Source organism: Parasteatoda tepidariorum, chromosome 4 (assembly GCF_982258835.1).
Source record: "Parasteatoda tepidariorum strain Cologne lab strain chromosome 4, Ptep-v5.0, whole genome shotgun sequence".
NCBI lineage: Eukaryota > Metazoa > Arthropoda > Arachnida > Araneae > Theridiidae > Parasteatoda > Parasteatoda tepidariorum.
In genome coordinates, this window is record NC_141758.1 from 66,892,313 (window position 1) to 67,180,670 (window position 288,358).

The 288,358-nt window shown below is 28.3% G+C and overlaps 4 protein-coding genes, 1 long non-coding RNA gene and 2 pseudogenes across 8 annotated transcripts in view; 4 read left to right on the plus strand and 3 right to left on the minus strand.

Annotated features, from left to right (window-relative positions):
• The first annotated feature begins 24,859 nt into the window (after positions 1 to 24,859).
• LOC147811027 (uncharacterized) lies at positions 24,860 to 27,207 on the plus strand. 2 transcript variants are annotated; one of them, XM_087161267.1, is made up of 2 exons: positions 24,860 to 25,197; positions 26,438 to 27,207. In XM_087161267.1, exons 1-2 carry the CDS (start codon positions 25,056 to 25,058, stop codon positions 27,121 to 27,123), a joined length of 828 nt encoding a protein of 275 aa, XP_087017393.1. In that variant the 5' UTR covers positions 24,860 to 25,055; the 3' UTR covers positions 27,124 to 27,207. The 2 variants fall into 2 exon arrangements, with proteins under 2 accessions (XP_087017393.1, XP_087017394.1); XM_087161268.1 differs by having other exon boundaries at positions 24,860 to 25,167.
• Positions 27,208 to 42,946: 15,739 nt separating this feature from the next.
• On the minus strand, positions 42,947 to 55,645 carry LOC147811028 (uncharacterized). The gene is made up of 3 exons (XR_015433104.1): positions 55,585 to 55,645; positions 46,541 to 46,685; positions 42,947 to 43,731 (listed from the first exon to the last, which is right to left on the minus strand). It is a non-coding gene; the product is annotated as an uncharacterized LOC147811028 (long non-coding RNA).
• Positions 55,646 to 55,996: 351 nt separating this feature from the next.
• LOC107450346 (ATP-binding cassette sub-family D member 3-like) lies at positions 55,997 to 149,785 on the plus strand (annotated as a pseudogene). Its single transcript, XR_015433111.1, has 25 exons — positions 55,997 to 56,373; positions 65,607 to 65,643; positions 66,390 to 66,436; positions 66,812 to 66,863; positions 68,940 to 69,028; positions 74,309 to 74,378; positions 81,258 to 81,328; positions 82,606 to 82,729; positions 82,803 to 82,859; positions 83,375 to 83,427; positions 85,891 to 85,944; positions 88,092 to 88,197; positions 88,284 to 88,353; positions 89,794 to 89,882; positions 93,309 to 93,506; positions 94,040 to 94,098; positions 94,441 to 94,507; positions 95,096 to 95,173; positions 133,166 to 133,231; positions 135,301 to 135,411; positions 136,275 to 136,328; positions 136,412 to 136,456; positions 137,821 to 137,925; positions 138,084 to 138,140; positions 139,294 to 149,785. The product of XR_015433111.1 is annotated as an ATP-binding cassette sub-family D member 3-like (transcript).
• On the plus strand, positions 127,164 to 129,796 carry LOC147811029 (THAP domain-containing protein 2-like). The gene has a single exon (XM_087161270.1). It carries the CDS (start codon positions 127,164 to 127,166, stop codon positions 127,629 to 127,631), a length of 468 nt encoding a protein of 155 aa, XP_087017396.1. The 3' UTR covers positions 127,632 to 129,796.
• A 2,861-nt stretch (positions 149,786 to 152,646) lies between the features above and the next one.
• LOC107455512 (CD109 antigen-like) lies at positions 152,647 to 234,161 on the minus strand (annotated as a pseudogene). The gene is made up of 22 exons (XR_015433409.1): positions 233,637 to 234,161; positions 222,265 to 222,325; positions 221,112 to 221,176; positions 177,181 to 177,529; positions 176,367 to 176,561; positions 176,134 to 176,283; positions 175,624 to 175,742; positions 174,794 to 174,920; positions 173,969 to 174,086; positions 172,874 to 172,987; positions 171,507 to 171,522; positions 169,083 to 169,259; positions 168,918 to 168,999; positions 167,265 to 167,421; positions 165,354 to 165,375; positions 165,051 to 165,241; positions 163,761 to 163,910; positions 163,616 to 163,678; positions 161,182 to 161,294; positions 156,422 to 156,584; positions 155,699 to 155,798; positions 152,647 to 154,239 (listed from the first exon to the last, which is right to left on the minus strand). The product of XR_015433409.1 is annotated as a CD109 antigen-like (transcript).
• On the minus strand, positions 185,626 to 186,654 carry LOC147811030 (zinc finger MYM-type protein 1-like). Its single transcript, XM_087162200.1, has one exon. The coding sequence runs from the start codon at positions 186,652 to 186,654 to the stop codon at positions 185,626 to 185,628; it is 1,029 nt and encodes a 342-aa protein (XP_087018326.1).
• Positions 234,162 to 287,726: 53,565 nt separating the features above from the next.
• Positions 287,727 to 288,358, plus strand: part of LOC147811031 (uncharacterized) — a 3,198-nt gene continuing 2,566 nt past the window's right edge. The window contains exon 1 of the mRNA XM_087161269.1: positions 287,727 to 288,358. This exon is cut by the window's right edge and continues 279 nt beyond it. Within this exon, the coding sequence (XP_087017395.1) occupies positions 287,793 to 288,358 (566 nt within the window). The 5' untranslated portion in view covers positions 287,727 to 287,792.

The following is a 288,358-nucleotide window of genomic DNA, read 5'->3' on the forward strand; positions in this document are numbered from 1 at the left end:
ACTGATTGGTCGATAGCTGTCTGGTTTTGTTGGGTCTTTTCCTGGCTTTAGGGTAGGTTTAATGACTACTATCTTCCAATCAGTGGAGAAGTATGATAAGTGTAGAGCTGAGTCAATAATGCATGTTAAATAGTGAATGTAGTTAAGGGGGAGTGCTTTAATAAGTCTATTATTAATGTTATCTTTACCGGGTCCCTAATTATTCTTAAGTTTCTTAATAGAGTTAATTACATCACAGAGAGGGACCGGGGTGTGGGTGGCAGGGTCAGAGCTGCAAGAAAGAAAATTATTAATACCTCCTCTAACCTCTAGGTTAGTAGTATCATTTCCGGCAAGGTCGTTGGTAAACTGCAATTCAAGACTGTCAGCAATGATGTTGGCTTTCAAATTGTCATCGAAGATGACAGAATTATTATGTTTCAGGGGTGGGATGCTTGAAGATTTAGCCTTAAATTTGCTCTCCGAATTGAGTTATCTTGGACAGATAGGTCTTTGATATACTTGGTGTAGGATGATTGCTTGTGTGCTCGGAAATCTCTCCTAATCGGATCTGTGCACAGCGTATGTTTAAAGACAAGCGAACTGAATAAAATCGAAATTTTCTAAAATATGATCGAATCTACAAAGTGTAAGTCATTACAATTATGAAACTAAAACAATTTTAAAAGAATTCCAAGATCAGTGGAGGCTCAGGGGATAGAGCGTTAGCCTTCCAATGAGGTGAACCGTGTTCGAATCCCAGTGAAGCCTGATCGATACGAATTCCGCACCCGGCTCGCACTAACCACAGTGCTAACGTAAAATACCCTCACTGGTAGACGAATCATGGGTTAAAGTCTCCTTACCTTCAGGCTATTCTTGGAAGGGTTTCCTCTCCATTTAAAACCAAATTTCTCCCAATATTTGATTCAGGAGTTCCCTTGTCTTCTGAATTGGGTTCAAAGTTACGAGGCAAAAGAGTTGAACATTAGTAATCGTAAACCCCCCAAAAATTGGGGGGAAAGGATTTCATAGTCTGTTTAAGGAGAACTGATAGTGAAAGTAAACAAAGCGGCGTGCTATTTGCGCAATACCGCTGTCTGCTTGGCGCCGGAATAATGACAAATAGCGCCTATCAGTCAAGCAAAAAATCTTATTTCTAAGAGGGTTGTTTCTTTCGCGCCGTGGTGTCTTTTTGCAGGTGTTTCATGAGCAATATGGAAAATAAAGTGATGGTTTTAAGTCCTCCTAAAAACGGCAGAAGATATCTTACATAAGTAAAACTGAGAAGGAAATAATATTGAACATTTATAAAACAGAAGTGCATTCAAAACCAGTTGTTCCAATCATTGATGTGGCTGACCATGCGGCTTCTGCATTGAGAGTTGGTACAGCTTCTGATTTCAGAATTATTAAGGAATATAAAAGGGATGGTATATTACATTCATCGAAGAGGACTAAATCTTGTAAAACTTTTTTGGATGACATTGACGATTTCGACAAAAATGCTGTAAGAAGAAAAGTTCATGATATTTCCACCGTAACGAAATTCCGACAATAAACAAAGTTCTCAAAGCTGTGAACGATGATTCTGATTTACCAAACTTTAAAAGAACGACATTTTATTCCCTTTTAAAAAAAATCAGGCTTCAAACATCAAAAACGAGGGCGGACAAAACAGCTCACTCATTGGAAAAGATGAAATTCTTAAAATTTTGTTCTTTTTCTGCGCAGTTTAATATAATTATTTTTGCTTTCGGTACAGTTGTTAATTAATTACAGAAGTTCAAATGTTACGTAAAATTAAATAATTTTGATACTTCATTCCATTTTTAAAAACCTATTGAATTCGAGGCTTATAAACAGCTTTTTTTTATAGGTTAAGTGGGTATAGTTTTCTGAGACAAGATTTTGTGAGACATAAAAAAGTTCCAAGTTTCTTTTAGTGTAATTATTTTCGTAATACTTCCTTTAGAAAAATAAAGATAACAATTTAAAAATAAAATAAATGCAGTTCCCTCAAATGTATTTTTAAATCAATCAATAAAACATAAAACTATTTTAAATATTAATTAACTTTTAATAAACTAAAGAAAAATTTATTATGAAAATAAAGAGTATTTTTTTAGCATATTCTTTCAATTCTATACGACTTTTACGATGGAATTATAAAAGTTATGTTTTGCATAGATATTTATGTAAAATATATTAAAACTAATTTAATTTAAACTTAAAAAAAAGAAAGAAAAAAAACATTAAAACTATTCTCAAAATAAAATTATGTGCTTACTGAAACAATTAGAAACCCGTTTTCATGTAAATGTTTTAATTTTACACTTTCTTATCTAATTTTAAGGTATCGAAAACCGAATATCGTTTTCGTTTTTCTATAACAGCGACAGCTCTGTCGATTCTAACGAAATCGCCAATTCAGCGAAAAAGCCGTTGAAGTGTCAAACGTTGGCGATCAAACAGCAGCCCTGATGTTTACTTCCACTATCAGTTCTCATTGAACAGACTATAGATACTTTACTTTACTCTACTCGTCTATTCGATAAGAATAATACTAGGAAACGATTTAATTATGCGGTGCTTGTTTTAAGTAACGCCTACTTTCGATTCGCAAATAGTTTAAGCTTAAAAATAAAATTTCCCTTTTTTAAAATTTGATGAAACCGAAAAGATTTCAGCTTTTAAAATTAGGACTATTTGCGAAGGAAGAATTCCATATATTTAGTGACTTTGGACAAAATGATATTAGGAAATACCATGAAGAGATAGAAGGTAACGCCTACTTTCTGCTAAAAGTTTTGCAGTTGCTAACAGCATACGGTAGTATTAATACTGGGTTAACACTAGGTTTACGGGACGAGTCATTTTGACGCATTTCGAATTTTATAAGAAAAATAACAAAACCCGTTTACATTTTTATTTAATCTTTATCTTGTAATGACTTTTATCTGTTAACCGAGGTAAATATACATTAAAGTCTATTTTCTACAAAAGCATTGAAATATTGAAATTCTCTTTGGATATAAGTCAATTTGAGGCGTTTGTAATTCAATCAAAATTTTGAGTAAACATGCAAACATCACATCAATAATAAATGGGAATGTACCGACAGTACTTCGATCCGTTATCCAACATCGTTATCTCAAATGAAACAAGCGATAAACAACTGTTACCGATAAGCAATAATGGAAAGAACAATCGCAGAATGTCAATTGATGTCAGAATAATAACATTGCTTTCTAAGTGCAGATATGCCAACTGCTCCAGACCAGAAGAAGGAGGAGTCCTCCTTCTTTTGAGGCGAACCTGGTCTGCGGCAGTCTGGTTGAAACAGGAAGAGGGCATTTTAGGGAGGATAGCTTCGATGAAGAGGTCTCCTTTTCTCTTGCCGAAACCAGTCCTAAAGAGGAACCCCGCACCCCTACTTGAAATAATGATGCCTCGTTACCATAGTCACAGCTTCAGATGAATGTCTGGAAGAGTACCTATCTTAGCCAATCAATAGTCATATCTCGTTACCATAGTCACCACCACAGCTCCAGACGAATGTCTGGCAGCATACCTATCTTAGACAAACTAGAATGTTTTAAATGAAGATGTTTTAGGCAGAATATCACAACGTTAAGAAAATAAACAATATTCAGAAATATTTTCCTTTTTTTTTATTTTCAATATCCACTAGGCAAAAGTATTGCTAATAGATACCTGTTTTAATTTATTACCACTGTGTATTTACAATGAAAAATGAAACAAAATTAACATTTATATTAAACATATATTATTTTCTGAAACGGAAATTTCTAATATTTTTGAACTACCTCATTTCTATCTCAACATTTGCCACGTGAAAGAAAGTATTATTACTTTTTTTTTTAATTATTTAAGGCTACTTTTTACATAGAATAGTCTTTGGGGAAAAAAATTTTATAACTAGGTATAAAATATATTGATGAGCTTGAAAATTCATCGAGATATTGCGAAACACGCATAAAGTAAAAGAACTAAACTTTCGATCTCTCTCCTGACCATACTATGGGAATTAGACATAATTCGAATTTGACCAAAAAGAGACTTAATTTATTGTAAATTAATTTTTTGTAATTTTTTTAATAAATTAAACTTTTTTTTTTGCAATTTCGCATATGGAAAATATAAAATATCATAAAAAATGCAACATTAATACTGTTGTCTCGTGGCGACACTTTTAAAAAGCGGGCGTAACTTTCCTAATTCTAAAAGGTTTTCTCTTTAATTCACTAACAATTTATTAGAATTTTGCAGAATGCGGAGTAGTTTTTATTTCTAGTTTACTATCAAAAGGGGATTCCGAAAATGATTATCCTTGAATTTTCAACAAGAACAATTTGAAATGTTTCTCATAGTGATATTAAATAAATAACAAAAAATTAAATTTCTACCCCTTTTTACATTTTAGTTGCCTGTGACGTAAATGTATATCTTTTGTAAGGAACACGACTTCAGTGCAGTTAATAGTTAATAGTACCTGTGAATTAGAAATAATTGTTTGTTATAGAAAAAAATCATACTGATAATTTTGTGCAGTACAAACTAACATATTTTATGGTATCGTAAACGTATGATCTCCTTTCATCTTACCACTTTCTACTTAGCAGAGAAGTGGGAACTGTCAGTAGGCACACAAATTAAATTTTAAAAAAAATCTGGATAGAAATATATTATTAAATTGCGTAAAAACTATATCTTGTAGAGTGAAATTGATTGCGAATTTGAAATCAGAGACGAAAGAATATCCAAAATTCCGGTTAGTAACCTAATGCATCAGAAAATTAAAAATAAATAAATAAAAATTGTAATTCATCATAGCGTGAATAAATGCATCTTTTGTTTATCTGAAAACCATACGTGTTTTTTCGCGAGCAGAACTTTCAGACAGATCTAATTATCTATTTTGTGTTTATAATTGAACCACTTTTAAATTGTTGAGAAGCCTGTTCAAGAGCAATACGAGAACAGAGGAAATGATCTAAAAGAAGAATACTTATCAACCAATCTTCTGAACTCACAAAAAATCATTTTTATTTTCAATTACTATCACAACTTTAAACAAATAAACTTTTTCTATCCACTTCTATGAAACAGACGGTATTCAGAAATTTTTTCCTTTATTTATTTTTAGTATCTACCTGCAAAATTTATGGCTAACAGATATCTAGAGGAGATTTTTTAGAGTATTGTTTTTTTAAATTTTAAACCAAAATTAAGACTTATATTTAATATATTCTATTTTTTGAAACGGTAGTTTTTTAAAATTTGAAATACCTCATTTTAATCTCAACATTTGTCACGTGAAACGAAGAAGTATTTTTTTTCTTTCCTTAAAATTACTTTTCTAAAGTGATTTAATTATTCATATACCTTTAAATTCAAATTTTTTTTTTTAATGTTTTCACAAAAATAACAATAAATGATAAATAATTATTTATAGCTACTTTTTGCATAGAATAATCTTTAGGTAAAAGAATTTTATAACTATGTATAAAATATGGCGAAGTGCTTGAAAATTAATCTAGATATTGCTTAAAGAGCTAAAATTAATATTAAGAGAATTAACATTTCTACTGAATTCGAATAATTTAACATTTCTAAAGAATTCTAATATAGCATTTAACATTTCTACAGAATATGAATTTGACAGAAAAGAAGCATAATAAAAAGTGTGACGTTATGTTTCTTAAAATAATGTCTGCTGCTGCACTATTTAATGAGTGCAATAAATCAATGCTAATTGAAGTTTGAATCATTAAGATCGGCTCTGAAATTGCGAAAAAAAAAATTATAAATAAAAGATGAATTATAAATCAAAACGGTAAAAAATAAAATGCGGTACCGTGAACGGTAGAAACAAAATTTTCTGGTATTTACATCACCTATAAGAACTAATAATTTAAATAAAAAAAATATACTAAAAAAATTCAGCCTTCTCACAAACATCTTCCATTCTTGAGTAAAACATAAATTTACCCCACTCCTTCTCTAGGAGAGGGGAAAAAAATCAGATATTAAACTTTTTTCTAAGCCCAGCAAAGATGTTACATCTTCTGAAAACTGACGCCTCATTAGCCTTCTTCTAATGATTTAAATAATTGTCTAAAAAATAATCATTCAACACCGACCTGATGATTATCTACAAAACATTCCCAAACAACAATACGGCTTTTGTAAGAGCCTCTCTGCTATATAACAAGCTATCATTAAACATACTGGAATATGTCAGCAAGCCAAATACACAAACGAAACTGCCCTTATGCTCGACGACGCTAAGGCTTTGGATAGAGTGTGGTATAAGGGGACTTATAATCTGTATTATCTTATAGGCATTCCTAATAATGTCCTTCAAATTTTAAACTCATATCTCTCTAATCGATAATTTGGAACGAAAATCATTATAACTTTCTCCTCATACAGAATCAAAACAGATAATTAGAAAAAGGTAAATTAGTCAAGGTAATATTCTTGGACCACGAATTTGCTCTTTATTTACTATTGATTTCCCCATCAATGATGGAAACCTGCTCTGCATGTCAATAACATCGCAATTTTCACGGAATCAATTAAACGCATCCTTGCAGTTGATTTACTTCAGAAAAAAAGACATCACAGCTCTAAGTGGAAGACCAAACTATATCCTGATAAATATACCTACTCTTAGTCTTCAATAAAGAGAACAAAAGCCGTAAAATTGCAACGCCCACATCAACATTAATATTTAAAAAAAAAGCCAAATGTGCTGTCTAGGCCTCTATATTTAATGCCAAATTTCAACTTGATCTAAGATGCAAACGAATTATCTTAAAAAAGCTATTAACTTTATATAAGCTTTTTTTCACTTAACACCCTTCCTATCTAAAATACTAACTCTCTTCCACAGAGGGTAGAATTCTGGGACGCCTCGTCGATGCACCTTAATGTATTGGTTATAACAGCATCAGATCCTACTTGAAAATATATAAGACGCTTTTATGAACAAACTTAATGCTGTATAGAGCACAAAAATTTCTTAGCAGAAACTTCTAGGAAGCACAGCTATTTCCAGCACTCAATTTCAGCTGAAATAACAATGTTGTACCTAAAAACAATGACTTCACAATCTAGACGAATAAATTAATCAAGTCAGAATACTACTAGAGCCACAAGCACACTATTACTCAGACTATTACTCTATTCTACGAGGCTTATTCCTATTTATTTTGGCTTGCCAACGAAATCCCGGAACTTCCGACACGTTTCAGGACGATTCTTGCATTGCTGTGTAATTAGTCTTATCGCATAGAAACTCAAAATTTCCAGAACTATCATTTTGTCGCCCAAATTATCGCCAAGTTTCCAAAATTATCACCAAGTCGACAGACATGTCTCCATGTCGAGTCTTCAATTAGAAAAACATAAGGCATTATTTTCTCTCCGAATTACGTTGGAATTACACGATATTCTTGCAAATTTCCTAGCTTAACTGTTTATTTTGGGTCCGTTTGACTCATAAAAGAATATTTACAAAACTATACACTTATTGTATTGTAACGATTTATAATTTTGTAACAATACTAAGTTACTAGTAGAGAATGCTCAACCAGTGACTTCAATCAACCGCCTGATATGGAATTGATCGATGATAACACCAAATACAGTCGTATTACTGCTTTTCCTTGTGTGAATCTGGTTATACTTTTTTTCCTTTTACCTTTTACTTTGCTTTCCCTAATTTATTTCTGCTAATTACAATTTAGTTCTTTAATTTACATGCGTAGATTTACAACTCTGCAATTTATCACTGCTTCAGTAGGCGAATAACCTCCTCTATCGTAGCAGTGGAATCAGTTGATAACTTAAGAGTGATGATTAATCCAGAAACGAGTACGTAGCTGGTAACTTGTACTGCTGTTGAGCTAATTGAAACCGTTGAGACCAACGTTAGCGTTTTGACGTATTAAACCATGAATATTAAACCTGAAATATTTTTTTTAACCTATCATGAAAAATCAACAATTAAAAAATATGTAGACATGATCTATTCATTGGCTTATACTATAAGCTCTTAAATGTTTAGGTAGTATAATTTTTAGAAAATTCTTCCAAATTCAATAGTTGTTTTTCTCCAACTTTATACTACTTATAATAATTATTGATGACCGTACAATTTGGAAGATATGCCTCAAAATTCCCAACTATTGGTAATACAAATGAACAGAAAACTAATAAGACAGCGTAACGAATTAGTCCTATTCGATAAAGTGATACCAAGAGCAATAAAAGCCGCATACCTAGACCTAGTGATTAACAATTGACTGACATGCATGATCATATCATGTATATCTCAATGGTAAGTCCGATCATGACCTACGCCTCCCCGGCTTGAAGTAGCATATCAGAACGTGAGCTTGGGAAACTCACTGTAGTGCAGAACAAGTATTGAGAAGGATAACGGATAAGTATTGGATGTATTGATTGTTCGAGCAAGAGTATTGAGAAGGAAAAGAATTGGATGCGAGATAGTATCAAAGGAATAGCGATATTATAAACTAATAACTTTAAGCGAATGAATTTTTAGTAATAAATAAAAATAAATATTATTTCGTCATTTTGACAAGTTTTTTTTTTTATAATTAATCCCCTAATTAGTCAATTTGACATTTAAAAAATACTATTTATTAATATATACTCTAAAAAAACTATTTAGAAAACTGTTCAAAAAAATAAAAATCCATTTACATATATATTTCACCAATCTTCCTTTTTTCTTAGCTAAGAAAATTGTACTACTCATAAAGTGAAAGTATGAAAGTTGTACCTACTATTTTTATTAAGAAATTACGAATTTTATTAAGAATTTATTTACATATTACAACATATCTTGATTCTCACAATCAAAATATAAGTCAGTGAATAAGAAATAATATGAAATAATGCAGCATAAAGTAAAATTAATATTTGACCCATGCACATCATGCGCTTTTATCGTCCACTTTTAATTATACAGGTGTTTTGCTAAAATTTTGAAATCTTAAAAAACTCAAAAATTTCTTTTTGCTAAAAATTACAATATTAAAAAGATCTTGACAATTCAAAAAAAATTTCAATAACTATTTTAATTCCTTTAAATAGTTTAAATATTTGCTTAAATATTCAAAATAATTCCCATATCTCTGTAAAATATACCAGAAAAGCGAAGTAAATTATCTATTAAATAACTGATGTAAAAATAATTTTAATTGACTGAATGCTTCAAATGATTTCAATAAATGACAATTAAATAAAAAATAATTAAATACATTTCTTCAACTTTAAAATGAATATTAATCCAAAATTTCATTAAAAAAAATAGTTTTTATGCTATGTTTTAGTTACGGAAAATAACATTCTTTGGGAGAAACTGACCAAATTTTGATGTCTTAAAAAATTTTGTGCCATATTTTTTTTCGAAAATGAAGTTTTCTTATGATTTCTAGTAAAAACCCATTTCAAAATAAGATTCTTTAGTTTTAGAATTTTTTAAGTACGATGTTTCTCTTAAAAGCTATTAAAAGAGAATAAATTTTCCAAATTATTAATATCGAGTTGCTCAAACATATGCTAAATTTAATGCCATAAGTACTATGCCATTCATGAAAAAGTATGATATAACTTAATTTTAAGACTAAACCAATTCGGTGCTGCTATGTCGATTGAGAATATTTCTTTTTCTTCTCAATTTCTTAGAATTATTGCATTTAATAATGAACATGTAAAGCAGAAAAATAGATTTTGTATGAAACAAATTGCTTTACTTTTATAGATAACTAGAGTTCAAAAATTTCATATTAGTTTATGTGTTTATGAATAAAGATGATACTCACTTGTAAATTTTTGGGATAGGCGTTGTCCCTTCTGCCACAACTATCTTTTTTAAGTTTTCATCAAATGCCCTCTTTTGCCAATTTGAAGGCAATTTAAAGCCCCTCAGTGGACTCGTGATGGTGTTGCCCGACACGCGTTTTTAAAACATCATTTTCTAACGTTACACTCGCCGGGCAAGAGTGCTGAAATCTCCAATAGCTGAATTGGTCTCTTCCATTTTTTAGAGAATAGATTTCATAATCTAATATGAGGTTTTTACCCCCACTTGATGTTGGCAAGAAATAAAATGTCATAATATATTTAGCCAAGAAAAATAATCGGCTATAGAGAATAAGTATTACGATTATGTGAGAAAGAAAGGGATCTACATATTTTTTTTAGATGAATATTTTTGCAAAATAATCTGCTGAGAACTCGTACGTTTGTGGAATGACTATTTATAAACATTGATTTCTACTTATGATATCGATATTACTGCGATTTCCCATTATTTTGCAGTTTCGATTTCTCGAGCACGCGCAGTCAACTCTTTTAGGAGAAAAGGGATATATTTTTATGTTATGTGCTGCCAAGTTGCGATTACCCACATTGGCGAAATTTGTATCTAGTCCTTGGCATGACAATGACTACAAACATGCACTAACCCCTATGCCCTATTCAGCCACTCCTTTTCAGCGACTGGAAAGGGAGTTGTGTTGTTGTTGTTGTTAATTTACGTCGCACTAGAGCTGCACAATGGGCTATTGGCGACGGTCTGGGAAACATCCCGGAGGATGATCCGAAGACATGCCATCACAATTTTGATCCTCTGCGGAGGGGATGGCACCCCCGCTTCGGTAGCCAGACGACCTGCGCGCGAAGTCGAGCACTTTACGGTAACACAGTTTAATGAGGACCAATACCGCACACCCTCGGTCCCTACGCAGACTGATGACACGATGCGAGGATGAAAACTAAATGTGACCGGATCGTTAGGGGTGGTCGTTGGTATGGTTTCAGAGCAGATAGAAGTAGGCTCCTGCGTTCCACTGGCTTTATGGCCCTTCTTTTTCTTTCTCGGTCTTTTGGGAGAGAGAATATTGGAATCAGGCTCCTCTTCGGCGCAAGTTTCAGTGGTGGGCTCCACTGGTGGCTCGCAGGTGGGAACTGATACTGTGGGCTTCGTCTACAATTGCAGTTGTATAAGTATCCATGGGCATGGTCGCTTCGACAGGCTCCTCAGGATGCAGTTCTTCTCCGGTCTCTTTTTCTTTTCTGAGTAGAGCAGTAAGTCTACTATAACAGAGGAATGACCCGTTATACAGATTGGCGAAGTCTCTCATCTCATCTCTCATATGTGGTGGTCATCTTAGCATCAGCCCCGATTGGCGAAGTCGGAATTTGAGAGGGCCAAGTTGTTCCGGATAGAAATTATTTTAGGGTGGTAGTCTTTTAATATATAATTCTTGGTTTAATATTTTCTATAGGGTTTCTATTCACCACTTTTTCTCGTTGGTTCATTAGAAATATAAATATCCATCAAGACCTCAATATTCCTCTCCGAATACATCAGCAAATTAAATACAGATTTCTACAAAAAAGCCGAAAAATGCCAAACAGCCAACTTCAACCAGATCCTATCCTATGAAAACTATAAAAAAGAATGCCATCTCCGACCTATTGCAACCTTCTATACATCTGATGCCTCATTTCATCATCAGCAACAGAAATAGAAGTAAACAGTCATAGCCGAATGGATAAAGCACCCGCATACAACCACAAAGATCGCAGGTTCGACCCCAACTGATACAACGCCTCCTATAATTGAAAGCCTCCACACGGTTTTAAATAGGTAGTCCGATCAGACCACTGTGTAGAATATCCACTTTCCGAACGAGTCACTTAATACAAAATCTAGTTGAAATAAGAAAGTGGTAGCAAATATATGACTAAAAATTTGTTTTATTTATGTATATTATTGGTTTGCTTTATTCACTTGTCAACCACTACAGATTCAATTCTCAAATATATATGATAAATTTCTCTCAGTAACTTTTACAAAAGATTTTGGGTTCATGCGCACAACTGGTTCACTTTTTAAACAGTCTGCGCGGACTACTTACAAAAAACCGTGTGGAGGCTTTTTGATGTAGAAGGTGATGACTGATATCACTTTTTCTAAATATCATCAGAATCATCCATCCTTTCAGCATATCGTCAAATCATTAGAAACAGCATAGTGCACAGCATCATCGATCGAAGTAAAAATCATCAACTTTCCAATGCATCCGAAGCTACATCAATCTCATGTGTCATCTTGCAGTCTATTCTGAGCAGCTGAAAATCAAAAACACAAACTCTGAACATTTAACAGAACTTTGAAAAATCCATTATTATTAAAATCTAGAAACCTACTGTAAAAATTATTAAATAACATATTCCAATAGAACTGACAAATATGTAATCTACAAACAATGCGTGTAATTTCTGTTCTTTTTATATTTTCTTTTTACTTATTTCCTGTCTTTTTAATCTTGCCACCACAATGTTGCATAATATAAAATGTTTTCAAACAATGTAAATTATTTCATGATGAATGGGTTAGGGGCCACTGCGTGGCCCAGGCACCCAGCTTGATTTAAATAAAGAAAGACGGTTGAGCTCTCTGTTAAATATATAGTTTGTCAAATACACTGGTTATCATAAATTAAGGAAAAATCACAAAAATAGCGATAACTCTTTCAAAAGTAAGCCAAACCGTGCAAAATTTGCATATGTTGTCCACTAAGAGTAGCTGAGTAAAATTGCAATATGCAAATTAGTGGCGCTGCACTCGGCTTACGTCATCTGCCTGGAGCATAAAAGTCCAAGTTTGAGAGAAAGCACACAAATTTTACTGTGATTGCGACATTGAAAATCTGAGATAGCCAATTCGTAATAATGACCTCTAGGCATCATTTGCCTGAAGAACTACGATGGAGAGCCATCGGGAGACTAGAGGCAGGGCAGAGTCAATCAGAAGTGGCCAGATGGCTAAATGTGAGTCCATCTGTGGTTCATAGACTTTGGAGGCAATTTCAAACCACAGATTCGGCATCTAGGAGGTTCAGTCAAGGACGGCCAACTGTTACGACCAGTGCCGATGACCGATATTTGACATTAAGTGCACGCAGGAATAGAACCGCTACTCCGACACATCTTAGATCCTCTCTTGCTGCAGCCACCGGAAGGTTGGTGTCAACGTCAACTGTGCGCAGAAGGCTCCACGAAGGTGGTCTGTATGCGAGACGACCAGCCATTTGCGTGCCGCTCACATCACGCCATAGGAGAGACCGTTTGCAGTGGGCCCGACAACATGTCCACTGGACGTCAGATCAATGGAGGCCTGTTCTCTTTACGGATGAGTCCAGGTTTAGTCTAGAAAGTGACAGTAGACGTTATTTGATATGGAGAGAACCTGGGACCCGTTATCATCCATCAAACATCCGTGAAAGAGATGCATACGGAAGAGGCAGTGTCTGTGTTTGGGGAGGCATATCCTTAGGAGGGCGCACATACCTCCATGTCTTTCCAAGGGGAACCGTGAATGCTCAGGTTTATCGAGACAACATCCTTGATGCTTATGTGCGCCCATATGCCGGGGCAATTGGTGATTGCTTCCTGTTACAGGACGATAATGCAAGACCACACAGAGCTCGCATTGTTGATGATTATCTTCAACAGGAAACAATTACTCGCATGGAGTGGCCAGCTCGATCCCCGGACTTGAATCCTATCGAGCACGTTTGGGATGCTCTAGGGAGGCGTGTATCTGCCATCAATCCGCCCCCTCAGACCCTTGCCACGCTTGCAACTGCTTTACAAGAGCAATGGCTCTCACTTCCTATTGAACTGATAGACCGCATAATTGAAAGCATCACACATCGCTGTTTGTGCTGTATTGCTTCTAGAGGCAATCATATTCCATATTAAAGGTACTTTTTCTATTGCAAACCGATACTTCCAATTTGTTTATTTTATACATGTGCTAATTTCTATACTACTATTAATGTCTGATAATTTCTTTTTATGTTGTTTAATACCTTACTATGTGTTGTATATTGTGGGTAAGTTTCATAAAATTCCATGTGTAATTTCTTGAGTTATCGCGATTTTTGTGAATTTTCCTTAATTTATGATAACCAGTGTATATAGTTGTTGTCAAATATATAGTTTTCAATAGACTATAACGTTCAGTGTTTCCTTAAAAAACTTTATCTATAAAGTCGGGTGTTCCGCCAAAAGAAGGTGAATTATTTAGGGTTCCATAGCAGAAAAATATTGGGAGTCGCTGACTTAGATCAACTAATTCAAATACTAAAACAGTCTAAACTAATTTGTACGACCTCCACTTATAAAGACTCTTCCATTACAACAACCATTTAGAAAAAAAGAATCAATTCATTAAACCGTTTATTTTACTGAATTGATTCTAAAGAATCGAATCATTTAAATTAATCGATTGGCACATCACTAGAAATAGATTGCCTTCAGAAACATTTTGCTTTGATAATTTTCAGTATCTACCAGCAAAATATATTGCTATCAGATACGTTACGTATATTAGAGTTTAGAAAATGTAATCGTATATAATGAGAATGCCTATGCCTATGTGACTTATTTATCTAAGTTTCGGCCCCGTCAGGGGCCCCAACTCATTCATCTCAGTGGTAGATATGGTAACTTCGATTTGAGGAGAAGGGATTGTTGAAATTATTTGCTAGTTAAATCTTTTAGATAAAACTGCGTCTGATAGATAAGAAACAGTTGCCGCCGGGCTGTATAGGCTGTTTTCCCTAATGAGCTCGAAGTCAAAGATTAGGTTGTAGTTACACGTAGTGCATTTACGAGCATCATTGAAGAAAGAGATGCAGAGTTTAACCGTGAGAATGGTCTTCAAACTTAAAATTCATATTAAATATATTTTATTTTCTGAAACGGTAGTTTATAGAATTTGAACCCCCTCATTTATATCTCAACATTTGACGTGAAAGGAAGCAGTATTTTATTATATTTGTTTAAAATTACATTTCTTAGAATAATATAATAATTCATGTACCTTAAAATTCAAAAATTTTTGAAACGTCTTCAGGAAAATAATAATAAATAATTATTTAAAGCTAATTTTTGCTTATATATTAATCTTTGGGTAGACGAATTTTATATCTGTGCATAAAATGTTTCGATGAGCATCGAGATATTGTTTAACGCGTAAAAATTAAAATTAAGAGAACTAAACTTTTGATCGCTCTCCTGACCATACTATTGGAACCATTTCTGCGGAATTCGAATTTGATGGAAAAGAAACTTTAAAAGAAATATGACGTTATATAAATTATTGTGTTTCTTAAAATATTGTCTGCTGCACTATTTAGTGAGTGCAATTAATTAATGCAATTAAAGTTTTGGCCTTTGAATCATTAAAATGGGTTCTGAAGTTTAATTTTGATCATTAATTCATATATTATTCAGAGGTTTCTTTTTTGCAACAAAAACAAAATACAAACAAGATAAAATTAAGACTAAACACTTTTTACATTAAATGCTAATTATGAGCTTATTATAAATCATTATTTATTACAAAATATGTTCTTTTAAATAGGTCCAGGTTTGATACAAGTGACTAAAATAGAAAAAAGTCGTGACGATTAAAATTAAGAATTTTAATAAAAGAGATTAAAATTTGCAAATTTAATTCAACAAAAACAATTCATAGATATTAATATAATAACGATAATATTTCAACACGAACAATTTGAAGTGTAATTCATAGTGTCATTTAATAAAAATAGAAATAAAGGAAACGAAGGGAATAAAATAAAATAAAAATTGAAAATATGACCACTGAAGCCGACGTCATCAGGGGGTACCGGCCCCAGTGGCCATAAAACAAAACCTTTTCTATTGAGAGAGATGGCAAAAGCCTAAAAATCTCCCTCAGTACCCCGAAGGTTTTGTATAGAAGTCCAGGAGAAAGAAAAACATATAAGACATATAACAAATTCAAAAAAGACATAGAACAAATTCAAAAAAGAAACTCAAACAAAATCATCAGAAAATAAAATAAAAACTCACGTAAACTAGGTCAAACGGCGAACTCACAAGCTAACCAAATGAAAATGAAACACTTAAACCAAAGGAAATCAACGCCCTCTTTTAAGCTGCGCAGATTGATAAAATGAAAGAAAGAAGATGTCAAAAAGAAAGATTACGTCACATATTAATAGAATGCTTAACTGGGGCAGCTCAGTTAAGTCTTGAATTGCGCCCTGTTAAAAGAAATAAAAAACTAATATTCTTCAATCATTTTCTTAATTAAAAAATTAACATTACAAAAATTATAAAGATTTGGTTTTGAAGAAGACTAATGAGGATTGTTTTAATGTTAAGTATTTAGATTTTAAAATTGATATTGTTGACAAAATTATTAAAATTGGTATTTTTGATAAAAGAAAAGCTTTTAAATTTAAAGTTATATTTTCTGCAACTTTAATACTAATTTGTGCAATAGAATTTTTAAAAATTTAGTTTTTTCACAATTAGTTAGGATTAAAAATGTTTGCAATAATGTTGAAAGTTTTCGGGAAGCTGTGAATAATTTTTTGAGTAATAATGATTTTCCTTATAATTTTTGTAATGTTAATTTTAATAGTTGTTAATTTTAATGTTGTTAATTAATAATGTTAATTTTAATAGTTTTTGTAATGTTTCATTTAATGAATAATAAATAAATAAAATTTCTTTCACTTTTTACATTTTAGTTGCCTGTGACATCGCTGCGTATCTTTTGTAAGGAACACGACTTCAGCGTGATAAATGGTACCTATGAATTAAGAATATTTGTTTGTTATGGAAAAAGGTAATCTAGATTATTTTTTCTACTACAAACTAACTTAATTTATCGCATCGTAAACGTATATGTATTATATCCTTCTCCCTACTACTTTCTACATAGCAGAGAAGTGGAAGCTCTTAGTAGGCGCACAAATGAAATTTTAAAATATTCGGGATAGAAATATATAATTTAATTCCATAAAAACTGTATCTTGTAAAGTGAACTCGATAACGAATTCAAAATCAGCGACGAAAAAATATAAAAAATTCTGGTCGAAAATCTAGTGCATACGAAATGGAAAAAAAAATTGCAATTTATTACATTGAATTCACCTTTTCCATATCTGAAAATGATACGTGTTTTTTCGCGAACAGAATTCTCAGACAGACCAAAAATATCTATATTTGTGTTTATAATTGAAGCCTGTTCAAGAGCGATACGAGAACAGATGAAATGATCTAAAAGAAGAATACTTATCAACCAATCTTCTGAAATCATAAAATGTCCCTTTTATTGCAAATTACTACAACACCTCTAAAAATATTTAAAAAATAAACTCTTTCTATCAATTTCAAAGAAATAGACTGCATTCAAAAATATTTCCTTCATTTATTTTTAGTATCTAGTAGAGATGTCCAATACTTTCTGGAACAGGTATTTGGAACCTGTTATTTAATCATACCTGTTATAAAAATAACAGGTTACTTCCAAAGGCCTGTTCCAAAATACTAGGCAAAAATTTTAATTCAATTATCTTGGCAAAAATTTATTTTTCTACTTTTTTTTAGAAATGTTAAACTGTTTTTTGGCAATCTTTGCACAGTTTACAATAAGAAAAAAAAATCACGTTTTATTTATTATTACAGGGCCGTAGCCAGACATTGCGAGAGTCTATACAAGTTTTGTATTCCTAGTATTATAATTTTTTTAGAGCAGTTTTAAATCTAATAATTTAACGAGTATAGATCGCCATATCTCAAGAAATTTTAAAACTAGTTGGAAATATTGATCACACAATTATAAAATATATTTATCCAAAGAAAATTGAATGTAAAAATTAATTTTAAATAATTATCTATTATTGTTTGTTATTTATAATAAGAAGAAAACTAAAGTTTAAGCTATGTAATTTTACATCGTTTTAACTGGGCAATTTTAAAATGCAAAATTGGAACATTATTGATCAAGTCGTTTCTGAGTTAAAAAATTTCAAAAAGACATGACTTCATTCGAATTTTGCATTGTGTCATTTAAAATTACGTACCGTAAACCGGGGCGAGTCTACCCATTTTTATTAGTTTGTCAACTTTCAAGTGATCAAACTTTTGTAAATATTAAAGAAAAAAGGCTTAGGTAATAGGTGTTTCGGAATCGCTATTTATCCCTCTTTAAAGCTGTGAAATCGATTTTAGAAAATATTAACAGTTACGCTGTTACTGTATATTTTTATAGAACTGCTGACAAATCTCTCGTATGGGGCGAGTCTACCCATTCTACTAAAATGAATGTTAACATTGTAAATAATCAAATTTTACTATTAAATTGTTATTTTAGTTACTATATAGGATATTTATGAAGTAAAATTCATAACTTTATTATATATTCCATTTTTTTATTCATAAAATAACACAAATTGAGTATTTGATCGATTATCACATTTTGATCACAGTTTTGTTTTTATAATCATTAACATTATAAAATAACATTTTTTTCTGATTATTGTTGATAAAAATAAATTAAAATTAATATAAATTTACAATTAAATAATTAATAAATAATAATTATTAAAGATTATTAACAAAATCGAAATCAAACATTGGGAATCACGAAAAATCCTTTTCCCATTCTTTTGGGAGGTAATAATAATTTATAAATAATAATTTATTTAACTTGCATTAAATTAAAAAAGTTAATTTTGTAATATAAAAATTGAAAAAATAGGTAAAATAAACATATTTTATATTTACATTTATATTTAACCTATAAATTTTCTTATTAATGATAAATTTATCAATGCAGAATTAAAATAATATACTCAAATTCATTTAAAATGACTTAATTTTACTATAAACAAAGTTCTAAATTATATTATTATGCTTTATTAAAACTAAATACGAATGGGTAGACTCGCCCTGCGAATTCTGGCTTTTTGTTTACTACAGTAAAACTTACATTCGTTTTTTTTTCATATAAAATTAATGTAATCTTAGTCTTAGATAAGTTTATCACTTAACCAAAGTGAAAATAGTAATAATAATAATATACTTACGGAGCACCAAATAAAAGTTTGCTGATTTTCAATACAAATCTCTCAAAAGAGGTTTGAACAGGTCAGTTAAAAAGACACCAAATAAATAAAAACGAATCAAACTACTACAGCGCCATCTTCCTTAGAGTCTGAACTAAGTCCTCCGTCGGTAAAAAAAAAATTTATTTGCAATTTAAAATAGTGAAAATTAAATAAAATTAAAATGGGTAGACTCGCCCCTGGATGGGTAGACTCGCCCCGGTTTACGGTAGTTTAAAATGATACATGAGTTAATGTGCCTAGGTATTCAAAATTGTGCCAACCATTATAAAACAAATTAGTATAAATTAAGTAATAATTTTAAAAATACATTGTATTTCTCCTAGTTAAACAAATCTTATAACAATGAATAAAATTTTTTAATTCGTTTAAATTTTTAATTTTATTTATTTATTTATTATTATTATTATTATTATTTTTTTGTTGCATGGAATACGTAAAAAGTAAAATTAACAAGCCTAAATAGAATTAAAAGGAAAAACAAATAACCCAAATTCAACGAGCAAAAGATTGGTTTAGTCAAAGAATTTGACTTATTATAGATAGCTTTTAAAACGTGAAAATCCGATCAATAGAACAAAATGTTTTCAACAGTCTTTTTTTCCCCTCCCTCTAAGTGTAAACATGATATTTCTAAACTTAAAAGCAATTTATAGACTTTAAAAAACTGTTTACTTGTAGCAGCAAAAATTAAAAACTTCTCGCGTGAATAGCATACGTTGTAGTTCACTTACGTCGCACAAGAGCTGCACAATGGGCTATTGGCGACGGTTTGGGAAGCATCCCTGAGGATGATCCGAAGACATGCCATCACAATTTTGATCCTCAGCAGAGGGGATGGCATCCCCGCTTCGGTAGCCCGACGACCTGCACGCGAATTGGAGCACTTTACGGTAAAACAGTTTAACGAGGACCCGTACCGCACACCCTCGGTCCCTACGCAGACTGATCCAAGTGGTCAACCACTCACACACTGAGGGCAGCCAGTGATGCTTGACTTCGGTGATCAGATGGGAACCGTGTAGCAGAATTTAACGATCAGTCCACTGCGGGACGTGAGTAGCATACGATAAGTTTTGTAACGTATATGTGAAATCATGGTGAATCTCAATATCTGTGTTTTCATAGTCTAAAAAATAAAAGAGCTGTAATAGAAGTCATAAAATTTAGTTCCAGTAAAACTAGATGTCGTTCTATAAACTTAAATATTAATTCCAATCATAAATTAATAATAGTACTTGAATTTCGTTTCGTTAAAATTATTTTGCGTCCGAAGTAAATCACTAAATGCCTTTTTTTTTTTTTTAATTTAACTCCTAAGGAAATGATTATTCTGCAATTATATTGTTAAAATACGTTTAGGGTGTCTTAAATTTCTTAGCAAAAAAATAGAGTTTCTAGGGTTTAAATTAAAAAAACAAAAAATTAAAATTATTGCTAGTCCACTGCTAGCCCCCCCCCCCTTGTGGTTCTACTTCTGTGTCTTAACAACCTATTATTAATAAAACTATTACCTAATATTTTAAATAAGCTATATCGGAATAACCTGTTATTTTTATCACAGGCTAGTATTTTGGAACAGGGAATATTTTTTCACAGCTAGTATTTTGGAACAGGCAATATTTTGTCACAGGCTAGTATTGGAACAGGGAATATTTTGGAACAGCTAGTATCTGGAACAGGCGCAAATATTGGAACAGGCGCTAGTTTTGAAACTGGGAATATTTTGGAACAGGGAATATTTTTTCACAGCTAGTATTTGGAACAGGCAATATTTTGTCACAGGCAATATTTTGTCACAGGCTAGTATTTTGTCACAGCCTTTCCTAATATTTTGCAGTTTAAGCTAATTTGCAGCAATGCTGGGCACGGTGACCTGTCTTCCATGCTCTTTGGATTTTCGGGCATATGATAAGCAATAAATATTTTTTGTTTTTATTTCAATATAAAAAGGGGTTGTTAAAATTATTAAAACTATATTTAATGTGTTCTAGACATCTTAGTATGTTTTATTCAAGCTATATTTAAACACTATGTTTTCTTTATATGCAAGCTATATTATCAAACACTATATTTTTTCTCCCTATCTTTAATCCTTTTGCACTCCGTATACTTTAATATGCTGAACTTATGTATATATAAATACGAAATCATTTAAACTACTTAGTACAATATTTTCATATAATTTCTGAAATTCCTAAAAAATCTAGTTATTAATTATTAAGATATAAAAATTGTAAGTTTTAGAGTTGTGACTTTCGATGTTTATGCAGATGACGAAGCATAAAGGGTAGTACAATAGTACAGAGAGAGGATGAAGAGTAGTAGAATAATATGTAAATATTTTTTTTCCGTGTTAATATATCAAATGATATTTTGTGAATGATAAAATAACTATTATTTATTTTATGTACTGAAATAGAAACGTAAATGAAACTAATGAGAGGAAAAAAAGGAGAAATAATTCCTAACCTTTAGCCAAAGGAAGCCTACAGTTAGCGATTAAGGACTCAAAAACTAATTACATAGCTATTATTTTTATTAGGAACCTATTTAGGAAGTTAAGTAATGAAGTTTTAGGTAATTAAATTTATAAATTTTATACATTTAATAAAAAATTCAGAATATTTTGTTTGAAATAGTGAAATGTTTACAATAGAGTAACTGTGGCCTGCATTTACTTGAAAGTGCTCCACATTTTTTAATGACTATTTCTGCTGCCTACTGTGTTTACTGCATTAATTACAATCGTCTTTTGGGGGAAGGAGTTTTACTTGGAGAATCCAGACACCTCTTTACGCCGTTCCGTTGGCCCCCCACCTCCCTAGCTTTCGCTGCGGGTTTCTTTTTCGGCTTTCGTTTTGGGGGTCGAGATCATAGAGTTGAAATTATTTCAACTCTATGATCGAGATCGACCGTGACCTTCGAGGTTGCGAATTGACTCTCTCAATATCTTTAAATGACTTATCCGAGTTGGATCAACTGCTGTTCAACTCTTTCAGATCTCTTCGAAAGAGTTGATTCAACTTCACAATTCAACCAATCAGATGGCAGCAACCGCATGGGATTATGGGATAGCACAAGTCAAAACAATATGGCGGCAAAGTTTATGTGCAAAAGCAGCGAATCTAATTTGTTATATATTAATTCAGGTGAGTTTTTAATTGAGTATTGATTTTAAAGTTATTTTATAAGAAGTATAAATCTGTTTCTAACCATTAAAGAAGTTTATGTAATAAATGTGTTATGTTTTTAACCGTGAATTAAAAGTATGATTTTCTACGCCAAATTCGCCAATCTGAAGTAAATTTTGCAAGTACATAAAAGTAGTTTTGTTTAATATTTTGACATTACTTTAAATGATAAACAAATTTTATGAATTGCATTTAATCTCTTTCGTACGTAACTGTATATTTATTAGTATTCGCGGAATTCAAATATAGTTTTTTTTACAATTACTTTGCTCTTTCTATAGTTCCGATAAGATTATACCAGCAATTATTCTAGAGTTGGTACTGAATTCAGTGATTTTGAATATTTTTTTACAAAGGAAAAAATTGCGTTATAAAAAGTAAACTTACTCATACCTAAACAATATGCTGACAGAATTAATTTCTTTGTATTATTTTATTTTTAAACTGTATATTTGTCAGTATTCGCGGAATAAAAATTTGTTTTTTTCCAATTACTTTGCACTTTCTATTGACAAGTGGGCCCACCTTGAAAAAACCCACTTGGGACGCTAAGTGGGTTTTATTAAAAAAAATGTTTTTATTAAAACTTATTGATTCACATTTAATTTTATGTAATTTATTGTGTAGCATAAGTTTGTCAAATAGATCTGCATGCTTTATATGATTAAGTTTTTAATATTTATAAAGTTGAAGAAACTTGTATCTGTAATTTTGTATTACTATTAAAAACTTAAAGAGGATTTTTTCAAAAAGTAATATTTAATGAAATTAGATTAGATGGAAATTTAAATGACATAGACTGTAAGGATCAATTTTTCAAATGCAGTTGCATGCTTTATATTATTAATAAGCAGGTTTTGAATAAATTATGAAGGAAGTTGAAAATATTTTTTTACCCGTTAAAGCACTTAACAGGTTTTTTCAATGTAATTTTTTTTAATAAAAAAGTATTAACACACGTTTAACTTTAAATATACTAATATGTAGGTACTTTTTATATCTGCTTTTTTCATAATTTAATAGATTAATTTATTTTTTGAAATTAAAGATAAAGTTAAAATTATTTATCTAAAAAAGAAGTCTTCTTCTTAAGGTTAAATATTTGAAAAAATGGGACAAGTAACTGATACTCCTTGTAATTATACATAATTTTAATTTCACTTTCTATTAATCTTATTATAAAAACATGGAAAACCATTAAAAGTTTATTTCAGTTTTTACTGATAATAAAAAACTTACTCATACCATAACATAATTACCATAACAGTTGGTAACTTTTAATGACTGTTCCTTATTGTCTGTTGCCTTAAATACATTTCCTTCACCTTTCTTAATAAATTTTTTTACTTGTATTGCAGCAAAGATGAGTCAAAATTTTGAACAAGCTCCCGTTGGAGAAACTTTTAAATGGAGCATCGAAATGGAGAGCACATTTATTGAACTCTTGAAGAAAAAAGAGAACATTTGGAATGTAACATCCCGCCACCACAGAAAATATCATTTAAGAGCTCATAAAAAACTAATCGAAACTGCTTTTGGAATAAATTGTTCACTTTTATCAGTTCTTGTTTTTCCTAATTTTTAAATAGTTTGTGTTTATTCATGTTGAACCTTTAACAAAATAGTGCCGTTTAATAGCTTTCTTTTTTTTTAAAATTCAGTTTCACATAAACATTTAATTTTCTATAAATAGCACAATTTTTTTTCAAATTAGAGTATTTCACTAAACAAATATAATAATGCTTATCGAACTCTTAAAAAACTATTTTAATAATTTTTCAAGAAATTAAAGTCAACATTAAAAAAATTAATTGCATTAATTTGGTGCAAAAAATTATCAAACTCCTAAATTTTGTTCTTACTGTTTATTTTACTCTTATATTAGAATTTGTTTTCTCCGTTGTAAAATATACATAGTAAATGTAAGTTGCAAAAAGCTATATTATGTTATTAAATATATGAAAAACTTAAAGGTAATTTATTTGAATAATTTAAAATAAGTACTATATGACTAAAGGTAAAGAATAATCTAAAAATATATTTATTAACTAAAGATAAAAATCCATTGCTACTTATGTGTTTAATTTATGATAATAAGTGAAATTAATACAGCATGCAACGAATATATTTATAACAAAATGGTGATTTTTTTTTCCTAATTTACTTTTCCAATATTAAAACTAATTATATGTTTTTTAACTTTTATGTCAAAGATTGCACAAATGAAAACAAACAGTTCTCTCAATAAATTTTCCTATCAGCCAAATCTCTGTCTTCATAAGCGTCATGCTTTACTCCAAAGTGTCCTTCTCTTATCTTTTTTTTTTCTTTACCAAACTGTAAATGATCAAACTTGAAATTGCTGAGGAAGGATCCATTGATGTCGATTAAATTAAATTTAATTACCACACGCGCTGAGTCTTTCGATGAAAATTTTTATCCGTCTATGTATAAAGCGCTAAATCGCCTAAAAAGAAAGAAATCACTCGTTTATCAATGATGAACTCTTTTCAACCGCATGGCAACTGTTTATCAACTGTTTCAGGTAGTAGTTGAACAGAAAGTTGAAGTTGGGGTTGAGTTGATGGTTGAATTGAACGAATTTTCCCTATGTGTGATATGGCCTTTACTAAACATCCGCAAATGCATTTGATACAGCGGGCGCGTTCCTTTATTCGCACAGAGTGCACTGGTTCCACACCAGTCGTTCCAAAATTAAACGAGTTTTGAACCAGTGCGAAACTGATCGTTTTTTTATTCGAACTGAAATTGGTTAGTGTCGCACGAAGTGCACTAGTTTGAAAGTCGGTGTGCTTGTTGAGAATACAAATTAAAAATGGCCGGCAGTGGTATAGGTGAAATGCAGTATTATCATCAGTGTTCTAATTGCAAGCTTTTAGGCCGAGAAGACGAAATTACAGAACATGTGAAGAATTGCCCAAAACAAAGTGAATCTATTAATAATTCTCTTACTTTTGGTATGTTATATAATAAAAGAATTATGTTAATGATAAGGTAAATTACGTACTAAAAGTTAAGGATGATCATGGAATAGATAATAAATATTAACTTCCAATGTTTATTATTATGCATATATTTGTACCTATGATACTCTGTTGAAGAGTGATTATGTATTTTTTAATATATATTATTTGAAATTAGTAAGTTAATTTCTTTTCATTGTTATTAATAAGAATTTTTTAGGCACGTGTTATTCGCTCGTTTCCGTCTGTGAATTTTTTAAGTTAATGATAAATATACTTATAGGTATGATTTATAAAAATTTTGTAGGAAAATTAATTAGATGTTTATGATTTTATGTTAAATTTGTTTCAGACAATAATATGAAACTCTCTTAAAAAAAAGAGAGCACTATTATAAATTAAGCATGTTGATTTGATATTACCATCAAACCCTTTCGTATATTAATGTTTGAAAATGTTATTTTACATTATCGATTCTGTTGGCATTGTTTTTACCAGTTACATTAAATCTTAAAGGTTAAAAATCTGTAAGTACATTTTTTCAGCATTTTGTAATTATGAAAAATATTTTTTTGTACAAGCACATCAGTAATTGTAGTAAATAATTTTCTCGATTTATTTGATGTATCATCACAATCATAAGTTTTTCGAGTAAATTTTTAATTTATTTTGAAGAAAAGTCATTGAATTATGTATTATTAACAACACACTTGCCAATATTTACTTTTTTTCCAGGATAATTTTTCGGAGTGGTAATAAAAAGTTTGTTGATATGTAATTTGAGACGAAATTATAATTCATATTATACTGCTGGGGTCTATCCAGGCCGAATTTACTACCGTTTAGCGGTATGTTTCTCATTTAGCTAATGTTTTGATTTTTTCACCATGTACAATCTAAATAGCTAATATACTTTTTTAAAAGCCAATAAGAACATTGATAGAATTCTTCTACATCAGTACAATACTATGTCTTTGATGATAAAATACTATGTCTGCGAAATCAGATTAACCTTTTCGTGGCCAGTAGCCTTTATGTGCTCATTCAGGGCGTAGTGAGAAGAATTATACTACGGGATAGGGGTGTTACACCAAAAAGTTTTTTTTTTTTTTTTTTAAGAAAAAAAATTGCCAATGGTGAAGTTTTTGTCCTATATACATCAATTATTGTCTAGTCTTAAAATTTTTGAGACTTTTAAATAGTTTTGTTATTAATTTTAAATTTTTTTTTACAGACTCTTGGGCTGATCCTGACGAGCTATTGTCTGGTAGCGTTGAACAGTCTGGTAACATATCAGAAGGAGAAACAGGTGAACTGTTGCAAGGTAAAAATGTATTTGCATGGAGCAATTCGGCTACACTGCTTTTGCTCTCTATATATAAGGAGAAGCTGGAGCGCTTTAAGTATAATAAGAAGAAAACAGTATGGACTGAAATTGCTACAGCTATGGGGAAGCACGGATATCAATTGAGTCATATCCAGTGCGACAACAAGATCAAGGGACTGTTGTCCAGTTACCGGAAAGTGAAAGACAATAACCGGCTTTCCGGTAGCAAGCGCATAACTTGTAAATTTTACGAAGAATTAGATGCAATGTTTTGTAAAGCACCTACGATCAACCCTGTCTCTGCTTCATCTTCCCTGTCTGGATTTGTGCAATCTAATTCAGACAGAGGAGCTGAATCCTCTTCACGTTCCCCTTCTTCCCATCTCCCCCCTTCCTTCCTTCACCATCCTTCTACGGCTCAGGATGAGCCAACTAGAACGCCGAATCCTACACCGAAGCGAAAACGTGAAGAGGAAGAGCCTCACTATTTTGCTCTTTTTAGGGAAAGTTGTGAGAGACGGCACAGGGAAAGGATGGAACAAAACAAAGAATTCCTTTCCCTGTTAAAAGAGCTCATTTCCAAGTTGAATTAATTTATTATTGTTTAATTTCATTTATGTTTAATTTCTTTTCCACTTGTATGTGCAAAATAAATAATTTTGTTCTTAATAATTAAATAGTGAGTGCTTGATGTGGTTTTTTTTTTATCATATTGTCTGTATTTAGATTAGTTCATGAAAAGCCAGTAAAATTAGGTATGTATAAGTTCAGTTATTTATGGATGACAGTTTTCATTTTTATTGGGTCAGGCAATGAATATCCAGTGAGCTGAATACATTTATCTGCATATTAATCATATTTCATCTTTGTGAGAAAAAAAGAATGGAAAATTTTTAAATATTTTATGCAAGCCAAATTATATCAGAATAAAGTAGTTGGAGATTTATTGTAATTGGGTTCGTTAAAAATTATAATTCTTTGAACTTTGTTAACGCTTAATTTTTAATGTATTTTTTATATATTATAAATTTTGTATTTCTTACGGTGTTCCTCTAGGTCAGGGGTCGCCAAACTTTTTTGATTATCGACCCCTATATAATTTTTCAAAATCTCCATCGACCCCCGCAAAAGTAATTTTCTGTTAATTAAAATAAAACTCTATTAGATACTATGTTTGTACATTTATTTTATGATTTTAAACATTTATTAAAGTAATAGTACATTATGTAACAGTAGTTTTATGAAAATTATATTAATATTGAAATTTAAATACCTTATTATTAAATAATAAGTAATTATGCATAAGTAGATATAATAAGTAAAGCAACTAAAGATTTACTGCTTCTTGATCAATATGATAGGTGGGGCTGGTGTTGTTTTGCAAGGTTCGCTATAGTGGGTTCAAAATTGTTCAATTTTAATTTTCGTCAAAATTGGTCAATTTTGTAATTTTCGTAAAAAAAAAAAATACAAAGTGTGCTATAGTTCTGTCGCGGGCTGTACTAATCCATATCATTAATGCTTACCTTCTTTTTTGTGCATTGATAATTAAAATTGATATCTAAACTAAGCGAATGGTTTTATCGAAATAACTAATTATCCGAAACTATAAAAGTTTTAATAATGACACTGCAAATATTCAACACAGTTTGCAAAGATAGTTGAAACTGCGTATGATATTTGCATTTGTAACGTCAATGCTCGTCGCATGTGACATTTGGACAAGCGCATATATGACTTATGCGCTGAGTTCGTGCCACTGCGCGGTGGTACGTACATACTTGTTTCACCCCAATAAATATGTTTATTAATTTATGTTTTATAAAGAAACTGATATTGAGTCAATTATAAAAAAAATTCACAAATTTTACATACTTAATTAGGTATGTGTGATTTTCGCATTGAGAACTGTTTCTTTTTTCGACCCACAACTGACCCTTCCGATTCGGATCGACCCCTGCTTTTGTTAAATAGACCCTTGGGGGTCTATATAGACCACTTTGGCGACCTCTGCTCTAGGTTTACTAGGTGATAACTTGTAAGTAATTATTACTCTTAACACTAGTTTCCTCAACAAACATTAGTCAGAATACATATTGCCTAAGATTCCACTAACTAAAATAATGTAGCCAAATAAATTTTTTTAAACTAGGCAACTGTATCCCCAATTCAAAATATAAATTGCTCCCTCAGATGTCCCTTTGAAATGTACCATTATCAATTGATAGAATCAATATCTTATGAATCTTAGAAGTTTTTTTTTACATTTTCTTTTACTTGCATTAATAAACACAAATTGTGTTGGAATAAAAAAAGTTTCTTTTGCATTAATAAAGACATTGTGTTTGAAAATATCGCCTCTTCAGATGAGTAATAAAAATGAACATACTGCATACATACAATATAAATTTATTTTCAATTGTGACAGAAAATTTTAACTAAAAGAATAAAATACTGAATAAACACTGCATTCCTATTTAAACATTTGGCTGCAGCAAATGCATGTAACTAGTAGATGAAAATATATCCTGAGAAACCTGAAATCTTTCAAAAATTCCATTTCTTAACAAATTTCTAAAAACGGTTCTAAGAGACAATATGGCTAATTACATGAAACATTACTCAAATTATTTAACACCAGTGATGGCAAGTTCCTTCGAGTGTAAAAACCACCTTAGAAGAAATAGTTCATTCTAATCCAAGCAGAAGAAACTTTTTTTCTTTTTCAAAAAAAATATATATGCATCAAAATATTTAAACAGATAATAATTGAAATCTAGTTTAAATGATTGTATTCATTCTTTAGCTATTTATTTAAATAAGTAAAAACTGGAAAGCAAAAAAAATTCGAGAATTTTTCCTGAATTTTTTAAAATGCTTAATATGTTGAAGAGTATAGTAAAACATAACTTAATATTTGTGTAAAGAACTATTTAAAAATGCATAATCAAATTTCTTTTGATATCAGAATTCTCAAAAAGAAATATGTAGTTTAAAATTCTAAATAAAGCTAATAATTTTTTTTCTTAAAAAAATTTTAATGTTATAGATTTACTAAAACAGTCCTTGGCCAAATTATTAGACACACTAAAAGATTCTATGAAAAATCTCAATAATCAGGAGATACTATACAGTTTCATTGTTTTTTCAAGACAAACTGAAATGTATTCGTTTACCTTCGAGTACCAATTGGTTAATTGAGATGATATATAAATTCAACGATGTATTATATAAATATAGAATATTAATTATCAGGTATTATATTGTAATAATTAGATCAAATTATTAGATGCACAGTAGGCTTTTGGTAATTACATGTTTAGCACAAGTTTATATGCAAATCTTTTATATATAAACATACATGTAATGGGGTTTTGATTAAGGAGATTTTTAAAAAAATTCCTATTTGTATTTATTTTTAACGTATTGCATTACAATGTTAACCAATTGATACATGAATGGAAACAGGTGAAAACCGGTTTGAACCGTGTAAAAACAATTAAGCTAATATCACCTGATAATTAAGATTTTTCTTAAAATCTTTAAGTGCGTCCAATAATTTAACTAGGGATTGTATTTTAAATTTGAGCTAATCTTATAATATTTATTATTAAACAACTGTATCCGTGAATTAGTTTTAAAAGATGACAATAGAAAATATTTATTATTACTATTAATGAATAATAATTTGCTTATTATTAATTAATAATATTTTCTATTTGTTTCAAACAATATAGAAAATATTATTAATTAATAATATGCAAATTATTTAAAATTTAAGGCAGAGTGCCACAAATATAGTCCCTTTTGTTATTGGCTGTTATTGGTTCATCAGCTTCTTCATAATCCCTATTGTCTGGTTCATTAGGATCTTTCATATTATCAACAAAATCCTCTTGCTTTATGCAAATGTTGTGCAGCACACATGAACTTAAAACATATAGAGGGAGGTACTCTATTTTGTCGATGTTAAAATACATCAACCGTCGAAATCTGCCTTTTAATTGCCCAAAGGCACGTTCAATGCAAACCCGACTTGAAGACAATCTGTTGTTAAAGTTGATTTGTCTCCTTCCTAGATGACCATTGTTTTTGTAGGGTACCAAGAGGTTTAGTCCCAGCGGATATGCTGCGTCTCCAACGAGATGAGTATGATTGGGAAAATAACGAGGGTTTCCAATCATCTCGTTGTAAACTTCCGAATTTCTGAAAACTCTTGCGTCATGTACAGACCCGGGGAAAGAGCAAAATACATGGGTGAACACTAAGTCAACTGTGCATACAGCTTGAAGTATCAAACTATGCTTGTCCTTTCTGTTATAATACTTTTCGGGGTCTTTTCGCGGAGCTTTAATTGCTATATGGGAGCCATCAATAGCACCGATGATGCCAGGGAAGCCTTTTATTTCACGAAATTCACTTTCAGCAACAACAGGATCTGGCCAAGTAATAATATTTGGAGCCATCTTTTCCAAAATATAGGATACCTTTAAAAGGCATCTAAATAGGGAAGATTTAGTCAGATCAAATCTGTCAGCAATAGATCTGAAAGGAAAAAAAAAACTTTATTTTTTATAACATTTGAATTAAAATCTTATTGCTTTTAAAAAATTTGCTGAAGAAGGTGATATTTTATTTTAATAAATTATGCAAATATAAGAAACAAAGATTTATAACATAACAGTAAACTCTGGATGAAACCAGCTGCAATAGTTCATAAAATGACTTAATAAACACCATAATAAGAAAAGCAATTTAGTTGAATTAAAAAATATTAAACTTACCGAAAACTTTCTTGGTTAGCTAATAACCAAATAACACACAATAAGGCTTTTTCCATCGGAATGCATGGTCTTCCAGGTCCAGGAATTTCCTCCTTACTAATGAGGTTGAACAAAATTTCAAAAGTCGATCTATCCATTCGAAAATGAGATTTGAAATCTCGGTTATTATAATGACGAACAACATCCTCCACATAGTTTTTTATGCAAATACGCTTGTTTTCTCTTTTAGCATTTGATAGCCTTAGTAGAGCCAGTTCTTCGTCCTCGTCCTCCTCCTCAAACATCATGTCTGAGATTTGATTTACTGAGGACAGTAGAAAAGCTTTTATCAACTCTCGATTCATCATAAAATATAGTAAATAGGAAGAAAAACTGATAAAATTATTAAAAAATCAACTGTTAAAAAATAAAAGCGTGAGGTTCAACTATTTCATAAGATATAAAGTTTACAACTCCTTACAAAATGCGGTGTAGTCGGAACAGTCGGCAGAAAAGCGTCTTGGTTGCTATTGGCAACCACAGTTCCGCACTGATCGTTCCTAAAATATGGTTCGAAACGGAAAACAGTACGATCACGTGATCGTTTCAAACTAGTTTCCAGTTTGCAACCAGTGCGAATAAAGGAACGCGCCCAGCATTTCGTTTATACAATTGAAGCTTGATAAAATCCTAGGGTCTCTATCTTTTAAGGAATTGGTAACTAATTTTAAACCATAGTTTCTACTACAGAATGGCAACAAGGAAATGATAACGTCGGATCAATGGGCTTTTCGCAGTGTGATTGGCTGTTGACTATCACTCATGGTTGCAAGAATTTGGGAAGTTATCGCTTTTATTGTGAATTAAAATAAAAATTTCAATAATTTTGTGCACGCCTGTCTGTGTTCTCGCGTAATCTCGTATTTGGTGTGATAAAACAATTGATTCATTGATGGATTGTGTTTACATTTATTTCGTAAACAGACACTGGAAAAGAGGAGATTTATGTTTAAAAAAGAAATTAGGCGAAAATGTTTTCGAATTTTTAGATATTTATAAATGTAACAATAAAAATGAATGTTTTCTTTGCTATGTTTATTATTTGTTTTTAAATAAAAGTATGTCATTTTGATATTAAGAGTATGTTAACGGGTGCTCTTAAATACTTTTAAATTAAGTATTCTCTTATAAAAGCTTAGCTGCAATATTTATATAATTTTCTTACGTTCTGTTGTAAGGAAAAGAAAATTCGGATCTAAATTAAAAGAATAATTATGCCATGTAATGTCTAACCATCCTATGCATATTTCCTAACATTTGTACTTAATTATTAAGCATTATAATTGTAACACAAAAAATAATTCTGGAGTAAAGTTCAAATTGATGTTTAAGTGTTTATATATTATGTTTGTTCGACATTAAAAGTGTTTCTACTTCTAACATTTTATAAATGAATTTGTAACCCGCAGTTTTAATAAAATAAAATTATCGCTAGTTAATAAAACTATGGCAAGAGAAAAATTATCGGTAAAATTTTTATGTGGTTATCAATTATTATATATTTATTTGGAAGTAATGAAAAGTAATAATATATTTGTGAATCTAAGCACATCATGATAAGCAATAATATTGAAATGATAAAAATTCTGTGGAAATAACAATAATATTGGAAATGAAAAAAATTCATGTTACATGAAATTTATTTTCGAATAGTTGACTACTTACTTTTATGATGATATATTAGATTTTTGATTACATATTATTTACTGCTGTGTATTAAGAGTTAGGTCAAATGTGCATCAAGTGGCTAGTATAAAAATGTTGCTTTTTTTAAACTTACCACTGCTTTATTAGAAAAACAATTTTGTAACAATCAAATAATAAATATATAAAAATCTCTATTTGAAGCATATAAGAGTAAAATTTTTTATTTTTTGATTTAGAAACTATCAATCATAAAGATCCTTTAAAATTTGAATTATATTTATATAATAAGTAGAAAGAAATATTAGTAAAGGAAAAATTTCATAATGAGTCATTGAACAATATATCAATCACTTTTGAACTGACCCCCCTACTATTTTAATGAAATTTGGTGGAACATGCACACATGATAAAGTAAACAATTCGAACAGTTTTTAATTTGAAATTTGTCCAAGTTATAAACACTTGAAAAAATAAAATTTTCACTGAAAAAACCACTAACTTGCATACATATAAATAACTGTATTTTTTTTTTTACTTAAAAAAAGTTACTTTAAGAACTTTTATTTTATAAGTTACTTTTTTTTTACTTTAGAGGAAAGTAAATGGTGTTTAAAAAAAGATTTGAAACACCATTGCAATAAACCTTTCATTTGATACCTTATATGACTTTTTGAGGCTAGGTTAACTTTCAAAGCAACCTGATTTGACCTGTGATATGTGGTCTCAAAGAATTATGAAAGAAATATTTTTTTTTAACTACAACATTCTTCTACACCTTTCAAATTTGTAGCATAGAAATTGAAATTTAAAAAAAAAAAAAAAACATTACTTATTGCAAACCAAAATTTTTATTAATTGAAAGTGGTATGCTGTACAACTTTTTTCCCCTTTAAGACATTTTATACAATATGCATGGAAAACTGAGTAAAAAGCCTAAAGTGTATTATATTTTTCTTATTAAAAAATGGTTTACCTTTTAATATGCAAAAAATATGTGAAATAGTTACAAGATATGAATAACATTTATTTCATTGAAAATATATTTTAAAATTATGATTATTAACTCTGTTACAATATGTTATGAACAGAATTAGTAATTTTTTAAACATATAAGCATTATAAAATTTTATGAAATAGTTAGGAATGATGTAGTGCTATTTTTTTGTTAATTATTTTTATCTCATTAGACGGTATGAAAAAATCTTAACATGTTGTTGTTAGTACTTCAACCTTCTAAATGATCTGTGATTTATTTACTTTCAATATCAAAGGCTTCTGTGGGTACGAGTATGACAGTGAGGGTCCATGAGGCTGTAGAAAACGTATCTTAACTTCTTCGTAGTTTATATTTACATCTAAAATACATCGTATCCACCATTGGCTGTACTGCAAAATTACAACATACCCTCTAATATCTTCTAAGAGCAGTTCTAAAGGATGTAACACTACTGACTGGATCTTACTTTCAGATGAATTTTAATACATTTTCGTTTTAATTGATGTGTGGCTTTCGTGTCTGTTTTCATATATTTTTTTGTGTACCGGAGATTGTATGGCTTTTCAAAAAAGTGTCTCTATTTCTCACAATCATAATATGATTTTATAATACACAAAATTTGTTTATTGAACACAATATTAAAAAGTGTAAATAATTTACTCTAATTTTTATTTCATCAAAGTTTTTTTTAAAATTTTTTATAGGATTGTTTTGTGTTGAATGAATATCTAATTTAAATTGGTCTAAATGTTGCTAGCATATATATATATATATATAGATAGATTTTTTTTTCTGAAAAAGTTATGTATGAATGCTGAAACATGAAGGAAGAAATTTTTTTTACAGTACAACTATCGTTTTATGTTAAAAGGGCATTTATTTTTTATGCTTTGTTTAGAAACATAAAGAGACCAAAGAACATCTTAAGGGATTGTGGATCTCATTTCAAATCAGCTTAAGTAAATAGAATTAAATTGTTTTTTATTATTTGAATTAACAGTATTTGTTTATGCTTACATGGTTACTGCTACTTTATAGCCTAAAATAATAATTTCTTGTTTTGTAATCAAATGGAGAAGTGTATTATTTCTTCTTAGTCTAAATCAACTACAGTTTAAATGGTCATAAAAAGTATATTAAATTCTTAATTTATTTACCATTTGTATCAATGTTAATGTACTCAAAGTTTGGTATGAAATAAAACCTAATATAAAAAAGAAGCTGCTTTTGTACATAGTCTTAAAAAAAAGCTACAAGTAAAGTAAAGTTTCATTTTTTCATAGCATGTTACACATATATAATTTTTTTTTTCATTTTTTTATCATGGCTAAAATAAATTTTCATAAATTTAATACAGAAAATGAGATTTGTTAAATATTTAGTTAATTTTTTACTCATGAAAAAAAAAAATATATATATATAATTTTTATTTTATTTGCATGTATAGAATTGGCATTTTATGTATAATCTGCACTGAGGCTCTTTCTCATACTGTTTAGCAGTTTTGGAATTTTGACATTTTTTTTCAAAAAAATTATTGAATAATAGCTTTTTTTATTTTATTTATTTTTGTCATTTCTTAGATGACCCTTTGACTATCCTTGGGCTGCAACCCGCAAACTGTAAGCCTATACTTATCCCCATGATTCATGCATAGAATAAAAAGGCATACCCCATTAATTTAACAATACTTTTTATTATTTATTTTTAATTGTTTATTTGTAAAATCGCTGTTTGAACTCTAATGCACCATTGAAAAAGATTTTCCTTAGAGCATGAGTGGTGAGTTTTCATTGCTTATTGCTAAGGAAAATAGTGAGGTTAACTGGTAATCAATAAATAATGTTTCAATTTTGATTTGCTACGTTTTATATATGAATTAATTGTATTTGAAGAGAAGTGTGCTTAGGATAAAGCTCAAACTGGACTGACTCTTTCTAGATGAAATTTCAGTTATAGTTTAATGACAGCATTACCAGAATCGACTACACTGTTCCAAACATCAATGATATTAAAGAAAGCTCATCAATATTTGCAACATGCCTGATAAACCTAGTATGAAACACAAGGATAAAAGCAGCAGAATTTTATTTATTTACTTTTTTTTTTTCCAGAGTGCCTTCGACATTTTAATGCTCCTCAATATCGTTTGAACACTAAGTAGTTCTTTTTTTCGTAAAATCTATGCAACTTTTTACAATAGCTCATTCTAAAGAGCGGTCGAAAATATGAGCACAAATGCTATGACAATTCGCATTTCCGTCGTATCTATGAAGTTAAATTCAAGAATTTAAAAATATTTTCACATTACAGTAAAATTTATTTGTCCAAAACTAATGTTGAATGTTAACCTTTAAGAATTAAATATTATTTGTATTTTATTCATTAATGATTATAAAAATAAGTGTATTTTAAAAGGTATGAAACATTTTATATCATTCTTAACATCATAATTTTTCAACATAATTTTGAAGAGACGTAGTAATTACAAGAAGTTAAAAAATGATATTTTTAAATTTTAGGTATTAGAAAAGCTATTTATCTTATTAAAATTTAAATTTGATTGTGAAAATTACCTAATTAATAATCACGTAAAATACTGTATATCATACAGGGTGTTCTGTAATTACATCTAACACGTTGTTAAAGCTGCAAATTGATATTTCATAGAGGAGAAAAAAGGACAACTTCATCGTATCAGTTAAATTAATTGGTAAATAGGCGGTATGAAAAATAGAAAACCAGTTTGAATGGCCGATGACACACGAACGTGTTAAGTTTTAATCGCCTTCTAAGTTTTGTTTACTCAAGTAATCACAAGTTTTTAGTCAATCCCACCTTCATCAGTCGTGATTCATTAAATTTTGATTTTTTTTTTCCTTGCCTAAATATTAATTTATGACCCTTAATGTGTGTACTCGTTTTTTTACTTAAATTTCATCTAGGATTCTAAAAATATACATTAAGGTTGAACTTTATGAAATGCCCTGTTTAAGTTGAAACCTTTTATTGTTTTTAAATGAAATTATTACGACAACCAGTTTCGACAACAATGATTGTAATAGGATGATTTGAATGCAGTCATCCAACTCCATCCAAACTCAAATATGTTATGCAGTTTAAGTAATAATATTTAAGAGCTTTAAATCTGACTCTCAAAAAAAAAAAAATCGGGATATTACTGAAAAATATTGTGATTGGAGCGCGTGGTTTTTATTTTATTTCATAATCGTCGTTCAACAGCCGACCCAATTTTGGGTTTACTGTTACCAATGTTCAACAACGTCGCCTTGTAATTTTGTACCCAATCCAGAAGACAAGGGAACTCTTGGATCAAGTGTTGGGAAATTTTTTTTATTGAAACTAACCCGCGTTTGCGTTACACGAAGAAAAAAACCACGAAATCCTATAATCCGTCTACCGTGGAGGATATTTTGCGTCAGCACTGTAGTAGGTGCAAGCCGGGTGCGGAATTCGTATCGACCAGCCATTATTGGGATTCGAATCTGGTTCACCTCATTCGGAGGCGAATACTCTTTCCCTTGGTTCCATCTTCACTGAGTATTAATTCTACAGGATGTTCCAATTTTTTTGATTGGTACCAATTTTATTGTTTTGTCTAAATTTAGTCATCTTCAAAATGTAAATAGCAATTCGATCGTAATTTATGGAAATAAACGTTTTTTATCTCTTAATCCGCAATGATTAATGAGAAGCAACCATGAGGGTTGATCAGCAACGTAAACAAGGGGCGGAACTTTCCAGTTTTTAATTATAAAATTACAAAACTACGGAGTTGAACATTAGTGGTCGTAAACCCAAAAATTGGATCAGCTGTTCTACGACGGATATAAAATAAAATAAAATCTATCTATTATAGGCCTGGATAGTAGGGCACTGAACCCATGCCCAAGAGTTCGTGGGTTCATCCACAGCCGGCCGAAGACTGCCCGTGTAGTAAATGGTGACTGATGCAAGTTAAATCTATCGAGTTGCAAAGTCCTCCATGTTCCTATAACAAATCAATACCTCTGAGGGTACTGAAACAAAAATTTCCTTGTCTTCTGAATTTGTTCAAAATTACAAGGTTACAGAGTTGAACATTAGGAGTCGTAAACCTAAAATTGGGTTGGCTGTTCAACGACGGTTATAAAACAAAATCTATATTTTAAATAAGGCGAGTGAAAAAGTCTTTCTCTCAGTTCAAATAAGGGGAAAAATCAAAACTGTTACTCGAGTAACCAAAAGTAGATTACAAGACAGGATGTGAATATTAAAGTGCAAGAGCGTTTAGTTTAGAATAGTAAATTAAGAAAAAGACTTCGACAAAGGAATAACATAAAAAGATTAGTTGAAGCGCTTTATGTTACACACACACACACATATATATAGGGAGGGGGGAGAGATCCCCCCACTCTATAGGTACTGCCGCTGTCATAATTTTACTTCTTATAATCTTAGCTTAACTAAATTACGCCGAAGGAAAAAAATGTAGCTTTAACTTAAACTAAACTCAGTGGCGCGACAGCCCCTAGGGGGCCAAGGCCTACTGGGCCCATCTCAGTTTTCTTGACATTGGGCTCTGGGGTACAGGAGCAGATGTTCCAGTTAGGTGGTCAGCCGAACGCGGAACCCCAAGTGTTTAGTTCCCAAGCATGCTTGGTACTCATTTGTCTACCCACTTAAGGGATGAAAGGCTGAGTCAACCTTGCCCGGCCTGAGGATCGAACCCAGGACCGGTGGCACGGGAGCGCAAAGCACTACCACTCAGCCACCGGGCGTCTAGCTTTAACTTAAGATAATTTAAAATCTGTTCTCCTATTTATATCCAATTATGTTAGAGGCTATGTGTCCTTTTCACTCGCACTCACTTGTTTTTTCCTATATTTTAAAAACATGAATGTAATTATAAATGGATGCAGAATTTAACAGAGTATTTATAGTTTGTCTAAGCTAAGAACTCCCCCCGCCACATGGTCTGAGGCCGTCTGCTGCTATGGATACAAGAATAGCGTATTCCAGGGAAGGTAGCTAGCCGACCGGCCTGTGTAGGGGTTAGGGAACTGCCTTTGCACCAGAAAGGTTCTGGGAACCACACTTTGGGAATCACTGCTTTAGGGCAATATGAAGAAAAATGATTCCCTTTCTCTCCCCCACCAGAGACAAAATATATCCTAAATAGTGACCCACACCCCTATTTGAAATAGTTATACCTTGTTACCATAGTCACCCCCACAGGTCCAGACGAATAGGGGAGTTCTTACTTTAGACAAATTGTACTTACTTACACATCATTTAGAATTTTAAAAAGGTACAGAGTGATTTGTTTTGTAGTCAAGATTTGTGGTCCCCTCCTGGTGCGCTATTAGCTTTCATAAGAAAAAATTTCAAAAACGTAACAAATCAGTATACAGTGTGTCTTTCTCTTAAGTAAGAATAATTATTGCTTAATCTAGAATAACTCTGAGAATGATTGCAAGTTCAGCGAGAAAAGGATGGATTTGACTTAATCGAGGGGGGGGGGCAATGAATCTGGGAAACGATATATTAAAAAAAATTCCAAACTAAAATAGCTCATTAATTTGGAAATTCTCAAGACGAGGTTAGAAAAAAAAAATTTAAAATAAATAATCTGACTATGCGTTTGAGAGGAATACGCAATTATTCATGAAAGTCTTAATAGAAACTGAAAGGGAAAATTTAATTTTGATAAATTGACGAATTAAACGGGTATAAAAATAGTCTTCAATTATAGATTTTTTCGGAAGGGATCAAATAATATTTTAGTACTTATATATTATACTATTCACTAATATTGATTTATTTTTATATAACTTTAAATGACATTTATATTTTATGATACTAACACAGATACTATTAATCAAAATTGTTTATTGATCATAAAACTAAGTTTATTTAATCAAAACACTATAATTTGCATTAAATACCATTAAAAATAAAATTTCGCAGAAATTTAGGATAGAATATTGCACTATCCTTTTAATCGAATAACCCGCTCAATTGCATAGATTTGGCTGGAACTGATGATATTCCTTTAAGCGGGGTTGACTGGTTAAGCCTTAGCCGTTGTTTCCTCAAAAATCTTAAAGATAACATCATCGATACTTTATAGCTCTATTTAATAACAATAAAAAAGAGTTATTGCTTGTACTTTATTTAGTTTTTTTTTCTCGCTACGTCATAATTTCAATCAACAACAGTTCCGCAATTGACTGATTGTTGTCACGTTCTCAGCAGATCACCGAAGTCGAGCATATCTGGCCGCTGTCAGCGTGCGGGTGAAAAACTACTTGGATCAATCTGTGAAGTGACCGAGGGTATGAGGTATTGGTTCTCGTTAAAATGTTATACGTAAGTACTTGACTTCAGGCGCATGTCGTCGGTCTATCGAAGCGAAGGGAGCCTCACCTCGGCAGAGTTCAAAATTGTGATGGCATGTCTTCAGATGATTGTCAGGAATGTTTACCAGACCGTTACCAATAGCCCATTGAGCAGCTTTAATGCGACGTAAACAACAACAATGAAAAAAAAATTTACGTGGTAGCAATATGTCACCAAATTATCTCTAAAGTTATCTGAAATCACGTATTTAATTTGTCACGTCTGTCAAAATGTGTTTCGGTATAGTAAATAATTTAAAAACAGCGGTAATTAAAATTTAAAAAAAATTCTTTTGCAATGAAAGGCAAAATTAATGGGAAAGTGGTACTAATTTGCTTAGGAAAAACGTAGAAAATTACTTCAGTTTTATTAACCGCTGTCCCTCTTTTCTTTTTCTCTGGCCTTTTAATTCCTAGTAAGAATATATATATTTTTTTGGTATTCTCTCTTTAAAAATAAAAAGTCAAACAGCTGATAAAAAATATTTGTTAGATTACGGAATTATATATTTTACTGAAATATAAAATTCAAAATAATTAGTTTGGAAAAATCTTTTTTTGATTCATATTCGAAAATGTATTAATGATTTTGTAAATTAAAGAAGTTTCAATTATAAATAACTGTTTCGCTAAGATTTAAATAACTGCATATTAGTTAAATTGTTTGGAAGTGAACCGCGTTTGAAATATTTGACTTTTTATGCAGGAAAAGACATGGTGTTTCACGTTATATTTCATCTCACCAAATATTATTAAACTTCTAAATTTATTTCTCACCTATCCTGACATGAATAAATAAAAAGAAATAATGAAAAAAAAATATATTTAATGAAAATTCTGAGTCAAAGTGTTAATGCTGACGCTCAGTTCATTTAAGTAATGTAATAGATGCATATTGAAATACTAAAAAGTAAGCCATTATGTTACAAAAAGCAACATTTATGGAGTTCAGGTACTTATTCGTATAGATTAATCGTAAACAAGCGCCATACTATTATTGTCGCCAATGATGCTTAATTAATATGGGTAATTCCTATTATATAAATTAAAAAAATTACTTATTTACAAAAATTCCAAGTTAATGGTTAATTTCGATAGTATGCCTAATAATGTTGAATACAGTTAATCTCAATTTTAATGGGCTGAACAACAAAAAACAGGTTTTGTTATGTTTTTGCTTATTAATTTTGTCAGTATATACCGTTCAGTTTTGTCCACGATTTCATTGGGTTGTTCAGTACCGAGTTATTGTTTTTTTGATTTTATTAATCCTGTTCGAAGAGTGGATATTCAGCTAGTTGAAAATAAAAAAAAGTTGAATTACAGTTCGTTAAAAATAAGTTAACTAACGCTTTTCGTTTCCCGAAACTCTTGTTTTTTTCTCAGGTCAAGAGCTAGCCCTTGTACAATACTTATCAATATTTTAGTCAAATAACTTCTAAACGTACTATTGGACGTATTTTCAAAATTTTAATTAAATATAGTAGCATTAAATTCTAACTTGAGATTCATTTAAACTGAAATAGTTGCAGTGTTATAGTAGTAGCACCTTGGATACATATGTACTATAAAATAGTATCTTTCTCTTGATATACATCTTCAAGAAAGAATAAATAAATGAGATAAATTTTCTTTTGAATATATTTATTTTTAGTGGTAAGAGTACAGCATATGTAAAAAGTATAAAAAAGGAAGAAAAAAAAATTATTCAACTTGGATCTGAGAATTTGAAGCACGTATATTTGTTTTTTTTCTTACACAATAGACAGAGTATGGTAGCTAGCTTGACTCTATGAAGGTGCTTGCAGATGCAATCATATAAGGTCTATGACCACTATCAGTGGCATCATCCTGAGAAAAAGAGCAGCTAAGTCTTTCTTTATAACTATTGCACAGCTGCCAACCTTAGGAATCAAAAATGAGGAACACTATATGCGACAAAATTATACGCACTAATTACGAGAGTAAGATAAAAATCTAATTATTAAATCATAACATTAATAGACATATATTTAAATATGTAAATTAGTAAAACAAAACTATAAACACTATCTTTTGTGGGAAACTTATAATATTAATGTTTTATAATTAGGAATACCGGTATAATATATTAAAAACAAACATAACCTATTAATATATAATTATTTATCTCCAAATTATAAAACACTGGTAAATAATAATCTACATCATAAACAAATATTTCTGATGCAAGTGTTTAAATACTACAAAAAAAAAATTTCCAAAAATAATAATTTAGTGAAATAATCAGCAACAGACAGCTATTGGAATAATATTTTCCAATAAAAAGCTACTAAAAATTACTTTAGCACAATAATCACAGGATGCATGCTTGTGGCAATCAGAAAAAAGGATTGGTTTAAAATCAAAAATTTTATGAAAATTCAGAATTTTTATAAAAATATCAGATTGGATTTAAAAATTAGGAACAAATCCGAAAAATTCTGAACAGTTGGCAGCTATGCTATTGTCTGCTTAGCCAGCTGTAAAATAAAAGCATTTTTCTAGATAAAAAAAAATAGAAATCGTGTTACTTTAAAATTCTACAGTGGATCAGAATCCAATCAAAGACTTCAGTTATATTAATAACTGACAACCGTGCCGGAAAATAAAGAGCTTAATTATTTTTATGAATTTAAAAAATATACAATTATATTTAATACATATAGCAAAATCAATGACTGAAATGTTATCTTGTTACGGTACAGAGATATTCTTCAAACTAAATGAGACTCTGCATAAACCATTGTAGAAAATCAAGTCCTGGTAAATATATCTCACAGAAAAGCTTTAAGCAGACAATGCTGTGAGACCATTCCCCGGGACAAACATGAATCATCAGCAGAATCCAGGCAAAAGCTAGAAGAGAACAAGTTGCTTCAAATTAATATTGTAATCAAGATACCTTGTTAAGATTTCAACCAATGGTTAAGTATATAGATAAAAGCACAACTCTTCAAATTGTGAATCTAATAAAGGATTGCATACATTAGTTTGAATCAATTTGAATTACAGAGTGAAAGAACATTTAGCACAGAAGTATAAGTTTTAAGCACAGATTAACAGAAATTTTTTTATTATTATTAAATCTGGCATATCCATCTTTTTCCACGCATATGGCATACTTGCGACACTTTCAGAGTGGTTTCACAACTCTTTTGGGTGGAAGCATCACTCAAACTCATACTCGGGGATTTGACACATCTGTCACTTTAAAATCAAGACATAAAAAAGGAGTGTAAATTATTGCAACATTAGCTTTGTTGCTCGATTTTTTCTTTTTGCAGATCCCCAATTTAGTCAGGTTACTTACATCTGAAAGAGAGGGAAAGTGTCTGATTAATATTATTTAATATTTCTATTGCAGCATCAATCAGGGTTTACATATAAAGACTAATGGCTTTAAGAACAAGACAATCACAGGACATTACATCACAGCATTTAATAGTTAGTCACAGCACAGATTTTATTATATTTTCTTTACACAACATAAATGACCCCACAGCCAATTGTTCAGTTGGTGTGTGCACTGTTGAGTCACCGTTTACCCTAGAGACAGTCACGTAGGCTTCTTAAAGGCACGAGTCCATGATGGATCATGGAATGTGCATGTTGTGTTATCCCCACGCTGACTTTTAATGATGAGCCAGTACATGTTGATGTGTTTGTCCATTGTTCAGGTTTGATAGCACTGTTCCCAGTTTTTTAGTATCTAATCATCTAAATTCTGACGACATCACCAGTTCCTTAATGAATATTATTTTCTAAACCTTTTACAAGAATAAAAAAATAAAATCATAAATTAATTTTCTAAACTTATTACTATCTAGATCAAACATTAAATTAGTTTTTATTTAGAATGCAATAAATGCCACTGATAAAAACAAAAGTAATAAATATTTTTGAAATAATCAAAGTAAAAGAATATATATTATTAATAAAAGAGGAATATACTAACTGGTAGGGCACTGCCTCTTCCTTAACCACGGTGTGATTAAAGACAAATACTGATAAACATTAAAAGATCATTTAATTCATTCTGACTTTAATTATTTTATTAATACTGTAATAATTTATAAACAGTGCTGTACTAAAAGTAAACAATCCGTACTATAACAATACAGTTGGGGAAAAAAAACTCACAACGATTAAGGTATAATGCCACTGTTAAAAATATACAATTCTCCGAATAATCAAAACATTATAGTAATAAAAGAGAAAGATACTAACTGAGACACTCATATTAGCTTCTGTTGAGTCTAGATCTCATTTAAGCTAACAAAGAATAGAATTAGATCAATCTCCGTGCAATCTAAAATTTTTTTATAATCTCTTTTAGTGTTGAACATATACCCATTGCTATTTAGAAATAGCAATTGGCATTATTCATTAGCGTTATTAGCATTATTCATTTAGTATATTTTACCAAAGGCATTTAAAGTGGAAGAGTATTTATAATTCAGGTACAATGCTCTACACAATCTTCCCTCTGTCCTTTAAGGGTAGAACCAGAATCATTGAGAGAGAGAACTAGTCATAAAATATTCTATTGCAGCTAAAAAAATTTCTGCATTGTGTAAAGTAGCACAGATAAGAATATTAGAAAAAAACACTCTCTACTGAATATTTTTCTTTACAGCATCATAGTACTAAATCTGTTCAAGTACTGTCAGGGATCTGTCCAGACATTCTGTAAAAGGTCCGTATTTGTAAAATTGGGAAAAAATTACTTGTAATTTGTGAATATAAAAAAAACTTTAAGTCACATTCTTTCAACCAGGGTCCTGCTTTTGTGAATTTGTGCAAATAGGGTCTGTTATTGCCAAAAAAAAAAAAAAAAAAACTTTCTCAAGGAGTTTTTAAATTGTAAAGACTTACAAGATTATGCCCAACACTGTAAAATTATAATTAAAAAAATTAAAATTTAAAAAATAAACAGCAATTGCTGTTACTAAATTAGAGATGCAACATACAAATATTTGGTATTTTGCCTATACTGCTGAACGCAGAATAATCATTTCGGACGAATAAAGGAAGAAGTGTCTGCCGAAGACAGAATTTATTTAGATTACATCTGTCGTTCTGCCCCCCCCCCCCCGGGAAGGGTTTATTCGATTAACAAAACAATAATGAAGATAAACAAATTTGTGAAGGGTCTGAGTAAAGGATAAATTATTTTGTGAAATGTCCGTTTCTATGAAAAGATATTTTGTGAATAGTTCGTTAACGGACCCAAATCTCTTCGAAACAGATACCTGACTGTGACTACTCTTTCTTATTTGTATGGGATGAGTTCTGGTTATCTGGCTAAATGTCAAGACAAGATTACAATATTTTTATATTATTAGTATATAAAGTTGTGTATAAATACACTTCTTTTTTTAGCAACTTTGCTATGCATTCTTCAAAGATGTTTGCCAGTTGAATATGGCCCTGGCAGTTTAAATGTATGTGATCTTAACCAATACATTCATCCACAGATAAAGCAGATTCATAGAACATTAGCCCAAGTAAAATTCACAAAGTTTTAATTACTTCATTGAATCGCTTTATAGTGACGTTTTCAAGATTAACAAAATGTTGATGCATACACTGATCTTTCAGCAAGAGAAATTTCTAAACTCTTCGTTCGAGAAAAACTCAGAAATATTTCTGTATTGTGATCTGCCGTGCCAATTACAATCGCCAAGGTGCTAAACAGATTTTAAACTTGCAAATTTAATAACAAAAAAAAAAAAAAACACATGTAGATAGTTGTCCGGGGGTGGTTACGAGTTATACCTTCTGAGTTCCCTTCTCTTTTTATTAGTTCCTGGCGGCTGGCTACCCAGAATTATTCTTCCACAGATCACCAAACAAAATCTCACCAATAACCCCACAAATTTTATTAACCACAAAAGCCAGTTTTTTAAAGTTGGGCATTGTACCCAATTGCACATCATTAGTTCCTTTATTTTTAAGAAAAGCAAAATAAATTATTATTTTATAGCACAACCATAAGTACTATTAATAAAAAAATAAATAAGTATCTGAATTAGAATAGTTACACAAGATACTAACAATGCCAACAAATGGTTTAGATACATAATCATTGAATATGTAAATAAATTACATTTCAACTTACCAACATGAATTAAGACAAAAACACAATCGTCCCTTCACAACTGCACACTTAATTTGTCCACACCGATTCCAGGGTGTGCAAACATCGATATCCCATTTTCATTCAGCATTTAAGTTATTAGCCAAATACTTTGTCAGGGAATCACCTAGTAAAAAAGTATTTTATGAAGAGAAAGAAGAAATATGAAAAGTTTCCTTTACATTGTCCACATAAACTGTCAAAAATCTTAGGGCAATGAAAAAAATACAATTATAGATATAGTTTGAGAAGTTAAATAATTGAAAAAATTCAATTTCATATTAATATCCAATAAAGTAGGGGTGCACAACCTTTTTCAGTGAAGGGCCACATGCACAGCAGATTGACCAATGAAGGGCCGCATGCCAAAGTGTTTAGACCGACATATTGAAAGCAATTGTTGGTGGTGATTGTTATATAAACATCATTGTTCATATAACACTAAATTCTTTTTGCCGGTTAACCTTGTAATCTCTTTGCAGAAAATACAATACTTTAAAACGTTTAAAATTAGAAAATGCAAAACTGATTACTTAAGAAGGAAAATAGAATTCGAAAATCAGAATCAATTTATCAGAAAAAATTTAGATAAATTGAAATAATTAAAAAACTATGGAAAAATTGAAAAATTTTTTTATCACATTACAAAATACAAAAGTCCATTTAAACATAAATTTTAAGGTTACATTTTTTTTCTTCATAGAATTAAATTTCAAATAAATAAATATTCTAGTTATTAATATAAATTCAAGTTAAATACTTTGATTTAAAGAAAGTTTATTGGGTTAAAAATGATTAAAACTAAAACAAAACCCCTTAAGTGGAAAATAAGATTTAGCATTTATTAGGGAATGTACTTTAATTTTCAGACATTTTTATTTTAAATTAATAATTAGAGGCTGAGAGAGGGAAGAAAAAGAAAGAAAGAAAACACATTAAATTTTAAGGAACTATATTCTTTAATAATAAAAAACTATTAAGATACTTGTTTACAACTTTTTATGACGAATATATTTTTAACATGACACTTACTATTTACAATCAATAAAATTTACATTACTTTACGAAACTTATCTTGATTAAATTTTTTATACAGTTAAAATTTAATGATATACAAATCATTTCCCAGCATATAATCATAAATGATATAAAATACTCCAAGAAGGTAGAAAATGGTTTAAAAAATTTCTTAATGGTTATACTGTAATTTGCAAAATTTTTGAATATTGTGATAATTTTATCTACTTGATCATGTGACATTTTTTGAGCCATTAAATGAAAATGTAATGATTGTATTTAAATACTACTCTATAATTTTGAACAGGCCAAATTCATTCTGGAAAACAGTCTTTCGACAGAAACTGTTGTTGTGGGTAGTATTAAACTTAGAGCAAATAATATAATCAGTTTTGGAATTTGTCCTAGATGGGGTTCTTCCTTTCTGGGTTTTTAAATCGCGGAAATACAAATAGCGATGTGTTATATTTTAATTGCTTAAATACGAATTGCTATGTGTTATTTTTTAATTGCTTGAATACGAATTGCCATGTGTGATTTCTAAATTGCGTAAATAAAAAACTCGATGGTTGTTTTTCAAATCGCGTGAATACGAATCGTGTGGCTTTTAAATTGCGAAAGGACTACTCACTGTTGAAAAATAGGAGCCAGCTTACTAAGTATAATATATTGAAGACATCTATTACTACTCAAGAATTCACTTCATGGAAAAGATACAACTATATTTATTGAATATAAATCTTTAAATATAAAGTAAGAAACACTACATTCAAACAAACTAAACATAACTCTTTAACATCACATAGCTCTTTCTAAACATAGCATAAGAGAAGAAACATCCTCTAACCAAAGCAAAGATATAACTAACTAAAACAGAAACACCCACTTCCTTCTAGCTGAGATAACAGGAAGTGACACAGCCAAGAGGAAAATACTGTTTACATTTCTATTTGTTTACATTTTCCCCTACATTCGGCCCCCTTTTCCTTTTGCTGTGCTAAAAAGTTAAACAATTATTTGTAATCTTGAGTTAAGTCCTTAAGTATATTTTATTACAGAAGGATCGCATTCGTTCTTTAACCGTAGGCTTTGTTAACAAGTCTGCTGTATTGTTCAAAGTTCTAACATATCTTAATTCAAAGAATTTGTTATTCACATATTGTCTCACAAAATGGTAACGAACATCAATGTGTTTGCTGCGAGAGTTCTCAACCTCAGATTTAGAAAAATCAATAGCAGCCCTGTTATCACAAAACAATTCACAGCTTGGTACGTTCAATTTGAGTTTCTTATCAGTTAGCACATTTTTTAACCACACTAACTCCTTGGCTGACTCCGATAAAGAGATATACTCAGCCTCCATGGTAGAAATTGAAACACTTTTCTGTTTAAAGGTTTTCCACAAGATAGGGATATCACCTACATATACAATAGTTCCTCCTATTGACACTCTGTCATCTCTGTTTGATGCATGGTCTGCATCCGTGTAGCACTTTATTGACAAATCTAAGATTTTCGACAAATCAAGCATATTTTCTTTTGTATATTGCAGATACCCTAATAATTTCAGTAAAGCTTGCCAATGTTTGATACCAGGATTTTCTTGATACTGCGATAAAATATTAACAGCATAAGATATTTCAGGTCTTGTCCTACTTGCTATAAAGGACACACATCCAAGAACACTTCGGTATGGAATGTTTTCCATTTCTGCTTTCTCTATTTCTGTTTGTGGGCAATCCTGCATTGACAAATTTAATCCTTTAGCTATTGGCAATGAAACTATGGGTATGTTGTACCACTTACTAAAATGCTTCACTGTATTCTCTATATATTCTTTCTGGTGAATTACTAAATGACCATTAATTTTCTCAAATTCTATACCTAGAAGTTTCCTTGTTTCTCCCAAAACCTTTAATTCAAAATTTTGATTCAACTCTTTTAAAATTAGATCTACGTTCTTTTGACTTTTTCCCATTATCACAATATCATCTACATATAACAATAGCAACACATTATCTCCTGTGAATATTCCATTGCACCAATCTAATTTTTCAAGCTTTAATTCATATAACACACTAGTTACTTCAGTGTACCACTCACGTCCTGATTGATGTAATCCATATATTGCCTTTTTTAATCTACACACTTTTGATGGATCCACTACAAAACCTTCAGGTTGTGCCATATAAATTTCTTCTGTTAAGTCTGCATATAAATATGCACTTTTTACATCGACTTGACAGTGAACCCAGTTCATCAAACCTACAAAAATAGCAAAACATAGTCTTATGAGAGAAAAATTAACCACAGGACTATACACTTCGTAATAGTCAATACCCTGTTGTTGCTTAAATCCTTGTGCAACAAGTCTGGCTTTATGTCTCACAATTTTATTCGATTCATCGGTTTTTAGGTTGTACACCCATCTACTACCTATCACTTTAGTATCTTTCGGTTTCTCTACCAATGACCACACTTCTCTTTTCTTCATCGTTTCAATTTCCTCTTCCATTGCATTCTTCCATTTTTCACAATTTCTTGACTCAACTGCTTCTTTGTAGCTTTTTGGAATATTATACTCAATTAAATTTGCTTCATCTTCTTGTACTATGCTGACTTCATTTCTGGTTACTTTACCAGAATATTCATTCCTACCACTAAAATCAAATATATCTTTTTCAAATTTAATTCCATGACTATCACAATATTTCTCAATGTCATTTGATGACCTAAATCGGTTTTTAGACCCTTCTATGAAATAATAAATATCATTTCTAGATCCATCTGATCGTTTAGTTGCTTTTCTTAACCAGTTTAAATCTGATACCTTCTTGATGTTTTCATGACTACAACTTGAGTCAAATTCTGGCCTATGAATAATATCTTCATCACTTGATTCTTCTTCTTCATTCCATTTTGTTTTTCTTGGTGGTTTTCTACTTGGGTCCAGGATGACTTCCACTGAAAATTCATTTTCATTGAATTTAACATTTTTTGTTTCTATAACTTTACGATCTTCAGGTAAGTAGATACGGTAGCCCTTGGTTGAAAAAGCATAACCTAACATTATACCTTCTTTGGCACGCATTTGGAATTTCTTTCTCTTTTGTTTAGGTACACCAACATAAGCCTTACATCCAAACACTTTAAAATACATTACTGGTGGTTTCTTTCCATACAACATCTCATACGGTGTTTTCTTTCCTTTTCTTGAAATTCTGTTCCACGTATGAACAAAACAACATACTGCTTCATCCCACCATTCTTCATTCATGTTACTATCCTTCAACATAGATTTAATGGCATCCAGAGCAGTTCTATTAAATCTTTCACATACACCATTTTCTTCTGGCGTATAGTAATTAGTTCGCTCAGCACAAATTCCATGCTCTTCTAAGTATTGTTCAAATTGGTTATTGCAGAACTCACCGCCATTGTCACTCCTGATACACTTTAATTTTCTTTCAGTCAAGTGTTCCATCTTTGCATGATAATTCTTAAATTTCCTAAATGCTTCACTTTTATTCCTCATAAGGTATAAAACTACTGCACGACTGTAATCATCTATAATTGCCAAAAAATACCTATTTCCTTCTTTTGAAGTTTTCGGCATAGGACCACAGACATCCATATATACTACTTCAAGTGGTTGAGAAGTACGACTTGGAATTGATTTAAATGAGATTCTATTGGACTTGGCAAGGAGGCAAGTGTCACAATTTTCATCTGGTTTTTCTATATTAGGTAATCCCCTTACACTCTGGTTCTTGCTAGTTTCCTTAAGGTAGTCAAAATTAATATGACAATATCTCCTATGCCACAATGTAGCTATATCTGTTCCTGATTTACAAGTGCCAACATTAAAGCCACTATTTTCAGCTTTTGGAGTTCCAGTTTTATATCTATATGGCTTCAGGTAGTACAACCCGTCTCTTCTAGTGGCATAAAATAACTTCAACCAATCATTTGAATAAATCCATAATTTTCCCTTCGTTCCAACAAAATTAGCTCCTGCAGCTTCTAATCGTGAAATAGATATTAGGTTTCTTCGAATACTTGGGTTGTATAAAACATTTGTTAAAGTTATATTACTCATTTCTCCTCCTACTTTAACTGAAAATTCAACAGTTCCTTTTCCTAGTACCTTACTAGAAGTATCCCCAACAGCCAAAGCCATGCTTACATTATTTGTTTCTTCATAACTTGACATTAAAATTTTATTTTTACAGAAATGTGTAGTTGCAGCGGAATCCAAAACCCATATTTTATCATCATTTTCAATCATGGTTTCACCAACTTCCACAGAGTGTGTTGAATAAGTCTCAACTAAAGCAGCTGACTGATCATTGAAATTCCTTTTCTGTTTACCCCACTTTGACTTTACATTTCTGGCATATCTATCTCTACAATTTGCAACTAAATGTCCATACTTGTGGCAGTGATGACATGGACCAATGACTTTTCTATTAGTTTCTACAAATTTACTTTGAGATTTTTTTCTGTCTCCATATCTTTCTTCATCTTTACTTATAGAAGAAATGTTAAACGCACTAACCTCTGGACGAATATCAGCTTTCACTTGTGTAAGTCTGCTTTCTTCTCTTATCAGTTCTTCGGCAATTTTATCAATCGTAAAATCTTCATCCTTCCAACGATAAATTAACTGAACTATACCGGAGAACTCAGGTGGTAGATGCCTTATTGCTTGGAAGCCTTGAAACAACTGATTTAATTCATGACCTGCTTCACTAAGCTTCTTCACTGCTGTTTTAAGTCTAGCAATAAAAAGGCCTATACTTTCATTAGCTTGATACTTAATGCTAAAAAACTCATCAAGTAACTGAATGAGTCTGGCTCTTGTTTTTGGCTCAAAATGCTGAACCAATTTCTCCCAAGCCTTTTTACCATCTAAACAATCTTGAATAAGCGGTCTGAATTCTGGCTGAATTGCATAATACAATGTAGAAAATGATCTATCTCTTCTCAATTCAAATTCCTGTTTTTCTCTTCTTGTAGCTGAATCTTCCAACTCTTCTTCTTTTCCATCAATAAATTTCCAACAGCCTTTATCTAATAACAAAATTTTAATGTCTGTTTTCCACCTGTCCCAATTATCATAACTTAATAAGTTAAAGCCTTCTGGTAGCAAAGCCATTCTCTATAAAAGTTCTTCAAAATATATTTCTAAATATCAATACAAATTGTTCACGGCCCCCTTCTAAAATGTCCTGGCCCATAACCAATGTTGAAAAATAGGAGCCAGCTTACTAAGTATAATATATTGAAGACATCTATTACTACTCAAGAATTCACTTCATGGAAAAGATACAACTATATTTATTGAATATAAATCTTTAAATATAAAGTAAGAAACACTACATTCAAACAAACTAAACATAACTCTTTAACATCACATAGCTCTTTCTAAACATAGCATAAGAGAAGAAACATCCTCTAACCAAAGCAAAGATATAACTAACTAAAACAGAAACACCCACTTCCTTCTAGCTGAGATAACAGGAAGTGACACAGCCAAGAGGAAAATACTGTTTACATTTCTATTTGTTTACATTTTCCCCTACAGACTTTTACGTTTACTTTTGCTTAAATACGAATTGCTATGTGTTATTTTTTAATTGCTTGAATACGAATTGCCATGTGTGATTTCTAAATTGCGTAAATAAAAAACTCGATGGTTGTTTTTCAAATCGCGTGAATACGAATCGTGTGGCTTTTAAATTGCGAAAGGACTACTCACAACACTTGATTTTTAAAATGCATGAATATGAATCGCGATATATGGTTTTTAAGACGCGTGCATATGAATTGCGAGAAAAGTAGCAACGGATGATATTTTAAACGCCAGAACACGAATCGCGATATGTGATTTTAAATTCCGTAAATACGAAACGCGATGGATTATTTTTAAATCTCGTTAATGTTAATACGAAATGCGATGCGCAATTTTCAAATAGCGTAAATGCAAATTACGATGTATGACTTTTAAATTACCTGTGACAACAAAAAGAACAGGTTCGATGTGTGTTGTTAAACTTGCACGTGTTCATGGGACTAAAGAATTATGCCGTGTTTTGAATTATTTTTTTTGCAAAACGGACCGCGTTTAATATAAACACATCTCGTTTTTTTTTCCTGGGAAGGTGTTGATTTGCTAAGATACGTAATTACTTTTTAAGTTACGAAATAAAATTAAAACTGAATCGAATTTCACGAGTTGTAATATTATGTGAAAATATCAGATATATTCTAAATCACAAATAAAAATGCAGCAATAACAGGAAAGAAGAAAAAACACGTTCGAAAAACCTCTTAAAAAATGCGTGTTACAATCGGTACAACGCAGATGATAAAATCGGCACAAACAGAGCACGTAAAAAATAATTATTTTAATGCGCGATTCAAAACTCGCCTGCTGTCAAACCATAGTTTTAAAAATATCATAATCTTTTTAAATCACGGGGAAAACGTAATAACTACTAAAACAATAACCAAAATACTTTTATATTTCAGATGAAATTGGAGTAAATAAAGTCCATCAAAATTTTATGTAATTTAAATGCGGGATTTGAAATTAAAATGTCGCAATAGCGTATAAAAAATATCGGTACTTTCAAAACCTTGTATAAATGTGTAGCAATAATTTCTAAAATAACGATTGAAAAATAATTTGATTTGCGATAAAATCGTTACAAATAAGCCACGTCAAAAAATGGTTATCTAAGTGAGCGATTCTTTATTCGCGATTCGTAATAATATCGTGCTAAAATATCGAAGTTTTAAAAACCGGGCGGAAATGTGCAGCAATAACTATTGAAGAAAGGATTTAAAGTCATTTAGATTTTCCATGAAGTCTGCACAAATAAAGCGTTTTATAACTTTCAAAGATCGCTATTTCAGAAACTACTTGAAAATGGGTAGCAATAACTACCGAAAAGTCATTGGAATTGGCACATACGAAAAGCGTCAAAAGTGGTAATTAAAATTCGTAAATCGTAATAATGATGTATTAAAAATATTGGGATTTTTAAAACTATACTGAAATCCGTAGCGTAAACCATCGAAAAACTACATTGATTGAGATTGGGTGCGTCAAAAACTTAAAAGTGTAAATTTAAATTACAGAATTTTTATTATTATTTTTCAAAAACAAATATTTTTTTTTTTTTTTCATTTTGTTCAGATTGCGGATGCGGGCCGCACATCGAGGGTTGGCGGGCCGCAGGTTGAGCACCCCTACAATAAAGATAACTTAAATTTAAGATAACTTGCTAATCTGAATTATCTTCTAATTTATTATAGTATTTGTATTATGTATTTTAAATAAAACAAATTATTGAGTACAAATTGTTTTGCACATAAATGTGATACACCTATAGAATAAAATTTTTTTTTGAAAGTATGCATGCTCATAATTTATTCAATAGTTAAGACAACCTAAAAGAATAATAATGAATGCAGTAACTGTGAATGAAAATGATAAATATTATCTATATTTGTTCCATTTCTCTCAGAATTTTTTTTTTAGATTAGTTTACAATAAAATTGAAACAAATTATTTTAGACATGATCAAAACCCTCTTTACTATTTTTAAGAAAATTCAATATTAATCTTTCTATATAAAATAAATTTTAATTAGCAATATATTTCATAGAAAAAAAAGATACCTCTGTATTATGTCACTAAAATAAACATAAATCAAGTAATTTAACTAAATGAAATTTCATTACTAAACTGCTTCACACAATTTCGGCAGATCAAACAAAGGATTTCTAAGGAAGCAGAGAAAAACTTTGATAAATGAATTTTTATAACGATTTTCTTAAAATACATACATTTTACAAACTATTTACTTTAAAATCTAACGCGTGGTATTCACAGATATTTAATAAAATTCATTAATCTTTTTAAAAATTTCATGTAATTTTTTTACATTCTGCTATGAAACGTACACTAATATTATAAATCTTTAATTAATAAGAATTACCTGTAATTAAAACTTTCATGATGATAAAATATGAAATCCCGCGCAGCCAACTCACTCCGCCCAGTTACCAATTCCTAAATTGACCAAATATCAAAATCCTAACTCAGTCGAACAGGTCTATTCTCACTCGAGTATCATGCGAATGACAATCTGATTGGTTGAAAATATTTACATGCGAACAACTTGCCAATAAGGTACTCGTATATGTGAGAGTTTTCGCAAGCGGAGAAATCGCATCCAATGAGAATGACCCTGATGTCAACGTTAGCGCACAACCGGTTTCCCGAGGGGCTTCCGCCATTTTCACACGCTCAAAAATCGGGCATCCAAGCTCTTGGCGATAGAGTTCGTTTGGCAATCACCCATTTCATCTGATCGCCAAAGTTTAGGGTTATAAAACGGCTGGCATTCAAGACAGTGCGGACACAAATAACTAATTTCCGGAAAGTTTTTTTATAATATGTTGCATGAAATTTAATTTAACTGTAACTGTCTTGAACTTCTTTCTGCTTGTTTTGATGATCGGAAATAAAAAAGAAGCAAAACTAATATCGTCAAGGAACTATTTGTATTTAAAGCTGTAGTTATCCTTGTGTTATCGTGACTGGCTGATCAACTTGTGCAGGTCATGCAACAAGTGTATATTATTGGATAATTATCATTTTTACAATTTCAAAAAATGGCACCCGTGTTCAGTTAAGTAGCCGCTCGTAACTCCTCTGCTATTGCTGCATCAGTTGGGCTAGTTTATTGGGTCTCTTCAATTAGTTTAAAAAGAAGACAACAAAAGTTTGTTATTATTCAATAACATATAAATTATAATCTTTATATTTGATCATTGTCGTTAATAAGTATTTAATGAAATATAAATTTTTAATGCTATCAAATATTTGAATAATGATTAGTAATTATTATCAGTGAAATGCCTCTTATCCTAAACAGAGAAAAAGCATCTAAGAAAAATGAATTTTCATGGATGCCGTGTTTAATATAGTAACCACTTGTAACTCAGCTGCTATTGCTGCATCAGTCAACAATGATTCATTGAATCTGATGCTTCGATAGGTATTCATTGCAGAGTAAGCAGTAATTCAAGCTAACTGTAAATATACTTCAATGCCTAGGTATCAACTGGCTTGCTTAAATACTAATTTCCACAATTTTAAACATATAGCAGGTTCAAAGTAAGGTAAAACAACGTTAAGGAGCACAAAAAATATATATGTAATAACGGTGGATCCGCACCGATATTTTTTAGTAATTTACAGTCAAAGCAGCATGATTAACGAGTCCATGTTGTGCATAATCTTTTTTATTTAGTAGCGATGGTGAAAGCATACATCTCAGCCCCCTCCAAACTGGAGATGGGGAGAGACCCATTTCCCGTCTAAGCTGACGGATTTTACTTAAGCATGATAAAGAACAAAAAGCCACGCCAAAAACATTGCTCCTACATTATATAGGATGATTAAAAGTTGTGAAGAGGCCAGTCATTATTGCCTTTTTTTGTATTCTTATGCCTCATCAATTTATTTATTACTCATAGCAAATCGTTTAATCTTTCCTTATATGGAAGTGAAAGATCTTAAAATAACTTCTCTTTTGAAGTATAAATCTAATTATTATTCATTGGCATGTTTTTAGCCTTGAAGTCCCAAAATAGAATTTCTACCCTTATCCTTTACCAAAGATATTGTATGAAAACGAATGAAGTTTTAATGCTTTAACAAAAGTATTTAATTTTTGTATTACATATATATAACGTGCTCTTTAACGTTATTTTATCTTACTTCAGCACAAAGGTCGCCCTTATGTGTATTTATATAGCAGGTTGATTAATCTTTAGGAATATCTTAACAAGCAATACAAAGGCACGTCAAATATTATACATACTTCGATACTATTATGCGTAACTTTGATTCAATTTTTTCTTTATATCTAATTTATATCTATCAGTTTATTTTGCAATCCTATTAATATTTTTGAACTCGAATTTTTTTCAAAATCCTAAACTGTAAGAAAAAGATAATTTCATTGATACATAGAATCATCTAGTTTGAATATAATTAAGTTTTAAGGTAATAGGAATGATAGAAACAGAAAATTTAAACTATAAAAAAATTAAAACTATGAAATTTGTTTTCTTTTCTAATATATATATATATATATATTGAGATGTTCATAAAGAAGTTATCAAAGCATTATCCAGAGCCATAATAAGAGTGAGGCAAGGTTGATTTATTTATGTAGTTATTTAATTGTATAATGGGATATATTAAAACATTTTAAGATGATTGTTTCATTAGGTCACATTAACACAAAATTCCTTTCTTCTAAAGGCTCTGCATCCAATAAATCTGAAAATTTGTTTTTGTTACAAGCTTCATATCTTTGTTTGAATATGATTTCCTTGCCATTGTAAGTCTGCCTCTTTTATTTTAAAGAAGAAGAAAAATAGCAAGCCTTTAATTTTAAAAAAAGTAGTTTTAGACATTTTTGTAGTAATCATATCTCATATCAACCTTCTAAAAATAATATCAACTAAATAATTTTATTTCATAATGGTTGAAAATTAATTTTTAAATATTTGTTAATTAAAATCATATTTTTTAACAAAATTAAATAAAACCTTCCAAAGAATAGAAATTAAATTTTTTTATCTTTCATGAACCATTCAATTAATTTGATTATGATCAAATTGAGAAAGTTGCTTTTTAAAATTGCATAAGGGGACTTAATTTTGATATTCTTAAGTTGTTCTAACTTTATTGAACTGAAATTATAAAAAATATAATTATTAAATATTTTTTGTATATATGTTTTTACATTTATGATTCTTATAGTTAAATTAAAAAAAATCTTTTGAGTTGCAAAAATTAACTACATGAGTTTTTAAATTTGTGCAGACAAGGTTTTAAGTTATAGAAGCAGACACAAAAATGTACTTGTGATACCAGAATTTATCATTTTGACTATTATTTGTTTTAATTCAGAGATGGTGCTGCCATCACATTGCTTTTGGTAGTTATCTCCTTCTTAAAAGGAGTAATTAATATTCTAACCGGCAACGAGCAAGGTTGTTCAGCTTAAGCTCATTTGTTTATGTTTTGTTTTCCTAATTTTTAATAAATGTTATTAAGTTTAATCTTGGTATATATTCAATAAGTCCATTACTCACGAACCGCCGTGTCGCGCCCGCACAGGATTTTATGGATCGATTTGAATAATTATATTCTATCTCGAACTGCTTATATTGATAAATAAAAGATGACTTTCCTTGCGAGAGGCAAGAAAGAAGATTTGCTGAATATTGCCAACGAAATGGGCATTACGAATGCTGAAAATTTGAAATTATTGAAACTAAAGAAAACGAAAACTACGAGGAAGATTTTGTGAAATAATTGTTGAGTTCTCTTATAGAAGAAAGAAAATGTAAGGACGAATTAGAAGAAAATAGACGAAAAGAAGAAGCTGAAATGGAATCGGTAGAAAGAAAACGAACCCAAGAAATAAATTTTGAATTAGAGAAATTGCGTCTGCAAAATGAATCAAGAAGTAGTGAAAACGGAAGGAGCAAAAATGATCTGATAAAACCGAAACTGGAACTTCATAATATTCTTCAAAAGTTCGACCCGAAAATAAATGACATCAGCTTATACCTGGTATTGTTCGAGAGACAAGTGAAACGAGTAGGAATTAAGAAAGAACTGTGGGTATCGCATTTAATAGGATTACTGCCGTACGATGTCGTCCAAATTATCGCCAGAGAAGAAGAAGAAACAACAGATGAACTATTGTTAAACGATTCAAAATGACGCCCGAGAAATTCAGACAGTTTTTCACAAAACATCAGAAAAAGCCAGAGACGAGTTGGCTTGATTTCGCATACAAACTAAGTAATTATTTCAACGAATGGATAAGAGGATTAGAAATAACAGCATTCGAACAACTTTGTGATTTAATGATTACGGAACAAATTAAAAGAAAAGTCCCTTTGGAAATGAAAGAACATTTTATTGATGTCTGGAGTAATTTTAAAATTCCGAATGATTTATCCAGTAAATTAGATGATTACGAAAATGTTAGAATGAATATGTAAACAAAACCGAGAGATTTCCAAAAAAAAAAAAAATTTCAAACAACCAAGTTTCGAACGAGAACAGAGAATCCAAACAGAATCGAAATATATCCCCCCATATGCTAGACAGCAGAAATTTAGAAGTTTTAAAAAGGAAGAAAATACAACAAGAAGAATTACAAAAGATTGTTATATTTGTGGCGAATCCCATTTCTCAAGAGAATGCCCAAAACGATTTAGTACAGCGGTGGATAATTCGAAGAAAAACGAAGTTTTAACAGCCAAGATTCGTTCTGAATTATTAAACGGGAATTCCAACCTTGAAATTAATTTACATTTCATTGATGTTCTAATTGACAACAAATCATCGAAAGCTTTGATAGACAGCGGGTGTCAAATTCCAGTGATACATGAGAATTTAGTTTCAAAATCGAAAACAGAAAAGGGTAAAATTATGCTTAGTAGCGCATTCGGAGAAAGGATTGACGCCGATCTCATGAGCTTCCAAATAGTCTTGAAAAAAGAAAATACTATGTTTAGAGCCAGTCAAAATTCTCGCTGCTGTAACAGATAGAATTCAAGAAAATTGTATACACTCCTCCGAACATTTTGAATTTAATTGAAAATAATGAAGTCGTTACCATGACAACCAAGGCTGAACAAAAAGATGCGAACGAAAAAAAAGAAACACCTACATTTCGAAGAAGACATACTGTGTGGTCAAATTAGTGAAGACGTCATAATTAAAGACGGAGCTTGTGACTCAGAAGTGCAATTGAATAGCGAGAGTGAAGCAATACAATTTAAAAACAAACAACAAAATTGTACGTCCCTAGTAGATGCCTGGCGCTATGGGAAAATTAAGAAGAACGGTTATTTATTTATTGATAAAGGAATACTTCACCATAAAGAAAACATCTTAGGACAGCCTACTACTCAGCTGGTACTTCCAAAATGAAAACAGAAAAAAGTCCTTGAACTTGCTCTTGATTCAATTTTTGCTTTTCACCTAGGAATGAAAAAAACAAAAGAAGGAGTTCGGTATTCTTTTTATTGGCCCGGACTTGCTAAAGATGTTGAAGAATATTGTAGAACATGCAAGGCGTGTCAGTTAAGAAGCCCAGAAAGATGTACCGATAAAATTCCGCTAACTCCTGTCGTAAGACCCAACCTACCATTTGAAGTAGTGAATGTGGACATTATTGGACCTATTGATCCACCTTCTGCCAGAAAACATAAATACGTTTTATGTTTAGTTGATCAACATTCACAATGGTCAGAAGCGATCCCTTTACGATCTTTAAATGCTAAATGTACTTGCAACGCTCTTTTGGAAATTTTTAGGAGGACCGGAATACCCCGAATGATCGCAAGCGACCAGGACACCAATTTCGTATCAAAAATGACACAAGAATTCATAAACTGTCTCGGATCGTCACCCAGATTATCAGTTCCAGGATATGCTGCAAGCAATGGCCTAGTAGAACGATATAATAAAGTATTAAAGAATGCTCTACATCACGTAATTCGTACAAATCCACATGATTGGGACAAATGTTTACCTTTTATATTATTCGCTTACAGAGAAGTTCCCAACTGCACTACTGGTGTATCACCCTTCAAACTCATGTATGGAAGCAAGAGGACCACTCAGTGTATTGAAGTCTAGCTGGTGCGGAGACATTCCTATCCCTTTGAATATGAGTAAATCTATAACTGATTATCTGCAAGAATTAAAAATTAACCTTGAACAAGCAGCAGAACAAGCAAAGTTGGTAGCAGAAGGAAAACAACAAGCCTATTCAGATTACTTTAACCGGAGAACAGCCTGCAAAAGTTTCAAGCCTGGAGATCTAGTATACTTGCTTATTCCAGATAGCAGCAATAAATTATATGCTTGATGGACTGGACCTGGAGAAGTCATCAGACACTGTCCGCCACATTCTTATATGGTTAAACTACCAGACGGTCGGGTTAAACATGTTCATGTAAACAAGGTGAGACGATATCAAGCTCAGACTAATGCCATTGGTGTAATTTTTGAAAATGAAGATGAATTTGGAGAAATCTTAACGATTCCGGAAAAGGACTATTCCGTGCTAACAAAAAAGACAAAAATCAACGAAGAAATAGAACTTAATCATCTAAACGCCGATGAAAGAAGAAAAATCGTGTCTCTTATGTGCCAACATCAAGCACTTTTCACAGGTAAAATAAGGAAAGCTAATGTGGAAGACCACAAAATTCGACTGATTCCTAATAAAGAATGAAAGAAGCCTTACAGTGGCGTACGCAGAATTTTTTCAAGGGGGTGTTCATAATTTTCTGAAACTACTAAGAGAAATTCGAGTCTGTAATAAAGCACTATTATTTCCCTAATTTAGACAGCTAGATAATTTTGACTTTTTATTTAAACAACATTGTTTAGTTAAATTTTGATTTGATTTTTTAAGTTTAAGAACATAATGTAATATTTTCTGAAAAAAGTCCAATGTAGTAACACTTTGAGGGCCACTTTCACATTCATCAGATTTTGTTATGCTAGAAACGTTTTCTTCAACGGAAGTATCACATTTCTGTACAACAGAAAAACTTACATTGGTATTAGATGCTGTCACCTCACTAAGTTCAGGTCGTGATTTTCTCTCAAAGTAATTAAAAATTGTTAAATTCTTGCTTTTGACATCCTAAAGAACAGCAAATATATATATATCACGTGATTTTGGTTTCAAAAGTACAACCCTATTATAGTAAATGTTTTTTCTGTATTCTGAGAAATACCATGTGAAAAAAAAGTAGGCATGAGGCACATAAAAATATATAGTCTTAAAAAATAATAGCTCGCATAATTTTTATTTTTGCCATTTTGTCTGAGCTCAAGGGGGGTGTTTAAACCCCTCCCTTGCGTACGCCACTGAAGCCTTATATTTACAGAATTCCTGAAGCGTTGAAACCAAGAGTGGATGCTCGAACTAATGCCATTGGTGTAATTTTTGAAAATGAAGATGAATTTGGAGAAATCTTAATGATTCCGGAAAAGGACTATTCCGTGCCAACAAAAAAGACAAAAATCAACGAAGAAATAGAACTTAATCATCTAAACGCCGGTGAAAGAAGAAAAATCGTGTCTCTTATGTGCCAACATCAAGCACTTTTCACTGGTAAAATAAGGAAAGCTAATGTGGAAGAACACAAAATTCGACTGATTCCTAATAAAGAACGAAAGAAGCCTTATTTACAGAATTCCTGAAGCGTTGAAACCAAGAGTGGATGAACAGATCGATGAGTTGTTGAATGCAGATTTGATTGAAGAAAGTGATGCTGATATCGCACACCCTGTAGTCTGTGTTTGCAAGAAAGATGGAAGTTTACTTTTATGTATCGATTATAGAACTTTGAATACAGTTACAAAACCTGATGATTTTCCTATGGAGAATTCTACAGATCTAATGTACTGCATAGGGAAGTCAAATGTAATAACTACCTTAGCCTTACTTAAGGGTTATTATGCAATCCAATGGATAAAGAGAATAAAGAGTACACTTCATTCAAAACACATCCGGCCCAATACCGATTCAAAGTTATGCCATTTGGTTTGAAAAATGCTGCAGCTACTTTCCAGAGAGTACTGAACAATGCCTTAAAAGAATTTAAAGAATTCTCTAAAGCTTACTTAGATGACATAGCTATATTTTCTCCTGACTTTACAACGCATTTACAACATCTTCAGAAAGTGTTTGCCAAACTAGAAAACCTCGGATTTACTGTGAATTCCAAGATGTGCTTCTTTGCCAAATCTCAAATTAAGTATCTTGGTCATATCATCGGATCTGGGAAACATCAACTTGATCCCGAAAAGGTTAAGGCCATCCGAAACCTTGAAACCCCTAAGACGAAAACACAATTGAGAAGCCTGCTAGGTTTGTTTAATTACTACCGAGATTATATCCCTTGTTACGCAGAAATAGCTTACCCACTCACAGAACTCACAAAGAAAAGAGCACCTGAAGCACTGGAACATTGGAATGAAACACATGAGAAAGTTTTTATTGAGCTTAAAGAAAAATTAAGTTATACTCCGGAGCTATACACACCGACTAAAGACTTGCCATTCATTATCCATTCTGATGCTTCTCAAATCGGGATCGGAGCATGATTAGCTCAACAGAGTGGTGAGAAACATTGGGTGTTTGGTTCAAACATCAAAGTGATTACCAATCATAACCCCCTCGCTTTTGTGGTGAAAAATGCACCACAATCATTAAAATTACAAGGTTGGGCACTTGCTCTTCAAAAATATAATATACAGGTCGTTCACTGTCCAGGATTAAAATTAACTAATCCAGATGCATTAAGTAGATTGTTTACTTCATAAACAATGTTTTTAATTTTGGATTATTTCTTTTTTTTTCTTGTATGCTTGAAAGTAAATATTTTATTCATCAACCTATAATAGATTTTATAACAAGTGCTTAGAAACTCAGTTATAGGTAATTAAACATTTTATGAGATTACTTAATTTTCAAACTTCTATTTTACGTAATATAATAATTTTTAACATTTCAAATGTTTGTTATGTAATTTCAGCTAATTGAGTTACATAAATTAAACTATATTTTGAGAATAAGTGTATAATAATTGATGATATATTTCTTTTGAGATTTGATATTTGAAACCTTCATTGAATTGTGTGTATTATGTTATTTTTTAGTACGAACATACCCATTTTTGTGAATAATTTTGGTTGAAAATTAATTTTGAATTTTAATTCTTTGGTATTTCTTAGCTTGATTTTCGAATCTAATAATTTAGATCAAGTAATTACATTCTGAAGCATTTGTTAAGTATTTCCAGCAAATGTGTTTAGGGCAGTTCATGCTTTTATGTGGTTAAATGTTTCACATGTTTATATTTTTATTATTTCTGTTTATTATGCTAAATTCTAATTTTCAGTGTCAGTTTTGTATTTGAATTTTATTTAAAAACCCAAACCCATAGCTTGGGGGAAAGGTGTGATACCAGAATTTATCATTTTGACTATTATATTTGTTTTAATTCAGAGATGGCTCTGCCATCTCAATGCTTTTGGTAGTTATCTCCTTCCTAAAAGGAGTAATTAATATTCTAACCGGCAACGAGCAAGGTTGTCCGGCTTAAGCTGATTTGTTTATGTTTTGTTTTCCTAATTTTTAATAAATGTTATTAAGTTTAATCTTGGTATTTATTCAATAAGTCCATACTCACGAACCGCTGATACTACAGTACTTTCTCTGAAGAAGCCTATTTTTTTTTATGATGGATTCGGATTCTTCACCTTTAAATTATAAACAAACAAAGCTCTTCTCATTTTTTAAAACTAATTTTTATGGTATAAAATTAAATGCAAACTGAAACAAAAAACTTAATTGTTTATTTATTTAAAATAGTTCTATCACTCATAATTGATAAATTTGTTTTTACACATAATTATATCTGTAGGAATCATTTTTATTGAAATTACTGAATTTGACAGTAAAATGGTGGTCGATCTGGTTTACATGACGCCTACACAAATGGCATTTCTGTTCCTAGAAACTGACATTAACTAAAATGAAAATCGTTTGCGAGAAATCGTGTACCCTCGATAGACAACGAAGGTAATCCCTAAACGATGACCAACCACCATTTTACTGTCAAGCAGAGAGCAGTCGTCACAAGAGATTTCTCTGTGCTATAAAACTTTTCATGATAATTTAAAACTTTTCACAAACAATGTTCGTGTAGGATTATGCATATCTGAATGTTGGTTTTGCTTTTTGCTTATTTCAGCTTATCTCTGGAAATATTTTATCAAATCAAAGAATTTATAAAGTCATAATTATATAAAGAAAGAAATTTTATTATAAAAACTAACATACTAGTACCATTTTTTGCTACTTATATTTATATATTTCTTTTGATACAGAGCTGATGTTGATGAAGTGGCTTGTGCCTATGCTCAGGTAAGTTCTCTTTTAATTTTTATTTTTTTTTTATTCTATTTCAATTCTCACAAATGAACTTAACATTTGAAAACATAAATACACTTAGTAACTAAAATATAAACAAATGGCAAAGAGCTCTATTCTAAATAAAAAGACATCAAATTCTGATTAATTATCAGATGAAATTTAGTGGTGTTGCTTTTCAACTCTTTTCTAGATATCAAACAAATTTGAATTTTTTCAGGCCCTCTTTCCTCAATAGTAATTTATTTGATTTTGAAGGCTATTTTTACGTTTTCATTGCTAAAATATTAATCTGTTATTCTTAATGTGCATGCTTTTTTACATAATTTTGCAGAAGTCTAAAAATATTTATTATATGCAGTGATTACAGACCACCCTGTATATTGGGATAATTATAGTTTGTGTTAGTTTCACTTGGCAGCATCCATTAGCTTGGTCAGTCTATTTCCATTATTTATTTCCCGTCACCTTGTATAAATATTTGGCTACAAAAGAATATATTAAACTCAAATGTTTAAAAAAAAATTAAAAAAAAAAAAAAAAAAAAACAGTTTAACACTACTGGCACCTTTTTGTAGAAAATATGCAACAAGTCAACATTTAGGTCCTAAATTGCATTCTTAAGATTTAGTATTAGGTCTTAAAGTTTTAAATTAGTTTATTTTTTTTAAAAAGAGTTTATTAGTTTATTGTTCTTGCATATTTCTACTCAACATATTAAGAATTTTATTTTTTCCCAGAAAGAAGAAAAGAAAGAAAAAGTCCAAGTTGATGCAAAATTTTTTAGGTGGAAACTCAGTTTGTTTTATGATTTGTTTCAACTTTTTATTAGTATGTTGCTTTTCTTAACTAAACTTTTGGACATTCTACTATACCTTTATAAAATGCTAATGTCATGTATTGCAATTGACAATTTAAACATTATTTATATGTTATAATTTTAATTATGCTGTGGATTCGTAGATAATTCCTGATATATGTTATTTGTGAATTCATGAGTAGGCTCACCTGTGATTCTCATAAATTATGCTTAACTCATAATAATTGCAACAAAAAAAAATGTGGACTGTGGTCCAATTAGAATTATTAGATCATAAGTATTCATTTAGAAAATTTATTTGAAGTATGTTAATAAATTTGCTTGTACTTTTATTTATTTTAGGTAGCTGAAAGCAGTTTTGAAAATTATTTTACCTGGTGTTTTTAGCTGGGAGGTAAATACTCTCTAATTCAATTAACTTGATCTTGTTTATTTGTTTATTGTAGATCCTTTTTTAAAACTGTTCATTACAAAAAGTATTTTTATTAGTTGAAAACTTTCAAATACATGATAAAGAGTGCTTTAGACAAAATTAATAGTTGAAATTTATTAATTGCGTTTAAGAATAAAAGTTTCTTTAAAAATTTTAATGCTTTAGTTTTTCCCCTTACTACTTTGAGAGAAGCAATTTTTCTTCTTTTAGCTAAGTTTTTAGATCGTATTTTCGATTTCGATGTATTAAAAAGTATATGTACCATTATTTTTATTCATTAAATGTATACCTAGAGGCTTTTTATGCAAAATGAAAAAGAAGGGATACATATATGACCAACATTTGCTCATGAAGACAAGTTTGCAATCAAATTATGTTGATTAGCGTTAAAAAGTTATGGTTTAGAAGGTTTTTTTTTTCTGTGTTAAAAAATAGACTGTAGACTTCTAATTTTGAAAGAGGTGGAGAGAATCAAGTTTGTTTTGAAACATACACTTACCTTAATTAAGTTTAAAAATATAAGCAACCTGGCAGCAGAATTGAGAGAGTGACTCTGCAGCACTATCTTTATAAATCCAAATTTGTCTACAACTTTAACTCAGTCAAACAGAAATTATTGTTATAAAAATTCAGCTTAATCGAACTATGTAGGAAAATTTGCTAATATAAGATCCTTATACTTAAAAAGTTTATGTTGTTTTAATTTAAGTTTAATTTTACACAATGAATAAAAAACATGGAATAAATCCTTATTAAGTTAAGTTTTATCAAGTAACAAAGAAACAAAATCTCCTTTTTTGTTCTTTCTCATGTTCTGTCCATTCAGCTTTTAATTTTTATTAGAAATATAATATTAAATGTTTTAACTACTGCGCCTGCTGCTGTTCTTGAGGGGTCTTAGTTATCGGAGTATCTAATAACTATTTATTTTGTATGTTTACTTAACATTCACAAGCATTTTGCATATTTTCTGCCTAGAATTCTAAAAAAAAAGGTTAAACTATTTCTGTACAGAAATACAGAAATAGTTTAATTTTTATGTAATAGTCTATTCTGAACTCTGAAGCATGCTATATTATTTGTGACAATGATAACATAACTGACAAATGAGTGTTTACATTCAATAGAGAACCATTGCTCTGCAAGACCAATTAGTTCTTTAGCTAAAAGGTTTAGTTGTGCTTGTTTTGGTTAGCAAATGCTAAACTTTTAGGCTATTTTATTAATGTCTGCTAACAACTTTCTAATATTCTAGCCAATGTTAACGATTGTATTCCCAATACTTTAATGCTAATTTTAACATAAAACTTAATATATCCATTTACTATAACTCTGATATTCCGCTTAACAAAAATTAGTTATACGGTGATAATTATTGAGCTTCATAAAAAACTTGATAACTTTCGAACCGTTAACGAGATTTGGTTAAAATTGACGGTTGAATGCAGGTTGTGTTGTTAATTTATTTCTTCAGTATGCACACTTTTTTTTTGGTGAACAATGTTGAATTACAGAGTTATCTGAACAATTATCAATTGTCAAATGCCTCTATATGAGCAGTAATTAGGAAACTTGTGGCCAAGTGCAAATGAATAACAACCAAATGAAGTGTTATAATAATTAAGAAACAACAATTACTGAAATTTTCAAAAGAAATCCTCATTACCTAAAGTGTCCCAAATCATTAAAAGCTACGGTTTGTGTTGATAACTCGACCAAACTAATAGTGTGTTTGATGTTTTGAAAAAAATTTTAGAACAAACATTCTATCTATAGAATATTCAGAGGCCAGTAGAATGAGAATTGCTTGACTCCCCTATTTTTTTAATCTTATCCCTCGTTACTTACGCAGACCTTGCTCACTACAAAGGGATATTATATGCAATTTAAAATTGTTCTGGAAGTTTATTAATAATTATTATTCAAGACTCTATTTATCAAAAAATCTATCATTTGCTAGAAAATAAAATGACTGTAATTTGATGCTTATTTTCATAATATGTCCACTTTGTATTAAAATGTATTGCAATTTTGTAGGCAGCATATGTTGCTATGATTGCATGTTCACTAGTTGGAAGAACACTGTGGGATATCTGGATGATTAATAATGGTACTGTCATTGAAAGGTAGGTATTCATTATTAATTACTCTTCTTTGAAAATAGCAGTTAATTTGAGTTATAATTAAAATTCCCAATTCTTCGTTTACTATATTATTTTCTTTTTTAAATTTTCATTTTTTCTTCAGTGGTTAAGTTATTTAAAATTTTCTATATATTTTCTATTAAATTTAATTTTCTGAGGATTTATTATGCATTTATGTGACATAAAAACCATGTGATACCCTGCATTGAAATCTTTTATTCAAATAAAAATTTAAAAAGAAAATAATAACCGATACAAATGCTTTACTTTCATTTATTTTTTTGTTACATGTGCCAGATGTTTTAAACACAAATTCAGAAAATATCTTTTAAATCCTTAAATTTTAACATTCAAATCTTGTTTAATATTTAATTAAAAATCTGAAGATAATCCCTCACACTTAAATTTTATAGAATTTTTTAAAAAAATAATTCGTAAGTATACTACATTAAAGTGACCAAGTAAATTATTGAAAAAGAGTCAATGCACCCGATTTAAATTGCCTGTCACCTTTATGAGAAAAAAAATATTCAAATTAATATACACATGATGGTTTAATACAAAATACTGCATATGTTGACTTGGCAGAGATATGTGTATGCCAAGGGCAAACTCCTTGATTAAATGCCCCTGAAAAAAAAATTATTATCACTTAAGAGAATGAAAAATATCTATTTATAAAAATCAAAGTCCATATTAAAAAAATCTATTTTTATTCAAATATTCCCTATAGCAGAATTATGATTATCTTGTTTTCAAATGTTTGCAGAAGGATTTTTCATTGGGGAAAAAAATGTGAGTTTTTTTCTGCACAAGTTTTGCAGAAACAAAAGCTGTTCTGCAGGATAATTCAAAAAATGTTTTTCTGTTGAAATGTTTCACAAGATTTCTTTTCTCCCATAATATTATAAAATAGTAAGCATCCAGCACTTCTCCTTCAATTATAAGCTTAGTCCTCATAGAAATGGACTGCTCTGTACTTTATTCAGGTGGAGAAAAGTAGAGAATGTTGCAGAGTTTTTTCAGAAAAAATTTTAATTTGAGAAGCAAAAGATTTTGATTTTCTACTAAGCCCAAGTTTTGTAGGAACAAAAGTTTTTCTACAAATAACTTATCTGTAGAATTTTGTGAAAAATAATTTTTTTTTTTCCTGTTGAAATGTTTTTACATGATTTCTTTTCTCACATAATTGAGGTAATATTATGAAATAGCGAGCTTCCAGTGCTAGTCCTTTAATCCTAAGCAGCCTCCCAATAAAAATCAACTGCTCTGTATCTTATTCAGGAAGAGAAAAGTAGGGATGCATGTCAAGTTTTTTCCTGAAGCAGATACAATAGACAAAATTTCTTTTGAATTTCAAAATTTAGAATTAAAATATAAACTATTACCTTTATTATGACAAATTTAATTATTTTTATTTACTCTTAACTATTTTAAAAGTTCTTCTTGCATATAGGTAGTAAGGCTATTTCATGTGTTAATGTTAAATGTTAGCTTAGTTGTTTGCACACTTATTAATTTATTTTTGTTTTCCTTATTTTTGCTTTATAAAAGATAAGTCATTTTGCTTATTTCAGCTAAAAAATATAACTGTAAAATTTTACATTACATAAATTAAAAACAGAACATTTTTATTCTACTTTGTTTTTATACATATAGACCTTTTATATTAACACAAAGTGATTTTATTATTATAAATTAACTACATATTTATTTATTACTTTTAAATTTATCTTGTAGAAAGATGTTTATGATAGTGAGGTTTGTTGCAATAAGCTAAATTTGCTACAAGACAAATATTAACAAAATTATTGTGTGGTGAAAAAATATTTTGAAAACAAATATTGTTTTCTTGCAAAGAAGGTTAACATTTTAATGATTTAATCCTTCATTATTAAATTAGTTTGAAAAATATATTTTATTCTCAAAAAATAATTTTCTTGAGCCAAATGCAAAAATTATTTAGTAATAAAATTGATCAATAAGTTTAAAATTTTATTGTTGCCAGTTATTGACTGGATGTGATCTCCCTTTCGCTGGATGCCTGGGAATCCGCTTCACCCCCTAGGTACCCCATTGGGACTTGTAATATGGTATTTTATCAAAAAAATTTTTTATGGAAAATATCTCTAGAATGACCAGTTCTTTGATGAATTTTCCTTTGCAATCTTTGTTTATAAAAGATTGCATACATTTGGATTTATATATATATTGGAGTGTACTTACTTACTTATCCTCTACGTGCCTTGGGCACTTAAGGCCTCTAGCATATCCCTCCAACGCCTCCTGTCTTTAGCAATAGATCTTGCTACCTCCCAGCCAGATATTCCACATTCTTTTAATTTGCCCAAAAACATGCGCTGGATGGTAAATCTGGGTCTTCCTCTTGTTCTTTTACCATCAGGGGCCCATGTAAGCGCAACAGATGAAATTTTTTCTTTAATTGGAGTGTGGAATATATAAATATGAAGAATATATTATATATTCTTTATATCTTTTTTTCAGCATGTCATTAATTTTTGGGAGAGTTAAGAATTTTTGTCAAAAATAATTTTAAAAAGGATTATGCCTTTGGAATTTCAGCAAAATCGAAATTTCATTAAACATTGTCAATAAACTACAGGGATGTGATTCTTCCGCGGATTTCCGCTCTTTTTCAGATTTTTCCATTTTTCCCGCTGATTTCCGCTGAAATTTTTTTTTTTTGCACAAGTTAAAATATTTTATGAGGAATTAAATTTTCCGCGAAGCGAAAGTAGTGAAGTCCTCATTCCTCCCTCAAACATTGATTTTCGTATTTACCTGATTTAAAATTTGAACGTTGCGATTCTTAATCAGGCGATTTAAATGTCGTACATTGCGATTCTTATTTACGAGATTTAAAAATCCAATGACGCTATTTGTAATTACGCACTTTTAAGGCCCTATATAGCGTTTCGTATTCATGCGAGCTTAAAATCCAATGTCGTGATTCGTTTTTGCGGCTGTAATATCAAACATCGATTTTCCTATTTATGCGTGCTTTAAAAATTAGACAGTGGGATTCGTATTCACGCTATTTAAGAATTACGTATCGTGATTCGTATTTACGTGATCTAAAAATTACACATCATGATTTGTATTTTCGCATTTTTTGAATCCGATATAGAGTTTCATATTCATGTGATTTAGAAGCCTCATTTCCGGATTCATATTTTCTTAATTTAAAATCATGCATGTGATTCATATTTATATATTCATGCAATTTTAAAATTAATCATCAGGATTTATAATCACATGGTTTACAAGTTTAAAAATTGCACTTTTTTGTCAAATTTTGGTGTATATATATATATATATATATATATATATATATATATATATATATATATATATAAATAAATAAATACAAGAAAACACTAAGAAAGTTAAGAAAAACAATAAGTTTCATTTATTGCGCTTAAGCTGCAAGTAAACAGCACTCAGTAGATAAGTTCAAAATGAAGAATAAAACAAAGAAAAATTATAGACTTATGAAAAAAAGGGGGGTGGGAAATAATAAGTAAAAAAATAACAAACAACAGTTTATTAAAAAAAAAATATTAATTAAAAAACCGGAAAAAAAAAGATATAATCTTTTCTTCAGCCCACATGATTATATCCGCAAATATATCTGTTTTGCGGATATAATCGTGTGGGCTGAAGAAAAGATTATATTTCTTTTTTTCCCAGCTTTTTTTTCCGGTGTTTTAAGTAATATTTTTTTTTTAATAAACTGTTGTTTGTTATTTTTTTACTTATTATTTCCCACTCCCTTTTTCTCATAAGTCTATAATTTTTCTTTGTTTTATTCTTCATTTTGAACTTATTACTTCATTTTGAAATTAGCTGTAAACATAATTGATGCTGGATTGTGGTAGACCACTTATGCTACCATGATCATGTTGACAATTCAGATAATCTGGAATATCGAATAAATAATAATAAAGTTACAGAGAACGTGCAATATACAACTTTTTTGATTATATCTTTCAGCTAGTAAACATCACTGATGTTATCTTTAAAATAATTTACAGATTGGAATTGTCTAAAGTTTAAATTAATGACTTCTTCTAAACTAATGAGAAAATTCTGTCTTTTAAATGTCACTGTAATAAAAACCTTGTTAAAAAACCAAAAATCGAGCTTTGTAACTTGTTTGCAATTCTACTCATTTAGCTTCAGGTTGAATGCCATATTTTTAGTGCCCACCATATACTTACAACACATATTCTTTATTTTGTTACATGTTTAGATGGATTTGAATGAATGTAATCTATTTTAAGAATTAAAGATTACTGTTCAGATATTTATATACACTTAATAAGTAGTTAAGATAACATGTTTATGAAATTAATGATTTCTGCTCAAATGTTTATTAAAACAGTGGGTTAAATATAATATAAATTTAAGTGCTAAATTATATTGAAGTACTTGGAAATATGTATGTCATATAAATATTGATTATACAAATCAATAATTTAAAAGAGAAATAATGAAATTTTCTTATTTTCATTTATAATTTATTGTATATGAAGATTAAATATGAAAGTTTTTAATTCTGAGTAGTAATCAGAAGTTTATTTCTAGAAAAATATTTACAAAAGAAGAAAACTGCTTAGAAATACCATGTAGAGTTTATTACTTTAAAAAAATTGTGAAGGCATTAAAGCTACTTTCCACTTTCTAAATGTTATGTTTTTGTCTTATAATGTTAATTATTTTAATGATTATTTTTATTCTTGACTCCAAGATTAATTTAGTTTGGAAATGTTTCTCTTTCTCTTTTCTTACTTCATTGAAAAAATAATTTGTAAAAAATATGAAGTAAAAAAGAATAAAGTTGTTTTTATTTGAATTGTATGTGTAAGTTTTGAAACTTATTTTGTAGTTGTTCATTTTTTATTAATTTATCGATGATTTTTAGTGTAAAAAGTTATTGAATAAAAAAACAGCCATTTCTCTTAAAAAGAAAATAATGAAGAAAACAAAATATATGTATATAAAATTTGGAACATTTTAAACACACGTCCCCCTGAACACACTCCTTGTTGCATAGAACTTAAAAATAATTTAATGTTTTTCCATGATATTAAATCTCTTTTTTTATATTGTCATCATTTAAACTTATTATCTTTACATTTAATTATCAGGTAAAATTCGCTCCTTTAATCATATTTTGTTTAAATAATTAAATTTTTAAAAGTGATATCTATCATTTTAATTTTTTTTTTTAATTTGCAGATCAATAATTACTCAGAATATACCCTTGTTTAGGCAGTCACTAGAAAAATTTATTTTTGCTATGCCAGTGGTGAGTTATATAATTTTTGCATATTATGGAATTATATTTAAATATTGATACCTCTTAAAATACCATTTGTGGATACAATGAAGAATAGCAAGTTAAGACATCATGATTACAGTTAGATATCAAAATAGCATAATATTTTATTATGTTGTTTTTTACTATTATTGTAACCTATATGAAATAACGTCATGTAAAAAAGTCTCCTAAAAATAGTTGTGCGTAAAAAATTTGTGTATATATATATATACACACAGTACACTCTCGATTATCCGGTTTTCGGATTATCCGTGCTCATTCCGGAGTCAACAAAAAATTTAAAGAGAAACATTTTCAAGATTAAAAAAATTTGATTCATGAAGTTATAACACTACCCAATTTTTGGAAGCAATATTCGTTATTGGATTGCAGTATATGGAATATCAGCAGCATGGTCAAAGGTAAAATCATCAACGTTATCACGATCGTGGAGAAAGATGATACCTCTAGTTGAACAATCTTCTTCAGATATTCAAGAAGAATATGATAACAGTATTCTTGAACAAGCAAAAGAAATCGAAGGTCTCGAAATTCTTGATGAAGAAAATTTAGAAGATTGGTTTCAAAGTGATGCATGTGAGCCTGGCTTCCAATATTTGACAGATGAAGACATCGTTATGTTGTTAAATCAAATAGTGATGATAGTAACTGATGCAGAAGATGTAGTAAATGAGGGAAATACAATTTCTCATTCCGCTGTTCTGTGGAAACTTGATTAGTTTATATGGGAGTATTTGATTACGGTGACATTAATGCGGTTCGTAAAATATGTGACTATATGGCGCATTACACATTTTTTTTGAAAGGAAAATTCCTAGTTTGATGTTATACAGCATGCAAATGTCAGTAATTTTTATATTTTTTGTATTGATATTGATTTTTTCTTTAATAAAATGAGTTTTCGGATTATCCGTGTTTTTCGATTGTCCGTGCGACCTGTCCCGGTGATTAACCCGGATAATCGGGAGTGCATTGTATATATATATATATATATATACACACGCATACAGGGATGAGATTTTTCCGCTTTTTAGCGGATTTCCGCTTTTTTCATTTTTATCTCTTGAATTTCGGCTTTTTTTTAATCAAAAATTCAGATTTTCTAAAAATTTCGCTTTTTTTATAAGTATTCCACTTTTTCAGAAAATTCACCGAATTTCAAAGAGAAACAGAAAATTCAAACTACATAGCTACCAATCCTTTCTCATTTTTACTTATTTTAGCTATTTTCTCCCCTTTTACATGCAGCAGATATTATTTTCCGAATTTTTTACCCGCCCTCCAGATAGATCCGATTTTCGTAGTTCAAATGACGCTGCTTCTGACAAGACTTTTAGAGGTCCCAAGCCTGGAATCTGCTAATATCTCGATTCTTATTCACACGATTTCAATATCAAACATAGCTTTTCATATTTGCATGTTGCGATTCTTATTCACGCGATTTGAATATTGTATGTTGCGATCCTTATTTACGAGATTTAAAAATCTGATATTGTGATTCCTATTTATGCCTTTTTAAAAACCTGTGTAGCGATTCGTATTCACGCAAGTTTAAAATTCAATGTCTTGATTTGCTCATGCGGTTTATAATATCAAACATTGATTTTCGTATTTATACGTGATTTTAAAATAAGGTTTTGGGATTCGCATTCACACATTCTAAAAATTATGCATCATAATTCTTATTTGTGCAATTTAAAAATTTTGCTTCATGATTCGTATTTACGCAATCTAAAAATTATGAATCGTGATTTGTATTTACGCGTTTTAAAAATTCGATATCCCAGTTTGTATTTTCTCTTTTTCAAAATCGTATATCTAGTTTCATATTCATGTGATTTCAAAATCCATGATTGTTATTCATATTCATGCAATTTTAAGATCAACTATCGCAATTCTTGTAAGAAGTAAATTTTTTTGGAATTAGTTACTGTAAAGGTGACTGTTTTTCTAACGACGATTATTAGTATATGTAAGTGTTACAACATCAGAGAAACTGGAAGGGAATATATTAAAAACTTATATTCTGTGCTTGAAAAGAAGAAAAAATAGGATTTGTAGCAAGATGTTTGAAGATGGACTAACGACTAAATATAGCGAACATAAAAGATATAGCAAACAAAAGCAATCACTTAAAAAGGGATTTAATTTAAATTTTTTTTTTTGGAAAAAGAGTTAACTCATCATCAAACTTTTATTTATAATTGCTGTTATTTATGCTATAAAATGCAAAATTCTTATAAAATAAAAAACAATTATCCAAACAGTTGCTGATTGTCATGTAATTTTTCAAACTAAAATAGCAATTTTTGTATGTTAAGTATATATATTTATCTATATATTTCTACTTCACTGTTATTGATATGTTTCAGAGGGCTCTAGTTAGATTAGACTATAATGTGAACATAATGATTCGGTCCATTGTTTAAGTTTTTTTCCCCTCTATAATTTGAAAAGTAATATTACTGGTATATTTGCTATAACAGTATTTATTAAATAACAGCATAACAGTATTTATTAAAAGAAATGAAATATTAATGTATATTCTCAGTAGTTTTAATTTGCTATACCGGGTAGTTTTTTAAGTAATAATTGTCTCTTATGTGAACTGAGGAAAAATATAATTTCCAGCTTTATTTTTTCAATTGGTAATTTTTATTTTCACTAAATGTTAAGTATCAATGTAATCATTTATATAATAATAGATTAGTACACAATTGTATGTCAACACAATTGTATTTATTACCTTAAACTGTCCGGAATTTATTATTAAAGGGTTGCGCTTGCGTAAAATTTACTATCATGGAAATTCAGCTTTTTTGCCTTTTGGCTAATCTCATCCCTATATATATATATATATATATATATATATATATATATATATATATATACTTAAATCCTTTTAGTTATGAACCTATTAGCTTCATAGTAAACTAGTTTTTTTTCCTCTTGTTTAATGTAGGATTTAAGACTTTAACTGTATTGTTAAGAAGTACTGCAGAGCTAAAAGCCTAATGACCTAATAGTCAATGGCTGGCATTTGTTTAATAATAATAATGTAGGAATTATATTGAGCTTATATTTTAATTATTACATTTTCTTGATGAGCTTAACAGTAAAAAAAAGTTTCAAAATAAACTGCATTCTTGTTTTCTATGTTGAATAAAATTCTTAGGCCTATAATTATTAATAATTATTCCATTGGTTAATTTATAATAGTTCTTTTTATTGTGATATGTTAATTGGTTCCCCAATTTGTATCAAAATATGCACTGGGTGATCACTGAGTGATGCACTGGGTGATATGCACTGGGAATCAATGTCAATGATCTTCACTCACACAATAAGGTAAATCTATCTTCAGTGAATGTCAAAAATAGCACTTGATATTTTAAATGAACAAATAGAACTGATATTAGAACAAATAGAGAGAAATATTGAAATATAAAAATACTTTCATAAATTTTAAAACGAATTTGAATCTTTAATTTTGCATTTTGCTAATCAAGCAAATATGTTAATTCTAATATATTAAAACCCTTCTATAAATTCTAAAAAAATTAAGCTTTTGTTTAATTAAAATGGAGATGGAGTAAAAATAAAATTTAAATGTAGTAATCAATTTTGCTCTTTGTGTATTTGTAAAGCTTAACTTTTAAATTTTTTTTCCTAAGTGTAGACATTCCAATTTATAAAATCATATATTCTCAGAACAAATGTGATTTTAACAGGTGGCTGGTACTGTATTCTGAATTTCAGTTGATGTAGCATTTTACAACCTCACTAAAGTTCTGCATTTATACTAGTCATTTATATAATCTAACTTTTAATTATATTACTATGTAATAAATGCAATAAATTGTTTTCTTTTAAAATAATCAGTTTTTTCCTATCTACCTTATTTCAGATTCTCTAAGGTTTGCATTACTATTGATTTTAACTTTTAGTTTAAAAATTGGCTATATTTCTCGAACATGTAGTTTTTAAAACCTTTTCTCTATCCTAATTTAATAAAGCAAGTACAGTGCGCCAAGAAAATGGACCACCCAGAATAACTTTTGATCTAATGATTGAATATTCATGATCTATTACTCAATCTTAATGGTTCGTGGGGGTGACCTCAAATATGCTAATTAATTAGTGCAGACAATATTTTACATAACAAAATGAGATGTAAAAACGCACTTTTTCTGAATAGACATACTTTTTTTTTTTAGGATTCAGATTTTTGACCTCCAAAATATAGAGGGTAGCCACAGTCTGAGAAATGTATTCCCCATAGTTTGGTCTGGAGAGCAGTCGAAAGTTTGGACCTCAAAATGTTAATTTAATTTTTGCGTTTTTCTCCATATGAAGAGAACTTTAAAAACAAAATGCAATTTTTGCATACAATTGTAAAATTTGTTTATCCAAATATAATTCCTTGCAAAAACAAATTTAGTTAATATTTATTATTTATTTTTTATTATTTTATTTAATAATAGTCAAAAATGTTTAAATTGTAAGGTAAAATTTTTTATCATTTTAAAGTATGTAATTTTACATAGCTAATACAAAGTTTAAAAATAGTTCCTAGGAAATCAAAATTTAAAAAAGTCGTATATTTAAAATTTAATTTCTCAGGAACTGTTCAACCATTTTTGCCCAAATTTTGTATTCTGCTATGTAAAGTTACATACTATAAAATAATGTAAGAAATTGTATGCCTTACAATTCCAAATTTCGCAACTGTTATTAAATAAAATAATCTATATTATATAAAACGCTAATATGTACGTATGTATGTATCAATAAAACCGATGATATTTCTTTTCTCGCGCTGGCAACAGTTTTCATTTTTAATTGATTGGATTCGGCGCGCAAGAGGCACGTAGTGAGCAACCAGATAACAATAACCAGAGTGAGCATTATCAGGTTGTTCAATTCAGATTCATGCACTAAAAACATGACAATATTTAATTTAAACTCAATTGGGTATAATATAAAAAAAATACAACTACTTCCACTTAGTAGGAATAACATTTACCATGACGCAATGCTAAATTCTATGCCACTATCCACATAAATCAATTATTAATCAAAAATCGAATATCAATTACTTTTCTTTATAATGCAATAAAATCTGGCGAGCAGCTATTTAAACGATCAAACGCTTCGTTTGTTTATTTGTGGCTTGAAGTTAGGCTCGCAGAAAATGCCGTTCATGTGTTAAATTTAGTAGGAATAACACAACCTGTGACGTAGGCTATAGTATACCCAATTAGGAATTAATTAATTAATTGAAGTGAGAATGCTTTAAAAGGCCGCTGTTGAATTGATATTTTTCTACTTGGAGCTACGTCTAAAAAACGTTTAAGTGTTTGTATTGAATGCATTGAATTTTTTTATATTTCGCGTTTATCTATGCATTGAATTTTCACGCTTTAAAATGCAGAATATTAGTGAAGCAATATTTGATAATTTATTTTGCTAATATGTTTCTTATTTAGCTAATGTTTTGATTTTTTCACCATGTACAATCTAAATAGCTAATATACTTTTTTTAAAAGCCAATAAGAACATTGGTAGAATTTTTCTACATAAGTACAATACTATGTCTTTGATGATAAAATACTATGTCTTTGATGATAATATATTATGTCTTTGTGCTAGAACATTGTGTTCATTGGCGAGCGAGCGCAGCGAGCCATGGTTCACGGCGTGAACCACATAGGATTGCGTAGCAATTCTCGGGGGTTGGCGAGCGTCAGCGAGCAGGGGGCGGAGCCTCCTAGTAAAAAATAATTATATTAACTAAAATTTATTTTTTGCATGGAATTATATTTGGATAAACAAATTTTATAATTGTATGTAAAAAATTTTCATTTTGTTTTAAAAGTTCTCTAGATATGGTCTATATACGCAAAATATAAAATTAGCATTGATGTCCAAACTTAGAATCACTCTCCCAATCAAACTATGGGGACCATATTTCCAGATTGCAGCTATCCTAAATTTTGAAGGTCAGAAATCCGAATCTGTTCAAAAAAATGTATGTTTGTTCTGAGAAAGTGCGTTTTTATTCCTGATTTCGTGACTTAAAATGTTGCCTGCAGTAATTAGCATATTTGTGGTCACCCCTCTTGAATCAGTAAGATTGAGTTCTGGAATGTGAAGATCTGATCAATAGATCAAAAGTTATTCAAGGTGGTCCTTCTTTCGGTGCATTGTACATGTATTACAATCTTAGGTAAATGTTGATTATTGTTAATTATTTTTGAGTAATAAATATATTTATTTTTAGATTTCACTTGTGAACAATGCTATGAAACTAAGTTTAATTTCTTTTATATTGTTATTTGAATGTATTTTATATCAAATCACACTGACACTCAATGCTTAAATAAGCTGGGTATTTTTCTTCTGATGTCGAACTGTCAAAACAGTTGTCGAACTTGATGAGCATTATTACATACCTAATACTTATATGACCAATGAGAAAACTTTTATAAAATGGTCATAGAATGACGATTAAAGTAGAAACATTTTCTAAACATTAAACTTTTTCACTCACACTTAAAAGTTTAAAAACTAAAAGATCTTATATACAAATGTTTAAATTTATGATTTATTTTAATGGGTAATATTTTTTTATTTAAAACTTTAAATTATTTAAAATTAAATTATTTTAAACTTTTAATGATTTATTTTTTTTAAAAAATTGGTTTTAACAGATGATTTTTAAAAAAAAAAATCAAGTGATTTCAGTTGCAATTTTTATCATTATTTAAAACATGTCAACCCTGCTTCGAAAAGCAATGCTAGTTTTTATATCTTGAAATTATGATTAAATAATTTATATTTCAGTTTGGTTTAAATGAGTTAAAGCTTCGTTTCCGATCAAGACTTACTAAACATGTATATGACAAATACCTAAGGTAAAGTACTTATTTTAAAATTTTGTTTGTTTATGAAACTACATTAAACTATAATCTTTTATTTAAACATTAAAAGGTATAATTTGTTTATTTCATTTTAAATTGTTATAGTATAGTGCAGAAATGGGTAAACTGCTTACCATGAGAGGCCACATTTACATTAAGCAGTGATAAAAGATGCTGCATATGTTGATATATCTATAAATGCGACTTTTGTAAAAGAATTATAGTTTTATCCCTTTATTGCATTGTTTAGAAATAATGCACAAAAAAAAGATCAAGTCATTAATTGAAATAAAAATTTACAATGTAAAATATTTTTGTACACACATGAGACTAATAACTAATTATAACATTAATATTTATAATGTTTTAATAAACTACATCTATTTAAGTACTGTTTTGAATAATAATAATAATGTATAAGTATTTTTCAATAAATACTTCTCATCGAGACTTGCCTTTAAACTGGAAATATTTATGTTCTTTATGAGTCAAATAGAGTTTATTTGTATTCGTTTTTTGCTAAAGTAGTCAAAATTGTATTGCACAATGAACACACCATTTTATCTTTCACGGAAGTAAAGAAACAATTTTATTCTTACTCTACATTAAATGTTCTGTTTTCTTCATGTGATTTTATTCCCTTACAATTTGAAATGATGGAAATAAAATGAGTACCAAATAGTATCTTTCAGAAAGCGCATACTTAATGAAAATACAAGAAAACCATGTATTATAATAGCAGAATTGGTAAAATAATACATAGTTTTTCACAATGGCCGATAGCAATACGACATAAAGCAATAGATTTATTGTATTTCAAATAGGGGTACTGTTCTGTACTGGCCAAAAAATTAGAACATAACAGAAGAATTTCTGTTGCTGGACGTTGACAAACTAAAAAGTATGTCAGAATGGCAACTAATTCAGACTATGACATGCTGCTGCTCAAACTGCATTACTGCAGCATAATATTTCATGTTATGCTCCATGGATGACAACATATTATTTAATGCTATTAATTTTCAAATTGTAGTAATCTATATAATTAAATATTAATTAATACAAGAGCTGGATGCTGCACAAGAAACTCACGGAATCTGCCTGTGGCATAGTGTTTAATATTGTTATAGGGATTTCAGAAAATAAAAATATGTTGATATATCTTTAATAATTTTTTTTTTGAACTTATAACTTTAATATTTCTTGAAAAATAATAGTTTTGTGCTATTTTTTGAGCAAATGAGCTATCTGTGTATCATAGTTTCTTTCAGCGGCATCACTTATTACAAAATGAGTTACATTGACAATAGGATAGCCAATCCTGATCAGCTTTTGACTCAGAATGTTGATAAATTTTGCAATTCTGTTGTTGAGTTGTATTCAAATATAAGCAAAGTAAGTTTTTATTTCAGGTTTGATGTTTGTTTTTTTCCCTCTTCTTTTTTCTAATTCAATTGTTTATTTCTAGCCTCTTCTTGACATTATAATCTTCGTTCAAAGATTGTCTTCAGACATTGGGGCTGAGGTAACTTTTAAGAATTTAGTAATAATATATATATATATATATATATTTGTATAATGTATTTATCTCATTGAAATATTTTTCCCACTGTTAAAGTGTATTTTAAATTCATAGTTTATTAGTTTTTTTTAAGAAATTTTTTTTTTAATACATAGTAGTAAGAGTTACTTTTATTTTACAAAATATTCACCTATATTAAATAACCTAGAAAATTATTGAAACATTAATATTTAATTTTAGAAACCTTTTTGATAATATTTCCACTTAAAGAGCAAATTTATTATTGTAACTTATCAAATACTTTCTTATTGAACTAATTTGAATTTTCCTGTTATTGGCAGTAAATGTTTTCGAGGTAACTTATTTATGCAGCCACAATATAAAAAGAATTTATATTACGAAAAGAAATATAATAATTTGATTCCTGTCAGCTCTTAGATTATTTTCAATACATCTTATGAAATTTTTATCTTTTTAAATCATATAAAGTTGACATTATGTATACAAATTTGTTTTAGGGTCCTTCTCTGATGATTGCTTATTTAATACTAGCTGGTCTTGTTCTCACAAGGTAAATTTAGTAAGACTTATAATTCTTATAAATTGTTTTTTTTTTTTATGTAAACCATACAAAATATAAATTTTCACTCAGAATATTTTTTGAACTAATGATCAAATTATACTTTTTTTTTTACTGGACTTCTTCTACTTAAATACTTTCTTTAAAAGAAAATTACATAGTGACATTATGATGCTAAAATTCTTACTCTCTAACCTTACCTTTTTAAATATCTGTCACTTTCTTGTCAGTAGTTATAAAGGTTTAAACTTCCTCCTTCCTTATAAACTGGTTTTCCACTCCTTTTTTACTTAATTTTTAAGAAATTTTTTTTTTCCAAATAAGAACTGTTTTATTGTTAGGCATGAAATCCATTTAAAAAAATTCAAAATGATGTAAAGTCCTATGACTTTTCTAATTTGTATTAAATAAGGTTTTCTAGATACTTTTCAGATTTTCTATTTAATATTCATGCAAAGTTTCAAGCTAATTAAAGCTTATTATCAAGCCATTTTAAACCAAGTTTATTTAAAATGCTAATTAATTAGAATGAACTTTTGAATTTTTTTTTCCTAATAAATTCATAATTTTAAATTAAATACGAACCTGACATTCCAGAAGTAGTATTTAAAAAGTAATTAAATATTTTGAAATTTTTGTGATTTTTGACTTAAGTTTATATTTTCACTTTACTTTGGATGTTATTTTTAAAACCACTAAAGTTATTTTAACCAATCATATCAACAATTTCTGTAGAAGTTATGATTGCATTTAAGTATTGTTGCTTTAATTTTTACTTAGGGATGGATTTCTAAAATACCTCAATAAAAAAAAATTCTTGCATATTATTATTTTTATTTTATTATTATTTTTTTTTGAGAAATTGATTGTAGCGCCATTTGTTTTTATTGCTTTGAATACATAATATCACAACTGTTTTTTTAGTGTAGCGTAATTTATTGCCACATCTGACTCTTAACCAATAAACCTAAAAAAAATTTTCCATTTAAAAGTTTTAAAATAACTTTTAAAAATAACTTTTTTGCATTATCAAAAAAATTTACCATTATTCATATCCAACTAATGATCATTTTTCAAAGTTTTTATCTTTCAATCATGTATTTCTAAAGTTTACTGAAATTTTTTATACCATAAATGTATAAAGATATGTGCATAAATGTATAAAGATAACTTTTATTTAAACATAGTTTAGGCTACATCTTAGCCATTAAACCTAAAGAAATTTTATCATTTAAAAGTTTTAAATTATTTTTTAAAAATAACTTTTTTCTATAGCTAAAAATGTCATCAATATCCATATCTAATTCATAAATATTATTCAATTTTTTTATCTTTCAAATATGAATTTTTAAAGTTTACTGAAACTTCTTATGCTATAAAAGTATAAAGATAACTTTTATTTTAAATTGAAGTGTTAGTGCCTTATGAAAATACGAAATAAATTATTTTTGCCTTTCTCCTTATTTTTTTAAAAATTCTGTATGTAAAACATTTACTTAACTTAGCTGATTGTTCCTATCCATTTTATTGATACATTTAATATGTATAGTCGATGAAAAATAATAGATCATCCTATAATAATTTCCAAACTAATGCTGATTCTTAAGTGTTTTAACTATGCATATTTCAAAGGGAAAACTCTGATGTATTTGATGCACTTACTGCCTCAGCTTTATATAATTGATTTAATATAATTTCTTACTGCCTCAGCTTTATATAATTGATTTAATATAATTCCAGAAATTTCTTATTTTAGTAAAATAACCTTTTTTCTGTTTTATTTATGTTTGTTTACCTTTTTAGTTAAATAAGAAATAACCTATCTACTTTTTTATGTATTGACAGGGATGAGATTTTTAGCAGATTTTCGCTTTTGTTCCTCGAATTTCAGTCTTTTTATCAAAAACTCCTAGAAGTTTTAGTTTTTTTTTTATAAATATTCCACTTTTTCTGAAAATTCAACCATTGAAATAAAATAATTACATTTATTTCTGATTTTCACTAATAAACAGAAAATTCAGACTACGTAGCTGCCAACCCTTCCATATTTTTAATTATTTTAGCTATTTTCTCCGCTTTTACGTGCAGAAAATAAATACTCATTTTTAACCACCCGCCAGATAGCTCGTATTTTTGTAATTCAGACATCGCTGCATTTTAATATCAAAATCGATTTTCGTATTTACCTGATTTAAAAGTTATGCATTGCGATTTTTATTCATGCAATTTCAATATCGTACATTGCAATTCTTATTTTCGAGGTTTAAAAATCCAATATTGCGATTTATATTTACGCGTTTTTAAAATCCTAGGTTGCGATTCGTATTTACTCGTTTTTAAAATACCATGTAATTATTGTTTTGTTAAAAGTATTACTGTTTCTTTATTAGTAATCAAGCCACTTGTTTTTGAAAATTTTTAACATAACATTTTCTATCTTTTGTCTTATTGTAGACTTAGAAGGCCGATTGGTAGACTGACGATGACTGAGCAGAAACTAGAAGGAGAATTGTCAATTCTAGAATAATTGACATATGCAATTTTTTAACTTTGAAAATTTTGAAATTTATTTAAAAATATTTTAAATTATACTCTGATAAAGTCTGATTTTCAAAAGCTTTCAAAACCAGGGATGTGATTGACAAAAACACAAAAAAGAGGAAGTTTATAACTGTAGCATTAAACGTGCAAAAGAAAAAATTATATGAATTCAATAGCCAATCTGATAATGATTACATTATTATCTGTTCAAATAAATATAAATAAATGGTAATTATGTTCTTAAATAATATCTTGATTGAAATAAATTTTTCTTAATAATTTAGATAACTTTGAGTAATTATGCATAAGCACGATTTTATGTATCACATCATTTTAAAAAACATTTCTTTAATGGTCAAAGGACCTTTATGGACTTTCTCATCAGTTCTTTGTTTTTTTGATGGTCTTTTATTAACATGACTGATCAGTAGACTGCGTTTTGCAGACTTTTGATCATCAGTGTTGATAGGACAAGAAAGTTCATTTCTCACACAATTTTTAGAGGCCTTAGATTAGGAATCGCGATGTTGGATTTCAAAATCGCGTGAATAAGAATCGCGATGCTTGATTTTAAAATCGCCGGAAAAAGAATCGCGATGCCGGATTTTAAAATCGCGATGTTGGATTTTAAGATTGCGGGAATAAGAATCGTGATGTTGGATTTTAAAATAGGGTGAATAAGAATCGCGATGTTGGATTTTAAGAGTGCGTGAATAAGAATCGCGATGTTGGATTTTAAGAGTGCGTGAATAAGAATCGCGATGTTCGATTTTAAAATAGGGTGAATAAGAATCGCGATGTTGGATTTTAAAATCGCTTGAATAAGAATCGCGATGTTGGATTTTAAAATCGCGTGAATAAGAACCACAATGTTTGATTTCAAAATCGCGTGAATAAGAATCGCGATGTTCAATTTTAAAATAGCGTGAATAAGAATCACGATATTGAATTTTAAAATCACGTGAATACGAATCACGATATTGAATTTTAAAAGCAAGAAAATACAAATCGCGGTATTGAATTTTTAAATCGCGTAAATAAGAATCACGATGCATAATTTTTAGAGTCCGTGAATACTTATCGCAACGAGTAATGTTTAAACCGCGTATAAATACGAAAATCGATGTTTGATATTACAACCGAGTGATAACGAATCGCGACATAGCACTTTAAACTAGCGGGAATATGAATCGCGATATTGGGTTTCAAAAACGTTTAAATACAAATCGCGATATTGGGTTATAAAAACGCTTAAATACAAATCGCGATATTGAATTTTTAAATTGCGTGAATGGGAATTGCGAGTCATGATTTTTAAATCGTGTAAAAACGAATCTCAACAAGTAACTTTTAAATCAGTTAAATACGAAAATCGATGATTTACATAAAAATCGTCTAAATAAGAATCGCAATTTTAGCAGATTCTGGCCCAGTTCCTAATATTTAAAATTCTGTAAATCAGCCAATCAAAAGAAATCAAATATCAGCTTCCGAAACGAAACTGCTTAGGACTTTTTCTACCCATTCTACCGAAATTCTACCCATTTTCTTCTGAAGATCATTTTCTCAGGATGCTACTGCAGGGGGGAGGGGAGTTCGTCGCAAATCCGCGTTCGTTCGACTCCCCAAAAGTTTTTGGAACATGGTCGGAAATTTTAAAAAGTCTTTCATCCCTGAAGAGATAAGAGAGTGATGGAGAAGGAGACGGCATTGTTTTACCAAGGTCAACCACTTTTACCCCAGCCAGCAGATTGACATGCGAAGAAAGGTTTATTGGGGGCTTCAATACTTTCGCTCCGCGGAAGAAAAAAATTTTCAACAAAATATCATTTACTGCATAAAAATTTTTTCCGCGCGGAAATTTATGAAAAAAGAGCGGAAGATATGGAAAAATCTGAAAAAAGCGGAAATCAGCGGATCCGCGGAAGAATCACATCCCTGCAAAACTTAACTCTACTTACTTAAACTCTAATGAAATATAAAATCTTTCTAAATAAGTTTTCAGTATGTTGCAATCAAAATATTTCATTTTAAACTTAATACAAGTTTTTTTCGTTATATTTTATATCTATATCAATAATATTTATTAGTAATTGCTAACAATTCATGTATACATTTATCTTTATATTTTGCATATCTTTTTATTAAAGTGAAGAAATAGCATTTTATCAAGGTCATGGTAAAGAAAAAGTTACCTTTCTACAAGCATTTCAAAGACTGGTAAGTTTCTTGTATTTATATTATTGATGTATAAAAAGTCATATAATAGTATTTTGTAACATAAATTCTTATTTTCTTTATTTTAGATTAATCCCCTGAGAATGTCTCATCATTTCAATTTTTCAATGGGATACATTGATAATATTGTTACTCGCTGTAAGTTAAAATTAAATTTGTTTTACAATTTACCACTCACTTGTTTTAAAATTATTAATTATTTTATTGTGGTTAAAAACTTTTATATATATTTAAGTTTGTTGAAAATGTATATGTCTGTATTTTAGCTTTAAAAATATTCAATAAGTTATTCAATCATTGTTTTAAATGTGTTTTAATGATTATTTAATTGAACTTCTTTTTCAAATTCTTTGTTAATACTGTTCTTTGATGTTTCTGTCATCTCATGAAATATTTGAAACATTTAGTGAATTATGTGGTATTTTGATATCTGTTAAAACTTTGTAACAGCTGTTGACGGTTGATTAAGTTTTATCCATTTTAAGCCAGCTTTTTCTGTGCTAATTAGGAAAATGGTATTAAAGGAGATCTACACTTATAGAAAAATAAAACGAGTTTGTGATCTAATTTTATTTATTATTATTTTTACTTTACAAAGTTACTTCAATGCTGCCTTATTTTGGAACTCATGAAATATGAAAGAAAAATTTTAAATTATTCACTGAGTTTAAATTTTTTTTTTTAATTATTCATTGATTTTAATGATTTTTATATGAGTGCAAAAATCTTTCTGAACTAAACAATTACCTTCAAATATTTATTTTAGCTGATCTGTTTAAGGAGCGAAATTTCAATAAAACTCATATTATTTGAAAGATACAAATTAATAATATTAAGTATTTATATTTTTAGTATTTGGTTGCAAATATAGTTTTTTTTTCTTAGTTATGGACAATTTTTGAGTCTCAATATTTTTTTGCATTTTTATTTTTATATATATTTTTCTGTATTTGTAATTTTTAATTTCTAGATATATTTTCTCTAATTATTTAATCAAATAAGTGGATAAAAAGCATTAGACAAAGTGTAATAATTCTTCTTTGTTTGGATAAAGCTTCTAGCATGATATATATAGTAATGTGTTATAATAGATTTATATTCTGATATTGATGGAATGTTTTATTTTTAAATGTTCATTTTAATTAAAAATAAAAATTTCTTTTGATTAATTTTTAGAGGTTTGTATTTTTTTTTCAAATAAAAATAATTTTTAAGGTAGTCAATATATGTTTTTATTTCTATATAAAATTTAGGATTCAATTTGTTAAATTTAAACCCCCAATGAAAAGAACCCCCAATCCTAATACTATTAACAATGGGATAATTAGCAAATAATGTAGTTTTTATTATCTTTTAAAATTTGATATTGTTCATACTTATTTTATCTGCTGAAAAATTTAATTTACGTCAAAAATTTTTGTCACATGCAATAAATATCAAATGTCAACACTGACTATTTATTTTATAGTGTGATAAATCTACTTAACTCATGTAATTACTAATAAGTAATGTTTATAATAACTTTGTGCATCCTAATATTTTGTACAAATATTTTTTTTTTTAATTGGCTTACTTTAGATTGGGCCACAATTGTTGGTTATCTATTGATAAGTAGACCCTTTATAACTTCTAGAAAAGATTCACTTTCTCATGGTGACAGAGTTGAGGTAAGAATTGTATTAATTTCTTATTGTATTAATTTTATTATTTGTTTTCCAAAAACTTCATGGGCAAATTAATATAATTTCTCTTCAATATTTTTTGAAACATTGCTTTATTTTCGTTAATTTTGTTAAATTTTGCAGTAATATCACAATGAGTTTGATTAATAAGCCTTTAATTTACAATTATGAATTTTTAAATTTTTTAAGCTTATTTATTTTTTGTCTTATTTTTTATTGTATAGTTTGTTGCTATATTTGCCATTTTTTATAATTTATAATAAACCTCTATAGGGAATTAATAATAAAAATGATTTTGAAGCATTCCTAAAATTATTAGAAGTACAATGTAATTTTATTTTATAACTGGAACTGAACAGCCAACCCAAATTTTGAATTTATGTCTCTTAATATTTAACTTTGTAGCCTTGTAATTTTGAATCCAACACAAAAGATAAGGGAAATTCTGGATCAAGCATTGAGATAGAATCAACTGGTATTCAAGTTACAATGTGAGGAAAACCATGATAACTTCTCATGATTGCTACTTAATCCAGAAAAAGCCTGTTGACCCACCTTTAAAGACTTACTGTGTTACATTGATACTGCATAGCTGTCACTTCATAGCTGCAAACCTCAGAGGAAAACTATTATTAGCAGTAACATGATTTATGTTCTATATATAAATCTTGTTTTTAAAAAAAAAAATTGCTTTTCCCACTATGAAAAGTCAATAATTCAGACATATGTATGTAAGATCTATTAGTTGGGCAGTTATGTTTTTAAATGTTGGTATTAAAGTCGTTTTTAACCACCATATCTGTTGGCAGTTAAAATATTGCTGCTTTCAGCAGCATTTTGAGTTATTGGTTTCTCACTCATTTACTTTTTACTTATGAAAATAAATAATTCACTTATAGCATTTATTTTATTCATTTTTTTTTTAATAAAGAGCAAATAGTTTAAAGGTATATAAGGATAGTGTATGTGAAATATCAGATATTTTAATTTTATGAATTTGCTTCCATGCACTTTTCCCAATGAAATGTTAATTTTGAATGAGCTGTCTGTCTGAAAGAAATTCTGATCTTAACAGAAACTCTGATTTGTAAGCTCTATTATGGAAATTCTTATTTTGCAACTCAAATATGGATATACAGTGAAACCTCCGTTAAGCGGACATTCATGGGACCAAAAGATTTGTCCGTTTATGAGAGTTGTCCGTTTACGGGAAGGGTACCCTTATAACGAAATTTAACACCGTAAATTGTTTTTAGAATATTCTCAAAGATGTAGAAATAATTAAATAATATCTACAAGGATACTGTAAATATCTACAAGAATATTTATTTAATCTATAAGAAAGATAAAAAAGAATATATAAAGAAGTTTGATATAAATACATAATTCTGGATGTAGCTACAGATAAATAAATATAATTTTCCTATTAGCATAGATACTCAAGTTAGACGTATGATACTAAATAGAAGCGTACTGTCCTCAGTCCGTTTCAATTATTAGGTTCACATCCCCTTACACCTTCTTATCATTTGATAGGGAACATGGTTAATACCTTCTTGGAAAATAAACCTCCCATGATTCACAGAAAAAGTAATGCATACCTGTAAGTCATGAGGACCTATGGAGATGATTATTCACAATTGAGCAGCTATCAAGTGTCTGAATAAATGTTTCATTTATATAAACACCTCAAAGATTATACTTCTGTTCTCTTTTTTTTACCCCAGTTGTGTTAAATACAGTCTTCAAATTGATAAGAAAATTAAAGAAATTTTCAATGGGGAAGAAGCATTGAGAGAAATCATTTCAACTTGAGGGGTCTCATAACCTGTGTGGCCCAGATGAAAAGATCAAAAGATGCCGATGTCAGAATTATTTCAGGAGTGCAGTACCATTTTCTCTGCTTTCTTTACAAAGATAAGGCAAGGTGACAGGAGAAAGATTGATTTTTCGGTGGTGAAATAGCTTAACAATATTTTTAGTTATAGATAAGGCAAAAAGTTTTATTTACATGCTTTAAAAATGGTGAAAAGTTGAATTTTTTTATCTTGCAATTTATTTAGAAAAAGTAGTGTCCGGTTTGTAGAGATGAAAAACAACGTTACAGGATCAAAATGACTGTCCGCGTCCGTTTACGGGAGTGTCCGCTTTGCGGAGAATGTACGTAATGGTTTATTCATAGAAGATTCCCGGGGAATTAAAAATATGTCTGTATTGAGAGGCGTTCGTTTTGCAGGAGTGTCCATAACAGGAGGTTTCACTGTATATATAATATATATATCAGGTTTGTTCAGACATTTTGTGAAAGGTCCTGCTTTTGTGAATTTGTGCAAATAGGGTCCTGTTATTGCAAAAATTGCTAAAAACCTTTTCAAGAGGTTTTTAAATTGTAAATAGATACAAGATTCTGCACAACAATTGCTGCTACTAAATTAGAGATGCAACATACAATTTCAATTGACATATTTTAAGTAACACAACTTAGTAATGTATCACTTTTAATGTGTTACGCATTAAGTTAACTTAAACAATTCTGAAATTTATAATATTTTATTTAAAAAATTGTCAGAAATTAATTTATATTTACATAGTATTCTATTAATTAATTTTATGAATAAATATAAATTGATCAATTATTTATTTACAAAAAAAATTATGATTTAATTTCAATAAGAATGTGCACGCGATGTTTGTAAAAGTCGAAATATTTTCTTAAAATGCTACATTTGGAGAATTACCCCCGAGAAGGGTTTATTCGATTAACAAAACAATAATGAAGATAAACAAATTTGGGAAGGGTCCAATTAAAAGATAAATTATTTTGTGAAGGATCCGTTTTTATGAAAAGATATTTTGTGAAGGGGCCGTTAACAGACCCAAATTTCTTCTAAACAGACCCTTGATATATATATACACATATATATTTGTTTTTAAAATTTAGAACAGTTTTTAAGGGTTAGAAAGTATGAAAATTAAGAGCCTAAAGAATTTCATATTAGAGTTTATTGATTCAAAAAATCAGAATTTTTTCACAACAGGCATTTATGCAATCATGTCTTGGTAAAAGTGTATTCTATTGAAGCAAATGGAGAATATTTTGATTTGTAACTTTTCAAATAAAGATATGCAATTTTATATATTCACTAAAAAATCTGGCATTCCATGCACTCCAACCTAATATATGATTCTTCTATTTGTTCCAGTATTAAACAATATTGTCTATACATTTGATTATTTATTATTGCTAGATTGCAAAGTAACATTTACTTTCCAGTTGGTAAGTGTTGTACCTAAAATTTTATAAATGCAGTAATTACTACTTTTGTTTAAATTATGAATTATTGTGTGAGGTATGCAGTAAGTCTGTGGCTGTTTATTGATAAAGAAATAATTATTAAAAATACATTTTAGTCATATTACAGAAGTGGCAGAATGCTGGTTAAATTAGCTGAAGCTATTGGCCGTTTAGTTTTGTCTGGACGTGAATTGACTAGACTAGCAGGATTCACAGCTCGTATTACGCAACTTATGACTGTTCTCAAAGATTTGAGTCAAGGTTTATATGTTAGAACAATGGTGACAGAACATTCCAAAGCTGCTGGTAATTTCTCTTCTATTTTTTTTACTGAAATAAAGTGAAATAGAGTTTTAGAAGAAATTAGGTCTATTTCAGTGCATTAAAACAAATAATATTATAGTATTTTTTTTGCTTAAAATTTTCTTTTAAATTTAATAAAAGTTTTAAATAATTCATTAATTGTAAAACATTGTACAAATACTTGAATAATATTCAATATTTAATATCAATCTTTCTGAGGTTTAAATAAATATTCTAACACAAGTGTTTGCTTGTGAAACAGAATGAAAGAAATTATTTTTATTTTTATTGTACAACTATTTTATTTTTAATGTACAACTATCTTGTACAACTATTTTGAGACTTAAAATAGCTATACAAAATCAATTAATTGGTTCAGAGTTAATCTTATTATGCATGATTAAGACATTACTTTATTTATGCATAATTCACTTAAATTGTTGACAATAATTTAGTGGCTATTTGATCTAACCAAATAATTTACTTTGGATAACTTTATACTTTGTTTTTGAATTGCAGATGTCTCTCTTCAAACAGCTGTAAAAAAAAACCTCGATTTATCCCTGAATCAGGCAGAATTATTAATAAAAACAACATAATCAAGTGAGCCACTTTTTAATTTTATTTACTACTCATATCTAAACACTCATTTTGCATGCCATGAAACCATCCACTCCTTAAATAATCAAACATATCACCATCAAGGGATAAGTGGAAGTTAAAATATCTTTTTACTTTTTTGTATTTTTTATTTTAATAAAATAATTTTATAGTCAATAATGAGAAAAGAGCTGGTCCATATTCATTGATCCTTGTTCGATGGTTTAATGTTCAGTAGGAAAAAGAATAATCTTAATTTACTCGTTTAGAAAGAGTATATTTAAGATGTTTACATGAAGATTTCTATTATAATTATCATTGTAAAATAGTTTTGTCTTCTTTAAGGTTTGATCGTGTGCCTTTAGTTACACCGAATGGAGATGTTTTAATCGAGGAGCTTTTTATTTGAGGTGTGTATTAACTCTTTTGTGGATAGTTTTTCATGTTGTGTACCTAATAATAAAGATGCCTTATTGTCAACCCTCTAGTACCAAAAAATCTGAGACTTGAGACGAATTTTATAAAATTTAAAAAATGATTAGTGCGTTTTTTTTTTAAATAAACAATTAGAAAGCACTAGAGGCTTTAGTTAAGATTTTGTGAAATGGTTGAATTAGATGACTTATTGTTAACACTCTAGTTCCAAAATCTGTCTCAAGGGACAGTTTTTATAAAATTTAAGACAATTAGTGTTATAATCCAATGTTTATTTATTGTTGTTCCTTGCTCATTAAAAGAAAAAAAATTTGTTAAGTAATCAATTATTTAACAGTATAAGATTAATTTAATATTTTATCTAACTGTTGATCAAGATGACTTTCTGTTAATCCTTTTGTGCCAAATCTGAATCCGGGAATGATTATTGCAAGAATATCTATCTACTTAGGGGCAATATTTTTTGCTATGCAATAAATAATTGAATACTTGAGGGTTAAATTAAAGATGTATTAATTTATTTTATTTAGAATAAAATATTCAAATGATTTACTCTTTTTACTAGGTTAAATCTTCAATGAATATTCTCGTATTTGGACCTAATGGCTGTGGTAAGCGTTCATTGTTTAGAGTATTAGGTGAGGTAAGTATCACAATTTTTGTTCTTTTTCTGGTTTACTTATTATGTTGTTTTTCATATGTATTTCTTTGTAGTTGAAATTTTAATCTATTAATTTTATAGCAGGGTTGAAAAAAAAAAGCCTTTTTCCTTGTACAAAAGGTTTTTTTTAAATCCCTTCTTATTTCATTTTTCCAATCATATTTTTTTATTTTCAGCTCAAAAAAGTTTATTTTAAACCACCTTTGTATCTAACTATACAGTAAAACCTGTTTTTGTGCAGTGGATAGGGACCGCATAAAATAAATCGCACAAAAAAATATTCGAAACTTTTATCAATTCTTACATATAATTAACAACTTTGTACGATATACTACCTAAAAAAATTTTTTATGTAGTGGATAGGGACCACATGAAAAAAGTCGGACTTAGAAAATACATCAATGATTTATGAAATAGATGAGAGAATGCTTTAAATTAAATTAAATAATTAAATTAGACCTAAAGAAATTGTAAAAAGATTTAATTCTTCATTGTACATATACATGGAGAAGTTTTCAAGTTATACATTAAACAGTGGAATTGTCTGTCTTTTTACTTTCTTTTGGCTATAATTATTCATTTAAGTGAGTACTTAGGTCTAAAAATAAAATAAAAATCATAAAAACTACATATAAATAGAAACAAAAGTAATTAATTTATTTACCTTTAATCTCACTATAAAGTGAATCCTTAACCACGTGAATCGTATATAAAACTCAGAATACGAAGCCTATACTGTTCGCGCGTCGAGCGACATTATGTACATAACTGACTCTGCCTTGTCATGAGATTGTTTAAAATAAATGAACAGAGCATCGCGAAGTCCAGATACATCGTTGTCAAGGGGGCCACATAATCAGAGTTCGTCCACAACATGTATATGTACAGTCCGCAAAAAAAAAAAAAAAAAACGAATCACCCTGAATAACTTTTGTTCTAATGATCGGATTTTCACGAACTAAGTGTCAATCTTAATGGTTTCTGGGGATGACCTCAAATATGCTAATTAGTTAGTGCTAACTATTAATTAAGTTACGAAATCAGACACAAAAACGTATTTTCTCTGAATAAACATATATTTTTTTTTTACATATTTGGATTTCTTATCTTCAAAATATAGGGGGTAGCCGCAATCTGGTAAATGTGGTCCCCATAGTTTGGTCAGGAGAGCGATTCAAAGTTCGTACCCCTTAATGTTAATCTCGCTTTTTGCGTTTTCAGTCATATTTTCAAAACTAATGAAGCAATTCAAAAAAAAATTTCACCCACTCATAAAACTCATTTACCCAAAGCTAATTTCATGCAAAAAATAATTTTTAATAATTATGTATTATTTTTTATTGTTTAATTAAAGTGAGGATGAAAAAATATTGAATTATAAGGTATGAATTTTTTTATACCATATTAATCTACATATTTTTCAATTGAAAAATCTAAAGTTTCAACTGTTTTTATTTATTAGAAGCTGAGAAAAATTAAAAATAATTATTTTTAAAAAAATAATTTGGCGACAATAAAGAAATAACTGATTGGGGCGATTAATATTAAAATGTGATAAACTTGGGAGGAACTTGACTTCGCGCGCGTAGCGTAAAATTTCATTCATATTTTTTTCGCTAATAATCGTTTGCTAATCTTTTTATTTCTTTCACACTATAAAATACGATGTTTTTTTTTAGTCATTTAATAATTTATTTCCAATTTAGTAAAGAATTTTGAATAAAAAACACTTTATTCAACAAATGTCTAGTTTTAAAAAAGCGTGCTTCTGATAGAATTCACCAGATTGTGCTTATTTAATGTGATTATTTTTTATTTTTCTTATTTTGTTTTTCAGAAACTGATACAATTTCAATAATATACATACGTATGCATAGATTTGGAATAATATATTTATCAATTTCTTGAATATATATTTTAATAAAAATACGTAGTCAACATTTTTAAACATCTCTCACAACATCGCAAATTTCTCAACATCTTATAGGGTAAACTAAACAATGAAGGAACACTTAAGCTTAGCTTGTCTTTAAAAAAAATTCATAAAAATTTCAAAATTTGTAATTTTAGCTAAATGATGGTGTCGACATATTTGTTATTAAATGCAAATTAAGTAAAAAAAAAGTTAGATAGCTTACATAATATTGTTTTAAGGTTTTGGTGGTTTAAATAATAAGTAGTAAGATGACCAAGTGAAGGAACAGTTCTTACCAGTGAATAAACACTAAATTTTCCAGAGAATGAACACTTAATTTTGAGAATGTTTGATGCTCGTTAGGAATCCATAGGCCACACAAATGTCTAAAAACAAGATTTTTCTTGGAATTACGACATATAACCATAGTTAATGTGGAAAATTTTACTTTTTTTTCAGTCATGGAATGGAAAGTAAAATATGTTTGAATACATAATTTAAAAAAAATGTTTTTCATTTTTTTCTCACAGTTTAATAGTCGGTTCTAAATTATGAATGTTTATCATTGTGTAATCCGATGATGTTTTTATTATTATTATAATTCGATCATTTTTTTGTTTACTCTTTTCCCCATATTTTTTAAGCTTTTTTTTAAAAATCTTTTTAAGTATTTTTTTTTTCTCTTCGTCATGAGTAATTTATTTCTTTTTCCTTTGATTTAACCTTCCTCTTTTTTCCAAATTTTGGGCCAATGTAAATGTATCTCCGAAATTTCTTTTGATTTTCCATTTCCAGAATTCCTCACTGGATAATAAATGAGAAAAAGGAGTTTCGAAGTTTGAGTAAAACCTATCTCTCATTGACTTATATCTAGTAGTTACTTATAAAACCAATTGATTTTGCAACTAACAATGCCTCAAGAGGACTTCAAAATCAGTTTTCAAGATACTTTCATTATTAATGTTAGTTGTCTCAGCTTCAGAGCCAAAATTTGATTATACAATTGTTCTTTTTGAAATAAATTCTTCAATATTGAAAAAAGCACAGGCTATTGGATATTTGGGAGATTAAACATTTCTGTCAATATTCCTTTAAAAATTTGCAACATAACTTGTGAGATTTCCTTCTCAAGCTTCTGAAGAAATAGCGCATCGTTACTCTCAAAGCATGTGTTTTGTTGATAAGTTGTCTTGCTCATTAAGTCATGGTGTCTGTTTTGCATGCATTTGTTACAGTCAACGTTTTCTACATCGAATGGAAAAATATCGCATTTCATAAAAGCATTTTAACTTCATCAGTTGATGCCTCAAATCTTATTTAAAAATGGATGTAAAATTTTCGAGACATATTGTTTTACAATTCTTTTGTTTTCAAGATCTAACGAGAGATTTCCATGAATTAGGTAGAAAACTAAACCAGAAAATTTGTTTTGAGGAACAAAACTTGCTCAGTATCAAATTGATATGAGATTTATACTTATCCAGAAGAAGCAAAATATGGAATTTGATTGCATTTTTAATTAGCCATGGGTAGAAACATTTGCAATACATTTGTAAAATGTTGCTGCGGTCATCGTTTCATTTCATGAATAGCTTTTTCCAATGAAATATGTAGCAGGGACTGACTCTGTAATATCTCAACAAATTCTTCTGTAAGGAAAATCTACCAATGGAGGTACTTTTTCTTTCCTAGGTACTTTAGAATATAAATCCTTATAATTTTTAAGGCCGAGGATTTTTCCTGTTTAAGGGCAGTATTCAACTCTTGTTTCATTCGCATTGTAAATGCAATCACTTTATAAAAGGAAGCCAGGGCTACTTCCCTCCTAAAGATTCTTCTGAAGTTCTTAAAACCAGTATTTCGAATATTATTCTCTAAGGGAAGTTTTGCCTTTTGAAATTATCTTTGCATTGCACTGAGTTATCGATGGATGTCGCCTTAAAAAAAACTTCATCCATTTTTCACCTAGATAATTGTCTTTAAATGGATTTTTCCTACCAGTTCCCGTTAGGACATTAAAGACGGTAATAAGATAATAATTTAGCTAATTATTGGCACAAAATCCTGCAAGGAAATTTTCCATTCAAGCTTTTATTATTATATTTAGTTATTATATTTAGTCAATAAACATAGTTTATTAAGGTGTCTAAGGTATGATGTAATTACTAATCACAACATTTATAAAGATAAATATTAAATTAATTATTATTATAATTCTTTTAATAAATTTAGCAATTAAATTTGCATATTTAAATGAAATTGTTATAGGAACTATTCATACAACATTTAACTGAATTTTAGGAGTCCTCTATGTCGCTGAACTACTAATTATCCATGTAAAATCATATTTCACCCATACTATTCATTCACTGGGAAATCTATTCTCAGTGAAGGAACATGCCTGTTCCTTCACTGGTTAGAAGTTTTTTTTTATTTTTAACATAATTTTGATTTATAATATGACAAAAGGTACAAGAAAATTAAAATTTTCTTTTATTTTCATTAACTTGAAAAAATCCCAGTAAAGGAACACTTGTTTATTCATTGGTTTTTCATAGTTCGGTAATCCAGTTAATAAACACTCCCTAATCTCAGTACTTGCTTATTTTATGATGTTTAAAATAAATAAAACGTAACTTCAATGACCATATTTTGAATTCTTTTTTTCACAATGAGAAAAAAAGCATTATTATATGCAATTAATTGTAGTTTAAACGGATAACAACAAACACTGACCTTATAATTTTGTCAAAGAAACAAGGCGTTGAACAGATACTAACAAATTCAAAACTTTTTCCAGAGAAGACTCAAAGACCAGGTAACTAAATGCATTGTTAGATGACTTCCTATTGTTAGGCAGTAAGCTACTGTTACCAATCAATCTAAATTAAAACGTTTAAAATCTTATTTCTAAGAAATATCTATGAAATGCTCCGTCATTTGTTGGTTTACCCTATATCATCCTAATCTTAAAAGAAATTTCCGGAAGTGTATCGCAGAACTATTTTACCAACTATTTAAATAAATTTTAACATTTTAAAAATCTTATTCTTTACCATTTTACGTTAATTATTTCTTCATTAATATACTAATAAATGCTTTTAGAACTTTAATTTAGGTTTCCTTTTTAAATTATAGTCAAGTTTTTTTTTAAAGAATTATTGTCTGCTAGCTAAGAATAATACCTTGTTAAGAAATTAAAAACATTCAGCTGTTTAAAATTATTTAAGGCAAAACAGCTGATTATTTACTTAGCATACTATTTTTTTTTTGAAAAAAGAATATAAATTACTGATTGTCTTTTTTTTTTTTGTTTCTTGTGACTTCAACTTAGATTATCTAAAATAGTGTTGATGTTTTATAAGTCACTACAAAGAGGATAAAGATACCGAACAGCTGTGGAATACGTAGCCAATTTTTTTAGTGTCTTAAATATCTCAGTATCTTAAATGTCGTCCTAATCTTGGTTGTGAAATTAAATTTTTAATTATCTGACCACGTGTGATTCACTAATTATTTCATTACATCTTTTACTCTTTATGATACCAAGTAGATTTTTTTTCTGATAATATACTAAACTATTTTGTTTAATTTTTTACTTTAGCATGATTTCCAAGATATTATTGTAGTATAATTTATTATCAGGAAAATGCCTTATTTCGTTAAGCAGGAAATACTAAAAATTGAAATTTGTAAGGATTCCGAAGCTGTGCCAATTTTAGAGTCATCTGATTTTTAAAAAAAGTGCTATAAAAAATACACAATTTCCAAACTTATTTTAATAAAAAAAAAATTTTAAAAAAATGTGGCAAGTAGGCTTACATTCTTTTTACAGAAACTGAAAACTAATTTTTCCTATATTTCGTCAAACGAGGATAAGAATGATATTGCTCCAAGGGACCTACTCAATAATTTTGCTATTTCCAGAATGAAATCAGTTTGATCGAAACATATTATTCCTTGAAAATTAAAACGTGGGAAAAATTAAATTTTATTATTTATCTAAGCTTATTCCATTTATTTAATGATAGCGGTATTAAGGTTAAGGATATGCGTTGGAAGCTCCGTTTATTATTATATTATAAATGCATTAAATCATGTAGCTTGAATAATTTATTTTAAGTAAATTATTTAATAATTTTAAGCAAATAAGGGTGTAAAAATAAACTCGATCAAAATACTCCGAAAGTATACCCTGAAATATATGTAGAATAAACTTTGGAATCGATATATAAAAAATACCTTTTCAAACAACTTCGAGTAGGACGGAAACGCTAACTTGTTTAAAAAAGTTGTCCTTGTAACTATTTAATTTCGATTCCTGGTACTAGGGGACATTCCATTTTCACATTCGACTTTTGAAATTTCAATTGTAAACGGAATTTTTTTATGACCTTAAATTAAAATGTTAAGGCTTGCAGCAAAAAAAAAATTTTTTTTTTTACTGCATTGATTTTTTTACAAAGTAATGAATTATTATTTTTTCAATCTAAGAACCTGTGCCTATAACATATGTAAAACTTATTTTAATATCGAGTGAAATAATTTTATATGTTGTGTCACTAAATGGATAATCCCAAGAAACCGAATCGAAAATATAAAAAACTTCATTGATTTAAAAAAATAATAGATGATAATAAAAATAGACATGTTTTGAGCGTCCAATAATAAAAGTCGCAAGTTATCCAAGCCTGACAAGTCTTGAGAATGGGCAATTATATTTGAAATCTCGAAACATGTCGACTTTTACTTCCCTCTTCATATGTTTTGAAGCCATTTGAGTTTTTATCGTCAATTATACTTCTTTACATTTGGATCTTGATCATTATTTTGATAAGGATTTTACACTCGTTAAAGTAAACATATGCATTTTAATATTTTATCAGGATTCATGTGGTCTTTAAGAACGTAAGAACATCAATATTGTAAAAGTTATATTTAACTTAAAAATTAACATTTTGACACCAGATATTTTGAGTTAATGAAATTAAATATTTTATCTTTTAAGTTTTTGTGCCCCCATTTCAGTATCTTAAGGATCTTACGAGCTCTGTTTAAAAAGAGAGCATCAGATATATATAAGAAAACAAAAATGACCATAGTAGCAGTATTTGGTGGTAAATGTAGCTTATCGTAAATGAAGAATATGCTGTGCGACATTTTATGGTGAATTTGCGAACGTATAAGTTTCAGAATGTATCGAAACATGAGGATGCTATTTGCTAATCATCTTTATCCAAAGAAAACGATGTAACCTAAATATCTAGTAGAATGAAGCGATTTTTTAAACAATGAATCCTACAATATGCAACATATTATTTCAATATCTTATTCTTAAACATAACATATTTTAATCTTTTTAAAATGCAACTAAACATTCAGCAATTCCTTGAGTTATAGAAAAAAGAAATATCGTAAATTATAGAAAACCTTGTTAATGTGTGTTAGAATTATTATACAATCTACATTTTATTTTTCAAGCATTTTTTTTCCTTCAAACTTTCTTGCCTAGAAGACTCGATTAAAGCTGTAAAAATGATTATACCTAAAATTTTGTAAATAGCTATAATAAGTTATGTTCATTTGATTTTAGTATAAAATCCTCGAATAAATATAGTAAAGACAGTGTAATCTAAATAATATCAGATAAAAAGTTTAAGTATTTAAATTCTAAAAACTATCATAAATAATTTATAAATCGATTCAAATTTACTTTTCAAAGGAGATTAAAATAATTTTTTTTTTTTTTTTTTTGCTTTTTGGACAGAAATCCTCTAAAAAAATTGTTTATTGCCAAGAAACTTCGAGATATTTTCTATTAACAAAAAATTAAACCTCTCCGAGCAATCACTGAACATTATTTCAATCTTTTTACTATCAAAGCTTGGTTGCGTAGCAACCTAGTAAAACTAAGCACTCCTCTTTTGAATTAGTCAATGGGTTATCTTAAAATATTTATTTGCGCAGGCGACTTTTTTTGGCGGTTCTTTGGACTATCGCCAAATATATAAACCTTTATTGCGGCCCAATTTACCACCCAATTTTTTTAAAATTTTGTCTACCCCCCCTAATTCAAGTGTCTAGATTCCAAATATGTAAAAAAAATATATGTTTATTCAGAGAAAGTACGTTTTTGTGTCTGATTTCGTAACTTAATTAATAGTTAGCACTAATTAATTAGCATATTTGAGGTCACCCCCAGAAACCATTAAGATTGACACTTAGTTCGTGAAAATCCGATCATTAGAACAAAAGTTATTCAGGGTGATTCGTTTTTTTTTTTTTGCGGACTGTACATTGATAGGAAACATTAAACTGGTTCTAACGGCGCTAAAATTCATATACCGCATAAAAATAAATCGCACAAAACCAATCACACAAAAACAAAATCGCATAAAAAAGGACCACACAAAAACAGGTTTTACTGTATATAAAAATTTATAATAATGGTGTCACAGTTTTTCATTGTTGTTGGTAGATTAAAATCATATAGTAGGATCTAGTTTTCCCTGATCAATTTTCATATTTGTTTGGTTTTCATCAGCATAAAATTAAAATATTTCATAACAGTAATGTTTTCTTGTGAAATATTTTTGTTTTATATCCCAAATTGAAAGGTATTTACCCGTAAAAACAATTTTTCTTACTCTGCTGTGATGTTATAAGAATTTGGTTTTGTTTTCTAAATTGGGGGTTTAAAACTAAAATAGTTGTTACTTGATTATAACGTAATTCTACACTATTACCTGATTGCGCTACATTTTAGGATAAATCTATTTAAATCACTTGTTGAGTACCAGTTCTTCATAAGGATTGAAAAATAAGCATCAATTAATCAATACTGAACAACACTACAAAATCATGTACAAAACTTTAAGACACAAATAATAAAGCTAAAGTAATTCTAATGTTTTTTATTTATTTATATTTGTAGCCCTTCTTGGTGGCTTTGTTATTTGATTAAGAAAAATGCGTAATTAACAGTTCATCCCATCAAAATAAAGATTTCCCGTATTCAGTGTCATCTGACATAATGCTGTCGTATAGGCAACTGTACCGTTTAGTATAGTTATTCCCCTAAATTTAAACATCGCGTTGAGTATATCTTCCTTTACCTAAGTTAATTATTAATGATCCCCCGATTCTCCAGCATGGGATACCTTACCTGTTTATCTGCAAAGTAAAAAATAACACCCTCATCACACAACAAGAAAATAAATACTATCTAAGGTATTAGATTAAATAACTGGGTTTATTAAATTACTTCAAAAAAGGATTAAGTCCTTAAGGGACTTGATTAAAAAACATTCTTAAAAATTACGAAAAATAACACATTCATTACGAATACATATGAAAAAAGTTGTCCGAGTGGACTAGCATAAAACAGGAAAATGCGCATCAGTGATTACCACAGGCTAACATCTTGCCCCATACATAAGTTACCATACCTTACAATTTCATACTAACATTACCTCGTGGAGATTATACATTTTTTTAAATCACATCATTAACTTTTAGCCATTAGGTTTGGTAGATGTAATACTACCACTATAATGCCAGGCCACGTGTGGCTACTACACGTGAGTTTTTTCTCACCAGCACTAACTCATATGGCACACGTTCGGGTTATTTTATTCCACACATAACATGCCAATATGCCTTACCATAAGGCACGGATTACACTACTCTAAAAAAGATTTTATCACTTCATTGGGATAATCAACAATTTTTCCAGGAGCTTTTCAACCACCTCCTCAGCTCGTGAACATCAACAGAACTTCTTATCTTCGAAAACATCAATTTCATCATCCAACCCAGTGTGTTGCCACCATACAGTATTACAAATAGTACAAATTAAATTTACGACCAAAAGTGAAATATATTAAATTAAAGGTTTATATTATATCTATTCTTAGTTAAAATTATAACATTTAACAATAAAACTTAATTATTACATTTATATAAAAATATTAAAAGTTCAGAAAAAAGGTTTATTTTTACTGTCATTATTATAAGTTTTAAGACTCATGCTGCCACCTATTGGCACAAAAATAAGTTCAAAAAAAGAAACTGTAAATGAACTTTTATCAGTACACAACTCATGATATTTAAAATTTTCTACAATCAAGCTACTTTCTACTGTACTTAATCTTCAAAGGGCCATAAAAATTCTATCACAAAAATGTACAGTTTTTGTGCAACTGTAATCAAGAAATCAAATTTACTTTTAAAATACTTTGTACCTATTACTTGATTTGAAAACTTCGTAAGCTTCAAAAATATGAAAAAAAGACAGTTGACAAATTTCAAATGCATCAAAAATAAGTGCCCATTTTCAAGACTTGACTGCTTCTGTGTTTTTTTTAAATTTTTCTCCCCTTTATTTTTCATTTTTTGTTGGCAACTTTGTTTTTTCAAATCATTTTTTGTTTTTTTATATTCACGTCTGTCAAGTCTTGAAAATGAGTGCCTATTTTTGAGATGCTTGAAACATGTTGACTGTCATTCCATTTTAATGTATTTTTGAAGCATATGACGTTTTCAAATCAAGTAATATCTTCACCACTTCAGTTTTTTGGGGGGTTATTTATTTACTTTGTACCTCTTTAAGTTTACATTTGGTACCTATTAAAACTGCACCAATTGCCATGATTGTGCATATTAACAAAATTAAGCAACAATATGACTTTTAATTACATTATAGGTGACATTTTATTTATTCATTGGTGACAATCTAATGACTTTTTATGACTCCATATAATGAAAAAGTACATTTTCTCCAAGGACTTTGCTTTTTAGTCCATAGCTTATTTTTTATTACAATTAGTTTATATTACCAAAACTAATTAAACATGATTGACACCAATAATATTTTACTGATCATTTCTACCTCAATTTTGCCTTTTAGTGCATAGCTTATTATTTTGTTTCAATTTGTAATTATTTCAAAAATTAATTATCATTGGCGTCAATAATAATATTGACATTTTTTAATGCTTATTCTCAATAAATTAGTACCTTGTCTTCTTTAGTTTTGATTTTTAGTGCAAAACATTTTGATTATTTAGTTTGATAGTAACACAGAGCATAACTATTAACAAAATAAACATATGGTTTCAGGCAAATTTAGAAATAATAATTTGGTCATGTAGTCCACCTATACTGCAATGATCAAATTAAAAGAAAATAATTAGATATTACAGAACATGATAAACAGTTTTTTCATTAGAATTAGCTAGCAAACTTCATTGACAAAAGAAGATAAGATTAAGATATTTGACAAAACTAGATGACAAAACTTGATTATAAAACAATGGCTTCCTTAGCCGAATGCCAATGAGAAAATTCCGTTATTAATTATAATTAAAAAAATAGTTAAATATAATTAAAAAATTGAAAATTGGACTTCATAATTCGGTTAAAATTTTACTCACTTATCTTCATGTTGAATGTCATATTCTTAGAGATGTCGGTTTATCCGCAATCTGGTATACAGACACAAAGGTGCAAAAATCCTTTATTCTATGTGAAGTTTGTCTTAACTTATTAACAGTTTTACAAATATATTATTTTTAGGGTGAAAAATATTAACTTAATATTATAAATTGCAAATAAAGAGATTTGTTAAATGATTAAGAACTTCATGGTCAACTTCATGTAAAATGTGATGCATGCGCAAATTGTGTTTAATATATTAGCCTGTTTGGTAAGCAAAAATACTAAATTACAGTTGTGAACTCACCATATTTCTTATAACAATATACAGGGTTCCTACAGTCCTTAAAATCTGCTTAATTTTTATTTTAGAAAATAAGGGCCCCTAAAAGTATTTAATTTTGGTATAATGTTTTTAAAAGTCCTTACTTTTTTACCATCACTATAGTTGATACGAACAATTTTCAGTTCAATTTTTTAAAACAAAATGTCGTTCTTTTATCAATTAGAATTAGACCATGCATCGAGGGTAAAGCTTTTTAGAGAGACAAAAATTAATGTGTGTGTGGAGGTGGAGCTGCGGGCCAGGGGAAGAAAGCTTGTCCTTTCATTAATCTATTGGTTCATATATGTAATACAAAAATTATAAATTCTTTTGTATTAATAAAAACATTAAAACTCTTTTCATAAAATTTCTTTGGTAAAGAATAGGTGTAGAGATATTCTATTTTGGAACTTCAAGACTGAAAACATACCGATGAATAATTAGATTTATATTTCAAAGGAGGAGTTATTTTTAGAATCTTTCACTTCCATATTAGGAAGCATAAAAGGATTATCGATGATGCGTAGAGTTACAAGGTTTGTAAGATTTGAGCCTTTTTACCTCTTTCTCTGTTAGTATATAATGCAGGAGCAATTGTTTTTGCGTGTCTTTTGCCGTATGATGTTCACTATCTAAGCTTCGTCAGATTTGTCTGTATTTGTGTACTCCCCCCTCCATCTGGGAGAGTGGGTGAGACTTCTGCTTCTACCCTCAAACAATTCAATAAAAGCTTGTAAAGAAGTATGGCCTTCTGAATTCTCCTTATTTGACTAATAACTATCCAAAAATAACGGGGCTGGAGCCCAGTTATTACATGTGTATATATTTTGCCTTCTGCCTAGAATGATGCTCTATGAGAAGAGTGAAGCATTCTAGAAGGAAAGAATAGTAGGAACAAGAAGGATACTGCATATGGAAGAGATAGTTCTTTTTTTTTTGGGAGGGGGGGGGGGTAGTTTTAAGGTACCTAAGTAGAAGGCCCACAGTAACCTTCAAAATTGACAGAATTCAATTCTCCTGGTAATGCATCTGCTTATAGCAGGGTTGCCACAGGCTACTAAATTACGACTATTTGCTACTATTTTCGGCCTTAGGCGACTATGGCAACTTTTTTTGCCTGAAAAGGCTAAAAAATGCAACTATTTTCAGGAATAGGCGACTATTGGGAGACTTTTTTACTCTTAGCAAAGTTCTTTTCATACTTATACTTATTTTTCATAGACCTACTGTTACTTTGCGATTTCTGCATAATCGCTGTTATCTTAAACTTTCGTTCTGAACTCAATTGATCAATGAAAAGAAAATATAAATTTAAAAAGTTTCTTCATTGGTTTTTTTTCAATTATTATTTTTCATTTTAAGCTATACAATTTAATAGGGGTATTTTGTATTTAATTTTGTTATAAAAAGTTAGTTTTTTTTAAATTTATTTAATGTAGGTAAGTATAATAATTGGATTATTTTTAAACCAATTTCAGTTGTTTTTATTTATAAAAAAATTAAAATAAAGCTTATCTTTATTTAATTTGCTTTTATTTTTGAGAAACTGAAAACAAAGTTTTAAAAAAATTTAACTATTAGTTAAAAAGCAAAATTTTTTTAAAAAATTAAATAAAGAGTTTAGTAATGTTTGGACGCTTTTTAATAATTTAACATTACTACTTAAAGTATTTTTTTTTTTTTTAATTTTATTACAATTCTTTCAATACTTGTTTGTTTTATAATGTAATCGATAGCAGTGTCATTTTTAAAGAAATAAATCTTTAGTCAATTTTATTTTCAAAAACGACGATCAAACGATGTCAATTTTATTTTCAATAATAATAAATAAGTAAAAATATTTTCACATTTATTCAGTACAGAATTTGACCATTAGTTAATACTACTTTATATTATTTTAAATAATTGAATAAAAGAGGGTCTAATGATATTTCAAAAGCATGGTTTTTTTTCCAACAAATAATTTTAAAAAAATTTATTTTTTTCTAAAGTGAACATTTCTTTGGTTTGTTTTCTACTTTCGTTTTTTTTTTCCTTTTAATTTTAATGCACGGATTAAAATATTTTGTTACAGTATTATTATTTTCAAACCAATAAATCTTAAATCATTTTTAATTTAAGAAAAATGAAATAAATCTTTGGTTTGCTTTTACTTTGACTTCTTTATTATTTTAATTGAAAAAAATAAGCAATGATATTGATATTATTGTAGAATATGTTTAGAATTAATATTTTCTTTTGTAATAGATTTATTCCTTTTTATTTATTTTTGATTGATTTCAAATAGGTAATTTCTGAACATATACTAAATCGCAATGTCTAACGGACGATGTATCACGATTTAAAATTTCTGACATCAACCAGTCCTTATCATAGTATTTGACAATTAAGCTACAATTTTAATTATTTGGCTACTATTTTTTGATAAATTTTTGCTCCTGTTCAGGCAACTATTTTTATAGTTTTAGGCAACTATTTTCATGCTTGAGGATACTAAAAGCAACTATTTTTGTTCATTTTTTACTGTGGCAACCCTGTTATAGGAGTTAAGTAAAACGCTAAGAAAAGAAGTAATGGAGGAATTTTTGAACTTGAATCCATAAAATAAAAGCTATTTCCTAAAATCTTGAAGAATGAAATAAATTTGTATAATATTTCAATGTGTAATAAGTAATTGTAAATTTATAGAAAGCATAAAATTTTTTTAAAATTCATGATTGTTCTAAAATCTAAACAGATCTATAAGAAACAGGGTTTGAAAGATCCCAGCCCACCTAGGTTTTTCATCAAACACTTGGGATTTATTGGGTTTTTAATGAAAACCTCAAGTTTTTTTTTTTTTTTTTTCAAAAATGTTTTAAATTTTTATTCCTGAGTACTAAATAAGAAAGTATGATTTGCTTCTAACAAGAAAGTTAAATATTTGGTAACTAGTATTTATAATTTGTTTTGTTGCAATGGAAATTTTTTTTTAAAGTTTTAGATTGTTATGCTATTTTTATTTCTTAAGGATGAGCAGTTAGTTACATAAAAATTTAAATCTGCTCAACTAAAAGATTCTTAGATTTTAATAATCATTTTATTCAGTTAACATTGAAACTTAATATACTGTTTTTAATTTTTGTTCACTTTTTGGTTGCTTTAAAATTAGTTCATGTTTTTCACCAGAATGTTTAGTAGCATTATGTGAAGTTAATTCTTAATAACAGGTTTGGCTGGAAATAATTTTGTTGAAGTTCATCATAAAAGTAAATATAACACATTTGCTGGTCTAGTAGTGAAATATAGAAACTTTTTGTAATAATTTTTTTCAATGATTTTGCCAAATTCTCTTTAATTTTCTCTTTTTACTCTTACATGAAAACAATTGCAAATCTTAATTTCTGCACTTGATTTTACAATTCAATTTCAATGAAATCATTAAAAATGGAATACAGATTAGTTTCATGTGTTAACTTTTAACAATCTGAAAATGTTTTTTAAAAAAAAGGACCTAGGTTTGCAAAAATTGCCTGGTACTTCTTAGGCGAGCCCTGTTAATTAATATCAGTGCTTATATTATAATAAAATTTTTTAATATTATTTTTTCGAAAGGTAAATAATTGGCACTGTCACTTGTGGTATATGTACATTCGATGATAAACAATCATACTATTTTTAAAGTCCTTAATTTTTCAAAAAAGTGCATAATTTATTCAAAAAATAATTCCTTAAAAGTGCTTAATTTTTGCTTTGTTAAAAGAGTGGGAACCCTGTTGTACCTTTAATTTAAATTTTATTTTTAAAAAATTATTAATAAGCAAAATTATTTACATTCACTAGCATATCTTAATAGAATCATAAAGAAATGTTTAATTAATGATTAAGAACTTAAAGATCAACTTCATGCACAATGTGATGTAAGTAATTGTATTCAATATTTTAGCTTATTTGGTGAGAAAAAATATAAAATTACAGTTGTGAACTCACCAAATTTGTTATAACAATACATCTTTAATTTGAAATGTTATTTTAAAAAATGATTGCTAAGAAAAATTGTTTTATATTCACTAATAGATCTTAATTGAATCATAAGAAAATATTTGGAGGTGGGAGTAGGAACACAAGTTTGAACAAACTGATATTTTTAGTTAATTTATTTCAAGTGAATCATTTCAACTTTCATAGAAAAAACTGCTTTATGCAAAGAAACAACAAATATTGGGAAACAATCATCGTGGTTGGTTATTAGCAGCAAACAGGAGGCTTAACCACCTTATAAAAATAAAATAATAAATTATTTATTTAGAACTTCAAATATTGCTATGTTTTGTAGTCTTAGCAATAGCAATATTATTACTTATATTCCTATGTATGCAACCAAATTCTGAAAAGGTTCTCACTTTTTCCTCAGTTGTATGTAATTATTTAATAATAGCTAGTACATATTTACAAATATTAATATATATGCAAATATTAAATAATTTCATACATACTTTAAGCTTATCAACATTCTTTGATAAGCATAACCACCAAGATATTGAAAATTTTTTACTGTTATCTGTTTTAGTAGTTACATTGCATTTAAAAAATAAAATAAAAAGTAGAAAGATTTTATAAATTGTAAATGTTTAGTGCCATCTGTTGCTAAGAGATAATTCAGCTGCGTTAAAAGTGCTTTTAACTCAGCTGAGTGGCAGTGCTTCATGCTCCCGTACCGCAAGTCCTGGGTTCTATCCTCGGGACGGACAAGGTTGACTCAGCCTTTCATCCCTTCAGTGGGTTGATGAAGGAGTACTAAGCATGCTTGGGAACTAAAGACTGGGGGTTTTCGCATTCGACTGACCGCCTAGCCATGGGCGGATCATGAATTTGTGGGGCCCTGGGCTGAAACTACTTTGGGGCCCTAATAGCCATTTTGTCAAAAAACTGTTTTCTATAGTGATGTAGATAAGTATATAGAAGAAAATAGGACAATAAAATAGTTATATTTATTTCCTTATTTATTTTTTTTAATTTGTCTATACAAACAGCAACCGTACAACATTATTGCAAAAGAAATTGACAGGTTATGTGCAGTTATGTTATATAAATTATAAAGCAACCTTTCTGCATTTTGGTGCTGCAAATTCCTTTATTTGCTCATCACATTGTAAGTCCTTCGTTAAATCACAATTTATGGAAGGAACTGATAAATGATTTAGTCGATGGTTCGACATTGTTGTCCTATATTTGTTTTCTATGTATGACATCCTGGAGAAAGAGCGCTCAGCTTCACAGCTAGTGATTGGCAAAGTTAAAAAAATCTTTAAGATAGTGTAGCAATTTGGGAAAACATCAACAAATTTCTTTTCCTAAATTAGCATAAAAATTTCTCTGTAAGAGGTGTAAGATTCTGGCTTAGATTGAAGTAAATAAGATTTTAACTGAATGCACTCATTCACTAAATGCTCGTCTGCGTCATCTGGATAATAATCAACAATATTACGTACACTTTCCAGATCTATGTTTTCCATATTTTTGTCTTGGAAATCCATTAAAAATTTGAATTTCTTGCTATACATCTCATAGACTTGGCTCCTTTTGTTTAAATCCATAATCAGCTTATCCAACGCAGCGTTTAGCGTGTCTCTTTTAAATTTTTCTGCACCGTATACTGAGAATTTATCTGTAGACTTATCAGAAAATTTTGGAGTAATGCATCTCTTGTTTATGTCATTGTAGTCTATTCCCACACTAGTACTTAATTTTTTTAGCTCTCGATCTGATTGGTGCCTTATGTTGTTCACGAAGTGTTTTAATGATACAATTAACTTGTTGCCTTCACAGCAGATCACCAAAGTCAAGCATCACTGGCTGCGGTCTGTGTGCGGGTGGGTGACCACTTGGATCAGTCTGCGTAGGGACCGAGGGTGTGCGGTATTGGTCCTCGTTAAACTGTTCTACCGTAAAGTGCTCGACTTCGCGTGCAGGTCGTCGGGCTACCGAAGCGGGGGTGCCCTCCCTTCTGCGGAGGATCAAAATTGTGATGGCATGTCTTCGGATCATCCTCAGGGATGTTTCCCAGATCGTTGCCAATAGCCCATTGTGCAACTCTAGTGCGACGTAAATGAACAAATTAATCTTATGTTCATTAGAATTTTCTAAACAAGTTCCTATGTGTTTCCAATCAGAAAATCCGGTTGTGTATTGAGAAGGGATTTAAAAAAAAAGTTTGCAAGTCAAACAAAAAACAGTACCAACCCTGGTTGAATAACATAACCAAGATCTTTCTAGTGATTTCATTTTCTTAATGAAATACCTATTTGAAAATGTTCTAAATTGTTCTTTGTATTTCTTTATTGAAGCTGAATAAACATTTTTCGGATCTTTATTTTAAAAGTCAGTCATTTCATGTGAGAGTATGTCATTTATAAAATTATTATTTAGTAATTCTGGCCACAAGCCCACGTCAACATATTTCTCAAACTTAATATTCTCTAAATTTCTTTTCGCCTGACCGCCTCGGTATTACCGTCCTCTTGCTGAACACCAATATAGTTTTCAGTGGGATCAGAGGGTTTCTGGTAGTCAAGACAGTTATAAGTAAACTAAACAAGTTTGTCACTTTAACGACGAGAACAGAAGTGCAGGAAAAAAAAACAAAATTTCGTCGGGCGTTAAGCGGCGCTGCGGGAAGTCGCCCGTAATAGACGCGAAAAGATACACTGACCAAAAACAAGCGACGGGTAATTCCCCGTTCCGTTCTATAGACGCGCACATGCATGGGTTGATTGATCTCAGGGTTGCCAACCTTATATATATATATTTTTTATAATATTAGATTTTTTTTTTTAAATTCAAAATATCACCTATTGTTTTCAGTGGAGACTGGGGCCCTTTGTATCCACGGGGCCCTGGGCTGCAGCCCAAAAAGCCCTTAAGTAGATCCGCCCTTGCGCCTAGCCATAACATCAGCTCCTGGACCGCAGAGTTCATGGTCAAGAAAACTGAGATGGGCAGAGTAGGCCTTGGCCATGGCCAACTAGAAGGGGAAAGGCCGGAGAACTAGCTTATGTTTACTTGTGACGTCACAAATTCCGTCCGACCGGCGAACGTCGCTGAAACGAAGACGAAGTGAAAGAATTAGTAAATCCAAGTGGCGTGCGTTGTTTATATTGAATCGTTTACATCAGCGAGTAAGAAGGGGGTAGAGGAACGACTCAGCCTTGGGATTCCTCAAATAGCACCACGCCATCTTGGATCCATTTAGTCTGTCATTATTCCCTATAGGTGGCGCTAGAGAGTTATTCGGTGATGCTGTGTTTCGGTTTCGGCGGTTATATTTGAATAGTTTTCAATACGAGTATTTGTTGTTCATTAGTCTGCAATTTGGATATTTTAAATAATAACGCTTATTATAATTTGATGATCATTGAATAATGCCAAGAATATGTTTTTGCCCTGGTTGTAAGACCGGATACACATCGGATACTAATAAATTAAAAAAGGATGGAAAGAAAGTTCCACCTTTATTTGGTACACCAAAGGTAAATTTTGTTTCCGATGTATACCATTTTATTTCAAATGATTTATTTTTTTACCCTTTTCAATTTATTAATTGAGTTTAATGTTAGACATTAAGTTATTTAGTCTGTATATTCTTACGTCAACATTTAGCAACTGTAAATATTAAAAAAACTTATATCTTCCGTTTTCAATAAGTGTGCATGTCTATCATAATGTTGTCCATCATAATAATGTTGGTATTTTGTGACTGTTAATTATTTGGTTTCCTAATTTTGTGCTACACGTAATCGATTTGTTAATCATAAAAAAATGCATTCTTATCAGAACAACCTAAAAATTATCCCTTTTAAGAAGTAATAGCATTGGGAACAAGGATTCAACTATGGTTTTGATTTGTTTAAAAAGGGTTTTGAAATTAGCAATAAGCCAGTTTTATTCTTTTATTATGAATAATATCTTATGTTTTACATTTCAATTTATGTATTAAATTCTTTAAGAATACCTTTCCAATGTACTTTTTAAACGCACTTCTCCTAAATTAGATTTATAGTTGTAAAAATTCTGACTGCATTGAAGTACATTTTATTTAGTCATAAATTATGTCTACAAATAATATTTAAAATAAAAATTTAATTTATCTAACAAAGGTTTTGTACAATTTTTTTCTTAAAAATTTTGTTATAGTACTCAGTATTGGTATAAGTATAATTTATTCAGTTAATAATATTACATTGAATTGAATATTTGATAAGTTGATATTTCTCTATTACATGCTGAATTATCCATAAAGCATTTTGACTTTAACTATAATTACTTCGATTTGAATATATTTAGTAAAACTTCATATTTCTGTATTAAATGCCAGCAAATGAATACTATGATAAAAAATTAAATAAAAAAATCATTGTTTAGGTAGGAATAGTTGCAATTAATAATGATAGAATGACTTACAACTTTTGTGTTTTGTTCTTTGTGTAAAACTATGTACATTTTTTACACTTCCAATTCTTGCCTTTTAATTAGTTTTATAAAGTTTAAAACTTTAATTTCATTGTGAACTTTTTTTTTTTTTTAAAGAAAATGTGCAATAATGGATGCATGAGCTCTTAAGATTTGTTTGTGTGGTTCATGTATCACTTGATATTTTACTAGTAAATTGAAGAAATTGTTAATGGAAAAAAACTGATTTTGAAAGATTGACTGATTAGCAAAAGGAGTAAGTAAACCAATTCTGTGCATCCATCCAGATTATCAATTTGAGAACTTAGTTCACTAAAACTTTAACTCTAGTACTATTTATTTTATTATATAATTAAACTTTTTTAATAGGTTTGGATCAAATATAATTTTTAAAGGATAAACTATGATTTTCAGACAAATTTAATGAATTTCTACCATGGCAGATTTTCTGCATTCATTTACTTAACAATGAGTTAAAGATATGCTTTTGGTTTTTATAGATATATACCTTTCCATTATATTTTGTGATAGAAATTGGCTTTCTTCAGATTACTCTACTTTTCTCATGAGCAAAGATAATACACTATGTTTTACATTATTTTAGCAAACTCAATTTTTTTTATTTCTTTCAATCATACATTTTAATGATATAAATAAATAAGCAACCTTTTACTGCATAAAGTTTTTTCTTCTGAAAAACTTTTTCTCATATTTTATTCAGTGTGTGAGTATTTTTTTTAAAGACAAGATACAGTTTAAATCTACTTTTATAACACTAATAAGATATAATTATATTTGTAATAGGATGCTGGGCTCTTAGAAAAGTGGAGGAAGGCAATTCCCCGTTCTGACAGATTATTAAGCGAGAAGGATTTTGTCTGCTCTTTGCATTTTAAAGAAGAGGATTTGAATAATTTTTATGAGCAGAAAATGCCTGATGGAACAGTGAGTAAATAAATTATCTTATTGTTTAATTTATATATAGTGTTAGAATGGGCAGAAACTGCTGTCAAAAACTTTTAAAGAAAAATGTTACAGGTTTATCATTTACAATACTTACATTATAATTATTGCTATAATTATGATTAATATATATCATGGATAAATAATTATAGCTGGAATTATTGAATCTATTATCTGCTTTTTTTTAAAAAAAACATGGTACTATTTTTACTTTATTATTATTATTATTTGATGTATTATAATAAATATATTCAATTTATGTTACAAATTCTAACTGTGAATTGTTATCAGTTTAAATATTGATTTTAATTTTTTTATGCCATAATTTTAATTTATAATAATTTTTATGCCATAATTTTTTTAATTTTAAGTGAAACTATTCTAGTCACCAGTTATTGTCTGATATCAATTTGCGATTTTTTTTTTTAAAAATATTTATTATTTGTATTTGATGTTCATATTTGTGTATGTATATACATACATAAACATTAGTATCTATAAATCATGATTACAATATATTCCCTGATAAGTAAGCTAATTTTAATATACAAAAAATATAAATACTTGTTGAAATCAATTATTAATTTCTTCAATCAATGAACTCAATTGATAAGTTATTATCAATATTTAGCGCAGTTATTAGAATAACTTTCCTAATGCATGTTGATTTTACATTGTTATAATAGTTTTAATTCAATTATGCAAAACAATTAATGTGTATAGTAGTTTTTGATTTTCTATACCAAAATGTTGGATTTTTAGCAGTAATTGTCAAAACAAAAGAAAAAAAGAATTTAATATTAATGGGATTAAAGTATCTAATAGATTAATCACTAGTAATTTCATACATATTTTATTACAATTACTTCATTTTTATAATAGCCGATAATTATTTTCTTCATCAAATACTTGCCTAGTCAACAAATGCTACATATTTTAGTAGTGTGTCATTTATTTATTATTTTTTAAATTATTAGATTTGGAAGCTGGAGAAAGGTAGACCCGTATTAAAACCTGGAGCTGTACCATCTATTTTCCCAAATGTTCCAGCCTATTTGTCAGATTTTACGAAGAAAAGAAAACTACCTGCTGTAAGAAATATTGTTCATAAAAGAAAGCTTTCTCATTCACAAGATTTGCCATCGACATCGACACAAGATTTATCTACATCTCTGCAAGATTCACATACATGCCCACAAGGTTCATCAACTGATCAAGAGTTTGATGCTTATTATTTCGCCGATGCTTTATTATCTTTGGGTGAGACAAGATTTATTCAATTTTATTTGTATCCTTTTTCCCTCTTTCTACTTTTTATTACTTAGATATGTGTAATTGGGCTTGCATTTTAGTCGATTATGGTAGCCTGTGAAACTTCTATTAAGGAAGTAAAATTTAAAAATCTTATTGAGTCATTTATTTTCTTTTTCATGCTTCTGAGTAAACATCGTATGATCCTAACAATCAGATTAATCAGTATAGTTAATTCTAAATACACTAAAATTCAATTCCAAATACACAAAATATGTCACTTTCTTTCCCTTTACTTTTACAGTGTCTTAAAATCAGTTTGTGTAACATTATAGACTTGAAATTAATAATGATTATAATGTTCTAGCTGTCTAGTATGAGTAGTGAGAGGCATATTTTTTTTCTCATTTGTAAAATAATAAATATTCTGAAACAATTTCTTAGGTGGTCAGTGCAGTGCTTATTCTGAATCTTCAGAAGACAGTTCCATATCATATGAGAATGTTTTAAAAGAAATGTGTCTTTCTATTAAATATCCTTGGTCATCATCAGTTGGAGATGGCTTTGCATCTTTTTTTTACTGGAATTCAGGATTATTAGAGAAATGGATTATATTCTATAAGGATTTTAAAGTCAAAGTAAGATTTCGCTTTAAACTTTAAGAAAATATTAACGATTGTTATGTTAAATTGGTGTTTTTAAAAACACAGTTACAATGAATTATTCCATTATAGGTTTTTATTTCTGGAATTGAAACTTCTTTTGGAAATTCACCAATTCACTCAGTTGAAGAGATGCTAAACTTATTTCAGAAGGTGGAAAAAGCAATTGTTTGTAATGGAATAAAAAACAAGTAATTTTTTGCATTAAAACTGTAGAAATATTATTGTAGTATTGTAAATTAATAGTTGTTTAATCATTTCTAATAATTTTTGTTAATCTAGTCATATTTTATTTGAATGTGTTATAGGCAAAAGACATGTAAAGGATTTTTAGAGGGCCATTTTATGTCTCGGAGAACTGGATTGTGCAAAGAATGCCAGTCTAACAAAAAGCCTTCAGCTATACTAAGCAAATCACTGACAAACTCCATCAGACTTGCTAAGAAACGGCAACTTTTGATTAATTCTGCAAGAAAAAACATCAGACTTAAAAGAAAGGTAACTTAGTATAAATACATATGTTTGTGTTATAGGCATATCTCAAGAGAAAAAAAAAAATATTTGCCTGCTGTGTGGTTATCCATGATGATAATTTTTGGTATTTTTATTTATTAATTTTTCTCCATTAAGGTTTCTAAATTGGAAAGCATTGTCACTGAAAGAACTGCTTGTGCTCTGACAACTGAAACACAACTGTTAGAGCAAATTAAGGATCTTCCTGATGCTCAAAAAGAAGGAATCCAAGCTTGTTTGCGGGCAGCCAAATATAAACCTAAAGGGATGAGATATCCAGCACGTTGGATTTACGAATGTTTGCTGATTAAAATAAAAAGCACTAAAACCTACAACCACCTGAGAAATCACAACATTCTGCAACTGCCATCGCCATCAACCCTTCACAGATATCTGGGAAAAGTTAAAAGCTCCTATGGATTCGATTTATCAATATTTAAGTGCTTAGCTGAGAAATCCAAGGTTATGCATGGATATGAAAAACGTTGTATGAATATTTTTTTATTGTAATAATTTTATTATAAATTTCTTAGGTATTATCATTTCATTATTTTGCATTTACTGTTTTTAGGTGCAGTTTTAATTGATGAAATGAAACTGTCTCCAAGTTTAACGTTCAACAAACAAACCCTAGAAATTCAAGGCTTCGTTAATCTTGGAAAATATACTTCATCGAAGCAAGCATCTGAGAGGGGTGACCATGCGTTAGTTTTCATGATACAGCCTTTCAGGGGCAAGTGGGTGCAATCAATTGCATGTTTTCTGAGTAAAGGTGCTGCATCAGGTATTAATTGCACTATGGTCTAGGGCAGGTGCCCATTCAGGGATCAAGAAAGTGCACTTCAATTCCATCTCTTGAAAATGCAATCAATTATATAAAAAATAGCTTTTGCTTTTAAATAATTTACTATATTGTTTTTTTTTTTTTTTTTTTATTTAAAAAATATACTTTAATAGAATATTATAAAATAATCTAATGCTAAACCTGTTCACTGTTTTTTTTTCCCTTTCAAATAATACTTAATTATAAGCAATAAAGCATATTTTATATTAAATTTTTTGTAAAATGTAACTTTTTTTTTAACATGTAAAATTTTGTTTAAAAAATTTTAATTATTAATTAAAGTTGCTCTTTAGTTTTTCCCATGTTCATGTAAAAAAAAGTTTTCGGAAATACACGAAAATACTTTGTACTTAATTTTTTAGTTGGTTTAATTTTTACTACAGTTAAATTTTGTGTTTGTGCTGATAATTATGATGAATTAGATTTTTCCTTTCATAATAATAATTGAGAAGATGTTGACAACTGTGATAAATTTTTCCAGGAACAATTTTACATCACTTGTTGTTGGAGTGCATTATTCTGTTGGAGCGTGCAGGCTTTTTCATTGATGTTGTTGTGACTGATGGGGCATCCTGGAATAGAAACATGTGGAAAAAATTCGGCATTACATTGGAGTCTGTTAGCTGCCAACACGTGTGTGATGAACTTAGGAGGCTTTGGTTTGTGTCAGATTTTCCCCATCTAATCAAATGTCTTAGGAATATAATAGTTGCTCTAAAGAACTTAATGGTAAATTATGTACATGCATTTTTTGAACCTTTGTTTTATAAGTTAATACCATAAGCCAAGTTAAACCCTTGTTAACTTGAATTTTTTATAACGTGAATTATATTTATTTCCTGGTGAAATCGCATAAAAAATTATATTATGTATAATTAATGCAAAATGTGTACGTATGTACTGTATAATTTTTATTAACACTAAATATATTCAGAACATAAACAAATGTTCTGTGCTCTTTTGTAACTATATAATTTAAAATTTCTCAATTTGAAAATGTATACATATTTTTCTTTATTTTTAACCTTCTCTGATATAATAAGAAATATTAGGGAAGGTAATATTAATTTATATGTTTATAAAGTTGAAAACATTTTCTAATAATATCAAATGACAATTTAGACACCAGATGGTCCTATTAAGTTATCATTCTGGGATGCTGTCATTGAATGCGATAACCCTAAAGACTATAGTTTGAAAGTTTGTCCCAAATTGACACCAGAGCATGTGAGACCAAAGTTTTATCAAAAAATGAATGTGGCTTTAGCATTTCAGGTAACTTAAGATCTCTTTAAATGTACTCATTTTTAGAGATAGCTTTATTTATTTTAAAAAAATCTTTCTTTTAGTTTTTTAGTGCTTCTGTTGCTGCTGGCATGGAATTATATAAAGATCACACAGACAATTTAGCCGGCAGTGATGGAACAATTACTTTTGTTAAACGTATAAATAAGCTAATTGACAGCATGAACTCAAGGATCCCTACAACAGCCTTAAGACCAAATAGTTCTGACCATAAAGTAAAGAAATTTCATACTGTTTTATTCACTGATATCTGTTATTATGTTTCATGTTGAATGAATTATGAATATTTGGATTTTAATTCTTTGAAACCTCAATTTTTTTAATAGCACATTCAAGATTTTTTGAGCTACCTTAATGAGTGGGAGACATTTGCTCTTGAGAATAATTATCATTTTATTTCTGAGTCTACATGTTATGGGTTAAAAGTTACTTTAAAAGCTACATTGGAAATATTTGAATTTTTAACTAGCCAGTGTAAGTTCAGCTACTTAATGACTGCTCGGTTAAACCAAGATTCGTTAGAGGTAATAAAAGAATTAATTTTATTATAACTTATGTTTGAATTGTTATATTAAAATTAAAAGTGTTTATTATTTTTTAGAAATTCTTTGGCATCATGCGAAATGCTTGTGGATCTAACGATCATCCCAACCCCAACACTTTCCTTCAGGTTTTTCGCTTAGTGGGTACATATTCCCTGATAAAGCCTCCGAAGAATTCGAATGTATCTGGAACTGAGTTGTTAGAGACACTGGTTGATTGCAGTACTAGACATTCCAGCGACAATAAGAAGATGTTGTTTGAAGAGAAACTGGATGCAGTAATAGATAAGTGTCTAGATATTAATAAATTTTGTTTAAATTTGCAAGAAGAATGTGACCACAATTATACATCCGCCTTAAATTCAAGTGATGTTGTTGTAGGTTACCTTGCAGGTTACATTGCTAGGCGTGCATCCAAATTCACAAATTGTTCACTTTGCCAAGCAATGTTAACCGACAATATTGAAACTGGTTATTCTAAACTCATTAACATTAAAGATTATGGTGGTCTTGTAACACCTTCTAAAAGTGTTTTTGTGTTTGTTCAAACCCTTGAAACACAAGTGATGAGTGTTTTGAAATCAAATGGTGTTAATGTTAACACATTTAATTCCATTTGTGACAAAATTGAAGATTTGCCACAATTGCCTTTCTTGGGATGTGATGAACATAAACACAGTTTTACACTATCTGTCATAAATTTTTTTCTCACTACAAGAATGCATTTTATTTGTGATAGAGCTAATAAGATTGAGTCATTCAATTCCAATAAAACAAAGCAATATAGAAAGTTATCCAAACTTTAAAACATTGCATGTAAATTTTTAATTTTAATACTACAGGAAAATTTATAGCTAAATTTTGATTATTTATATATTTATCACACTAACTTTTTGAAGGTTAATAAAAGTTTCTCTAAGAATTTTCAAGATTTAAAAAAAATAAAACCTCATCAATCTTCTAAGCTCTCTCACTTTTTCATCAGATATATACTTAATATGATTTCACCTGAGCAAAAATTTTTCAATTTTACTAGTTGTTCTTTCATCTTGTTTCTATTTACTTAGCAAATATTCTAAATATTTCTCTCATAAATCGAATATATATTTTTTTTATAGTCTATAGTGCTGCTTTATAGTAAAGTTTAAAGATTTTTATCAAGATTATAACTTTAGAAATAGCTTCCATTATTTCTTATTAATTTTGCTTTGGTTACATAGTTAGTTTTTTTTTTATTAGTTATTTCAAAATAATTAATTTTTTACTAACTTAATTTTTCTTCCTTTCTAAATTTTCTGTTTTACTTATTTACTTTTTGCTAACTAATTTTAATTTTTTCCCCATATTTCTACTATCTGTGGTATAAATTCTCTGACTACTTACATTTTATCTATAAATTTTATTTGGTATTATTTAACTTCACATTTGTTTCAGATTGTTTTTACCATTGATAATTTTTTTATTTACGATATGCTTAGACAGTTTATCAAATAGTTTAGTAGTTACTAATTCTCTTCTTATTTTCTCTGTTAAAACTTTCTTACCTTCAGTCCGAGAAATAATTTCTATACATTTTATATATAATGAACTTCAAATTTGTTTAAGGTTGTCTTTACCTCTTATGTATTCATTTGTTAAATATGATTTGTTGGTTACTAATTATTTCTTATTTTTTTTCTGTTAACATTTTTATGGCATCTGCCTAGACATTTATTAGTTATATTTATTGTTACAAATGAAATTATTTAATATTTTATTTTATACCATTTGTTTAATTTGCTTTTTCCACCTTTGGTGTTATTTTGTCTAGCATATACTTGAATTTTTTTATTTTCATTATGAATAATTGATTGCTTATTTTTTCATCTGTTCGAGTTTAATATTATTTTCTTAATTACAATTTGTTTTGGATAGTTTCTTCTTCTTTTTTTTTTTAGTCTTGTTATAATTTATTTGTCATATGCCTAGATATCTTTTTTTTTTTTTTTTTTTTTGTTGGATTACAAATAAATTTATTTTCATTTTTAAACTTTCTTAAAAACAATTTATATCTGATAGTTTTTTTCTACCTTTGGTGTAATTATCTATAATAATCTAGAATGTACTTGAATCTTTTCTCTTCATAATGAATTACTGATTGCGAATTCCTCTCAAATTTTTTTCTATGTTAGAATTTTTCTGGCATCTGCTGGATTATTACATTAATTATGTTATGTTAATATTAAATATGTTTATGTTTTTTTAAACAAATGAATTTATTTAATATTTTGTTTGTCACCATTTGTTTTGAATTGTTTTTTCTCATGGTATCTATCATATGCTTATAGTTTTCAGTATATTTTCGGTTACAAATGAATTTATTTTTTATTTAAAATTTTATTTATTACAATTTGTTACAGACTATTTTTCTCCTTCTGGTATAATTTATGTAATATATACCTGATTACGTATATTTTTTTCTTTTTAATATGGTTTATTGATTATTTATTTTCAGATTTTTTCTCCTGGTGGAAATTTTCTGGCATCTACGTGGTTATTTATTAAACATTTTTTGTTGAAAATGAATTTATTTATCACTTTATTTGTAACCTTTCTTTTAGATTGTTCTTTGTCTTTGGTATAATTTATTTTTAAGGTATCCGAAATTTTATTTTGTGGTAATCTATTTGTTAACCAATCTTCTTTTTTTTTTATATCCACTGAATTTTTCTAGCACTTGCTGGATATTTATTCAGTGCATTTTATTTTTTTTAATGAATTTTAATATTTCACATTATTTCTTTCCTGATTTAGTTTTTTTATCTTATGTCTATACACCTTTTCAATGTATTTTTGCACTAGTTTGTTTCATATTTTGAAGTAGCTTTATCAGATGGTTCTTGTCATAATTTTTTTATTGCTTTTTTAATCTGAATTTTTATTTGGTAGCAAGTTTCTACTCAGATACCAAATCCCCAGTTGTTGGGAGGATTATTTCCAAGCATGCTTGGAACTTAATCTAAATATTAGAATCCATTTGGGTCCTTTTGTTTAGTTATGTATATTGTACCCAATGTGATTTTTTATTTAGATGCACTTTCATCGTAGAAGTCTCAGTCAACAAACTCCAGATTTAATTTCTTTCCAGTATGAAAAAAAGAGAAACTGGTGAGTTCCATTTGAATTGTAATCTGAATGTTGTTGGAAAAATAAATTATCTTTTAAAATTTGCTAATCACTTTAAGATGCATAAAGCTTATTTCAATAATTAGAGACATGCTAATTTATTAGCATATTGTATGTTAATTTTCCAGAATGTGTATGCAAATTTTTTACCAGTTTATGTTAGAAGAATACAAAAGCTGGGCTTTTACAGAAGCCGAGTCAAAAATATTAAAGTATTTTATTTAGCTTGTGATTTATTTCCATTTATAACTAATTAATGAATTTTTTTGTTGTAATGCAGAAGAAATTAATTATTTATTTTTTATTATAATTTTCTTTCATATTTTTTTATTATAATTTTTTTCTTCATATTTTTTTATTATAATTTTTTATTTATTTAAGAAATATAATGACACTACTAGAAGAAGAGCAGATCTTATGTTGTTTAAATTGGACATCAACATCTCTTTATTTTCATTTAAGTACATGGTTTGATTTTCATAATAAAATTAAAAATTGAATTATGAATATTTTTAGTTAATTTTACCACTATGCAATAAAAGAAACCTCTTTAATTTTTCATATCCCAATTCGCACACAAATTTCTCTAAAGGAAGCTTAAATAGAATAATTTTCACTAAATTAAATAATTTTTTTGAAATTATAATATTGAGATAAAAAGATTTTAATCTATCATTGATTCTGTTAGTTTATTTTATTTAATTATTAACATGTGCAGGCATTTTGTTTCTATCTATCTACATTTTCTATTGAATTCAAAACATCTGTTAACTTAAATTTTACTTTATATAAATTTCTCGCTATTAGTCATTATCAATTAAGGGGAATGTTTGTATATATTTTGAAGTTAAAACAATAGGATTCAGAACAGAAAGCTATGAAAATTTATAAATTTATATTTTTAATAATGAAAACAATTGTATATCACGCAATTAAATAAAGAAGTTCAAAAAGGAGGAAAAAACTGACAATTAAAATTTCAAAGATAATTTTTCAGAAAATAAAATAAATTTCCTACCAACAAACATCCTACTGTGAACTTAAATATTTCAGAATTTTTTGTGAGTACAAAACAATAAAAAATTGTCTGCTTGATATATTTTGCAGTTTTTTCTTCTATAGCAGGTTCTCTCACTAATTCTAATGATCTTTTGGGGTCTTGATTGCCACTTTTTTAGAAGAAAGCTCTGATGATCAATTCCCTGTTTGTGTCTCTAAATGAGCTTGGTCATTCAAAATATTAGAATTTATTAGGGCCTTTTTATTTATATGCATATATTGTGTCCAGTGTATTCTAATATTTTGACATACCTTCTTGCCACAATAAAAGTTGAAAATTCTTTTCAACATTTAGGAGGTTTTAAAAAGTAAGTATTGTTTTGCAATATATTTAGTAAGTCAAATAATTTTATAATTAATCTATTAATAAATTAAAATCAAATTAATTTAATTAATTAAATTAAAATATTTAATAAACATACAATTTTGAAGGCAATATTTTACATTAAATTTTAAATTGCTTAAAATATAATGCTTCAATTATAGTTACAATAACCTTTCAACTAATGTTTTTATTAATTTATATTGTATTAATGATTATTGGAGATTATCGTTTCATCATCATAAATTGTTATATACTAACAGGATTATCTTATCTTATTTTCACGTTTATTTCTTCATCATCATTAATAGTAAGTAATTTTTATTTATTTTCTTTCAAGTCATTTTTATTTAAAAATTTTTTTTTTCCAATTTGATAGTCTAAAACATTCAATTTGAATACCACTGATTTCAAAAATTATTATTTAAAATGAAATCTTTGAATAAAAGCAATATTGTTTTTATTATTTAACCATTTTTCTTTATCAGTAATATTCCATAAAAATATTTTAATTCCCAATGCAGTTGTAAAATACCTCATATGAAGATGTCAAAATGCATATTTTGACAATTTTAAATTTTCTTTTCACTTAAGTTTTAAATCCCACCTTCAATTTAGTATTTAATACATTTATTTTTCACTTTTTAAAATATTTGTTTTAATTCTCAAAATAAAATTCTAGATTATTATAAATAATTTTGTCTTAATGTAAGCTTTAACAAGAATAATTTGTTACAAAATCCATCTAACCTTAAAATTAAAGATTTTCAAAAATTGCTGCTAGTTTTCTAAATCATATTTTAAATAGAAATTTTTCTCTGTTTTTTTATCATTCATTTTTTTATGATGTAGTAGAATATCATCCTTAATTTTTTATTTAAATACTAATGATTTCGAAAATTGTAAGTCATTGACTAAAGCAATTTAAATTTTGCACCTAAATATTATAAACTATTGTTGATTGAATAGTGAATTTTAAAATATTTTGGTACTTATTAATGAAATTTAAGAGTATAACTTATATTCGAAATTAGTTTAGCTATATTGCAATAGATGGCGCCACTAAGACTATTCTTACTGAGCGAAACTTGGCGCTTGATAGGCGGGAGTGGAATCTCTTTCTTATTCCTCTGTGGTTTACATGCTTGTTTAGTGCTAATTAATCTGTTACATGCTTATTTGTTTAAAGTTAGGCGTTGTTATCAATTTTTAATTCGTTTACAATGCCTGATAGATGTTGTGTTACTGCGTGCAAATCAAATTATGATAAAACTGGAGAATATGTTTCAGTTTGTCAATTCCCTAAAGACGAAACAGTGAAAAATTTATGGATTAAGAAGATACCCAGGGAAAATTTTGTACCTTCAGATCGAAGTGTTGTGTGTGAAAAACATTTCACTGATGAATGCATTATAAGATATGATGAGTATTGGAAAAATAATGAATTGGTTAAAGTTCAAAGAAGTCGGCCGAAATTGAAGGCTGGTTGGATACCAACATTATTTCCTGGTTACCCAAAGTATTTGTCCGAAACTTCTTCATCTAAAAGAATGAGCAGAGATGAAAAGATAGCAAAAACTGATGAAAGGAATTTTAATGAGTTTTTGGCTAATGACAGAATTAAGTCATTTGATGATTTTAATTCATTGTTAAATCTAAAATCGAACTACCAGACAATGTCCTTGCCTTAAAAACAAATAAAAACATTACACTTATTCTTTTCATTGATTTTGATAACTGCCCAGAAGTTGTTAAGAGTATAAAGATTGCACCTTCTTTATCTTTGCAAATTTTTATTGGCTCGCAGGAATTAGATTCCAAACAATACTCGCATCTTCTAAGTAATGGCATATTAACTTTTTGGAGCCGACTAGAAAACATTGTGTCCATGGTTAAAAGCGCCTCAAAAACAAATGTTGAAGTGAATGATTTAGATGTAATTATAGCTCACTTTCACAAGTTAATGGATCAATATTCAGATTGTGAGAAGAAAAAAAAACTAATATTCATTTGTGAGCAGTTAAAATTGGCATTAAAGCCTAAGACCTCCAGGAGATACAGTACTGACATGTATCGCTTTGCTGCATCTTTATTTGTTGTGTCCCCATCCTGTTACAGATCAATATTAAATTGTAAAATGTTGACACTTCCTTGTGTGGATTCCATTAAAAAGTTGCTAAATGTGTTAAGCTTGAACTGTAGCACAACAGTAGAGGATAATATCCATTATATAAAAGCCAAATGGGAGAAGCTTACTGAAAATGAAAGGCTCGTAAATTTGTCACTTGATGAAATTTACATCAAGCCAAAGATTTCGTATAAAGCTAATCAAATTACTGGTTTTTCAGAGAACAAAGAAAATGTGGAAGCTACATCTATTCAAGCATTTATGATTGCTTCGATATATTCCCCTTATGAGGAAGTGGTGGCGTTAGTGCCTGTGAGCGGAATGACTGCTGAAGACCTTCTCCGTCTAACAAAAGAAGCTTTATGTATTTTGCATAAGGCTAATTTTAATGTAATTTCTCTTATTGCTGATAATAATGCTGTTAACCGAAATATGTTTAAAAGAACTCGCTGGATGTAAATTATCGAGTGAACCTTCGATAAACCCAGCAAGTGGGGCTCCACTATATTTAATTATTAATCCTGTTCATATTATGAAAACAATACGCAATAATTGGATTTGTCAAGCAGATGTGGAAAAAACTTTTGTTTGTCCTGTTTTCAATAATTTGAGTAATATTATGAAGCCAAGATTTTGCCTATTGAGAAATATGTTTCAGTATGAAAAACAGAATGCTGTTAAACTTGCATTTAAGTTAAATGTAAAGACTGTTTACCCAACCAAAATGGAAAGACAGAATGTGCTGCCAGCACTAAATGTTTTTCACGAAAGTAATAGTGCTGCTCTAGAGCAGCTTTCAGAAAAAAATATAGCCTCGATACACACAGTGGAAGACACCATTGCTTTCTTGAAATTGATAAAGAGATGGTGGGATATTTTAAATGTTTCACACGAGAATAAAGGGATTTTCATAAGAAGTTTTGACTCTCTTCCACTCAGTGAAACAAATACTGAAAGCTTTGAGTTTTTGGAAAATTTTTTACTGTGGATTAAAAAGTGGCAAGAGATGAAGCAATTGCCAAGGCAGGGTTGTTTCTCTAAAGAGACATTTTTTGCCCTTATTCAAACAACATCAACAATTGTGGCCGTATCAAAAAGACTCTTGGAAAATGGTGCAAGATATGTGCTAACTACTAAATTTCATAGTGATGTCCTGGAATTATTTATCGATAGTCCATTTATCGATATTCTTGAGGATTTAAATGTGTCTTGCGATAGCATTGAAATTCTGACCTATATTACTGGATACTGTGTATACAAGCTTAATATTGATTGTGATGCATGCTACGATTTATACCTCAGTCCTTTCGATTTGAATGTGGATTTTGATACAAAACTTTTGTCATCAGAAACTGAAAAATTTCATAACAGTTCCTATCTTGATATGCTTAATAGAGGAGGCTTGAAAAATCCATCTTGTGACATTGTTTATATTGTTGCTGTTTGTTTTGCTATTTTTCAGAAATTAATATCTAGTAAGTATGAAAAATTGTATCAATCTCTATCTGTTAATCAACATAACATTTTAGTTAAGCTAACTGAATTACATTTGTATCAAACATCAATAGTTGATATGGAACAAATTTGTGAAAAATGTAACTATAATTTTTCTAAGCGTGTTTTAAAAGTTATCAATTCATTTTCTAATGTGTGTTTAAATAACTATTCAAAAGCTAAAACTGATGAATGTGTATTAAAGAAAATGAACAAAATTGAGATGAAAAAAAATAATGTTAATAAGAAGCGTAAAGCTGAAAATACTAATAAAGAAGAAAAAAGAAAATTGGATAAATTTTCTAAATAATAACTTGCTTAAAACATTATCATGTCTTAAATTGCTTAATACTTCCAACTGTTTGTTTATTATGTTGCAAAATTATAGAATTCCTTGTCGTAAATTTTTATAATTTATATAACAATAGTAATTACAAAATATTATATTCGATAAATAAGTTCTATAATAATATTTTAATGTTAGCACATTTAATTATAAAACTTTGTAACGTGTTAGTCGATAAATAACTATCAGTCGGCTAATTTTTATTTACTGTAAAAACTTTATTTTTACTTTTAGGTATATTTAACTATTTATTCTTGGTAATTATAGTATAATTATTATATCACTTATTTATTATTAATCAATCATATTATTTTATAATTTGATGTTTTGAATTTACATAGGTCTGGAAATTTTGTATATAATTGAAAGTATGATGCATCAAAAAAATATTTTTAATTTTTATACAAGAAAAAACAAAAAGAGTAAGGTGTAAACAAAAGGAGTATGTTACAAATTATTGAAGTAGAATGTTATAAAGTTGAAATCTATTGATGTGTCTCTTTATAAATTATTTAGAATTAACTGTAGGAATAAGTAATACTATTATCTCAATCTTGGTCATAAATAATGTTTCTTTTTTATAATTGATTTAATGGTAATAAAAAAAAATCTCATTTTTAAGGTATTGCTCATTTTTATATTTTATTTTGTCTTGTATTGATATTTATTAATAAGCATGCGTAACAATTAGTGAACTGATTTTTCATTACTTTAAAAGCAATTACCTGTAACTTTGCATAAATCTGTTTTTATAATAATCAGAATTTATAATAATTCTGGTAGCAGATTTTACTTAGACAATCTGCATCACAATTTTTATAAATTCATAGTTGTCTGTAACATAATCAGAGACTATTTTTTGTAAAATTTGAACCTAAACTAGCTAACTGTTGCATGTAAATTTCAAGTATAAATTGGATAAAAATAAAGTAAAAATTTTTGTTTTTTAAAACTCATTTGAGGTTTCTATACAACTTCAAAATATAATTAATTCTTATGAAATTAAAATCTTTAATCAAAATGGCTGAATATTTTCAAACAATATTAAAAAATTATTAATAGTGGAATGCTATTATTATAATACTAATATAAAATATATAAGCAAAGTGTTAAAATTTTTCTATTTCTTAATTTTTCACTGCAGTTTTTTAGTCGTTGCTTTTTCTTAAAAGAACTGAAATGGAAAATAATCATCACATACTGGAATAATATTCAAGCACGCGTCTTATCAGTATGCAGTATTTCTGCTAATGATAATTTTAAAATAAATTCCTTTCTTCATAAAATATGGAACTATATTACATTCTGAGCAATAACCAAAAGATTGATTGAAATATTGCATATTTCAAAATTCTCAATTAGTACTTGTAAATTAACATTATGACTGTAAGTCATTCTTGTTTTATGTTGGCACATAATTGGACTTTTTATTATGTTTTCCACATATTATTTCTTTCATTTTAATGTTCAACAACTTGTAAATATATTGGTTCTTATCTTGAATTTCAAACAGCTTTTAAATAATATATAGTATTTTAGACTCAAAAATGTACAAATAAAAGACTTACAAAAAAATGTTGTTTTGTGTTTATTTATTTAATTACTTTTTCAATTGAATCAATTCATAAGATTTTTGTTATTTACTTGTATTATTTTGCACTGCAATGCTTAAAATAAATTCATAGAAAGAAGTATTGTAATTTTATTTATTATAATCTAAACATAAGATTTTTTTAACAGCAGTTTGATGTTTTACTAAAATGTATCTTCTGTTTAGTTTTATTATTAATTTAAATTTTTTCTATTAAATCTCATTATAAGCAATTTTGTAATACACATTTTAATACTTGACACAATTTAAATGAAGAAAATATAAAAACTCTTTTCTGTTTTTTGATTTAAATTATTAATAAACAAAAAATCTAACCATGCAGATGTTTTTATTTACATATTTGTTATGTAGTACTTTTATGCTTGAAATAAAAAATCTAATCCTAGATAATTTTCATTTTAATACTTGAAATAAAATATAAAAATTGAAATAAATAGTATAAAAAATACTATTCTATAATTTAATTTCTAAGTATCTTTTATATTTAAGACCAGAGTTTGTTGATTTAAATTAGCTTGATTTAAATAAACTGTTTTATATATATATATATATATATTGATTTAAAAAGTCAAAAAACTGTTTTTTTTAATCATAAATCAAAGTTCTTACAGTGTATTAAAATAAAAATAAAAAATGCTATTTGAATCAAAAAGATCCGATTTCTTTTTATTTATTTATTTTTTTAAATTACGAGACTTATCTGAGACTAGAAAGCGACATCAAAGATAATATCAAAAAGTAAATTTTTCTTAATCCCAAAGACAATAAGGTAAAAGAAAAAACGCAAAGTTTTATTTTCCAAACTTAATTTGAAAAATATTATTTTAAACTTAAAAATCTTAAATATGCCACTGAGAATTATTTAAAATCTTTTTTGAATTATCCTTTAATAAAAATAACGAAAATGCGGTATTGACGCGTTTAAAAGTCTTATAGCGGTTTTCAACGGAGACTTCTAGATCAGAAGGAATGTTGAAGCGAGAGAAAACGTTCTCCGGCCTTCCCCCTTCTAGTTGGCCATGCCTTGGCCCTCTATGGACTGCTGTGTCACTGAGTTTAGTTTTAGTTTTTAACACACCTTTATTATTATACAAAAGATTATTTTGTTTTCATTTATCCGTCAATTTCTTCATTTGACAACATGGTTAAAGTAAAAAAGTTTTTTGCTATTCTGAGAAAAACATGTTTTTATTCAAAGCAAGTGTTTTAAATGTGACAACCGTAATTCCATTCATTTTTAAATGACTTAGCTCTTTAACTGTTTTGCCATTAATCAAAAATATATCATCTCTGCTATATTCCTTAAATGATTCGCATTGTATGAACTTGATCATGAACAAACTTGTTCATGATCAAGTAAAGCTTGCTGATTTTATCCTGAACTGAATTCAAATATTAGCAACTTAAGGGTTAAATGCCATCACTGAAAATCTTATAAAAAAATTTTTTTTTATTGCTTTGATTACAATTGGCACTAAATACTTGGCACTTTGATGTCTAAAAGCTGTTTATTCTTAATACAACATTATATTTTTGAATATAAGGAGAACTGCTTTTTTTATTGCCATTTGAGTTTTAATTTAAAACAAAATTATTTTAATTTTAGAAAAAAATTCAACAAAACAAATTATGATTCTGTTCTTAGTTGTGGCCTTTGTTTGGAGGAACATTGACAAAACCCAGCAAGAACAAACTGTTCTACATACCCCAGGTATTTTTTTTCCTTTTTACTTATTATAATTTATTCTTGTTTAATATTTATAAATGGTAAGACAATCTTAGGTTAGAACTTTGTGCTTAGTAAAATTGTGTTTAAATTCTTTAATATTTCGTTTTAAAAAGCATAAATGTATAATACAATTTTTCCAACTTGTATTTTTTGATGAGATTTTTCAGAAATCTGTCACATATGATTCACTTTCGGTTTTATTGATGGCATTACCATAACTATAAAATCTATTGATGGTTTTGAGAACATCTGTGTGGGGAATTTCTTAAAAAAAGTCATGTTTATTTTGATGAAATGAAACAATCTTACTTAATTTTTAGAAATAGCTCCTTAGAGTTATTTAGTTGTTTATTAGCATTTAATGACATTGGAGCACAAACAATGACTGTTTGTTCGCCCATTTTTAACCTTTTTTTTCTAATTATTTGTGAAAGTAATTGAAGTACAATAATTTCCTTTAATTGCATATTGGATAAACGAATAACCCACTTATACGAATAAAATTTAGGGTAATCAAATTATTTTATATGACACATTATTAAATTTCCTCGCTCAATTGCATTAAAAAAGTGGAAAAAATTTCTAGTTGCTAGAATGGAATTTTCGTTTTTCAGTTAAGTAATGAATACAATTGGTTTCTTTAATAGGAACTTCCTATTCGTTTCAGTTCCAAAAACTTGTCTGGAGGCAGTTTAAGAATAAGCAATTACTGGGGAGGGGGTAGAAGTTTTTCAAAGCTGAGTGTAATCTTATAGTTTATTTCAGAAAATAAAATTGAGACCTTTGTCTATAATGGGTTATTCTCAGTTAACAGGAAATATTGGTCTCAAAAATTTTATTTAACTCATGATATTTTTTAATACAAATATTTATGTTTACTCATACAAAAAATGACTGGCTAATGTTTGCCTTTATTATATTTTTAATTTTTCAAATTTTACCTTTTTTTGCTTTCTCAGTGTAAGTGAAATTAATATTTGCTGATGCTTTGGAGACACTTTTGATTTTTTCACTGCATTTAGCTTTTAACTTTTAGCTAGTAAATGCATAGTTTACCTATGCCTTTAATAAAAATTGTCAAATTGGCATGTTTTCAGAAAACCTTGGTAAAACTATTTTCGAATTTACCGTTTTTAGAGCTAAATTATAAAAATAAAAACTTGTTCTATATTTATAAATCATGAAAGTAGCTCTAAAGCTCTTTGTAACTCTCTCTGAAAATTTAAATTTATTAAATATTCTATGTCTTTAGATCACATTACTATATTTCCACAGCATCTTTGTAATCACATTTGTAACATTAAGCTTATTTTGGTTTTATTTGTAAGAGGTAAAAACTAGTTTGTTGTTAAAAATAAAGGCAGTCTCAAACTCTTTTCAAATCATTTAGAAAATTTAAATTTATTAATTATTTATTTCAGTGCTAATGAAAATGTTAATGACATTCAATTGCCTATAATTTTGAAACAAAAAAAAGAGTGAAACAAAAAAGTTTTTACTAAATTAAACTAAAAGAAAACATAATTTGATTTTAAAACGATATAGTCTTGGTACTTTTATTGCTTTAATTAAGACAGTCCAATGCAGTAGACAGATACTGAATAAAACTTATAGAATTTTTTTAAAAAACCCTTGTAATGAAATTTACAAGATTTAATATATTTTTTTTTGAACCTTGAAATTTTACTTTTTTGATATTTGAACTGTGCAGAGTAAGGTTTGCTAAATATTGCTCTCAAAAATTTTAAACCTTCTTGTACAACTTGTTTAATTGACATTTTTTTGACCAAGATATAAATCTTTCTATCATATATCTGAAAATAACCCCTATAACCATTTTGTGGAAATTTTATCTTACTTCACGTCTTTTCAAAATTTCTTGTTAATGCTTTTCTTAGTAAAAACAATGTTTTGCCTTTGTTATTCAAAATGGAAAAATAATGTTCTAGTTTTTACTGGAGTCAGAACTCTAGGAGTATTATCTATAACATATAACTTTGTTCTCTTTTCCTTCAAACTACATTTATATAATTAATTTTTATATTTTGCAGAGACCATATATGACTTTAGGCACATTTAGAGATCAAATTATATATCCCGATAGTCATGAGGAAATGATTTGCAAAAGAAAATCTGACCAAGACTTAAAAACTTTATTAGAATGGATAGAGTTAATTTAGATAATTTTTTAAATTAAAATAATGTTATATAAACTATTGAGCCTAATAAGTATTTGAATTGTTATGCTGTAAATCTGGCAAATTTATAAGTAATATCAAGCGTTACAATGTAAGTTTTTTTTTTAACAAACATAAGTACTATAATTATATCATAGTGTGTTTTTTTCTTTTTTCTCAATAATAAATGTAATGCTGTTAATCAAACAAATTGAAGTCTCTAAAAGAAACTATTTCAACATTCAATAAAATCAATTAGTGTTTTTATATTAAAATATAAGCTTATGGTCTTATTTTAATTATTAAATAAATCTAAAATTAGTGTTTAGAGAAATTTTTACATGAGAAATTAAGTTATTAATAAAATAAGTTAAATAAGAAAATCAAAATATTTGTTAGTTTGTAAAAAATATTTGTATAAAACATTTTTTCCTGATATAATTATTTTTGTAATTTGAATACATTTATCATTATGGTTATTTGAATTTATTTTTACTTCAGAAATGTTACACATAAGTAAAATAAAACTTGTGTGAAAAATAAAAATACTACATTGAAAACAACTATATTGTTTATTTTGCATTAATTCTTTACTAAATTCAATTATAAAATTATAATTTATTGTTCCACTTGAATTTATTTAATTATTATTGTGGTTAATTTCTTGTAATTGTTAATGAAAATTTTTATTAGAATATTAAAATGCAGAACGTTCTTCTTATATTTTGGTTACAGATTTCTTTTTCAATTTGTCCATTAAACTAATTGTTAATTGATAAGCATTTTTAAAATTATTTTAAATAAAATTACTTTCTAATGCAATTTTCATTAAGATTGTTATTTCTTGTCAGGTTCAATTAACATACATCCTCGATCAAGAAGGTGGTTGGGAATCCATAAAAGTAAGATTTTATTTTTTAAATTGTATTTCCTTCTTTTATTTTATATATTTAGCTTTCTAATATAGTCATTAATTTTTTTCTAGGATTGGATGGATTTGCTTAGTGGTGGAGAGAAACAAACAATTGCTGTAAGTATTTTATATCTGATTTTTTTTCTCACTTTTTTTTTCTTTTTGTACTTTATGATTTTTTTCTTTTTGTCCTTGTAGTTTTTCTTTTTGAGTTTTATAAAGTAATTGTCATTTTTAAAACAAAAATGTTCAATGTAAAAATTAATGTGTTTTGGTCTAAACTGTCCATTGCTGTAGAAATCACATTCAGAACTTCCAGAATATTTATTTTTACTTTTATAAGCAGCATCCCTTGGTCACCGGAATCAAGAGAAAACAAATTACTACCAAACCTGTTGTTTAGTGTATCATTCTTTAAATGATTGGATAATTCCAAGAATCAAAGAATGAAGTTTGCTGAAAGGAATTCCACTCTCAAATTTTGCAACACATGCTTTCTTTTATTACCCTTCCCATGCTTTGCCCACACCACCACTCTTCTGATGAGTCAAGGGGGAAATCCCTTCTCACAGACAAAAGGAAAATAATAGAATAGAAAGCAATGCCAGAAGAGGTACGAACAGATAATAAACTAGTAAATAAAAAACTTCGAAGATGTTTGTTCGAGCTTTGTAGTAAAAAAAAACATGATTTTTGTCTGTTAGAAAAGTGTATAAAGCTGGATTTTCTTAAAAGAGAAATATAAAATTTGAAATATTTTAACATTATCGGTATTGGCAATTTTGACGAACTGATAGAAAATAGGAAAATTTACAAAATGTAAAACACTAGTTCCACTATAGATAAATTGTTATAATAACTTTAAATTATATTTATTACTATTAGTTTTGCTCTGTCAGTTTCCTTTCTTTAGTTATGCAGGTAAATGATGCTTGGTGAGCAGCTTCTAAATCAACCTGATCATCTGAATCATTTGAACTATCATCTTCATAAACCTACTTACTGAAGAATCATTTTTTTCCGTATTTGAATTCGACTTCTTCAAAGTACCATAAAAAAAACTATCTGCATGTCTTTTTGTGCTCACTTGCCATTTTTATTGCTACTTATTCAGTAGCGCTTGCTTAAAACCGTGCAAAACAGGAATCCACTCCCACCATCCAATGCCAAACCAAAGTAGACAAACTGCTAAACAAAATAAATATTTTTTCTCCTAAGTAAAACCAAACTATAATATTTGCCTTACTTGAATTTACTTGGAATAATAATTATTTGCCATACATACCAACCAAAGACTACCCAAGATAATCAAGGAATCAGTTAATCATGTCTTTTCTACTAATAATGTTAAATATGTGTCAATGTAGAATACTGTGTCAATGTAGAATATGACTACAGTTATTCCTCCTTATCGCATTTGTTTTTAATTAAAATGAAATTTCAGCAATTAATTTGAAAGTTTCATATTTTGTGTTTTTCAGATGGCTCGTTTATGTTATCTGTGCCCTCAATTTGCTATTCTTGACGAATGCACAAGTGCCGTTAGTGTAGATGTAGAACAAAATATGTATGCTGAATGCCGTGAGGTAAGGGAGCATACTTATTAGTAATAATTACTACAACAAAAATTATTGTGTACAGTGAAACTTTTACTTAAAAGTCATCTCTTTCTGCTTACTTTTTTTTATTTTATTATTATTAATATTTCACTCTTTTTATAATAAAATTGTATTCACTTTTATAGATTGGCATATCTTTGTTTACTGTATCACACAGAAAATCATTATGGAAACATCATGAGGTAAACCTATTTGTTTATCAGTCATCTGTATGTAGTAATTTTTTTATTTTCTGAAATTATATTGGGTGTACAAATAAGTTCCTGTCGTTAAATTTATGTTAAATTTGCAATCCTACATTAAAAGACTTAAACAGCTTTAAGAGGACCATTAAAAGACTAAGAAAAGCATAAACCTCAACTAAGTAAAACACTTGTTTGAGTTGATACATCTATAAACAGTCGAATGTTAGTACTTATTGCAATGTTTAATCATCAAGAGCTATGTCTAACAACTCTCAGTTGTGAAACAAAAAGTAAAAGTAGTAAGTAAAAGTTAACATCAATCCTTTCAACTTAACACAGTGAAAGAAACTGAAATGTAGTTTATTATAATAACTATACTACACAGAGCAATGTGGTAGGTAAGAAAGAAGAAAGGAAACAATTGCTATAGCACTTGAAATAAAGAAAGATAATTTTTTTGTGTACTTTAGATTTTTTTAATAGATAAAAATAAGACTAACGTTCTTATTTTACTGATTTTTGCTTAAGACTGTAGTTTAAATTTATCTTTTTTTTTTTAAAAAAAATTTTGTTAAATTACTTTTCTAACATTGTTTTTTTTTCTTTTTTCCCTACTACTTTTCAGTTGTCTGCGTATTATTTTTGGATTGCTAGAAGTTTTTAAAGGTCTAAACTTTAAAAAGAAATCAACTGGGGGGGGGGGGGTAAAAGTTGCTGTTTTGGGAAAAGAGTTATCTTCAAAACACTGTAAAACGCCATTTTTCAAAATTTGAGTATTGGAGCAATACTTAATGTTGAAATCATTAATTTTGCCTAGACTTTTAAATTATGTACTTAAACTTATCAAGTTGTAGATATTTAAATATTACTGAATCAATAATCTTAAAGAGATGTGAAAAATGTAATAGAAATGTTACGTTAAAATTCATATTTATTCCAAACTAACTAAAATAATCTTTTCCTTATTTTTCTAATCAAAATTTCGAAGCAGCTTTAATTGGATTTGAGTCTACTGAAATTTTAAGCACTTTCTTGTAATTTGTGCCTTGTTGTTTGCTGAAGATTTTGATGCTATATTTTTTAAATAATATTTATAAATATCTATTCTTTCATAACAATTACGAATAAATTTAAAATTATTTATTTTCAGTATGTACTGTACATGAATGGCCGTGGTGCATACGAATTTAAACCCATTGACAAAACAACTGAAGTGAAAGGATCATGATTGAACTAGGTCTGAAAAAATATATATATTGGTTGTGGCCTTATTTTAATACTCATGCAGTAGCTACAATTGTATACGTATTGATTGATATTTCAATTCCTTGTCTTTCAAACATTCAGTAACTGTTATTGAGTATGATAGATTTCGATTTTTGCCACATTAATTTTTTTTTAAATAATATTTATAGCATAATTTGTATAAAAAATTTACAGAGTTTTGAAAAACATTTTTAAAGTTAACCTTGGTCAAATGGAATTCCAATGTTTTATTCAGTAGAATCCAATTATCAGATGCCTTCGGGACTAAGGATATGCCAGAAAATCGAAATCCTTGGATAATTAGGGGACCTTTTTAAGTTTATAACCAAATTATGAATGAAATTCCTCTAGTTAGGGACTGAAATTAAAAAAAATTCTCATTTGTGTATTGTTCTAGCAAAAGAACAATACAATATCATGAAGAAAAATATCCTCTCCTCTTTGCTTTCTGTTTGACAGCAATTTTCTTACAACCAAATTTTGGTTTAGTCACCACTGCAGTTACTGAGCAGCAGCATCTGTAATAATAAACAAAACGTGTTGGATTGTGTTTAATGTCAGATGGTAGAGGTGTCAGAAATCCTTGTATAATTAGGGGGCCTTTTTAAGTTTATAACCAAATTATGAATGAAATTCCTCAAAATAATTAGTGACTGAAATAAAAAAGAACTCTCATTTGTGTATTATTGTTCTAGCAAAAGAACAATACAATATCATGAAGAAAAATATCCTCTCCTTTTTGCTTTCGGTTTGATTGCAGATTACTTACAACCAAATTTTGGTTTGGTCACCACTGCAGTTACTGAGCAACATCATCTGTAATAATAAACAAAACATGCATTGGATTGTGTTTAATGCCAAGCTGTAGAGGTGTCAGTTAACTGAAGTGTTATATAATTAAGCATCAGATGATTTGGTTTCAACTGTATTACCAACAAAAAGTTTTGAGTGTTTCTAACACATGGATCAATAAGTCCCGAGACTAACAATGAAAACAACATTTTTTTTGCAAAATTTTTTTTTATTCATCAACATAATCACCTTTTAGGGTGATACAATCGTTCCAACACTTTTCCAATTTTTCAATACCATGTTTATAAAAAAAATTATCTTTCGCTTCAAAATAAGCTTCAGTTTCAGCGATGACCTCCTCATTTGAGCCAAATCTTTTTCCCTGGAGCACTTTTTTAAGATCAGCAAAGAGCCAGTAGTCACTGGGGGCTAAATCTGGCGAGTATGGGGGGTGAGGAAGCAGATCAAAGGCCAATTCGTTCAATTTTGCCATTGTTTTCATCGACTTGTGGCAGGGTGCATTGTCTTGGTGAAAAAGGATTTTTTTCTCTGCATGTGCGGTCGTTTTTTTGCGATTTCCTCCTTCAAACGCACCAGCAAGTCAATATAATAATCACTGTTGATCGATTTACCTTTTTCGAGGTAGTCAATGAAAATCACGCCATGCGTATCCCAAAAAACTGACGCCATGACTTTGCCAGCTGACTGCTGCGTTTTCGGACGGCTTTCGCCAGCTGTGCGCAAGGCCGGATTAACCATTAAGCACACTAAGCACGTGCTTAGGGCACCAGAGGATAGGGGGGCACCACAAAGCCTAACTAAATGTTCGCAGTAATTTTTTATTTTTTTTGAAACATTGATAATAAATTTATTATTTTGAGCTTCCATTTTAAGAGTAGATAACAACCATTTCTAAGTACGAAATTTTACATAATAAAAGAAAAAAAAAACAAATGATGTTTTGTATCAAAAATTTTCGGTCTTATAATGAAATTAGGTAGTGAATTTCTATGCGATAAAAGCTCTATTTATTTATCCATTACAATGATTCCATAACATACTGCTACGATTCATGTTTACAGAATATTTTTCGCAGTTGTAGAAGTTAATACTACAGAAATTTGATATTTTTATGAAAAAAAATTTGATTTACAAAATTTTGATGCAATGGTTTGATGATGTAAAAAATGTGATTTTTGATGTGAAAAAACAATCGATGTTGTGCATGTTTGCAGTTTCTGCGCATGTTTTTGTTTATACTACATAAAATATTTGCTTATACTATATTTTTAATTATAGTATTCTCATTGCAACTGGAGAAGAAGTCATCAAATTACGTAAAGGTTGTGTTGCAAAAATTTATTTCAAAATTTACGTCAAATAATTATTTTTATTCACTAAATTAAGAAAAAGGAGCTGTGTTTAAGTATCATTTTTCGAAATTTCTTTGTGGAGGAGAGGTTAAATTTAGGAAAAATATGACCACACACTTCGCATCACTTATAATTTTTTTTTATATATATCGAATAACGAAATTAGATTTTAAGATTTAAAATATATACTACGTAATATGAATGCAAGCAGCTAGTTTTTGAATAAGGAAAGAATTATAGGTTCCTTAGTCCTTAGAGTCTTGTATAAATACAAATGTTATGAAAGTTGAGCACAAAAAATGTGTAAATTCTCTATGTGAACCGGATGTTCGTTGACATTGAAAAATACGTTAAGAAGAGTAAGAGTACCCATTAAAACTAATTTAATTTTGAAAGCAAATGTAAGAAATAAGTAGCAATAAAATAAAATTTTTAATCATTGAATTTTGTTTAGTGCAAGTAAACTATATTTTGTGCATCTTATAACGAAATTTGTAAAAATTATAACTAAGAAATAAGAAAAGTACTGAAAATTTCAAATTAAAAATAAATAGCAAATTTAAGAAAGATATTTTTATTAATTGAATTTTAAAATATGTTTAATAACTAATAAGGAAAATCCTTAATGATAATGATTATATATATATACAATATATGTGTGTAATTTCATCAACTTTTATTATGATGATAATTTGAACATGTAAATATTTTGAATATAATAATATTATTTCCGTCACTAAAATAAATTTTAATAGTTGTGCTTAATTTTTACTTGTAGCTCGTGTGTAAATCAGATTGAAATAAATAAATAATTAGTTAAGGTATTTCCATTATCCATAAATTTTTTCTTAAAATAAAAATTGGTCATTCTGCATAAACGAGTGGGAAAAATATTGTTGTTCCCTGTTATTTTATTATAAGTAATAGACTTCTGGGAAACGTGGTTCAATTTAACCTGATATTGCTTTCTGCCTATAACAAACAATCCAGTAAACAACAAAATCTGTATGTTGCCAGGATTCGATTCTATGAATTCGAAGGTTCCTGAAAAGGACCACCGTGATTGTCACCAACATATGTGTTAGAATACAAAGCTAAATTTTCTGAGAAGAAACACTTTAAGGATAAGACAAGCGTAACCAATTGATTTACTACAGACAGAGAACATCCTTTCATCTCAGATATCTTTATAGGGGACTCATTCCCCCTTCTTTTTTCTTTTTTTTTTCAAAAGAAAAAAGGGTGCATATCTCAGAAAATTCAAATTGTCTTCCTTTCGAGGGGGTATATATACAAATAAATGGTGACTTATAAGATTGAAGAAAGTGGGAGGTCTAGGAAAAGAAAAGTTTCTTGATTGACATAATTTTTAACCAATAACATTATTTATGCTACAATCAGTAACTAATTTCTCGTATTTACACACCCCCGTGTATACGTGAATGCACAGAACGTGAGTGCACTGAATCCTACATGAATGCACAGAAAGAGTTTATTCTACTAAAACATTATTCTAAACTATTGCTTTTGAAAGCATGCTGTAATAGTGTAAAACTGATGTTGCTTCAGGTAGTAGCTAAATCCTTCAAATAATTTTATCAATAATTATTATTTATCGATCAATATTGATTTTGTCTAAATCAATATAAGCGAAGAGTTTAATTTTCCTATAGTATTATATTTTAATAATAAAAAATTAAACTTAAATGTAAAAATAAAATTACAATTATTAAAAATTATATAATTTTTTTTACATTTAAGCATTCTATTGCACAATAATACTCAAAAGCAATAAAAACAAATTTCAAGCTTTTGTTAAAAATACAATGTGACATGTTTTTTAAGAGGAGCTGCCGTATTATAAGTTTTAAGAAGTAATTAAATTTTTTAAATGAATGATCTTATCGAAATAAATTTCATTCTATGACGTTATAATTAAAATAGTTATTCGATTTAAAATAAAAATTTTAGGTAACAATACACAAATTTTATTTTGATTTATTTTACGAATTTGTCTTTAAATGTTGTAAAGAATATGTAAAATATTTAGTACATAAAATTTTAGTAGGCAAAGTGGATTTTACTTGGTTTAAGATAAATATTGGTTTAATAAAATTACATACATATGATTATTTACATTTATGATTATATTTTTCCAAACCTGAAATTATTTTCTAAAAAACTTATGTGGTATTATGTACGCGTATGCATACAGGAATAAAAAATATCGTAACACAAAAAAAGTGAATAAATTAAAAATGATGGTCTGTTATTTTCTACTGAATATTATTTAAGTTCAGTTTTTATATTATATTCATTGTTGCTATATTTATGTTTTTGTTTTGTATTATAAAAACACGAATGTTCTGAATTTGTAAATGAAAATCTGATCATTGAATTTATAGTTATTTAAAGTATTTTGTTTATGCATTTATTTACTTATTGAGGACAGAGTGTTTATTTACTGTAACAGCTTTTCCAGACCTAAGTTTCTACTATCACTTATGAGAATTTCAAGTACAGGTTTAATGCAGTAGTTTTAAGTGATTTCTATCATTTTTTCTAAAAGGTCATTTTTTTAATAGTCAAATTAAGATTTTATTGATAGTAATTTATTACTCTTAAGCTCCTCTGTACCTTTGACTTTGACAGGTCAACTAACTACGAGAATGTCCAAAATATAGAACAAAATAGTAATAATTTTATTAGATAATTAGTTCTGTTTTCCACAGATGAAATCTAGAGTGAGTTGTTATTATGGAATAAGTTCATTTCAGATTTTTAATTCAGATTTTATAGGATCATTAAAGATAATTGTTGTATTTATAAAATTACTCATCACTATTTTTCCCCTCTTCCTATCATTATTAATATATTAGGTTTAATAAGGAAAAAGGAATAATGAAAAGCATTATTATTTGTAAAAGTTATGCTGTATTATATACAATGCGTAAAATAAAATAAAAGTAAAAAACTTGAATAACTCTTGATTTAATGATCGGATTTTAACTTACTAGATCTCAAAGGGTTTGAGGGCCAAACTTAAAATATGTTAATTAGTTGGAGCAGAAGTTTTTTTTTAAGTTATGAAATCCGGCAAACGTGCTTCCTCTACCTACATATATAAATGTTATTGTTGTTGAATTTGGATATTTGCTTCTCAAAATATTGATGGTATTCACAATATGGAAATTAAGATCCCAAAAGTTTTTTTAGGTTGAAAGTTTGGACTCTTTTATTCAATTGCAGGTTTCATGCATTTCGATCATTCAGAACTTTTGAAACGAATTGAAAAAATTTTGCAACTATTAATAAAATTCATTAACCTAAAAATAATTCCCTGTCAAAAATAGTTTTTTTTAAAAATTATTTATTATTAATGGTCGGAACAATTTTTAATTTAAAAATATGCAAATTTTTATATAATTTTAAAGAATATTTATTTAAATGTTAAAATATAAAATTTGAGCGAAATCTGTCGAAAAGTTCTTGAGAAATTAAATGTTAAATATATAACTTTTTTAAAATTGAATAATTAAGATTTATTTGATTGAGTTAGTACACATTAAATTTTGTATTTTGTCATTCAAAATGACATTTGTTTAAATTTTCAATTTAAAGTTCTTTCGACTATTCTGTTAATAAATAAAATAATATAAAATGATTAATACTTCTTAAAAATTATTTTTAGAATGAACTATTTTTAGGTAAATGAATTTTATTATTGTGAACTAAAATGTTTTAGTTGGGTTGAAAAATTCTCGACATATGGCTATTTATTTCGAGAGTCAAGAATTCGAATCAATCGAAAAAAAGGCATGCTTTTTTTAGAAAAAGTACTTGTCTGTTTTTTTAATTTAAAGTATTTTGAGTCTTAGTATATAAAAGTTCAAACTTTCGATCATAAGTTATTCGAAGTGTTTGCTTTTTTACACATTGTACATACACACAAACATAACTTATTTTTTTAATATTAATTAAAAAGTTTTCAATTGATTCTATTTTAATTTTTTTATTTAATTTGAATAAATACTTTTTTTTTACAAAAAATTTTGATTTTATATTTTGAATTAACTCGTGATTTAGTACTAGATATATTTGATTTGTTGAGGAGGGGGCACCAAAATATTTTCAGTGCTTAGGGCCTCAAGAGGTCTTAATCCGGCCCTGGCTGTGCGCCACTCAGATGACTGCCGCTTCGACTCTGGAGTGTAGTGATGTAACCATGTTTCGTCCATGGTCACGTAACGATAAACAGCTTTCTGAATCATCGACTCGTTGCTGTTTTTGTTCCATCGAAAGCAATCGCGGCACCCACTTGGAAAAAACCTTTTTCATGCTCAATTTTTCATGAAGGATAGTAAATACACTTCCATATGATATCTGTGTCATCTCAGCAATCTCACGGAGCTTCACTTTACGATCTTTCATTATAATTTTTGTCACTTCACTCACATTTTCCGGTGTAACGGCTTCCACAGGTCTACCCGAGCGTTCCGTGTCATTTGTGTCGGTACGACCACGTTTAAACTCGGCAAACCACCGACAAATCGTTGCTTTTGATGGACAAGAGTCCAGGTAACATTTGTCAATCCATTGTTTCGCTTGCACGGTGTTTTTACCCATTAAAAAACAATGTTTTATCAGAACACGAAACTCTGTTTTTTCCATTTTTTAAACAAACTACAAAACGACTTTACTCCAACCTCGATAACTCAGCTGTTTCTGGTCCGATCGACTTAAAATTTTGACACGTTTCAAGCAAAGGTTAGTACTCTAGAAAGACCTGGTTACTGGTTTACTACGAGCGCCATCTCTGGGTTAGTCTCGGAACTTATTGATCCATGTGTTATTTCAATAGATTGCATGTATTTCAATGTACAGTGTATTCTGAAGTATATACTTTCCAAGATTTCTAATAAAAGGAAGTCATAAAAGTACACACATTTGAGGTCGCAAATTAATATTTATGAGAAAAACATAAATGCTATCAAAATCTAGCAAATCACTTCAGAAGAAGATGAAAACATCAGTGTTTAATTAACCACAGAAAACAGAAATATGTCAAAGGTTTATCAGGCAATCAAGCTGGTTTTGATGTGGCCAATCCTGTCTTCTTTAGTTATTCATTTATGTTTTTTCTCACTCCACAGTGGCGTAGCGAGCTTAACTCGCGCCCGGGGCACAATATCTTTTTAGCGCCCCCCCATTCGAAAACCATATGTTCGATATTATATGTAAAATATACTCGCAAATTAATAAATAAATAAAGTAAAATAAATAAAGTCATACACTCAAGCTAGGCTTTAAATTTGAGACAAAAAATGTAGTTGAGAGAACAAGACTAGATTTTGAAATGTATATGATCATCTAGAATTAGTTCAAAAGATACCTATTATTTATTTTACATATTTATAAAGAAATATTTTAAAAACACGCAGTTTTAAAACAATGAAAAAGTAAATATTTATTATCTCTAAGGAGATACATATATTTAATAATCATATGATTATAATACATTAATAAAACTAATTACTATGTCTAAATTTTCCGTGCTTTTGATGAAGCAAATGTATCAATAATATCATCAAATTTGATCATTTAAAATTTTCTCTTTCCACACTTAAAAATGCTAGGTCTCTTAGGCGATCTGTCAAAATTAATTTTAATTTGCTAAATGAACGCTCGCAGCTAGCAGTTGATACTGAGATAGTCAGGAGTATTTGAAATGCCGCTCTCAGATTTGGAAAAACATCTTCTCCATTCGAGATTGATTATAAAAGTAAGAAATTCTAATGGAGTTTTAAGTTTAATTTCTTTTCTACTGCGGAGTAACATTTTTCTGTCACATATTTTGATAAAAAGTTCTATTACATTGAAATCTGTATTATAAAATTCACCCAGATTTTTTCAATGTTTTTTCAAGAGGCCGGGATAGCCTGGTCGGAAGGGCGCTGGGCCCATATCCAAGAGGTCGTGGGTTCGATACTCGCCGGCCGAAGACTCCCCGTGTAGTAAATGGTGACTGATGCACGTTAAATCTGTCGAGTCTCAAAGTCCTCCATGTTCCCACATCAAATCAATACCTCTGGGGGTACTGATCCAGGAGTTTCCTTGTCTTCTGGATTGGTTCAAAATTACAAGGCTACGGAGTTGAACGTAAGTAGTCGTAAGCCCATGAAATTGGGTCGGCTGTTCAACGACGGTTATAAAATAAAATAAAATGTTTTTTCAAGGTCGTTATCAACGTTATCCGTGTTTAATAATTTTCAACGTCTAGTAGAAATCCAAATTTGAAATTAAGGTCACTTAATCGTGTACACATTTCTTGTTGGAGACGATCAAGAGTGCTTTTCATAACGTGAGAAATTTCACTTTCTGCGGAAAGACCACCATAGCTAATTCTCCAGGCACGTATTGTTGTATCCATATCCCATTTTTCACAAAGAGACTCCGCTTTTTCTATTGCCTCTTTACAGAGCTTGTCTCAAATTTCGGCTTGTTCAGTCGCTAATGATTCAAGATCATGGAACACTTCTCTAAAATTCATTCTAGGATCTTGTAATTTGAGCTGCACACGATCAATCCTTCATAAGATTTCATACCAGAAATGAACTAAAGTTATAAAACTAAAGGTTAGTATATTTTGCAACAGAATTGTAGCTTCACTTCTGTTGTCACTTGTAGTGGTAGAGTGCTCTGCTAATTTTTCTATTAGTTCTTTCATATTCTCTAGCCAGCCCATAGATGATAACGATAACCGCTTGTATTCTGGCGCTACATCGCGTTTCAGATGTGTGACCTGCCATCACGGCAGCATTATCGTAAAATTGTGATCTGCAGTTTGTTAATGAAATTTCATCGTAATTTAATTTCTCTAAAATTATATTTTCGATCGAGGCTGCATCTTTAGCATGTATTTCAATAAAACTCAAAAAAGATTCTCCGTTGGAAACTTTTTTATTGATAAAATCAGCATCTACATACCTAGCTTCTTGGGACATTCGTTCTCGATGAGAGATATCAGGAGTTGAATCAAACAAAAGTCCATAATATTTATTTCTTTTGATATCGTTTATTAGTTGATTTCGAACTGTAGATGCCAGAAGATGAATGAATTCATTTTGAATCTGTGGTGACAAATATGAGAACAACACATTTTTCTGTTAACAATTTTTTTCATACTCTATTCACTTAATAATAGAATCGTCGAGTAGATGTAGTAAGTAATCTTATTTGATTTATTACTTACCAAGAATGCCTTGAACTTGAAAGGTAGTAACATAGTGAAATATACAATATAATTTATGCTGACATTAAACTTATATATAACATTTAATATTTAATAACATTTCATTTTTATTCTAAGCAGAGCGCGATGACAAGGACGTGAATTAAATATTGAATTATATTTAATATGAATTGAATATAATATTTAATATGAATTAAATATTAAATATTATGAGTAATATTTATGAATTAACATTTATTATATTACACTGGCAATAATTTAAAATATATTTTCCAGAAATCAATTCTAATAAAAAAAAATTATCCAGCAATTTTTTTGTTTTGCGGACCATTTGGCGCCCCTTTGTGAGTAGCGCCCGGGGCATGATGCCCCCCCTTGCCCACCCCTCGCAACGCCACTGTCACTCCAATATAAATTTGCTATCTATAATGTGCATACTTTTTGTCAAGGATTCAAAAAATACGTGTGAAAGGCTGTATTTATGAAACTTTTTATGAATCTTCATTATAGTTCTGTGTGTTTTACAGCTTTTCCACGATTCTAAATTTGATTTTATAATAGTTAATGGATTAAAATGATTACAACGAAATTTCAATAGCTGGGTGTAATAACAGCATGTTCTGTTACAAGCCTGGATAGCGTTTTGTTATTTAACAATTTTAATAAAATTGTGACAAATTTTATTAAGTTATCTAACTTCAGTGGTTTGACTATCACCAAATTCTAGCCTTATTTTAAATATGCTTATCATACATCAGAATTTCAAATTACCATATGTATAAGCACAATGTGTTATTGCTATTGTTTATTTACCTATCTGTTAATTTTTCATAGTTTCTATTCTATTTCTTTGTTTTAATCTATTGTGTATACCGGTTATCTTCTGTTCGACTCTTTATTTATTGGAAATTGGCACATTTTATACGACAGTTATGCTTTAAATAAAATATATTTTTTACATATGTGTAGTTTTCTTTGAATGGAACATTCATTTATAAAATTACACATTTTTTAAAGTTATAAATACATTAAACTTGCGGCCTTGTTTTTTATGTAAGAGGCCAGTGAAAATGACTCCCGGTGGCTGAGTGGTAGTGCTTCACGCTCCCGTGCCACAGGTCCTGGGTTCGATCCTCGGGCAGAGTTGACTCAGCCTTTCATTCCTTCAGTGGGTCGATAAATGAGTACCAAGCATGCTTGGGAACTAAACACTGGGGGTTTCGTGTTCGGCTGACCATCTAACCAGAACACGTGCTTCTGCACCCCAGAGCCCAAGAAAACTGAGATGGGCATAGTAGACCTTGGCCCTCTTTGGACTGTTGAGCCACTGAGATGCGTATTTAGGAAAATGGACATTTGATTCTGTATGTGAGCATCGTTCTTATGCCTTGGCTAAACTGAATGAAATCGACCCATTTCATAAACGGATAGAGACTGGGGATGAGAAATGGGTCATATACGACAAGATTGTGTGAAATGATAATGGTCAAAGAGCAGTGAAGCAGTTCAAACTGTGCCCAAACCAGGATAATGTCCAGCAAGGTTCTGTGCATTTGGTGGGATTGGAGAGAAATAATTTATAAGTTTGAATCTCTACTGTCAACAACTCAACCATTTGAAGTTGGAGATCAATAACGGCCACAATTGGTCAACGAGGTGCTCCATCAAGAAAGCACTAGGCCACACAAGTCTCTAATGACTTTCCAGAAACTCCAGGAGCTTGGTTGGCAAGTTTTGATGCATTCACCATTTAGTTTGCACCTGGCATTAAGCGATTACATTGTTTTTCTTGCAATTCAAAATTTCCTTAGTGATAAGAAATTGCCATCAAGACAGCTCATCATTGGTAATCAAATATTTAAGACTGGTGAATATGTTTCATCTTTTTAAAATAATTTCATTATAAATTCAACTAAGTACGCTTAGATTATCGTGACTCATTGAAGCGAGAGGTGGAAGTGCTGATATGAAGCTATGCCATTTTTCTTTTATTTAGAACAGGGTGCGTAGCCACATCTTTCAACAAAAAATAAGTACTTTTTAAGCACTCAAAAAATATTTTTAAGCACTTCATACGTTAGCAAAATAATTTTCAAAGACTTTAGATGATCATGAGAAAATAACTAGTTTCTGACAAAGAACTCTTTTTCTTGATTATATTAGCCGTTATAATGATCGAGAGATTTTTCGGTTTGATATAAGAGGTTGGAAAATGTCTGAAATTGAGAATATCTTGCAAAATGCAGCAGAGTTGCACATGAGAAGGCAATAATCTCACTGAACCCAGCTCAGTAGACGCACACACGGACTCGAGCATTTCATAAACATGCAAAATGATAGGCGCTTTCATACGCTATGAACCGACGGTACATCAAAGTGAATTGTGAAAACGTTGAATGGAACAAAGTGAAAAGCACGCTTTTGCATAATACGCGGCGAAAATCGACATGGTAACAAAAACGGGTGATTGTGAGCCCATGTCAAAATTCTGGAAAATTTCTTGAGTAAAAAAAAAATTTGAAAAAAAGTTTAATCAAGAAATTAGGAAAAAATTTAAACAAGGTTTTTTTCCTTTTTCTCAATATTTCTTAGTTTACTTAAAATATATTTAAAATTTTACACATACCTATGATGACCTGGAGAAGCAATTAAAATTTACAAATACGTCTTTCTTTCTTGAGTTTATGATTATAATAACTATTTACTGATAAAAAATGAATATTTATCTAGAATATTAGCTTATTTGGCTCTCCCTTACAAACAAATAAAATAAACTGTATTTTTAAGTTCCACCTTTGAAAATTTGATTTCCGGAAACTTTTATGATCAATGATTTTTTGAAACCTCTGAACCTTCGATCTCCGGAAACTTCCGGATCACGGTTAGCAAAAAATCCGGAAATCTGGATTTTTTCTGGAGCACAATCAGCCATGCAAAAAAAAAATTTATTTTTTAAAAGGGAAAACAGGGTGCATAGCCAAATCTTTGAATCAAAAATAAGCACTTTTTAAAAACTTTTCAAGCACTTCACAAAAATTTTGAAGCACTCAAAAAATTCATATTCAATCAATGATATTGAAAAACAAAAACTTTTTATAAACAGTTTTAGCGTTTAAAAAAAACCCATAAAGAAACGGGCGTAAATCGAAACAATCAGTACTTTCCCACATCACCGAGTGAATTCAACTTGACCCTGAACTCAGAACAAAAGTACCCTTACCCCCTATGTCAAAAAAAGTGTTAGAAGTAAAATAAAATAAACAAGAACAAAATTAAAATAAATTAAAAAGAAAAAAATTTCATAAGGATCTGATATTCTCTATCTGAATTGGAGCACTCGGGTTTCGGTTTCAAATGTGCACGTATGCGCAAGTCATAACGTGGGTACGACGTGAAGTCCGCGTGAATGATTACGTAGCAAACTCCTCATTTTTCATGAAATGCATGGCATCCACCAGATATCGCTGAAGGGGAAAAAAAATTATTCGGAAAAAAAGCACTTTTTAAAAACGCCAGTTGAAACAAGCACCTTTAAAAGCTTTTAAAAACAAAATCCACAAAAAAGCACTTTTAAGTACTTTTTACAAACGCTACGCACCCTGGAAAATTAAGCACCTTTTAAAAACACCCAATGAAAAAAGCACCTTTAAGGGCTTTTAAATATCGAAAATAAGCATTTTTTAAAAACGCCACGTACCATGTAGTATAAAAAATGCTGAGTCACTCACTTTTCACTTATTCATTTAACCCCATTTACTTCTAAAAATCTTTTACATTAGCATTCAAACTGATGTTGATAAAAAGAAAAAAAAATGAAAACTGTTTTAATAAAAATTTTATTACAAATCACTTTTTGAAATATTTAAAGGCATATGAAACAGCAAATATACAGTTTAAATGAACTTTAATGTCAAAACATAAACAATTTTATAATTTTAAAACCAGATCTCTTTGGCTAAAATTTTAAATTTATATTGAAACAGTTTGAGTATGAAAATAAAGGTTTTTAGTTTATCACAGTTGAAGATGACAATGATATAGCTCATCTTAATTATTTGCACATTCATCTACACTAAAATGGAAAACAAGTGAAATTTGTCTCTACAAATAAAGCTGCCAATTAGTCCCACAAACTGTTCATTGATATTTAAAAGTTATGTTCTCAATAACATTTGGTTTTGTTTGCAACAATTAGTATTATTTTTAGAATAAGAAAACCTTGACTATTAAAAGAAAATGACAAGCTAAAATATATTCAATGTCTTCTTATAAAAGTCACACATTTAATGCTTAAAAAAGAAAGGACATTGTACAGACGCTTGTTTAAAATTCCCAAGAATAATAAAGTACAAAAATTGGGAGATTGCACATAAGCTATGGACAAGAATGTAATTTTTAAAAATTTAAGTACAATACAACAATTTAAAATTTAAGTTTTTAGGATTAAAACTTTCTATGATTAAAGTTCATTGGCATAAATTAACAATTTTTCCAGAAAAATATATTATGTTGATTTAAAATCGGATTTAACATAAATTTTTAATTGCATCGATATTTTAAAAAATTTGGCTGAATTCCAGATGTAGAATACTTAATAAAACTGCCTATTTTAAAATTAAATTTCACAAAATATCTAAGAAAAACTAAACCTTGATTTATTTGTCTGGTGTCAAAATATGCACGGATGACTAGAGAAAGCCGAGCAACAAATGATTATTTAACTTTAAATAATAAAAAGATTTAAATTATAAAAATATTTAAGATCAAAATGCACCAGAATAATAAGAGTAATAACTCAAGGTTTATAACAAAAACAAATGCTGATGAATGCAATAGTTATTTTTAAAAAAATATGAATAAATTATCTTAATTGCAAAGGAAAATCAGACAACACATATGAAATATTCCAAGATCTAACACAAAGTATGGAATGTTAGCATTAGATATTATGAACTTTAAAGAAAACTCGATAAAAGCAGTAGTGATGACAATCCACAAGTTAATGACCAAGCACTGAGCTTTTTCGTAGTTCTATCAATAGTTTGACGATAGCTAAACTTTCATAAAATCTGAAGTGCCTACCGAAGTTCCTCGGTAGGCACTGTCGTTATGTAACTATACAAAAAATATCACCATATCAGATCATACACACATCCCACTCTAGCTAAAAAAAGCTTTGTCATTATTGCAGCTGTATGGCTCAAGTCAACAATTTAATCACCTCAATTATTAGCTCTTGCAATTTGAAAGGTAAACATAGCTGCCAATGCAATCAGGAATAAGTTGTATATGGGTGTTGAAGATGCATTTACACCATCTGTAAGCTCGTTGCATTTACTGCCACAATCTTCACTCTCGCAGACTTCGCACAGTGTAACAGACTTTGATTCATAAAACATTCTGGCACTTTTGGCTAAAATAATAATGAATGAAATGTAAAAATTTGTAATACAAAATATATAGTGTATAATGAACTGTCATTTAAGTTTGGATTTTTTAAACACAGAATTTAGCTGACATAGAATTTTAGGTTAATTATTCTTTTTAATATGGTAGAATATCTTTTTCATACAGAACAAACTTTGAATCATGAGGCTTTGCATTGTATAAAATTTTGTGCTATATATTAAACTTTTCATATATTAAACATATAAATGTATATTTGAAATAGATCTATATTACTGCTTTGAAACAACTTTAAAGGTTAATACTTAAGACACAGAAAATGCACTTAAAATATTTATTGTTTTCAGAAAAAAATTTAAATTATACGCAATAGAGCTAACAACCAACAAATGTATCAATTTTGGATTGCTTTAGAGATTAAGCTAATGCTTTATGAAAAATTACGTTAACAAATACTTCAATACAATAAAACCTCTCGGGAGCGACCACTCTCCATTCCACAGTAAAATGTTCGTTTATAGAGGTTGGTAGTGGTTAGAGGTTACCTCCATTGACTTCAGAATTGTTATCGATTGAAGGTACGTGATTTCTCCCAAAAGATTTTAACCAGTGTCATTTTCTTGGTGTGGATATGCTACTTTTGTTGACGTTGTGAAAAGATAAATCGATGAATAAAATTTAAGGTCTATAAAAATGATCCCAACTGATATAATTATGCGTAAAAACAAATTTACCAATTATGAATGATAAAGCTATTTTAAATAAACAATAATATTTTTGCATTTATATTTTATATCATAAAAATTAGTTAGCTTTAAAAGATGAAGTTTGTTTGAGATGCTTGTTTTATCTTAAATTAGAAAAACAAAAAGTTATTTAACTCTAAATTTTAAAAGTAAATCATTGATAGCATTGTCTTTAGTGCACTCTCTTTGCAACATAAGGTTGCATCATCAAAAAGAGCTCTCTAAATAAGAGCCTCAATCAACTCATTTGTTTTGTTAAATTTTTTGTTTTAATATTTTTCGTGTTTCCTTATTTAACCTTTTCCACATTTGGTGCAGATGTTTATATTATGAAATATCTATTTAATCTACTTAAACAGAATGAAAGCTTTTGTTATGTACAATTATTTAAAGTAGTTAATTTCTTATAAAATGTGGGTAATCACATTTTACCTCCAAGATCTTTACAATTATGTAATTAATGTTCGTATAGGAAATGTTTTGAAGTTTTTAGGCTTTGCATTTTTTATTTATTGAATAAAAATAATTTTTGACATTTAAATATCTTAAATTGCCCACAAACAAATACTGATTTACCTATACACACACACTTTGCTATATACCTCCTTTGTTTATTTTATTTTATGCTATTTATGGGAATTATCTATATATAGTTAATTTAAAATAAATTTTATTTATCACAGTAAGAAAAGTTTTATTGTAAACAGAAAAAGTACTCACATAAATCATAATAATCATACACTTTAACAGGGACAGGTTTAGGATTGGCTACTTTGTGACTTCTAAAAGCAGGGACATGAACACAGACTTCATTGTCAATCTAACAAAAAATTCATGGATATATATATCACTCATATTATAAATCATGTCTTCCAGGCAGAATTCAGTTATTTTTCCTTGATTATAAAAATGAAATAAAATATAAAAATTATAACTGACATTTTTTTTACATTACTTTAAATTAACGTTATATTTGTAATCTATTGCTCAAAATCATGATGCATATTAAAGTTACGAAGAATATTGGTATTATTAATTGAAAACTTATTTGGGCAGGAATAAAACAATTGAAATGACTTATCGATAAGATAGAATAACAAGCCAAATATGCGATGATTTTAAGTTCTTTGAAAAAATAAAGTGATGGCCAAACTTATTTCTAAGTGTTTGAAACGTATAAACACTCCTTTCATAATAATTATTACAAAATATATAATTTGTGTTTAAATATATAATTGTGTTTAATTTAAATTTTTCTTAAAGTGTTTTAGTTAAAATGAGAAATTTTTCCCTACACCTAATTTTAATATATTTTGCAATATATTAAAATTAGGTCATAAAATAATAACATTTAACATCGAAGTTTATACTTTAAGATAATAAAAATTTCATATAATAAAAATTCAAGATCAGGTATTAAAGTTGTACAAAAAGAAAATTTACCCTGTCAAAGTATATGACAACATTGGTATCACCCTCATTTGTTTCAACTCTCATTAATTTGTCTAAATTCTTTATCATGGGTAAAATTTCTGTATCAGCCTCAAACCCAGAAGGAAGACCAACTTCCATTACAGCCATATTACTAGCTCCACTCTCTTTGTAGCTGAAATAATTTAAAATTATCTATTGTTATTTATGAACAAAATTCAAACTACTGTTATAAAAAAGAAAACATTTATGACAAAAGCAGAGATAATTATTTCCTATATAAGAAGATAAAATTACACAAAATAGAAATTATAGCATTCCAACCAAAGCAAATTGTAATATAAGATTGTTACATCACACAACAAAGCAACCAATGGACACCTTTGAAAAACTTTTCTTCCCCTTAAAAAAATTTTTAGTATAATTTTTTTTAAAATTTTTACCCAACCAAATTTTTCTAAATATTTAATTTTTCTCTGCAATGTATGAAAAATCTATTTTATTATTGAAAATTAAATTGTAAGCATTAAATCATGTAGTTAGCAGAGTGTAATAAAGATTATATTAAAAATATGATTTAAAATGTTTAAAAAGGTTCACAATTTTCTTTTTACAATTACTTACATAAGCTTTAATTTGATACTGAATTTAGTTTTAAATTTTTACTCGCTTATGAATTTTGTAACAAAAATTACTACCTTAAACATGTTAGTATTATACAATTAAATCAGAAAATTATACATAAATAGATTTTAGGCTATGAAGGAACTAAATTTTTAATTTAACAGGAAAGTTTTAGTATTTTCAACACAAATTTAAGATATATTCAAATATACAAGACTTTTTAGTGGACTAAAATAATCTGGCAACATTTTGCAAAAATATTAGGACATTTTTACAACAGTATTGAAACTACTAAAAGGCAAATGGCAAAATAAGAATTAAAAGTATAATTTGATGTATTTAAGTTATACAAACAAATTTTTATCACAAATGAACAATGGAATATATTTTTAATTTCAGAATACTTTGTGAAGAACAGAAAGTTAAGAGTTTCTAGCATAATTTTATCAATACGGAACAACTTTCATTAGTTTCAATTCAATATATGGAGAGAAAAAATTATAATATTGTTGCATAAAAAAACAGCCAGTATCAATTATTGAACTATTCCCTCAAACCAATATTTGTTATCTACTTCAACATTTCCTTGATCAAATAATTTTAAAGTGAGATTCAATAATATTGAAGTGAAAACGCAATGAATATGCTACTTAACAATTTTGCACAAAAATAATTTTGAAAGATGATTCCTCAATTCATTATGTAAAAATTCTATGATATGAGTGTTGTATTGTTCATTATGAAACTATCATCTTTAATATCACTAGTAAAAGAATATTTAATACTTGAGAAACTATTAAACCCCACACTGTAAGATTTGTTACCAGGGTTCGCCAAGTGGGCCCACTTTGAAAAAACCCGTCCGGGTTTTATTGGGCGGGCCCACCTTGAAAAAACCCACTTGGAACGATAAGTGGGTTTTTTCCAAGTGGGTTTTTTCAACAAAAAAAAATATTTTTTTTTTACTAAAACTTATTGTTTCGCATTTACTTTTATATAATTTATTGTGCAGCATAAATTTGTCAAATAGAGTTGCATGATTTATATGATTAAGTTTTTTATATTAGTAAAGTAAAAGAAACTCGAATCTTCATATAATTTTATAGTAGGTACTATTGAAAACTTCAAGTGGGTTTTTTCAAAAAGTAATATTTTAATGATATTAAATCAAATAAAAATTTAAATAATATACTCTGAAAAGATCAATTTTTCAAATATAGTTGCATGCTTTATATATTAATAAACAGGTTATTATTATTAATTCATATGTTTAAAATAATTGAAAAGAAACAATTTTTTTCTTTTTTTACCAAGTGATACATTAACAAAATTTAAACAGTTTTATTTTCTGGCTTTAAAAAAAAAAAAAAGCTAAAACTCTTTATAAGAGAACTTTTTAAAATTATTTATCGAGAAATGAAATCATTTTCCTAGGATTAATTATTTGAAAACAAATGGGACAAGTAACTGATACTCTTTATAATTATACGTAGTTTTACTTTCACTTTCCATTAACCTTATTATAAAAACTTGCAAGACCATTAAATATTTATTACAGTTTTTTATTTAACTCAAGTCAGATGAAATTTTAGTTTTTACTGATTATAAATATTTGCAGATTATAATTTTATAATAGGTAATATCCATATGTTTAATAAATATAGTAAATAAATGTGTGTGAAAACAAAAAGATTAATAAACTTGTTCCTTTTATATTACTACCTTTTATATTTTACAATTCCTAATTTAAAAAATTATGAAACGTAATGTACTTAACAATAAAGAAGTTTCAAATATGTATTAGTGATAATGCATTATTTAAACTTAATATAAAATACGTATAACTAGGGTTCCCCAAGTGGGCCCACTTTGAAAAAACCCACTTGGTGTTGTTTTTTTTTTAATTTGGTTCAAAGGGAAGTATCTCCTAATACTATCATTGGACACATCGTTGAAGTTAACAAATATTTTAGAAATGTACATCAAGCACATGGATGGGCAAATGAAAAAAACTGCTTGATGACCCAATGACCAAATGATACTAGGTGGAATTCATATTGTGAGCATGTAAAAGCTTTTGCCAATAATTACCATAAATATGAAGAGATTGTTCTTGAACATCAAAATGAATCTAATAATAATATGTCAAAAATATTAAATAATGTTGGGCTTTACCAATAAACTATCAATTGGGAAAAGCAGATGTCAATTGTTTCTTAAGCTTTAAAAAAGCTTCAACCAGAAAACATTTCAATTTCCGAAGCTGTTGAAATATGAATTAACTTACTATCATGTGATGAATTAGAACCCCATAAACATTTTGTAAAAAGATTCAATTAGGCTGTTCAGCCACATCATTTATTAGCATATGCATCCTGGATCCCGAAACAAGTGGACAATTTTTAAATGATGAACAAGACCAATTAGCAGTTGTCTTTCTAGGCAACATCCAGAATTTCTGCCACGTGTTATGGCACTCAAAATGTCCGATCCTGAATACTTTCCAAAATCAATGATGCTTGACACTGTTATTCAACAGTTTTCATTGAAAAATAGTGGAAAATTATGGCAAAAAAAAAAAAAATTTAAATAAATAAATAAAATTCCTAGCTTCCACAAAATTTCTGTCATTTCTTTTCTCTTTGCACTCAACACCAGCATCCTCTGTCTCTATCGAAAGACACTTTTCAACTTTCGGTTTGGTGCGGAGTAAACTTCGAAATAGATTAGGAACAGATAAAGCTACAAAACTCATAAAAGTGTATCACCATCTAAGAGAGAAATGTAGACACTTTGATTCTGTTGTATAATAATAATAATAAAGAAAAAAATGGAACTTTTTTTGAAGTTAACTCTTAACATCTGCTGACAATTTTTAACTATTTGGAGAAAGTTTATCACAATTAAAAAACAGTTAAAAATTAAAATATTACTTTTAAGATTTTTTAAATATTATTTTTAAGATTTCATTTGAATACAATTTATTTTGTTTCTTTTAATCATGCTTAAAAATATTGAAAGCAAACAAAAAAAAAAAAATTCTATTAAGTGATACATTAAACAACAATAAACAAATTTAAAGTTTTATTTCTGATTTTAAAAAAATAAGCTATAACTTTTTAGATATGCTTTTTTATAATTTTAAGACTAATTTGTCTTTTGAAACTATAAAGTTAAAATGTATCTAAAAATGCATATATTTATCTAAATATTTGAAAAAAGGGACAAGTAACTGATACTCTTTATAATTATACGTAATTTTAATTTCACTTTCTATTAATCGTATTATAAAAACATGGAAGACCATTAAATATTTATTCCAGTTTACTTTTTTTACAAGTAAAAGTCAGATGAAATTTTAGTGTTTACTTATACAACTCTATTTAATAAATAAAAATAATTTCACAGTAAAATTTATGAGCACTAAATGAAAAAACCCAATTTTCCCCGGGTTTTTTCAAATAAAACCCAATTTTCCCCGGGTTTTTTCAATAAAACCCAGGCGGGTTGGGTTTTTTCAAAAATCCCCGGGTTTTTTCAAACCCTGTTTGTTACTGCATTTGATTAAAATTATAAATAAGCATATGGCCCCTGAATTCATCACCAAAAAATTTTGATAATTCAAAATTGTTAATTGACTGTTTTTTTTTTTTTTTTTTTTTTATAAAAAATGAATTCAAAGAAATTGAAGCAATGTGTTAATGGTAAATGCTTGAACCATGCCTATAATTAGTTGACAGTTCCTAAATTGGAACTCTCAAAATTTTGCAATTTTTACTAGCATTATTAATTAAAATAAAAAAAGATGTTGCATCAAATATCCAAAACCTTTTATTCTTCAAATCTATTTTTCTTTAAAAAAATTGCATTTGTATTCTAGAAAATTGGATTCTCTAAACGCACACAATTAGGTGCCTCAAAACAAAAAAGATAAAATCAGAATTTATTAAATATCCAGAAAATCGGAAATATCAGGACAAATGTGTACTAATACCTAAAAATATGTGACTAATGCCTAGTGTACTAATACCTAAAAATATGTGACTAATGCTTCAATTTTTACCCAAAATTCTTTTTTATGCCAAGTATATTAAAAAATTTAAAGCATGAAATACAAAATGACATTAGAAATTGTAATAAAATATTACCGAGTGCAAATATCTAGCTCCATGTAATCACCGGTGAAGGCTTTGCCCAAATCAGGTTTTAATGAAAAAGCTGGAGTGACATCAGTAACAGCAACATTGTATGACCATGTGACCTGCATTTCAAAACTATGATTAATGGAATACTTTTCATTACATATAATTTGTAGTTGTTTGCATGTACTTTCTGTGCTCAATGATTTTTTTTAATTATTTAGCTTATGAACACTTTATTGAGAAAGCAGAAAATGTAACTTTATTAAATGGTTATAATTGGCTGGCATGCATACTACTTATTTTATAACCACGATTGAACAGCTAACCTATTTATGAGTTTACAACTACTAATGTTCAACAGCGTAGTCTGTTAATTTTGAACCCAACTCAGAAGACAAAGGAGCCTCTCGAATGAGCATTGTTAAATTAGATTACATAGCAAACTTTTAGATGGAACTAGCCTGTATTTGTGTTAAATGGAAGAAATACGCAAAAACCAGTCAGGTTTAGTCCGATGGCAAGAACATTCTAACTCACGATGTCCGTCCACCACTGAGGATATTTTGTAAAGCACTGTGGTCAGTGGGAGCAAGGGACAGAATTTTTAACAGTCTATTATCACTGGCAGAGCCAGATTATGCCTTTCGTAGGCCCTAGGTTTAGCCGTTTTTGGGCCCTCCCCTCCTCCCCTCTTTTCAAAATATATGCTAAAATTTTCTTGCCTATTTTTTTTAAACATTTTTATTAATATGGATTTTAATTTACGAATTTGTTTATCGAACTTTATCTGCAATACCGACATACTGCCGATATTGCAGTTGATATCGATAATACCATTATGATTAGTTCGATCGATAACTATGTAAACACTTCACATCAACAATACAACAAAGAAAACAGTGAAATTGATAGTGAGATTAATTACAAGAAATATTTATACAGTAGAGAACCAATTATCCGGGATAATCGGGAGCATCGCTATCCCGGATGTCTGAATTTCCCAGTTTTCTGGATCGACCAAAAAGTGTCGTTAATCGATGCTTTATCGAACCCGAATTACAAGGAAAAAGTGCAATGCATAAAGTAAGAGAAAAAAGAAAGGTACTCCTAACTTTAAAGAGAAAAAAAATGGTAGAAATATAACATTTAAAAGAATAAAAAAATTTACAAGTTTAGACAAGAAAAGCAAGTTTAAAAGATACAAAATTCTCATATTTATTTTTTAAAAATAATTACAATTCCTAAATTAACTAATATAAACAAAACCAATGATTAAATAACGCAATATATTTCATACCTAATTATACGGGGGGAAACAATAAAATAAAAGGAAAACTTATTAATCTAAATAAAAACATTTGAAAATTATCGAACCGAAACGATAGTTAAAAAAGGCACTAGCATAAATATTAAAACATTCACAATGCATTAAGAATATATTTGTCGATTCTTGGATCAAATGCAGAAAAATCTTTTTCCAGATCAAAATTGATAAAAAATTATTTGCGTTCAACAATGAATCAAGATCGTTTGGCATCGCTTGCACTTATGTCTATTGAATACGACATTTTGCGTAGTTTGGAATTCGACAGCATAATACAAGATTTCGTTGAATCCAAAAAAGTAATATATTAGATTATAAGATTCTGCAAAATAATTTATTACCAAAAAATATTATATTTTTATTTGTATCTTCATAATTTTGTGCAAAATACACTTGTTGTTTTTAAAGCTAAATTATTTTTGTCAACAAGTTTTTTTCTCCCAAGTTTTTCGTAGGCCCCTGAATTTCGTAGGCCCTAGGCACGTGCCTAGTGTGCCTATAGGTTAATCCGGCCCTGATCACTGGTATTTAGCCTTTAATCACCTTAATGGAAGGCAGTGCTTCATATTTGGCCGCTGTGATTCATGCATACTATTTTATTTTATAACCAGCATGGAACAGCCGACACATTTTTGAGTTTACGGCTATCATTGTTTGATTCCGTAATTTTGCAATTTTTAACCCAACCCAGAAGACAAAGGAACACACATTTCAGGAAACAAAAATTTAAAATTTAACCAAATACTCAAAGGAGTCGAAAATAAAAACGAAATTTCACATTAAAAGTTCTTGGTGCAAAAAGTAAAAATATTAAATTTTATGAATAAGTTTTTGCAGTTGGTAACCTTCACTGTATGAATAATTGATGAACTAGTTAGAATTTATTTCTAAGGTTTTTCCACTAAAAGGATCCAGAATATCCACACAAAAAATTATCACTGGCAGTAAACTAAGTTCAAAATCTTTCATCATTAAAAACATTTTTTTAAAAATAAATGTACATTTCATCACTATTATTTTTTAAACACTTCACATTCCATCACTAATAAAAAATTTTTTAAAAATGCATATTTCAGAAAAATTTTAAATATTTCGACTAGAAAATTAAAGTTTCACCTGAACTAGACCAACTCCAAAACCTTCAGCTTGAAGAGCAACAGATCTGACATCAGAAGGTAACTATTGGTATGGAAAAAATATATATGAAATTCTTGAAAAAAAAAGGTAACACTAAAAAAATTTTAATAAAAAAGTAACTTACAATAACATTTTGAAGCACCATGGCATTATCAGAATTAATGCTTAATGTTTTCTGCATATCATTGAAGTTGTAAGAGATGTTAATAGATATTGAAGCTGAAGCAAGTCTGACGCCCAAAGAAGCCAAGGCTTGGATACCAACGACTGTGTCCTAAAATGAAAAAATATTTTGTAACTTAAAAATATTCCTATATATTAGTCAAAAATATAAGTCTTGTTGGCAATAATGTGATTTTAAAGTATTTCAAATACATAAAAGAAATTTTATCATACAAGTCCTTAGAGAATACAGTAATAAGCTAAATTTTTTCAAAAGTGGTCTTTTTACATAATTATTTCTAGAAAGGTAATTCAGAAGTTTCTAAAAATTGCACTAGATAACAGCACAAAATAAAGAAATATTTATTGCATAAAAGGAAATTCTGTTTTATTAAAATTGCTAATCTGAACAATGTGAAAAGGAGACATATTACATTGGCCAAAGCCTTTTAATTGTTCGATTATTCTCAGTAATAGTTTTATTCCGTCACTTGTTGTTGCAGTTACAAAATAGTATGCTAACACAATATGGATAATTTATCCGCATTATAAAACTAACTAAAAATTACTTTATTCCTAGCCTAAAGAGAATCTACATAATTTTGAATCTTTGGGGGCTAATGCAGTTTTGGATATGTGATTAATTTTACTAAGAAGCACATGTATGCTTAATTATAATATGTCTAAAAATTCTGCTTGAAAAAAAAACTAACCACATTTATTTGAAGCAGCTTTCTTCTACATCTGCATGCATTTAGAATGTTCTAATTGGAGGCTGAGTTTGAGTCCAAAAAGGCTATAAATACAAACTAATCCTTAACTCAAATGTTCTTTTCTATTAGACCTTTCCCAGGGTACATTTCAACTGAGTTACTCTCTGTGTAATGTACTAATAAGTCATTCTCCGATCCACTATCCGATGTATCCGAATACGATTCATCCTCCGATTAGTACAATGCTTGTTTTGTAGTAGTAAATATGGACTGAAGCAAATATCACACCACTGTGCTAGATATAAAACAATTTAATGCAAATGTGCAATGAAAATACTTGAGAAGTTTTAACCCAGACCTAGTTGAAGGCTACATGGCATATTAGGTATGAAGTAAATAACATTTTAGAGAAGGATAGGAAATTAGAGAAATTTTAGCATCTTCTTACAGTTGCTATTCAGAAAATTTTTAATCCAAACTTTGCCGAAGGCAACAAAGGATGATAGATATAATGTAAAAATAACACTTTTAAGACTTACCTGAGTGGAAGAATAGCCTCCATACTCATTTTGCTGGGAGATCATCCACCTAAGAATGGGTAAGGCTCCGGCAACATCTCCTCGCACAGAGTATGTCAACAAGGCATAAGCAGTCATCTCTACGTCTTGGGATTGAGGCTCATAGTAAGGCATTGAGTTGTCCTTTGGTTTTTGCCAGTGGATGGTATCAACTGAATTGAGATTAGAAAATTAAATTAATGATAAACTTTAAATGAGATATCACTACAAGAATTTTAGACAAAGCAATAATTTCAGACAATATATTAAGACAACAAAACAAACTTTGGAAAATTAGGAGCAAATGCTAACAGTAAAAACAAATATTACACCAAATTTATTTACACAATGGAAACACTAATTAAGTTACACAAAGCTTTTCTAACTACTTAAACTTGAGATAAAAGATTGTATCAAATAATAATACAATATTTAAATAATAATGTATCAAACATTTTAAAAGATCGTATTGATATTTAGGGAAGACTTAAAAAATTTCACTTTATTTTATCATACAGCTAAAATTTCTTAAATAAATGAACAGAAATAAAATAGTCATCTACAGACACTGTCTCCATAGCAATTATTACTAGCTTTAAAAAGTAGAATAATAAGTACTTTAGTTTATAAGAAGAAAATTTTCATAAATAACAAATAGGAGCAAAAAATATAACAATTTCATCATTTTCTGTTATTGTCTAAGTACTTGGTCAGTTTTGTCAAATTTTAAGATTTCCATTTCTATTTCAGATAAATTACAGGTCTCTGCATTTGGGGAGCTGAACACAAATTTAGTTTTGCTAACAAAGCTATAGTTAAATCTCTGAGCAAAGGTCCCTTGCGAGACTGAGCCTATGAGACCAGTATAACTAGGTGGCTGTTTTTCAGTGCTATCAACCAATCAATTATGTAAAAGATTAAAAAAAAGGAAAACATTAACTAAAATAATGATCTAATCGCGATCACTATTAATTTTAAGTGGCATTGATTTGAGTATTTTTTCAATAATGTAGTATAGCTTACTTTCTGGGGTTTATTTCTTTTTCACTATAGAAAACTTAAATAAAATTCATGCAGACACCCATTTGAGTAGGATAAATAAAATTCATGCAGACCCCAGATTGAGTAGGTGGAATGAAACTGTCATTCCACTTACTATGATAGATTTCTGTATGAAAGAATTCTTACAAACAATAATTGAAATGAGATATCCATTGAGTGATAATATATTAAGTAGTGACCAATTAAAATTATTGCAAACTAGAGATGAATAAATGAAAAAAAAGAGTGATTAAATTCACTTTTAATTGAAATTCATGCTTGCAGCGCGTGGCCATTGTTCAGAAAATTGCTGTTCAGAAGTTGGTCCTCAAGTAAATCTTATGAAAAAAGTTTAGTTCCATTAAAATATGTTCGGTCTTCCGAGATTGTCGTTATTTAGAGGTGATACTTAACACTAATCATACCATAACGGGTCAAAAGACCAGTTTTTGTATGTTGTATTGTATTGTATTGAAAAGTGTTGAAAAAATACCGGAAATTTAAGCAAGAAAAAAAGATGTAGGAAGATGTATCAATAAAATATTATGAATGTAAATATGAATCCCAGTGTGTGATTTTTAAATCTCTTGACTACAAAATAGTGTAAATATTGCATGTTTTTTTTTATGCATGTTATTTTTTCTATTGCATGGTTGAATCTCTGATTTTTAATTTCTGTGATTATAAAATCTCAATGCGAAACTTGAAATCACCTGAATATGTGACGTGATACATAGTTTCAAATTGCATGCAATTTTTAATTCCGTTAATACGAATCACGATGCGTAATTTAAAATCTTGTAAATGTAATTTTAAATAGTGTTTACATAAATAGGAGATAACGTAAAAAATTTAAATATTTTTCAAGAATTCGAAAAAACAGAAGTTTATTTTTTTAAAAGGAAGAATTTTACATTTTATTAATTGAAAAAACGGAAATTCTTACAAAAAGCGGGAAAAATATCATTGTGCAAAAACACTTATTTTATTACAGAAATTACCATTACATTTTAACACAAATTTAGTATTCTGCTATGCACAAACTGCTAATTGAAATAATCTCAAGAACCTTATGTCAAGTTTATGCATTAAATGAAACACCAACAGTACATAAATTAATACAAATTGATGAAAATAACACTCAAAATATTTTACCTGCATTGCTTTATGATGAATTTCTCCTGGTTCATCAAACAAACCATCAGATTTTTGCTGTTTGGACAACCATTCTAATGCAGAAGTCATTACACCATCATCAATTTCCATAAATTCTTTAGCCTGGTGGAATGATCGAACTACAAATGCTGTAAGCCTAAGGAGTTTAAAAATTTACGATAAATCAAAATGATATATTAATTTATCACCTTAAATAAATAAAGTAAAACAGCACTTTACATTTGAATGCTTAAGCTAACTACAAATCTAACGGTTCACACATTTAAAAATATTGTTTATAGCATGTTTTTTGATTCACAATTCCCACTATGTAAAATTTTTTTAAGAAACTTCAAACCTAACATCACCTCAACAGTAAAAAAAAAATTTAAATATAAAAACAATTTGATTTATGAGGTTTTTTTCTCAGTTGTATCTACTGACTGCTGGATGCACACCGCAGGAAGAGAAAAAAACATTAATTACTCTGAATAACTTTAGGTCTAATGATCGGATTTTCATGAAGGGAGAGACCACAAATATGATGATTGGTTAGTGCAGACTATATTTTAAGTTACAAAATCAAATATAAAAGCGTCTTTTCTCTGCATAAACGTACCTTTCTTTATATGGAATTGAATTTCTGATCCTGAAAGTATGGGGGTAGACTAAATATGGAAAATATGCCCCCCAATAGTTTGGTCAGGAGAGCGATTGAAAGTTTGAACCACTTAATGTTAATTTTATTTTGTGTATTTCACCATATCTTAAAAGCTTTTTAAGTTGAAAATGCACCCTATGTGCATTAGTTAATTATTATAATATAGGGTGTTTATAAATTCCCGGACCTATTTTGATGTTTAATAACTCATAAAATAATGAAGATATAAACAAACTTATGGCATTTACTGATAGAATAACTCATATATTTTCCTTTTCAGGTTTGAATATCTTTACTTTTGTAAATATAGTCTGCGTGTGTGGTTAATTTCAGATAATTTCATTTTCCAGTCTAAATATCTGTTCTTTTCTAAATATCATCTGCTTTTCAATTGCATTTTTCTCTCTTTTGTTTTTGGCAACTATTGCAATGTTACGTTTACTTTTGATGTGTTTGTTCTATGTAGTACTTTTCTATGCGATTTTTTATTCGAGCGGATATTAAGGAGAATGCATACACCACAAAAAAGAAAGCACAGATTTTATGGTGGTTCATAGAAACGAAATCGATAGTGCAAGCACAGAGATATTGCAGAAGAATTTACCAAAAAGATCCTCCATCCAAAAGCAGCATCTGTTACAGGAGGATCTTGTTGAACATTGATGACCTAAAAGCTAGAATTACAGCTGCAATAGCCTCTGTGGATGTCGGCATGCTTGCCGCTACCTGGCGTGAAATTGACTATCCACTTGATATTCTCGGTGCGACGAAGGGGGCACACGTGGAAGTTCATTGACAAGGGTCATGAAACTTTTTGAGTCTATCTAACCATTTATGTTATTAATTTTAATCTATCTTTATTATTTTATGAGTTATTAAACATCAAAATGGGTCTGGGACTTTATAAACACCCTGTAAATTTTTAATAATCATGGGTATATTATTACTCAGATTTCTTTTAAAAATTAAGATTTTGCTAAATTATAACTCACCATGTACTTCCATTTTTGTCATTATTTCCAAAAGCACTGAAAGAACCATCATTTCTTCTGTATGTCAACTCTCTTTGGTAACCTGTAAGTGTAATGTTTGGATAAAGATAACTTATATTTTTTCAGTGTTTTAAAAATGAAATTAAAAGTTAGTATAATACATACCACTTTCCATAAAATTCAGAGATTTCTTCTGTATTGTAGGAGTCAGTCTGTTAACTCGTTTTAAGTATTTAGTAATAACAATGTTTCATACAAAATTCAGCATATTTTGCTCACCACAGCCTTGAGGCATTCTAAGCAGTTTATCTAAATTATTAACAGTAGGACCTAACAAATCTCCTGTAACATAAAAATAATTATAATGTATAAATATCACTATATTAATTAAAATTTTATGCCACTTAATTTGTTACACAATCAAACTATTCAAGCTACTGTTAAATTACCCCAGACTAAGTTTGGAAAGCAATAATAAAGTTCCCAATAAATCCAACCATCAAACCATCTCAAATAAATGTAAAATCTTTTTATCCAGAATATTAAAAATAATCAGAATACAGAAAATTTTATTAAAAGTTTTAATTTAAATACATTACACTAAGATTACTATAGTTAGTTCTTCTTTTAACATTATATCTTCACATTATATAACCACTGGTTATCATTATATTAAAATATCTTGCTATTTAATTCAAAATTTAAAAAAGTTAATTACAAACCAATTTTACACAAATGTTACTTGAAAAATGCTTTTAGTTTTAATATTAAATATATTCTCTTAAATTTTGAACAGTAAAAAAATAATCTGTATTATAAATCTCTGCTTTTTTTTACGATGTTCAAAAGCAAACTTAAAATTGGAAAAAGATAGAAAAATTAAAACAAAAAATGTTTCATAAAAGATAAAATCTATGTGGTTAATTTAAAATTAAAAGTTTCTCAAGTTTTATTCTACAAAAAATATGCCCCCATTAAAAATTCTGCATATTTTTGAATATCGTTATAGGAAAAGTAATATTGGTTTCAATCAAAACAAAATGCTTTTGTCTTTGAAGATGTTACAATAAAAAACACCACAAATGAAGAAACATTAAATAGTCAGGAACAATACAGTATTTACTACTGAAACACTTTGAACTTATTAAAATTATAAGCATATACAGGGATGAGAGTAGTCAGAAAGTAAAAAAGAGGAAATCCAAGAAAAAAGAAAAAAAAAAATATATATATATATATATATATATATATATATAAACAAAAATTTGACAAAAAAAGTGCGATTTTTAAACTTGTAAACCATGTGATAATAAATCCCGATATGAGGCTTTTAAATCACGTGAATTTGAAACTCTACATCGAATTTAAAAAATGCGCAAAATACAAATCATGATGCGTATTTTTAAGATCACGATGCATAATTTTTAAATCGCGCGATATTACAACCGCAAAAACGAATCACGACATTGGATTTTAAGCTCGCGTAGCTACATAGGGTTTTAAAAGCTCGTAAATACAAATCGCGATATTGGTTTTTTAAATCTCGTAAATAAGAATCGCAATGTACAATATTTAAATCGCCTGAATAAGAATCGCAACGTTCAGCTTTTAAATCAGGTAAATACGAAAATCGATGTTTGATAATAAAATCGCAATTTTAAAAATACATAAATACAAAACACGATATTGGATTTTTAAATCTCGTAAATAAGAATCATAATGTACGATATTTAAATAGCGGAAATAAGAATCGCAACGCGCAACTTTTAAATCAGGTAAATACGAAAATCGATGATTGATATTAAAATCGCGTGAATAAAAATCGAGTTATTTGCAGAGTCTGGACTTGAAATTTCTAAAAGGCTTGTTTGTATTGCTTTTATTTAGACATAATAAATAAAAATTAACAAGATATTGAATGAGCAAATAAATATTTTCACAGCAAATCCACCTATATTTCTTTTTCTATTTTTTTTTTTTTTTTGTTTTCATGCCAGAATAGAAGAAGCAGCGACGTCTGAATTACGAAAATACGAGCTATCCCGCCGACGGATAAAAAATACGGAAAATCTTATTTTCTGTGCGTGAAATCGGAGAAAACAGCTAATATAAGTAAAAATGCGGAAGGGTTAGCAGCTAGGACGTAGTTTGAATTTTCTTTTTATCTTTGAAAATCGTAAATAAATATAATTATTTTACTTCAACGACTGAATTTTTAAAAAAAGCGGGATATTTATTTAAAAAAAACGAAACTTTTAGAGAATCGGAGTTTTTGATAAAAAGGCTGAAATTCGAGAGACAAAAAGAATCTCATCCCTGTATAAAGATCAACCAGTTTTATCCCAAGGAAATGATTTTTAGAGAAACTTCAGAGGGATGAATAAAGACTTCAGTAATTTTGCTCTGTGGAAAATAAAATTCCTCATAAAATATTTTAACTTGTGCAAAAAAAAAAAAATTTCAGCGGAAATCAGCGGGAAAAATGGAAAAATCTGAAAAAAAGCGGAAATCCGTGAATCCGCGGAAGAATCTCATCCCTGCATATAGGATTGTTTAAGTCATTTATAATTATATTGGGGATATTTTTACTGGGACACTTGTTCACCTGTATAAGATAATTGCTTTTTGCAAAAGTTAAAAAATTTCAAGTTGACCCTTTTCAATTTCCCTCTCTTTGTAACGCAAATGCGTGTTAGTTCCATCAAAAAGTCCTCCACGAAAGGCAAATTTCTCCCAATACTTGATCCAGGAGTTTCATTGTCTTCTATATTGAGTTCAAAATTACAAGGATACAGAGTTGAACATTAGTAGTTGTAAACTGAAAATTCGGTCGGCTGTTGAACGAGGGTAATAAAATTTAATAACTGAAGCTAAATTCTATATGACTTACTCCAAAAAAAAGAGTAGGAAATTGATGGCTAGAGGATAACTAAAATTTGCTAATTATAAAATTTTCTTTCAATTTCTTGCAACAACCTATGTACTACATTAAAATACATTTCTCTGAAACACGAATTGCAAATATAACAATTCTCCCAATACTTGATATTTTAATATAATGAGGGTAATAAAATTTAATAACTGAAGCTAAATTCTATATGACTTACTCCAAAAAAAAGAGTAGGAAATTGATGGCTAGAGGATAACTAAAATTTGCTAATTATAAAATTTTCTTTCAATTTCTTGCAACAACCTATGTACTACATTAAAATACATTTCTCTGAAACACGAATTGCAAATATAACAATCAAATTATGTTCTTTAAAGTTACTATACTATCATATTTTTAAGAGAATGGAAATTACTTAAAGGAGGGAGAAAGATCAATTATGTATCTAAGAAACTCTAGTGCTTAACTGAATATCATTTTGATCAATCAAAAGTTGTTCCAATTAACTAATTTTCACTACAAGCACAAATATACTAATAGCATAAAAACAATGTGCGCATGGATTCTGTACTTTTTTCAGATCATTAACACCATGACTGTATTCAATGGATGTTGTGATTGGAAAAATAAAATTTATTCCCTGCTTTGACTCAAAACATTTTTGCAATTATAATAAGTCTAAGTTTATATAAGGCCTTTAATATGTTTGTCAAAATATGTTTGCTTATATATATATCAGTATTATATTCACACATAATGTACAAATATGAGGAGAAATATAAAGCCACAATACAAGCAGATATTTAAAACTTACAATGTAAACTACATCTACTTTAGCAAATTTCTCCACATTTATTTACACAGATTATCACACATAAACTAAGATAAATAACTGCACTAAAAGCATATATACTGATAATTTAAAAATAAACTGCACATATATTTCTAGCACAAATACTGTAGTAATTACATTTTTAATGCAAATTTTATTTAAATTACATAAAAATCATATTAGAACTTCAATACTAGAGACACTGTTGCATTATAACAAATTTTTCTAAATTACCTTCATAGGCTTTTTGTTGTAGTTGAAAACAATGGCTTCTAAATACAATGATTCTCCTCTCACAACTGAGTATGGCAGGTTTAGTTTGACAAAAAATGGTCTAAACACAGTGACCTAGAAGAATCAATAAATATCAATATCCTAATATTTTCAACATAATTTATAATAGCCTTACTTTGGTTAAATTTTTATTTAGTTTTGGATTAAATAAATAATTTATCAGTTTTTAAATGATAATGTTGATATGTAGAAAAAACTAATCACGATAAAGTTATAATTTTTTGCAATCATGTACTCTTATGATTGAAAATAAAAAAAACATTTTATCTTCTTTTTTTATCTTGCTTAAAAATAGTTTTAGAGTTAAAAATTTTAAAATCACATAGTTTTACAACTTTTTTTTTTTTTTTTTTATAAATTACAAAAAAGTATACCACTTAATATATTTATCCACTTTGTAACGAAAAAATATATAGATAAATGGATAAAATTCATAGATCAAAAAAATTTTTTTACATCAATTGGTAAAGAACATATAGAGTTGTTTACACTGAAAAAATATTTTTTAGTAATAGAAAAAAAAAATTTTTTTTTGGTTAATAAAAAAGTAATAAATTTTTCCTTTTTTTTTAAATGAAATAAGTTTTTTGGGATTATAAATAATTTCATTTCATTTAATAACAATAGAATAAAATGCCTAGTCCAAAAAAAATTTATTTGATCAGTATTTGCAATTTACTTAAAAACAATTTTTAAAAAAAAACAAATTATGTTTGTTTAATCAGAATTTTTCTCCAAGTTCCAGATGTTTTTTAAGTTTTTTTCTGAGTAAAGATAAATAATCAGTTAGTAGTAAATAATCAGTAGAAACTATGGCTTCCATTTAATTACAAAACTTCTCTTTATTTTGTATGTCTTTTAAAACTAAATTTATAATTAAAATTTCAATAAATATGCTAAGAAAATAGACAATAGGAAAAACTTTTAAAAACAAACTAAACAGCTAACCAGGTACCAAAATTATTTTCAAATCCCGTATAATGGCTACAAAAATTAATATCTAACAAAATGTGGTATTAAGTTGAAAATATATACCTTTGCAGTATCTGGTGCAATTCCTAAACCATTAACAGGATCCATAGCAAAAGCACTGATTTCCCATGATGTGATGGTGTCTGGGATATTCTTCACAAGTGATAATTTGCCATCATTTCTAAGAAAGAAAAAAAAAAGACAAATAGAGTAAATATTGAAAGCTAAAGTGTGCTCCTTAGTGAAACACTTCCCAAAAATAGCATTTATTTCTGCACATTTTGGAAGTACATATCACAGATTATTGTAACCAGATGTTCTAGTGCAGTGTTTCCCAAAGTGTGGTACGCGTACCCCCAGGGGTACGTGAACAGTTTAGCGGGGGTACGCATTCTTATGTGAAATATCTTGCAACAAACGAAAATTTCACAAAATTTTATCTAAAAACAAAGCTAACCATGAAAATTTACGATAACGTATTTTTCTATTGGCTATTTTTTGCAGAGTTAACAGTTAATAATTTGGGGTTTGTTGTGAATTTTAACTTTTGAGCATTTTTTAATTGTAAAAATTACATTCATTTTTTTTAGTGTCACACAGCGTTACGAAAAATTTAGAAGGGGTACACAGAAGACAAAAGTTTGGAAAACACTGTTCTAGTGTGATACTAAAAATAACAATTGCTTCAAATTTTAACATTCTTAAAACAAATTTTGTAAACCAGAAAACATGATTCTAAACCAATTTAATAGATTTATGAAGTTTATACACAAAAATGTTAAAATTTAAAAACAAATTTTTGAAATTAAGTTTAAATAGGTACAAACGAAATGAACATGCATTCAATAATTTATAGTTTAAAAAATTACATTTAAGTATAAAACTAACCCAGCAGGCAAGAGATCCCATATCCAAGTTTCAGGGAAATGTTTTCGAACTCTCGGTTTAGATCCTTTTCCATTGCCATGATCATAAAGCATTGTGTCAACAGCATTTAATTCATCTTCTATTGCTCCTAAAAAAGATCTGTACATAACAGAAATTCAAAAGTTTTTAAGTTATACAATGAAAAAAGGAGTAAAAAAATTAAGATTAATTCTTTATAAACCAGAAAGTTATTTCCTCAAAACATGAAGGTATAAACTATGTATTACAAAAAGTTTAAAATAAATATTTTAAATAAACACAAAAAAAAATTTTAAAGTTTAGAATATTTACATTAATTGCTAAAAGTAAACAAAAAAATAACAGAATTATTAACAAAAACTATTGGGTTATAAAACATAAAAAATATTTCAAATGGAGGATAGTTTTTCAGCCAAATATAAATCTACATTTTTAGTATTTCTATTTGTGCAGTACACTTTTTGATAATAATTTTTCTGCATTCATGATAATAATTAAAAAATATGTGCATTACCTAACACCTTAATAAAATTCTTAACCATTTAAGCTTCAGTTTAAGATTTTTCCAAACTTAAAGTTGATTACATCTCAACAACAAAAACAAGTTTCTCTTTGAATTAATCAATGATAAAGTAACATTCTGCGCAATTTTATACTGAATCATCTATAAAAAAATATTTCAAGTTTTGAAATAAAATAACTGATGTAATAATAAATTTTGAAAAATAGTACAAATATACTACAGACTAAAATTTTAATTTAAAATTAGATAAAGTAAATTAAAAATAGAGAAAAAGTAAGAAAAAAAATACTTACATCAAATACATCATGAGCAGTTGTAGATCCACCACAAAGATCTCTTTTTGCGATAATATGGACCATATTGATACCTCTTTTTTCCTCCATCATAGGTTTCTAATTCAGTAATGACCTAAAAAAATTTTTTGAATTATAATAAATATTAGTGTTTAACATATTGATACATCAAGCACAGAAACCTCAAAAAATATAAAGATTCACAAAATTTAAGATCTTGGCAAAACAAACCATACCAAATATGGGACAGTTGCCATAGGCCTTTAAATTTTTAAAGAAAAAAATGTTCTGTGAACAGGTTTTAAATTATAGAGCTATTTTTTTAAAAAATTTACTTAAATATCACTTAATATATTCTAATAAGCTTTTATTATAAGAATTTATTTAGTCAAATACTATATTTCAGCATTTGAAGTTTTATATTTTAAAACACAATTAGAGCACCAAAAATATTAAAGTAAAAAATTCATAACACTAATATCAAATATGAAGAAATTTATGCTTACATCATTCTGAGTAATGTCATGGCCAGATTTAAGTAATAAAACACTTTGGTCAATTCCAAGGAGACCAACAAGGGCATTTGGTTTAGTTGCTCCAGTCACATTGACTGGAGCACCAGGCTTTGTTTCTTTAGCATTAGTATTGATACTGACCTACGAAAAAAATTTATTAAATTTAATAAACTATTCTCAAAATGAAACATTTTTTTAAATCATAAATTAATGCATAAACTTACCGGAGTTCTGAATGTTCCAGATACATCAAAATTCACAGCATCAGCGACAATTTCATTATTTTCAGGTCTAACATAAAAAACAACAATCCTTGCTTTGGGCGCCATTTTGTGAGTAACAGGTATGTAGAATCTGTAGGTTTTAACATTAGGAACATCAATAGCACCAGCCAACACAATGTCTCCACGTCCTAAAACCTATATTTAAAAATTTAACTTCAAAATTAATAAAGCATTTTTTTAAAAGATAATCTAATTTTTTAAATATTTTCTTTGAACATGCTTAGGAATACTGTAATAATTTCTGTGAGAAAGAAAGAACCCTCACAACTCAGTTTCATTAACTCTGATAGTTTTATAAATAAATTTTTTCAAATTAGTAAAACCATGCCTCCACCTAAAAAAAATCTTAAATAATCAGATCTGGGAATAATAGAATTTCCAGAGATTAATTTTTAAACCTTTTTCTCGATATGCTAGATTAGACTAAACAAATTCCAGTAATAAACTAATTGTTTTCTTATACCACTAGCCAATACCAGCAAACTATTTAATTCAAAGAGGTGCACTTAATCTTAGTTTCCAGTGATGCTATCTATGGACAAGAACACATACATCACAGCCAGTTTTACAGGGAGGACTCATTCACAAGTGAATCATCCAAGCAAACTCTAGTAACTATTAATAATACTTATTAAATAAAAATATGAAATCGGGATTTTTTTAAAAAGTTCTTTAACTTTTAATTTGTCACACAAGACTGCAGCACAAACACTTAAGAGTCAACAAAACAAAATTAGATAACCATTAAAATTACCTCATATTCAAGTTGAGATAAAGGCTCCATAGCATTCACTTCCAACTCAACTTCTTTATCAACAGTTGGGTTTTCAGTTCTCAACAGCACTTGAATGAAGCTGTTACTTGGTGACATTGCTGCTTCAACATTATCAAGATTGTAATCAAATCCTCTAAATTCAGCATTCATGCTTAAGGAAGATGCATTGGTGTTGATGGGGGGATAGAAATCCACACTAAGCAAACCATTGTTGGGCACTGCAATTCGAAGAGAGTCCCATTGGCGCTCATCATAAGTGTATCCATTATTAAAGTAAGAAAGCAAGAAGAACGTATGCTGTTAAGGCACTCTTGCTTCCAGAACCTCCCTAAAAAAAGATTAAATAATTAATATCATCTTAGATTGATGAGTTTTGTATAAAACCAAAAAAGCTGAAAATAGAAATCTAAAAATTTTATGTGCAAAACATTTTCTAAATGGTTGAAAAAATACATGAAATTTGAGCAAGAAAAAAAAGATGTATCAATAAAATATTATGAACGTTTTGATAAAAATTGTCCATGTAGGATTTATTATTTATTTTAAAATTCTGCAAAAACAAATCACAATGTGATTTTTAAGTTATGTAAATATGAATCCCAATGTGTGATTTTCAAATCTCTTGAATATGAATCATTGTTTAAATGATGCATGGTTTTTATATTGCATGGTTGAATCTATGTGATTTTTAATTTGCGTGAATATAAAATCTCAATGGAAAACTTAAAACAATGTGAATATGTGACGTGATTTGTAGTTTCAAATTGCATGCAATTTCTAATTCCATTAATATGAATCACAATGTGTAATTTTAAATCTCGTGAATTTATTTTAAATAGCATTTACATAAATAGGAGATAGCATATAAAATTGAAATATTCTTCAAGAATTTGAAAAAACAGAAGTTTTTTTTAAAAAAAGGGGAATTTTACATTTTATAAAAATTGAAAAAACGGAAATTCTTACAAAAAGTGGAAAAAATGTCATTGTGCAAAAACACTTATTTTATTAATGAAATTATTACATTTTAACACAAATTTAGTATTCTGCTATGCACAAACTGCTAATTGAAATAATCTCAAGAACCAATGTCAAATTTCTTTAACAAATACGGAGAAATTTGAGAACATACAGGTAAACAGGAGATAGTTGTTAAATACAGGAGTCTTCAGTAAAAAAAAAGGAGACTTGGCAGGTATGAATTTAACAAATTTTTCAAATAAAGTAAAACAGCACTTAACATTTGAATGTTTAAGCTAACAATAAATCTAATCATTCACACATTTAAAAACATTGTTATCTAATTGTAATAACATAGCATGTTTTTTGTTCCACAATTCTTTTAAGAAAATTAAAACCTAATATAACCTCAACAGTAAAAAAAAACTGCTGTTCCGATTTTTAAAAAATTCACCAGATTTTGCTAAATTATAACTCACCATGTACTTCCATTTTTGTCATTATTTTACTTATTACATTACTTTTTTTTCACTTTGTATCTTCACGTTTTTCACACGGTTATCGTTATATTAAAATATTTTCCAAAATTTAAAAGACAAATTTCGGACAAATGTTACTTGTTAAAATTATTTTTGGTTTTAATATTTTATATATCCTCTTAAAATTTGGAAGAAATAATCTGTATGATTGTGAAAGACTACAATTATAAATCTCTGCTTCTGAATATCCTAAAAAAAGCAAACTTAAAATTTTAAAAAGATAGAAAAAATACAAAATTTTTTTAATAGAAACATAAAATCTATGTGGTAAATTTCAAAGTTACTCAAGTTTTATTCTACAAAAAATATGCAAATAATTCTGCATACTTTTGAATATTTTTATAGGAAAAGTAATCAATCTGGACCAGTTTCACAATCTGGATAAGAGTTCCTAAGACAGTATGATCCCTCTAATTTTTATTATATATCAAATAGTTTCTTCATGTTAACATTCAACACATAAATGTCAAAACAAAATGCTTTTGTCTTTGCCGCAAATGAAGAAACATTAAGTAGTCAGGAACAATACAGCATTTACTACTGAAACACCTTGAACTTATCAAAATTACTATTGGCATATCGGATTGTTTATGTCATTTATAATTATATTAGGAATATTTTTACTGGGATATTTATTCATCTGTATAAGTGACTTGCTTTTTGCAAAAGTTAAATTTCAAGTTGGCCCTTTTCAGTTATTTTGGATGTGCCACAGCCATGTAGTAGCCAATATTAAAAAATTTATTATTTTAATTTTCATTTTTGGTGCCGGCACAGGTACAAAAAATCTACCAATTACATTTAAGTAAATATATTTACCAATAGCAGAGAGAGATACTTTTCCCGATCCAGGCACAGCCTTCTCTGGTCAACTAAAATATCTTTATTAAAGGAGTGAGGAGCTCCTTCAGACTCAAAACCAAAAATTTTTTTTAAATTAACAAGTTTAACATTTTTATCATTAAGCTTTAAAATTTAAATTTTTTTCCTGCTATATTTTAAATATAAAAACTGTAGAGGTGAAAGTTAAGTATGATATTATAATATACATCTACTTTTGAATATTATTTTTTTTAAGTTATAGCAAAAATAAAAGTAATATTATAGTAATATTATAGTATAGTTAATATAGTATAGTTAATATTATAGCAAAAATAAAAGTAAAAGTATAGTTATGTCTTTAAATTATTTTTATTCATCTATGTCGTAGAAGGACGCAATTTTAATTTTTTTACGGTCTTTGTGAGCTATTAGCTCAAAATTATTAGGGCCAACAATAGTGGTATATTTGCGCGCGGTGAATGTTTTATATTCTATGTGAATATTTATTAGGGCCTCAAGATTAAGCTTAAAATAATTCAATTCTGTCACTACTCCTCCTACAGAACCGTGTTTAACAGCATGTGCACACGCGGATAATTTGGATTTCCATAAAGGAAAATCCTTTAAAAACCGTTCATCTCTATACATAACAGATAATGATTCATTTAAAAATAAAAATTTCGTTACAAGAAAATCAAAAAAAAAATCTTTTCGAAAATTTTCTTTAATTAGTTGAAAAGAATCTTCATTTCTAATTATTTCGTTACAGTAATATTTCGAAAAATTATATAAAATAAAATCATTGTACACTCTTGAACGCGCTTTTATATTCAACTCATCTTTAAAATCAAACTTATTAATAGTTTGAGCATTAAAATTTTTTATAATTTTAGATAAGACCTTATCATTTTTAACGATTTGATAGATTTTTTTGTCAAATTTTAAACACTTAGTGTGATATAGTTTACTGACAATCATTTTACTTTTAAAATAATAAATTTAAAAAAAAAACTATATAAAAATTTAATCTTTTTTCGTCGTTATATAAAAAATTTAAAAGACAAAAAAAATTTCAAGATATATAAAAAACAAACTAATGAAAATTGGATTAAAAATTAGCGCATTAGTTATTACTTAAGCATCATAATAAAAATAAATATATAATATGTAAATTCAGTTTTTCAAAAAGAGAGTTGAGTTGACTTTTAACGGAAACACTTTTTTCCCCAGGCAATCAGGATTGATTTGTTCTTTTACGTCGCACTAGAGCTGCACAATGGGCTATTGGCGACGGTCTGGGAAACATCTCTGAGGATGATCCGAAGACATGCCATCTCAATTTTGATCCTCCGCAGAGGGGATGGCACCCCCGCTTCAGTAGCCCGACGACCTGCCCGCGAAGTCGAGCACTTTACGGTAGAACAGTTTAACGAGGACCAATACCGCACACCCTCGACCCCTACGCAGACTGATCCAAGTGGTCACCCACCCGCACACTGACCGTAGCCAGTGATGCTTGACTTCGGTGATCTGCTGGGAACCGTGTCTTATCGATCAGTCCACTGCGGGACCATGTTTTCAAATTAAGATGGTCCCGCAGTGGACTGGTCGATAAGACACGGTTCCCAGCAGATCACCGAAGTCAAGCATCACTGGCTACGGTCAGTGTGCGGGTGGGTGACCACTTGGATCAGTCTGCGTAGGGACCGAGGGTGTGCGGTATTGGTCCTCGGTAAACTGTGCTACCGTAAAGTGCTCGACTTCGCGCGCAGGTCGTCGGGCTACCGAAGCGGGGGTGCCATCCCCTCCGCAGAGGATCAAAATTGAGATGGCATGTTTTCGGATCATCCTCCGGGATGTTTCCCAGACCGTCGCCAATAGCCCATTGTGCAGCTCTAGTGCGACGTAAATTAACAACAGCAACAGCAAAGAAGTAATAAATTTTAAATGAAATAATCATGCCGGTGATGCAACCGATTTCTTTTCTTTTACTTTCAAAATATCGGGGAAAAATTACAAATAAGAGTACCTATTAAATATGATATTTTATTATTCAAAATATCTTATTTAAATTGTTAAATTCTGTTTAAATAACACAAATTATAAAATAATTTATATTTTCAATTAGTAAAAGCTATTTTTCTACTATGAAGTTTTTTACTAACTTCAAAGGATTTTAAACATTAAAAAAAAAAAAAAAAAACATTTAATTTGTTAACTACCCTTCAGTTAATATTCTATGATGATTGGATATTTGAGTCAAAATTTTCTTAATCTAAAGTAAATTGTTCAGGGACCAATTCATATCTTTAGAACAATTAATCATCACAACAAAATTTGATATTCTCTATGGAAAATAGTAAACATATATGTGATCCTCCATTCACCTTTATAAAAGTTTCTGTCTGAAAATAAAATATCATATTTTGCTTTTAATATTTTTTTCCAAGAATCCTAAGAATTCTGAAACATTAAATTGAGTTACACTCGGTCGAATCGACACTTCAATCATTTCACACAATTTGTGGATGGTTTCTGAGTTCAAAGTAATAAATGCTGTAATTTTGGATTCATTAATTATTTCAATAAAATTACGGTGAAAATAGAGGATTCCGATTATTCACGGAAAAGTGGCAATTCTGTTTGATCAAGCCCTTACCGACATTAAGAAAAGGCGCAAAAAAGAAGTGTTTTCACTACAGCGCGAGTACGCGAGAATCTCGCATATTTTTTTCTTTTCTCGCATTAAAAAAATGATTACCGCGAGAAATTCGCGCATTCTATAAATCAATTTCAAAATTCGCGAATTTCTCGCATTTTGGAAAAAGCTTCGAATTACGTCATTTAGAATAAAATCCGTTTCACTTTTCTTCCTGGATCTTCATTATTTTCAATACTTGCCCTGTTATCCAGCTTCCCTATTTACCAGTAGGCATTGTTCAGAACCTTTTCGAACAACAGAACACAACCCCTCCGAACCACGGAACCCCTTTCAGAACACATTTCTCTGCAACCACGTGTTTACTGTAGGTATGGTTTTTCATGTAAGACGTTCAAATTTTTTTATGCGCTAATGTAAGATGGACAAATACCTAGTAAAGGCAAAATCTTCTATGATGATGCAGCAAAAATATTCAATGCTTTAAAAAATAGAAGACGTTAAAAATGTATTATAACAAAAGAAATTTTTTTTCCAAGTCTATTTGTATTTTTTCAGTTTTTAGAAATCTCACTTAACTTTCTGAAATCTCACCCTGTTTTTGAGAAAGGGTGAGAAATTCTCACCCATTTTTTTTCTATGATGAAAACACTGAGAATGGTGCTGAAACTCCAATCTTGTGAAGCAGCGGACAAAACCCCGGATATTTCTGTTAACTTGAAAAATCGAGGGTGTTTTAAAAGTGGCTAGCTAGAAATGCCCTAAGCTATATTTTCTCTTACTCTTTATAAGAATAAAGACAATATCTTTGTTCATGTGGTTAAGGTATCCGTCTACGTTCGGCACAGAATTTTTAAAAAAAATTAAAAACTCTAATTTTAAACGTTGTGTTTGGTGTATTGTAGATAAAAAACAGTGAAATCAATAACAATCAATCATTATTTATTTAAACTTTTGAAAAATGGCAATATTTTAGCAAAAATTTTGGATTTTAATACGAAAACGGCTAATGCTCTACACAAAAAAGTTATTAACATATCCCTTTTATTTTTTTATTGCAAGTACTTGATACCTTTAAGAGTGTTATGAACTAAAAACTAAGAATTATTTAAATAATTACACATAAAATAGTTTTATACATTGAAATTACATAAAAATGTTTAAAAAAATTACTATCTACCAGCACTTAAAGTGGACATAAAATGAAAAATAAAATAGCTGGAACAAAGTTTTTAATTCATTACACTCTATACATTATAGCGAACAGTTGTGTCTAATATTTTAAAGATATCTCTTTTACATTTTGAATTATCACAAAAGTCGTAGGGTAAAATGAGCTAAAAACTACTTTCTCAGAAACGACAGTTAAAGTTTTCAAGCAACTGAAATAAATGTAATAAAAGCAGTAAAGTTCTAAAAAGTCTCTAGGATTATAGCTAAAACCTTCTTTTTACCTTTTTAGCATAATTTCTTTCCTTTTTCCTTCTTATTTTTTCTGTTTAGTTTTGTTGTGGTTGTTTATGAATTTTGTTAAAAATCGACAATTCAAAATATTTTTTGAAGAAACGACTAATGGTCTAGAGAAAAAAGTAATAGATATATCTCTTTCATATTTTTAATACAATTAGCTGAGACCCTTTGGAATGTTCTGAACTACAAACTAAACATATATTTCAGTATTTACGTATGTTATGAAATTATATAGTGAAAACATAAATTTAAAAAAAAAATACACGTCCTCTACATATATACTATACATAAGAGGGCAGAAATCACAAAATATGTTTTGGATTAGAGTTGCTCGTCAATTATATTTCATACATTATAATAAAAAATATTGCAAAATATTATAAAAGAAATTATTTTACATTTCAACTGATGACAAGAATCGTAACGTAAAATAAAAGAAAAAAGATTTTTCAATCAGTCGAAGGCCAAATACCATTAGTGTATTGATAATATTGTTCTTGTTTATCTTTTTAGTTGAAGAGAATCCCACAGAGAAATCACAGCTTTTGCAATTAATTGTAAAATTTGAGCATAATCCCATCATTGAGTCTTCTTTGAAGTCCAATTTTGGAGCGAAACACTGAGGGCAACAAAGCATTGTTATCACATTTATCAAAATCTCGATGTCCAAAATTCTATTACCTGTCAACTGCGATGTATTTTTCGACTTTTTTTCTTCAAAATATTTCATGTTTTCTTCCAATTTGGAAGAACTTGCAGTAGAAATATTGAGCAAATCCGAATTTTCAACAGACGCGTTTGTTTTTACTTCGTCTTTACAGAAACGATTTCCATGAAACTTTCGTTTTTTTCCGAATAATTCCTAGCTTTTCCCATATTTAATAAATAAAAAAGATTAAATAATATAGGTACCAATAAAGTATTGTATTTTTACTAAAGAAAAGTAGTTATAAAGCGTAATAGAATAAAGAAGATAGTAAACAAACAACATCAAACTAAAGAATCCAAACAACAAACTAAAGGCTGTATTGCCATATGTATTTTGCAGAAATATAATAAAAAAAACTGATGTATGGGGCTGTGTAAGTAGCACAAATTTAAAAGTTGAAAATTGGCAATATTTCTATAAAAAAAAGCTAAAAGAAACAACGTAGAACGTGAAAAATAGTTAGTTTCGGTTTCAAAATCCCACTTCCGGTTTGTTACTATGATCGACTGCTTTTATTCAAATCACAATAACTCCGGATCTAAGCAACGTAGAAACAAAAGTGAAACTGTTCTGGATTCAGAAAAGTTCACTCTAAATTAAAATAAAATAATCTCAGAATCGGAATTTTCATCGAAATTGGCCTTATTTACCTAGACGGCTACCTTAAGAAGGGGAAGGAAGGGGCTCAATGCACATGCAGCTGTGGTACCAATTACTGCACTGACCTGTCTTTAACTGTCTAGTACGGGTACTCAGTTACTCAAAGCGTATTAAGTTTTGAATGTAAGTATAAATTTTTTATGAATACATATGTACAGTGCCGTTCCTGGGGTGGCGAACGCCTGCGTGCAAGAATAATTTTGTGCGCCCCTATATACTATGCTTAAATTTTGATGATAAGGCCAATTTTCATAATCATTTTTAGTTTGAGGTTTAAACTGAATAGTTTCCTTATAGACTAAAGTCACTTTAGTGTAAGTGTTTGATTATGAAAATGGGCGTAATAAAATAAAACAACGAAAAAATATGACAAAAAATTTATTTTCGACATCAAATAAAATAGACTATTAACGTACAATATAGGTCATAAATAAAACACGTCCATTCATAAATTAACAAAAAATCTAATATAACTCAATTCACTCAACTGAGTGAATTGAGTTAAAACTCTCAAACGCCGCTCAACGCAAACAAATCCGCTAACTTGAAAATGTGCAAGATCTGTCTAATACCTAAGTACCTAATTATCAAATAACAAGGTAGTTTTAGAACATAAAACGTCTTGCTTTTGCAGATGCAAGCTCATCAATCATTTCATTGTGATCGATGGCTTCACATATTTTATTTTCGATTGAAATAACAGCTAAATCTGAAAGCCTTTCCTGGCACATCGAAGTTCTCAAATAAGATTTTACAAGTTTTAGCTTTGAAAAACTCCTTTCGCCAGACGCAACAGAAATCGGCAGCGTCAGAAATATCCTTAATGCTATAGACAGGTTTGGAAACAAAGACTGCAAATTTTTCTTGGTTATATAATTCAGAATATCTATGGGTGAGTCTGAGGTATTGCGAGAGTCTTTGACAGGGTTAAGGATTTTGTATGATGAAATTTCATTGTACAAATCAAGACCATCAATATCCTTGCAAACATTTCCTTCATGGTGAATTTGCAAAGCCAAATCCATGCACGATCGTTTAATCTCATCAGATTTTAGGTTTTGAAAATCACTCAAAAATCCAAATAAATCATTGCATTGCTTCAATCTCTCGAAACGACTTTGTAGGGATTGAACTGTTGTATCCAAAATTTGAAAATAAAAACAGATCTTAAATTTTCGCTTTGGATCTAGAACTGGATCGTCTGTACTTTCATATGAAAATTGACGCTTTCTCTTCCGTTCCCTAATTGAAAGAAATGTTTGCTCTACATCATTTTTTCCAGCTTCGGCTTTAGCCTCATTCACAAAAACATCAAAATTTTCATCTGACCTTTTTTCAGTGAAGTAGTTGATGAGACTTTTTATTTCTCTATGGCATTCATTAACAACTGTATTTGGATTCTGCATCATTTTACTCACTATATTGACCTTTGACAATACATCGTACCAAATAATGATGGAACAAATAAATTTAAACGTTTTAATTTTTTTCAAAAGTACCTTTGCTGAATGTTTGGTATCCATGTCTCTTGAATTATCTTCCATCAAATCAAGTAAACTCCTACAAATCTCGAGAAGTTGAAATCTAAGAGGTTGAACGGCTCTGACTCTGCTTTCCCATCGAGTTTTACTCATTGATTTTAAAGAGATTTTGTAAATTTCGCTTTAAAATATTCCACCTGTACGGTGAAGCAGAAAAAAAATTGAACAGCTCCTGAATAATTGAAAAAAAACCTACAGTCTCGTCTGAGATTTTAGCTGCATCATTAACTGTCAAATTTAAGTGCCGACACGCCGACAACAGATTTTTTGCATGTAAATTCCAGTGTAGAAGCAAAGTGTAGAAGTTACTTCTTATATTAGTTTACTGTTTCTTCCTGTAATCTAAGTTTACAGCTTTGCTATCATTTGATTTTTAATAATTTGACTTTTAATAATTTGCTATAATTTGATTTTTTTCGAATAGTTGAATTTGGCGCCCCTTAAATTGGGCGCCTGCGTGCGGGGCATTCGCTGCATACCCGCCAGGAACGGCACTGCATATGTATTATTTTTGCAGTCTCATTGTTAAAATATAAAGTTTAATTAAATTGCATTAAATGTGTTATTATTTTCCAATTAAAATATTTCCTCAATTATTGCTTAAAAATTTAAGTATAAGACTTTCACAAAAAAGAATTTTTTTTAAATATATATATATATATATATATATATATATATATATATATATATATATATATATATATATATATATATATATATATATATATATATATATATATATATATATATATATATGGGTGAAAATTGATTTTTATGAAGCAGATAAAATTATTTTTTTAATCTCTTTTGTGCAGTAAAATGATTAAAAGAAAGAAAAAAAATAGCAATTAAAAGTGTTATGTAATTTATATTCATTAGTAGAAGCTAGGGATAGATAAAGATAAATCACATTTGAATTCCGAAAATTGGAATTCTTTTTCTGTTTTTTTCTTTTTACTAAGCTTTTTATTTTGTGTTTGACGTATTATTATTATTATTATTTTTAGATTTTTTCAGTTGAAATTGTTTTTTTATAGATCTTATTTAATTGAAATTTCAAATATTATATATTTGTTCGTAGGCTTTGTTTTTATAAATCCAAACTGCAATCCTTTATAAACAAAAGTGTACTAATGCTTATTTTATTGAAAATGTAATGTGTTTAAAAATAGAAAAGTTTTTTTTCTTTTGATAGATAATTCTTTTTAGCTGTTTTGTTGTATTTCTTATGTATTTAATGCTTTTATGTTATCTTTTTGACTAAAGTTAACAGTTTTTCATTTGTTTAAGTTAATTATTAGTAAAAAAAACTTATAATTTTGTAAGTATGTAAAAATTTAATTCACAGCTTTGTATTAACAATGCAGAATAATTTTAGCATAAATGCTTTCATAAATTTTTATTGTTAAATCTATTAGCGTTAACTGCGCCAATAACAGTTGCGACAAATGAAAGAATTTTCAGCAAGATGAAATTAATTAAAAACTAGCTTCGAACAACAATGACCACTGAAAGCCTAAATTCACTGTTTTTACTCAAAGCAAAAAATGATATTGTTGACAATATTAAGCTTGATAAACTCTAAACTCAGCGGCCTACTGTGCCCATCTCAGTTTTCTTGACCTTGGGCTCTCGGGTGCAAGAGCAGATGTTCCGGTCAGGTGGTCACCCGAACGCGGAACCCCCAGTGTTTAGTTCCCAAGCATGCTTGGTACTCATTTATCGACCCACTGAAGGGAGGAAAGGCTGAGTTGACCTTGCCCGGCCCGAACCCAGGACCTGTGGCATGGGAGCGCGAAGCGCTTCCACTAAGCCACCGGGCGTCATTAAGCTTGATAAGCTGCCAGAATACTTTTCACTTTTAAAACAACGTCGAAGAAAATTTATGTAGCTAATATAATACGAGTATAACGTAATTTTAAAAATATCTTAATTTTTTTTTAATCTTTTTTCTGTGAATTTCTTTATTTATAATTTAAATGGCAAATATTTTCATTTGTTTTTTTACATTGTTTTTCATATTTTTTTAAAACTGAAAGGGCAATTTGCTTTTGAATGAATTTTGTTTTGAATCAATTTCTTATTGAAGACTGTATTAGCTGATTATGACTCACTTTTTGATTTTCACACAGTTGCTCTAATTAGCTTATGGTAACAACGTTTAGATGAAACGAAAGATAAATTTTAATTACTAAATGATTTTTCAAAAAATATTCAAATATAAAGTAAAAAGTATTTCAAAAATGCATTGAAAAACATTTAAATTTACAACTTTTTTTAAAAAATTATTTTTACAAATAATTATTGAAAACTTATTAAAATTATTGAAAACTATTACTGAAAACTTATTTCAATTGAATAAGTTTCAGTTTATTAAAAAAAAAATTTTTTAATGTTTTGCTTTAATAATTAAAATTAGTAGAAATGCAAAAACTATATTTTGTTTGTATTATTTTGAATAATTACTGGTACTATTTAGTTATCAATAATACCACAATTTTCACCTATGGTGGTTGCATTTAAATTTTTTTATTTGTTTTGTTTTGTATATATATGTTACCGCGAAAGTATGAAACGCCGGCATTGTATAGAATGACTAAGCAATGTGTAGAATGCCAGACGTTTTTAGGCAAAGTATGGAATGTGAGAAGTATTACATACTTTGCCAAGGCATTGCATAGAATGCCTAGGCATTCTATACAATGCCGGATGATATTTAGGCAAAGTATGAAATAAACGTCCTGATGAGGTTATTATGTAAATTGTGTGCATGTTACTGTGAATGTGCGAAATCGGTGATTGTTGACTTTCACCGTTGAATGTTAACAATCACATAGTCGCTTTGGTGAATGTCCGAAATATTTATTACATCCGATTTGATATTAATTTTTTCGCGATTACATTTATTTGATATTTTAGTACTTACTGACGATAGATTAGAAGAAACATCAGTGTTTGGAGTATCGGGCAAATGTATACCGGGCAGTAACCGTTGACCTTAAAAAAACATCAGTGTAGGGTAGACCGGGCAGTGGCACTTAACCTTAAAAAAACATCAGTGTAAGGTAAACCGGGCAAATGTATACCGGGCAATTGCATTTGACCTTAAAAAAACATCAGTGTAACGTATACCGGGCAAATGTATACCGGGCAATGGCGCTTAACTAGACCTAGTATATGTTTCGGACATTTACCAAAGGTCCAGTCATACTATTGGGTTGATTCATAAGTTCCCGCGTTTTTTTTAAATGTTTAAAATTTGCGTCGAAAATGAAATGTTTTGGCATAATCTTTTATGTTATTCGAAAGAGAATTTTTTGCTCTATAAAATAGTGTGTTTCACTTTTTTGTTGACTTTAATTTTTGTTATTTATTAGACCATTTAAATGGAGTGTCAAGTCGACAAAAACGAGCGTTTCCGACACCAGCTTTTTTTTGCATTAAATCGAGGTGCCAAAGCTACAGAAGCTGCTCGGGAGAGTTGTGCCGTGCAATTTCAAATGCTTTACGCGGCGTTTCGTTCAATAATGATGTCGAATTACGAGCTTGTTTGGACGACCTTTTCGAGACGCTTCCGGGTAATTTCTATCGAAGTGGCATCGAAAAACTCGTTGAACACTGGAAGTCGTTAAAAAAAAAAAAAAAAAAAAAAAAAACAGAGAGTATTTTCTAGATTAAATTCTTGATATTTTATATGAAAAAATAAAGTTATAACAAAAATTATTACAAAAAAAAAACGCGAGAACTTATGCATCAACTCAATAGTTCTAGTTAAGTGGCATTTCCTGGTATATCCTACACTGATGTTTCTTCTTATCTATCGTCAGTAAGTATTAAAATATCGAATAAATGTAAAACTACCGATTTCGGTCATTTACAGCAACATGCATTTCACAAAAATAAAAATGTTATTCTGAAAAAATACTGAGAGTGCCATTGAAAAACATTTATTCAAAATGTGGAAAGAAAATTAGAAAGTTATGCAAAACAAAATTCAAGCCTTTCTTATTAAGGGAAACAAAATTTTCTTTTAAAAAATATGAAATTAACCTACTTGTTGCAACATGACAGGCTTGAATGACATTTTGAATTACATTTCATTAAATTTTTCCATGTAAATTTCATTAAATTCCTACATTTCCATGTAGCACAGTAAAAAAATAATTTTTGTTATTAGTCAAAAATCACGAACCACGCATTAAAAGTCTCGCGTTAAAAGTCACGAGCCTTGCCATGTGATATTTGAAACGAATCGGAGACGTATTTCATACTTTGCCGACTAATTTTAGGCATTCTATACAATGCCTAGACATTCTATGCAATGCCGGATTTCATACTTTGCCGGTAACATATATATTGTATATATCAGGGGTGGCCAACTTACGGCTCGCGAGCCACATGCGGCTCTTTGAAGGATTATTTGTGGCTCTCGATAAATGTACCCGAGTTCTTTTTTCATTTTTCTGCTATTATATTTTTAAAAAAAATTTTTATCGTTCCTTGACGAATCGACAGATGTCACAAATCTTCCGCAATTTGTAGTTTTCATACGTTTTGTTTCACCTGATTCCGTTGTTTAAGATGAATTATTAGATTTAGTTACACTTCAAAAGTCAACCCGCGGTGTCCACATTAAAAATGCATTAGATTCCATAATGAAAAACTTTTTATGTGCTTCTTAATAAACTTGTGAGCATTGCAACTGATGGAGCTCCGGCAATGCTGGGTGAAAAAAATCGGTCTTATTGGGATTTGAAGAGATGATTATCAAATTCCACAATTCATACCGATTCACTGCATTATTCAACGAGAACATCTCGTTACAAAATATTCAAAATATCCTAATGCTATGAAAACAGTGTTACACGTTGTAAATTACATTCGCACCAATGCAAAAAATCATCGAAAAAAATTTCCTTAAAGAATTAAAGGACTACTTCCAAATGACATAAGTCGACGTCGATTACTGAATTTTGGAAATTTGTACCAGAATCGAAGTATCCTGAATTAAAAAAGGCTGCATGTCAAATTATTTCAATATTCGGAACAACGTACTTATGTGAAACATTTTATTCCACTTTATAATTCGTGAAATTCAAACACCGATCAGTATTAACTAACCAGCATCTCAAAGAATTACTGAGAGGTGTAGTCACCAATTATTCACCAAATTTTAAAGAATTATCAAGAGAAGTAAAATAAATGTGTTTAACTTTTAATATTTAAATTCGATACACATCTTTTGTACACTTTTTTATATGTTTTCAATCAATGTAATTTCAGTAAAAAAAATCATACCTTTTTTGCCTAGCTTTTAAATACGTATTTAATTGCAGCTCGCGAAAAGATTCAAATTTTGAAAAATGGCTCGACTATCAAGGAGCTTGGCCACCCCTGTATAGTATATATAATTGTATAATATATATATATACTTATACTATAATGTCGAACATCTCCGAGGGTCTAATGAGAGCAGAGCTTTCTTTCGTGGCATTAACTTTGGTCGTCAGGAGTTCAAACCTAGAACTAACCTTTGCAGAAATAAAGATGGAGATATTTTAAGCGATAAAACTGACATTCTTAATAGGTGGAATGAACACTTCGACAACCTACTTAATGTAGAGTGCGTTCAGACAGAGTCCTGCTCACCAAACGTTAACCAAGAGTGTATTGCACCTCTTTCAATGATTGAGGTTGAAGAAGCAGTTCAAAAACTTAAGAACAACAAGGCTCCTGGCCCAGATTTGATATCACCAGAATTCATCAAAAACTCAGGACCAGATGGGTGTAAGGCCATACATAATATTCTAACATCAGCATGGGAAAAAGAGATACTCCCGGAAGAATGGAAACACAGCACTGTTTGTCTTATATACAAAAAAGGAGACATCCTTGAGTCTTATACACAAAAAAGGAGACATCCTTGAATGTTCTAACTACCGGGGTATCAGCCTGCTCTGCACTGCATATAAAGTCTTTTCAAAAATTCTATTTAACAGACTTAGCCCCTATGTAGAAAACATCATTGGTGAATACCAGTGCGGTTTTAGGAAGGGCAGGTCTACAACTGACCAAATATTTTGCATAAGACAGATTCTGGAAAAGACCAGGGAATTTGGAATTGGTACCCACCACCTATTCGTGGATTTCAAAACTGCTTACGACAGTGTAAACCGGAAGCGACTCATTGAAGCTATGCGAGAATTCAATATCCCGGACAAGCTTGTACGACTCACCACACTTACACTGTGTAAGACCATGCAGAAAGTTAAAATCCAAAATGACTTCTCGGAACCAATGGAGGTAAAAAATGGTGTAAGGCAAGGCGATGCATTGACATGCCTACTCTTCAATTTGGCATTAGAAGAAATTATCAGAGATTCAGGAATCAATACCAGAGGACACATCTTTCATAAGTCTGTACAAATTTTCGCATTTGCCGATGACATTGACATCATAGCGCGAACACAATCTGACTTAAAGCAAGCTTTTCTATCCATGGAAAAAGAGGCAGAAAAAATGTATCTCACTATTAACCAGGAGAAAACCAAGTATATGCAATGCACCAAAATAACTGATTCTACAACTCACTTGCAAATTGGTGAATACAAGTTTGAAAAAGTAAAGTTTTTTTTATCTTGGTTCTGAGGTCAACGTTAATGGCAATATCGCACCCGAAATACAAAGAAGAATCAATAGTGCAAGTAAATGTTTTTATGGATTAAAAAAATATTTAAAATCAAACCTACTAAAAAGAGATACTAAACTGTTAATTTATAAATGCTTAATCAGACCTATCCTAACATATGCCTCAGAAACTTGGACAACAACACAGAAAGATGAGAATTCCTTGGGAATCTTCGAACGTCGGATCCTAAGATCCATTTTTGGGGGCAAACAAGTTGATTGTACTTGGTACAGACGTTCAAACTCAGAACTCTATCGGGCTTTTAGAGAGCCTGATGTTGTCAAGTATGTAAAAATCCAAAGAATTAAATGGGCTGGTCACATCATTCGAATGAACAGAGAGTGTTCGACAAACATAATCTTTTTGGCTCAGCCCATCGGATCAAGGCCCAGAGGTCGACCAAAGCTGAGATGGGCCGACTGCGTGGAAAGAGACTTTTCAGTCTTAAAAGTCTCAAACTGGAAGACAACTGCCAGGCGGAGGCAGGCCTGGAGGAAGTTGATTGAGAAGGCCAGGGCCCACCCGGGGCTGTGGTGCCATTGAGGAAGGAAGGATATATATGTAATAACAGGGCTCCAACCCTGTTATCAGTGTTGTATTTAGCTTGAAATAATTGCAGTTTTAAGCCATCATACGTTCTAAACAGGTTTATTAAATATAGGCTGGTATTGCTAACAGTTTACGTCCACACTCCCTATGGGAGGGGGAGTGGACAAGACTCCGGACAATTCCGGCACAGCTTATTTGGATCACATCATGATGAAAAGGACACGCAAAACTATGCGCTCTTACGTTTTATACCAACATAGATTTGAAGTAAAAAGGCACATTCGTACATTCCTTGTATCCTTACGCATTAAGGAAAATCATTTCTGCTTCCTTATATGGAATTGAAAAAGGGAACGATTCTAAAAATAACTCTTCCCTTGAAATATAAATCTATTTATATTTCAATGGTATGTTTTCAGCCTTGAATTCCCAAAATAGAATCTCTCTACGCTTATTCTTTAACAAAGACATTTTAGGAAAACGAAAGAGATTTAATTCTTTTATTAATACAAAAGTATTTACTTTTTGTATTACATCCCCCCCAAAAAAAATTTTTGGTGAGCCAAAATAAAAAAAATTTAGAATACTTTAAATTCAAAATTTTTAGGTTGGTACGATTGTTCCTTTTTCCTTACTACAAACAACATCTTTTCAATTATGAGAAGAAAAAATATTATTTACAATGACAAAAATATGAAAAACATGATTATGCAATTTATCTATTTAGTAACTAAACAGAAAGAAATATTAAACATTTATAAACTATTCTACTAAAATTTTCAAAAAAAATTTTCACACAAAAATATACAACATTTTATGGAAACGAACTGGACAACAAGTGTCATTTAATCAGAATTTAAGATTCTGTGTGGTTAAATGATTATTTACTTGATGAAATATAACTATTCTACTAAAATTTTTCACACAAAAATATTCAAAATTTTTATGCAAATGAACTGGACAACAAGTGTCATTTATTCAGAATTTAATTTCAACATTTGTGGTTTGTGATATTTCCTATGCTTTGATACATGTACTTTTTCAAAATTTTGTTTACTTAAATTTCTTTTTAGTTATTTTGTTTTTGTAATCAGTTTCTTGGTCATTCTTTCTTTTTCCTATTTTTCCTTTTATTTTTTGTTTTTGTTACGCTTTACATATTTTTTCGTCGATATTAACCTGATAATGAACGCATCCATTACCTAGATCTATCTTCGAAACATTTGAACTTTTTGGACATTCTTTCTTTCTATTTTTTGATGTTTACTTTTACTGAAACATCCTTAACATTCATTTTTTCGATGTTTACTTTTTTTGAAACATAAAAGTATTTACTTTTTGTATTACATAAGTTACGGAAGTTGCTTATTTCTGCCCGCCCATAAACCGGAAGTTGCTTATTTCTACCCGCTTGCTTGTTTCTGCCCGCTTGAAAATCGAAACTTCGTCTGCAGCGTCATGGGGAGCTTATTTCTTTTTTTCCTTAAGCCTAATATATTTTAGTTTCGGTTTCTGTTTTTAATTTAGTTTCGTTTCTTTAAGTATTATTTAATTTATTAGTTTTTTGAGGGTGGCATCACTTATTATTTTTAATATTAGTTTTTAAGGATGGCAACACTTAGAAACTTTGTTATTTGGGATAGAAATTGTGTATTATGAAGTTATGACGTCATCTCTTATTACATAACACATAAATGATATCATGCTTTTGATCTAGTGGCGCCATCTATGTGGAATAAAATAACTTTAAATCTATTTTAATATTTAAATCTGTTTTAATATTATTTATTAAATATAATTAAGGCTGAGGATTGAACTCACGCCATCAAAAAGCCTTCGTGGGTCAGTAGTTGGATATCATAACCACTGACCCACGAATGCTTGGCTAGATATGTGTTAATAAGTTAAACTTTTGTATTCTGAACACGTGTATAAATGAAAAGGATTTGATATCGATATCATCCTACAGTTTCATCGATATATTTTTCACTTAACCTTTGACAGTAATTAAATATTTATTTCTGCCCCTCTTAATGCTATTATAATTAGCTTTTTTTTAACATATAGTTGATGTAATAGACTTTATTATTAACCTAATCAATATTAATGAATGCATTTTAAAATAAATTAATTCAATATAAAAATAAAAATTGCATTTATTTAGTACTGTGAATATTAAAAGTATTAGACTTAAAGGTTTATTAATTTTACATCAATGAATATTATTTTATGAGATTTTATTTTATCATCTTCGTCTGGATTTACGGATATCAATATAGTCTTGTCATTTTTGAACCCAGAAGACAAGGGAACTCCTAGATCTTGAGACAATGCATGTCTTCGAAGTGGACTTTATGAGTACGCATGTTATATGAAGAGGAAAACCACGAAAACCTCATACGCTTAGTCCGACGACAAGTAGTGGGCTTGGTTTTTGTTAACCAGTATCCTGTGAATGTACAGAGATCAGAGGAAAAACTTAAGGTTTTAATAAAATAAATGTTATTAAATGATATATATTCTAATGGTGTCATCTATACTTAAAATGTTAGAAGTTTAGTTATTTTTTGATATATGTATAGTTGATATAAATGACTGTAATTATTATTAAACTATTCAATATTACATATTATTATCCTTTTCAGTAAGAAAGTACCCCCTTTAATAATTAATACAAAAAAAGTTTCAGAACAATATATAGAATTCTCTGAAAAAAACTAGGAAATATAAATAACTTTCTTTTAAAAACTAGAAAATTTTTACAAAAAGCAAAAATATTTTACTAAAAGAGAGAAAATTTTCATAAAAATAAGAAATATTTTCTGAAATGTTAGAAATTTTATACGAAAATAAAAATATTTTCTGAAAACTGGAAAATGTTAATAAAAAGTTTGAATTATTCTTACAAAACAAGGATATTTTTTACAAAAAGCAAAAATATTTTACTAAAAGATAGAAAATTTTTACAAAAAGCAAAAATATTTTACTAAAAGATAGAAAAATTTCATAAAAATAAGAAATATTTTCTGAAATGTTAGAAATTTTTTACAAAAATAAAAAATATTTTCTGAAAACTGGAAAATGTTAATAAAAAGTTTGAAATATTTTTACAAAACTATAATCTATGATTTAATTAATCTATTACGCAATCACACTAATGATGAAAAAATGAATACGATATTAGCAATGAATGGTTGTCAGTTGAAAACTGGACAGATGCCTTTGATTTCACCTAATTTTTAGTTTTGCAAGAACTCCAACATATATTAATTTAGATATTTAAGAAATATAAATTTTATTAGTTTTCTATAAATCATTTATGAAACAAATTATTATCTAATTTAAAACTAATATATATATATATCAATATATCTACGGTGTTTATTCAATCATATTTTTATTAAAATAAATACATTAATAACTTTAATTTTATTTTCTATTAGAAAATGAGTAACGACATATTTATATTATCAATTATATATTATATTTACTTAAAATTTCAAATAAATTGTTTTAAATCTAAGAAACATGTAATGCGAATTTTTGCCGTTTTAAACTCACTTATATTCAAAACATATTCATTTTATTATTATTTAATATTTTAATAATGCAAATAACTTACTTTATTTTGAAAATACGAGTAAATTCAAAAGTATATAACCTTTAACGGATATTGATTACAGAACTTGGGAGAGCCATGTTATCTTTTTTCGCACATAATTTTACAAAGATAATGTCTGTCCGGGACGGTTGGGGTTTATCCACATTTTATCAATCAGGCAAAATAAAAAGTATAACATAGTGCTTCATAATTGTTATAGAACGTGGGAATACAACTATTTCTCAGAAAATTGTTAAGAAACATATGATGTATGCTCGCAGAAGTGGTTGGATGAAACTTTGAATAAAGTGTTATTTATTTTATTAAAATATATTTTGTCTTTATTGAGCATTTTCACATGTGAAAAAGTTTATATTATCAAGAAAAAATTGCACTCTTTAATAATTCATACAAAAAGTTTCAGAAAAATATGTGGAATTTTCTGACAAACTCGAAGTTTTATTTGCAAAAACATAAATATTTTTATAAAACTGACAAATTTTTAACAAAATGTAAAAAATATTTTCTTAAAAGAGAAATTTTTTTTGTAAAAACATACATATTTTCTTAAAAGATAGAAAATGTTTAACAAAGAGTTAAAATATTTTCTTAAAATACAAATTTTTTGTAAAAACATGAATATTTTCTGATAAAATAGAAAATTTTGTTAAAACGCTTGAAATATTTTCTTAAAAGAGAAAATTTTTTGTAAAAACATAAATATTTTTCTTAAAAGATAGAAAATTTTATTAAAAAGTTAGAAATACTTTTATAAAACTAGCAAACTTTTAGCAAAAAGTTTAAATAATTTCTTAAAAGAAAAAATTTGTTGTAAGAAACATAAATATTTTATTAAAAGATAGAAAATTTTGTCAAAAAGTTTGAAATATTTTTATAAAACTGGCAAATTTTTAACAAAAAGTAAAAATATTTTCTTAAAAGAGAAAATTTTTCGTAAGAAACATAAATATTTTATTAAAAGATAGAAAATTTTGTTAAAAAGTTAAAAATATTTTTATAAAGTTAGCAAATTTTTAACTAAAAAATAAAATATTTCCTTAAAAGAGAAAATTTTTTGTAAGAAACATAAATATTTCATTTAAAGACAGAAAATTTTGTCAAAAGGTTTGAAATATTTTTATAAAACTGGCAAATTTTTAACAGAAAGTAAAAATATTTTCTCAAAAGAGAAAATTTTTTGTAAGAAACATAAATATTTTATTAAAAAGGTAGAAAATTTTGTTAAAAAGTTTGAAATATTTTTATAAAACTGGCAAATTTTTAACAAGAAGTTAAAATATTTTCGTAAAAGAGAAAATTTTTGCAAAAACATATATTCATAAAAACATATATATTGTAATATTTTCTGAAAAAAATATAAAATTTTGTTAAAAAGAAATAAAAATGCTACATTATTTCCTAGCTCGTTAAGATTTTAAGATGATTACTTTAAGTTAGATCAATAAACATTTTCTATAAAATCATTTAAACATTAATTTTAAATCATAAAGGCAGGAGAATCCGTTGGTTCACTGAACTATTCAGAGTGCGGGACAAGGAACCATATTTAAATACTACTTTCTACAAAATTCATCCATACTCCTATCTCTATGAATTAGCAGAAAAAACTTTCCAAAAAGCTTGACATGTGGGACTCGAACACAACTTCATAGTTTCCTAATTCTCGTTGTCTCTTTCTTAAACACTTCCAATTTCATTTTCACAATTTTTTTTCTTCATCTTTTTATTGTTATTTGTGGAATGATCTTTCTTTTTTCTTGAACAAGACGGTGTGTGAATGGATCGGATATGATTGAGTAAATCAGATTTTGACTTAAAAAATTCACTACACAAATTAAACTTATGCGAAACTAAATGAGTCAGTAAGTGTCTCTTTAAATTATCATTTCGAAAAAGTCTTCACATTCAAAAGTTTCTCGATTTTTCATGAGTTTTTAAATGTCTACTCAAGTTACACTTTCGATTAAACCCCATATCACATAAACGAAATTTAATGTCTTTTTTCATTTGAGTGAATTTTCAAATGTTGAACCATATTCTTTTTATGCGTGTCTATTTTTTCACATATTTCACATATCTACAAAATAAAATAAACGCTATTTGAATTTCATACTACTTTAACTCAATGAATTATTAAAAAAAGTTAAAGTATTCTACAGAAAAGGATTATTTTTTAAAATTGTTAAGTTTTTAAAGTTAAAATCGTTTTTTTCTTTCGAAAATCAATTTTGCATCGCAAACCGTAACAATTTTAATTATATACGCATATTGAAATCATCATAAGTTTTCAAAAATCCTCGAAACGTAAATATTCAACAAGTAATATAGAGTTATACAAAAATATTTTTATAAATCCGGAGTAGTGTAAGTGTGATTCAAGTAAATATTAGAAAATAATAATGTTATAAATAATAGAAAACAACTCACACTAGTTTTGTTATTCGTTTTAGAATTCGTATAGTTTTTTCGTCATTTGCTTTTAATGAAGGACACTATTACGTAATTAATTCATTGCGCCTATAAGTACTTTAATTTTCTTATTTGATATTATAATAATGATAAAAATGTACTTAATTTTAAAATTAGGTGTCGAATTTAAAACTATCTCACTATATATTAACGGATATTGACAGACCGTGAGAGAGCCGCGATAACTATATCCTCATGTATATGGATAATTTCTGCCCGGGACGTATGGGTTTTATCTGTATTTCATTAGTTAATCACAATTGTTAGGATGTAGCTTATCTATATGCATGAGGTTATAGTTATCGCGGCTCTCTCACGGTCTGTCAATATCCGTTAATATATAGTGAGATAGTTTTAAATTCGACACCTAATTTTAAAATTAAGTAAATTTTTATCATTATTATAATATCAAATAAGAAAATTAAAGTACTTATAGGCGCAATGAATTAATTACGTAATAGTGTCCTTCATTAAAAGCAAATGACGAAAAAACTATACGAATTCTAAAACGAATAACAAAACTAGTGTGAGTTGTTTTCTATTATTTATAATAGGGATGCACAACCTTTTTGAGTGAAGGGCCACTTGCACAGCAGGTTGGCTAACGAAGGGCCGCACATGTATTTAGACATCTTAATGACAAATGTAGTAATGTTTATTTAAACATTAGCGTTCTATTTTTTTTATCAATAAACTTAGTAATATATTTGTAAAAAATTTAAGGTGTTTCATTATTAGAATTCACTCAAAAATAAAAAAATAAAATTTTTTACAAAAAAAATTGCTATTTTTATCATATAAACAATAGATTTATCAAAATAAATAAACATTGAACAAAAGAAAAGTTTTTTTTTATCATATCATGCAATACGAAAATTCATCTTAGAATTAAATTCTAATAAATAAAATAAAAACTGCAATGCCCACAGAATGAAAGTAGGAAAAAATTAAGTAATATAAATTAAGTAATATAAATTCAAACTAAATATTTTAATTGAATAAAATTTACAGGTTTCAAACAAAAGCCTAAAATAAAAACAAAACTGTGATAGTTCAAAATAAAATTCAATGCTTATTTTGTAATGTACTTTATTATTTAATTTTATTAATTATTAGATTTTTTATATCGTAAACATTTTCCTTTTTTTTTTATCGAAAAAGATCACTTAAGCAACAAAAAATTGAAATCTAAACTACAAGCAGTGAGCAGTTTAAAAATTCACGTTTTTTGCCATTTTATGACTTTCTCAAGTTGCAATAACATTGCATTTAAATTAGGGATGTAACGAGTATTTGGCACCTTCTGTGAAAAATTCAGTTGGTTGAATGATCAGTCAAATATTCGGCAGAATATTTTTTAGAAATATATTTTTCTAAGTTTTTTTTATTTTTGAATTTTTATAGATATGTATTAATTTTTTTTAAAAAAAATTTATAATCAGACAAGTCAATTTTGTCATTTTTTCGATACTTGGAGAATTGAGAAGGATTTTTTTAAACATTTTTTTGTGTTTTTATTATAATCTAGAATTTTAACAGAACGTCTCATACTATTAATTTATTATCACTCTTTCCCTGTACTGTAATATAAATAACCAGTAACTTTGAAAAGTGTGATTTTCAGTATTAAAGTTTTGTTCCAGGAACGAAGAAAAATTAGTTTTTTCTGTTTTTCTTTTTTTTAGGCATTTTTATTATGACTCAGCATTTTTTTTAAAAATAAAGTTACTAATAAAATTTACATTATAGCAACTTTTTTTCTTCAAAAATTATGGCAATGAGAAAAATTTAAATTGAGATTTTCAACTTAAGATTTTCGTTTAAAAAAATTAAGAACGTTTTTCAAACTTTTTATTTTCTTTAAATAAAAAAAAAATTTTTAGACGTTTTTATTATAACGCAGTAATTTTTAATAGCATTTCTGTTGACTTAATTCTTTTTTTCTTGGCTTTTTCTGGTAATTTGAAAACTGAGATGTTCAGCTTTAAAATTTTCTTTCTAAAATTAAGATTGATTTTTATGTTTTCTGTTTCGCTTTTTGACATTTTCAAACACGTTCTTGATTGGCCTTATTTTTTAGAGTTAATTTATAAATACTTTTTTCCAGGAAATATTATTCTGAGCATTGAAATTTTAGTTTCAGAGTTGCTATGCTGCTAAAAAATTTTGCTATTTGGCCCCAAGTGTAAGACGTTCAGTCGATTTTTTTTCTTCCTTTTATTTTGCCGTATATTTGGTTTTTGACCAAATCACAATTCATTACCACATTCGACCAAATCATATTCGTTGCGGAAAAAAAACGAAGGAAAAATAACTAGGATTTATGATAAAACTGCACCGAAATACCGTATCAAAAAATGATTAATTAATTGCGTGATTAACAATCACGTGCCGCAATAACATCGTAGTTAAATAACGGGATCGTCAAAATCATATGGAAAAGTATAGAAATAGTTGGGGGGAAAAATTACTTATATTTATGCTGAACTCAGCACGAATAAAGCGTGTCAAATGCACGATTTAAAATTTGCATGTCGTAATATAATAATTTTAATTTTTTATAATACGTGGGAACGCATAGCAATAACTATCGAAAAAAATTGTTGAAAAAAAGGAAGAATTGCAAAGAAAAAAGATAAAAAATCACTTAGGTTTAAGATGAAATCGTCACAAATTAAGTGCACCAAAAAGTGATTATTTAAATGGGCGATCTGAAACTTGCTTCGTAATAAAAATTCAGCATTTTCGAAATCACGTAGAAAAGCGGAAATGACTGTTTAAAAAAAAAATCATTTATATTTACGATAAAATCGGCTTAAAGAAAGCGCGTTAAACGTACATTTACTAAAGAATCTGTTAAAATTGATTGTGTCAAAACGTGATGACTCAAAAGTGCGATTAAAAATTGCCATTTTTAAAAAAAATTTCATTGTGTTCAGAAGCTCTCGCGGGCCGCACTTCAGTAGTCGAAGGGCCGCATTTGGCCCGCGGGCCGCAGGTTGTGCACCCCTAATTTATAACATTATTATTTTCTAATATTTACTTGAATCACACTTACACTACTCCGGATTTATAAAAATATTTTTGTATAACTCTATATTACTTGTTGAATATTTACGTTTCGAGGATTTTTGAAAACTTATGATGATTTCAATATGCGTATATAATTAAAATTGTTACGGTTTGCGATGCAAAATTGATTTTCGAAAGAAAAAAACGATTTTAACTTTAAAAACTTAACAATTTTAAAAAATAATCCTTTTCTGTAGAATACTTTAACTTTTTTTAATAATTCATTGAGTTAAAGTAGTATGAAATTCAAATAGCGTTTATTTTATTTTGTAGATATGTGAAATATGTGAAAAAATAGACACGCATAAAAAGAATATGGTTCAACATTTGAAAATTCACTCAAATGAAAAAAGACATTAAATGTCGTTTATGTGATATGGGGTTTAATCGAAAGTGTAACTTGAGTAGACATTTAAAAACTCATGAAAAATCGAGAAACTTTTGAATGTGAAGACTTTTTCGAAATGATAATTTAAAGAGACACTTACTGACTCATTTAGTTTCGCATAAGTTTAATTTGTGTAGTGAATTTTTTAAGTCAAAATCTGATTTACTCAATCATATCCGATCCATTCACACACCGTCTTGTTCAAGAAAAAAGAAAGATCATTCCACAAATAACAATAAAAAGATGAAGAAAAAAAATTGTGAAAATGAAATTGGAAGTGTTTAAGAAAGAGACAACGAGAATTAGGAAACTATGAAGTTGTGTTCGAGTCCCACATATGTCAAGCTTTTTGGAAAGTTTTTTCTGCTAATTCATAGAGATAGGAGTATGGATGAATTTTGTAGAAAGTAGTATTTAAATATAGTTCCTTGTCCCGCACTCTGAATAGTTCAGTGAACCAACGGATTCTCCTGCCTTTATGATTTAAAATTAATGTTTAAATGATTTTATAGAAAATGTTTATTGATCTAACTTAAAGTAATCATCTTAAAATCTTAACGAGCTAGGAAATAATGTAGCATTTTTATTTCTTTTTAACAAAATTTTATATTTTTTTCAGAAAATATTACAATATATATGTTTTTATGAATATATGTTTTTGCAAAAATTTTCTCTTTTACGAAAATATTTTAACTTCTTGTTAAAAATTTGCCAGTTTTATAAAAAATATTTCAAACTTTTTAACAAAATTTTCTACCTTTTTAATAAAATATTTATGTTTCTTACAAAAAATTTTCTCTTTTAAGAAAATATTTTTACTTTCTGTTAAAAATTTGCCAGTTTTATAAAAATATTTCAAACCTTTTGACAAAATTTTCTGTCTTTAAATGAAATATTTATGTTTCTTACAAAAAATTTTCTCTTTTAAGGAAATATTTTATTTTTTTGTTAAAAATTTGCTAACTTTATAAAAATATTTTTAACTTTTTAACAAAATTTTCTATCTTTTAATAAAATATTTATGTTTCTTACAACAAATTTTTTCTTTTAAGAAATTATTTAAACTTTTTGCTAAAAGTTTGCTAGTTTTATAAAAGTATTTCTAACTTTTTAATAAAATTTTCTATCTTTTAAGAAAAATATTTATGTTTTTACAAAAAATTTTCTCTTTTAAGAAAATATTTCAAGCGTTTTAACAAAATTTTCTATTTTATCAGAAAATATTCATGTTTTTACAAAAAATTTGTATTTTAAGAAAATATTTTAACTCTTTGTTAAACATTTTCTATCTTTTAAGAAAATATGTATGTTTTTACAAAAAAAAATTCTCTTTTAAGAAAATATTTTTTACATTTTGTTAAAAATTTGTCAGTTTTATAAAAATATTTATGTTTTTGCAAATAAAACTTCGAGTTTGTCAGAAAATTCCACATATTTTTCTGAAACTTTTTGTATGAATTATTAAAGAGTGCAATTTTTTCTTGATAATATAAACTTTTTCACATGTGAAAATGCTCAATAAAGACAAAATATATTTTAATAAAATAAATAACACTTTATTCAAAGTTTCATCTAACCACTTCTGCGAGCATACATCATATGTTTCTTAACAATTTTCTGAGAAATAGTTGTATTCCCACGTTCTATAACAATTATGAAGCACTATGTTATACTTTTTATTTTGCCTGATTGATAAAATGTGGATAAACCCCAACCGTCCCGGACAGACATTATCTTTGTAAAATTATGTGCGAAAAAAGATAACATGGCTCTCCCAAGTTCTGTAATCAATATCCGTTAAAGGTTATATACTTTTGAATTTACTCGTATTTTCAAAATAAAGTAAGTTATTTGCATTATTAAAATATTAAATAATAATAAAATGAATATGTTTTGAATATAAGTGAGTTTAAAACGGCAAAAATTCGCATTACATGTTTCTTAGATTTAAAACAATTTATTTGAAATTTTAAGTAAATATAATATATAATTGATAATATAAATATGTCGTTACTCATTTTCTAATAGAAAATAAAATTAAAGTTATTAATGTATTTATTTTAATAAAAATATGATTGAATAAACACCGTAGATATATTGATATATATATATATTAGTTTTAAATTAGATAATAATTTGTTTCATAAATGATTTATAGAAAACTAATAAAATTTATATTTCTTAAATATCTAAATTAATATGTGTTGGAGTTCTTGCAAAACTAAAAATTAGGTGAAATCAAAGGCATCTGTCCAGTTTTCAACTGACAACCATTCATTGCTAATATCGTATTCATTTTTTCATCATAAGTGTGATTGCGTAATAGATTAATTAAATCATAGATTATAGTTTTGTAAAAATATTTCAAACTTTTTATTAACATTTTCCAGTTTTCAGAAAATATTTTTTATTTTTGTAAAAAATTTCTAACATTTCAGAAAATATTTCTTATTTTTATGAAATTTTTCTATCTTTTAGTAAAATATTTTTGCTTTTTGTAAAAAATATCCTTGTTTTGTAAGAATAATTCAAACTTTTTATTAACATTTTCCAGTTTTCAGAAAATATTTTTATTTTCGTATAAAATTTCTAACATTTCAGAAAATATTTCTTATTTTTATGAAAATTTTCTCTCTTTTAGTAAAATATTTTTGCTTTTTGTAAAAATTTTCTAGTTTTTAAAAGAAAGTTATTTATATTTCCTAGTTTTTTTCAGAGAATTCTATATATTGTTCTGAAACTTTTTTTGTATTAATTATTAAAGGGGGTACTTTCTTACTGAAAAGGATAATAATATGTAATATTGAATAGTTTAATAATAATTACAGTCATTTATATCAACTATACATATATCAAAAAATAACTAAACTTCTAACATTTTAAGTATAGATGACACCATTAGAATATATATCATTTGATAACATTTATTTTATTAAAACCTTAAATTTTTCCTCTGATCTCTGTACGTTCACAGGATACTGGTTAACAAAAACCAAGCCCACTACTTGTCGTCGGACTAAGCGTATGAGGTTTTCGTGGTTTTCCTCTTCATATAACATGCGTACTCACAAAGTCCACTTCGAAGACATGCATTGTCTCAAGATCTAGGAGTTCCCTTGTCTTCTGGGTTCAAAAATGACAAGACTATATTGATATCCGTAAATCCAGACGAAGATGATAAAATAAAATCTCATAAAATAATATTCATTGATGTAAAATTAATAAACCTTTAAGTCTAATACTTTTAATATTCACAGTACTAAATAAATGCAATTTTTATTTTTATATTGAATTAATTTATTTTAAAATGCATTCATTAATATTGATTAGGTTAATAATAAAGTCTATTGCATCAACTATATGTTAAAAAAAAAAGCTAATTATAATAGCATTAAGAGGGGCAGAAATAAATATTTAATTACTGTCAAAGGTTAAGTGAAAAATATATCGATGAAACTGTAGGATGATATCGATAACAAATCCTTTTCATTTATACACGTGTTCAGAATACAAAAGTTTAACTTATTAACACATATCTAGCCAAGCATTCGTGGGTCAGTGGTTATGATATCCAACTACTGACCCACGAAGGCTTTTTGATGGCGTGAGCTCGATCCTCAGCCTTAATTATATTTAATAAATAATATTAAAACAGATTTAAATATTAAAATAGATTTAAAGTTATTTTATTCCACATAGATGGCGCCACTAGATCAAAAGCATGATATCATTTATGTGTTATGTAATAAGAGATGACGTCATAACTTCATAATACATAATTTCTATCCCAAATAACAAAGTTTCTAAGTGTTGCCATCCTTAAAAACTAATATTAAAAATAATAAGTGATGCCACCCTCAAAAAACTAATAAATTAAATAATACTTAATAAAACGAAACTAAATTAAAAACAGAAACCGAAACTAAAATATATTAGGCTTAAGGAAAAAAAGAAATAAGCTCCCCATGACGCTGCAGACGAAGTTTCGATTTTCAAGCGGGCAGAAACAAGCAGGCGGGCAGAAATAAGCAACTTCCGGTTTAAGGGCGGGTAGAAATAAGCAACTTCCGGCTGGGGCAGAAATAAGTTCCGGTTGACTGTGACGTCACTTCCGTCCCTTCTATCGCGTGGCCTACTACTTACATATATATATATATGACAGTCAGCAAAAAAAACTTGAACACCCCCTTGTCGAATCGGTTAGCGACGGGCCTGAGTTAATCTCTCTACCTTTGGCAATTTTCACAAAGAGCACAAAAACTTCGAAAAAGTACAACAAAAAAATACATAGCAAAAATACCTGGCAAATTTGCAAATAGAAGTGTTTTTATGATCTTCGTAGTTGCCTAAATATTACTAGTGGCCTCAATTGCCTAAATCTTACTAGTGGCCGTAGTTGCTTAAATATAAAGTTTTTACTCAGGCTAAAATTCTAATTTTGAGCGTAAAAATTTTTTCCGAAAATTACGTTATTACAAATCTTGTATGTAACATTATTTCTTATTAATGTACTTTAAGAATTAAATAAAAGGGATTTAAATTGTATTTTTTGATTTTCTTAAATGTTTTCACTAGTCTGAAAGTTTCCACTCAGATGGTACTTCATATTGTATTCCATTAGACATACTACAATTGATTAGTAATTTTCAGCGCACTTAATAGTATTTTTTCACAGAATTGTTTTCAGGGTGTTTCGTAAAAACTACTCCTTGGATAAATTTCTAGAATTCTACTCACAAATAAGGTTAAAAAAAAAAAGGGTCGCAAATTAACACTTTAGGGGAGAAAAATAAAATCAAAACATGATCAATCATTAATTGAGAAGGTGAAATTAAAAATGTATGTTTAGTTGCCGAATAAAACATAGTGGAATTGTATATATATATTCTGAAGTATGGTCCCCCCCAATAAATTTTATCTGACGACGCCAATGCTATTATAAAACCTGTTAGTACAGTTAAGTACTTAGGTGTGACCATTTCGCAAAACCTCAACTGGAGCTAACACATAAATTAAATTATTAAAAAAACTAAAGGAGCACACTTCGGCCTCTGCCCCATAATAGGCAAAAACTCAATTTCAAACTTGTCTATGAAAAATTAATTTACTTGATCTATACTACTATACGACCTATATTAACGTATGCGTGCCCGATCTTAGTCACTATGACAAATGACCTAAGAAAAAACTTTCTAATGCGGAAGGAAAAATACTAAGAATGATGCTAGTTTGAAATTACCTTTGCTAGATTACCTTTTCTAAAAATCATACTTTGAATGTTGTTTTAAATAAATGTAATTGAGTCATTCAGAAATTTTCTCACTAGATAATGAAACTTTAGAAATTATATGTATATTATCTAGAGCTTTTAGATTTAAAGAACTAATGATTAATAAAGGTTATTTAATTTCACAAAATTTTGCAATTTTCTATTTTTACTTATTTTATTATTTATAAAATTTTTATTATATTTATGATTACTTTATTACCTTTTATTACTTATAATTATTTTTTTTTTTTTAATATTTGCTATTGATAAAATGTGTAGCTTTATACTTTATACCACTAAAATCTTTTAGTTTTAAAGCTACAATAAGTATCAAAATAACGCGCAATAAATAAACTTTAATAAATAGGTACAATGCATGAAATAAACTTTAAACTAGCATTTTTTAAATAATTGTTAGTTTAAATAATCTGAAAAAAAATTTGCATTACAATTTTAAAAGAAACTGCTTTTTCAATTTTTCACTATCCCTTTTGTTATGATTCCTCTTTTTTTTTTCGCAATTGCAAACTTATACATTTTAATAATTGTAAGTTATTTTTTCAAAAAAAGATTATTTTCTTCTCTTTTATAATATTTTTTATAATAAATTACAATTCGCAACTCAAAAAATGCAATATTTATTTTTCAAATTTAATAATTTATCTCTTTTTTGAAAATGGTATTTTCAATCGTTGTGTTATATTGAACTAGATTTGGAAAAAAATTCTCTGCAATTAATTTTTTGCCTTTTATTACCCTCTTACATTAAACCCAACTCAGAAGACAAGGATGCCAAGTAGTCGTACTTTATTTAAGAATTTCATGCTAGAGTTATTAGTTACACAATTTCACTGTTGTCGTTCTAATCATAAGGGCAGTTCGTGATTTTTCTTATATCACAAATTCGTTTTTAAAGTTTAACTCGTTACAAATATTTTTAATACTTTCAATTAAACACATTTTCAATTTCAAAATATCCTCAATTGATTTTATATTTGATGCTGGATTTTATTTTTTTCCCTTATCATTTACCATAGTGTATGTAAATAAATTATGAAAAAGTAATTCGGAAAAATATTTGTTTTAAGTGCCACATAAATTTGTAAGAGACTTTTTGAATTAGAATTAATTGCATCAATGAGGATAACTTAAAATATTATTTGAATAATATCAAAAAAAGACTAGTATAATAATGACCAATGAATACAGGTAAAACAGAATATATTAGTTAATATTTAAAAATTAATAATACTTAGCAAATTATTAAGACTTAGCAAATATTTTTAAAAAAATCTCAAAACAGAGAAAACAATTATGCTTGATTTTTTCTCTCCCTAAAATTTGTAATACTAACAATAAGTATTTTCGAATGTCAAACAACAGTTTAAGAAATAACTAAAAAAATTTCTTTAGTTTAGAATTTTTTTAGTACAATTTTTAAACAAAATATTTCAAACAACGTGATTTTAGAAATTTTTTAATGTTTATTTTAACAATTTTTTTTCTTAAAATATTACATAATTTTTAAAAAACAAATTTTCGAGTATATTTCGATGTTAAATTATAAGACTAGAAATATAAATAATTTTTTCCTGGAATATTGAGAGCAGGAAAATTAAGGAAATAAATAATAAAAAACGGTTTCTTAATTATGCATATAAATTTATCAGCAACTTTATAACAATTAATTCAAAAACAATTTTATTAAAAAAGTTTTCCTTCTTTATATTCCGGTCTTTTTATTATGGAATCCAACTCAGAAGACAAGGGTGCCAAGTCGTGAGAACTTTGTTAGAAATTTTGGGAGTTAGAACTTTTAGTTATATATTTCCATTGCTGTAGGTCTAGCCATAAGGATTATTCGTGATTTTATTTAATTACAAATTCGTGTTAGTAGTTTAACTCGATGCAAATATCAACTAGTTTTCATTGCACACATTTTTAATAAAAAAATTCTCTCAATTGTTTTTCTGATTGACTCAGGATATTTTTTAATATGATTTACCATTCTGTATATAAATGAATTATACTAAAGCAATTCAAAAGAAATTCTCTTTTTTTACACGTCGCATAAATTCGGAAAAAACTTTTTGATGTTGGATTAATCGCATACATTAAGATAATTTGAAGTATTATTTCAATAAAAGCATAATAACGCTAGTTTAATAATAACAAATAAATATAAGTGAATATCTTTAGAATAACTTAGCTGATACTTAAGGGAAAATCTCAAAACAGAAAAGAAAATAATGCTTAAGTTTTTTTTTTCCACCCCAAAATTTGTTATTTACCATTTTATTAAAGGAGTAATTATTTTAAGAAGGTCAAATGTCAAACAGAAGATTAAGAAATAACTCTAAAACGTTTTTCTTATTAAATTACTTTTTAATGCTATTTCTAACAAAAAAAATTTAAAAAAGGTGATTTTAGAATTTTTTTAATCTTAATCTTAACAAATTTTATTCCTAAAAATAATACATAATTTTTAAAAAAATAAATTGTCGAATATATGTTGGCATAATAGATATAAGAGTCAAAATATATTTTTGTCTTAGAAAATAAAAGATGAAATTTTCGCATTTTAAAGTATGAACAGAAAAATAAAAAAAATAATAAAAATGTTTCTTAATTATGCATTTAAATTTAACTGCAACTTAATAATAATTCAAAAACGATTACATCGAAAAAATTTCCGCTCTTCATATTCCATGCTTTTTATTACCCACTTGTATTCTACCCAACTCAAAAGACAAGTGAAAATAAATGAAATTATGCTTCTTAATTATGCATCTAAACTAATCAACTACTTTATAAAAATTACAAAACCGATCATATTCTAAAAGCTTCAGTTCTTTCAAATCTCTGATAGAAAATTGCATAGCGGATTAAAAATGAGTATACAATTTATAGTAATTCTTATTTATATTATGGGTCATTTTCACTGAAAAGGTATAAATAGACTAAAAAAATTTCCTAAATTAAAGTAATTAAAAAAGTGATAAAAATTACATAAATGCCTTTATTTATTTTTGTTATATGTCCTTATAATAATGGTCAAGTTTTCTATTTTATTTTTTACAAGATTTAAAATATTTTAAATTCTGCCTTGTCCACGGAGGAGATGTAATAGTCAACGGAGGAGATATTTTATGTTATAAAATATAAAATGTCAATGAAGACTAATTCATTAATTATTGGGCACAACTGATATGAGTTTAACATTAATAAGTAAATAATAAAATATTTCATTATTAGAGATAGAGCTACTTCCGATTAATCATGCTGCTATGAAAGGAAACATCCATTTTTAACCTAGGTGTACAATTTAAGTAACTCTTACTGAATATTAATAAATTAAAATGTACAGACTATTGAAATAAAAATTCAGACTCCACATGAAAGTTGAGTGTTGAGGGTACTCTTTTGTGACCATTTTATGTCATTTAAATAACGTTTTCGTTTTTTCTCTTTTCTTCTTGTTATTGTTTCTTTTTTCCCTGGGCATAAACGACTAGTTCTATCAATTTCTAGAAATTTAAGTACATTTAATCATGATTTTTCTGTTAAATCTTATTCTGATACAAATTTTAACGTTTCTTGCTCTTTTTTTTTTTTTTTTTTTTTTTTTTTTTTACTTTCTTCACACAATATAGGGTTTTCTTTTAATTTCTGTCTAGCTTGCCTCATACTAAGTTTTTTCTGTTCCCTTCCCTTTTGCATTTGAACATTTGATTGCTTTCTTTTCTTAAATTTTGGTTTTGCAATTTTTTTCCTAAAATTTGAAGAGAAAAAAAAATGTTAAACTTCACAGAAATTATTTAGAAAAATTGCCAATATTTACTTCTCCGATAAGAAAAAGTTAAACTTAATTGATTTTCTTTAAAAATAGAAACAAATTAACACATTTGTTCCATTTTAAAAAATATCAATTAAAAGAAAATAGCTTTTTAATTATTAAAATTGTATTATGGTTATCTAACACATTGTCTCCTACATTGACTGTGTCTTCTCCTCCGTGGACTTGTTATGTCCACGGAGGAGACAAAAACTAGTTCTTGAACTTTACTGATTTTTAATTTTAAAGTTAGAAAAATGGGGCAGTTTTTTTGTTAAATATACTATTTTTGCAATCTGAAATTCATCTATCAAAAATAAAATAATTTTCTCTTACCTTCTTTATGATGTCCACGGAGTATATGGTGAGAACTTTGCCAAACCCCAGTTGAACACAACAATCCAAAACTGACACCAAAGAGAACAAAAACTACTGATATTTAACATTAGAAAATGGAATGGTTACCCCTCCCAGCAGCTGTCTTATAGGGATTTCGCATATGCTGCCCTTTATTGCATATTTACAGAACTATATTAATTGTCCACGGAGGGAGACATCATTTTTGATGGACAAAGTTTACTAGTCATTTATTTTATTAAAATAATTTTTTTTTTTTAAATATTAAATAAAAAGTTACTATAAACATTTAACTAGGTAAAACTACAAAAATCATTAAAATAACATTTAAATTGTTTAACAGGCATTAAAAATTATTTTGTGCCACAGACGTAGGGACGTCCACGGAGGGTATTTTGAAGTCATGTTTATTAAAAAATAAGAATGAAATATTAAATACATTTAGCAAAAATGCATATGATTTGTTAGTTAAGAACTTCACGAATAATTATATAGAAAAATATTAAGAAATCTGCTGCATTTCCTAATATTTATTACTCAGGGACTTAAAAAATCACCTTTTTGTGAGAATGACCCATATATACGATTTCAGGGGTCTGTTTAGGAGAAATTTGGGTCCGTTAACGGACCCTTCACAAAATATCTTTTCTTAAAAACGGACCCTTCACAAAATATTGTAACTTAAAAACGGACCCTTCACAAAATGATTTTTCTTTTAGTCGGACCCTTCACAAATTTGTGTATCTTCATTATTGTTTTGTTAATCGAATAAACCCTTTCCAGGGCAGAAAACAAGAAAGAGGGATGTAAACGAATTAAGTTTTGTCTTCAGCGGACGATTCTTCCATTATTCGTCCGAAATGAATATTGTGCGTTCAGCAGTATAGGCTAAATACCAAATATTTGTATGTTGCATCTCCAATTTAGAAGCAGCGATTGCTGTTTATTTTTGAAAATTTAATTTTTTTATTATAATTTTACAGTACCGAGGATAATCTTGTATCTATTTACAATTTAAAAACTCTTTGAAAAAGTTTTTTGCAATAACCGGACCCTATTTGCACAAATTCATAAAAGCGGACCCTGATTGAAAGAATGTGAGTAATTTTTTCACAATTTCACGAAAAACGGACCCTTCACAAAATGTCTGGACAGACCCCTGGATTTAGTTACAGTAATCTTTTTTATTTATTATGCACTAATCTCAGTCATAACTCACCAATTTTTTAAAGAAAAAAATTCCATTTTTTTCTGCAAACATTTTGAAAATATTACGAGGTAATTAAAATAAAAGTTAATAAAAACACGGCAATAATTATACTAAGGGCGATTCCACGAAAAGTGGTCCTGAGTGACTAAATTTTCAAAATTATCGTAAAATCAAAAATGACACAATTTCGGAATCTAGAAGATGTACATTTTTTAATAGTTAAGATAGTTTTTTGAATAACAAAAAATATTTATGTGAATTCTAACAAAAGGTGGAACACTATGAATTTTAACAGGAGTTCTCTTCTTTGTTATGTTATATTCCAATGGAGTTCTTAAAATATTAAAGAGCAATAAAATAGTTTTTAGTAATAAATTTAAATATTTTACTCTCTTATCATCGTTTAATGTATTTTTCTAATTTGGCCTAAATTTTTTTGCTTGTTTGAAAGTCGATTAATCAAGATAGTCTAATTTCCCAGTAACACACGTAACATAATTTTGCATTTTTTTCTGTAAAAACTTTAGTAAAAAAGAAAATTTAAAAATTTTTTGTTTTATAAATTAAGAAGGCAAGATATGCAACGGAAAAAATTCTCGAATTAAAACTGCCAATAGTTAAAATTTTATAATTAATTTTATTCAAGGTAACACACGTAACGAAAAGTTACGCGTGTTACTGTTATGTGTGTTAGAGGTACTTATACACTTTAATTATTTATTTATTTTCAATAAAAGATTTAAATCATGTTCGGACATTTTTTATAACCGTCGCGCAACTTCAATGCCACAAATACGGAATTGTAAGATTGTGGTTTTTTGTAAAATCAGGTCGGTATAAGCATTAATAAAAAAACAGCATAATAAGACGATAATTTTGAAACTTTTGGAACTTGTTTTCCCAAACTTCTATTTGTTATACGTTTATGTTTAAGTAGAATATTTCGACTGCATTTGCTAGATTATTATAAAATGAATAAGCTTAAAATAGTGTCCTTATCTGGATTTAAAAGAATAAGAAGATGAGGAAAAAAGGAAAAGAGCATAAGATTCTGCACTTCAAAGGAAAGAAAATAAGGAAATAATGAAAGTTAGACTTGAACTTTCAAAACAGATTGATAATGATGTAAAAGGTTCACCACTAAGTATTTCAGATGAACTTAATTATTAATAAATGGATTTTCTTCAAAAGTTAGATTGTTTATACTATGCTTGTATTGAAACAAGAGCTGGTTCTCAGGATTATTACGGGGAAAAACGGGCAATAAAACGAAAGAACTATCTAACAATGTTTCTAAGAGAGGCTTATACTGATTTTTGTCAGTTGCATCCTAAACATTGTTTAATTTTCCATATTTAGTGCTTTATGAAGAAAAAATTTATTGCTACTGTGAAACTTAGAATCAAAACAAATATCATGAAATTTTTATTCTTTAACTGGAAGGCTAAAATTAAGTTTATGACAATACATGGTGATGGTAGAAGTATTTATGTACATGAAGTAAAAGAAATTTTGGATCTAATTGTTGGAAGGGTGCTTCTGATACTTACAAAAATTTCTCATTGCTTGTTATAGGTTTCTAACCATCATTTATTGTAGTTTGGTAACGATGAGAAAAAGATGACAATAGCTCACAATAAAAAAATATATAATGGCAAATGTGCAAGAAGAATGTTTTGAAATAACTCTTGAAAATTGGACTAACTTTCAATAATACGTAAGAGTTAAAAGAATACGAGGCGATACTTTCCAAACAAACATATCTAGCATTAAAACCAGGGAAATTCAAGTTGAGTTTGCAATGGCATATTCTTTTGAATATCAAAACGAATTTCAATCAGCATTATGCTATCCAGCCACAGTTCCGTTATTCACAGCAGCTGTTGTCTTAGACGATACTCTCCTAAAGAGTTTAAAATAGAGTCCTTTACAATATTTTCCTAAGGCAAAGACAAAGGTGAAACAATGTTTACACTTTTATTTTAAGACTGTTTAAAAACGATTCTACTTCAGAAGATGAGCTAACAGAAACCTTCTGTAGTAATAAGTCAAGTTAAGAATTTAAAAATAAATATATGGTTGAATTATTTCATATTTTGTCAATCAAAATATAAAAAAAGAAATTAATTTGGAAATATTTTACGATATCACATGCAGAAGTTCCTTCTATGGGATAGGTGTGTAGTACAAAATCTTGAAAGCGAAACAAAAAGCAAAGTTATTTATATCATTGTGTTGTTATACAAAAAAATTTATTTGCTATCCAGTGTTAATTGCAAAGCTAACCAATCAACTCATGCCTAATACAACAGTATTATATATTAGCCAAAATAAAATAAAGATATTAATTGAAAAGATCAATACATGGCAACGGTAATACAAAGCATAAAATCCATGCATAAGTATCGTTAGATACTTGAATAAGATGCATAGATGCACATTGTGGCACACAAATAGTCAGTAAGTCAATTTCTGTTCCCTCCTGATCAGAAGTGCGTCTATAACTGAAATTAAAACGACATATGCTCTATCTCGGGAACATTATTGACTTAAATGCACATGCTTGTAAACTTAAAATGCAATATTTGCATAAAATAATTGGAAAATATGCATATTTTTGTTTCCAAACAGAAATGATTTTGAAGGAATAGATGTGCCTAAGATTTGCTATGTTTTACTCTCTAAACCAGTATAAAGAAGGGCTACAACCATCTTTCCAGACCATTAACTATTTTATTTGCTAAAATAAATTGTTTTCCTTCTGCTAAATTAAAATAAATAAATGTTTTAGTGCAACATTTATGACTTCTCAGTTGAAATATTCACAGAGGGTAACACACGTAACGTTCAGTTAACACACGTAACGCACCAATTTCACCAAAATAAAGAAGTTTTTACTGTTGCAAGAAATTTTTAAAAATCACTAAACACAGCTTCGATATTGTATCTCTCTATAAAAGAAAATATCCTAATTTTTTGCCTTTATACTTCACAGAATTAAATGAATATATTCAAAGTTTCAAATATCTAGCATTATAAAGGGTAACACACGTAACAAAATTTCAGAAATTTTTTTTTTCAACAGCAAATTAATTTGCGCCTTCAATCTTCGTTTTGAAAACTTACAACACATATAGATTTAACAACAAATTAAGAAGAACATAAAAAATATCTAACAAGTTTATTATTATAAGTGTTAAAGTTGAAATATGTCGTGTAAAAGTAACACACGTAACGAAAGAATCGCCCTAAACATATTATGGCGGAGAATACACAAAAATTTGGAACAGAAAAATGTTCACGTTTTATTTAAAGTCGTTATTATAGATTTTATAAGTTCTGCAAGAAACTAATTATACTAAACGTATTATGGCTAAGAATACACAAAAATTTGGGGCAAAATTTTTTTTTTCACGTTTTATTTAAAGTTGTGCGAGATTATTATAGATTTTATTATAAGTTCTGCTAGAAACCGAAACTAATTATTTAATCCATTTATTATATGAAATAATAAATTTGTGAGAGAAAAAATTATGTCTGAAATATATTCATAAAATATCTAGGTAAATGATTATAAAAAATCATAAAATATCTGGGTAAAAATTATCTTTGAAATCAGAAATCTAATTTAATCCCAGCATTAAACGCATCCTATTCGAACGTTCGAATCGCTTTCACCAGCAAATTGTTAGGTGAAAGTTTTCCGATAGATGGGAGGAAAAATGAAGATCGCAGTCCGTTATAGCAAAATCCGTTCGAAAGCGCGAGGTTTCAGGTTTTCCCTAGGAGTAGAAACGTGACGTCAAAATGACGTCATTTTTCTCTTCCTAGCTCGTTCGAAGGCTGCAAGGTTTGAGCTCCTCAGGACCAGAGACCTTGAAGGAGGATACATGTCACCTGTGACGAACTTGTCTTTTGACGGAGAATTTTCGCTTCCGCGGGGATAATGGAATCCTCGCAGGAGACTATCTTATTTTCGAGGACTTTAGCTGTGGGCCAGACCCCCCCGAGCAGTTGGGTATCCCGGCTCTAGTCTTAGATTCTGAGCTAACCCCTTCACTCCGGCCCTTATCAGGGCTTCCTGGGGGACTTTGGGTATCCAACAAGGCTAGGCGCCTCCCTAAGAGAAGAAAAATAAATACGGCCAGTAGCGGCCAAAAAACAACTGAGGAAGACTCAGATGATAATAGCCCAACCTCCCTTAGTGATAATCATAAAGATAATATGTTATTCCATTTTAACGGAATTATTGATAATATTGAAAGTTTAATAAGCGGATTTATGCACATTAATGACAAGCACGAATCCATTGAGGATAATGCTAAAGAACTAGTTAGATACACCAGTGAATTCTTCTTAGGTTTAAAACATTTCAAAGGTAATCAGGGCAAAATGTATATTAAATACGGTGATATGATCTCTCAGATCTCGGGGTTTCAATCATTACAAACGCCTTTTAACATAAAATATATTTAATAACAAGAAGGATGATGATGATGGTACAGTGTTATGGAGGAAACTGATTAGAAACTAACTGATTTTACATTGCTGCGCAGAGCGCCATCTATTGAGTTATAGAAATTATAATTAGTATGGAGAAATAATATTAACACACTTCCCCCCGATGAACTCTTAGTTCATAACAATTCAGTCATTTCATATATTAATCAAAGTTATTCTCAAATGTAAGGTACCAATATTTAAAATATAATATAATCTTACCTTTTTACAATATGAGCCCTTCTTAATTATATAAAGATTATAATGCAATAATATTAATTGAATTCTTAAAATAATATGTTTCATGAGCATTAGTTCAAACCTTTAACAAATTATTACCTTATAAATGAAATTACTGGAATTGAAGTTCAATATTAAATACGGTGATATGATCTCTCACATGTGTGTTAATATTATTTCTCCATACTAATTATAATTTCTATAACTCAATAGATGGTGCTCTGCGCAGCAATGTAAAATCAGTTAGTTTCTAATCAGTTTCCTCCATAACACTGTACCATCATCATCATCCTTCTTGTTATTAAATATATTTTATGTTAAAAGGCGTTTGTAATGATTGAAACCCCGAGATCTGAGAGATCATATCACCGTATTTAATATTGGCGCCCTACAACCCCGAGATCTGAGAGATCATATCACCATATTTAATATTGCTGCGCAGAGCGCCATCTATTGAGTTATAGAAATTATAATTAGTATGGAGAAATAATATTAACAATGTATTCATTTTTTAATTATATACAAAATAGTACCATTCATAGAATGGGTGAATTTTTTATAACAAATCACTTAGATGAATCAGAACCCTTTAATGAGTACTATAACAGGGAAGCAAATACAAAGAGACTTAGGCGTAATGCCGAATGAATTCCCACCACTTAACCCCGATAGCGACCCAATGAATATTGATATCTCAGATAATGAAGATAATTCTAATGAAAATAATGCTGGGTTCATCCAAGTTAAAAAGAGATTACAACCACCTCCCATTGTCGTTAAAGATAGCAGCTTTGAATGGAGCAAATTTTGAAATAAAATTCAAGAGAAAAAATTAACTCAATGCACCGGAAAAATGAGCGGTGAAAACTTCATCATCAAAACTTCTAAAATGGAGGATAGAAATGCTTAATAACGATAATATTTCTTATCATACCTACTCCCTACCGAATAGTTCTAAAAAGTGTTCCCAAGAACTTCACACCCTCAGAAATACAAAATGATCTAATGAATCAATATGGTTTACCAGTCTCAAATGTGATACAACTTGAGAAAAGAAGAGACAATGTCAAACATAAACTACCAATATTCATAGTTGATCTCACTAGAGAGGGAAATTATGAAGAAATTTATAAACTAAGATCAATATTAAATACTAACATCAGAGTAGAAGATTATAAAAAGTCGGACAGGCCCACTCAGTGCCACCGATGTCAAAACTTCTTCCACGGGTAGTCGAATTGTAAACACCCAGCCAGATGTGTGAAATGCGCCGGCCCACACTTAACCAAAGAATGCCCTAACACGCATAATAAACTAAAATGCTGCAATTGTAATGGTGAACATACCGTCAACTCTATATCTTGTGAAAAATACAAAGAAGTCGTAAATAAGATCCAAAACAAAAATAATAAAGGAAAATAATTTTTTGAATTGCTTCATTAGTTTTTAAAATATGACTGAAAACGCAAAAAGCGAAATTAACATTAAGGGGTACGAACTTTGAATCGCTCTCCTGACCAAACTATGGGGACCACATTTCCCAGATTGCGGCTACCCAAGGTCCAAATATGTAAAAAAAAATGTATGTTTATTCAGAGAAAGTATGTTTTTGTGTGCGATTTCGTAACTTAATTAACAGTTAGCACTAATTAATTAGCATATTTGAGGTCACCCCCAGGAACCATTAATATTGACACTTAGTTCGTGAAAATCCGATCATTAGAACGAAAGTTATTCAGGGTGATTCTTTTTTTTTTGCGGACTGTTCCATACAAGAAAACACTTTTTAATTATCATTCATATAAAATATATATGACATATTGCCTTAAATATATAAAAATCTGTATCATGTTAATGGATTAAAAAATAATTATGTTCCATAAAATTTAATTACATACTAATATCATAAATTATACACAGCTAAATAATAACATTAATTAAACAATATTGAAATATAGCATTTCTATATTACGAGCAAGCAAAGGAATCATTCTTTATGGTATCACAAAAATCAAATTTCAATACTGAATGTTTATTTTGCTGGCTAAATAAATCTGTATAGTTAAAGTATTCAGTTCGTTCTTTTTTTTATTATATATTTTGTTAACATATTTAAAGAAAAGAGTGGATATTTTTTAGTTGTTTATTGAAAATATTAATTAATAGTTAAAGTAATAGTTAAATGCTACGAAAGACTTTGAATTGGTTCGGTTAATTTCAATTGACTTAAAATATTGTCCCACATATTGTTTTTAAAAAACACAAAAACCCCAGTTTAAACAAAAGAAAAAAAAACTGGTTTCTTTCCAACCATGTGGTAACCTAAGGTAAAATATAAATTTATTTCTTACCATCCTTTGTGCTGATTTTTAAATTTTGAGTTTTCTCTTCATTGTTGATCTTCCATTCTGACTCGCTATGAAAGAAAGAAAAAATTATAATTAGAATATGATAGTTGTAAAATCAGTTAAAACAAAAACAACAAAATCAAAACATTAAAAAAAAACTGTTTCTAAAATCAAATATTAAGATTAATGTAAATATTTTTATATCAGTTATGGTATATGACAATAAGTTTATTGTTTATCATTTATCTTGTTTATATTCCAAACACGTGGTGTGTTAGAGGAACTAAATGTGAATTGGTAAATTCAATAAAACTTAGCACAAGTTTGTAGGGGAATACTTATAGCCTTTCAGCCCAAATTTAATGTGGGCATCAAAGTTTTTAATTTTTTTCATGTATATTTTTAAGTAAAAAATATTTGCTAAAATAATTGCTTTAATACGAATATTATATGCTGGTGAAACTTATGGAAAAATGAAATGTTATATAATATTATCATTTAAAATAAAATAACGAAAAATATTTCGTTATTCATTCATAACCTTATGCAGTTATTTTAACAGTAAAAATAATTTCTTTTAAAATTTTGTTTTCTAAGTAGTTAAAAAAATTGAATGATAAAAAAATGTTATAACAGGCATGTAATGAAAACAGAGAAAACAAATGCTAAAATATCATAATGATGTAAAATTGTCAGCACATCTTTTCACCTAATTTACACATTCATAAAGTGTATTTTCCATTTAATACAAAACCTTATTAAGAAATTACTAAATAAGAATATTGCAAAAATATCAATATAAAAGCTTATATGAGTAATAAAAACACTTGTTATTAATAAAGACTGTGTTAGAGAAATACATAAAGTGAACTTAATTTTGATAAGCACAATTATTATTTCAAAAAATCAAAATTCTTTTGCAAATCAAAAATATGTGATTTAATTAAAAAAGAAATATTAATATTTAAAAAAAAATATGTTTCTTTAAAATTATATAAGCCATTAATTATTAATTATTTTAAATTATAGAAATTATTAAAAATGTATTCTGTACAAATGCAATATAAAGGAATAAGATTTTTTAATTTTATAATGAATTTATTAAATATATTTCCCAAAATATGGGATATAAATTTCAAATAATGTTTGTTCTTACCTTATTTTCTGTTGATGGCTGTTGATTGCTGGATTAGCATTTCTTGAATCTTGCCTCCTGTCTTTCCATAAAAGAAAAGGAATTAATTAGAATATGATCGTCATAAAAACAGTTAAAAATCAACAAAATCAAAACTGTTTCTAGCTAATTATATATTATAATTTTTGTTAAAAACAATTTTCCGATTTAAATTAAATTAATTTTGATCTAAATGAAAGAGAAGGATCATATATTAAAATTACGGCAAATATTTTTATTTTTGGTAACTGACAATAAGGTTTACCACCTGTCTTTTTTATGCTCAATGCATATTGTATTTTAGCATAAACTACTGATCTTGCTTAAAAATAATTATCATTGGAAAAGACTATAAAATTTAGTTCGGAATTGCAGGGTAACATTTAGAGGGGTTCCACCTTCATTTCATCCAAACTGTCAAAATGGAAAAAAGGGTGGGGTCGAGCAGGTGTGGTAGTTAAAGATAAGAAAATAATTTTGTTCTTCAGCAATAGACAGATGAGGGAAAAGAGTGTGTTGAAAATGATGTAGGGATTTTTAACTGCTTTGGAACACTAAATAGTGTGATGTAAAGGAGTATCAATTAAGGAACTGTTTATTTATTTATTTTCCGTTTCAAGTGCTTAATAACATATTCAACGTAACAAAAGCGAAATAATTAGCAATATTATTTTACGGAAATTCATTCACAATTTTTATTTCTGATGATTCTTTTTTCCTTTTTAATGAATCTTTACAATATTTTTAAAACTTTTTTCCTTCACTTATAAACATTGCGGGATTCTCAAGTGGAAACATAATACTAGAAGTTTATATTGCTTTGATAACAATAATATATTTTACAATAATAACATAAATTTTTTTTGTCTGAATTAATTATAGTTAAAAAATAAATAAATGCATTGATATTTAGTATGAAAATATGTAGAATTTTTATTTATTTAATTTTTGCGCATTAAAATAAATACAAAAAAATAAATAAAAATAAATAAATTTTTTCCAAATGAGCTCGAACATCATTTACTATTTCAAAAATAGTTTATTTTTCATTTTTCTGCATACTTTCATACATTATTTTTCTGTATAAAATTATATTTTAACAATTTATAATAACACAATAGTTGAAATGGTGTATTGTATACCAAATAAAAAAATTGATTTTTATTTTTTTTGAAAGTGATGATTTTCTAAAACTTTTATAATAATAAAATTTTTCTTAAAATTGCAAAAATTTTAATAATAGAATTTGAAAGTTTAATATGATCGAATATTAAAATTATGCGAATCAGCAATAATTATTTCATGCTTTAGCCATTGATTTCTTAAATACTGTAAAATCAAAGTAATTAAGAGGATTTCGAGCATTTATTTTAAGAAAATTGACATTACAAAACCTTTTCTAAAATTATTATAATTACATTCCACATTTCGTCTGGGCTAACTGTGGTATAGAATTTTTTTTTTACAAATGTTAATAAAATAATGAGTAATTTAAATTTTTAATGTGTGCTAGCTTCATTAGCTGCAGATAGTATTGTACAGATTTAATCGTATCATAAATTAATTTTTATGAAACTTAAGCAAATATAAATAAACCTGTTTGCTTAAATTTAAAAAAATGCTGCAGTTCTATTAATTATAATTTGAAGTAGAATTGCTTTCAAAATTTTTCTGTTTGAAAATCAAAATCATAGTATTAATAAAGTAGTAAAATGGAATAACTTAAAGTATTAAAAGAAAAAAAAATAATAATCAAAGATCTTAAATTTATAACTTCGGCATAAAAAATAATTTTCTTAATAATTTGAAAATATTTATATAGGACAGATGCAACTAATTACAAAACAATTAAATAACCAGCTAGGCTTTAATTCAAATTAACTTGAAGATAACTTGGAAAAATTTATTACACAATTAATGAGGGAATAGGATTACTAATTTATTTAGAATCTTGTCCCATTTTTTATCTGCTATGGAAAATGAAAATTATTTAAACAAAATTAATATACAATCTTTCTATTTAAAAATCTGTAGCGCTGTTTTGGGTGTACAACTTAAACTTACATGTTGTTTAAAAATTATAAGATAAAGAGGAAAATAAATATAAGAAGACAGAAATTATAAGACTTAGCTTATTATTTAGCTTTTTTAGACATTGTTTTTATTACTTTTAAGTTTGCATTGCATTTTGTTTTGCTGCCCAAATTCAGTAAAACTTAGAAACTTCAAGTTTCAAAATATATAGGGAAAAAAACTTAATATATAGAGATAAGAACAGTTTCCTATTTAAATTATTATAAGTTTCGTCAACAAATAAAAATACCTATCTTTCAATTTAATTAATTTTAATTTATTTAATTTTAACTTAATTTAGTAAATGTTGCATAACATTAAGACTCAATATTATCCTTCCTAGTTACCTTCCTCCAAATCGACTGGGAATAGTGAAAATAACACCCTTTAATCGCTATCCAAGGGATGGTTTAACTTTCAAAGCATTTATTGCGCCAGCTTCAAAATCCATCATGGCACATTTTGGATCAAAAATATGCCCATTAATCCAAGCCTGGTTGCTGATGTGCTGAAACAAACGTAAATACGTGTGTTTCGTCTTATCAGGCAATAGGCCGTAGATTAATGGGAATATTTTACCCATGTATGTACCATGAATGGTATAAAGCTGGCAAAAAAGCTTCAGTGCCATTTTAAATGTTCCGTCTAAGTAAATTTTTTTGGATTGGCACAATATTCCGAGGTTCTCCCTGGTGCCAAACATCTGAAAATCAAATTAATTTTTTTGTTACATTTAGACACGTCACAAAAAGCAAAAAAAAAAAAAAAGACATGTGAACCTGCTAAAATTATTTAATATAATTGAGCAATGAAGGGCATAACATAGAGTTGCAAAAAAGAGTTCAGTTGCAAAATTTACTTTTATAATGAACATTTTACCTTGGTTACAACTTCTCACATCCAAGTTCAAGCAATAACAAATATTATAGAATTTTTTTTTTTTTTTACTATTTTTTATATTATCTAAAAGCATTATTAAATAAGAGGTTTTGTTAGTGCTGGAAAAATAAGCAATATTCGTTTTTATCTCTCTTTTTTTCCTTTTACTTTGAAAAGAAATGCCAAGAAAAAGTAAATTAAATGCTAAGAAATTTTCTTTTACAAGCATATAATTAAAAATATATACCGCAGTGTTATTTCGTGTTATAAAGTTTGTTGCTTGTTGATATTAACCTGTTGTTATTTTATTGTTATTAACCTGAATATTTCTGTGGAATAATTGGATATTTAATGCCAGGTACAGCATTTGATGTTCTAATTTATTGACACCTGGATATCTAGTTTATTAATTATTTTCAACAATGCACTTCAATTTTTTGTAACCACAAAAAGGCTTTTTTTTTCTTGGCGAAAAGGGTGGTGGGGAAAATCGTTATTTTTTTAACCCTTGGCTATTTATTTTGCACTTTGAAATGCTTACTTATAACTATCGGTGTTCTAACCAAACAACTTCAAAAATAAGACAAAACATTAGGTAATTTTTCTAAAAATAAATATTTTATAGTATCTAGTTTAAGTTCTTTACTCAAAATATTATTATTATTATTTTAGTTTAAAAAATATTAACACATGAATTATTCTAAAAAGTCCATCATTTTAGAGTAAAATGCAACTTTTGAAATATTTTTATTATTAATATAGCATGTACAGTCCGCAAAAAAAAAAACGAATCACCCTGAATAACTTTCGTTCTAATGATCGGATTTTCACGAACTAAGTGTCAATCTTAATGGTTCCTGGGGGTGACCTCAAATATGTTAATTAATTAGTGCTAACTATTAATTAAGTTACGAAATCAGACACAAAAACGTACTTTCTCTGAATAAACATATATTTTTTTTTACATATTTGGAATCTAGACCCTTGAATTAGGGGGGGTAGACAAAATTTTAAAAAAATTGGGTGGTAAATTGGGCCGCAATAAAGGTTTATATATTTGGCGATAGTCCAGAAAACCGCCAAAAAAAGTCGCCTGCGCAAATAAATATTTTAAGATAACCCATTGACTAATTCAAAAGAGGAGTGCTTAATTTTACTAGGTTGCTACGCAACCAATCTCTGATAGTAAAAAAATTGAAATAATGTTCAGTGATTGCTCGGAGGGGCTTAATTTATTGTTAATAGAAAATATCTCGAAGTTTCCAGGCCATAAACAATTTTTTTAGGGGATTTCTGTCCGAAAAGCAAAAAAAATATTATTTTAATCTCCTTTGAAAAGTAAATTTGAATCGATTTATAAATTATTTATGATAGTTTTTAGAATTTAAATACATGAACTTTTTATCTGATATTATTTAGATTACACTGTTTTTACTATATTTATTCGAGGATTTTATACTAAAATAAAATGAGCATAACTTATTATAGCTATATACAAAATTTTAGGGATAATCATTTTTACAGCTTTAATCGAGTCTTCTAGGCAAGAAAGTTTGAAGAAAAAAAAGTGCTTGAAAAATAAAATGTAGATTATATAATAATTCTAATGCACATTCACAAGGCTTTCTATAATTTACGATATTTCTTTTTTCTATAACTCAAGGAATTGCTGAATGTTTAGTGGCATTTTAAAAAGATTGAAATATGTTATGTTTAAGAATAAGATATTGAAATAATATGTTGCAAATTGTAGGATTCATTGTTTAAAAAATCGCTTCATTCTACTAGATATTTAGGTTACATCGTTTCCTTTGGATAAAGATGATTAGCAAATAGCATCCTCATGTTTCGATACATTCTAAAACTTATACGTTCGCAAATTCACCATAAAATGTCGCACAGCATACGATAAGCTACATTTACCACCAAATACTGCTACTATGGTTATTTTTGCCTTCTTATATATATCTGATGATCTCTTTTTAAACAGAGCTCGTAAGATCCTTAAGATACTGAAATGGGGGCACAAAAACTTAAGAGATAAAATATTTAATTTCATTAACTCAAAATATCTGGTGTCAAAATGTTAATTTTTAAGTTAAATATAACTTTTGCAATATTGATGTTCTTACATTTTTAAAGACCATATGAATCCTGATAAAATATTAAAATGCATATGTTTACTTTAACTAGTGTAAAATCCTTATCAAAATAATAATCAAGACCCAAATGTAAAACAGTATAATTGACGATAAAAACTCAACTGGCTTCAAAACATATGAAGAGGGAAGTAAAAGTCGACATGTTTCGAGTTTTCAAATATAATCGCCCATTCTCAAGACTTGTCAGGCTTGGATAACTTGTGACTTTTATTATTGGACGCTCAAAACATGTCTATTTTTATTATCATCTATTATTTTTTTAAATCAATGAAGTTTTTATATTTTCGATTCAGTTTCTTGGGATTATCCATTTAGCTACACAAAATATTAAATTATTTCACTCGATATTAAAATAAGTTTTACATATGTTATAGGCACAGGTTCTTAGATTGAAAAAAAAATAATTCACTACTTTGTAAAAAAATTAATGCAGTAAAAAAAAATTTTTTTTTTTTTGCTGCAAGCCATAACATTTTAGCTTAAGGTCATAAAAAAATTCCGTTTACAATTGAAATTTCAAAAGTGGAATGTGAAAATGGAATGTCCCCTAGTACCAGGAATCGAAATTAAATAGTAACAAGGACAACTTTTTTAAACAAGTTAGCGTTTCCGTCCTACTCGAAGTTGTTTGAAAAGGTATTTTTTATATATCGATTCCAAAGTTTATTCGACATATATTTCAGGGTATACTTTCGGAGTATTTCGATCGAGTTTATTTTTACACCCTTATTTGCTTAAAATTATTAAATAATTTACTTAAAATAAATTATTCAAGCTACATGATTTAATGCATTTATAGTATAATAATAAACGGAGCTTCCGACGCATATCCTTAACCTTAATACCGCTATCATTAAATAAATGGAATAAGCTTAGATAAGTAATAAAAGTTAATTTTTCCCTCGTTTTAATTTTCAAGGAATAATATGCTTCGATCAAACAGATTTCATTCTGGAAATAGCGAAATTATTGAGTAGGTCCCTTGGAGCAATATCATTCTTATCCTCTTTTGACGAAATATAGGAAAAATTAGTTTTCACAGTTTCTGTAAAAAGTATGTTAGCCTACTTGCCACGTTTTTTTTTTTAAATTTTTTTATTAAAATAAGGTCGGAAATTGTGTATTTTTTATAGCATTTTTTTTAAAAATCAGATGACTCTAAAATTGGCACAGCTTCGGAATCCTTACAAATTTCAATTTTTAGTATTTCCTGCTTAACAAAATAAGGCATTTTCCTGATAACAAATTATACTACAATAATATCTTGGAAATCATGCTAAAGTAAAAAATTAAACTAAATAGTTTAGTATATTATCAGAAAAAAAATCTACTTGGTATCATAAAGAGTAAAAGATATAATGAAATAATTAGTGAATCACACGTGGTCAGATAATTAAAAATTTAATTTCACGACTAAGATAGTAGGACGACATTTAAGATACTGAGATATTCTAAGACACTAAAAAAATTGGCTACGTATTCCACAGCTTTTTATGTTCGGTATCTTTATCCTCTTTGTAGTGACTTATAAAACATCAACACTATTTTAGATAATCTAAGTTGAAGTCACAAGAAACAAAAAAAAAAAAGACATTCAATAATTTATATTCTTTTTTCAAAAAAAATAGTATGCTAAGTAAATAATCAGCTGTTTTGCATTAAATAATTTTAAACAGCTGAATGTTTTTAATTTCTTAACAAGGTTTTATTCTTAGCTAGCAGACAATAATTCTTAAAAAAAAACTTGACTATAATTTGAAAAGGAAACCTAAATTAAAGAAAATCTAAATTAAAGTTCTAAAAAAATTATTAGTATATTAAAGAAGAAATAATAAACGTAAAATGGAAAAGAATAAGAATTTTAAAATGTTAAAGTTTTATTAAATAGTTGGTAAAATAGTTCTGTGATACACATGCGGAAATTTTGTTTTAAGATTAGGATGATATAGGGTAAACCAATAAATGAAGGAGCATTTCATAGATATTTCTTAGAAATAAGATTTTAAACGTTTCAATTTAGATTGATTGGAAAGAGTAGCTTACTACCTAACAATAGGAAGTCCTCTAACAATGCATTTAGTTATCTGGTCTTTGAGTCTTCTCTGGAAAAAGTTTTGAATTTGTTAGTATCTGTTCAACGCCTTGTTTCTTTGACAAAATTATAAGGTCAGTGTTTGTTGTTATCCGTTTAAACTACAATTAATTGCATATAATAATGCTTTTTCTTTTCATTGTGAAAAAAAGAATTCAAAATATGGTCATTGAAGTTACGTTTTATTTATTTTAAGCATCATAACAGAAGCAAGTACTGAGATTAGGGGGTGTTTATTAACTGGATTACCGAACGATGAAAAACCAATGTATAAACAAGTGTTCCTTTACTGGGATTTTTTCAAGTTAATGAAAATAAAAGAAAAATTTTTATTTTCTTGTACCTTTTGTCATATTATAAATCAAAATTATGTTGAAAATAAAAAAAAAACTTCTAACCAGTGAAGGAACAGGCATGTTCCTTCACTGAGAATAGATTTCCCAGTGAATGTATAGTATGTGTGAAATATGATTTTACATGGATAATTAGTAGTTCAGCGACATAGAGGACTCCTAAAATTCAGTTAAATGTTGTATGAATAGTTCCTATAACAATTTCATTTAAATATGCAAATTTAATTGCTAAATTTATTTAAAGAATTATAATAATAATTAATTCATTATTTATCTTTATAAATGTAGTGATTAGTTATTACATCATACCTTAGACACCTTAATAAACTATGTTTATTAACCAAATATAACAACTAAATATAATAATAAAAGCTTGAATGGAATCTTTGCAGGATTTTGTGCCAATAATTAGCTAAATTATTATCCTATTGCCGTCTCTTTTTGTCCTAACGGGAACTGGTAGAAAAAATCCATTTAAAGACAATTATCTAGGTGAAAAATGGGTGAAGTTTTTTTAAGGTGACATCCACCGATAACTCAGTGCAATGCGAAGATAATTTCAAAAGGCAAAACTTCCCTTAGAGAATAATATTCGAAATGCTGGTTTTAAGAACTTCAGTGAATCTTTAGGAGGGAAGTAGCCCTGGCATCCTTTTATAAAGTGATTGCATTTACCATGCGAATGAAACAAGAGTTGAATACTGCCCTTAAACGGGAAAAATCTGCGGCCTTAAAAATAATAAGGATTTATATTCTAAAGTACCTAGGAAAGAAAAAGTACCTCCATTGGTAGTTTTTCCTTACAGAAGAATTCGTTGAGATATTACAGAATCAGTCCCTTCTACATATTTCATTGGAAAAAGCTATTCATGAAATGAAATGATGACCGCAGCAACATTTTACAAATATATTGCAATTGTTTCTACCCATGGCTAATTAAAAATGCAATCAAATTCCATATTTTGCTTCTTCTGGATAGGTATAAATCTCATATCAATTTGAAACTGAGCAAGTTTTGTTCCTCAAAACAAATTTTCTGATTTAGTTTTCTACGTAATTCTTAGAAATCTCGTTAGATCTTGAAAACAAAAGAATTGTTAAACAATATGTCTAGAAAATTTTACATCCATTTTTAAATAAGATTTGAGGCATCAACTGATGAAGTTAAAATGCTTTTATGAAATGCGATATTTTTTCATTCGATGTAGAAAACGTTGACTGTAACAAATGCATGCAAAACAGACACCAAGAGTTAATGAGCAAGACAACTTATCAACAAAACACATGCTTCGAGAGTAACGATGCGCTATTTCTTCAGAAGCTTGAGAAGGAAATCTCACAAGTTATGTTGCAAATTTTTAAAGGAACATTGACAGAAAAGTTTAATCTCCCAAATATCCAATAGTCTGTGCTTTTCTCAAAATTGAAGAATTTATTTCAAAAAGAACAATTGTATAATCAAATTTTTGGCTCTGAAGCTGAGACAACTAACATTAATAATGAAAGTATCTTGAAAACTGATTTTGAGATAAGTCCTCTTGAGGCATTGTTAGTTGCAAAAACGATTGGTTTCATAAGTAACTACTAGATATAAGTCAATGAGAGATGGGTTTTACTCAAACTTCGAAACTCCTTTTTCTCATTTATTATCCAGTGTGGAATTCTGGAAATGGAACTGGAAAATCAAAAGAAATTTCGAAGATACATTTACATTGGCCAAAAATTTGGAAAAGAGAGGAAGGTTAAATCAAAAGAAAAATAAATAAATTTCTCATGACGAAGAGAAAAAAAATACTTAAAAAGATTTAAAAAAAAAGCTTAAAAAATATGAGGGAAAGATTAAACAAAAAAATGATCGAATTATAATAATAATAAAAACATCATCAGATTACACAATGATAAACATTCATAATTTAGAACGGACTATTAAACTGTGAGAAAAAAATGAAAAACATTTTTTTAAAATTATGTATTCAAACATATTTTACTTTCCATTCCATGACTGAAAAAAAAGTAACATTTTCCACATTAACTATGGTTATAGGTCGTAATTCCAAGAAAAATCTTGTTTTTAGACATTTGTGTGGCCTATGGATTCCTAACGAGCATCAAACATTATCAAAATTAAGTGTTCATTCTCTGGAAAATTTAGTGTTTATTCACTGGTAAGAACTGTTCCTTCACTTGTTCATCTTACTACTTATTATTTAAACCACCAAAAGCTTAAAACAATATTATGTAAGTTATCTAACTTTTTTTACATAATTTGCATTTAATAACAAATATGTCGACACCATCATTTAGCTAAAATTACAAATTTTGAAATTTTTATGAATTTTTTTTAAAGGCAAGCTAAGCTTAAGTGTTCCTTCATTGTTTAGTTTACCCTATAAGATGTTGAGAAATTTGAGATGTTGTGAGAGATGTTTAAAAATGTTGACTACGTATTTTTATTAATATTTATTAAATATATATTTAAGAAATTGATAAATATATTATTCCAAATCTATGCATACGCATGTATATTATTGAAATTGTATCAGTTATTGAAAAACAAAATAAAAAAAATAAAAAATAATCACATTAAATAAGCACAATCTGGTGTATTCTATCAGAAGCACGCTTTTTTAAAACTAGACATTTGTTGAATAAAGTGTTTTTTATTCAAAATTCTTTACTAAATTGCAAATAAATTATTAAATGACTGAAAAAGAAACATCGTATTTTATAGTGTGAAAGAAATAAAAATAAAAAGATTAGCAAACGATTATTAGCGAAAAAAATATGAATGAAATTTTACGCTAAGCGCGCGAAGTCAAGTTCCTCCCAAGTTTATCACATTTTAATATTAATCGCCCCAATTAGTTATTTCTTTATTGTCGCCAAATTATTTTTTTAAAATTAACTAATTTTAATTTTTCTCAGCTTTTAATAAATAAAAACAGTTGAAACTTTAGATTTTTCAATTGAAAAATATGTAGATTAATATGGTATAAAAAAATTCATACCTTATAATTCAATATTTTTTCATCCTCACTTTAATTAAATAATAAAAAATAATAAATAATTATTAAAAATTATTTTTTGCATGAAATTATCTTTGGGTAAATGAGTTTTATGAGTGGGTGCAATTTTTTTTGAATTGCTTCATTAGTTTTGAAAATATGACTGAAAACGCAAAAAGCGAAATTAACATTAAGGGGTACGAACTTTGAATCGCTCTCCTGATCAAACTATGGGGACCACATTTCCCAGATTGCGGCTACCCCCTATATTTTAAAGATAAGAAATCCAAATATGTAAAAAAAAATGCATGTTTATTCAGAGAAAGTACGTTTTTGTGTCTGATTTCGTAACTTAATTAATAGTTAGCACTAATTAATTAGCATATTTGAGGTCACCCCCAGGAGCCATTAAGATTGACACTTAGTTCGTGAAAATCCGATCAGTAGAACGAAAGTTATTCAGGGTGATTCGTTTTTTTTTTTGCGGACTGTACACCAACTTTTCAGCAATTTTTTAATTCTATATTCAGAGTGAAAGCAAACTTTAAGCTTTTCTTTTTAAGTATCATTTTTTTAAATTTAATTTAAAAGAATTTGACCACAATTACACATACATAAATTTAGCATGGATATAAATGCATAATAAACATATCATAAAGTGTTCTGGCAAAATAAAAGATATTTTTGCCAACTAATGTGTTCTTAGTATCATTTGAAATAATTATTCTTCAGAAAAGTGTGAGCTGGTGTGTAAAGTGTATATAAAAAGGGGAAAAAAAGGTATACTAACCAAAATCCTTTCTCCGGTTATCTGGTCATCGACCAAGAGAAAATCTCTTCCATCAATTGTCTTCGCCCATTGACCATTTACTGTAATATCTTTTAGAGTGCTTGGCAAAGGTGGTAATGCCTTTGTCCTTGCTCTGTACATTGTGCGACAGGCAGTTTTTAAATCTGGCAGTCTTACTGCTGTCTCGACTGTCTGCGCAACCTCTCCGATTTCCTGCCTGAAAATGATATATCATATTATAACTTGAATTTTTGAAATAACCAAATGATAATTAAGAGAAAACATTTGAACCCAAGACTATAGAAATATGCAAAAAGTTAAATACTGTATTTACATAGTAAATCTCTTATTAGCTGTTTGTTAATATATGTTACTGACCTTCGTACCAACATAATATAACAAATGGCACTGCTTATGCCTGCTCGACATGATTCTCTGTAGTTACTACTAAGTCTATTTTTAATCATTATGTATAATATCTTAAATACCAAAGAAAAAAAGAACAATGCAAGATGAAATCGAAAGTATTAAACAATATGTATAAAATTGCCTAAATTATATGAATTTATATTTCCAATTTTCTGAGTTAAAGTGGATTTTTTGTTTTTTAAATTGCTTAGTTAAACTTCACATAATTTTTTTTTTTTTTTTGCTATTTTACTCTTCTTTTTTTTATTTCAACATTAATGTATTTTTAATGACTATATATATTAATTTTATTTTTAATGTAATAAAATAGATTTTTTTTAAAAAAATATAATCTAATGATGAATTAACAGCAATTAATTTTTTTATTTTATAGTTAAAATGCTAGTCAATCCTACACAGTTTCTTTAAATCAGGGTTGACAGGTTTTTGACATGTGACAGTTTTTGACAGTTTAAACCATGGTTTAAACCGTCACGTCAAAAACCTCACTGTCAAAAATGTCAAAAACCTATATTCATATGTGAAATTTAATTAATACATAAAATTTATATATTTTTTAAGGGATAGTGTTTCTAAATATGTTCTAGAAAAAATAAATTTTAAATTTTGAAGAAACACTTATATTTTGAATAGTAACCAAAATCTTGTACTTTTGAAAACTCACATCTTTAGTAATATTATGTATTCATTTTCATGTGTTATTAAAACTCACATCTTTTGTAATATTATGTATTCATTTTCATGTGCTATTGAAAATCTGCAGTGATATTATTAAGAAATTTATTTATAACCAAATTTAGTGTATAGTATAGATTATACTAAAAATTAGACATTTTTAAAGGTAAACATTAGCAGTTTTGTACATTAGACATCATCTTTTAAAGAAAAATCTTTTTAATATTCTTTTAAATCTTCTTAATAATCTTTTTAACATAAGACAATACAAATTTAAGTGCTTTCTGTTAAATACACAGTGTAGTTAGTGTCGATTTACAGTATATTCAGCCTATTCATTTACTATGCTGAAAATTTAGTTTATCCAAATACTTGTGAATTTCATTTTGCTGAATACGATATAGTTTTGTTGAATATCTAAATATTCAGCTGTTGAATAATTACTTCTTGCTTTCAAGATATGCATTATTTGTATTCTTAATACAAGTGGAGAAAAAAAAATTAAGAGATAAAAATTGTTTTAAAATGATAAGTGAAATAATTATAAATAAATATAATAAACAATATGAATTATATTTATCATTATTCATAAATATAACTACTTTTAAATTCAAATTAATATACTGGATAATAAAGATATTCGGTATAACATTAAAAAAAAAATTTTATACACTTGTATCTTATATCAAGTTTGTATTTATACAACATAACTTGTAAGTTCCTTATAAATATTAGTTATATGTTCCTTATATGTCAAAAATGCATAGTAATAAACTTTTAATTTTCTTAAGTATCAAAAAGAAAAAAAAAATTTTTTTAATATAAATATTTAAACAATTTTTGTGCAAAATTTTTCTGCACATGCATTTGAATATAAATTTCTGAGATTTTAAATCTGTTATTTTACCTTAATTTTAATTAAAAAATATTTTAAAACCTGCTGATTACCTATAGTATAATTAAATTTCAATATAATGCATGGCAACTGTTGGTAGTTTTGAAGTTTATATATTTTCTTGGCCAACTTCAGTTTTTGACATTTTTGACGGGTTTTTGACGGTTTAAACCAGTATTATACCCCTGTCATGTCAAAAACCACTTTTTGACGTCAAAAACCCAACCCTGCTTTAAATCTATCAAAATGTAAAAATAATGTACTATGAAACTTTGAGACATTTTACGCTAGTTACCAAAATTAAAGAGTAATAATTTTTTTTAAAATAAGTACCCTATATTTAAAAATGCACTTTGAAACAACCATTTTTTTTTTCTTCATAATAACAACTCCAAATATTAAAACTTCATCAATTTTTTTAAAATTTTATGTAATTTTTAACTGCTTTTTCAAAAGCAAATAATAATTTTTAAAAATTTGAAATTTGTAAAAAAAAAAAAAAAATCAGAATTAAATATTCTTTGGTTTATTTCTGAAATTATATTTGATTAATATTTTTACGATAAGCTGGGAGAAAATAAAATCTGCATGAAAGATATCTATTTAAAATATCTCTAACATATTATCTATGAGTTATTTCCAGGTGTGATTATCTGATGGTTTGTTAATTTAAATGTATATATGAAGTGTGTTGGAATATGGCACTTCAATAGTTTTTTATATTATTATAAAATTAAGTTCTATAAAACAACTTACGTTAACTGTTTTAATTAAAGAAATTTATTTTATTTTGATTTTCAATTTTAGGTTTTTTATTTTCACTTTTTTCCTTTTAATATTTGCTTGGTGGTTAATTTTTTCATATGGAAAAAAATTTCCGTGACTGATAATAGGTATATAAATTATTATGTCCTTATATTTAATAGAGAAAGTTTAACAAATAATGTTACAATTAAATAAGCAAATTGCAGTACCATAAATTATTCAGGGCTTTACTACTTTTTAAAAAAAAGATTTCTATTCAAGGCTGGGAATAATTCCAATACTTTCTGAATAAATCAATTTTATGTTGAATAAACTTTTGGAAAATTTGTAATTAAATTCCAGAGAGTTTTTTTTTTTTTTTTTTTTTTTTTTTTTTGAATGACTTTCATAAATTAACAAATTCTATTTTTAAATTTACTTGTAAAAATTATTATTTAATTGGTGTAAAAAAAATTTATTCTTAAATTAACAATTTTTAACATGCTACTTTAGTTTAAAAACACTGTCTCTTGTTTATTGCCTTAGTCAAATAAGGGATTTTTTTTTCTTCAAATCCTCAGTTTGTTTCTATAATTAAATCAAATATAGGTTAAATCAAAATTATGAGACTCTAGTAGAGAAATTAATATGTGAGTAATAATAATATATATATAAACTGACTTATCTAGAAATTAAATTCTCGATTGAAAAATTTAAATGAAATCATACTATATAACATTTTTAAAAACAAATTTCTTACCTGTATAGTCTTGGAATAGCCTCAGAGAACTCCGTCTCACACCTGCTTTTCAATTTGTTGTAAAATGTTTTCCTGCGAATTTTATGGAAATCTGGAGCATGGTTATGTGTCTCTATAGCATTTTTCAAAAAGCCATTTATTGTAGTGAGTTTCGCTGAGCAATTTTTCTGTTCACATTTCCAATAACTAGTTTCGTTTTTATATTTACTGTGCAAAGTAAACAAATAATTTTTATACAGTATCAAATATCCCCCTCTTGAAGATTTTAGGTAGCTTATTTCTGACATTATTTAAAATGGCTAAAAAAATGTCGTCGATTGAATATATGGTTAAGCGATAGTAAGAGGAAAATCTATTTTCCCTTTCAGGTTGTTTTTCCCCAAAAAAGGATTCTGTCCCCTATATAAAATCCCTCTATACCCTTCCCTTGGAGAACTCCCATGCCCACAGGTGCACATCATTAATTATCTATTGGGTCAACTTTCGTTTGGGTGAAGTTTCATAGAGGACAGGTCTAAATCTAAAGTAAATAATTAAGCTAGAAGTTTTAACTTATTATGCAGTTGGATAAAATATGTGAATTATTAAATGTTTAATAATATTTATAATATAATTACAAAATAATAATAATAATATGTTAAATATTTTTCTAGCATAAGGAAGTAGTTTTTAAAGTCAAAAATTTTCTCTTAAAATTTTTTTGATTCTAATTTAGAAAAATAATAAGTATGTATGGGACCATGGGTGGTGTGGAAGACATCGGAGACAATTAGAATTAAAGTAAATAGATAAATTAGAATTAAAATAAATAGATAAATTCTAAATAAAGCTTCTGTTAGTCAGGGCTCCCTCTCAATTTTAGAAATAAAATTTCCTGAATTTTTGAGGGAAGTTTCCAACAATTTCTGGATTATATATTTCCACTACTAAGTTATCATCATAAATTAAATTTTAATCAAACAATTAATTAAAGTTACTTTTTTGTAGAAAATAAGTTAAGTATACACTTTCTGAAATACAAAATTGTTAAAGGTGAAGGCTGAACAGATATATTTTAGAATTAAAAACCATATAAAAATTCAAAATAGTAAATTGAGAAAAAGATGAGATAAATTACAGATTTTGCACAACTGGAAAAAAAGAATTAGTAATCGTCATAATAGATTTCATTTTTCATTGAGGACCAACAATATTTAATACAAAAAGCCTTATTTCATGAAAAAAAAATATTATACTGAAAATATTATTATACTTAATAAATGAATTTTAAAAATAATAACCATAAAATAATATTCTAATCTCAATTGAAAAAAATTTAACCTAATTTTAAATTAAATTAGTTTTATAACAAATTTAATTTTACAACATTTATAACAAATTTACCCTTTGAGGGGCACAATAAGAAATTTATCATTGTGTAGCATAAAAATGGTCTTTATCTTACCATAAGGGTCTAAAAACACACATTATGCATTCAAAAAAATTTTCAAACCCCTGTATATTTGTGGGGGTGGTGTTGGCAATAGCCAACACTGCCCCACTAGAGCTAAAGATGTTGTTTGAAACAATACTTTTACTCTAAATATTAAAAACATAAAAAGTGATGGAAATAAATGGTAAAAGGTTCAATTATAAATAAAATATGCTAGATATTCAAAAATTACTTTTTTTTTGCTATGTTAATTTTTATAGATAAAAGGAAATAATACTTAGGATTACATGATAAAAAGGTTCAAGACATAGCAAATAAAGATAATAATATATAAATTTACACTATTCTAAGAATATGAAATGCTAATGCAATAAAACAATAAGAAAATCACTATGTTGAATATATTTGAATTGTATGTATATAAGGTGACAAAAATTAATTGTATTGAAGAGCATGCTTACCAATAATTAGAGACAGAAAATGAATATAAAAATGTAAATTATTCCACAAAATTGTTTTAGTTATTTCGAATGAAATTCTTCAAAACATACCACAACAACTATATACATTTATATGTATATAGTTGTATTTATATGTATACATTTATATGTATATGTATGTTACGGTAATTTTTCAACTGACTCATTATCAGATGGAAGATCATAAAATAATTGAAGAGCTTCCTGAATATCAAGTTTTTTCCGTGACATATTTTAAGAAAAGTTAATATCATTCAAAATAAATATATCGTCTTGAGTAAAAAAATTAACTAATAAAGCATAAAAATTGAAACTTCAAACTAACGGAATCAGTAAAGCTAATCAGTAAAATAAATGGAGCCAGCTCAAGGAATAAAAGCATCCCTTTCAAGAGAATAAAATCCAAGAAATGAGGCAAAAACAATCCCTTGTGAGTTTCCCACCCTGCGTCAACCCTTATCCCACTCCCCACCTCCAATCCACCCTTTGAAATCAATCCCAAAAAATACTTTTGATTCTCAATAAATTTTAGAATGAAGTTGTGAAGGAACTGAACTGTACTAGTGGTGACACCGGCCATACAATTCAACATGATGATTTTACGTGCTAGACTTCCACCCAAATTTTTTTACCCAATTTATTTCCATCCTTAATAGATTAACATACCCCCTATTTTTTATTTCTTCACTAATTGTTAGATCGGAGGTGCGTGCCATAGTGCACAAGAACTCCGTTGCCCACTAAGCAACACCTCTCGCCCTTGAGGGGCACTGAACTCTTCAATGCACAGTACAATATTCGATCTTTCTCTTCGGGGGGGGGGGCAGTGTTGTCAATTGACAACACTTGGAAAAAACTAATAAAATGGAGTACATAAATGCACATTATTTGGTTGCAATTGCACACCTAGAATATCATATGCACGAAGAAAAATAATACGTAAACTGCATTTAAAAAAATATATTTTATATTTTTTTTCAGAATTTTTAATTAAACGGATTAAAGCCAGTCAATTTCCTATGCTTCGTTCTCAGTTGAATACTCAATTTTTTGGATGCTGCCATCTGTTATGTATAAATGGAAGTTAAATGATGCATTCCGTTTAGTGTTAGCAATAAAATAACATTTGAGCGTTTAGAGAAAAAAAATATAGAAAATGGTGCTCGCATTTGCCAACACTGCCCCTCAAAGGGTTAATTCATTTTAAAACAAATTTAATCGTAAAATTAAACTTAATATAAAGATTTGAAATGTTCTTATACCTTTACAGCAATTCAATAAACGCAAAAGGATAAAAACAGCAAAATAAAGATTAGAAATACTGTCCTTCTATTTAATATGTCCTTTTGCTATTTATTTATTTAGAACAAAAAATATATTATATTGAGTATCAAAACAAATAAATTGCTTATAAATATATGTTGTTGTTTTTTTAAATCACATTTCTTTTAATTTTTAAAAAAAAATAATATTGAATTATTTGTTTGCCAAACAATCCAGATCTTTTCACCCAAGGGCGGCGCCAGTAGGGGGGCAGGAGCACCCCCGTCGGGCATGGCCAGCCCCCCAACGGGAAAAATTTAAAGTCTCGTCGGGAAAATAGTCTGGTCACATTTTTTTTTTTCAAAAAAATGTCAAAAATTCATTTACAAATGCCTAATAAAAATTTTTGTAGTTGACTTTTTATTTATTTATTTTTAAGAATTAGTAACAAAATTTAGTAAAATATATTGTAAATTCTATGTAATTGTAGTTTCACTGCACTACTCCTAACTTTGCTCATGCATTGTTAAACTAGAGTCCGGATGCGATTAGACATGGTTGAAATTGAAGACTTTTCGAAGACCCATAGAAATCCTTTCCCCCCAAACCGTGTCAGGGGTGTTTCACCGAATGTCTCTGCTTCCCCCTTTTCATGGGCATGGGGATGATCAATCACAATACTCTCAACTATGTCTAGGTTTTATTACCTACTAGATTGGCACTCTTTTTCGCCCCATTATATGCCAAATGATGATCGCCAAAGAGGTAAGTTTATAGGAAGGAATGGCTCTTTCGTAAAACACAACCGGTATATTTGTTTGTAGTCGTCTGCTGTCGAAGTACCAGGAGAATGTGTATATGATTCTCGAGAACTCTCATATTCTGAGAAAGAAAAGATTACAAGCTAACGTTCCTGAGACGTTTGCTTTATTAATGCATTTTATTAATGCATAGATATAAGGAACCCGTAAGAGGAAGTGAAGGTTCTATCTTTCTGATGGCAACGAAAAACCGGTTTTCAGGATTACCTTATTTTTGTGGTTTATCTTATTATTGGCGTTTTAAAAAAATTTACCACCATTTTTTTTTTCGTTAAGTGCTTAGTTGTACTAGTTCTGATTTCGAATATAACAATATAATAAAATATAAAAAATGGACAATAAATTGTATTTTTACTTTTAAAGTTAATAAAACTTTTAACTCGATTTAGAAATATGTATTAACTTAGTTAATTACTTATTAATAATTAATTTGAAAATTTAATTTTACAATTCTAAACTACTAACAGAGCCTTTAGTAGAGTGTACTTTAATGCAGAGCTGCCATCTAGTGATGGAATTAGTAAATCCTTACAGCAATGAAATGAAAATAGAAAGGAGTGTACAAAAAGGAAAATTTAATTATGGGAGGGATGAATTTTTTTCATTTCCTTGAAAAATAAGTCGTTTAAGAATTTTTTACATTTTAAAAGAAGAATTTACTGACATTGTCAAAAAGTGTGGAAACAATTGCTAATATATTTGGACCACCAAATCATTCCGAAATAGAAAAGACTATTGAAGAAAATGAAACTTTTACAATTTAAATAATGTTTTTTCTTTCTTTCATAAAACTTAATACAAAAATAATTTTTGTAAAATAGTTTAATTTGTATAAAAAAAATTCCTTGATGTTATGTTGACATTTTACTTTACACAATTACCTTTAAAAGTATTTGATTACGAATTGAATTGTAGTTTATGTTGATTTAGTTGATTTTACTGTGCTTGAACACTATTTCGAGAGCACAAAGCTTGACATCAAAGATTTTCTTTTCCGTCCACGCTGAAAATGCCCTAAATCAAAGAAGCATTATTTACATGCATTTGCAATTCTGTGAAAATAACGAAGCACATTGGTCACATATACATGAGTTGATTTTTGGATTTAGATATTTAAATTTAAAAAAAAGGGGAGGAAAAAACATTTTTCTAATTCTTATAATACTATTGCTTTAAAAATTATCTTGTGTGTGTTAATGATAGCCTTTTCTGAAAAAGAATGGTTCTTCGAAAATTCGTTGTTTTGACGCTTCAACTTTTTAACTTCTTCTGAAGAAGGAAAATAAATCATATTTAAAATTATACTTAAAAAAAACTATAGACAGAGGCTGCAAATAAATTTCATGCATATTAAAATTTAAGCGAGAACGAAACATTATCTGTGAAAACCCGCGAATCCCAGTTGGGGTAAATAACGAAGCATACTTGATTTTCGGGTGAAACAGAAAAAAATTGAAAGGAGATCGGTAGAACTATAACTAAGAATCATTAGGCAATCAAACTGGTTTTGCCGTTTTTTCATCTTTTCTTCTTTAGGGACTCGATAGTTTCCAACTATCTTTTTGTTACTTCCTCGCTTCCCCGCATATTAGCCTGCGACCTATAATCAAAGAATATTATAGACAGTGGCCCCCATCCCCCCAAGCTCTTGGGTGCATTCATCCCCCCCCCCCCAAAAAAAAAATTTGCTAACTTCCCCCTTCCATGTTAGCTTGTTCGAAATAGTGCTACGTTGCTTCTTTTATTTATGTACTTAAAAAGAAAAAAATTCTCTCGTCTAAATTCCCCTCCTAAACTATTCGTTTTATTTAGTGTAAAAATCCCCCCCCCCCCAAGCTTTAAGTGGACGCATCGTGCGCCCACCTTCCCCCCTGATTATAGAACCCCTCTATATTCTTTGCTATAATTATCGGTCTCCGATAATTATAGGTTCACCTATAATTATTCCTATAAAATAACCTATAATTATAGATTAACCAATAATTATAGGTTATTTTATTGAGAATTTAATCTAAATAGTACGCAATTAATTGCGTACTATTTAGATTAAATTCTTAATAAATATTTAAACAATTAATATTAAGAACGAGGAAACGGAACACTCAGTTCATATATTTTAAAAATGCTTGTGGCACATGAAGTCGCAATTTGATTAAAAACTTCATGTTCTGGTGTCGCAAATAAATGTCTCAGTCAGAATTTTATCAAAATCTTAGGAATCACTGTTGAGGATAATCACAGCATAAATGGATTCATAATTAATTAGAAAAATAGTAATCGTAACTATAGTAACTAATAGTAATTAGTCAAACTAATAAATTTAGTAACCCAAATAATATCCTTACTTCCCCATTTAGTCTATGGCATACTAACTGGTCTTTTATGATTTTGATTACATACATGCTATACGTGACTGAAATTAAATTATCAGATTTTAATAAAGCTCTTGTTTTCTTATTCTTTCTTCTTTTTTTTCGTATAGATATATACTTTTCATAACTATTTTTTCTTTCTGACAAATATTTTACAGCATAATTGTTACCGTGAATGACTGAAATCAAGGGAATGTCGATTTTCACCGGTGAATGCCAACAATCACATTGTCGCTTTGGTGAATGTCCGAAATATTTGTTTTATCCGATTAGATATTAATTTATTTCTTGATATTATTTTATTTATTCGCTATTTTAATATCTTGGGATAGATTGGGTGAAACATCAGTGTTCGGAGAACCGATTTAATGTATATTGGGCAGTGGCACTTGACCTTAAAAAACATCGATGTAGGACATACCGGGCAATGGCACTGAACCTTTAAAATACATTGATATGGAGCTTACCGGGCAAATGTATATCGGGTAGTTGCACATAACTAGAGCTAGTATATAATTCGGACATTTACCAAAGCGATTATGTTATTGTCAACATTCACCGGTGGAAGTTAACAACCACCAATTTCTTTCATTCACGGTAATATAAATAAATTTCGCCTCATAGTATTCAAATTATCTACGAAACTGGCAGGATGTTTTGGAATTCGAAATTTATTTTCTGATTTCTTTGGATCACTAATTACCAGAGAAGGGACCTAAGGAAGCACGTGCCATAACCCAAAATTTTTTCAAAACCTTCGATTTTTTTTTTTTTTAAATTCTTTCTTTAAATCCATAAAATGATATTTTTATGAATTAAAAATTTATATAATTCATATGTAATTTAGCAAAATAAAAGATTAAATTTAATAATGCTACAAAATGTATGCATCATTCTTAATTGTTGTATTTATTTAGTTTATAATTGGAGGTAGTTGCTATTTACGAAAGATAAATTTTCTCTTAATTACCTTTATTTTCCATTAATACAGAGAAATAATTTTTAAAGAAACCTTTTTTAAAATCAAAAGTTTACAATTTTAAATAACTTACAACAGCATTATCGAATTCAAAATTTACATTCTGATTTCTTTCAAGGATTAATTTCTTGATAAAACTTGATAGACTATGATGAATGTTCTTAGAATTTTTAACTAATAATTTCCATTTCTGACGATGTATCCTTCTTTTACTACTAATTAATGTGAAATATGGCGTACGATTTTTTTTTAAAATTTCAGCAAATGCTGGTGTTGAAAACTATTTTATTTCATTATCAAATAGCTTTTAAAAATTTTGTTTCGACTTTATAAGACCGGATTGCGTCAAATGCATAACAATATTAAGTGGCAGATTATGCAATTTTATTCTTTTAGCTTTTAAGGACATTCCATATCTAATAATTACACAGTTAAATAATAAATGTATGTGATGAAATGTCTTTATTTACTTAAAACTGTTCGGAAATAAGTTATGAATGAAAAAAAAAACTGTATTTAGCTTTTTAACATTTTGATTGTTCTCGGCAAAGAGATTATTTATCTAAAATTAGCTAGTTTCTAAAAAAAAAATGTCTCTTTGAAAAATTTTTCCCGCTGAATTTAATATTATATTTTTTAACCATTGTTGAAATAAAGTTAATATGAAACAAAATATCTTTTTTATATTTATTTACTGGTTAATTTTATACGTCGCGTGAAATTTTTTGACATATTTGCATCGAATGTATTCCAAAATACTTTATTAGACCATAAAATAATTTGGAGAAGCAGCGGATTTAGAGGATCAAATTGCAAAATGCTTCAAAACACAAAGGATGATAGAAAAATGCGATCATAATTATTTTCTTAGTTTTTATTGATATCTTAAATCTAATAATTACAAATATACATTGTGATGCGAATCTTCTACACCCATCAGGTAAAAGGTGAGAACGGAATAGTAACATTTTTAGAAAATTTATTTGTTTCACAAGTTTGGGGAAGAATATTTAACAAAATTTTCAAACTCTTTGTATTCTTACTTAATTATTAGAGCTAAAGTTTTTATATATATGCTATCATATATTTTGATAAGCTCATATAAAAGAAGCTCCGTTACCACAGTTTTTAATATACTTTTTTAGGATGCGCAAAATTAAATGAAAACACATACATGTGTTGCTAAGTAAAGTTCAACGAAACTAACGCAGAAACGTTATGAAAATCTGAAAAATCATTCATTCGTAATTTTAAAACAATAAAACCTGGTAGATTGCTAAAGAAAACCGGATGTGAAAGGCAAATGTTTAAAATATATCAAGTTTAAATTTAATCCTGCTTTCCTCAATGATGATTCATCATTCAAGAAGCTTATTTTCTTCCTTGTTTGAAAATTAACCTGCGACCGCTATTGTTAATTCTGTCTTTATTTTTGAAAACAATTCTAAAATTATAAATTAAAAACAAGATTTAAAGAGCCCCTTCTACACTCAAATGGTTATAAAAATCAGCTGTATATATGTATATGGTCTGAACTTGTAAAGGTTTCCTAAATTTATTTTAGAACGTCATAATTAATTACTTTTAATAAATTAAAGAAAAATTGCATACAAAATACTTAAAATATTTCATTTATTTCTAGGCTATTTTAAAAAATTGCACATCCATTATTTCACAAGAGAAAAAATAATTTTATTGAAATGTACCTTATTTTTCTGAAAAGTGTTCTAGATGTTAATTGCTCAGAAGCAGAGAAATTGTTCCAAGTAGAGTTATTGCTGAGCAATTGTTCCATTTTAATGTATCTGATTGCATTTTGTATAGAATTTCCCAAATTATTTCATTACCTGAAGATCAAACGTTTAAAAAATTCACTAATATTAAGGAAGATAGGACAGAAAGTTTATCTGAAAAATTTTAATAAAATTTAAAAGTGTAGAATTTTAAGTTGGTAGATATCACAAATTGATATTTACACACTGTTTTCAAATTTCAAAAGTGATAACTCAAAACATATCTCAGCAGATTTTTTTATTAATTAAATATTTTAAGCATTATTTAACAACAAAAAACAACAACAACAAATATCTTTACTAATTTTATTTATTTATTGTACAAAGATACTGTAATCAACATCCTGTAGGTGCATTTGGTATGAATTTTTACTTCAATAAAATTTTTTTAAGTACGAAGCTATAATAAATGAAAGAAGTCAAAATTACTACTGGTTATATGAACAATTTAAAACTTTACTTAATAAAATACTTGCACAGTTTTCCACTTTTCTGAAATTTCAGTAGACAGACATCACAACTTAAATACACTTCACCTAAATGCATATTCTTAAATAAATGTATTAACAAGCATACAAACAATAGTTTTAGATACAAATAACAAATATAAATAAGAATTTTGCAAATAAGGATTCTTTCCTTGATAGAACGGTTTTAAAAATTATTACTTAGTGAATTATTACTTAGAAATTATTACTTCTTCAAACATTACATTCAAATAGTACCAGGATTGGTAAGCTCTTGTCAGGCTAGAAAAAACTGATTATGTAAATCTACCCAATCCAAGAAACTGTCATTTACAATAAACATCTAATTTAAAAATGGAAGTTTAACATAATTCACCCAATAATTCTATATGAAAATCTATTTTATTAATTTTTAACGTTACATTATACATGCTTAAAGAAACTAGTTTAGAAGAGAAAATTATTAAATCTTGTCTTGGTTTTCAAATATATATATATATATATAGTATATATAAATATATTCACAAATAATGTGCAATTGAAAATAAAACAAAAAATTCAGAATAATATTTGCCATTCAATTAAAGCCTACAAATAATTTTAATTAGGTGTTCACAACTCTAAAATATTACTTATAGGATTAATAGTAACTTTTTCCAAGTTTATTAAAACAACATCTTAAAAAATTTTTTTAAACATGTGTCTTTGCATTTTATAGAATTTTGTGTCATACAGAACATTGGACATATGTTTAAACTTACGTACTAAGCATGACAGTAATATTAATCTGAGAAAGACAAGCCATAAAATGCTTAATATAATTTTAAGATTAAAATATTTAGACACATAAATATGTGCTGAAGCATTAACAGAAATTTTTTTTTAAAACTTTCAAGAACATATAACAACCAATATAACACAATAAATTTATCAACTTTAGTTTGCTTAACCAAGTAGAGTAGACTTAAAAAAACCATAGCTGACAACAGGGATAGGAAAAAATCCAGTAGATTTTACGAAACAATATAAATTTTATAATAATTGTCGCAGAATGTACTACATATTTTACACAAAAGGAATTTTAGAGATTTTTCTAGTTATCAAAATAGAAAAAGTGCCATATTTTCCAGTTAAAATTGACAATATACTTGAAATTTTATGTGTTATGTTTACTCATTTTACAACAATACATGGAATGTGCATTACAAGAGTTAAAGAACTTAAATTATCATCAATAACTTGATCATTTAATCATGTACAATTTTAAAAACAATGCTTAAATTTTTATAAATTAGAAACAATAACCTTAACATTACTCCCAAACTGCAGATTAAATTTTGTATAATTACGAGAATCAGAACTTTGGATTACATTTCATGATATGATTATATGCACACAACATAGTCTTCAATTAATTATTAAAAAGAAGTTTTATCTAGTGTCAATAGAAAAGGGTTAATGGGTTCAATCATTTAATCTTTTTTTTCATGGTTTTTCAGAAATCTAGATTCTGATATTTTATTAATACTTCAGCCTCGGGTGGGGGGGGGGATGCCAGGAAGGAACTGCCATGTAATAAATCAATTATATGCATTTGCCTTCAATAAAATTGACCCAACCTAATATTTATTTCTGAGTTCAAAAATTGATCTCAGAAATAAATATTGGGTAGGGTCAATAAGGTTCATATAATAAACTAGTTTTAAAGTCCTGCTTTCACGAATTCGCCTCTCCCCTTCTATGACTTCTCATTTATTAATTCCATATAGCTACGACCTTAATGGTTTTTATCAAAAAAGATGGAAATAGTGCACTTAATCGTCGTTGAAGATTGATATAGTTGCTTACCAATCTGCAGTGGACGTTAACCCATTTTTATTACATATTAACTGAAACTGAAAAATAAAATTAAAAAAATTTCTTTTTTATTATTCACTTTCGAATAAGGTTTCTTAGTTTAAGAAATTTTAAATTGTTACTTTTATGCATGTAATATAAAAGAAATAAATGATAAAAAGTCATTAAGAGTGGTGAAATACGATTCCTCTAAATTTTTCTCATCAATCCCACAATTTCAATTGAAAAATTCTGATGTCGGTGAAAATCTTCTTGTTTTTCGCATTTGATAAGTTATTTATTTTCTGGTTGTCTTTCTTTGAAGATTGAAGTCTTTCGAATTTTCTATTTTGAAGAATTCGAATAATAAAATTAATAATACAGAAAGTTACTTTAAGATTGAGAAGAAGGACGCATCCATAAAATAATATTAAAAAAAAATTAATTTTTGACATAATAAACTTATTTCGAGAAATTTTATTATTCGTGCTTACATAAAACTGAAGCATAACGGAATAAAATTATCTATTGGTAACGATGCAATATGTTCAATTTCTCTCCGGTTGAGTTCCCTTACCGTCAGGCTAACAATGGACGGTTTTTCTCTTCTCCCACGAATAAGCGTTAGGTTTAACTACAAAATTCTTCACGAAATCGAATTTGGTCGACTTGATAAGGTTGCTGGGCTTAACTTAGGAATCCTCTTATCTTCTAGGTGTAGTTGAAAATTACAAGGTATTTGTTGATGTAATAAACATTAACAGCTGCAAATGCCTTAGGTAGCTCCCATCGTCCATAAGTTACGTCAGTAGTTTAAAGATATATACACCTAGATTTTTTTTTTTTTCTGTTTAGTTTTGAATAACTGGACCCAGCCAAATTTTAGGACCCGCTACGTATTATTAGCATTTAATTATTATCATAATATTAGCCTAATTATTAGCATTTATTTATGATGTGCTTAAACTTCAGATGTAGCCAATAATTCCAAAACTCTTTGTTTTTCCAAAATGAAAAATACTGAAGCTGAATAGATTTTCCCGAATCGACAAATTGTTTGGTTATTTGCGGGACAGATCAAAATACCGTATTTTTTACTGTTTTCAAATCAGTAAATAATTCTTTTCTTAGCAAGTCGACTCCAGAAGTTGATTTTCTTAGATAAAAATATTTAAATAGTTTTCATTACATCCTGCTTCACTTGTAATCTTTATTATTTTTATTTTGTCACACTTTATTAACGTCATTTTTCGATCAACGTATCTACACGCACTGAAAGATAGCCTATTTCGAAACTTCTGTTTTTACGATATTAAACTATACATTTATGATTTAAATTAATCTTAGCAAGTGTTATTTTTATAACCATAAGTTTAATGACTACAATGAGGATTTATAACATAATTTACCCAATTGTAAAAATATAAAATTCTGTATATTGTATATACCGGTATATAAGTCGACCCGCTATATTTTTGATTGCGCGCTTGTAATTTTTGGTATGTTAGGTGTATAAGTTGACAGCTGAAAGAACCAAATATAAAAATTTTTAAAACGAAAAAACATTAAAAAAAATTATTAAGTCGAAAAAGACTATTAAGTCTAGAAAAAAAAAAACTATTAAGTCTAGTATCTGCAAAATTTTCTTTAGTTAAAAATATTCCACATTGTACTCACTCGCATTTATGTTACATAAAATGCTTTGTAATTATTGTAAAATCTAATAAAAAATGTGAAATTTCGAATTCTTTTGATGAGGGTGGAGAAAATTCTGTGTGGAACTCAGTAGTTTAAATTTGAAGCTTTATGGTATTTTTTTAAAAGTTTTTCATTGTGTTATATTTTTTGAAATAACTTCTCTTATTTAAATTTTTCTATCTGAAAGTAATTTAAAGTACGGTTTTTGAAGAAAAAAAAAACTTTGTAAGTAAAATTTATTGCAAGCATATTAAGAATAGTGTTGTAAAGGGCAAATTGATACAGAGTTATTCATATCTGTCTCATTGAGTGAAATGCATGGATATTTCGTGATCAACGAATGTCCGACTTTATTACTGGTGCATAAGTGCCTGATTTACGTCAAATTTTGAATGTATGAAAAGCCTTATTTCTTTTATTATTATTTCTAACTCTTTGTTTTATTATATTTTATTCTTATTTCTTTAATCATTATTTCTTCTATTATTTATATTTTTTCAACCTTATTTTTATTATTATTATTTCCACCATACAACTAAGAATTTTCTATTAAATGATTATTATTAAATTTTCTTTAATGAAACTCCTACAATGTCAGATATTAGATTATTCAAGATTTCAAGGTACTTCTGCCATGGGGATTTATGCACCTTGAACTCATCCTCGACATAAGAAAAAAAAAATTGTGCCAGAAACATACAAAATAAAACGCCTTTAAAAAACAAACAAAAAAACTGGAAAAAATATGTCAGGATCCTGATTCCTCTCCCACGCATTTGGTTGACCCCTTGACCTGAGGGTCAGAGGGTGAAGGACACTGGAGGTGTCGTCCCCTACATTGGGGGTGGAGCAAAGGACTGTTTCTTATGGAAAAGAGGATTTTTTAGAGAGAGATTCGTTTTGAACGCAGAAGAGTAGAGTTGTAATTGAACGATGATAGATTTAGTATGAAAGGGAGCAGTTGCGCTCCAAGAACATTATACTCAACAGCTCATGTATCTATTTGTAACTTTTCTGTAAATAATTCTATAATCAAGAATTTAGTAATAAATAAGCTATAATTGAAATAGTCCTTGATCATCATTAAGAGGACATAGAAACGAACCAAGAGACAAAATGTCTCACAAATTGTCGCAGCCTGACAGGATGGAAGGAAGACTGCTATGCTAGTGAAAAGAATAATCGCCGATGCCCACTATGAGAAATGCCCAGTAAAGAGTGTTGCCGCATGGAGTCAATCTTGATAGAAGGAGGCCTACGGAAATGCCTAGTGAAAAAGATTGCCTGAAGGAAAGGGTGACGGTGGACTGACAACATCGACGGGAGTTGAAGAGACGGTACTGGAAAGGGACTATTATCGCCGGAGGCGATAGGCAGCCAGCGCTACCCCCCGTGACCGGTGACCATAGAGTGTGGTTTCAACATCGACTCTCTGACAAAGAGGACAATTGAAAAGATAATAAAGGGAGGTAAGCTTTATCTCATGCATGAAAAGATAAATTACACGCTCACATTTCTGGGTAGAAGTTTAACAAAAAGGGTAGTTAGTTAAGGGGATAAGTTTATTTTGTTTTGGTTTAAAGTCAACCTGATGTGTTATTTTATTTGAGCTTAAGGGATTGGCCAGTTAGCTATAGTATTGTTTGTGTGATTAATGAGTATGATTATTATTGATAAATATAATAAGTAATGATTTGATGTTTTTTATTAAAGTAACCTAGTGGTTGGTTTGTTAAGAGTGTAATTTTTTTATTGCTTTATTAAGAGTATGTATGAAAGAAGAAGAGTATTGATTTAATAACATGTAAAAAAGTGTAGGATTATTTAAAGATTGTGTTTTTATATGTCAATAGCGATCTGAGAAAACAAGATTCTTGGCTTATTATTATTTAGTAGTGATTATTATTTATAATGCATTCTGTTAAAATAATTTTGGACCGAAAAAAAAAAGGTCAAGGAAGGGGTTTGCTTTTGTTTAAATGATGAAATGGTTAATTATTATGACTGTAGAATCTATGAAATTTAAGAGTTTTAATTTTGGGGAAAGTAAAGGTGTATATTTTAGATGTACCAAAAGAGTACGAAATTGTATTATTTTGCAATGAAAGTTGAAAAAAGTAATTTGTATTTGTGTGCATTAAGAAGTAATGTTTGAATATTGCATGTTTTGAATATTGCAGGATACAAATTGTATTGTATATGTTATGTTTACATGTGAGATGTTAAATTTTATAATAGAATGTCGGGGTATGAGTATAGGGGATCTGAATGTATGAGTAGGGGAGCTGATCGAGAGTGTCACTAAGTTTCCCTTTTTTTAATTTTAAAATAGCATTGTTTTTTTTTTTGTGATTAGGGAATTATGTTAATACTATCAGTATGAGTTTTATTTTTAAAGCAAGAAAGGTAGATTTGATAGTCCTAGCTGAGAAGCTTGGGATAATGGTTTCCGAGAACGCCACGGGTGCTAAGATAAGGGCATTGATCACCGGGAGTTCAGATTACGACGAGCAACGTACTAAAGAGGTTTTGAATGGGATTAAAGAGGAGCGGGAATGGAAGCGGAAACGGCAGCATGAGGTTAGAATGAAGGAATTACAAAAATTGATAGACGATAGGAAACGGGGAACAAGAAAATTAACGGAAGATAGGGAAAGTGAGAAACAAAAATTAAAAGAAGATAGGGAACGTGAGCAACAAAAATTAAAAGAAGATAGGGAACGCGAGGATAAAATAAAGAGGAAAAAAGAGCAGGAACGAGAATTAAGAGAAGGTAGGAAACGGGAGTTGCATAGAAGGATACGTGAACTGGAATGGTTAAAACGAGAACGGGAATATGATCATGAGTGGATAAGATGTACTATACTAGGGATTGAACGGTTAACAGAAATTTTAATGGAGGACCAGGACGAGGAAAGTAAAACCCAGGATTTTAAACCCTTAGTCAGTTTAAATGAATCGGTTGGATGTTTAGGCACCGTGGAATCAGCGGAGAGGCCGGAGTCCCGAAGGTTTGGTTTTGGAATTGAAGGAAAGGAGGTGAATGTGAAGGGTGGGGTGAGACGATTTCCTGAATGGAGTGGTCCGAATGTTAATAGAAAGGGTAAGTTGCCGCGTGAAGCGCTGAGGAAAAATAGTACTAGCTCAGGAAAATGGTCCCCAAAATGTTATAACTGTGGAGAGGTAGGACACTTAAAGAGGGGGTGCCCGAAAATTAATAGATTTAGGTTAGATCTGAAGAAAGATCAGGCTAAGCAAGATTCCGTAGAACGCGTTAGTCACGAAAAGAGGGTGAAGAAAGACGAATCGGATTTGCGTAGAATCGAGGTGGTTGAGGAGAAGTCTTGTTTCTCAAAAATAATATACAGCGTTCCTAAATTAAGCGTATCAAGGCAATCTTTAGATCCTGAAGAAAATTTTGAGATCGGGAGATGGATCTTTGTAAGTTCAGAGATAGGACTTGCTGTAGAAGAAAAGTTCAGTAATGTTCCTAGTAACTGTGGGATAGGGGAAGGAATTGTAAACCCTAGTGAAAAAATTCAAGTAGGGGTCAAAAGTGAAAACGAGACGACGGTGATAAGGGATAGGGAGTTCAAATTAAAGGAGCAGGTTTTTGAAAGTGTAAGGGATGAACGGTGGGGAAAAGAGTGGGAGAAAAAGCTGATCGGTTCTGAGGGAAAAGAACAAGAAGGGAACAAGGGGATTGAGGCTAAGGGCACTGACCTTGATTGCGAGAATTCGGACAGGAGAGGAGTGCGAATCACTCCGGGAGGTCTCGAGGTGTTGGAGATAAAGTCAAGTGGGGGTGAGGACGAAGATCCACCATGTATTTTAATGAATCCCGAGCATAGGGAGAAAGTGGGGGGTCAAGATAAGGAATCACCCTTTTCTCATAGCCAAAGACTTGAAAAGGAGCAGGTGCAGGGCTCGGAATTGGAAGGAATGTTAGAGGAAGTGAGGGAGGATTTTAAAGGCAAAGAAGTTTGTGGTCAGCGAGGGGTTGAAGTGAAGGTTAAAAGTCCAATTAACGCGTTGAAGAGGATGGATGATGAAAAGAAAGGGAGGTAACGACGGCGCGATGGAATCTAAACTTCTGTGGTTTGAGAGGAGAGAAAAATTGTTTAAGTATCCTAAGAAGGAGTTGTGCACAGCTGAGAATTCAAACACTCCCGATATCAGAATTAAACCCAGTAAGGTGCAGGTGAAAATAAGGATTTGTTTTCAGAAAGGGGGATCGGAAAGAAAAAGTAGAGCAAAAGGAAGTGGTATAGAAAGAGATATGTTCCAGGGGATTAGGTCAATGAACTTGAAAGAGTGGACATTTGGGCAATTTGGACGGTTAATTTTGTATGCTAATTATTATTATTATTTGTTAGGCAGGAATTTTGGACATGACTTTAAGGATTTTATTTTGATGGAATTTTATAAATGGATTTTGGCATGGATATTTTATTTTTGGCCTGATAAAAGTGATTTAAATGTTTTGATTGTAAAAATATTAGGTTCTTTTATGCTATGTTTTGATTTTGTATTTATTAGTTTGTCAAGTGTCCTAAGTGTAATTTTATGTTTAATAAGGTATAATGCGGCCAATCTCTTTTGCGCACGGGAATGTGTGCGTGTAATTGTTTTTTGGTGCAGGGATGGGCTTGCATTGTTTTTAGGTTTCACTTGTACGACCAGGGAAGAAGGTCGAACTAGATGAAACCGGGGGGGAGGTGTCAGGATCCTGATTCCTCTCCCACGCATTTGATTGACCCCTTGACCTGAGGGTCAGAGGGTGAAGGACACTGGAGGTGTCGTCCCCTACATTGGGGGTGGAGCAAAGGACTGTTTCTTATGGAAAAGAGGATTTTTTAGAGAGAGATTCGTTTTGAACGCAGAAGAGTAGAGTTGTAATTGAACGATGATAGATTTAGTATGAAAGGGAGCAGTTGCGCTCCAAGAACATTATACTCAACAGCTCATGTATCTATTTGTAACTTTTCTGTAAATAATTCTATAATCAAGAATTTAATAATAAATAAGCTATAATTGAAATAATCCTTGGTCATCCTTATTGAGGAGTCTTTAAAAACGAACCAAGAGACAAAATGTCTCACAAAATAAATGAGTGATAGCTAAAATTTTTCAAGACTACTGAAAAATGCATAAATTTATATTTCATTCGTAAATTCGATTCTTGAGTTATTTTCTCCACCAATATATATTTCCTTTAAATTAAATATTTTTTAATTGCTTAAAATATCTAGTTTTATCTCACATTTGCGACCACTTTGAAAAATTTTCCAGATCGTGTGAACCCTGCAGCAAGTAAAACAAAATTTTATGCGTTTTTTTCAACTTTTTAATTTTTTAACTTTAAGCAACTTTAAAATAGTTATTGACTAACATAAAGGAAATGAGAGATAAATGTGCGAAAGATTTTAATAATAAAAAAAATTGGGAAAAAATGCTATTACAGTTGACCGTCTTAATAGAGTATACTACAAATAAATTTCTTAGTATAAAAAAGTCGATTTTTTTATCAATTATATTTTTTTAGATATTTTAACTCTTCTTTCTTCTCAATATAAAGTTTATTCTATTAATAATTTATGCTTTTTCCAAAAATAAAATTAAAAAACCCATGTAGGAATTTTTAATACATTTTTTTACAATTAATCGTTTTATATATTTAGTTTATCTTTAAAACAGTTTTTCATATTTTTCGAACTATAGTTGTAGAGTTGGTAGTTGAAATTTTCGACTCCAAATTTTTCAGAAAGCCAATCACCGACCTATAATATATTGAAACTTTCATTTAATCTTAGATTCAAGACATGCATTTGTAAAAAATATTAATGCACAATCACGCATAACAAATAAATGTCTTAACCCAAGCTGATTCTTTAATAAATATTGAAGGAAACTAACCATGATACATTAAATTTAATTTTTACCTTTAGAACTTAGCTTAATAAATTTGACTTAGGAATTTTATGAGCTGAAGGATACCTTATTTGTTAAATATTCAATAAAGTAATTTATAAATATGTATTATTTGCTATAAAAATTGTTGCAATGTTAACATGGATTGACATAAAATCATAATTATAAATACATTTTTAATTATAAAAGTGTATTAGGATGTAATTATTTAAAAAGTAAGTAATTTTACAAAAAAAAAATATGTTTAATTATGCGTCAATGATATGAACCTATCAATCTAAAAGATATTCGTTAACTTTATTATTTGTAATGTATTTATGCTTTTAGAAATAATTACAGCTCCATAGACAATATTAATTTTAAAATAATCCAAATCAGGAATTAAAGTTTGTAAAAATACGAAATAGTTTTGAAAGATCGCCTTGAAGGTGAAAATAGAATGAATTACAAAGAATAATTAAAGTAACAGAAACATTTCGTTCCTCTTTACAATTTTCTTTCTATTTAAGTTCCCTCCCCCCCCCCTTTTTTTTTATCTCAATGGTGATTTATATTTTCGCAATTAATATTATTTATTTTCATTTAATCATAACGTTTTGCCGTTTCTAGAAAATCAATAGCTAGATTGTCCCTCAGTCTCAATAGCTTTATGTGTACTTTTTTAATATTTTAGTAAAAAAAAAAAAAAAAAAGGCTCAAAAACGTTTAAAGATTATAAATTAATTTTGTAATATGTAATAATTTAAACGATTATAGTAAGATTAATAAAAGTAATATTTCTATCCTCATGATTATAAACATTTGTCTAAATCATTTTCATAATCGGAGTTGGGCTAATTTTTTTACAATTCCGATTTATAGACATGATTATTTTGAATGCAGAATTTATTGAAAAGTTAGGAAAAGGTTATTTAGTTTATTATTTTTAGTTGAGTCAGATTACAAATTCTCTCTACGACCCAGCTCTTATTTGATTTTTGTATTTATAAATTTTAAGAAAAGCTTTTTATTTTTTTAATTTTTGCAACTAATTTTGCTCGATTTGAAGATTTAATTGATTACACCAATTAAATATTTTTCCTTAAACAAATTTCAATAAACTACACTGCGGTCTGTAAGATATTAATAAATGTAACTAAATAAATATACAAAAAAAAAAATGATTATTTTGAAGATTTTAAATTTGGAATTTTTTTTTTTTTCTTTCCAATTGTCATGTTTCCAAAGAATTACCCATAACTGTCTAATATTAACATTTCAAGTTACTTATGCTTACATATAAATCAAATGCCTTTAGTCTGAATCTATTATCTGCAACTGGATCGCAATATTATTAGGCTTGCTTAATTTTTAGTGGGATGATAAGTGGTTATGAAGAAAGTTTGAAATAAAAAATTTATGATAGAATTTTTAAATAAAAATGAAAGCTTAATGCAAGCATTACTTTTTATAAGCATTTATGGAGAAAAAAAATTTGCTAAATCTATGTAAATTATAGGAAATTTTGCCATTTATAATGGACATTTTAAAGGAATTATTAAATATATTGTAAGAAATGGTGTATTATATTTAGTATTTGACTATTTCGAAACCAAATCTTATCAATGAAGACACAAGAAGGCCTCCCATCCATTAATCATATGGTACTTGGGAACCTAATCCCCGCACCATGACGAAAATGCTACAGCGGATGTTAGCAATAAAGCCCTGACCTTGTTGGTTGATAATAGATTACTAAAAGTTCAATGTAGATTGTTAAAAATTAAATTTATAATTATTATATAAGATTACAAATGAGATGAGCTAAATTATAATCATTAAGATATATAACCTGAGTTTCATGTCAAAATTACTGATTTAGATAAATTGCAAGTTGCATTTTATTTAATAATAAAAAATACTATTTTCGACTATTCGAATTATTTGTAAACATAGCATAATTTCTCTTATTGTTTAAAATAATAAATTATATTGATTTTTGAAAAGGGCTGTTTTAAAAATACAAGCTACAGTGGATACGCAATGCATGCGAATCTTCTTCTTCAGGAGCGCAACAGCCCTTCATGCATGCGAATCGTCAGACATAATTTCCATCCTAGAGCCTTTGATACATCAGATACTGTTCAAGCAATTTTCAGTTTGCTTCTATGTAATAAAATAATAATAAATTCGAACTCATTGAACTTCATAGCTTCGAATATGGAAAAATCATTTTAACACATTATTTTACCCAATATAAGATTTCTAAAAATGCAGAAAAGGAAAAGTTACGTTAAAAATACATCAGGGAATAGAAATCTTAAATACATATTTAATATCATAATAAACAAATATCTGTCTAAGAAATGGGTAAATAAAAAATGCTTTATAAAAATAAATAAACTTACCTTCCTCTCTCCTTTGTCATTGTCTAAAAATGGGGAAAAAAACTGCTTCTCCCCCCTCTCTATTATAAAATAGTGGCTGACTATGAAGATTTTATTTATTTATTTATTTCAACGAAAAAAACATCTTAAAATTTCCTTTAAAGAAATGTAAGGTCAAGAGGAATTTAAAAGAAGTTACACAAGTGAATGAAATGTTTCTTATGAAACTCGTCTCTTAAAGAAGAGATTAATATGTCATTAAATATTATTGTTTGAAGTTTTTGATTATTGGAATATGTCTCACAAAAGTGGGATACTAATTTATTTTATTTTGTTAAAAAATCTTTAATGTTACGAGATGTTTAAAATATGATTTTTAACATTATTGGAAAGAAAGCTCATTCGTTTTTACGGGACGTGGTGTAACGCATGATACTCGTCGCCTCTAACACATGATCTTATGAAAATGAAAAAAAAAATTTGAGATAGTAATAATTTCTGTTATATATGTCAGGAACAATGATAATTACCATATTAGCGACTTGGTTACATTTAAAACGAAACATAGAACTCAATGCGTTTTTTTATTTTTATTTATTTATTTATTTTAAATATTGCGACAGTTTCAGAATTGAAAATATTCATTAAAAGATTCGGGGAATTTTTTGCAAATTTTCATAAGATCACGTGTTAGAATTTTCATAAGATCATGTGTTTTGTGCTTTTATAAGATTATGTAACACAAATATAAAAACACAAAATTCTCTTTGCAATATTTAGTAATAATTTTAATTAAATCTTTCAATTTTAGTTCTAATCTTAAACTCTAAGCTGGAATTTAATTTTAAAATTTTAAGACTGTGAAGAGCATTGACCTGATGTCGTATTCTGATGCATTGATTGTACTGACTTGTTTGGAGTTCTCTCAGAAATGTTTTTTATTTTCAATTTCTCAGTAAAAAAAAAAAAAAATAATTAAATAGATAAATAAAATATTTTTTTTACTGATTTGATTTAAATTTTAACAAAATCTTCTAATCGCGTTTAAAGTTATAGTTTTTTTTTAATTAAACTCCAAATTTATAATTGAAATACGTGCAATGGAAACTAGTATTATACTTGCGAACAACTTTTTTTCAAGTTTAAGTGTTGTTTATTATGATGAAAGTTGACATTGTACTTTTCTCTATAAATCAACTACAGATATTTTTTAAGATGCAAGCAATCATGATGGATAAAACAAATCAATTAGGTTAAAAATAGCATAAATGCTAAAGAACAAATAAAAGCAGCAAAAGTTCTCTTAGAGCCCTAAAATGTAAATTATATTTTACTTTTATATATATATACTAAAGTGCAGGTTGGTATAATCAAACTGAAGAAACAAAGAAACACTGTATTGACTTAAGTAAAGACACTGTAACTAATTTTATAATACATATTTATTTAAGTTTTTAAAACTATGTACAAAAATATCTGAAATATATTTCTTATTAACAAAATAGTTCACTGTTGCCTTCTAAGGATAAATTATTTTAAATGTATAATTTGCTTTTGTAGATCCATTTACTACGATATTCCCCAATTAATTATTTTTTATGTAAAAATATTGATTTTTCTGTGAAGATTTTCTTATTATTTATTTTGAATCTACCATTCCTTTTTTTCTTATACTATTATATAATATCTTATTTAGTAATGTTATAAGAAATTGCTCTCTTTTTTAGTCGTATAATTATGAAATAAGACTTGGTTCTTGTACTTTATCACTTTTGAAATTGTATTTGAATAAGACAATGTTAAAGTAAAGTTACTGCGTATGATAATGAAATATATATAAATATTTTCTAAAAACTTTTATAACTTTTGAAACTGCAAACAAATGAATAAAATAATAAGGTTAAAGTAAAGCACTTTAAATGTATTAATTGCTTTCTCAGGTCTATTCCTTGAGATCTATTTTAATTTATTATTTGCGTAAAAGTATCGATTCCTTTGTGAATAATTTCTTATATATATTTCCAATTGAAAATTATCACCTTTTTCTGATTAAATGTTTAATTTGACGAAAAACGATTTAATAAAATATCTTATATCTGAAAAAGCAAACAAGCGAGGCAAATTTTTTTTTTGAATGTATAAAGTGCTTCCCTAACTCATTTCTCAAATCTATCATAGTTCATTATTAGCGTAATATTCATTGAATTTAGCGTATTCATTGAATCATAGCGTATTTCATTGTGAAGAATTTTTAGTATGCATTTTGGAATAAGAAAATTTAATCTATTCTTTTCGTCCTAATTACGCATCTGAAATGGTGAATTTAGCGATAAAAGCAATAAGTAATGTATTGCAATAAAAATACCTTATAAAATTTCGTTACATTTGAAATTGCAAACTTTTAAGGTAATTGCCATAAAATCTTCATCCTAATTAAAAAATAATAAAAATAAGGTTAAAGTAAAACATTTAAATGTCTAAGCTTTCTTAGAAACGTTTTCCTCAGATCCATCTTAAATGCATTTTGTATTGAAAAATGCATAGTTCATTTAAATCTTCATCCTATTGAAAAATGAATAAAATGTTTAAATCAAATATGAATTATATTTCAGAAACAAAGAAAAGAAACTGTGGTGCATTATAAGACTTTTTAAAATTATTATTCAAATGTAATCTCATTAATTTTGAGTCAAACAGATTTTTTTTTTAAAAATAATAAAAGGATTAATAACTTTAGATTAGACGTTTGCAAAACGTGTGTTTTATTTTCAGGAACTGACACCGTGAGTACGTTATTCAAGAATTAATATTTTGTACACGTTATTTAAGAACAAGAAATCGGAACCGGTTACTTAATAACTGATATATCTTAACTGATAAGTTCTAAGGAGTAGTCAGGGAATTTGAGCCAATGAGAAGGAAGAGGCGTAAACGTCATGATCCGAGGAAAACTGGTTCCCTCCGCCAGAAACGTTATCTTCCTTCCTCGGCGACTCTTCGCCAACTTGCCGTAGTTATGATAATATCCCCGTTAGAATAAATATTTCATTATGAAAAAATTTTTAGGTTATCAGAAATTTCCCTCTGTAAAAATTATTTAACAAATTTTTTAAACAATAACCACTCAATCAATTAGTGCTAAGCATCTCTATATATATTTCTCTTACACGGCGATAAAAAAAAGCCTCATTACAACTCCCCGAATGGCAACGTTAGAAAATCGACCAATAATTGCTGCTAAAAATGTCACATGGCAAATGTCACATGAGGTGGCTCAACATATAGCGCTTTTAAAAACGGAAACAATAACCAGAGTGAGCATTATCAGGTTGTTCAATTCAGATTCATGCCCTAAAAACATGATAATATTTAATTTAAACTCAATTAGGAATTAATTAGGCTGGCCTTCTCCATGACTATAAATAAGTCACAAGGTCAGACTTTTGAGAAAGTCAGTTTAGTATTAACTAAACAAGTTTTTAGTCATGGACAACTTTATGTTGACCTGTCAAGAGTTAAGTCATTTGACAGCCTTTCAGTAATTGCTCCAAGATGCCAAATCTATAATTGTGTTTTCAAAGAAATTCTAAATGCTTAGTGTTAATTTCTTAGAAGTTTGCAGAAGAAAATGTTTTTTGGAAAAACTTTAATTGAAACTTCTATTGGCAGTAGGCAAGGGGAACTGCCAAAATCAAAACTCCCCGATTAGAAATGCAGCATAGCGACCTCCACGTGATATTTCTCGGGTAATGCTAACAGCTATGCATTTTTATTTATTGTATGTAAAACATCCTTAATTTGTTCTAAAATGTTATGTACTTTATCACAAATGTTAATTTCAATAGAAATTGATTTCAATAATGCTGATCACCAAAAAATATTTCATTTGGCGATAAAACAAATTTTTGTGTTCTTGAAAATGAAAGACTTTTTGAGGGTTATTATCTCACAAGGAAAAGTAAGGGTTTAAAGTTTATATTTTTAAATAATAAAATTTTTTTCTAAAACTGTCAGAATTTCTAGCATTAACTAATTTATTATACACATTTAGTTGAATTTAGGTGAGTAACTGCAATATTTGATAATTTATTTTGCTAATATGTTTCTCATTTAGCTAATGTTTTGATTTTTTCACCATGTACAATCTAAATAGCTAATATACTTTTTAAAAGCCAATAAGAACATTGATAGAATTCTTCTACGTAAGTACAATACTGTGTCTTTGATGATAAAATACTGTCTTTGATGATAATACACTATGTCTTTGTGCTAGAACATTGTGTTCATTGGCGAGCGAGCGCAGTGAGCAATGGTTCACAGCGTGAACCACATAGGATTGCGTAGCAATTCTCGGGGGTTGACGAGCGTTAGCGAGCAGGGGGCGGAGCCTCCTAGTATAAAAATAATTTTCTGGAAGAGTGGAGTTATAAATGCATTATGAAATTCATTCTCATTGGAAAATAACACGAGAATGATGTTTACGCTTTATAGAACGTAATATATAAACATTTATGCAATGTTTTTACATTTAATTAGCTAAAAGTAAATAAAATGAATACAAAAAATTTATATATTAATAATTTTTACTTACCACAACAGATTAAATACCGATCCCATGAAGTAAAATTTCAACACGTGAAATTAACAAGCCATCACAACAAGGCACACGAACACTGGCGATGTGGCGATTTAACAGATAGAAAAAGTCGCCACGATGATTGAAAAAAGTAACCTATTTTTCGTTGCCACCGGGAAGATAGGTCCTTCTTTTCCTCTTACGGGTTCCTTATATCTATGAAACTTATAATTTCAATGGTTAAAACAAAAACTAAATCTCAAAACTTTCTTTTAAAGTTCGTATCGTGAGCCCTTTTTACTTTTTTTATTAATTTATTTTATAATTAATTTATTTTATTATATTTGGTTTTGTTTGTTTAGTACTTTAAAAAACAAGATTTTGTTTCTTGACACGAAAGTTTATTTTTTTATTTTAAGTTAAAACCATTCACTTTATAACTTCTTTGCAGACATCTTTGTTTCTGAAGAACTATAATTATTCTCCTGTTTCATTTTGTGCCGGTAATGAGCTTCCTAACCCGAATTAGCACACTTTATGAAATAAAGTATTCTATATTTTTTATTCAATTTATTTTTATACGATTCTAAATAGAAATATTATTTAATGTGCGTAAACATCTTGGCCTAGCCATTAAAAAAAAGCATTAAAAATAGACTTGTTTGAAATTATAACAATTCTAAGCAATATTAATTAAAAGCAATATTATTTGAATAATATTGCTTTTCATCGTATTCAATGTCGCAGTTGATTATTGTTAGAAATATAAAATAATTACAAAATGTTTTTATCAGAGTCTAATACTTTCACTTCAGATAGCTCAAAAAGGAAATTGATTTAACTATGTTAAAATGGTGAAGGAGGAATTGAAAACTGATTTAATTATTCATAGTTGCAATTTAAAGTTTTCCACACATGAAAATCTTACTCTAAGTGTAATAGAAAGAACAATTTGTCTATTTAGAATAAAATATTATTCCTTATTAAAAATTAAAGAAAGCTGATATTTAATAAAAAATAATTAATTTCTGCTAGTTTCTGACTGAAAGCAATCTGAACAATCAATAAAATAAAATTCTCACGATATAATAAATTACCCAAAAGAGCTCAAAACGAATAGTCATGACTAGGACTGGGCGATATTAGAAATTATATATCGTGATGATGCATCGTCAGTTTTGCATCGCGATATAGTATTTTTGTATTTTGCATCGCAATATAGTATTATTAATTTTCATTTACTTGTAAGGCACAGAAAATCAGATTTCTATCAAAACTCCATACTCAAATTGATTTAAATCAATTTATAAATTTGAAGATGTATATGTTTTGCTTAAGAAAGATATGAAATAAATTGACTAGAATGTACAAATCTTGCTTAAAATATTTATTGAAAAAATGTGTGTAGATACAATATTTGCACCTCTTTATCGTTTATAAGGTATAAGCTGTATAATAAGTTCGTTAAAAAATATTTGTATGTTTAAAACAAAGTGCTAAATTAAGTTAAAAAAAACGCTTTTAAAACACCATTTTTTTATTACTATTATTTCACATAAATAATTAAATCAAATTGAATAATGACCGAATTATAAACGAAAAACAAAGTAAAGTTTAATTTCTTAAAAATAAAAACAAAAGAATTGTGATATTTGATAATATATTTTAATTAACTAATAATATGAAAGGAAAATTTTTAAAAAAATTATCATACTCTCTAATAAAGTGCTAAATGATTAAATTATATAAGTGTAATATTTTATACATATGTTAGCATATTTAGTACTACTTACTTAAGCCTTCATAAAATAACCTTTGGATAAACGAATATTATAATTCAATGCAATTTTTTTTATTTCATTTAAAATGTTCTCGAGATATTTTAAAATACGCATAAAGTTAAAGTACGTACAAGAGTCCAACCATATTTACGAGATAGCGATTACCTCCTTCTTTTAGGGATATCAAAAATCGAAATCCGTCAAAGAAAATGTTTGTTTAGTTAGAGAAAAATGTTTTTGTGCTTGGTTTAGAAACTTAAAATATCGTCTACCCTTATTAATTAGCAAATTTGAGCTCACCCTTCAACCGAGCCATTTAGGTTGAGTCTTAAAATATTAAGATCCGACTATTCGACCAAAAGTAATTCCGGGTGGTCCGTTTTGCTATGCACTGCACATATGCATATTTATTTTTATATGTATTTAAATATAAATGTATTCTTAAAACTTGAAATAGACGAGCAGTTTTTTAAGGCTGTTGCTTGGCTGCCCGCCTTTTTAATAAATAGAGGCATTTGATTGGTCGATTACATCATCGTTTTCATCTTTATTGCTTAATCGTATTGTCAGGATTACTAGAATGGCATTTTTAGCATTTTTGTTTGGCGTAATTTTACTACTCGCATGTTCGGTTTGATAATTTATTCGAACCAATCGAAGCACTTCGTAGACAATGAATATAGATGCTTGTATCCCCTCCTTTCCTTGTATGTACTCAGACAAAGACATAAAGATATAAAGATCAATCACTATACCAAACGGATGTCAGGGTGAACTTTGACATAATTGGTCTCTACTCTATTTTTTTTCATTTGATTTTTATAAATTGTCATGATAAATAATAACATTCTGTCTCTGTGCCAAAAAAATCTGAACACATTTTTTCAAATTTTTTTAAGATTTATAGTTTGTAAATTTTAAAATGAAAAAATTAATATAATCTTAAAAATTGATTTTTATATTGTTCTGAAATTCAAATACTTGAAATAAATAAATAAAAAAAAACAATTTAAGTACTTATTAAAAACATATAAATATAACTAAAAAATAAATAATTAAAATAAAATAAAGAACAGTTTTATAAGCAATCTAAGCTGACCAAAACATTTAATTTCATGAAGAACAGTAAATTGGAAAATGTTAATAATTGTTGAGATTTAGTCTCATAATTGTCTGCTAGCGTTCAATTAGTTTGTTATTAAAACTTTTTCATGGTTTTCATTTGTGCGTAATGTAAATTCTAATTATTTTCATTTAAAAAGTTCTTTCAAAATATAATTTCATTCCTGTATTTAAATTACAAGTAACTTTGATATCTGGGTTGTGTACAAAAAATACAAAAATGTACAAAATTTTTTTTAGAGCAAGTCACAACATTTCCTTATATATCAAAGATGGCTATATATAAAAGATGATAAGATAAAATCATTGATTATTAAAAATGATTTCATTGCTATAATGAGCATTTCGAAAAATTTGACAAACGCTTTCTTGCTTTTCCTTAGCTCGTATCGCAGAATTTGGTTACTACAATAGCTTTTATAAGTATGCCTTTATTCTGATACTTAAATTACAAGCTACTTTGATTCCTGGGTTGCGTAGAAAAATATTAATATAGGAAGAGTGTTTCAGAATATTCACTAAGATGACAGATTGTTTTTCAAGGATGAAAAAAAAAATTATTGATTATAAAGAAGAATTTCATTGCGATAATCAGCATTTAGCTGGAAACCTATTACCATTGAGCAATTCAAAAGATTTTTTCGTGGTTTTCCGTCGCATATAACGCAAATTTGATTATTTTAATATAATTAAAATAAATAATAATATCTTCATTAAAATAAACTATTCTAATTACTTTCATGAATATGATTGTATTAAGATACTTAAATTGTTAATTACTTCGATTTCTGAATAGGATTAAAAATAATAAGGGCGTTTCGTTACATTCACAAAGATGATAAGCTTCACAAGGATGAAAAAAAAAAAAGGTTGGTTTTTGAAAAATAATTTCTTTTAGATAATAAACATTTAGCTAGAATCCCATTACCGATAAAAGTGATTTAAAAAAAACATTTTCGTGGTTTTCCTTAGCGTGTAACAAAAAATTTTATACTTTCAATTAAAATAGGTTATTTTTATAGCAATTGTACTTCGATACTTAACTCACTTTTCGACTGACATTAATTTCTGGGTTTAGTTAATAAGAAGAGCTTTTCGTTCTTTTCAGAAATATGGTACCCTATCTATAAAAGTTAATAATAATTAAAAAATGGCTGTTCGTAAAACATTTTTTCATTGAGATGATGATGAACATTTTGCTTGAATCCTATTACTATCACCAAGCAATTTAAAAAAAAAAAAAAAACATTTTCGTGGTTTTCCTTTGCGTGTAACGCAAAATGCGATTATTTTGATTTAATCTTAATTAAAAGAAACTAATCTTTTAATTTTCATAAATATAATTTTGCTCCGATGCTTAAAGTGCAAATTATTTTATTTTATGTACCAATAAAAGCAATCTGAAAAACATTTTCGTTTGTTTTTCTTAGCGTGTAACGCAAAATTTGATAATGTTAATTTCAATTTAATCTTGATTATAATGAATTATTTTTATAACTTTCATAAATATGGTTTTATTCCGATACTTAAATAGCGAGCTACTCTGATTTTCGGGTTGAGTTAAGAACTACAAAAATATGAAGAACATCTCGTTATATTCACAAAGAAGTCTCTCAAAGATAATTTTAAAAAAATGATTCATTATAAAAAAATTCATTGCGATTACTGAACTTTTAAATGGAATCAAGGAATCTGAAACATATTTTCGTGGTTCCCCTTTACGTGTAATGCAAAATATGATTGTTTTCTCAAACTTTTATTCAAGAAAGAAAAGAAAAGAAAAAAAAAAAAACATTAATACACTACTAACCACTCCAAAAACCAAAGTAAACGCTTTATTATAAAACTGATACGCCGAAAATTTGGAATTATGAAGAACTTGCCTGTATATTTTGATTCAATAAACTGGTTTATTTTCTGCTTCCCTTCTTACAGTTTGAAGTGAAAAATGAGAACTTCTTACATCTTCTGACTGTTCTACATTACTGTTAGAAACTTTGACGGGTCATTAGGTTGTCTTTTGTCAACATCTGAATGAAATTAGAGCAAATAGTATTATTGTATTTGTAATGGCGAAAATATCAGAATGATGAAATAAACAAGAACTTTTTATTCAGTGTTAAAATTCAAAAACTTAAGTACTTGGGTTCCTGTGATTTTATTATTTTACTAATAACTTATTCTAATATGTTATATTAAAATATCTGATATATCTGGAGAAAGAAAAATTTCTAGCCAAATATTCTTTGAGTACTATTCAGCTATACTATTTCAGCTTGAAAATTGGGTTTTAACTTCTAAAATAAATTGATATAAATTAACACATTTAGTTATATTTTTTAATTAAACCATTTTATGTAAAATAATATGTTTCTTAAAAATCTAGCAAATCTTTTTCGTGTATTACATGACCAAGTTTGATCATAATGAACAACTGAAAATGTGTTTCGCTCATTATAATTATGTAAAGTCACACTTTAGAGCCATATTAAATACTAAATAAAAATTTTAAATAATTTTTTCTTTTTCAATTGTGTTGTTATGTCTTTCTGTTTTGCGCGTATTCCACAGTGTAATTAAACATTGATATATTCATTGTTTACTTTTTTTTTACTCCATACGAAGAACAGGTTGTTGTTGCTGACGTATGCAATTAGGCATAGGGGGTGCGATTGTTCTTATTTTTCAGTGGCGCCATCTGTGACCAAGAATTCGACTTCTGCCACACCATACATAACACCCATTTATAAGGAGGACCCATTCATTCATCCACAGATCGTAATTTTGACTTGAATCCGAGAACGATCGATCTCCAATCCAGTACCCCCAGAGGTTTTGATCTGTTATGGGAACATGGAGGACTTTGCGACAAGGCAGAATTTAACGTGTATCAGTCACCAACTACACGGGGAGACTTCGGCCGGTGGGGTTCGAACCCACGAGCTCTCGGACATGGGCCCAGCATCCTACCGACCATGCTACCCCGGCCATAAGTAAAAAGTGGATTTTGCAATCGTTCTTGAGGCACAGTTCAGGATTTTAAAAGAAGACCGAGTAACTCCTTCTATGCACTACCAAGAACAATGAAAAATACATACTCATAATGGAAATTCCTATACCGGTAATTTAAAAGTTTAAGGTTTTCAGTAACATGGCTAAAAGGGAGACATAAAAGTCCTTTTTTAAAGCTAAAATATCTCAAAAATTTTACTACGTATTTAATTAAGTAAAATTTGTATATGTATCTTACACTGTACTGTAAATACAAATTTTACTTACTAAGTAAAATTTGTATATGTATCTTATGAACCAAGTACTTAAAAGTACTTTTTTATACGTGATGAAAATGAAATAAAGTTATCTCCTAAGTTTGAATGCTACTTATAATGTTTAAAGATAGGAAACATTTATCGGATTAAATATTAATAGCGGGGGTGAATTTAATAATGTGATGTCATAAACTGGTTAAAATTAAATTGCTTAAATAGTCTTTGTATATAAATAGTGGACGGTCCTCAAGTATGATTTCTTAGATTTTGCTTCTTTTACTAGCATTATTTTGTAAAATAAAAAGATGCTTGGTCAAAATTCAAAATCTTTCGATTCTTCAAATCGATTATTACAAAATCTTTGTTTGTGTTGATACAGAAAAAGATGTTCTGAAGAGATGACTGAAAACTAAATATCAGGACAAATGAGGATAATTTTACATGCAACCCATTTGTCAATTTTGTTTCTATCCATCGCGTCTTCTTCTTAAATTTCTCCTTAAATCAACTTAATGACTATTAAAATAAGAGAAGATTGGTTGCAGACAAGACATTAATATATAATTTATTAAAAATAATACATAAAGTAATCAAGACGGATAAAATAAAATTATCAAGATATCTGGAGAAGTTTATTTTTTATTACAACCTTAATTGTTATACTAAATAAACCATGTGTTCATTTATTAGTTCAATAACGTATCAGTAAAAACTTATTGAAACATTTCACATATTTCAATAGCAGTTTTGACAACTGTAGAGATTTCTTTCCTCTACTATGTTAAATATAAGTTTAATCTGCGTAATTTAATCTACACAAATGATCAAATGAAGGCTATTAAATCAATTAACCAGTATGTTTTGGAAGGCTAATTATATTGCTTTAAATTCTGATTTTAATTATAAAATCAGAATGTGAGATATATAACTTGCAACATTTTAATATTTCAACAGATTTTTTCTGACAAAATTGTTATAAGTCGGAACAAATTAGATTTGACAATAAAATTCAGTATCATCCTCTTATATGTCATATTTTGCTGGCATTTCAGTATTTCTTTTTCTCTTTGAAAGATAGAACAAGTTTATGTTACATTGGAAATAAGATAATTTTCAATTTTCTATAGGTTCAAAGTATATTAAAAACGAAAAATAGGTAATGGTTGTAAATAAGTTTTTGCTAATTTGGTTGGCTATAGTAATGGAGATAAACTATAATGTTCAGTTCTTGCTAAATAGCCATCTAGGTCCTTAAGAAGTTAAACATGTGGCAGCAAAACTAAAAAGAAGTATTTTATTATGTTTATATTCACCACAACATTCAATATTTAATTTCAAAAACTTGTAAATTCGTGGTAACGAAATGTGTGATTTTTCAAATTTTAATTTTAACTTTATAATTACGACACTAATGCTACAGTTTTCTTAATTTATTAAGGACAATATAAGTCCTGTTAAAATATTAAGATACAGACTACTACAAGCATAAAAACTTAATTTTTCTAAATGAAATTTCAAATTTAAGAAAATAAATAAAAAGAGTTTCAAATCTTTGAAAAAATTAAAATTCGCCAAAAATTGACGTCTATGTCCTGAAGGTTCTAGTAAATTGCAGAGTAAATTTTACTTAGAGTTTTTCGTTGAGTTTTGCCGTTGTAGATTATTTAGAGATTTGCAAGTTTTTATTGGAGTTTTACTAATTTTAATTGAATTTAATTTTAGTAGAGAAAATAATGTTCCACTGCTCATGCATTCTAAAAGAAAAAATAGTGGTACTATATAAAAATGGAAAATCCATCACAGAAATTAGTTGGGTATTGAATATGTCGTATTATACAGCTAGAACATGGCATTTGAGGCAAATAAATTGTATTTTTAAGTTGAAAATTCGTAATTTAAAGGTATATATTTCGAAACAAATTCCTTATTACTTAAGTGTATTAAATTGTAATCAGCATCTGATTTTATTTTTAAATTTTTCATGTATTGTTGCAAAAAAAAAATTAGTTTCTCAAAACTATTTGCATTATTAACTCTTTAAACGAACCCTCTATTTTTTTGTAAATTTATGTTAAACTACATTTCAGATTTTTTTGTAAAATAAAAGTTCATGGAGCCTATTATTTTTTATAGTTTGCCTAAAAGTAATTTGGTTTTTAAGACCTTTGATGAGTTGTAAAATTTTACCTATAGTAAAGTATTGACCATTCAGTACTTATAAAAAACCGAATTAAAATTATGAATAATTTATAAACAAACAGATAAATATCCAAATATGCAAAAAAAAATTTTTTTTTATTCAGAGAAAGTACGTTTCTGTGTCCGATTTCGAAACTTAATAGTTAGCACTAAATAATTTTCATATATGAGGCCACCTCAGGAACCATTAAGATTGACACTTAGTATGTGAAAATCAGATCATTAGAACGAAAGTTATTGAGGGTGGTTATGAGGGAAAGTTATTATTATTATAATTATTTTTTTTTTTTTGGTCCACTGTACAATGCTAACATGAATTCGCAGATATTCAATTGTTAATAGTTTCAGTAGTTCCTGTACTTAAGTGAAAAAAGAAATATTTCTTAAAAATGTGTTTTCTTTCTCACAAAAGAGAGAATAAAATTGCCTAAATATAGAAAATCGTTAAGTTGTAGCAAAATACGAGGATTTTCTTTTGAGAAACAGTAGAGTATGATGAGAGTAGTGAGGTAAGAGATTTTTCTATATTCCTCTCACACATCGAATATGCTATCAAATTAAGAGTAATTGTCTCTAATACTGGAAGTAAATTAATATCGTACTTGAGAGCTATGAAGACTTCGTAGTTCATTTTGTTATTTACTTTGTTTCATGAAATTTCTTCAATATTTTTTTAGATAAATAGTAATTTTTCTCCCTATTAATTTCAACAAAATTTTAAAATCACAAAAATTTCGGGACATCTATGGAAATGTTTAATAATTAAGAATACTTTCTTTATCTTATTTTTTTAAAGGAAATTAAGGATTACTTTGAGCCCTGATTATGTACTACTATAAAGCAGTTACATGTTTTGGTGCATGAAATGTTCTGTTATAATTTAATTTTCATAGTGTATTTCAATTACGATTACTTTTATAAAACTTAATTTAATAAGTTATGAAGTTAAGCTTTTAAGTATATTTAGAAAAATTCAATTTATGTTTAAAAGTAGTATTCCTCTTCATTTTATAATTTTTTTTTTTACTAAACACAAAGAGAAAAAAAAAAAGGAAGAGAGAGAGACTAAGTCAGTAGAAAAATCATTTATTTATTTATTATAAAATGAAAACAATTTAGACATACATTTGGATCAAAAATACCACAGCTACCTACATTATAAGAAAAATCCAGTACATTTTACAAATTAAATAAATAAAATTTTTAGTCTATGAACAAAATGTAAAATTCTTCTTTTACAGGAGTTTTTTAAAAGCAGTTAAGATAAATAAAATACCAAAAGTAATACTTTTCGATGTGAGTGACAGTCATACATTTCATTCATAATTCTAAATATTTATTAGGCACCTATTTAACTTTTGAAAGTTTTAGATTACAAGATATAAATATGATAGGCATGCTACAAAAATTTGAAAACAAAATGACAAAAATTTGACAACAGTTTAGAACAATCATGTTTGAAATTACAAAAGTGCTGGTATTTCTTTTTAATGTTAAGACACTTTAGGTAATAAAATGAAACAAAACATTCTAAAATACTATTTATATTGCAATACCAGAGCCATTATAGGGGTAGAGGAAAACAGAGCCATATGACTAGATCTCAATGATTTTACACTGAGATCAGGGTTGTTCAATAATTATCAGGGGAAACCCGAAAAAAAATTGTTTTTTTTTTTCATTGCTTTTTTTAACAAATCAACTCTAGTTATTAAGTTTATAATAGAATAATATTTATATTTCCATCACTTCTATATTCTGCGCTTTAAAATTTTTTAATTAACTTTTTTAAAAACATTTATTATTAGAAGAGAGAGATAATGTACTAAGGTGTTGAGTTAATCAATCACAATATAAAAAAAGGGATGATATAAAAAAATGCTACTATATACTTTATTAACTCAAATTTACCCAAGTACTATTAACTATATCATTAAAACAAATTAAAATGTTCAAAACATTATTTTAATCAACATTACTTTCAAGTAGTCAAAATGTATACTAATCCAATCAGCTTTCTTCATAACATTCATTTGGGTCACCTAGAAATATCTATTTCTGTACTGAGGGACCAAAACTGGATTTTCAACAAGACTGACCTGGCAGTCGTAACAATACTCAGGTCAGAACTGTGAAAAATTCAGTCAATGCAGGAGCCTTATTTCCACATGTAACTGATGATGATGACAACCTAGAACAAAACTAAAAGCATTGCAACTGAATATACATAACACGAAGCACAATTTGTGTTACAATACAACTTGTGCTTTTCAATATTATTCTAAATTTTAAAAACATCACTTATAGTAGTAATGTTATCATAGCAGCATCAAACAAATAATAAAATATGTAAACAGAGATCTTTAACACATGTAAACTAATTTTTAAAACCAACAATATAATAAAATGGGAATCAATATTTTTATTTGAATACCATTTAAGCATATTCATACAAAAAAAGTTGATAATTTTAATGGGTATTTTAAAATCATGGTGCAAAATATTATTAATTTAACCTTTTCCTCATACGAAATTTAAAAGTGGTTTCCTTCCAACCTTGTATTATTAAAGTTATAACTCATTTGTCACTCCTTTTTCCTCTCAAATAACATTCAAGAAAATTCAATACACAGAAGTAATTTAACAAATTACACATAACTCCCACTTCAGACATACAGGCACACTGAGGTTGTTGAAGGAGCTTTAAAATAATGCGTTTTATGAGTTGATGATAAGAAAGTCAACCTATAACAAAACAACACATCATTACATTACAATTGTTACATATTTGTGCTTCCTATCAACCATCAAAATTTTATTCTAGTCCTTTCGTATTATTCCAAACTATAATATCAATTTTCAAAATGTCACTTATAGTAATGTTTAATAAGCAGAATATCACAAATAATAAGAAATGTAAACTATATATAATATATTAACTCTAATTTACCCTAGTACTATTAACTACATCATTAAAACAAATTAAAATGTATACTAATCCAATCAGCTTTCTTCATAACATTCATTTGGTTCACCAAGATTTCTATTTCTGTAGGTACTGAAGGATCAAAACTGGATTTTCAACAAGACTGACCTGGTAGTCGTGACAATACTCAGGTCAGAACTGTGAGAAATTCAGTAAATGCAGGAGCCTTATTTCCACATGTAACTGATGATGATAACAACCTAGAACTAAACTAGAAGCATTGCAACTGAATATACAAATCACGAAGCACAATTTGTGTTACAATACAACTTGTGCTTTTCAATATTATTCTAAATTTTAAAAAAATCATTTATAGTAGTAATGTAATCATAGAAGTATCAAACAAATAATAAAATATGTAAACAGAGAACTTTAACACATGTAAACTAATTTTTAAAACCAACAATGTAATAAAATGTGAATCAATATTTTTATTTTAATACCACTAAAGCATATTCATACAAGAAAAGTTGATAATTTTAATGCGTACCTTAAAATCACGATGCAAAATATTTTAATTTAACCTTTTACTCATAAGAAACAAAAAAGTGGTTTCCATCCAACCTTGTTTTATTACAGTTATAACTTATTTGTCATTCATATTTCCTTTCAAATAATATTCAATACACACACACACAAAAATAATCTTTATAATTAACAAAAAAAATTCTTGCTTTAAATAAAAACACAGATCCGACAATAATGCTAAGAAAAGTGATGAAAATGATACCTGCAATTTTACTGATTTCAAGTAGTGAGGTAGCTGCAATATGCAGTGCTAGCCAGTAAAAATGTCGACACCAAGAGCTATTTTATATTAATTCAGCAAGCGCTGCAATACTAATGTCCAGTATCTAGAAATCACTTTGCATGAATAAAAATATTGTAGTAAAAAATATGTATTTCCTAGCGTATTTGTTACTTCTTTCCAACTCAAACGCTTCCGCCATTTTCTCACGCTCAAAAATCGGGCATCCAAGCTCTTGGCGATAGAATTCGTTTGGCAATCACCCATTTCATCTGATCGCCAAAGTTTAGGGTTATAAAACGGCGGGCATTCAAGACAGTGCGGTTTTTTAAAAGGCTGTTGCTTGGCTGACCGCCTTTTTAATAAATAGAGGCATTTGATTGGTCGTTTACATCATCGTTTTCATCGTTATCGCTTAATCGTTTTGTCAGGTTTACTAGAATGGCGTTTTTAGCATTCTTGTTTGGCGCAATCTTAATAACGCGCATGCTCAGTTTCATAATTTATTCAAACCAATCGAAGTACTTCGTAGACAATGAATATAGAAGCTTGTATCCCCTCCTTTGCTTTTGTATTGACTCAAACAAAGACATAAAGATGGAAAGATCAATCACTGTACCAAACAGATGTCAGGGTGAACTTTGACATTGGACACATCACCGGTCTCTATTTTTTTTATTTGATTTTCGTAAATTGTTATGACAAAAAATAACATTCTGTCTCTGTACCAGAAAAATCTGAACACATTTTTTTTAAAGATTTATAATTTGTAAATTTTAAATGAAAAAATTAATGTATTTTAAAAAATTGATTTTTATATTGTTCTGAAATTCAAATACTTGAAATAAATATTAATAAAACAATTTAAGTGCTTATTAAAAATATTTAAAAAATATAAAATAACTAAAAAATAAATAAAATAATTAAAATAAAATAAAGAACAGTTTTATAAGCAATCTAAGCTGCCCAAAGCATTTAATTTCATGAAGAACAATAAATTGGAAAAAGTTAATAATTGCTGAGATAGAGTCTCATAATTGCCTGTTAGCGTTCAGTTAGTTAGTTATTAAAACTTTTTCATGGTTTTCATTTGTGCGTAATGTAAATTCTAATTATTTTCATTCAAAAAGTCTTTCAAAATATAATTTCATTCCTGTATTTAAATTACAAATAACTTTGATATCTGAGTTGCCTACAAAAATTCAAAAAAGTACAAAAAAAAATTTAGAGCATTTCACAGCATTTACTATTTATCAAAGATGATAAAAAAAAATTATTGATTATTAAAAAATAATTTTATTGCGATAATCAACATTAAGCTGGAAACCTATTACTATTAAGCAATTTAAAAGACTTTTTCGGGGTTTTCCTTCGCATGTAACACAAATTTGATTACTTTAATTTAATCTTCATTAAAATAAATTATTCTTACAACTTTCATGAATATGATTGTATTCTGATACTTAAATTGTTAATTACTTTGATCTCTGAATTGAATTAAGCATAATAAGGGTGTTTCATTACATTCACAAAATGAAAAAGCTCACACTTTGATTTCTGGGTTGAGTTAATAAGAAGAGCTTTTCGTTCTGTTCAGAAAGATGGTACCCTATCTATTAAGGATAATAATAATGAAAAAATGTCTATTTATAATTTTACTCCGATACTTAAATTGCAAATTATTTTATTTTATATACCAATAACAGCAATCTGAAAAACATTTTTGTCTGTTTTTCATAACGTGTAACGCGAAATTTGATAATTTTAATTTCAATTTAATCTTGATTATAATTAATTATTTTTATAACTTTCGTAAATATGGTTTTATTCCGTTACTAAAATAGCGAGTTACTTTGATTTTCGGTTAAAAACTACAAAAATTTGAAGAACATCTCGTTATAGTCACAAAGAAGTCTCTCAAAGATGCTGAAAAATGATTCATTATAAAAAAAAAATTCATTGCGATTACTGAACTTTTAAATGGAATCAAGCCATCTGAAAGATATTTTCGTGGTTTCCCTTCACGTATAATGCAAAATATGATTGCTTTCTCAAATTTTTATTCAAGCAAGGAAGAAAAATATTTATACCATTATTAACCACTCCAAAAACCAGAGTAAATGCTTTATTATAAAGCTGATACGCCAAGAATTTGGAATTAGGATGAACTTGCCTGTATATTTTGATTCAATAGACTGATTTATTTTCTGCTTCCCTTCTTACCATTATTTTTTTTTTTAAGTGAAAAATGACTCTTCTACATTACTGCTAGAAAATTTGACGGCTCATCAGGTTTTCATCTAAATAAAATTCGAGCAAATAGTATTGTATTTGTAATGGCGAAAATATCCAAATGATAAAATAAACATGAACTTTTTTTACAGTGTTAAAATTAAAAAACTTAAGTACTCGGGTTCCTATGATTTTATTATTTTACTAAAAACTTATTCTAGTATGTTATACTGAAATATCTGATATATGTTATATTGAAATATCTGATATATGTATTTTGAAATATCTGATATATGTATATTGAAATATCTGATATATCTGGAGAAAAAAAAATTTCTAACCAAATGTTCTTTGAGACAGGAAGAGACAAAAAATACCTGTTGATTTTTTTTAAATATACTTCCTATCACAAACGCCTTAAAACTTTGTTCTCGATAAAAATAATTTCAGATGATTTTAATCCTTCATCTCTTATTAACCTCGTTATATCATGCTTTTGATCAAAGTTCAGCAGCGTGTGCGTTCTTTCTCTCCTAAATATTAATTTGATCGCTACACACGTTTTTTATTCCATTAGTTATAAGGATTCGTAAAATATATATTAACGGCCCGGATTAGAGAACAACTGAATTATCTTCTTCAAAAATGGCAGTTATTTAATTTAAATTTGATACTTTTGTGTGTGATCATATCTCAGTGTCAACCATATCGGTGTCACGTATCAATGACATCCAATAAAAATCTAACTGTCAATGAACTTATTAACTGAGGTGAAGGGATTAATTGAATGCTTAATAAAATAAGAGCTTTCTTTGATGATATGTTTTTTAAATTAGTGGTGAAATCGTCTAATAATTATTTTTAAAAATCGTTGCAAGAAAGGTTTGCAAGGGTATTTTTTTTCTTCAGACTCATGCGAGTTAATTCAAATCAAATAAATAAACTATATGTACTCTCTTTTTCTTTCTTCCGGATTCTAACGAATTAAAGAGTATTCATACTTATCAAGGTATTTTACAACAAAGTGCTAACATAGTACAAAGTGATTTCTGTGTATAAAATTTTTTTTCCTTCTATATTTGCTTTCAGAAATTTAGCTGTATAATATTTTATACCCAATTATGTAATTCTGTTGCGATTGTAATTTTTCTTAGAAAATTATTTAGATGATTAGTTGAATATTCATAAAGTACGTTAAGAAGAGGTTTGAAAAAAAAGTAATCAATATCATGCGTAAATGCTTTGGTTTTTTTCCTTCTTTTTTTAATAATGTGTTACGTTTTCTTTTTTTAAATCATTCATTGCCACTTATTTAATTTAATTGCATATAATTTCAGGATAAAAACATATCTCAGTTTTTACATATGTTAAATCATTCATTGCCACTTATTTAATTTAATTACATATAATTTCAGGATAAAAACATATCTCAGTTTTTACATAAGCATGTGAAAATCTAATATTTCATGCAGTCTTTCTGGTGGTTTGTGTTAGAGTGATAAATATTTGTTTCAAAACTATAATGTATGTTTCCGCAACTCTATTTCAGTACTATGACCCTTAGCAGTGAGTTCATTAACTAACATTATATTCAAATGTTCTGTAAATGAAATGAATATAATAATTTTAAAATTATTAATAATTATAAAATATATAGTGAAGAAATCGATACACATATTATTCCAAATCTATGCCTACCTTTGTATATTATTAAAATTGTATCAATTATTGAAAGCACAAACTAAAAAATAAAATTAAAAAGAGCTGATGTATAATTACATTCTATCAGAAACATGCTTTTATAAAACTCAACATTTGTTGAAAAAAATGCTTTTATTCAATAAAATGTTTTATTCAAATCTCATTATTAAATTACGAATTAATTTTTAGACGACTGAAAAAGAAACACCCTATTTTATAATTTAAAAAAAAAAAAAAGGAATAGCAATCGGTTATTCGCGAAAAAAATGTGAATGAAATTTTGCTCTTCGCGCGCGTAAGTCAAGTTTCTGTTAACCACTTTTAAATATGAATCGTCCCATTTAAATATGTCTTCATTGTCACCAAATTATTTTTTTAAAAATAATTAATTAAAATTTTTCTGGGCTTCTACCATATAAAAACTCTTGGAACTTTACATTTTTAAATAGAAAAATACGTAGATTAATATGGTATTAAAAAAGTTATACCTCATAATTAAAGATTTTTTAACCCGCAATTAAATAAAATAATAAATATTCATTAAAAATTATTTTTTGCATTAAATTATCTTTGGGTAAATGGGGATAAGTGAGAGCAATTAGTTTTAAAAATATGACTATAACTCAAAAAGTGAAATTCTGTCCAAACTATGGGGACCGTATTTTCCAGATTGCGGCTACCTCCTATGTTTTTAAACTATGTTTCGTGTACAAAATGAATAAATTATGAAAATATGACCGAGCTTACACTTAATCGTTCTCGTTCATCTGCGAACTCGTTTTTCTGCTATATAACCAAAGTTTTTCTGGAAAGTTGGTATATCGCCAACGAAGGACGAAGCACAGCAGTAAGTTGTAATTCTGGGATGTAATAACCCAATACCTAGTTTTGTTAGGAGAGCAGTCCAAAGTTTTGAGCAATTAATGTTAATTCTACTTTTTGCGTATTTCACCATATCCCCAAAACCTTTATAGGAATTGGAAATATTTTTGCGCTCAGCTATAAAATTCGTTTATCTAAAAAGAATTCTATGCAAAACATAACTTATAATAAATGGTAATTATTTTATTTAATAAGAGTCAAAAAATTGAATAGCAAGGTAGAACTTTCACTAATTGACCGATTTCACTGAAATTTTGCTATTTAAAATTGCCTTCTCTTAAATGATTGTCATGCTATACAATGCAAAATTTTTCCGACTAATATTAAATAAAAAAACTAATGATTATTTACTAAACGATATATTTTGTGTGGAATTATATTTGAATAACCGAATTTGACAATTGTGAACAAAATTTTTTTCAATTCGATTAAAAAGTATAGTAAAATTCACAAAAAGTAAAATTAATAGATTCAAGTTTTGGAACTCTCTTCTGTTCAAACTATTAGAACCATATTTCCTTTGTTCCGGCTACCCACAATATCTTGGGGGTCAGAAATCCACACGCGTAAAAAAGTAGATTCACTCAGAGAAAGTGAATTTTTGTGTCTGATTTCGTAAAATATTATTACTGTAAGACTATGTCTTTTTTGTGTTAAAAGGGCATTTATATTCTATTTCTTTACGTTTTGATTAAAAGCATTTAGAGGCCAAATCAGTGCCGTAACTTCACCCTTCGGGGCCCTGGGGCTCAAATTTTTGCCGGGGCCCTTTCTAAAACTTTGTGTACTCCATCTCTAATCGTCTTTTTAGCTATTTATGTATCATGTTGATTAATATATTTATGAAAATAAGCCACTTGTTCACATAGAAATGGGATTACAAAATATTGTTAGTTGTAAATTTAACACTAGAATGTAAAATGTTATATTTAAAAAAATTAATTTTTAATTACAAAAGACAAATAAGTGTTTAAGACTTCAAGACACCAAAAAATAATTATAAAACACATACTAAATACAGATTTTAAATGTATTTAATGGTTCTAGTTTGGTAGATAGATTTATACACTTAAGTTTGTTGAGAAAGATTATAATACATCAGTTTGCATTAAAATAAATGTCTAGAAAAAAGATTTCATATTTAAAATTTTAGATTAGTTTCAGTTTTTGAAAAATATTTAAAGTAAATTGTAAAATAGATTTCATAGTAATAAAATTTTTTAAAAAAGGAGAAAAGAAAAAAAAATTAATATAAAATAAAAGTCATAAAATTAATATTTATAATTATTAGTACAAAATATAAATCCATCCATAATTTGAAACACAGTCCACTAAATTTGCTAATCTATTTTTAATTAATAAAAATTAAATAATAAATGATAACAATTTTAAAATTGCTGAACATAAATCTCTCTAAAATCAGAAATAAAAAATTTCAAAACTTAAAATTAATTTCTCCTTGGCCTCTGTTACCGCAAATTCATCAATTATATCGCTGAAATCAATATTTCGTGCTCTTTCGTTTTCAATAGACAGTAGAGCAAGTCCATTCAATCGATCCTGTCTCATCGAACTTCTCAAATAATTTTTTATAAGTTTCAATTTTGAGAAAGTATAACAACAAGTATAATCTCTACACACTGTCACACATACATCCTTAATCCATTATAGTGATTTTTGTTAGCAACTGACAATTTTTAATGTTTTTTCTTTTCTTATTTCAAATTTTATTGTCGTAATCTAAATGTAAATACTCAAAGTCATTAACTTCTCTGTTAATTTCTTAATTCAGTGAGATTTTCATACAAAAATTTCTTTCAATTTTAGTTCAAATGGGCGAACAATTAATTATCTCATACACATTTTATAGGTAAGCAATTGCATTTAAAAGAGATGTTTAACAACTATTTATATTTTAGACTTTCCTTTCCTCCTAAACCAGTCGTTTATCATCATATAAGTCAGTCATTTTAGATATAAAACAAAGTTTCAGAACTTCCAAGTGTAAAAATCATTTTTTTTCAAGTGTTACATTAGAATACTAGGAATAAGCATAACAAGAAATTTTTATGATATAGTATAGTATAGTTACGTTAGAATTTTCTTTCAAATGTTAAAGGGTAGGATATATTAATTTTAAGACATTATTGAAATGAGGAAAAGAAAGAAGAAACAAAATATCTCGATTTGAATAAGATTTCTCACATTTGAGAAACGAACAAACAGTGCTTTTAGAAAAAGATTCTAAGTTTAAATTTTAACGTTTTGTCTGCATATTAAGACATTTTTACGTATTTTCGCTTTTTACATATTCTTGTCATCTAATTTATTGTAACCAAGATTTTGAAAATATGATTACTAGGAAATAAAATTTTTATAATTTATTTTTGGTTATTTCAATAACGTATCATGACTTTCTATCATCTTTAATTAATAAGTTAAAATATTTTTTTCATTACATAATTTAAGTTCACATGCATTCCTTCATACATAACAAGCTAGATAGTTTTAAATGGCTTTTAAATCACTTTTCATTTTGACGATTATTTATTGATATATGTATGCAAAATTGCTTGATAACATTTGTTTTATCGAATTAAAAAATAAACTTTTGTGATGCAATGCAAATTAATTTACATTTCAAATGTTTCAAGAAAAGCTTGTAGATATTTCTAGAATTAAGTAGTAGATCACGTAAGGAAAGATTTTCGATCAAAGTTTTAATACATAATTAAATGAGATGTAATTCAAGCTGATAGGATAAATAGTTTTGAAGTTATGATGGTCTTCTTCATAATGAGTGCATTTCAAAGACAGTACTTTTGTACACACACATGAAAAAAAAGAAACATTTCAACTTTTCAAATATAAGCACTGTTGTTTCGTATTTTGTCTTATTTGGTTCAGTGATTTAAAATGCAGACGAAATACTACCTCATTTGTCATTATAGCATAGCAATGTAAGATAAATAAGTTCTAGTACAAAATGGTATTTGTTGTACAGGATCCTAAAAATATAGTAATATTTTGAGCAGAATTCATTCATGAATATTTTGCCTATCGAAACTTCTGAATACAGTCAAAATAACAAATAAATATATGTATTTATGATGTCATGTAATTATATATGATAAAAAATTATGACAAGAAACTAATATTTTTTAATATTCCAAAAAGGTTTATTCTTATTTTTCCAAAAAGAAAAATAAGAAGAAAACCTTTTTAATGGTTTGTCATGGCAATGAATTTTATCTGATTTGGATTTCTATATTGAAAAATACAATAGCTTCGAGCAAAATATTTCATTGAATATCTTAAATATTGGTTGCAGAGAAAATCATATTCACAATGGAAAAGAAAATAAGAAGTCTCAAAACTAGAAAGAAAAAAAAGTGGAAACTTGATTTAATTTAATCTTAAGTGTAATGTTTTACACATCTTGTTCCAATATTGAAAACGGAAAATAAAGTAATTCAATTGATAAACAGAAATGTTCACACATTTTGAAGAAATGATTAAATGTAATTCTGATGGTCGGATAAATTCCTTTCCTACATCAGCAATATTTATAGTTTCAGTATTAAAATTTTCAAAAATGTATACTTTAAACTGAGAAAAATAATGCACGAAAAAAGTTCTCAGAAAGTTATTATCACAAGATAATTACTTTAATGATCCTATAACAGTTTTATTTAAAAAAAAAAAAAAAAAAAAAAAAAGACCACTATTATAAGTGCGCTCAACACTACCTCCGTCCTCAAATGTTATGGAAACAAATTGTGCCATTTTTGAAAATATGATATTTTTTTCTAATTAAAACTGATTTTAATACTAATATTTTAGTTAAACGTTTGTATCAAATATATTTCTTCGTTATTTTAATATTTGAAGTATAAGTTAAGGTTAATTTTTTGTATTAGAATAAAGATTACTTTTGTTTATATAAATTAGTGTTGCAAAAACAACAGAGATAGTCAAATAAATAAGACAGAATAAATGTTCAACGGGTTTGATGTCTTAGCTCCGCTCAATATAATGTGGTTATCATATAAGATAAGAATGAAATAGTAAATTTAAAAGAAGATTAATTGCATTCTCAACCCAATCGTGATATTTCCTTGCTTTTTGAATTAACATATTTTCCTTTTTTTCTCTCTTAAGTATATAAAACTACAACATGTACCATTTTTGTCAGTGAAACCAAGGAATTTGAAATTAGTTTAATTTTAATGCAATGTAGATAATGCTGATCTTAAAGAATCTACTAAAGTCTCTCATAAAAGTAGAAAGAATTATCAAAACAACCTAATAAAATATTTTCTTCGAAGAACTTTTTTTTTATTGGTTCAAAAACATTGCTTTATTTAAACCAAAATACTTCAAATGATGACATATTTTCAGTTATTTTCAACGAAACAATGTTTATAGTGTTTTATTAAATTAAATGCGATTTTTTAATTGAATTAAATATGATTTTTTTAAACAAAATCAAAGTTTGCTTTTCAATTTTGAATGAAAGCAATATTGTTAAAAAGCATAAAAAATCGAATTTCCAATTTTAAAAATTTAATGGTCTTAATTTTAAAAATATAAAATAAGAACAAAATGTATTACATAAAAGCAATTTGGTATAGGAATATAAAAAAAGCAATTCCAACAGTACATCAATACGCAGTTTTGAATGCATTAAATAATTTAATGTAAACAATTGCTTACCTCCTTAGAAATCAATTTCCTTTTCGTTTTGTTGTAATCCAGACGAGCATAAATTGCGCTAAAGGGGGAAAATGTGATATGAATAATGACCTTTGACCTCTTCCACACTTACGCACCTGGACAATACTTCAGGGAAGTGGAGCGCAGGGGGGATTTTGAATACTTGTTGTAACCTTACTTACTGGCGAAGTTCAGTTTACTTACGGGCGTAAGTACGCCAAAATAAAGTCTTTACTTTCATAAAATCACTCTCAATATTTTTAGCCAATAAATTATGCAAAATATTTTTGTGTAAGTCATACTGTATTAAATTTAAAAGAAGCAAGTTTTAAAAAATAAATATTAATTTAAAGCGATATTAAATAAAAAATATTTCACTTAATTTTACATTTTATTATTCCCAGAATGTTATTATTATTTATTTAAATAATGAATATGATGAATCATGAATGTATTAATAGTCTACAGCAATTCTAACTGTAACCATTTTTAAAGAAGGAAATGTCTTAATAAGTACCTACCAAAATGTAACGAAAAAGGGTAAAAATGTTAACTGTGAATTTTAGTTGAATTTAATTTAAAATACAACAGATAAGCTTAAGTGTAAAATGAAAGGAAGGATAGATAAATCATGAAATGTAATAGTCCTGTTTTTTAAATAAACATCGTTTAACTTAAAGATATGTTAAAGAAAAAAAAAGAAAATTATTACAAGTTCTTTTAGAAAAAAAAAGATTAAGTAAAATAAGCAAAATTTTGAGAAATGAGCACAAAAATAGAAAAAGGCTTTTAATACTAAAATACAAAACTGTACGAAGTAATGATGTGATGTTTGCTTTAAAATTTTGATGAATTCAACTTGACGACTCACTTTGGAAACATGAGCTCAGATAGAAATTACTTCTAACTTTAAATAATATACAAGAATTGATTTTGTGATTACAAAATATTATTAAATTCGCTTTTGGGAAAGCTAAACTTTAATTCTTTAGAACAAATTCAGGAACTGAATGAATGCGCAAAATGCATATTTTATATCCAAATATAAATTGTATGTTTTCTACCATTTAGTTTTGAAATGGTAGAAACTGTATTGGAATGAAACAATCGTTTTTGTTAACTTTTTACGTAGTCACAAATTAGATTTTAATATAAATTACAATATACAATTTAAAAATATTATACAAGTTTCAAAAAAAATAAAAATACTAATAAATAAATAAATAATATTAATAATAATAACTTTAAAGAAATAGCATATTTAAATATTTAGTCATTATTCTCAAAGTAAATTTGTACTCTGACTATTGAAAAATTCGTGTCCATGAGTTTAGTGTGAGGCAATAATATGTTTTGTGGCCAAAATTCACAAATGCACATAAAGAAAAAAATAATAAGAGAGATAAAAATTTCTCTCTCTCCTTTGTTTTCAATTTTCTACAAAATAAAGTAGCAAAATGGAGCAAAAATACATATTATAAGCATTAAATTTTCTTGGTACTTTTTTTTTTTAAATCATGTAACCGCTAAAACAGTAAGAAGCTATTTACTTAATTTAATCAAATATTTCCTATATTTCTCTTTACATCTTTTATTCATTGCATGGATTTTTGCTATCTCAAAATGAAACTTTTGTAAAGTCACTAAAAAAACCTTCAAATTTTCTTGATTCGATATGCTGCTAATTTTGAAAACAGTTGATACCTTTTTAACTCATGGCTATGCACCGGTGTTTTACAAAAGTAACGTGTGTCAGTGAAATTGGATTAATCGAAGTAGTCTTGTTTGTTGCACAGTCTTGTCAAATTTGAATACTGATTAACACAAATGAATCACAAAACTAACATAAAAAAGTCACAAGAGAGGAAGGAGAAATGCACTAAAAAGGCACTGGTAAAGAAGAACTGGTTAGTAAAGTTCTCGTAAAAAACATAACATTAGCTATGTAAATTTAAAGACTGATTCGATGTGATCTAACATTTTCAAAATAAAGAAAACATTGCAAAAGTTAGAAAGTACTTATATTTTAAAATATAATTAGTCAAAAAAATATTATTTGTACAATAATAGATCCGTAGGTGGAGAGAAAAATCAAAACAGAGGCCTGCATGGAACAGAATTGTGAAACAAGCTAGGGTTTGCAAAGGGCTGTAGAGCTATAGAAGGAGAAGAAATCCCTATACAATAAGTGTACTTATCGATGTTTAGAAAATTTTTAGAGCTGATGAAGAGTGAGTCTGTCAAACAGCATGAAGTGAGGACAGTTCCTATCCGTTAACTTTAAATTAATCCTTATGCATTTATTAAATTTTTAAAAAATAAATCTAATATCTTTCAAATACTAACATTTCTTTCAATGTTTAATTAAATTAAATGTTGATGCATCATCCTGAATTCTACCGACAGTTAAATCCCTATAATTATTTTCAAGGTAATATTTCCTAGTGGTTCCTTTTGGTGTTTTTTTCTTTTTTTTTTAAATTTTTTTTTGTTTCTTTCAACCATCAAATGAGAGACCCCATACGCAATTTTACAATCTTTTGAGTTTCATCACTATGTAACGCAAATGCAGACCAGTGCAATAAAAAAAACCCAGCACGAATGCTATTGTCCCAATGTTTGATCCAAGAATTCTCTTGTCTTTTAGGTTTCGATCAAAATTTCGAAACTACGGAGTTAAACATTAAAGTTGTAAATCCAAAATAAAGTTAGTTTTTTGTGTGTGTGTGTGTGGCGTGTTTTAAATTTTGCTGCCTTTACTATCACTTCATTATCCCGTGTCTTTTTTTAAAGGACATTGCTTGACCTTTAGTTGCCAGTCTTACTGCTACAGGCAAAGTTTTCTGAAGGTCAAGCATTGTCCAAGACACAGTAAAGGGGTCCAATTATCATTTCCTAAATTTGGAACAGGGCCAAAAAGGAAACGAGCCATTTACAACATTTCTATGGTTTTGTTGGCTGATTGTTATTTTTGTTGAACCCGATTTTACGAAAGCAGTTTGAAATGGAAAAAATATATAGCGAAAATGGTAAAGTTCTTATTCTGCACCAGAATTATCGCTATAGGTTCGCCTATGCTCATAAATCTTCGGGAGAAGAACTTTGGCGATGCGTAAATAAGAATTGCAACGCTAAGTTATATGCTTTCGGAAATGGAGCAACTTTTTCGAGAGTACGAAGTGATCATAACCATGATCCTTTGACTGAGCGTGTGTTGCAGAGAAAGATTCTGTCAAACCATATTATAATGGAAGGTAAAAAAATTCACGAAAAGCCTGCCAAGCTAATTTTTTCGGCCATGGAGACACTGCCAAGTGCTGCTGACGTCCTAACAAGATGTGATTTAAAATTAATAAGAAATAACATTACTAACTCCAGATTATCAGTATTGCCAAAAATGCCAAAAGACTTACTAGAAACACAAGATGTTCTGGAGAAAATAAATGCTAGCACAGTTAAAGGAGAAACATTTTTATTGAAAAACGTGAAAGATGCAGGTATAGTTATGTTTTCCTGCCTTTCAAATCTGCAATGCATGTGCAAATGTGAAATAATACTCGTGGATGGAAC

Bases quoted from the DNA above. Each gene is read 5' to 3' on its own strand.
- LOC147811027 (XM_087161267.1), top strand. From the start codon at position 25,056: ATGGCCGGCAGTGGTATAGGTGAAATGCAGTATTATCATCAGTGTTCT. The intron at 25,198-26,437 runs GTATGTTATATA...TTTTTTTTACAG, and splicing joins TAATAATTCTCTTACTTTTG to ACTCTTGGGCTGATCCTGAC.
- LOC147811029 (XM_087161270.1), top strand. From the start codon at position 127,164: ATGCCTGATAGATGTTGTGTTACTGCGTGCAAATCAAATTATGATAAA.
- LOC147811030 (XM_087162200.1), bottom strand. From the start codon at position 186,654: ATGAGTAAAACTCGATGGGAAAGCAGAGTCAGAGCCGTTCAACCTCTT.